Source organism: Crotalus tigris, unplaced genomic scaffold (genome assembly GCF_016545835.1).
Source record: "Crotalus tigris isolate CLP2741 ecotype Arizona unplaced genomic scaffold, ASM1654583v1 scf7180000017987.690289119674:8195010, whole genome shotgun sequence".
Taxonomy (NCBI): domain Eukaryota; kingdom Metazoa; phylum Chordata; class Lepidosauria; order Squamata; family Viperidae; genus Crotalus; species Crotalus tigris.
The window spans coordinates 6,153,290-6,381,192 of record NW_024096758.1 but is presented as its reverse complement, the minus strand read 5'-3'; the positions used below and the strand labels follow the sequence as shown (position 1 = coordinate 6,381,192).

General features: G+C 39.8%; 8 protein-coding genes across 19 annotated transcripts; 3 read left to right on the top strand and 5 right to left on the bottom strand.

The window, feature by feature from the left end:
- Window positions 1–3,517: 3,517 nt before the first annotated feature.
- Window positions 3,518–19,500, bottom strand: FKBP6 (FKBP prolyl isomerase family member 6 (inactive)). Of its 4 annotated transcripts, none has more exons than XR_005557036.1 (9): window positions 19,189–19,500; window positions 17,941–18,055; window positions 14,673–14,762; window positions 14,298–14,500; window positions 11,754–11,873; window positions 10,212–10,406; window positions 9,028–9,072; window positions 6,996–7,114; window positions 3,518–3,922 (listed from the first exon to the last, which is right to left on the bottom strand). XR_005557036.1 is itself a non-coding variant. In XM_039346208.1 (9 exons), the coding sequence occupies exons 1-9, from the start codon at window positions 19,273–19,275 to the stop codon at window positions 3,897–3,899; spliced, it is 1,065 nt and encodes a 354-aa protein (XP_039202142.1). In that variant the 5' UTR covers window positions 19,276–19,500; the 3' UTR covers window positions 3,518–3,896. The 4 variants fall into 4 exon arrangements, 3 of the variants coding, with proteins under 3 accessions (XP_039202142.1, XP_039202144.1, XP_039202143.1); XM_039346208.1 differs by having other exon boundaries at window positions 8,963–9,072; XM_039346210.1 differs by having other exon boundaries at window positions 7,023–7,114.
- A 1,373-nt stretch (window positions 19,501–20,873) lies between these two features.
- On the bottom strand, window positions 20,874–39,797 carry TRIM50 (tripartite motif containing 50). 3 transcript variants are annotated; one of them, XM_039346204.1, is made up of 7 exons: window positions 39,659–39,797; window positions 32,353–32,884; window positions 29,157–29,252; window positions 24,979–25,209; window positions 23,734–23,756; window positions 22,869–22,993; window positions 20,874–22,450 (listed from the first exon to the last, which is right to left on the bottom strand). In XM_039346204.1, exons 2-7 carry the CDS (start codon window positions 32,755–32,757, stop codon window positions 21,846–21,848), a joined length of 1,485 nt encoding a protein of 494 aa, XP_039202138.1. In that variant the 5' UTR covers window positions 32,758–32,884; window positions 39,659–39,797; the 3' UTR covers window positions 20,874–21,845. The 3 variants fall into 3 exon arrangements, with proteins under 3 accessions (XP_039202138.1, XP_039202139.1, XP_039202137.1); XM_039346205.1 differs by lacking the exon at window positions 39,659–39,797 and adding an exon at window positions 34,693–35,025; XM_039346203.1 differs by lacking the exon at window positions 39,659–39,797 and adding an exon at window positions 33,458–33,518.
- Window positions 39,798–39,865: 68 nt separating this feature from the next.
- On the top strand, window positions 39,866–52,269 carry NSUN5 (NOP2/Sun RNA methyltransferase 5). Its single transcript, XM_039346206.1, has 10 exons — window positions 39,866–40,038; window positions 42,793–42,915; window positions 44,130–44,301; window positions 44,850–44,958; window positions 46,323–46,458; window positions 46,963–47,078; window positions 48,693–48,871; window positions 49,368–49,572; window positions 50,252–50,404; window positions 52,079–52,269. Exons 1-10 carry the CDS (start codon window positions 39,910–39,912, stop codon window positions 52,182–52,184), a joined length of 1,428 nt encoding a protein of 475 aa, XP_039202140.1. The 5' UTR covers window positions 39,866–39,909; the 3' UTR covers window positions 52,185–52,269.
- Window positions 52,270–52,681: 412 nt separating this feature from the next.
- LOC120309207 (nuclear envelope pore membrane protein POM 121-like) lies at window positions 52,682–70,135 on the bottom strand. Of its 2 annotated transcripts, none has more exons than XM_039346200.1 (13): window positions 69,634–70,135; window positions 67,712–67,927; window positions 66,906–67,073; window positions 65,771–65,851; window positions 63,636–63,810; window positions 62,340–62,452; window positions 61,293–61,363; window positions 60,533–60,657; window positions 60,068–60,173; window positions 59,293–59,466; window positions 56,133–57,836; window positions 55,386–55,511; window positions 52,682–55,011 (listed from the first exon to the last, which is right to left on the bottom strand). In XM_039346200.1, the coding sequence occupies exons 1-13, from the start codon at window positions 70,059–70,061 to the stop codon at window positions 54,923–54,925; spliced, it is 3,576 nt and encodes a 1,191-aa protein (XP_039202134.1). In that variant the 5' UTR covers window positions 70,062–70,135; the 3' UTR covers window positions 52,682–54,922. The 2 variants fall into 2 exon arrangements, with proteins under 2 accessions (XP_039202134.1, XP_039202135.1); XM_039346201.1 differs by having other exon boundaries at window positions 60,068–60,170; window positions 69,634–70,134.
- A 4,866-nt stretch (window positions 70,136–75,001) lies between these two features.
- Window positions 75,002–150,453, bottom strand: HIP1 (huntingtin interacting protein 1). 6 transcript variants are annotated; one of them, XM_039346194.1, is made up of 31 exons: window positions 150,182–150,453; window positions 110,753–110,816; window positions 109,764–109,906; window positions 108,831–108,887; window positions 107,219–107,299; window positions 105,322–105,398; window positions 104,981–105,042; window positions 103,276–103,416; window positions 102,443–102,500; window positions 89,988–90,063; window positions 87,869–88,003; window positions 87,205–87,302; window positions 86,392–86,464; window positions 85,688–85,871; window positions 84,909–84,997; window positions 83,879–83,995; window positions 83,621–83,722; window positions 83,148–83,342; window positions 82,556–82,703; window positions 82,300–82,386; window positions 81,893–82,000; window positions 81,253–81,389; window positions 80,551–80,661; window positions 80,278–80,336; window positions 79,038–79,131; window positions 78,490–78,590; window positions 78,236–78,341; window positions 77,325–77,448; window positions 77,011–77,072; window positions 76,776–76,887; window positions 75,002–76,150 (listed from the first exon to the last, which is right to left on the bottom strand). In XM_039346194.1, the coding sequence occupies exons 1-31, from the start codon at window positions 150,449–150,451 to the stop codon at window positions 76,140–76,142; spliced, it is 3,282 nt and encodes a 1,093-aa protein (XP_039202128.1). In that variant the 5' UTR covers window positions 150,452–150,453; the 3' UTR covers window positions 75,002–76,139. The 6 variants fall into 6 exon arrangements, 5 of the variants coding, with proteins under 5 accessions (XP_039202128.1, XP_039202132.1, XP_039202130.1 ...); XM_039346198.1 differs by having other exon boundaries at window positions 150,186–150,351; XM_039346196.1 differs by lacking the exon at window positions 150,182–150,453 and adding an exon at window positions 124,406–124,827.
- A 17,688-nt stretch (window positions 150,454–168,141) lies between these two features.
- On the bottom strand, window positions 168,142–174,149 carry LOC120309204 (C-C motif chemokine 4-like). Its single transcript, XM_039346193.1, has 3 exons — window positions 170,535–174,149; window positions 169,795–169,906; window positions 168,142–168,529 (listed from the first exon to the last, which is right to left on the bottom strand). The coding sequence occupies exons 1-3, from the start codon at window positions 170,611–170,613 to the stop codon at window positions 168,415–168,417; spliced, it is 306 nt and encodes a 101-aa protein (XP_039202127.1). The 5' UTR covers window positions 170,614–174,149; the 3' UTR covers window positions 168,142–168,414.
- A 26,265-nt stretch (window positions 174,150–200,414) lies between these two features.
- Window positions 200,415–204,518, top strand: LOC120309084 (C-C motif chemokine 5-like). The gene is made up of 3 exons (XM_039345903.1): window positions 200,415–200,525; window positions 201,417–201,528; window positions 204,234–204,518. The coding sequence occupies exons 1-3, from the start codon at window positions 200,453–200,455 to the stop codon at window positions 204,319–204,321; spliced, it is 273 nt and encodes a 90-aa protein (XP_039201837.1). The 5' UTR covers window positions 200,415–200,452; the 3' UTR covers window positions 204,322–204,518.
- A 15,524-nt stretch (window positions 204,519–220,042) lies between these two features.
- On the top strand, window positions 220,043–222,192 carry LOC120309083 (C-C motif chemokine 5-like). The gene is made up of 3 exons (XM_039345902.1): window positions 220,043–220,216; window positions 221,086–221,188; window positions 221,814–222,192. The coding sequence occupies exons 1-3, from the start codon at window positions 220,072–220,074 to the stop codon at window positions 221,899–221,901; spliced, it is 336 nt and encodes a 111-aa protein (XP_039201836.1). The 5' UTR covers window positions 220,043–220,071; the 3' UTR covers window positions 221,902–222,192.
- The last annotated feature ends 5,711 nt before the right edge of the window (window positions 222,193–227,903 follow it).

Genomic DNA, 227,903 nt, shown 5'->3' with positions numbered 1-227,903 from the left:
TTCATTCCATAAAGAAAAGTAGAGAGAAAATAAAGGGAGATCACCCTTTCTTAGTTGGCCAAGTAGATGAAAGGGAGGCTGAAATTTCCAAAAGCCGCTTTGTGGGAGGATCTCAGCATTTTCACATCATAATCTATTTTTTTATACAGCATAGAGGTCATGATATCTCTGCTGAATCTCATGAGCATTCCCTTTGTTCTGCTCTTGTACTTTTTCTTACTTCGTTGTGTTAGTTTCTTTTGAAGGAAATAAAAACTTGTTTATTAGTACCAGCCTTGAATTCTTGTTCCTTCTCCCCCCTTCCTCCCACCTTTCCTCCTCACCCAGTAATAGGATACACATCAAATAGTTGGATTCAGGGAAAATAGCACACATATTGAGGGGGAAAAAACCACTTGCTTCTAAAATCTGCACCACACTGCTAGCAGATGTTTACCTTGTGGTCAACCACTCAGATCTCTTTTACATGTCCCCCATTCTATGTTTTCACCTGTTTTTATTCATTCCCAAATGCAGAACTTTACCTTGCTGTGAAATTTCATCCTTTTCATTTCAACTCACTGCTCTCAATATTTTCCTCCAAGCTGAAGTTGAGACATTAATGAATATTTTGAGTAGTCCTACTGCCAATTGTGAGTCCCTTTAACAATAATATCTTTTAATCTATATTTACCTTCTTGTTAAGAATAGAAGATATTCTGTCAAAGCTCTGTTGAGATATATTATGTCTGCAGCCTTCCCTTGATCTCCCAAAAGCTAATAACCCTATCAAAGGAGCTAAGTTAAATCTGGCATGATTTGTTTGCAACAAACCCACACTAACTCCTGTAACAGGATGCTTTCCCAAGGGCTCACAAACCTGTTGCCTTTATATTCTGTTTAAGAACTTTGCCCAGTATAGAGATCAAAGCAACAGCTCTGTAGTTTCTTGGATAATACTCCCCCCCCCCTTTTGGAGATGAAATATTTGCTTTCTCTCAATCTTCTAGGATTATTTTGTGGGGGAAATAGAAGAAAGGTGCATTGGATATGTTCACCACCTTGAGTTATTTGTGAAAATAAAGGCAGGATAGAAAATAAATCAATAAATATTGCCAGTTCTTCAGCTCATAGTTTAATGAAGCTGTTCTATGATCGTCTCTATTAGTTTCTTCAAGATGTATTTTCTGATGGCCAATTCCACAGCTAACGGAACTGAGTAAAGTAATTCTTTGATCTCTCCTTTAAAAAAAAGGTTTCCCCTGTCTAGTCGTCTCTGACTCTAGGGCAGGGGTAGGCAACCTTGGCTCTTTTATGACTCGTGGAATTCAACTCCCAGAATTCCTGAGCCAGCATGGCTCAGCTTGGAAACCTCTCCCTTTCCCCTCAGCATGGCTGGCTCAGGAATTCTGGGAGTTGAAGTCCACAAGTCATAAAAGAGCCCAGGTTGCCTACCCCTGCTCTGGAGGGTGGTGCTCATCTCCATTTCTGAGGGAGTTGAGGGAGCCAGTGTTATCTGTGGTCATGTGGCCAGCATGACTATATGCCAAGGTGCACAGAATGGTGTTACCTTCCCACTGAAGTGGTACCTATTTATCTACTTGCATTTGCATATTTTTGAACTGCTCGATTGGCAGGAGCTGGGGCAAATAACGTGAGCTCACTGTGTCACACAGTGCTGGGTCTTGAACCCGAGCTGTCAGCTTTCTGGTTGACAAGCTCAGTGTCTTTAACCGCTGAGCCATCATGCCCCTTTAATCTATCTAAATTTCCCAAACTTAGCCTCATTAAAAAAAACTTCATATACATGACGTATTCTTCCAACAACCCTGTAAATTCACCCAGAGAAAAATGTGGTATTTGTTCTGTAGAAGTTACAAATGTAATTTTAATGAAGTGGGAGAAAGCCAAGCAACTTCCATGCGGGAATAAAATAAGAATTGAAGCGCATGTTGATTGGGGTGAGGACTAAAGTGTGATTTAAAAACTTCAAAGTAAGAGATATTGTTTGAGCTGGATAAATTGAAGTTTTAAATATAGTTGCATGTTTGCTGAGTTTATATATTTTTTGTTTTATTGCTTTTAATTACTATGAACCATACACAGCCATGTACATCAGATGGGCAGCTATCTAATAAATAAAATACAGTAGAAGAGAAGAACGTGTCTCAGAAGCTCTCAGTGGAAATTCCAAGCATAAAAATAGCAAAGGAAAATTAATGGACATAATTTTAGAGATATTTTTAGGGAGGTGATAAGAGCTCAAGGCAGGAAAAAATGTACGTAGGTTATCAAACTTTTGGTTACTTGGAGAAAGGACAACTACTTATTACACTTCCAGAAATTTTCTAGATATGTCCAATAGATAGTAAGCTGAGAAACCGCATGATTAGGATGACACAATACTACACTGTATCATATTGCAGTATTTTAGGATGATAAATTTCAAGTTTTTAGTCTTTAGACGTTTTGAACTAAATATATAAAATAGAAAGTCTAGTCCCAAGAATAATATTTCCATCATGCATGGAAATTCATCCTTCTATCAATCCCCTCTAAAGTACAGAGAGGATTTCAGTCCCATATCAGTTTACTAATTTTGACAGAGTCCAGCGTTCTGTATTTTGTAAATTGAAAGTAGTTCTTCAAAATAAGCCATTAAATAATCAGATTAAGTCAACCATGTTTAAATGATATATTTACAGATAAAATATATTCAGTATATTTTAACCAGTATGTGTGGAAGTGAATACATTTGAGAATATATATTAAAGCAAATAATTGTAAAGGCAAATTAGGAAGGGATTTGCTGCCACCTGCTGCCACCAATTTTTACACTGCTTTTACTACAATAACATGTCCATAATTCTGCTTAAGGCAAAGTCTATGTAATTAATGCCCATCCACCGTTCTTTTTAAACACACTTTAAAATGATTGCATTTTGCCAGTGCAACCCAAAGGAATTCTGTAGCAACAGCATTAATAGCAAGAGCACTTAGACTTATATACCGCTTCAGTGCTTTACAGCACTCTCTGAGTGGTTTACAGAGTCAGCAAATTGCCCCCAATAATCTGGCTCCTCATTTTACCCAGGTCGGAAGGATGGAAGGCTGAGTCAACTTCAAGCCGATGAGACTTGAACTGCCGAACTCCTGGCAGTTGGCAGCCAGCAGAATTAGCCGGCAATACTGCATTCTAACCACTGTGCCACCACAACTAATGTAAGAGTTCATGTCAGTCACCAAGCTTGAATATCTAGAACAATCTGTGGTGTTATACTATTAAATTTTATTTATGTATTGTATTTCTAACATTTCCCATTCTAGGCAGCTTCACAAAAACAACATGTAATAAGCAGTATCCCTCTATCCAACCCATAAACAACAACTGTTAATAATCACCTATTAACATACCATTTCAAGCCCTAGGCAAGAACCCTTAAAATTGTTTTCATAAGGCAAAAATAAGAACCTTTGTATTTCTATGATTTGCACCAAAAGAATTTGGATAATAAATAGACACCAAACATGCCGAAACTTTCTTTCAAGCCATTTTTATTTTTCTAACTCATGAATATCACCCTTTAAGAGCATTCTCAAACAATCATAAAACATAATGGTTTCAAACTTACATCCTCCTAAGGAACCTAATCTATAGGGCAGGAAATTACAGGGAAAACAAATTTCTCTCCAAGTAATCAGTTATCAATATGTTTCAATTGAGACAGGGTTCCTTTTACAATGAGTCTTCTTTTCAACATAATGTCACTAATAAGGGTATCCCTTATGCAAACTTGGTGCTTATTTGCATATAAAACTATACAATTCACGCCACTTTGAATATTTCAAATGAAGTATAGCTCTTCCATATATTAAAAAAAAAAGTAAAGTGAAATGGTTTTCCTTCTGTTTTAAGTTCAGCTTTCTTCTGCACAGCCAGATTCTGAAATTAGCAGTATACAGTATAAAGATTTAATATTTGTGAATTACTTTTGTCAAACTATAAACAATATTTTATAATGATGTAACAGAAATTTTGTAAATTAGTAAGTTACCACGACCCCATGTCTTTAAATCAGTGCATTGAAGGTCTAATTAAACTTTTAATTTTGAAGGAAAGGCAAGTAACGGGATGAGGGGAGACAATCAAACAATGAATAGTATAGTTAATACTGTACTGTACTAACAATGCACGCAAGCAGGGAAAGGGTGTAAGGTTAGGTTAGGAAATGAGCACGCAAGTTACACGGAAGACTATTCCTACTTCTGCTCTCTTACTGATCCCTATATCTACATTTATAAACAAACGCCTTTGTCATTTCCTACTGTCATGCTAGTACTAGACAGATAAAATTAGTCATGAAGGAAATCACTCCCTCCCAAATACATGATGGTGGCAAAAAAGCCCAACAAATCAATGCTGATGCTGATGCTAATAATAATAATAATGTTGGAAGGGACATTGGAGGTCATCTAGTCCAACCCTCTGCTCAGGCAGGAAACCCTATACCACTTCAGACAAATGGCTTCCATTCCATCCACTGAAAAGAAGCAAAGGAATATGCAAACATGTTCACTGTAGTCATCTTCTGCAACTCCCAGGAAGGTTGAGTAAGCAAATAGTTGAGTTGCCTATAGATAGAGCTAGTAACAACTGAAAAGATGAAGTGCCCTTTATGGCTAATCCCATATTATACCACAAGAAAGAGAGCAAGCAAACAGCAATGACTGTTCATACCCCACCTCTATAGGCATAACTGTCAGTCCAAATTTCTTTCACATGAGAAAAAAAAAGGTTTGCACACTTTTTTTTGTGCACTCATCCAGGTGGCAGATCTCAGGAGTAACATAATGGGGAGGATTGAAGATTCAGAAGTCTTTTTGGCTGGTTTCTCAGTTTTCATGCTTCATTTTCAACTCTTATTAAATAGGCAAATATGTACCTTAAATTCTGTGAGAAGGAAAAATGGGCAGGAGAGGTTGGGTGTTCTCTTACAGAGTAAATGGTTTTCGTTCCATGTTCCTGAATAAACTGCTTTTTAAACTTAAAAGACTACAGCACAGGTCTTCAAACGTGGCAAATTTAAGACTTGTGGACTTCCAACTCCCAGAATTCCTCATCCAGCCCTGGCTGGCTAAGGAATTCTGGGAGTTGGAGTCCACAAGTCTTAAAGTTGCCACGTTTGAAGACCCCTGGACTACAGTCTTCCCTCAAATACTGTGTTGTTTTGTCCCTGAGATCCAGTTCAATTTATCCTTAGTCTACTTAGCACTAGTTTGTTCACAATTCTTTAGCTGGATGCCGGTTTTCAAAATATCTGAGAAATGCAAACCAAATGTATTGTTGCATATTTGGTATAAAACCACATGTAGCATTTGTCATTTCAATTTTTTTTTTAAAAAAGCTGCAGCGTATGACCTTCCAATTTTCATCTCTGAAATGTGTGCTTGTAGGCAGATAAGAAACCTCTACAACAATGTTGAGGTTCAGTATTGAAATCTTGTCATTTCATACGAATGGTTCAAATTTAAAGACTTCTTTACACTTAACTGATTAAAAAGAAAGAAGCACGGAAGAAGCCCCGCAGCTGTCCTGAGAATCATTTGATCAATTCATCTTGTTCATTCCCACCCAGCAATTACAACCAAAAAGAATCTCCAGAGTACAGATGAACTGGTTTTCACAAAATTACTAGGAGTCAAGCTCAAATCCTAAACACCATTACTTTACTTAGATATCAAACCTCTGAATAAAAAAGGTTAGCGCTACCTTGCCTTCTCTCCAAATCTACTTTCACTAGCAAATTCCAAATAGAGAATTTAGGTGTTAGAATTATTGCTTAAACTGTCACAAACAGTTAAAAAACAATAATCAACACTTTCAAACTAAGGTCAGTGACTGACCAATAGGCCTACCCTAGTCTACATGCTTAGTCTATAGTGGGATTTAGTTATAGTAAACAATGGAAATAGCCATGGCTAATATTCCTATCTAGCAAGAATGGACAGCTGCCAATTATCCCAGATAGTTGAAGAAACTATAAAAAATGAAAATACTTTTTGATTCTTATGCAAGGGTGATTAACACTTCAGCCATTTAAACAGAATGACAGGTAGGTGTGATTGGGATTTGATAGCAAAGCAACATTTAAGTCTAAGTACAGATTAGGTGAGACCTGTTTCAAATATAGCAACTGTGAGATGGACCTTGGAGTCCTAGTGGATGATCACTTGACTGTGAGCTAGCAGTGTGCAGCAGCAGCAGCCAAAAAAGCTAATACAATCCTGGGTTGCATAAACAGAGGCATAGAACCAAGATCACATGAAGTATTAGTACCGCTTTATAAAACCCTAGTGAAACCACACCTGGAACACTGCAACCAATTTTGGTCACCATATTCCAAAAAAGATGTTGAGACCTTGGAAAAAGTTCAGAGAAGAGCAACTAAGATGATCAAAGCCTGGAGACTAAAACATATGAAGAACGGCTGCAGGACTTGGGTTTGGCTAATCTAAAAAAAAGAAGAAATAGGAGTGACATGATAGCAGTATTCCAATATTTGAGGGGCTCCCACAAAGTAGAAGGCGTCCAACTATCCCCCAAAGCACCAGAGGGCAGGACAAGAAACAATGGTGGGAAACTGACCAAAGAGAGAAGCAACCTGGAATTAAGGAGAAAGTTCCGAACAGGACAATTAACCAGTGGAACAGCTTGCCTCCAGAAATCGTGGGCTCTCCATCACTGGAGGTTTTTAAGAGACCGGACAGTCACTTGCCTGACATGGTATAAGTTCTCCTGCTTGAGTGGGGGGCTGGACTAGAAGTCCTCCAAGGACCCTTCCAGCTTCTATTCTATTCTGTTCATTGACTAACTTCAGAATAAATGAATGGCATGCTCTTTTCAAGGAGCAAGGCACTGTCTGATCTATGCAATTGTCACGCACAATCAGATGTCTGTATGCATAAGAGAGAGTAAATTTTCAAGATGCAATCCAGAATCACATAAAGACCAATACCTCCAACTCTCCAAGCAATCCTATTACCTTCCAAGTTTCCTTTTGATGAATGAGAATTCAGTGAGGCAAACATCTTACAGCACATCTCCTTCTCTTTCACCATGTAATCTCTGTAACAGCTGCAAGTTAAAGCAAATTGTTTCAGCACTGGAGTGCCATCAGTTTGTTTTTAAAAAGCAGACATTTTGAAACAGAGTCTAAACATGCAACTGTTTACTCTGGAACTAGAGAATTGTGTGAGTGTGGCTAATAACATCAAGAACTGGGTTTTGCACTTAGTTTAATGAGCCTTAAAATCAGACTGATTTTAGTGCAATACTCATCAGAGCCACAACAGAGATCTCCAGCTGAATATAATGAACATCATTTAATGAAATTTAATAGCTCTATTCTCATTTATATTATCTTTATAACACTTAAAATTAATTTAACAATTTAACAGCTGAATATGCTGTGCATCATTTAAACTGTATTAATACATTTCCAGTGGCCAATAAAATGACCACTTGATAAATGACCCTTTAAGCATGAAATTCCAGAAGACTCTCAATGTTTGTAAAGCAGAAGCAAAATATTTGCTAAACAAAGAAGCCAGTTGTGCTAAAAGCCAACCAAAACCGTGCCTGTTCTCTTGTGAGTAGGTTTGCAAAAGCCTTTAGCTGAAAGAACCAATGAAATTCTCCTTCTAGCCTTCTACTGAAAGGCTATAAAGATAGTTAGTATTAAAGTGTCCTGTCTAGCATAAGGGGAAAATGCATTTTAGTCTGTCCAAATAAAGGCATTTTTCCAGCTGTGTTATCCAGAAAAAACCAAGTGAACTTAGCAAAGAACAGAGCGGGAAATCATCTAAAGAAACAAGCAAGGAACTTCAGAGGGATGGGGGAACTTTCCCATATCCTAAGACAGTGATGGCGAACCTTTTAGAGACCGAATGCCCAAACTGCAACCCAAAACCACTTATGTATCATCGGGTGCTGGGTGGGCGTGGCCCATTGGATGGGTGTGGCCCATTGGATGGGCATGGCTGCAGTGGTAACAGCAGAGTGGGTGGGACTAAAAAGTTCAATCAATCAATTCCAACTTTGCGAGATCTTTTTTTTTCCTGCAAGAAGTTGTAATTGATTGATTAATTGATTGAACCTTTTTTTTTTTTGCACACGGCGGCAGAGGCCTAAAGTAAAAAGGTTTTATAAAACCCAGCTGAAGGCCTAGGACTAAGGCGACGGCATGCGTGCCCACAGAGAGGGCTCTGCGTGCCACAGGTTCGCCTCCACAGTCCTAAGAGCAGTGTTTCCAAATTCTGGATAAGTGAAACAGATTTTTTATTGGCATTTGATCAATGTTTCAATGGGCTTCACCATCTCAAGAGATTTAACCTACAAGTAGTCCTCAGTTAACAACTGGTCACTTAAAGACCATTTGAAATTAAGATGGACCTCCCTAGAGCTGCTTATGACCTGGATTCAAAGTTCTGATGGCTACACATCTCTCTGCAGTCATGTGATCACATTCTAGGTGCTCAGCAACCAGTTCACATTTACGGTCATTTGCAGGACCTGTTTTGTGACTATAATTTTCAGCTTTTTTTTCTGGTTTCCAGCAAAAATGTCCATTGCTAATAAAGTGTTTGCTTCACAACCACCACAAAAAGGTCATAAAATCGGGCATGGTTACATAGTGACCTTTTTAAAACAATTTCTACAACTTACAACTACAACTCCGAGCTCCCTTATGGTTGCAAGTTAAGGATCACCTGTACTTTGTAGCAAATTAATGCTATTTCTGTCTATTTGGTATGCTCACTTATTCAGTCCAATATACCTTTAATCATTAGAAGAATACTGAGGATTAAATAGCTACAAGGAATACATTTGAACCATTACCATGAATCTAAGTGGTAAGTGAATGAGTTTCCAATTCAGCTAATGTGTTACAAAAATATAGCAGTCAAGTAAGTGCTCTATCACCTGGCCAGCTTTTTCAATTCATTGTTAATATCTTGGTTGAAGGGCTGTTCTTTCTGAGCTCTTACCAGAAACTCTCGGGCTCTCTCATACTCTGTCAAATAAAGGCATGCCTGGAAATTAAGAATACAGAATGTACATAAATTGCAATTGCAGTTTGATCACTTCCATTGAAGAGTAAAACAAGGTAAAGGATTTTTTTTTTTTAACCAGGTTCATACAGCAAGCTGGAATTCTTTGCAATTCTGCCTTATTGATTGTAATCTAGACGTCTTGCACATAATGATAGGTTCATACAATGGACACATCAGTTTTGAGAGCACGTTACAGACACATAAAGAATGAGGGCTATACAGTGTGGGGAGGGGGAACTTATCATAAAATAGTACATAGCAAAACAATCTGTCAAAGTCAAATTGGTGAGATTATTTCCTCTCACCTCTAGAAAACTTTCTGCAAACCATTGTTTATGTCAAATTGGATATATTTACAAGCAAAGCAGAGATCTGCAGTCACTAAGCATCCATGGGTCCACATTAGTACTCATTTTTAAAAGATGGGTTTAATGTTGTGTAAATCTAGTTATTGTGGTTTGTAAATCATAGGTCACGGTTTAACTGGTTGTGCATTCCCAGAAATTGTATTTAAAAATTGTTTTAATAAATTATGAATTAGATATGTAATTTAAATCATTGCTTAACTACTTTTGTTTGGCTTTCTGTCAACAGATGTTCACTAGATTAGAAACAGAAAAGCAAAAATATTAACATAATTTCCAAAGTGCGATTTCTGTATAAGAAAAGCAAAGCAGAAATAATTAGACATCACATACTAGAATGTAATCTGTAAAGAATAAAGCAGATTCTTCATAAAATTGTTTTATTGTTAAAATTATTTACTTTAAATCTCTTCATATATTGATGACATTCACTGACACTGTCTAAGTATCTCATGGTGAATAAACTTGGGAAACTTTTCACACCCACATCCTAAAATGAGGACTGTTGTGCCAATTTCAATGGCCTTTAGTCAATTTACAATATGAAACACCAATTATGTGTTTCATATTGTAATTATGTAAGATGATGATGGAAGAAGCTGAAACATTTTAATACACTCTTAGTTCTTGGTTTCCATTACCCAAACCTGCCCTAACAATTTCCTAGCAGGAAGGAAAGCTAGTCTGACATTAAAAAAACTCTCAGAATTCTGCCAGATATACAAAATGGGGGGGGGGAACCAACCTCCTTACCTGGCCACATCTGAAAAGGGCTTTAGCATTCTTTTTATCTAGCTCTAAGGCTTTTTCGCCATAGACTAGGGCTCGATCTGGACGTTCCAACTTCAAGCAAACAAAAGATAAGTTCAGGAAGACCAGAAGCCTGGCAGCATCAACTTTGTCTTTTCCAGTCTCTTTGGCACATGTACGATTGAGTACTGAAAAAGCCTGGTGAATAGAAACAAAATACACTTACATCAGCAAAAAGATCTGTGATAGAGAATTGCTAGAAATGTTCCCGTTAGACAATTATACTGACTGCCATATGTGTTGGGTTGTATGGATGCTGACTTGGGAGACAATTCAAATAAATGTTTATGTATTATTTATTAAAGGTTTTATCCTACCTTCTATTAAGGACTCCAAGAGGACCCCACATTTTTTCCTCACGACCACTCCTTCAGGTTGGTTGGGCCGAGAAAGAATGAATGGTCCAATCACCCACTGGACTTCTACACTAGCACTAGAGCCTGGGTTTCTTCAACCATCTTAACTCTATACCACACCGGCTCTTTTAAATGATAATTTTCTTGTTTCTTCTGTGTAGCTGTCCCCCAATCTTATTAACTTCGGGAAAAAGACTTTAGAAAATTCACAAGTGGTCAAACAAAAATCGTTCTTTTCAGATTCTGGTCATCATTTAATAAATGATGATTCCAATCAATTTTTCACATAGTTTTGTATTTCTAAGAGACTATGATAGACCCATACTAACTGCAAGATAACATATATAAAATCTGATGTTTTTTATTATAACTTCTAGAAAACAGCATTTTCTAGAGCTTATTTATATAGAATCATAGGGCTAGAAGCAACCTTGGAGGTCTTTTACCCACCCATCCCCCTCAGCTCAAAGCAGGAGACCTTATTGTATCCTAGACAAATCGCTGTCCAATCTTTTCTTGAAGATCTTCAGCAATGGAGCACCCATAACTCTGGGAGGCAATCTGTTCCACTATTTAATTGTTCTTATTGTCAGGAAACTTCTCCTTAGTTCCAGATTGGATCTCTCTTTAACAAGCTTCCACCCATTGATTCAAGTCCCACCCAAAGGTGCTTTGGATAATAAGTCAACCCCCTCCTCCCTGTGACTGCCCCTCAACTACTGGAAGACAGCTTTCATGTTACTCCTAATCCTTTTTTTTTGTTAGGTTAGACATAACTAGTTCCCTTAACTGTTTCATCATACAGTTTAGCCTCTAGACCCCTTATCATCTTTGTTGCTATTCTCTGCACTCTTTCTAGAATCTCAGTATCTTTTTTGTATCATGGCAACCAGAACACAGTATTCCAAATGTGGCCTCACTTATGTTGGGTAGAGCGGTACTATCACTTCTTGTGATCTTGATGCAATCCCTCTGTTGATGGAGCCTAGGACTGCATAGGCTTAAAAATTTTCACATTTTGGCATGAATAGGAAGAGAAGATTTTTGTGTAGGATATACTATATACTTCTATTTAAAATTTCTAGGTGTAATTTGTGATTCATTCCCGTATTCCACGAATATTACTTACCCGCTTGTATCTCTCCTTGGCATCCATGAAACGTGTCTGACGGAAGAGGTAATTGCCAAATTCACGTTCTGTTTCTGCTACCTTTATAATTTTCTCCAGTGGAAATCTATCCTGCTGCTCCTATGCAGAGAAGCAACAATATAGTTAGAGAAACTAGTCCCAAAAGTTATAAGTTTAAGCTAGAACTGTTATACTGGAAACCTACACAAGTTAGTTCTCTAAAGCCGTAAATGGCTCAAGACTGCCTCTCCTACTACAAATCTGCCCAATTTTTAGGGACCATTTTAATTATTTTCCGTTATCAGAACCTCAGTGATATTGTGGACATGCTGGTAGGAGAGGGTCTTGTCCAAAATATGGAATGCTCTCTACCAAGCAAGATATATTTGGCCCACTCTTCAAGCATTTAGAAAAATGCAAAAATGTATCCTTTTTTGTTAACGTGTCATTGCTAACTGATTTAACTCATTTGACTTGCATTGATTTGCCTTTCTGTTGTTTGACATTTATAAGTCAGAATGTAAATTTAATCATGACTGATATGAAGATATCATATCAGCTGAAGTAAAAAATGTATAAGTAAGCGTATGCGATTTTGTCTCCTACAAACAGGATATAAAAAGGCAGCTTAATTGCTAATAGTCATCTTAGACTTAGAACAACTGTAATGGGGAAAACACTGGAATCACATGGGAATTTGGTTTCATTTTTCTAATGCTGCAGAAATTAGGAAGACTTGTCCTTACAGAAGTCCGAAAAACCATGTCCTACTTTTTTCTGGGGTTTCAGAGTTATACCACTAGATACAGGTAGACTCACTTAATGAACCTAATTGGGACTGGCAACTCTGTTGCTAAGCGAAATGTCACTAAGTGGAAAATCATGTGACTGCTTCTGTACTTTCCAGCTGGAAAGAGACAAAACTACTCACTTTCACATCTTTGACCAGTCCTCCATCTTTTGGAATGCTCAAGTACCTACTTACTGTCTTGCACACATGGAAAGCAATGTGATCATGCCACAGTCCAGGGCCGAGAGCCACAGGCATGCTACGTAACTTAAACTATGCTCTTTAAATCTCTTCCTCTCCAATCCGTCCACTTTACAAGGCGAATGGGGAGAAAAAAGCAAGTTTTGTAAGCCATCTCTCCTTTGCCTGACCCTTTCCTGCTGCTGGCGCAACTGCATTGCTCTTGATGTCTAGAAGAGCATACAGCTTACTCTCTTGAAATCTCTTCTCCAATCGATCTGCTCTGAAGGGGTAGAGGGAAAGGCAAAGGAGAGATGGCCTACAGAAATGGCTTGCTTCCTATCCTTGCTAAGCATGTAGTCAAAGACATCACGCGATTGCATTGCTTAATGACAACCATCTTGGCAGTCTCCCCTGCGGTCATTAAGCAAGGACCATATGGGTTCTGAGGACCTCATATGACCGTGACATAGGAACAGGCACTGAAACTGCATTCCAGACAAACAGGCCAGAGTGTGGGTGGGTGCTACAGAGTATGAGATCCTCATTCCATCTGGGAGCTCCTTGGGAGAAAAAAGCCAGAGAAACTTGGAACTTCCTGCTGCCTTCCTCCTTGATTTTTTTTACGTGAACCCAGCAGGAAAGGTTGCAAATAGTGATAATGTGACTGTAAAACGCTGCATCCATTGTAGTAGCAAGTTGGATGCCAAGTGCCTGGATTGCTAACATGCAACACCATGATGGCTGCAACTTTAAAGTCTGATCGTAAGTCCCCTTTGTTCAGCGCTGTTGTAATTTGAATGGTCACTGAATGAGTATTTGTAACCCAAGGAGTAACTATAAATGCCCATTTGGGGCAGTTCCATAAACTGAAAAGTTTGATCACTCAACAGCAGCAGCAAAACTAACAAGCATCAAGGATTATCTGTGATTTATTATTTATTTCCCTTTAGTCTATTCTCCTCCAGCTATATTCCATAGAGCTAAATGGGAAAAAACCCACAAGATTTGACACTGTGTATGAAAGACCGACTGGCGTTTTTGTATCCTGGCTAGAAATAGGGGATAATTTTGTTTGGTTCATTTTTCTTAGTGTTATCAAAATCAACATTTTTCTTCATAAACAATATGGAAAGAACTTAAGATCAAACATGAAAGCACTAAATATGCATGAAAAGAAAATTGCCAAGATCCATCCATTCTTAGATTGAATGTAAGACCAACAAGGTAGTTGATTTTTACCACAGGTCAAAAGCAGGGAAAGTTGCCTTGTCTTTAATTATTTTGGCCCGTCAACTGCTATCTCCAATTCTAATGCTTTCACTTTTCCTATAGTCATGGCAGAGAGCAATCTCCAACTTCAATAGCTCCTCAGTGGCAACATTTTAATTTTATTTAATTTACATGCTGCCCATTTCATGGTTTGAGGTGACGGTTGAGCGGCTTACTTGTAAAAAAATAGTTTCACAAGGACCATTGCTATATAAATTATAGATCAAAACCTCTAACTTATTTCAGAAGATGTAACTGAATGGTACTAATACAGGCTATTAGGTATAAATTTGTCTACTCACAGGAGGCAGGTCAAAGAACCTGTCTGATTCTGCCGAGTCCAAAAAGTCCAAAAGCTCAACTTCAAACAAGACTGTGGCGTTGGGGGGAATCAAAGGAGGGCAACCCAAAGTTCCAAAAGCATAATTCGGTTGGAAAAGAAATCTTGCCAACTCTCCTTTTCTCATTGTGAGTAATCCCACTTCCATACCCCTTAGAGTAATGTCTAGGAAAGCAAAACAGAAAATGAGTGACAGAAAATAATTCAAATGACAATGGAGAATATGATGAAAACAAAGAGTTACAATGCACGAGATCAGATATCTATGTAAGCATTTACTGATTAGATTAAACTCAAATTATATTTATATCCACTAAGTCATGTATCTTTCACTCACCTTCACCAAGTTTCATGAGTTTGGTGTTTTTCTTGAACCAATTTGTGTCAAAGGGTCTGTCCGTGTGTTCCAAATATCCTGAAAATTTCACTGAAAAAATCAGAATAAGAGGAAACAAAATAAATTTCACTGAGAAACATTGAACATATTTAATTTCATCAGCATAAATTTGCTTAGGAATAGTTTTCTTTGAAGTTTGTTGATGCATGGCATTCCTTAATCACAGAACACATTATCCATTACACTTTTCCCTTTTGGAATACAGAATATGGTGTTATGTTAAATGCAGAAGTGGAATAAGAAATATTAAAAGAAAGACAAAGAACTTAAGGAAATAAAAAAGGGAAAAATGCTTTTCATACTAACACTCATTATACTTCTCCAAAACTTGATATTCTTGCAAACAACCTTGCTTCTACCATATCCACACACACTATGTTTTGTTCTTTAAACTTGACACCTTCCTTTTTGTTAATCTCATCAACTCTATCCAACCGCAACTTTCTTGATCTTCCCCTTTTTTTTGATTTCAACCTCTTTGACTCTCTTTATATGACCAATCCACTTCAAAGTACCTGCCACTCTATTTTGTATTTCATTCATTCATTCAGTGCCCATTTATTCTTAACCTCACATCTGCAGCTTTTTCTACACACATTTCATAAGTATTCCATTCCCATTACACTCATCTTTTGTTCCTCCATATGTGCTTATTTCCATATATGCATATAAGCAGAAACATGTATATACTGTCAGTTTTACTTTATTCCACATATAGATTCCTCCTAATGGACCATACACTAATCAGCACCATCCTATGAGCATTTGTATTTTTTAAAATTCTTCATCCATTTTTCTTCCTTTATTAAACATTTTACCAAGGTACATAAATTCATATTATAGTTTTTGGTCATATATTTATTATAGTTTTGGGATCAGACAATATGAATTGGAACACTCATTCAGTTTTCCTTGTCAAATATAATTACTGTATTATTATCACATTCAATAACCAATTGCAACTACACTTACATCAATTCAATAAGCTTTTTTTGACATTCCTCAATATCAGTGGTTTTGGGGGTGGTGAACGCATGTCCACACACAGGCACACACAAACCCCCATTGCTCACGCGAGTGGGGCCATGGGTACTCGCATGAGGCTGTGAACACCGGCAACGCTCGTGTGAGTGGGGCTACAAATGCTTGCGACACCCACAGAAGTGGGGCTGTGACCGCCCATGAAACTCATGCAAGTGGGGCCCTGATTGCCCACGTGAGTGTGGCTATGAACATCCACAATGCTGCTTGCGTGAGTGGAGCTGTGCGCACATACACACACACACCGGCCAGCCACTCACACGGCCTAGTGCCCCACTAGGCTGTGGCCCACAGGTTGGGGACCCATGTTTTAGATTCCATCTTTATATTTTATACTTATTTCTATAGCTTTTATGGTATATATTGACCAGAAATCTTCAGTAGTAAAAAACAAATCTCAAATTCTTAATGTGAGCTTTGGTTTTATGTAATTTAATGCCTATAGATAATCTAATATCCCTGTACAAATATAGGTAGTCCTCGACTTATAACAGTTTATTTAGTGATCGTTCAAAATTACAACGGCACTGCAAAAAGTGACTTATGACCATTTTTCATACTTATGACAGCTGCAGCATCCCCACAGTCACATGAATAAAATTCGGGCGCTTGGTAACTGGCATGCATTTATGACCATTGTAATGTCCCAGGATCATGTGCTCACCATTTGTAACCTTTCCAGCTGGCTTCTGACAAGCCATGAGGGAAGCCAGATTTGCTTAATGACTGCATGATTCACTTAACAGCTGCAACAATTTGCTTAACAACTGTGGCAAAAAGTTGATAAAATGGGGCAAAACTCACTTAACAACTGCCTCACTTAGCAGTGGAAGCCTGGCCTCAATTGTGGTCATAAGTCAAAGACTTCCTCTGCAAGATTGCTTAAGGAATCCAATTTTATCAGAAAATTTTAGAATTTAAAGATTATCTGTTGTTATTTAAATATTGTCTTTGGTATTTATTTTTCTATCCAAGCTCTTGTTTTATGAAACTTGGAGCTCACTTTACAAGAGACAGGCCTGCATTTTGCAGATTTCCCAAAGTCTTACACTTTTTATTTTTTCAACGGGACATCCTTTTAAATTGCTTTCTGTGATTCTAACAGTTCTCTATTTGCCACTGAATAAAATTAAATCCAATTAAAAAGGGAATTTTACATCCCCCCCCCCTTTTTTTGAAATAAAGTTTGATTTTAATTATCTCAAGTTATTTCCCAAATGGAGGAGGGAAAGGGGGCTGATGCTCTATTTACCTCAATACAGATAGTCCTCAACTTATGACCACAACTGAGCCCAAAATTTCTGCAAAACATTTGTTAAATACATTTTGCCCTATTTTATTATCTTTCTTGCCACAATTGTTAAGTGAATCTCTGCAGTAGTTAAAAATACGTTTAAATGAATTTGGCTTTTCCATTGACTTTGCTTGTCAGAAAGGGTGATCAGACATCCCTGGAACCTTGTAACCATCATAAATATGAGTTAGTTGCCAAGCATCGGAATTTTGATCACGTGAACATGGGAATACTACAAAGGTTGTGTGGAAAACGGCCATGTCACTGTTTTCAGTGCTATTGTAACTTCAAACAGTCTCTAAATAAACTATAAGTTGAGGACTATCTGTTCAAAAGGGACAGGAGGTGGTTCAATATTTCTATTTTTTTCCTTTTTGTCAAAAAATAATTATGGGAATCCCTCATATCTCTCTCTTGTTCACACACACACACACACACACACACACACACACACACAGTTAGGGGAAGGATGCCACGAGAAAGGTGATAGTAGCAGTAACTTCCAAACTATTACATCAAGGACATGACTGAATCAGGTATCTTGCCTAGGTTTCTAGGAAGATTTGGGGCGCATATGCTTTAGCTTACCTGTACTGTTACACAAGTGCTATGTGAGTATTCTGGCATTTTTTTACCTATGAATCTAAAGCACAGTGCAGACTTAAGAACCTCTTAATTAATGATCATTTGCCTAATTTTTCAGAACATATGGTACAAATATTAATTTAAAAACATGATTCATTTGCTAATTAAAAATCTGATCTTTTAATTATCCTTCACTAGCTCTTAATTAAATAAGGAAAAATAGACATAATATAATATCAATATTCAATAGATCCTAAAGCCACAAACAAATCAATGCAACTACATTACCTAATACTGATGAATCAGGAGGGACTGTCTCACCAGAGCCATCTCGGATTATTTCTTTCAACACTCCTCTGTCACCAGTAATATCCTGCATACGTTGACCCAACCACTGGTAGGACTTGGAACAATGAACATAAGAATATGCTAAGCATAATGTTAATCTCTTTTGCAAAACCAAACCCATCCTGAAAGAGCTTTGCACGACTGTTAGCCTTTTATCAAATGCACTTACCATTAAAGTGAACTTAATAAAATATTCGCTAAATGTTTTACTTTGGGTAAGCTGTTTTGAAGGTACATAAAATATCAGAATCAAACAACTGATTGTTTAGTATATTTTTTACTATATAATCCCTATTTTCTTTAATCAAGATTGAGGTTTATAACCCTTTTGATTGAAGAAACAGACTGCATTCAGAGTGTTTCAGTTAAATTCCTATTAATTTAATCTCTAATTTGTGGTAATTCATTCTATCTACTGAGCCAATCATGTAAAATTTTAATTCTATCATTGCTATACTGTATATTTTGCATTTGGCTTAAATAGTAAATTACAATAAAACTATATTTAAAATTATCAAGACACATAACCAAAAGGTTGACTGAAACAGTTCACATATACTTTTTGATATAAAGCACATTCACTTGAATTTGGGCAAAGGAGGGAGAAACACTGGCCTACTCATGTTAGCTTTAATGTCATTAGTTCTTGCTTAGGAGGCAAAGAGTCCATTAACTACGGTTTGTAAATATTGGTTATCAAATGTGGGAACTCTAGATTTTTGAGCAAACTACATTTTAATATGTGAAAACCCATGTATTCTGAAGAAACCAATATTATATGTCCATAGATATGTGATGTGAGATAAACAAAATAATTTAGGGCAAAGAAGGGCGGGCAAAACATCAGAAGGTCCTAGTATTCAATCCCTGGAGTACCCGCAAAATGATGTGACTTTGAGATAAATCTACCAGATTTGGGCCACAAAAACAAAAAAACAAAAAAACTCTTCAAGGCCAGCTTGTATACTGTTATGGTACCCTGACACGAAGCAACACCGAGAGCTATCGGGATCCATTTTCCAAAACCACTTGGGCTCCATCCCCGTCAAAGCAGAACCAGTCCGCATAAGCCACTGTCGAGGGCCACCCTTCCTTCGCAGCTCCATCGGAACGCGGGAATTGCGAGGGGGGAGTCAGCCGTGAAAAAAGGGGCCGGAGGACACCGAGAAACTTTTTCCTTCGGCTCACCCCGATATTTCCCACCCCGGTGCCTTCTCCTCGCAGATCGACTCCATTATCCTGCCAGTATCGCTCGCCGCTTCGCCTCATCTCCATTGGCTTTCCGAAGGGGCAGTCGGAGCAATGGTCTCCCTGATGTCTGCCCCTTTCCCGCCAGAACAAATAGGAAGGCGTCCCTCCGAATCTTTGCCCTCGACCAATCGAACGCGGATAATAGTCGAGATGTCAGGCCACCCACCGGCTCAGTCTTAGAAGCGCAGCTGCGTAGCCGCTTGCTTTTACTTTGAGGACTTAATTGGAAGGCCCTGGAGTATCCTGCAAACCGGGACTTTGCAGCACTTAACTGTCAAACCTGGCTTCTTCTTATGTAAACATCCTGTTTAATCTCCTATTCCAGTCAGATTGACATCTGGAGAATTTAATGTGTTGAAATATGAACAGAAAACTGCAACATGAAACTACGTGAATAATGAAGAGCTGAGGGCTACATATCATGTTGTAAACTCCAGGGAAGAGGAGGAGAAAAATATAATGGGCCGTATTCGTCATAATACTCGTTTAATCTTTTTGATATCGGATATGTAGTTTAATGATTGTGCATGCAAAATGCTCTTAAGCAGGTCAGTTACACATCTAAGGTGCAACATGCGAAACACAAACTTAGTTGTTTGTGGCACAGCCATATTAAGAGGGTTGGGAATGCAGCCAGTGTAACTTCTGTCTCTTGACATGGCATATATTCTGTCTTGCTTGTCTTTGCTTTCTTGTGCTTTTGAAAATAACCTTGAAGAGGGTTTTCAAACTCCAAAGGTTGTGTTTTGTATTCTCAGCTTCAGTGAGGCTAATATATTGTTTCAAATGGATTTCAAGCCTTTCTTCTTCATAATCAACATGGCTTCTTTCTCTTTTTCTGCTTTGTAGCACAAAATAAAGTGGGCCAGGTGAGTTAGAGAACTTTTTTGTGTGGGAAACAGCAATTTGAGAGGGGATAGAGCTGGTTGATCCTTTGTAACTCTATTAGGAATAGTATACTCTAAGAACTGATATTACAGAAAGCATGAATTGATATTTAGATTGTTGTGGAGAGTCACTGTGGTATAGTATATAGTTAAGGCCCCAGGCTAGAAACCAGAAGACTATGATTACTAGTCCTACCTAAAGCACAAAATCAGCAAGGTGACCTTGGACCCGCTACATACTCTCAGCCCTAAGAAGGAAGCATTGGCAAACCACTTTTGAAACCTTGCTAAGAAAATTGTAGAGACTGGTCAAGCAGTCACCAGGAGTCTAAAACTGACTCAAAGGAACACACACACAAAAGTTGCTGTGGGTATGTCTGAAAGCGGGAATTTTTGGTGATAGTTGCATGTCATTGAATAAATGTAATGGAACATCCAGAGATGAATTTTGGGAAAATTCTGTAATTTCCAAATAAATATGCATAAAGGGAAAATTAGTTGCTATAAAGTAGGTTTAGCTAAACTTACCCTTTTTGTTACCTAATATTTTTAATTTATTTTGCTTACAGTCTTGCACCTATTCTGCACTTTCTTACCTTGAAAGGGAGTAGCATGATGGAAGTGTATTATGCTCATAATCTAGAAAATGCGGACGAGGGCCTTAAAACAACTTGTAATAAAATTCTATAACTTCTAATTTTGCATTGCAAAATATGAAAGTATAGCTCTACAGTAAAAAGATTGTAAAATCACTTTATTCAGTATAAAAGATTAAAAAACAGTATTGGCTTTTAAGCCACTAAAAGCAAATAGAAACCACCAATAGCAAAGAGAAGAAGTGAGACATGATAAGCCGGTGCTGCAACTGAAAAAAATCCTCCAAGTAAGCAAATTTAATGCATTAATATGTACAGATAGAAATTAATGAATTGCTCAACCTTTTAGGCTATACTTGCATTACGATAGCGTTATTTGTGCTGGTTTGCCATTTTTTACAATCTTGATGAAATATTTACTTACTGCATTCATTATACTCTTGCATGAAAGTTTAGAATATAAAATATTAATTTGGGCATTTTGATTTAAATAACATTAAATAGAACTAGCCTTTCAGATTTGTAAAACTTGCTAAAATGGGTAACAATAGAGGAAAAAAGAAGACTGAAAAGCAGAAAGAAGGAAAAAATTTGGCCTTTGAAATAGATTGCCTGGCAGGCTTCCCAGAAGCAGCCTAGAGGCAAAGTCAGATGTTTGTTCCAAGCAATAGATTCTGAGCATCATTTCCTAGAATGCCAGTTGAATTCCTCCATAGGCACAAACAATACATCACAAGGAAGTTGTGCAAAAACCCACTGAAAACAATGGAAAGATAGTGTTCCTTTCAGGTGAGCTCCTGTAATTTTGGACTAAACTATCCTCTAGTTAGTAGTTAACTAGTGGGGAAGTATAGATGTCACTGAGATTCCACACTTTGGCATGGAGTTCACTCTGTTGCTTTATATGTAGGCTTGATTTGGACCCTTAAAGCAAAATACCCTTATATACTCAGCACTAAAAACAAAACAGAGTCCTGAGGCAGGTCTCTAGAATTCTTTAAATTGAATGAGTTCTATTCAGAGAAACAGTTTAGTTTGCATTTATTGCTCCCATAAAGACAGTCTGGAGCTTTCCCAGTAACTTGACACAATAGTAGCATATTATATCGTATTATAACTTGGTGGGCTCATCAGTATTGGTGCAGTCAGCCTCAGTCTGCAGCATTTGGGGAGTAGGTAGTATAATGGGTAAGTTGTTATGGATACCCCGCTCATGCCAACACATGTCCAAAATGGGGTATAGCTTGCCTTGGAATTCTGCTTGGAAAGTATAGATTGGTATCAGCTCATCTGGGCTGTCAGCATTGTAGAAGGTTAGTTCTCCCTTCTCATAGTGCAGGTAGACTCCAATTTGTTGGGGTCGGGCTGAAATCGGCAAAACCAGTCTGCTGGTATTGAAGGCCTCATATACTTTGCCCTCTTTTAAGCCAATGAGCCAGACCCCATTTTCTGGGCTCTTAATCAGTTTGCCTTTGCGGTTGACTGTGCCCTTGATGATGCCCAGGCGCCAGTGACTCTTGGAGCCCACAATAATCTCCCAGTAGTGCTTTCCCCAGGAGAAGCCCTTATTAGCCAGGATACAATTGCTGTAGTCAAAGCGGTCAGGATTGCTGTCTCGCCGTTGGAAGAATAGTCCATATTTCACCATAGTATTCTCCTTGGACAGCTCAAGCATAGGATGAGCACTCACAGGATCCAGCTTCAGCGTTTCTGGAGCTATGAGAAGGGATAAAAATCAAAATTCTTCGAGGAACCGTGGGTAATATTCAGAAAAATCAGCTGAGGTGATCAAGCCTCCTTCTTTATATGAATAGAATAGACTAGGCCTCGATAGAATAGAATAGAGTTCTATTCAATAGAATAGAATTCTATTCAATAGAATAGAATTCTATGAATGGGCCTCAGTTTTTCATAATAGTCAAAATGTGATTGCAGAACTCAGGAAACACAGATAGCACTCTCAAAATCCATTGCCATTTGCTAGCTTTACAGTCTCAACCCCATTCCTCTCAGCTCTGATCTCTGAAAAGAAATAATGCATGATAAAGACATATATTCACAAATGTTTAAGTGCTGTATGAGGAAGTGCTCATGAAACAGCCTCCCCCTTCCTCTCCTCCAGCAGCAGCCATACCTGGGAGGATTTTACGTAGCAGACGCTTCCACACCATCATCTTTACATCCTCTTGGTGGAAGTCAGGCTTAAAAGAAACTGCACTGTATATGCCTTCGGCTGGGTGCTGATAGGGAAGTTCAGACCTGGATATGTATTAATTTCCATTAATATTTTCCCAAACTCAAACACTTCATAAATCTGCTTTTAAAATATTCAATTCCTATCTTGTCCTATTAATTGATGGGACTGAAAATTCTGAGCAAGAACTCAGAATATAAAAGCAGTTACTTTATTCTTCTGCAGGATGTATATATCTACCAGAACCTTGGTTCAGTGGCAGAGCATATAATTTTGAAGATTGAAAGCACACATCTCAAGAATCTCATTTAGAAGATCTGGGAAACATCTCTTCATTCTTGAAGCCTAAAAATCATTCTTTGATTGGAAGCCAAATACTCTGAAATGAAGGAGTTCAGGGCTGGAAATGAATACCATTAAGACTTCTTCAATTTTTTATGATTTCATAGCATCAACTTTGCAGGAGCTTGCAATCCATTGCATATTTGTCATTAAATTTTGGTGAGCATGGCACAGTTTACTTTTGAGTAAATATGCTTCAGCACATTGGAATTGCTGAGACATGTCTCAGTGTTCTTTGCTGACAATGTGGAATATTGTACACATATTTTGCTTTGAAAAAAGATGGATTCTGTTACCATGTTTCTTAATAAGAATTTCAAAAAAGCTAACAAATGTATCTGATCAACTCTTCCTTGACACTTTTTCTGTGAAGGCATTTTCTGAAATGCCTTCCAAGATCCATAGGAGAGAGACTAGAATTACAGTGTTTTGTTTCTCTTTCATACACTCTTATTTTACATACCTGGAGGGAAGAGATCCATATTTCTGTAAAGAGATGTAGACAGATTTAGTGCACTTGTGTTAATTAAATGTATACTGAAGATTGTATAGAGGGGAGGAAGATGGGAGAAAATGAATAGGACTATTGAGTTCTCTGAGCAATTGGAATCCATATTTACTCCTGTAAACTTTGGAATTCTTGTATATATTCCTTAACTGCAATAGAACTACAAGCCTTTATTGGCATGTATTCTTCAAAATCTAGGCTGTAAAGAAGTACCTCAACCTTTCATGACTATATGGAATTAGGCCTACTCTTAGATCAAAGGTGGAAAACCTCCCTTTTTAATATTAATTATAACTAACCATAATTGCACAAAGCAGACAGTAGAGTTCTCTGCTATTTTAAAGAAGGAAATATATAAAAACTTAAATAGGGTTCATATAAAGTATAAAAAAATAAACCCTCCAAATTCTTGCACCAAGCCTGAGAAAAATGAGAAATCCTATCCTTAATCTGTGTGATCTGTGTGATGTAAGGCTGCCTACTCTGCATCATTGCTCTGCTACTAGGGCTCCTGGCCCTTCATAGTATGGGGAGCAGGTAGTCCTTGACTTACAACCACAATTGAGCCCCAAATTTCTGTTGCTAAGTGACACATTTGTTAAGTGCATTTTGTCCCTTTTTATCACATTTCTTGCCACAGTTGTTAAATGAATCACTGCAGCTGTTAAATTACTAAAGTGGTTTTGAAGTGAATGTGGCTTCCCATTGACTTTGCATGTCAGAAGGTCACAAAAGGTGATCACATGACCCTGTGACACTGCAACCATCATAAATATGGGTCAGTTGCCAAGCGTCTGAATTTTGATCACGTGATCATGCAATGGTCATAAATATGAAAAATGGTCATATGTCACTTTTTACAGTGCTGTTGTAACTTCGAATGATCACTAAATGAACTGTTGTAAGTCAAGGACTACCTATATTGTAGTTCAATCATCCAAAGATTTATTCTCCTAATAGGCAAGATTCTTCCATATGCCTAGGGCCCTAGGCTTTTAAGCTTCAACAAACTGCGAAGCAAATTTGGACTCAATAGATGCAATTTGCTAAACATCTCTAAGTTCTTCAGATTCCAGTATGCCTCTTTTGGTCTGCTTGTTACTTCTGAGTAGGGCTCTTTAACAATTTTGATTTTCTGCTGCTGGCAGCACATCTTAGCATGTCCCTGGTTATTTATAGCAAGCAGATAGACAAACGTACACGTATGAAATCCAGCTGGTCTTCATTGTTGAATTTCTCCAGAGAGTCTTCCAGCTCCTTTAGCTTCTGAAGGGTGTCTGCTCTCTGCCTCACCTGAACCTCAATGGAGGCAATGATACGAGTTGTTTTCCTTTCTACCTGCCCCAGGAATTTGGCTTTCTCTTCATCAATATACCTATGCAGATCCTGGAACTGCTTTCTGACTACCCACATGAAGACATCAGATTCATTCTGTGTGGGACAAAATATAACAATTATCACCAGAGCAATATAATTCTGAATTGGGGTTGGGCTCATGTGGGGTAGAAGTGGGTATAATACTAAAATGTGAGAAATCTGATGATCATCTCAATGTAAACTCTAATGCTGTCAGCCACTCCTGCCTGCAATCTTAGTTCAGGAGTCCATTGCTTTGCAGCTATCAGTAACTGGCAGAAATATGACAAAATCTTTTTGTCAGTTGTCCATGTCTCTCCACCATGAGAGACATTGATCTTGAAATAAGTTCAGTTTGCTTGAATAGATTGCACACTAACAAATTTGATATAGTATTATTTCCCTCTTTACATACCTGTTACTCTCCAGTATTCCTCCTCCCCTCAACAATTTTTAATTAGATTATGGCAGTGGTTCTCAACCTTTTTAATGCCGCGACCCCCAACCGGTCGTAAGTCGAGGACTACCCAACCGGTCGTAAGTCGAGGACTACCCAACCAGTCATAAGTCGAGGACTTTCCCTGCCCGGGAGCGCCGTGCATGCGTGGTGCTGCCCCCGGTGCCGGACGAGGCGTAGCTGGCAAGCGGCAGAGACGGCGCAGGCCGACCACCGGCTGGGCCACCAGCTGGCCCAGCCCAAGGGAGGTAAGGCACCCGCCGGGCCCCACGCGTGCCAGCAACCCTCCCTGCCCCGCCGGCCTCCCACCTCCCACCCCTAGCCCTCTTTTACTTAACATTTTTAGTAGTTGCTCAGCAGGGAGGGGTGGAAGCTTCCAGACAGCTTGCCTTCGCTGCAGACAACTTGCAGCACCATTTGCAGACTGGGGCTTTTGGCGGGCTCAGCAGGGCAGAGACAGCCTGGACAATTCCTATTGGCTTTTGAAAGCCAATAGAATTAGACTCTATTCAAGAGAGTCTATTCTATTGGCTTTCAAAAGCCAATAGAATAAAAGGGAGTAGCACAGCTAAGGAAAAGGGGGGAAAAATGGCGGACTGCGTTGTTTGGTGACCCCGTGAAATGGTCGTTCGACCCCAAATGGGGTCACAACCCACAGGTTGAGAACCGCTGGATTATGGGATTAGATTGGATTTGTAATTCCTTACAAGAATAATTTGTGCTCCTTTTTCCATGCAGCCTAAACTGTTTAGCTTATGCTACACAGTTTCCATTAAGAAGGGACACAAGGACCAATGAGCTAATCTTTTGGCCAGAAAAGTTTGGATGTGAACAGAACCTTAGTGTTTTCCTATTTCTGAATACTCTGTTACTGAGTTCAAATACTGCAGTGTGGCTGATTAATTTTTGACCTAGCATATTTTGAGAACTATTATTTTTAACACATTTATGGTGAATTATGCAAACAGTGATTTATTAAAGAAACAATTATTAAATTAGTCACAGCTTGATGTAATGTGTCTTCAGTCTATGAATCTGGAGTTGCCTGCCAAATTAACGATGAGTAACTGATGATAGAAAAGAATGAGAGAGACAGAGAGATTGCATGTACATTGAGGTAGTCCTCAACTTCTAACTATAATGGAGCCAGCCCATGACAGTCGTAAATTTGTTCACCCATGTGGCTGAACCAATTTTATGAACTTTTTTGCAGTGATCATTAAGCAAATGCCGCAATTGTAAAATGAATGTTGCAGTCATAAAGTGAATGCAATGGTCATAAATTGAACCCATCGTTTGCTATGGGCCATTTTTGCCAAAAACCGGAAGTAAAATCCAGGTTTCAGAAAAAAACATTGTAAAATGTAAAACGCTGCAAATGGCCATAAATGCAGGCTGCTTGTTAAGCACCTGGTCATGTGACTGTGGGGGGAGATCAGCTGTTGCAACTTTGGAACTGGGTTGTTCCAACTTTGGAAGGGGTCCATTAGGGACTGCCTGTAATAAGGCATTCTCTTTCACCAGTGAAAGGCAACACTGACTATAAGGTGCATCTGACTATAAGCAAAAAAAAAGAGACAGAAACCATTACTAAGTAATCAGTTTCATAGAGATGGGAACAAGAAACATGCAAAAAGATTTGAGTATTGTTTCTAAATATAGAGTTTCTAAATATTGGCTTCTTTACTGTAATACAGATTACTTATCAGAATTTCTTGAAATTATGTGAGGGCACTTAATCATTTCCAAATATTGCCTGTTGGGTGAAGTGTAATATGTAGCTATTTGATTGTACAAAATTGCTGCTGGGATCCTCTCCATTATGTGATATAATTCAGATGGCCGTTTCCAGAGAGTGTTTGTGACAAGTAAAGCAACTCCCTGATTGGGCATTCTATGTCTGTAGTGGTTGGTGGTGCACTTATTTAGAATTTTTCAGCTATGACCTAATGTCCTCAAGAGGAAGATTAGGAGCGGAAAAACATCTATTGCCAGTAATCCAACAAAATCAATATTGACAATAAATGTCAGGCGCTTTGAAAAGAACTCCAAGGTTGGCTTTATTGTGAGCTAATTTCCTGGGAGGTATTTTCTGTTAAGTCTATGACTTTCTAGAATTCTGTTGGAAAAGTTGCTGGTCAATTTACTAAACTAGATTATTCCTTTTTTCACCTGAAAGCTTTGGCTTTTCCTATTACTTAATTGGTTTGAAATTATTATAGCATTTTAAGCATATCCTCTTGACTTGGACTTCCTCAGAAAAACTAACAATTATATTTAGTTCTTCCCTGTGATTCAATATTGAGCTCTGAGATTTAGCTGAGTGTAGGAACTAAAGAAGAAAGACAATATGTATTGAATCATATTCCACAAAGATTTAGGGATTCTCTCCCCCCCCCCCCGGAAATGTTTGGAATCGGAGGATAATTTTCAAAATTTATAAAGAGCTGGATGTACATACAGAGTCATTTCACCTTGATTTGTTTGGGGATTCAGGGTGCTTTGTGTCAAAAATCTAAAATGAACAGTTAAGCAACAGTGGGGGATGGGGTTTTTTGGTATCTTTGAATCAATCTTGATTCCTGGTGATTGCTTAAACAAATCCCTACAATTTTATTGGTAAAATTTCAGAAGAGGTTTGCCATTACCTACTTCCTAAGCTAAGAAAGCATGACTAGCTAAGGTCACACATGTGGCTTTGTACTTAAGACTAAACTAGAACTCCCTGTCTCCCAGTTTCTAGCCTGATGTCTTACCCACTATAACAAATTGGCTACTGTCTAAGTTAGGGTTCCCCACCCTCCGTGTTGTGGCCTGGTACCAGGCTGTGGTCCATTGGGAACCAGGCCTTGCAAGTGGTGGGTGAGTGTGTGAGCATGTGAAACTATATTTGTGCAAGTGGCATGCAAATGCTCAAAACCATATCCACACACACACACACACACACACACACACACACCCCGCTAGCACCACCAGTCCGCAGAGCTGGAAAGATTGGGGACTGTAGTCTAAGAAATGTAGCAACAGAAAAATGTCAGGTAATTTCACATTTGAAACTTTAGGGAGATTCATCCCTCTTAATTGAGGTAAACATGACAACTGCCAAAGGCACCTTACTCAGCCCCAAACACTCAAGAATATACAGCAGATAATCACTAGAAAATTAAAATCAATTGTAAAATATGTCTAAACATGCTTATTTATTGTAAAAATCGTATTATGAATCAGTTTGGCATGATGGTTAAGGCATCAGACTAGAAACTGGGAGACCGTGAGTTCTAATGCTGCTTGGGCACAAAGCCAGCTGGGTGACTTTGTACCATTCGCTTTCTCTTAGCCCTAGGAAGAAAGGAATGGCAATCCACTATTGAAAATCCTTGCCAAGATAACTGCAGGGACTTGGCCAGACAATTGTCCAGACCAATCTAGGAAAAAGTCACGAATGAACAATAATAACAACAACAACAAAACATACTATACTGACAGTCATATGTACAAGTTGGATGAAAAGAAAGGCAGACAAGAAAGTCACTGGCATTAATGTCATCTGCCTGTCTAAGCTCACCATAATTCGAGTTTTGTTATTCATCAATTTGTTGACATGTTCATCAAGGCTTCTCTTCTGCTGTTGCACATCTGTTATCAACATGGAGAGTTCCTCCTGAAAAAAGCAGATTTGCATTAGCTAAATTTGTGGGGAAAGGATGTAAGAGAAACAAAACTACTTATCCATTTTAAAATGTATTTTTTCATTGATGAGCACCAAATGCTTCTTAAAGCTCACAAGGAGGGCCAAAAGAAATGTGACTGCTCAATTATGGTAGCTAGATGAACCGTGATGGTGCAGTGGTCAGAATGCAGTACTGCAGGCTACTTCTGCTGACTGCCGGCTGTCTGCAGTTCGGCAATTCGATTCTCACCAGCTCAAGGTTGACTCAGCCTTTCATCCTTCCAAGGTCCATAAAATGAGGACCTAGATTGTTGAGGGCAATATGCTGATTCTGTAAACTGCTTTGAGAAGGCTCTAAAGCACTGTGAAGTGGTATATAAGTCTAAGTGCTATTGCTATTAGGAAACATTCAGATATGAAAAAGAGAAATTCCAGAGATCACATGAAGTAACCTTCCATTAAGATTTTGAGTCATCTATATTAATAATACTATCAAATCCCCAGAGACTCAGTCAGACAAGGGTCATCAGATCCTTCAAACTGGATATGCAGGACTTGAGGTATATTCAATATTCAAATATGCAAAACTAAACTTTCTACCAAGAAACTATAATACCTTATTATAGAATATGAATTCTGCAAGCGAGTGTTTAATCTGACTCAGTGGCTCTCTCTCTCTCTTTTTAGTTTACATTTAAAAGAAAGGAAGTAGATTAAAGATGATCGTAGCACAAACTTTGGAACATCTGGAGATTATAACAGTTTTGGAGCAGAGTTTAATTTGTGATTCGGTTCTGACCTTGAACTTATTTTTAGTGGTAGGATCTAGGCTTGAAACAATCTGAGTAATAATTTTATTATTTCATTTGCATCCTGATTTTGTGCTTAGACAAGCAATTTTTCAAAGTTGTTAATTAAAATATAAAATTAAATGTAAAAGCAGTCTATATACTACCTGTTGTGACCTTCAATTGGATGAAACAGTATATGATAGGACAACAATTTTTGAATCAACATATCTCAAATGGGGTAACTTAAAGAATGCGGCCAAAATCCAGGACTCCCATGGAATTGAAATTGTGGCTGCTTTAGTGCTATTACCCTGCTGTACTGTCACAGTCAGCCACGGTCATATGATTGTAATGTCAACTGCTCTCTGTCAGTTTCATGCAAGGAAAAACAATGAGGAAGTCGGAAGTTGCTCCTGCTCCCATTACTTTTTTGCTTGCCCATGGTCATTCTGTTTCTCTGTTTAGGTAGGGAAATATCCCTAAAATGATGAGCCAATTGGTCACAGGTTGTATGCTTAATGATTAAAAGTCTGGTAAAAGAAATGCATCTTTGTGGATAGTTTAAATTCTGAGAATATGGCCAAATACTATGCTAAGGAAAAGTGTTTTATAGCCTAAGAGCTATAGCCTGGGAGCCTGGAATCAAGAGTTCCAGAAGGATGGTCTTCTGACTCCAGGAGTGTCTTTAGAGGGCCTTCTCCTGCAGCTTTTAACTGTTGAACTAAGGAAAAGGTGGTTCCCTCAAATAGACTGTAAGCCATTTTGAACTTCAAACCTGGGTTAACACAAAGTGCCACAGGTTATGCTCCAACAAAAAAGTCAAATTGTGGCTTAATGTGATTGGTCTGATTTATACAACATGCAAGACAGTGTCTGAATTCTTAAAATATGCTGAACTATAAGCACAGTTCAGCCTGCTATGCAAACTCATGTCTTCCTTCATAGCTGGCTCAGCATGGAAGGGGAGGTGAGACCACCTGAGGTCAAGGTCAGGATCTGCAACTTTCACATTATTTCGCTAGTGGGATCAGCTTTGGCTATGCTACCATTCAAATATTCCCTTTTCTGGGCATGATTTTGTGCTTCACATTTTATCTCTTATCTCACTCAGTATCAGGCACTCATAGGCACGGGGAGTACTGCACCTAGTTTTTATATTTCTGTGAATCACCATTGTAACAATGTTATTCATTGTTTTCTATTGCTGTCCTTGAGAACAGGGTACTATCACCCGTGATCCTTAGACTTACATAGTTTCCATCCTTTCAAAGCATTACCTACACAGAGAGGGACTTGGGATATATGGTGTAGGAAGAGAGCTACAAAAATTCTGTTAAGGAAAGTATAGATTTCTGCCTTATAATAGCTACACCATTTTTTCTAGAATTTATGTATTCCAAGAGCTCTCGCTTAAGTATGTGAAAAATTGTTTGAATCACACCAAGATTCATCTAATCCAGTGGTTCTTAACCTTTTTGAACGAATTGCCCCCTTGAGCCAATGAGGAAGTTGTCATCGCCCCCCTCCCCCAACATAACCTCTCAATCACAACATAGGAAATAATTCTTCAATTTATGCAAACATTTTTTTTGTTTTCTTTAAAACAAAATCGATGCAAATAATTTATTTCCAGTCTTTTCCCCATATCTCCCATATTCTGGCTAATGGCGCGCCACTGTATGAGTAGAGGCTGCTGCACAACACGCATGAAGATAAGCAATGCGTATTTACATATGTACGGTATTCTGTACTGAAGCTAGCTGGAGGAACATTTGAAAACACAATTCAATCCACTAATAGCGAGTGATCTGATGTTTTTGTACGACAGATATACAGCCATTCACTGTACGAAAAAGTCTCAAAAGTGTCCCCAAAACGTCTCGCTCCATCGTCCCCATATCGCCTCCTTTGCCCCCATGTTGTCCCTTTTTGTTCCATCGCCCCCCTGAAAAATGAAATCACCCCTTGGGGGGCAATATCGCCCAGGTTAAGAACCACTGATCCACCAATCAACAGACACAAGGTGGCCCACCAAGAATGGCCAATTGTCTCTATTCTGCCTATGGTCTAAGCCAGAGATAGACAACCTTGGCTCTTTTATGACTCGTGGACTTCAACTCCCAGAATTCCTGAGCCAGCCATGCTGGCTCAGGAATTCTGGGAGTTGAAGTCCACGAGTCATAAAAGAGCCAAGGTTGCCTACCCCTGGCTAAGCCTCACTTCATCCACGCAGTCACATACATACATATATACATACATATACACACACACACACACGCACACACATTCCAAGCACCTGCCTTCATCCTGCTGTAGACCGTGGAGATGGGCATGACTTTATGCTGCTGATGGGTGCCAATGGTGCCACAGAGGCCACAAATCACTTCCTGGTCTTGCTCACAGAAAAGGCTGAGGGGATTGTGGTGATCAGGGCAAGAGTTTTGATTATCATCTGAGTTGCCTATGGCATGAATTGCCTCAATGATGCGAGCCAAGTTGACATTGGGTGGTGATCTGCTATAGTCCACAGCCTTTCGGCATACTGGGCAAAGGAACTGTTTCTCCAGATCACCTGAGAGAGACACCACACAGGACTTGCAGTAAGAGTGTCCACATTGTAGCATCAAGGGCTCTTTGAAGAGCTCTAAGCAAATAGGGCATATCAATTGGTCCTCAAGTTGATCAATGCTCAATTTCCGTGCCATTTGGCTGATTTACTTCTTCTTTCCTTGGCTTAATCCTGGAAGATCAATGCCCAAAGGGAATAGACATCAAATGTGGATGTAGCTGGGGAGAAGATAAGAATAGCCCTTCCTTCTTCCTACTTATCTCCTGCAATAGGCAATAAAAGGAAGGATAGAGAGATTAATACAATCTTGGGGTACAGGAAGAAAAAAGTACCCTAAAACATACACTCAGGAAAGTAATGACAAACTAAGACTAAGGAACTTTGAGAACTTCTGGATGTCACAGGTTTGGGGAGGAAAAAAGCTGAAAGCGTAATGTTCAGTTAACTGCTATTCCATAACTATCAAGAGGAACAAAACAACTTCTGCCCTCCTTGCTACTTTGTTTTGGAAACATTAAAAAAAAAATTGGGGATCTCATCAGCTACTGCTAGTTGCCAAAACGTAATGCCTAAGTATTCTAAGAAATTCTGCTATAGAGCTAATAAAATAGAGCAAATAATAATAATAATAATAATTCAATTGCAAAAGGCGGCCTTATTAGGAACTGCTTCCATCCTGCGACGATACCTGTAATACCATCAAACATCCACATCTGCCTATCCCAGGTCCTGGGTAAGGACTCGATAGGTAGACAAAATGCCAAATCCAGTCTGAACATCTGGCTGACTATGCGATGATCCATAATAATAATAATAATAATAAAGTTGGAAGGTACCTTGGAGGTCATCTAGTCCAACCCCCTGCTTAGGTAGAAACCCTGCACCATTTAGACAAATGGCTGTCCAGTCTCTTCTTAAAAACTTCCAGTGTTGGAGCATTCACCACTTCTGGAGGCAGGTTGTTCCATTGGTTAATTGTTCTAACTGTCAAGAAGTTTCTCCTTAGTTCTAGGTTGTTTCTCTCTTTGATTAGTTTCCATCCGTTGCTTCTCGTCCTGCCTTCAGGCGCCTTGGAGAATAGCTTGACTCCCTCTTCTTTGTGGCAGCCCCTGAGATGTATGATTTAGGACATTTAAATGCCAGCCCAAAATATAAATGATCGGGGAGTATAAATGTCCAGAAAGGAATCTCGGAGAGGAATGAGGCATAACAGATATATCAGGTACTAGAAGGAGGTAATGTTTTCAATTTTGTACAATTTGTTGATGACCAAATTCAGTTTTGTGAATCACATGTTCCCTTTGCCCCAAGCTGCAGACATATTTGGAAACTGTGCTCTCTATAGATCCCCCCGCCATATAAATGTTTCTATTTATGAAACCTTGGTTCACAAGAAGCACTGGCCCTGAAATCAGTTCTTGGAATAAACTAAACTGAAAGTAAATGCGACAAACTTCAAAATAATAAGAAAAAAATATTACCAAGAAGGAAAATAGTAGTCTTTCAATATTTTATGGCAGGCATCCTCAACCCCCGGCCTGCACAGCTGGAGGAAAGCGGTGGGCGAGTGAGAGAAACCGAAACCATCCCCCCAGTCCGTGGAAAAATTGTCTTTTGGTGCCAAAAAGGTTGGGAAATGCTGTTTTATTGTAAGATGAGGAATGGAAATTGAAGAAAGTACCTTCTAAGAGGTTCCAACAGTCACAGAGACCAGATCTGTTCATAATCTTTCTATCAAGCTATCCCACCTTTTCTATTTATATTAACTCTTGAATACTCAAAAGTACATGACCCAAAGCATATGCTTTGTTATATGCACCACAATTCTTAGGGCAGGCAAGTCTCACTGCCTCTTTACATTGTACAAAATGAAAACCAATATCCACGGATATCTAACTTTTGATAATAGTTTGGGTCAGTGGTCTGAATCTATTACCAGTAGGAAGTTTTTGCTGAAATTTCATTGGAATCCTTCTAGGAGCAATATCACCTTCACCCACAGACCACAACTTTCTTAGTTTCTATATTTTCTAAACCCATCAGAGTGAGAAGTCAAAGAAAATATCCCTACCATTTACAGCTCAGCTGCTCTTCTTTTAGTTTCTTCTCCTATAATCCGAGTAATTCTAGACAAACCTCTGTACATGATATTAAGGCTTCCTTTGGATAATTCTTTTACTATGGTAGATTTCAGACTTCTCCATCAAAAGTGACAAGGAAAGCCTCTCTGTCCAATTTCAAAAAGAGAGCTTCTGGAGTTGATGGCCCTCTGTTCAGGGGAGGATTTCCAGAAAGCAATCTGCAGTGGCAACCACGTTTTCAGTCATGTGCTAATCCTTGGCACTTGTAGAGGCAACTCCCCAGCTACATCGCTGACTGACCAATGTATACTTGGAAAACTGGAGACAAACAAACCCCACAGTCTTTCCTTGAATGTTCACCTTGTAGAACAGATTTCTTTGTCCTCTTCACCGTAATATATGTAGATATTTATACACCCTTTCTTAGTCCTCATCATATTCTGAAGGTTGAAACTGCATCATATAATTTGTCTTTAATGGCCAAAGGATCCCAGTCCTTCACAAATTGTGATGAAGGTAAACTGAACTGAAAAGCCACACCAATTAATTAAATTCCTTTAGATTTACATTTACAATATGTACATCCATTAAGATCCCCCTTTCCTTCATAAAAAGGATTGACATTATCAGTCCTGCATATATGGGACCTGCCTTTTGACTACATAGAAACGTTTTTCTATCCTTAAATAGGACTTTAATCATACAGGAGCTCCTGATACTCTAGATCAGTCTTGCCTGACTTGGTGTGTTAGTCTGAGTTTGCTGAACATTGCTGACCATTAGGGGAGTTGGCTCATGTGTATGGTTGGAGACGGCTACTGTATGTATATATTCTGTCCAAGGGACGGTTCCACATTACACTGAATGATTTGTTCCTTTCCTTTGCATACTTTCAGTAGTCCTTCTGACTTTGAGGTAAGTCAAGGAATGGGACCCTCTGCTATTGGATTGGCAGTAGCAAAGGCATTGCTGACTGTATTACAGAAACTGGTAGGCTGGGCACAATGCTGCCAACTTGCATGTTCAGAGTCAGGAATATATGCAAAAGGAACTTTGATTCCAAGTGTTTACAGGGGCACCTAGCTCATATCATTGGAAAACTCTTTTGGTAGTTGCTGACACACTTTTCAATCCTAATACATAATGCAGGAGCATCCACAGGATGGGTTAAGAAAATAAAGATGATAGTCTGATGTGGAATTTAATGTAACTCTTATTGTTAATTTTAATAGGTAGGTAGGTAGCTAGGTAGATAGTTAGATAAGATGATCTTTATTGTAATTTTTTACTGTGGGCACAAAGGCACATGTTAAAAATGAAATTTAGTTGCTTGCTCTCAAAGTGTAAGCAACCATAACACACATTTAAACATACTATATACAACGTATGTCTAGATCAGAGGTAGGCAACCTTGGCTCTTTTATGACTTGTGGACTTCAACTCCCAGAATTCCTGAGCCAACATGACTGGTTCAGGACTTCTGGGAGTTGAAGTTCACAAGTCATAAAAGAGCCAAGGTTGTCTACCCCTGGTCTAGACCTACACCCTTATATATAAGTAACATATAAATATTAATGACTGTCCAACTTGGATACTTAATAGAAGGAGGAAGCTTTAGAGTTCACAAGGGTAATACTGTATGTAACAAAACTGTGACTGAATCTGGATGTTCTGCTTCGGATACCATGAAGCCTCATCCCAGACGGTAACAAGGAAAACAGATCGTGTAGAGGATGTGTAGTGTCCCAAACAATCTTGCAGACCTTGCTCAAGCAACGCTTTTATGCTATGTCCTGGATGGAAGGGAGGGAACTGCCAATAATCTTTCCAGCCATCCTCACCACTCCCTGCAATGTCTTCCTGTCTGAAGCAGTGATGCTTCCAAACCAGACTGTAATGCAATATGACAGGATGCTCTCGATCGTCCCTCTGTAGAAAGTGGTAAGGACAGGGGAAGGAAGATGTCCTTTTCTCATTTGATGCAGAAAATACAGGCGTTGCTGTGCCCCCTTCACCAGTGTCTCACTGTTGAGCGACCAAGCCAGCCTTGCTCAATTATTATTAGTTTGCTAGCTTTCTTTGTTAATTATTAAATCATTTTAATAATGGCTTTAAAATGCCAAATTGATATCGTATCATTATGCTAGTCTGTGATAGTAATAAAGATTTGATTGATTTGGTATAAATAAATTCATCTTCATATTCAGTGCTAATCTAATATTATTTGGAATTTTTAAATTCACTTATATATTGTTGGTAAATCTCTTTTCCATTTTTTTTAGCTGCTCTTCTATTTTATGTTTCTGCTCCTTTTTTGATTGCGTTTTCAAGTATCTATTAAAATGAAATTAAATACAGGATATAAAAAGTCAAGTTGGTAGTCACTATAACACAAAGTATACCTACTTTATGTGCATCATACAGAACCAACATCAAAAAGGAGCAGGGCTTCAATTATGGCCACCACCTTGAGTTTTTCTTACTCTTCCCTCCACAGATGCTCCTTCAGGTTGGTTTTACTTATTATTTTGCCTGTTATTGATAGCTGGTTGTGTGTGCTAATCCAGCAGACATAAATTTTATTTACATGCCATTCAGTCAAAATCAATTGCTGATTTGCTGGCATTGTGTGCCTGTCACAATGATTTAGTTATGCTGCAGCCTTAGTAATTCTCTGCACTTTTAACTTTATGTTGAATATTCTTCTGCCTAACATTATTCCCGCACTATAACAGGGTCCACTTATTGGCAAAGCTGTCTCCATTTGGGTAGATCGAGGGCAGGGGTAGGCAACCTTGGCTCTTTTATGACTCGTGGACTTCAACTCCCAGAATTCCTGAGCCAATTCTGGGAGTTGAAGTCCATGAGTCATAAAAGAGCCAAAGTTGCCTACCCCTGATCTAGGGCATCTTCAGGGGGCGACACCCACATATTTCATGTCCTTTATGTTGAATATATGAGGAAAAAGAATAGATCAAAGTGGTGGCATAATATGACCAATCTAACTATCTGGGACAAAGGAATCTTCAGGTGCTCTTTTCCAATTGCACAAGGCTGTTGAGTCTATAAGATCTCTTCAGGCAAAAAGATGCTACCAGCAGCCATGCTGCTTGATCTTTAAAATGTCTTCCTTGGCCTACTTTTATTCTGCTCTGTTCTGCTTCTTTTTTTTTTTTTTTTTTTAAAAAAAACCAAATACCAGCTATGGGGAAAAGAAGGGCTATTTGATACAACATGTTTACCTTGGTTGCTGAATCAGCCTATTTACTGGTTTGAACTGTAAACCATTACATTAAACCACAACAAACACCTAATCAAGGTGGTCACTAATCAAGCTTAGTATGTTGTGAAAATAAGGCACTAGGTATTTAACTGGTTGAGTGTGGTTGAGTGTGTTGTCTGAACAGCCATTGCATGTCAAAAAATCAGAACAGAATGTTAAATAGATTATAGCTCCCCCTCCCTGCAGTCCAGTCAAGTTATATCTCTACAGCTATTGAAGGTGACATAATTTGTATTTAAACTTGGCCTATTTGTATGCAACTTTGTATGCAAGCGGGAGGGACTGGTCAATCTTTTATCCTGGCTCTGGAGTAAGACAGAGTAGCAATGTTGTCTAAACATATTCTCCCATTATAAATTGTGAATTCAGTTAAGGTATTGCAGAGTTATTTTGATAACAGAGAATACTTGTAGTTAACGATGGAAATGAGAAGTCCTTGGTGCTCTCTGAGCTTGGTTGTTTTCTTGCAAACGTTTCATTCCCCAAACTAGGTAACATCAGTGATGTTTATGGCTGCATTCCCACTGAGGGGGACCAGATCTGAGTTGCAAATATCCGAAGGACACTAGATGGGAATCAAGGCATACAGAAAAGAGAACATGCTAAGTCTGCAGCCAATTTTGGTCACCATATCACAAAAAAGATGTTGACAGTTTGAAAAAAATTCAAAGAGCAACTAAGATGATCAAAGGTCTGGAGACTAAAACATACGAAGAATGACTGCAGGACCTGGGTTTGGCTGGTCTAAAGAGAAGAATAGGGGAGACATGATAGCAGTATTCCAGTTGAGGGGTTGCCACAAAGAAGAGGGGATCACGTTATTCACCAAAGCACCAGAGGGAAGGACTAGAAACAATGGTTGGAAACTGATCAAAGAAAGAAGCAACCTGGAATTAAGGAAAAACTTCTTGACAATGAGAACAATTAACTAGTGGAACAGCTTGCCTCCAGAAATTGTGGGCGCTCCATCACTGGAGGTTTTTAAGAAGAGACTAGACAGTCACTTGTCTGAGATGGTATAAGGTCAGTGATGGCGAACCTTTTAGGGACCCCCCCAAAACTGGCCCTGCCCCCACTCCACCCCCCTGCCCGCCCCCACTCTGCCCCCCCCATCCCCTGCCCCGCCTGCCCACAGGACCAGTCACGATCTCCAGGGCCCGCCGGATTGCCCAGGCAGCCCATCAGCGCTATGGCGACCACACTCTCTGCCCACCCCTGCAGCATCAACTGCATGATGGGGTGTGAGGGCAGAGTCTTGTCTATGCTGCCTGGCTGCCATGTCCTTGGCTGCGCTGCTGTTTGGGCCACGCTTGAGGGTTACTCTCCTTCAGGGGGGCTTCTGGAGAGGAGGGGGTCGCGGGGGAGGCAAGGCTGCAGCAACCGCACGTGTACCCAAAAAGAGGGCTCCGAGTGCCGGCTCTGCCACCCGTACCATAGGTTCGCCAGGGGGCTGGACTAGAAGACCTCCAAGTCCCTTCCAGCTCTATTCTATTTTCTTTAGTGCCATCTATGGACTTGATTCTTATAACCAGTTCTGATAGCCTTAGATCGGGGTCTCAAACTTGGTAACTTTAAGAATTCAACTCCCAGAATTCCTCAGTTGCAGCAGGCAGAAGTGGGACAACTCGGGACGCTTCTCCGAACGGATTGTCTTTCACTCAGTTTAAGCTTACCCTTATTTTTTACGGACGTGGAGTGATGGCTGCAGTAAAATTGAGCATTCCCCATTCATTTCTGTGCGTGGCGTTTTGCTTTAGTTCAGAAACAAAAAAGTAATCTCGAAATTCCTCAAGTTGAACGCTTGATGCTGTGGAACTAATATAGCTCTATGAAAGCCTCCCTGCTTTACGCACGCGCAGGTCATTTCTTTGCTGAACGCGTGCGCACCTGAGGCTCCCAGAGTTCGGGTCTAAACAACCGGAGTATGATGCGGCAGCGCCGGCAGGGAAGTGGCGCGGCGCTTGGTCTTTATGGGGTCGCTGCTTCAATCCTGGCAAGGCTGGAGCGTCGGGAAGGTTCCCTTAAGACTCTCGTCTATGGAAGTCACTTCCCGGTAAGTTGACGGTCTTTGTACAACTTAAGAGTTTAAAAAATAATGGGAAGTGGGGGTGGGTAATAGATCCTCCACGTGTGAGGATAGACTATCCTTTTAGTGCTAATATGGGACGACAATTACCTTCGTATGTACTTGTGGTTTTTTTTAGGAAGCGAGCTTTTTGAAGGAGTTTAATGAATATTTTGGGTGTAATTTAAAACAAATTTTCTTATGCTCGAAATGTGGAGAAAAGCAAAGTTTTACATTTAGGCAGGAGAAATCAAAGATATAAGTACAGATTAGGTAAGACCTGCCTCAAAAACAGTAACTGTGAGAGGGACCTAGTGGACGATCACTTTGTTGGCAGCAGCCAAAAAAGCTAATACAATCCTTGGTTGCATAAACAGAGGCATAGAACCAAAATCACGCGAAGTATTAGTACCGCTTTATAAAACCCTAGTGAAACTATACCTTGAATACTGCAACCAATTTGGTCACCATACTACAAAAAAGATGTTGAGATCTTGGAAAAAGTTCAGAGAAGAGCAACTAAGATGATCCAAGGCCTGGAGATTAAAACATATGAAGAAGGGCTGCAGGACTTGGGGTTGGCTAGTCTAGTGAAGAGAAGGACCAGGGGTGACATGACAGAAATTTCCAGTATTTGAGAGGCTGCCACAAAGAAGAAGGGATCAAATTATTCTCCAAAGCACCAGAGGGCAGGGCAAGAAACAGTGGTTGGAAACTAATCAAAGAGAGAAGCAACCTGGAATTAAGGAGAAAGTTTCTAACAGTGAGGACAATTAACCAGTGGAATAGCTTGCCCTCAGAAATCGTGGGCGCTCCATCACTGGAGGTTTTTAAGAGGAGACTGGACAATCACTTGTCTGAGATGGTATAGGTTCTCCTGCTTGAGCGGGCGGCTGGACTAGAAGACCTCCAAGGTCCCCTCCAGATCTACTCTGTTCTACAAAACGAGGAGTGATGATGCAGAAATGTGCTGGCTGTATAGTGTTATGTACATTAATATGGGTTGGACACGACTTTGCAACTAACAACAACATTAATATGCTTGTGATAGGTTAACAATGTCCTCAAATCAAACTCAATGCTTTAATTTTATACAGTTTCTTGGCACAGTACAGATGTAGTTTGCACTGAACTCCTAGATATTTTCAACTTCTCTGCATAATCTAAAACTTGGAATTCTGTGGTAGTCTTTCATTCCAGATGTAAACCAGTCCAACCCTGTTTAATCTTAGTACAGAGAAGATCAGATGCTGCTATGTTTTGACAAACAATACATTTACCATCGCTAATTCAACCATAATTTATGGAATTAAATCCAATTTCCCAAATTTGCACAGTACTTTGAATAAAATATTCACTACGCATGGTACTTGCAGGCTGAAGTATGGTAGCTACTTTTTGATTAAAAACATTGGACATTGAGTCCTTATTTTAAAGAAAGAAAACTGCATTCATAATTTAATGTGATTAAATATATGCCAATTAATAGGGATTCTGAAGAGCCATATATAGATGATCCAACCTGGCCTTCGGCTCTTCTAATTGTGTATCCATCAACGCTACAATTGAGTCCATCTACTTTGTGTCTAGTAAGCGGCTTCTTCTCAAAACCACTAGGTCTTTACATAATGTGTCCAAAATATAATTTGAGCCTGGTTATTTTACCTCAAGTGAGAATTCTGGGTTGATTTGTTCAATGATGCTGTGGTTTTTTTCCTGGCTATCCATGGTATTCTCCAGAGTTTTGTCCAGCACCAAAATTCAAAAGTGTCAATACTCTTTCTATCCTGCTTCTTCAAAGTCCAAACTTTCACTTCCATAGAGTGTTTCAGGGAATGCCATTGCTTGCACTATTCCGATCTTTCTAGATTTTGACAAATCACAGCATCTGACTATTTTTTTAAGATCTTCATGGCTGCTATAGCAAGTGCTAGTCTGTAGTTCATTTCTTGACTGCTTGTTCCTTTACTATTGGTTGATCCTAAAAAGCAGAACAATATACCACTTCAGTATCTTCAATGCCAACTCTAGGTCTGGTTGCTGTACATAGGTTTTGACATGAGTTTTGTCTTCTTTATATTTAATTGTCCTCATCTTCTTTATATTAATCTTTGAGGGAGATGGGTGGTTCAGAAATGTGAAACATTAAATAAATAAATAAATAATGTTAATCCAGGTTTTTTTTTTCACTTTCACCACATTTCCCCCCCCTCAATATATGCTTAGCATATAGAACAGACATGTCAAACTTGCGACATCACATGACATCGCGCAACGTATCGGGCGAGTTTTGCCATTGCTGGCAATGGAGTGGGGTACGGCTTCCGCATGACGCATCCGGCCCATGGGCCAGCAGTTTGACACCCCTGATATAGAATGAGTAAATAAGGAGAGAGTATACAACCTTGTCTCACTTCTTTGCTGACCTGGAACCAGTCTTTTCTGCTGTGTTCCATCTGGACTGTGGCTTTCTGTCTTGTGTCGAAGACACAATGTTTTGGGATTCTCATTTTGCTAAGGATCTTCCATAGTTTTACAGTTTATTTTGTTAGCATGTGAAACTAAGGATACCATGTGATAGTTTCCACAAACTGTTAAGTCTCCCTTTTTTGGTTTTGATAGGTAAACTGGCCTCTTCAAATATGTTGTCCACTGTGTGATCTTTCAAATTTGTTGGCATTGTTTGCTTAGTATCATTATCAATTCTTCTGATTCCATCAACAATGTTCCTTCCTTTTGCAGAATACCCGGCTGCTCTATGCACTCATTTCAGAAACACTTCGCTATTCTTCTGTACTGGATTCCATCATAGATGCTGCTGGTTTGTTCCGTGCTGAAAAAAAGCTGCAGCCACATCTGGCTAAGGTGAACTGGTATGACTATTCCTTACAAGAAAGGTTGAAGTCATTTTTCTTACAAGCTAGATTCCATGGAGTTGCTTTCATTTGATAACTGCAGACATCATTCTGCATGGAAATACACAATCAGTGGCTAGTAAGTGACTTCAATCCTTGGGTTGAAGTCATATGGACAGATTTGGGGGAATCTGCAACGGCAGACCCTTTTTCTGGTCCCTGATAAGACTTTTGGAAATGGAGAGTGGAACAATGAGAGAAGGGAAAGTCCAACAGTATGAATGGGGTGGAATGTAGAAAAAGCATACAATGTCAGCTATTTGGGGTTTTTTTCTTCTTCACTGTTTTCTCTTGCCTCCAGAAGTTGTCCATCCATTTTTAAGAAGAAATTGGATAGCCATTTGTCCAGAATGGTACAGTGCAGGGGTAGATAACCTTGGCTCTTTTATGACTCATGGACTTCAACTCCCAGAATTCCTGAGCCAGCATAGCTGACTCAGGAATTCTGGGAGTTGAAGTCCATGAGTCATAAAAGAGCCGAGGTTGCCTACCCCTGGTATAGGGTCTCCTATAGAGCAAAGGGTTGGACAAGAAGATCTTCAAGGTCCCTTCCAACTCTATTATTCTGTATTCTATTCTGTATTCTTTCTCCACCCAAGCGATTTCTCAGGGATTTGTGGGAGACAAGGGATTACTGCTCCCCACATTCATTAGTCTGTTTCTTAAATGTGCTGTTCATATTACTAGGAGATCATTGTAGTGGGTAGAATAATCAGTGTGGTATAGTGGTAAAAGTGTTGGATTAGAACTGAGGATACTCAACTTCCCTAAGCCATCAAAAGTCATTGGGCCCATCCTTTCTCAGCTCAACTTGTAATTTGAGAATATAGATAATTCAATAATTATATTCACAAGCCCATATAATACGTCTTGAGCTTGTGGAGAAAAAGTATCATTTAATTATGACAAATAAATATATCCATGACTCAAACAATATTAGGTGTGCCTTTCAGTGCCTTCTTTCATTATGTCTTATGGACATGTCTTACTGAAGACGTGTTCTTACTTGCTGATGCTATCCAGGTATGGCCTGTGCATCTTCCAGCTTTCCTGGAATCAATACAGCAGGTATTACCTCAATCCAATCCAGTTGGATGTAGAGCCAGGTGATCCACTCTTGGGCTCAGATCAAAGCTAATTTCTCCTGCTCCTTTCCTTTCTTAGGTGCTGGTATATGACTTACTCATTGGCAAGGGACTTCGTGGTGGAGGACGTGGGAAGGCCCTAGTATTGAAGCATCATGCACGTCTCCAGGCTGAGCTTGCCCGCTTGAAAGTCCAGAAAAAAGTGAGTCGCAATGAAGATCTTCTGCCACCAGCTGGAGACTCTGACAAAGGTAGATGTTTGGAACTTTTGGAAGAGGTCAGAGGTCAAATTTAAAAAGACCGCAGTGTTATATCAGCTGAAAAAAAATAGGAATAAAAACTTTGCAGCTTTTGGAAAGCCTGTCTAAAGCATTTGGCCAAATGTGGCAGCAATAGTGCAGGCTTTAATACCATGCGTCCGAAACTAGGGACAACTAGTCAGCCAGCCAAAGTTGGATTTGTGTATTGTGTTAAATCATAATGAGATTTATTCGGTTTGGCTTCATGTGTTGTGTGAACCAGCCATTATGGTTCATAAAATACGGTTTATGAATTATTGTGCTGACTGAATCCAGAAAACTGGAAGCTACTCAGGCCATGATGAAACCAACTAAGTATAATGTGTGAACAAGGGCAATGCCTGTGAATAGCTTTCTTCCAATCTGGCTTCAGTCTGTATTCTGGCTATGTGAGGTGATGTTCTTGCCAGATCAAAATGGATACAAAAAACAAAGCAGTTACATGTTATGAAAAACCCAGGAACTGGGTTTCAGAAGATCCCTGTCATTTTGTTTTCCAGCACTTCAGATGCCGCGCTATGTCCGGGTGAACTTATTGAAGACGTGTGTGGATGATGTCGTTGATTACTTCAAACGCCAGGGTTACTCTTACCAGGGCAAAGCAGGACGGTTAGTTTAGTCTTCTCCAACCTCTGCTCCGTATCTCAGGAACAGGCAGGCTCTCTGTCTGAAGACTGTAGTGTTGCAAACTTGGGGGAATCAGCAGTTGCTCACTGTTCCTCCTCTCATGTACAGCCACAAGGAAAAGATGGAAAGCCTGCATTTTCATGTCTGCAGTTTATCCTAAAAAACTAAGTAGAGTCCAATCTGGTTATAATGGATGAGACACAACCAGGAAATGCGAGGATTTTAGGCTAGAGCAGTGATGGCGAACCTTTTAGAGACTGAATGCCCCAAAACCGCCCCGCCACCACCCTGCCCCCTGCCCCTCCTCCACCCCCGCCCTGCCACCGCCCTCAGGGCCACCCACCGCCTCCATGGCCCACTGCAGATTGCACAGGCGGCACCATGGCAGCCATGCTCTCCGCCCACGCCCACAGCATCACCTGTGCATGACGGGGCACAAGGGCAGAGTCTTGCCCGGCTACCATGTCCTTGGCTGTGCTGCTCCACATGGGCCACACCCGGGGACAAGTCTCCTCTGGGGGGGGCTGCTGGTGAGGAGGGGGCCGTGGGAGGAGGCAGGGTTGGGGCAATGGCACGCGTGCCCACAGTGAGTGCCACCTCTGTCACGTGTGCCATAGGTTCGCAACCACTGGGCTAGAGGGATTTTGAGAAACAACCCAGAAGTAGGCAGTGGCACATCACTGTCAGACCATTGCCAAGAAGATGACATAGACATGCCTGTTAGGCAAACATGGCTTGAAGGAGACTTACGTTTGCTTAAATCTAGCTTGTGCTCACTAGCTACAATTAAGCTGAGTTTATCCCACTAAAGGGTAACATAAGATGCTGCAGTTGGCACTCTTACTCGATTTTGGGCCAGATTGAAAGAGGAAAAAGGATTTGGGGTCTGGGGGAAGTTAGTTTTCATCTTCATAATACAAAAGTAGACCAAATACATTTGTGCTTGCAACTCTGCATCAATTTATCCAAATTGTAGGGGTAGGCAACCGTGGCTTTTATGACTTGTGGATTTCTGGGAGTTGAAGTCCATAAGTCATAAAAGCCAAGGTTGCCTACCCCTGTCCAAGTGTGTCTCTCTCCTCCCATAAGCCCTTTTTTGAGGCAATTTTTGCTGGCTCTTTTATCTCTGATCCTGCTTTTCTGCTGCAGAGCAAGAGGTTTTTGACAAGAGATGAAGTATCTCTCCACATTACTTACCTGATAGATACTTCCTTCATTGATGGACAGGCTTATTTGTGTCATGCTGCTTGCATTCAGAGAGCTCTGCTTCCTAACTCCGGTAGGGAAGAATTTCTTAGCTTGGTGAAGAAGCAACAGCTTTCCATCTTTATTACTATCATTTTCAGTATGGAGGAAGTGATCTTATCCGGGAAGAAATTCCTGCTGGACCTCCATCTTCCTGACCTGCTGATCTTCCCTCCTCAGACAGACCTTCATGAGAACCAGCTCTATCAGGCTGGACACATCATTCTCCAGGACAAAGTGAGTGTGGCTGGGATAGGACATGATGGCCTGGTCCCTCCACCTGGATCAGTGGGAAGGGCTGGTGGAGCGGTTGAGCTGCAGCTGATCTGCCTTGATGAAGTTGCCCAACACAGTCAGACTCTTTGATGGCCTCCCTTTTCCTTCCAAGTGCAGCTTCTGGCTGGTTTCAGGCTTTTAGACTTTATGCTATTGTTTTGAAGTGTTTCCTGTTTCATCTTGCAATACTTAACACTTTTCATTTTGTGATAAATTCTCCAGATGAAATATAGAAATGTCTGCTTAGCTTTAATAAGCTGTTACTTGCCAAAAAGAGAGACAGAAATATATATATTTTTTTACTATAGGCATGAATGCAGTGGGCATTACATGTTTCTTGACAATGTTTGAGAAGCTGCTATCGAGGCTGGGGGATGTGGAACGAGGGTAGTGGGCCTGCCATATATGGATAAGTGCATTTATCTCATGTGTGTGTGAGTGTGTGTGTGTGTATTTTAACCCTAGGCCAGCTGCCTTCCTGCCTTTCTCCTGAATCCTACTCCAGGGTCCCATGTGATCGATGCCTGTGCTGCTCCTGGCAATAAAACCAGCCAGCTGGCTGCCATCATGAAGAACAAAGGGTAAGGGGAAGGAAGGGTAGTACCATGTATATATGAAAATGTTTTAGGAAATATTCTAGAGTACAGAATCCCCTGTGGCAGTTTACAACACAATAATAATTTCTACAAAGATCCGAGTGATAATGATAATGTAGCATTTGCATTAGGCTTCCAGAAAGACCTGGAATAGATTTTGGGATCATCTGTTATCTAGGTTTGCATGGTATTAGCAAGTCCCCCCCCCTTCCCCCATTTTTCCCTCTCATCTAGTCAATTTTGCAGATCTAATTGGTGGATTGAAGGTTGCTCAATTCTTAATCCCTACCTCTGGTGCTGCTTAGCATTATGTATCTGCCTTTCCAGCTTCCTTTTGCTCCAGACAATCTCTTTTGTTTCCTCCTTCTGGAAGCAGAGGTGGAGAATTTCTGCAGCCTCAAATCAGTCCCCCCCCCCCAACAATATATTTCTTCTGTAGATCTTGCTATAGTCACCTAAATTTCATCCCAGTTGCAGGTTGATTTTTTCTAAAAAAAAAAAAAAAAACACCGAACAAACACTTGTGGTTGACTGGTATGAGAGGATAATATAATCTCAAAACTCTTTTCTACATTTCTTAGCTGCTTAGTATCTGCTTTCTTCTTCTAGCAGCTCTCAGTTCTGCAACCTTTCTCCTTCCATATTCTCTTTTGGAATAATGGGAATTTTCCAAGGCAAAGTTTAATTTACTCCAAATGTATAATTTAGATTTTTACATTTAAGATAAAGCAATTTCTACTACTGGAAAAATAGTTCTCTATATTCTCTAAATAATATCCAACTATTTCCAGTATGTTGAAGTTTAAATTATTATCTAAAATATGCCAGTGATCTTTATAGAAACCATGGGATACAGTCATAAATATTACAGTACTTTTTTTAGTTTACTCCCAAATTTGCAATTTTTATTCGCAATTTATTTTTTGGGATTTAGGCGAGAAACCCCTGAGACAATTGTGCTTGGCTAAATATGAATCATTCCATAGTTTGCAGCTGTTCGTTTAGTATAGACTTTGATCACAGCTTAATTCATGTAAATAATCATATTTATGCAAAACAGCCTTCCCTCAAGAAATTCTTAAGTAGAAAAAAAAATCTATCTTACCTGCCTCTTAAATTACTTGATGAAACTCTTATTTTGTAATATTCATATATTTATGTTTATCATTCTGCATCAATTTATCCAAAAGTTAATATGGTTACTTTGGGAACCTAGTCTATATTTTTGTTAGTTTAATGACAAAAGTAACTATTGGCTGCAAAACTACCATTATCTTTTGTAATGTAACTCCTGGACACCCTTCAGACAGAGGGATGAACTTTGAAGAAATAAGTTTCCAGTATTTGTAGGTTTCTGGATGAGGCAGCTCTCATTTGATTCTTCCAACTAGAAAGCAAAAAGAAGTCAGGTTAGAGAAAATAGATCCTGTCTTCTCAAGTCTGTCCTTTGGAATGCCCTGCAGATGACTAAGCTTTGATCACTTACCTTGGAAAGGAAAAAACTGCTTGTGGTGAAGTTAACTGTTTTTCACCTTTGTCTCCTGTGGAGCTATCTGATCCATGGCCACTCAAAACTTCCTTCCATCTCTTGAAATGCAGACAGATCTTTGCCTTTGATCTCGATGCCAAGCGGCTGGCCACCATGAGCACTATGTTGGTACGGGCAGGGGTCACCTGCTATCAGCTGGCACACCAAGACTTCTTAGCAACAGATCCCACTGACTCCAGGTACAGCAAAGTGAGATACATTCTCCTGGATCCTTCATGCAGCGGTTCGGGTGAGTAAGGGTGGAGGTGGATTTCCAACTTGGACTTATATTAAATACAAGCTTATTAAGAAAACGAATGAGAGATCATCAAGGTATTTTCTCTGCAGCCTGGAATTGCAACAGTCAAGAACATCCTAAAAGCCCCAAGGCCATACATCGTGCCTTTTTATCCAAGATGGGAAATTGACAGCCAATTAGAGCTATTGGAAATGGTTTTTGGGAGGAGGGCCATTTATGATTTGACTCTCAGATATAATGATGATTTTTTTCAGATTAAGTGTAATAGAACGGAGCTGATCTGGGTTTGTATACATAGATTTACAGGTAAATTTTAAAAATATAACTATATGGTTCCAGAGCCAAATTTCTACTTCCCCAGGTAAATAAAGACGGGTTCCTTTAGGTAGATATCAAGCTTGAGAGCCCAGTATATACCAATGTGCTGCCTCTCTGGAGGCCACGTTTTGACAGCTACTGATGTGTATGATGTCTGTTTCTGTGGCAGGTATGGTCAACCGCCTGGCAGAGGAGGAAAGCACCTCCCTGCCTATGCGACTGCAGGCACTTGCTGGGTTCCAGCAAAAAATGCTGGCACATGCATTGCAGTTCCCTGCCCTTCAACGGCTGGTTTATTCCACATGCTCAGTGCACAAAGAGGAGAATGAAGATGTGGTGAAAGATGTGTTGGAGCAGGAGGGAGAAGCCTTCAGGTATAAGAAGGTGGTTAAACCAGGGTCTGCCTTCCTGGAGCTGGTAGAGCTTGGGCTGCAAAGTGGGTTAGGTCTTCCTTGCTACTATTTAAGGATTGCTGGTGGAAAGGACTGTATAAAGATAGAAGTCTTTTGGAAATCAGTATAGATCATCCTCTTCAAACTTGATGCCCCCCTAGTGTGTAGACCTACAGCTGTCTCATGTTTCCAAACATGATCAAACTAACTGGATTTCTCCAGTGCTTTCATCTCGTTGGCCGTTCATGACAAATACATTTGAAAGCAACAATCCTTCTGTCTTCTATTTTAGGGCTGGGGCAGTTGGGGACAGGGACGATATTTTCCAGTTTCATAGCGATTAGGAACTAAAGCTTCTTAAACGCAACTCTTGGTACTATGGCGGCAGCATAGCAGTGGTTTGCTATTGCCATTTTCTAAGATGTTAGATTTCCCAGTCTAGATGGCTACCTGGTATTTCCTGGTGACCTCCCATTCAAGAATAACAAGATCTGGACCCCAGATCAGCCAAAATGTTAGATGATGCCATGCAGCCGATTAGACAATTTTGAAAGATGGAAGTTTGCTTCCTGAGTACGACTGCAAGGTAGTAGGCAGCAGTGTAAAAAGGACAGGGAAGCACTGAGTTCTTAAAGTACTTCTCTGCTTTTCTTCCTTGGAGATTGGTAGAAGTCCTGCCATCCTGGACCCCTCGTGGCTTACCTGGTTTTCCTGAAGCTAAGTGCTTTCTCCGAGCATCGCCAGAAGAAACGCTGACTAATGGATTCTTTGTAGCAGTGTTGGAAAGGAAGCACAGAGAAGCACGTGCTGCAAGGTGAAAGAATGTTCTCTTTGTACTCTATACAGCTAGTCCTTGATTTACAGCTATTTGTTTTGTGACTCTTCAAAGTTAGCAATAGCATGGCAAAAAGTGACTTATGACCAGTTTTTCATTTAACGACTATTGCAGCATTCCCACAGTCATGTGATCAAAATTTGGGTGTTTTGGCAACGGGCATGTATTTATGATAGTTGCAGTGTCCTAGGGTCATGTGATCACCGTTTGCAAACTTCCCAGCTGGCTTCTGACAAGCAGTCAACGAGGAAGCTAGATTTGCTTAGCAAATGTATGATTCACTTGACAATTGTAGTGATTCGTTTTACAACTGTGGCAAAAGTTGCAAAATCAGGCACAACTCGCTTAACTTTCTTAGCAACAGAAATTTTAGGCTCAATTGTGGTTGTAAGTTAAGAACTACCTGTATCAGTGATGGCGAACCTTTTAGAAGAGTGCCCAAAAACTGGCCCCACCCCTGCTCCACACCCTGCTCCGCCCCCACCCCACCTGCCCGCAGGGCCACTCACCACCTCCAGGACCCACCGCAGATCGCTCAGGCAGCCCAGCAGTGCCATGGTGGCCACGCCCTCTGCCCACGCCCTACAGCATCAACTGTGCATGATGGGGCGTGAGGCCAGATTCTTGTCTACGCTGCCTGGCTGCCATGTCCTTGGCTTGGGCCACGCTCAGGGGCGAACTCCTCCGGGGGGGGCTACTGGTGAGGAGGGGGTTATGGGGGGAGGCAAGGCTGGGGCAATGGCACGTGTGCCCACAGAGAGGGCTCCGAGTGCCGCCTCTGGCACCTGTGCCATAGGTTCGCCACCACTGACCTATATGCTCTACAGCAGGGGTGTCAAACTCTCAATATCACGTGATGTGTCGCGACATTGACTTCTTTTCCATTGCCGGCAAGGGGATGGGCGCGGTTTCGGCATGATGCATCTAGCCCACGGGCCAGCAGTTTGACACCCCTGCTCTACAGCATACATACTCTATATATGTTCTCTATGCTCTATATTTCTGTGTTATTAAAAAAAAAGGTATGATTCCCATCTTTCAGAAAGTTAAAGGATTCTGGAGGCCAAACCTATGAAGTTTGTGACTCTCTGCCCTCAACCCTGGCAACAGGATCCTACTTATCACAATTGAGATAAGCTTCAATTTATGTTTACAAAACTGCATCCTGGGGCCCAATAAGCCATGAATGAGCCAGTCTTGAATCAGACAATAGGCACAGTATAAATAGAAACTGAGATTTTTTTCAGGTGCAGAGGTGGTTCTATCAAAGCACATCTTGTTAGGAAGAAACAGTAATTTCTTTTCCACATAATACAAGACTCAAATGTTACAGGCAGGAAACAGATTTTATTTCTAGAAATAGGGAGCCAACATCCATCTGCCTGTTTTCCCAGTCTGTCATGGGAGAGTCCTTGGTGCAATTTAACATCCTCTCTGCATTAGATAAAAGTTACATTTGCATGGCCACAGACTCCCCTTATGTAAGAGTTAATCTACTCTATGCATAACTTGTATCTTCAAGAGTTTTATTATTTTGCTTGATGGTTTTGCATACTTTGAATTAGTCTTAACATATGTTTCAAATACTTATGTCATGATTGCATTTTGATAATATAGGAAATAGCTTTTGGTTCTTTGTGGTTTTGCTTCTAGTTCTGCAGTGCTGCTTTCAGAGGCTGGCAGTAAATTAGAAACAAATCCCAGTCCAGCAACCAGGAAACGAAAAAAGAAGAAACAGATGGCTTTTCCAAATAAGTGAAATTCTTTAGAAGCTTACTGGTCTTTATCAACGGAGTTTGCAAGAGAAAGACCTTGGATGGAAATAAAAGTCAACTTTTCAGTCAGTCAGTGTGGACATACTGAAATGGGAACTTGCAGAATACTGGGTTTTGGCAAAAACATTGTAAATCATGGGCATGTGACCACAGGATACTGCAGTACCCATAAATGCAGGGCAGCTGCTGAGTGCACAAAATGCAGTCATGACTTGAGGTTGGGGCAGCCGGTGAAAGTTGAAACCAGGCTGTAATTACCTTTGGGGGGGGGGGAATCTGTGGAAGACCACCTGTATGGAGGTCTTGAGAGAAATTGAGCTGGAAAGTTGATGCCTATCCTGTGGAAGAGGCCTCTTTTCAGTGTTTGTAGGAAACAGGTATGAAAGGAAAGTGAAAACCACTGTAACAGAGACTAGCATCTTTTATTGATCTGTCAAGCCACTCCAGGAGGCTATTTAGCCAAAAAGCAGAGTAAAAAACATTCTGGCTCAAGCAGTTTTATTTTAAATCAACATAAGCAAGGAAAAGAAATTGCACAGTCACACTAAAACCCTTGACAGGAATGATCCAAGTCTCCATTGCAATTTTTTTTTTAAAAAAGTCAGCCCATTCTTTTTATTTTTATGTACTTCATTTCATTCACACACAGCAATATCTTGGTAACAAAAAGGTGCTCTACCTTGATAGGGTGGGTGGGGACAGTTGCTTCCCAGTTGGAGAAATGACTGGTTCATTGCAGACTTGGGGCACCAAGAAAACATCTCCCCATATTGCTGGCAGAGGACTAACCACTCACCTCTACCGCTGCCTTATGTGGAGAGATGAAATATTAGCGGATATTATTAATATTAGTTAATTGGCCAATATTAAATATTGGATGGGATTCTTGAAGATGGCCCTTTTCCCCAACAAAGTTAGTCTCTGTCCCAAGCAATCGCTGAAGTGACCGTTCTTTTACAAGCCACACACCTGCCTTCCCTCCAAATGACGAACACTGACCCAGAATTCACTTTCCCAGCACCACTTAAACGTGCAAGAGCTCTCAAGCATTATGGAACAGACTGAGCCACACTCACATTATTCAACAAACACATGAAACACTGACCTGTGAAGCCTGAGGGGTGGCGGCGGCAAGAAAGAAGATGTTTCCCCCCACACTTCCCTATAAGCCCTGTTGTCTCGTAACAGCACAGGCAAATTGCTAATGAACAACTTTGTACTTTCACACCTCTATGAACCAAGCTTGAAGGAATTTAAAGGCAATTTAGCTTAAATATAAAAATAAAGTTTCGCTTTGTTAAAAAATGTTTAAATATTTTTTTTTAAATTTAGAATTAGGCAGGCTCACGCACACATTCACACCACTGGCAGCTGGCCTGACTTCCAAGAACAAAACTGGCTGAGAAGAACCGTTTTGGTTGCCGAGCTGCTTGTCTACCCGCAATGGCTGACTGCTGTGATTCAAGCTCTTTTTAAGTTGAAAAAAAAAAAATCAGATTTCAGCCAGAGCCCCACGGGGCTTATGATTTTACTCTTCCACCTTAGAAACATTTTTCCTCCCTACTCCAAGACCCAGCACAGAACAAGAACTTCCCACAAAGTCCTGGAGCCACCAAACATCAGAGAGGCAACCTTCCCGTCTTCCTCTGAAGGCTTTGAGTCCAGACCCAAGTTGGCACTTCCAGCCTTCCAAGTTGAAGTCTTCACACTTCATTCAGCACATGTAGCCATGCAGTGACTGTCCACACCCAATTAGGCAGGGTTCGTCTCCGTTGGAGACAGGTACCCCGAAAAATGTTTACAACAAGTCCGGCATTACCAACATGCCGCCACACATACAATTCAATTCTTCCTCCAAACTCAATTCACAGAGCAATAAAAAAAGAACACAAACATACTGTGAGCAAAACACAGACATCTGAAGGGAAGGAGAGGGGAGGGGAAGGGGAAAGGCTGCATAAATGAAAAGCTGTAGGGGTGAATGGCACTGTCTTCCAACGCTCATGGAAGAAGCATACAAGTGGGGGAGATCCCCCTGGGCCTCTGATGCCAAGACGTTTCTCCATTTCACGTCGCCATCCAACCACTTCTCTGCTGTTAGGCTCTAGCCGCAGCTAACAATGATTAACGTCCCAACTCAGTTAAAACCACACGAAGCCAAAAGGTTTTGGCAAGAAAGGGTGACTATTCCAATGGGACCGAGGGGTCTTACCGTGGACTATGTTTTGATGTGAATTTGGATCAAGGAAGCCCTGGAGATTCTCTGGAAAAGGCTTCCAAAGAGGGAAGAGATTGAGGATGGGAACTAACAATTGGTTTCAATCAGAAATATTTAAATGTCTAAAAGCCAAATACTTTCCCCAACACCCTACTCCCTTCACTAAGCAGCCAAAAAAGGATGAAGTTAAGGGCAGAGAAAGAAAGGAAGATTAATGGAGAGATCCACATGGAGAAGGGACAATAGAGGATATGTACATTTTTTTCATCCAGACTCAGCCATAGACTGTTCAAGTAAAAAGGGCTTAGTTTCTCCTATCCCGTTTGAAGGGGTAAAAATCACTCTTTGATCCAGAATAGCTTCCTGTGGTTGTTAGAGAAAAGAAACTCCCAGGACAGTCCAGCTGAAGACGCACACCAGAATAAGTCTTCCTTGGGTAGTATTTAGGAGGATCTGACAGCAGTTCAACTGGGAGTTGAAGTCCAGGCAGGAAGCTGCTCCTGGTTACTTTTTACGAGTATGCTGCCTCCGGGCCTGCAGCCGTTGGCGGGTTCCTGTCTTGGATCCTGCTCCAATGGAGAAGGTGGGTATCCCTGCAGGGACAGAAAAGCAAAAGGTTTTCACAGAGGTGGTTTGGGCATAGAAAGTATATCAAATAAGGGTTGCATAACATGCTACTCAAAAGTGATTTCCAGTCTCTGGACTCTTTTGAAGAATGTGCCATCAACGTCTGATATTTGATGCCAATAATTTTAGATTTAGAACTATGATGTCAATCCTTATTTTAACAATGTATTTTGTTTTAAATCCCCTTCATCCTCAGGTCCACAAAACAAGCCAAAAAAAAAACCCTGTTCTATAGTGATTTAACTATCTCTGTCTGATCCCTGCATTCTAAACGTTGCAAAAGGATTGCCCGCCTAGTAAACGGAATGGCCCCCTGCCCACCAAGTTCCAAAATCCTTACCAAAAGCAGTAGGTGTCACTCCTCCAAAGGTGGGGGTGATGGGTGTTCCAAGGGAAAAGTTGCAGCTCCCTACTGTGCCACCACCTGGAGTAGGTGTACTTTGCCCAAATGTAGGTGTGGGAGTTCCTAACCACAAAGTAGTAGCAAAATGAAGGGTCTATTAGAGAATGAGTTCACATTATGGAGAAACAAGATCACTAATCCCTGCCTGACATTGTCAGGGATACATGCATGACAGGGACTACTTTCTCTGAATGTCTTATACAAAAGACAATTGTTTTACCCCAATACAAGAGCACCAAAGGGGTCTATCAGCCCTTTCCTCTCCTGCATTCTACTTTTCAAGGAGACAGGCATTATCGGTCCAGAAATGCCTGCCTTTCACTCATTTCCTCACGTGAAACTTGCTCCAATCTATGGCTACCTAAACTGGGCTCAAGTCTCATTATCTCAATCACCTGCACTTGAAACAATGTTTGTTGTAGTGAGCACAGAGAAACTAATAGGGCTGGAGGAAATGAGACTTGAGAGACAGAAGGGAAACAGAATTTGGTCCGTGTGCATCTTCCTGAACAGAAATACGAATTCACCTACTCTCAATGGCTTCAAATATAAAGCTAGGACTTCTAGACCACGCCCTAGGAATCAAAACAGTCTACAGGAATAGTGAAACTAGAAAACAGCAATCCCTTCTCAAGAATAAGTAGGAATATTGAACAACCAAGAGGCCAAGCAAAGGGGACTCACCTCCGAATGCTGGCTTGCTCTCAGGTGTACTTGGGATGTTGAAAGCAAAGGCAGAGTTTTGGTTCTGGGTACCCAGAGGGTTTTGTGCCAAGGAAGTTCCAAAGGGTGTCACTCCGTCTGCAGCTCCGCTCTGCCCACTACCAAAACCAAATCCAACCGTGGGCACGCCTGTGCCTGTAGCACTGGCACCAACGCCAAAAGCACTGCCTGCTACACCTTGGGGATTCGATACCCCAAAGGTGAATGGAGCTGGGGCTGAACCTCCAAACACAGAGCTTCCTGTGCTTGTAGTCTGAGTGCTGGACGTGGTGGCTGTCCCAAAAGAAAAGATGGACGATGCAACTCCAAATGCCGGCTGGGAAGTATTTTTGGCTCCAAAAGATGCCAAAGGGCCAGACCCTCCAAAAGCGGTCTGCGTAGAGCTACCAAATGCTGGCTGGGCTGCAGGTTGGGCTACTGAGCCAGTGAAGCTGAAAGGAGTCCCAAAGTTCAGTGGTCCTGCAGCCGGTGGCTTGAGAGCTGCCTGCTGGCCCTCAGGGACACCTGCATCAAAAGCCAGCTGGCTTGTAACTGCAGCGTATGGAGGGGGTGGTTTTGAGGCGGCCCCAAAGGTACTGCTGAATGCAGAGGTGCAAGACCCAAAGGTCAGTGGACCCTGTGTGGTGGCTGATGGTGCTGAAGAAGCCTGTGTGGAACTGCTGCTGCCCCCACTGAAAATGCTGAAGCCAGTATTGGTTGTGGTTGTGGCAGCAGCAGTAACAGTGGGAGCAGAGTTAGTGGTGCTGGAGGGTGCCAAGAGATTGACAGTGGCGCCTGTAGAAGTAGCTTGCTTGCCAAACTGGAAAAGAGGCATGGCAGCTGTGCTGGCACTGGGTGCAGCCCCAAATAGCAAGGGCTGGGATGCCAATGTGGAGACAACAGTGGCAGGAGTGCTATTGCTGCTGCTGTTGCTGGGGGCAGTGGCAGAGGATGGAATGCCCGGCCCAAAACTGAACACAGGTTTGCTCATGGAGACAAACGTCACACTTGCTGTTCCAGGGGATGACACTGAGGTGGCAGCAGTGGCTTCTGAGAGAATAGGGAGCCCTAGATTGCTTGAGGCATTAATGGCAGGAAGGCCAGATGCTGCTGCTGGCTGAGGGGCCTGACTGAATGTGAAGGGAGATGATGATGTGGTTGTGGGCAGGATAGCAGTTGCTGGTGTGGACAGTGGCCCGAAGATAGGCTTGAATGTGCTGCTGGGAGCAACAGGAGGTGCCAAAGAAGGCACAGATTGCGCGGTGGCAGAAACCACACTGGTGCTACTTGGGGAGAAGCTAAAGTTCTCACTTTTTGCTGGGCTGCCAAACACTGGTTTGAAAATAGGCACCGTGCTGGGCGCAGAAGAAGATGGCGTTGTTGCAGCTGAGGGCTTGTCGACTGGGGGACTGGTGAGGATCCCAAAGAGGATGCTGGGCTTTGGAGCAGACGAGGGCCTGGATGGAGTGTGGCCCGGCTCAGAAGAAGCTGTCACCAAAGTGCCTGTGCTACTGGTGGGCAGGGAAGTGCCTGAAGAAGGAGAAGCAGTGGACAGGGGGACAGGTACGTTGAGTGCCAGAGGCTTAGGTGCCTCGGGGGATGTCACCGGCACAGAGGAGCTCAAATCCAGCGAGGCAGAGAAGGCTGGTATCTGAGGACTCCCTTTAGTCCCTGGAACTGTCTTGGCTGGAATGGAGAGAAGAGAAAATGGAGAAAGCACCACATTACTGTAATTAGGAGACACTGTTCCGCAGTAAACCATTAAGAAATGTTATTTATTTATATCAGACAATCTGGAATACATAAATATTATCTTCCCTCCTCCTCTTCTGTATTTATTGCAGAACAGAATTTGTTTCACTTTTTTATAGACAGAGAAAAGGAGTGATATTTCCACACTTCATCTTTCTTAAACAATCCAACCTGTCATTACAACCAGGGGAAATGCTCAAGAATCAAATTTCTTGTTTGGGAGAAATTCAAATCTAGGTACATCAAAAAGGCAAAAATATTCTGGACTTATTGGCCAGCATGGATGGAGTGTGGAGAACATTTCTTTAGGTTGCATGATAAATATTTCACAATCTATCTTATCCTCTCTTGTATGATATAGGCCATTTTGTTTGTTAATCTCTAGAAAATGGTCCATAACAGTCAGCTATTTGGCATTCAGGAGCTAGTTTAAGATTACAAATATCTAATTAGAAATTGTTCAGATATTAAGCAGAAAGAAATAGATAAAAAAACTGATTATTATTCTATAAAACTGAACATTAAAAACATATTTAAGGATTTTCCAAATTGCTCTAAATGTCCCTTGAAAAAGAATATATTCGTCATTTAAAAGAAAACCAATGAATGGACTGAATAGGTCCCTGGAGGGAATTTCTCAAAAGTAAAAAGCTTCAAAGCTGTTTCAAAGCTGGCAATCTGCCAGGCCTAAGGAGTTCAACAGTATCTCCACCATTTGAGTGGAGAACTGAGTTCAAGGGAAAGACTGCATTTTGGTCTCCAGAAACTTTGGTGGGCGAGAAGATCTCCAGTTCTTTTCTCTTAATAACCGGGAAAAATATTTTTAAACAAAGAGAACATTTTTCTATATTAAGAGGTAAGGAGCCAACCCTTTTTCTGAATGGAAAAGGCTTAAATTGCTTCTGCCTTTCCTCTTTGGCTCAAGAGGAGAAAGGGACAGCCTTGTCAGTTAAGTCTGTTAGCTGAATAGTTTCTGCATTATAAACACAAAGAATTCATGAATGTATGGGACCATCTGATTTTTTTTTTTAAGGTAAGGTTTAAGGCTATCTTTGGATCTTTGGAAAGAAAGAGAGAGAAGCAAGATTCTGTATTTTGAAACTTGTTCAGAACAATTTTTTTAATTGAACCATCCATAATATTTTAATGAACATAAATCAAAACTCTAACCCTATCCCTTTCTAGAATCATCAGATTAGACATAGATTTCTTACAGGAATCTTAGTCCTGATCCCCTTGCATTCATTCATCAACATCCAATTCTATAGGAAGCTGCTAAATACTTAAGAACAGCTTCAGAACCACCAATTTCAGAGCATAGGCCTTTATCACACTCAAATGTTCTTCAAAGACAGGCAATAAATACCCTTTTCCCTCTGAAATTGCTCACCTGCTTGTGCTGAAGAGCCCTTTCCTTCTTGCATGTTCTTCAGGCTCTCCAGAAGAGGATTGGTTGCGGCAGTAGAGATGGGCAACGACACAGGGGTTGGTTTGGTGGACATCAGTGAAAAGTTCAAAGTTTGAGATGAAGAGGTAGTCTCCACGGGTGGGCTTGGGGTGGAATCTGTTGGGAAAACTATTAGAGCTTTCTGGAAATTTCAATGTCACAAGAGTCCACCATTTAGCATCTGCTGACATTAAAGCCAACTAATGAATCTATGACTAGCAAGAACCAATAGAGCAAGCAAAGAAGATATTTTAAGACTTGCACAAAAAGAGAGTCACCATCATTACCCATTTTTAGTTTGTAAAGATAAAGATTTCCTGGTCAGTCATGTCCGACTCTAGGGCACGGAGCTCATCTGTTTCTTGACTGAGGGAGCCAGCATTGTCCAAAGACAATTTCTACGGTCATGTGGCCAGCACGGCTATATGTCAAAGGTGCAAGGAACACTGTTACCTTCCCACCAAAGTGGTACCTATTAATCTACTTGTATTTGTATGCTTTCGAACTGGTGGGTGGGCAGGAGCTAGGACAAGTAATGGGAGTTCAGCTCTATTGTGTAGAGCCTGGGTCTTGAACCTGGACTGTCAGCTCTCCAGCTGACAAGTTCAGTGTCTTTAACCACTGAGTTATCGCACCCCCTATCTAGTTTGTATAAATCTCTTATTTGGGGAGCAGACTCTTAAAAGTGCAGCCTGGAGCAGACAACAAGAACACCTACCAATGTTTTCTTCTAAGATTTTGTTGAACCACTGTAGTGTTGCTTTCTTCTCTGCATCCAAGTCTTCTGGGGTGACTGTATAGCCCAGCTGAGGTGGTGGAGGCTGCTAAGAAAATATCTTAAGCATTTGTTCTGAAGGAGCAAGACAGCACTTTTATAAATAGCACCAAACAAAAGGCAGAGGTGTTCTTCCCTTAGCTCTGGAAATGTATAAATAAACCTAAAGATTACATTACTTTAATGCTTCCCACTTTTTTCTCAAGCATCAAGGCATGTGGCGTGTTTGACTAAAGTCAATAGCTTAGCAGCACCCATCCTACTCAATTTAACTATCTTGTTTTCTTGGCTGGATATCTTATCACCTGCCATATGGTGTCTTCTGTACGTCAGCTCAACTATGGGTCAACATTTCTTATTCCTGGAAAAAAGGAGGAGGGAAAGAAAGAAGTCACTGAAGAGTTATACCAAGGCAAAATTATCTCCATGATGAGCTGAAAGTAGCTGAATCTTCCGCTTCCGCTTGCCATTGCTTCCTGATGAAGATGGTGAACTCACATAGTTGCATTTATTCTTCAAGGGCGAGTCTGAAACTGAGACCAAGTTGACAAATTATGCATGTGGCTACCCAATCAGAAGCAGCTCAGGCTTCTGCAATAGTAATTATCCATGTCTGAATGCAACATCTTTGAAGGCTTAAAAACAGACAAGCATAATATGAACACAGAGGCTACAAAAAAGTAAATAGAAAGAAATTAGGCTGATGTACTGTAAGAATATTTATATTTCGGTATTAGCAATTAAAATGTCAATATTTCCTCCAGATATCAGGAGATTCTTAAGTGTTCTTAACAGAACCTCCCAACTGATTAGAAAGCATTCAACAGAGGGAAAAAAGATAGAGAGTTAAGTCCTCTTAGCAATCTTCACAGGTAAGAACTGGGACCCAGAATATAGGTCTGAAATATTGAAACACCAGATTGCCATTATTGAACTGAGGTGATTTTTTTTTTTTTTTTACTCTGAGAAGATGCAAACTCATCCCAAGCCATTTCTGTAAAAGTCAGTCTAGAGTAGCCTGTTGTGAAACAGACATTCTTCTACCTTAACGACAATGTAATTTTTATTTACTTTTTTGCTTTAGGATCCTCTCTTCACACCCCAGGCTCAAAGCTGCACCTCAGTTTTGCTCTTCTTGGCCCATTGCATCCCCACCCCTTGAACTTACTCTTCTCTTCCTGCATCTCTTTGTCTGCTGTCACAGGCATTTGCAAGTTGGATTTCTGAGGCTCTTCTTCACTGTAGCAACAGGAGAAAGCAAGTGAAAGAGAATGCTTAATCAATTCCTCTTTTAAATTTCTGGCTCAAAGATTTGCAGAGGGGCGGTCAGAGGTAGGAGGAAGATCTGCTTCCCTCATCCCTACCATTCTTCCTCCCATATACTATTGTCATTCATTTTATGGACAGTAGCTGGCTGTCTGCCCTTTGGATGTTGGTTTGAGGATTCTCAGGGTAATGCAAGCAGACATCTTATGAAAGCAGTCACCCGAGTATGTTGCTCTGAAGACCCCCCCCCCAAGTAACAAAAAATTCCAAGCAACAGATTGCAAGACAACAACCCAAATCATTGCACACCCTCAATCATTACTAGCCCTTTCAATTTATCTAATGGTCAGGTAAGCTTCAGAAATGCATTCTGGTAAAATGTCATGGAAAATGCTTTCTATTTAAGAGCCAGTTCTTTTTTCAATAAATACATTCCCTCCTCCCCCCAATAAAAGCCCAGATAGGTTCTTGCCTATTAAAAACCACAGGCAAAAACCTTCTTTCTTGCAGAAGACGGATCTTCACAAGATGTTTAAATGCAGCAAAGATGTCTTGGTTCAGCCTTATCAATTAAACAAGAGAAGGGAGGATTCATATGCTGTATTATAGAGAGCCAATTGCTGATGCAGTGGCATCAGGCTAGAAACTGAGAGACTGTGAGTTCGAGCCCTGCTTTAGGCAAAAAGTGAACTGGATACCTTGGGCCAGTCACTCACTCTTAGCCCTAGCAAGCAGGCAATGTCAAACCATTGCCAAGAAAACTGTATGGATTTCTGCAGGCAGTTGCCGGAAATCAACACTGGCTTGATGGCACATAAAAAAAGCACATTTTGGAAAATGAGAGTATAAGAAAGAGGCCTTAAAAGAATTGTATCGTATTTGATCCTTCCAGTTTCTGATAGCCCCAAGTCTAAGGAATATCAAAAGGGTAAAGAAAAGCTGCACTTACGTGATGTTGGAGCTGGGATATCTTGCTTTCTTGTTAGGCCTTTCAGGTGTTTGAGACCGAGAGGATGCTGGGCTGGAAAGAGGAGAGGAACTTGGTCCCGTTCTCTTCCATAGCTAAAGAAGAGAAAATAAATCAAGAAGTACTATTAGAAACAAGAAGAATCTCTTTAATATCTTATTTAGGTTTTAAGCAGAACATTTACATATAAATTAACGTAATCCCTTTTGAAATCTACTTACACAGGAGTTGAATGGCAACAAGAATTTTCCGTGATTAAATGCTGCCACCTAAAACTTATACAGTTATAATAAACTTGCTTAAGAACCCTCATACCACTTTTATTCTTGAAGCACTATCCAATTACTGGCCCCCCATGACATTGTTGCTCTACTAGGTTGCCCAACTCAACTGTATCTCCTTGTTTCAGTCTCTTGGTAGTCTCTGCCTGGATAGATTGGCATTGGGTATGCTTGTTTGTTCTGAGAAGAAAGTTAGACTTACTCCCCTGACGAGTTTGCCTGAGTATAGCCATTGCAGCTGGCTACCTTCAGGTTTTGTGGAACTGTCAGCCATTGTTAGGATTTGCTGGCTATTTGATTCTAATAGGCTCTTCTAATTCTGTCTGTTGCCTACAAGATCCCTAATAATTTTCTGCAATGGCTGGTGGGTAGAAAGCCAAGGGACTTTGAACAATTCATGAGAGGCTGCATGTACTCCACTTTTATTATTTGGATGGATATATGATGAAGATATCATCCAGGTATGGATTTCCATATGTGCTCTGCAGATTCAACTATCAACTGGGACTGTCAAAGTTACTAAGATCTTAGTAAACAACTTGGATAACAATTATCAGACTGGATGAAAGGATTTAATGTAGTAGTATAACGCGCAGCATACAAATCAGTAGCAAGGTTTGTCCACCTCTGATAAATCCAACAACTAAGAAGCAACTCTAGATTCTCTTCTGATAACTTTTATTCATACTCATCAGATCCCATGAAAAGCTTGGACTGAATTCATAGATCATTTTACAATAATTTATGAGAACTGGCAAACTAAACTTCACTGATCTGCAGTCATATTTTCACATTTTAAGAGTAAAATCCCTTTATTGCCATATGTATTCTTCTAATTTGAGAACACAGATAAACTAATATTTGTATGCAGATTAATCAAGTTTTGTTCAAGAGAAGAGAATAGCCAGTTATCATCACATCTTTGTTCTGGGAAACACAACTGGGAAATACCTACAGTGTCTCATGCATTAAAGGAGTTAATCATCTAACAATGCACCTGTGAGAGACCTCTGGTGGAGCTGTATGAGCTGGCAATAGCATTGCGGAGAGAGCTTGGTATACCACCCACATACAGACTGTTCACAGAACTGAGGGAAGAAGTGCGCGATCTCTTGGAGGAGCAATCTTCTAGGCAGTGGGAAGAAGCAAGTCCCCGCTTCAGAGAGCCAGGCCTAGAAAAAGAGACAGAGATAACAGGCATGCTGCAAGGTAATTAGATGGATTTTGCAGAAGCACAACTTCCAAAGTGCAATGAAGAAACTTATCTTGTTTCTTATGGTTTTACGAGCGCAGAGACTATACAATACATTTCCAGCAGAGCCAAACTGGAATTTTTTCTCCAGGAAAAAGCCCTTGGAATTATGTTCCAGCTTTCAGAGGCCATTTATACAACTCAAAAAAAATCACCTTTTCTTCTGTAACTTCAAAGCTACAGAATGCATTCTCCCAGGAGCTGTACTCAGTCCTACCTTTGAAAGATTTGTGAAGCTACATCTCTTTAGCCAGGCATTTAAAAACATATTTATATAATTACCTTTCATACATCTAGAGCCCCCCCTAATCTCCTTCAAAGAGGGATTTTGGGTGATGTACAACATAATATAACCAGTAAATAAAACAAAATAGAAAATTAATAGTAAAATTAAAAATTAAACTTAAGATAGCCTTTTAATGTTGGATTATTAAAAGAGGAAAGGGCTCTCAAGGGACTAGCCAATCCCATGATTGTGTGATCCTGTGTGCCCCCCATGCAAGTTCGCAGAGTTTTGATCCCTTTGCAGAAGGCCAAGAGACTGGGAGCTTTCCTCATCTCTGGGAGCAGGATGTTCCATAAAGTGGGGAAAGTAGCAGAGAAGGATCTCTTCCTAGACCCTACCAGTTGAAATTCTTTGACTGATGGGGTCTTCAGCATAACTACCCTGCCTGATTGAATCAGATGGACTGATGAGATTGGCAGAAGCTGATTCCGTAGGTACCTTGGTCCTATGCCATGCAGGGTTTATAGATGATAACCAAGACCTTGAATTGGACCAGAAGCAAAATGGTACCCAGTGCAGTTTGCGGAGCAAGGGTATTGTATGTTCCCTTCTTCAGGCATCCAGCATGGCTCATGCACCCACATTCTGTACCAGTGAAGCTTCCACCTACTTTTCAGAGGTAGCCTCCTACAGAGCGCATTGCAATAGTCCAATCAGGAGATGACCAGAGATAAAGATTCCCTGTCCAGGAAAAGGCATAATTGGAGCACAACATGGAGTTGGGCAAAGGCCCTTCTAGCCATGGCCGTCACCGGAATTTCGAGCAGAGGACCACATTATGCATCGGCTTTGTCTGGGATAGTACAATCCCATCCAAGACTAAAGATGATAAATTCCTGGGTACCCTAAGCCTAACCCACTCTGTCCTACCAGGGTTCAGCTGAAGTCTGTTGTTTCCCCATCCAGATCCTGCAGGCATTGTGAAAGGAGGTCCACTGCAACACTCACTTCACCCAGGATGGATATATATATATTGGTGATACCTTACCCCATGGAGGTAGATGATCTCACCCAGCAGTTTCATGTAGATGTTGAGAAGGAATGGAGAGAACACCGAACCCTGTAGCGCTCCATAAAGGAGGGGCCATGAATTGAACTTCTCACTCCCTATCAACACCAACTGGGACTGGCCTCAAAGGAAGGAGGTAAACCAGACAAAATTGTGCTGTCCAACCCCAACTCCTCAAGTTGCCCAAAAGGATACCATGCTTGATGGTATCCAAAGCAGCTGAGAGGTCAAGGAGAATAAAGATGGAAGCACCACCCTCTATCCTGCTCCTGCCAGAAATCATCCATGAGTGTGACCAGTAATCTGACTGAAAAGATCCAGATAACCATTTCCTCCAGGATCCTCTGGAATTGCAATGTCACCATTTTCTCTACCACCTTTCCTAAAAATTCCCATTTTACCTACCTCACTAATTCATTTAACTGGGTTACACACATACTATAATCTGGATCCTTCAACTGACAGAAGTAACAACTGAGGAGAAAACGGTTTAAACATGTCCCCCAATCAACGGTCTCTTCTGCAGAATATACATGGGATCAGTTGTTAGCATTATAAAGGAAAACATTTCTCATTCTCACTTACATGGGCACAAGAGATGCAGGTGCTCCATTGGCCACCAAAGGCTCAAATGCAGAATGACCACTTCCCGTACTGTCATGGCGCCTACAGAAAATAAAAAAGATTAAAAGGATGATTTCTGGTGGGAACAAGAACATATCCTGTCTATCAGAAACCCCAAAAATCTCTGGTCCAACTGGGTCACTATAATGAACATATTCAATTCCATCAATAGGGAGGCTGATCAATCAAAGGGAGAGAAAACACATGTTGGCAATTTTCAAAAGATGAATCAGAAATAAATTTCAATTTGGAAAAATTTAATATTTTAAATATTTAAACTGTTTTTAAACTTTAAATGCCATGAGTAATAAAGTTCCAGTTCTCATTATGGCATCTGCAATACCCCTTCACTGCAGGGGAAAAAAAAATTCTCCAGGTATAGCAGTCTTATTGAAAATGTGTACAAAGTCTATGAAACAATTTATTGGCTTTATATAAATGTCCTAAAACATCAGACGATCAAGAAATACAGCTGCAGTTTCTGAAAATAAGTTATCTGTAGTCAAAATAACTGGTTGGTTTCCTAACAAAGAAAAACATACCAAATGATTGGTCCAGGCCCAAACGATTGGTCCAGATACATTTGTTATTAAGAACATTTGATATTAGATGGCTCAAAACTATACTAAGGTGCACATTCCTGTCTGCCTTTGACAGATTTTTTTCAATCATTAGCATGGTAGTATTTGGAGAAGTAAAGTGTGAGGCAATCTGATAGTAACTTACAGAAGGTACTGGGGAAAATATTGCTGCAAGCATTTTGATTCTTCTAAGCCGTTGCTTGGCAGAACAAGTCCTGACCGCAATTTGTTTACACATAAAACTGTATGTTTGCTACAAATCTATTACCTGTTTGTTGGAGTGCAGACCTTGCTAAACCTCTCATGCAGAACCTTTACAAGGGATATGTAAGAATATCTGTCTTGATCTGAGAATTAAAATACTAAAACTTTCCCTTAGGCAAACAGTATTGCTATGATCCATCTCAGAAAGTATTTTGTTCAGATTAATGTTGAGTTCCATTCAACTTTAACCAAAGCGTTTAACTACTGTGCTAATTTTCTGCAGCAACCAGAAGGAGACCATTAGCCATTACCTCTTCTTGTTTTCCTGACCACTTGGAAAGTTCTGCTCCTCCTCTTCTTCCTCCACAGCTCTCTTCCGGCTCTCTTTGAGAGCATTCAAGACAGTTTCTTTTGCGCATGGATCCAGGATAGTATTAGATGCTGAAGAGAAAGCCACAGGAGAAACCAACTGCTCCAACCTGTCAGATGAAATGGCAGTAGTCACAAAAATGTGAATTTCCTCTCATTGTCCATAGGATACCCCAGGAACTAAGTTATACCCATTCCTCATGCCCACAGGGCCTATCCAATGGAATTCTGGTTGAAAACTGGCTGAATATAGGCAGTCTGTTCACATCAGTTCAGGATTTACTTGTGACCTCACAGAACACTTCTAAGGCAATATGATGAGTCGTTAAGAAGTCATTTTAAGGCCAAGAATTGTGGAGGCTAATGACAGGAAGAATAGCTCAGTCAGTTTCACCAATCAACTAACCAAGATGTGTCCTAAGTAACTGGGCCACAAGAAAACAGCTTAAGAGACTGCCAAGCTTTCCACAATATTTACATATATCCAGGGCTTTTTTTCTCATAGAACACCCAGAATGGAGTTTCGGCACCTTTTTTGGATGGAACTTTGTAGGGTAGGCAAGGCGGACTGTATGACACGTGTGAGTTCCGGCATCTTTTTTTTTTTTTTTAAGAAAAAAAGCACTGCATATATCACTATAAATCAGGAAGAGGAATGAGAAATGAGATCACTCTAAGAGAAGACTTTTCTGCTGTCAAGCCTACAATCCTAAAAACTGCCCAAAAGCAATTAGTGAAGCAAACTCACAGTGGAGAACGGCCAATGTTGCTTTCTGGCCGAGCAATTTTCACTGTTACAGGGCTGTGGGCCATGCTAGAATGGTGAATAGATAGCCTGTTTTTCCGCCGATACTCATCCCAGCAAATTGAAGGCAGGGTTCCCAACGCAGCATATTGGGCTTGCTGGATAGGATAGCGTCGCCGAGGAGTCAGCATAAAACGAGTTGATGGACTCAGGTGATCCCTAGAAAGAATGGAGAATAAAGCATGTAATCAAAGAAAATGGAGAAATGATATAAGCAGCAAGCCTGTCCCTGTAAAAAATGCCAGCAGGAAATTCATCTCAGACCAAATATACAGCATCTTTTATATCTATTATATTCATTACTTAGTTTTGTCAGCAAAGGATACAGAAAACCAAAATGCTGTAAGTCCTGTTTCCTCATTCAGCAACAGAAAGATATTACTTCCCATCAGTTCATACTGTAAAGTTATTTTAAAGTACAAATAGAAAATCTATCACACTATTCTCAGAACATCAACCTGAAGATCAATACATCTAGAAAGTGAGAGCACTGTCTATTCAAGATAGTTTGCAGCAAACTTCAATCACAGAATTCATCCACTTATTTTTGAGTTGAATTTTTATCTAATTACCCAATTTAAGTGAAAACTGAATCACTGGAGAATGCTGATTTACAATAAGGACAGAACATCTGTCGTGCATGCATAATAGCTATTTACCTCAGTTAATATATTCAACCTGGCTTACAACCTTGAGAAAAACCTTGATTCAATAGCATGATCTATTTAGACTTCCAGCTCTCTCCCTTCCCTCACATCTGGTTTGAATACAATATGAGAAAGGTGGCAAACGTGCCATAGACACATGCAGTAAGTAGCAAGGGAATTTGAGCTTCTGCACCAGGAAACCCAGAGCACAGATGGAAGAGGAAACTGACAAGAGCTCTGATAAGGCAATGGTAATGGATGAGGGAAAAGGACAAAAGAACATCTTGGAGAATGCAGTGAAATCAAGCTAAATTTAGAATGAACTGAGAGATAAAACAATAAAACATAGTATGATGAAGATGCTGTAATTAAATTATTCCTTTTCCCCAGGCAATTTAGAGCATCTCACCTCTTCAAATCTCTGGTTTTTACTTCCCTAAAACCAAGGTCAAGCAAAACAGCAAATATCTGACCAACAGAATGAAACATGTATAGAAGAGGAAGAAAATGACCCTCAGTAAAGGGGAAAGGATGGGATGAGAACAGGGTATCCGAGGGACCAGATGAAATTGTAACAATTACCAAAAAAAAAACCCTATTAATTACAGGAAGCCCATAAAATAGGAGAAGATACAAAGTAGAAAGAACAAAAAGAATGCCGTTATGAACAGCAAAAAGTAGTCCAACTTCTATAGGAGGAATGACTTGTTCTGAATACAAGAGGATCCACTTAGAGCTCTAGCAAGCTCAACTGACTGGTCCAAAATATGCTTTGTTCCATATGCTTCTCTGTGTGTGTGTGTGTATTTTTATGTAAATATACCCACTCAAATTAGAGCATATATGCTGCAAATATGCGCATGAAGTTTGAATGTATACAGCTACATTTTCCCATACTACATACAAGCAGATGAAGAGAAGAGAAGCAGGTTCTAGCCTTATTTTCTCCAGTGATCCCTTAACCAAGTTTGAAGGAAGAGAAAGCATGTCATTGGAATATTGCTGGGTACCCAAAGAAGGAAAAACATCTACCCAGTCAAGTGCATGCTCCTCTTCCCTTTCACAGCTGAAAAACCCAAAGAACCCTGGCAAGATTGTTCCAAGTTCCACAGTTCCACCTCCATTCTGGCAGCACAGGCATACGGACATGTATGGATTGCAATGCAATCCCAGCAGGGCTCGTATTAGAAAAAAGCGGAAAGGGCGAGAGGGGCTTACCCGCAAACCTGCCCCCGCCTCCTTTCAGGCACGAGCAAGTCGGGCGAGGAGTAGCTCATGGAGGGGCCCCCGTTGGCGAGGACCGTAACGCTACTCTTGGAAGCAAAGGAGATGCGGTGGGTCAGCAAGGGGGTCCCCCTCCGGTCCTTGCTGCCGCCTAATCCCGAGGATGCTATCCAGGATCCCGCAGCCACCGCTGCCACGATCAGGGAGAGAGCAGCTCCAGAGAGGCCCAACACGAGCACCAGCAAAGAGAGCGACGCTGCTGCCAGTCCCGCCACCGCCAGCACTGCCACGGGAAAGGCCCAGGCTCCCTCCAGAAAACCGGAACCGGCAGCCACCCTTCTCCTGGTCCGCTGCTGTTGCCGCCCCCGCCGCCGCGACGGAGGCCACCAGCCCCAGCCGGGCGCCGGGCCGCCCCGAGACATCGAGGCCGCGACGGCTGTCTTCCCTCCTTCCTCTCACGGTTCCCCTTTCCTTGCCCAGCATGCACCGCGCGCCAAAGAGAGCGAGCGAGCGAGCGAGCGAGAGGCAGCCGGGCAGGCGAGCTGGGGTGGGCGTGGCCTTGAGGTTGAAGGAATTATTAGCGCGAAGAGAAAGGAGGCGTGACTCGTGGAGGCGGAGTGTCTCGTAGAGGGGGAGGCGGTTGCGGGCGGCGTAGAGAGCGAGAGAGACGTGAGGGAGCGCTTCGCGTTTACTGACTCGCGTCTGAACTAGCTAACTGATCAAAAAGCCCCCTCAGTGCGGCTTCTCTTTCCGCCCATTTCCTTCTGAAGGGAAGGAACAACTCATGTCATCCTAGATGGGAAATAAAAGCGACTGCACAAGCAAAATCCCTCCTATCTCTCACTTATTTCCAATAGGGAATACTGGAGCAATAATTTTGTATTATATCTGCTGATGACGCTTTATGTTACCGTAGTGTAAAGAGCAATTTATAGTATTGCCGAGGGCAGAGTCTCCAGCACTTTTAATATCTATCGGTAAAGTTAGTGTTTTCGAGAATTTGATTTGAAAAGCATATTTCATTGTCCTAATGAGAAACATATATAGGTTAGGTATGGGCAGAAAATGGGGAAACTGACTTCACGTTGTTGTTAATAGTGAAGTCGTGTCTGACCCATCGCGACCCCATGGACAACGTTCCTCCAGGTCTTCCTGTCCTCTAACATCTTCTGGAGTTCATTTAAGCTTACGCCTACTGCTTCCATCCAGCCACCTCATTCTCTGTCGTCTCCTTCTATTGCCCTCAATCTTTGCCAGCATTAGGCCCTTCTCCAGTGAGTCCTTCCTTGACAAAGGAAGTCTCCTCTTGCTTATTCAATTTATATTCAAAATATATATAAAGGGAAGCCGGATTGGAAAATGAGCCTGGTCGGAGGAAGAAAATTAGAAAAAGAAACACCAATGCTTTGTTGATGACACTACCCTGATGATAGCTGAAAATGTAAAGGATCTTCAAGCCAAAGTAATGAGTAATGGAGCAAAGTGAAAACACGATGGGACTAAAATATAAAGGCTGAACTAATGGCCGCAAGTAGGACAATCCGTCTTAGACAAAGATATTGAAGTGGTGGATAGCTTCTGCATTTTAGGATCAACCATCAATGCCAAAGGAACAAGTAGGTAAATACACTTCAGACTAGTTCTTGGGAGAGCATCCATGAAATCCTTGGAACAGATATTCAAATGCTGTGATGTGTATATATACCTATAAAAATCAGAATTGTGCAAACCATGGTACACTCTGACATTGTAAAGAAACAAAGGTTTGTAGAAGCAGGATAGGAAGGTCTTCCTCTCTAAAGGAAATGTTATTTTATACTGGGAATTTCAGGGGTTTTTTAAATTGAAAAAGCAGAGTTAAGTTGAAGGAATTGCTTCCAATTTTTTTTTTGATTGGCCTTAAGGGCTGAGAATTGGGACCATAGAAAATTATATCTGTTTTTAAATAGAAACAATCATTTTTATTTGTATTAAAATGGCATAAAAAGGCTTAGCTGAAATTTTCCAGCATAACTGAATTATGGCAAATAAATGGACATCTGACTGACCTGACTGTCTTAGCACTGAGTTTATACTTGATAACCAGTAAGAGAAGGTTCAGGAAGGGTAGCAGGAAATAAAATGTGAGGATAAGGAGTGCCCTCCTGGATCCAGTCCTTGTTTTGTTACCCTTCTCTGAATATTCTGACCCAGAGTTAAGTTGCTTTATAAAACCGGGTCAGACAGATAAACTCAATAGAAATAATTGTAAAACAGATATATATTTATTCAGAGAAATACTTGCATTTATGATGGTTGTTTCTGGATATTACACATCTGTTCATTCCTATAGGTGAGAAATTAATGGTTCCTCCATACCACTTCTATCACATGGATTAGAGCCATCGGAGATATGCGATGATCCCATGCTTTCTCTTAGACAAAGACATTCCAAACTGGCTAGTGTCCAGCAAGTCCTGCAATGCCCTTTAGAAATCCCTCCCACTAACCTACTAACATGATATAGCTGACTAGCTAAAACTACCTTACCCATAAGCCATCTCTTAGGGAGACAGCACTTAATCCAATAAATGCCAACATTCTAACATACAGACTTACGTGATCCAGAACCTGAACCTTCTTTAACTCCTTTATGCCCTTTTTTGTAACTGGCAACCTGAATTGCACACAGTATTTCAGATACAATCTTACATGCCTCTGGGGCCTGGTGTTTTATTTATTTGTTAAATTTATTTGCCGCTCATCTCATGGGGCTACTCTGGGTGGCTTTGTTGAAGATCAGTTTGTCAATAAAGCCTTATCACCCCTATATGGCTAATTTTATCTGATCCCCTTCCTGAGAATCGGGTGAGCCCCAGTTTTTCTCCTGTGAAGATAGAAAATAAAGTATTCATTGTTTCTCTACAATGTTTTTTAATCTTAGCACAAGAGCAAGGTCCAGTTCCTCATCTGAACCACACACAACTAGAATCAATATTTTAGTGCTATACAGGGTATTTCTATTCTGGTCGTCAGGCAATGCTTTTGTACCAATGCTTGGGTGCTAGCTTTCCATCATAATATAACATAGGAGAACAAAATCAGTTGCTATGAATTTACATAATTCTGATATCAATTGCACAAAGTCAGTATATGTTTTTAGGTATGGGAACTGCAATCTAATGAGAAACTGTCACTTTCTCAGATGAATACAACTTTTTCTAGGCTAGAGGTTGCCTGTGATTCTTGAGTAATGTATTGAAGGTCACCCTGAAAATCAGTGGGTGAGAACTAAAACATTTGATTATATATATATATATATATATATATATATATATATATATATATATATATATATATATATGTAGGTCTTTGGTTGTTCGGGTTTTCTCCCACATAAAATTGGAAGTATTTCCAATTTTACGTGGGAGAAAACCCGAACAACCAAAGACCTACATACAAATATATATATGTATATATACATTTAATAACACTTAAATGTATGTCTGAAGTACTGTATATTTAGTCATTTCTCCCACCCTATTATATTAAAAATTGCAACTGAATAATAAACTGAAAATCTATGGCTAAGATTTTACAGGGCAATGCGTGACCCTCATCTTGTGCCTTTCTGATCTATATATCTTGTTCAGCCAATTTAAATTTGGATGCTGCTTTTTGCAGGATTCATAGCTAGTTAAAAAAAGTACACTAAAGGCAGTACTACCTTTTTTAAAACTTCCAAAAAATCAAAACCCAATACGAGTGGGTTGAAATATTTATTTAAAAACTGAACACACACATGTAACTTATTATACAAAGAAAAATGTATTTAATACAATAATTAAAAGTTTTGTTGGAAAGAAAGGAGCTGGCTGCCTGGGTCAGTTGTTGGAGATTGGGCCCAAGGTAGCATTTTTTTGTCATTTAAGGAAAACTGTTCTAATGGAAGTTTATTCACTACCACCTGCTCAATTTAGGGAAAGTTTAAAAACAAAAGAGCAAGCACTGAGGAAGTCACTTTTCTAGCACAACAAAACTGTTCTTATCCAAGTCTCACATTAAATGACCTTAGTTTTCTTCCTTTTTATCTTTCACATGCAAGGCCAGTCAGCCTGAAAACCTGAGGTAGTTGGGGAGGGCACCAGACGTTGAAGGGACGTCCCTGGAAAGGCTGAGCAAGGGCATTTCAGCGCCATAGGAAATGCCTCATGTGCTGTGGCAACAGGATAGTACCTGATGTTTTGGAGTGAGGCAGACAGGCAGCTGATTGGCCTCATTCAAGCTGGCGGTGGGAGAAGTGCTATTTGGTATTTGGGCTGCCAGCTGTATGGCAAGGCGACCTGGGGCATAACAGGCACCAGTATTTGATAGGCTGGTTGGCCTACGCAGTGCTTTTAGGAAAAAAAACTTGAGGGGAAAAGAGAAGATAGGTGGAGAGACCCTTTGAGAAAGAAGAGAAGAAGCCCTGGGTCTTTTGCCACCTCCCCAAATGGCAGTGTGCAATAGATAAGCTTATCTGAGCTGGAGACAGAGTTAAGAGATTGGCAAAGAGTTAGATTTGCCAAAGGCCATGGCAGCTCATTCAGGAACCAAATTTATGAGCTTCTCTAGTTGAAGGCAAAGCAAAACAGCCTCTGGTCTCCATAAAATAGCTGACACTAGGCTCAGTAGCCTTCTCATGGCTTCTTCTATGTTGAACTTCCAAAAAAAAAAAAAAACCCAGGTCCCTTGGCAGCACCTGCTAAACATAAGCACCACTTCAGAGACATTTTAGGCAACACAAGTTAGCCAGATTATTCTACTTTGATCACATCCTGAAGGCCTCCAACCCTATGTCTGATATACATCAGCCAACTTGCAGAAATCAGTAGAGCAGCCCTACCCAAAACACCAGAAAGAAACATGGCTTCATGCCGATTGCCCCATCTGAGATATGGAGCAGACTTGATTAGATTGTTCCCTCACCATTCTTGCTTCATTTAGGAGACAGTATAGGTTTTGTTGTCATGTTTTTCTGTGGTCTGGCTGATAATAGTACTAGTCCACACAAGTATGATGGAAGTAAATAAAATGTTCTGTATCTGACAACCACTAAGACAGCTTTTACTAATCTAATGCCGGACTACAGATGTTCTTCACTCACAATTTCCTTTGGTATAACATTTTGCCTGATGCTGGTGGAAGAGCTTAGTCCTCAGGCCCTTCCCTATACAGCAAAAGCAAGACCGAAAGGAAATATCCAATGTATAGGCAACAGCATCTTTATTCTTCTTTCTTCTGCTTTTTCTTTCCTTAGAGCAGCGGTTCTCAACGTTTGTGTAACGGCGACCCCCGTCACACAAACGTTATGCGCATGTGCGGCGGCGCCCCCATGCGCGGCACGCATGCGCGGCGGCGCCCCCGGAGGGGAGAAAATGGCGGATCGCCGCCTTTGGCGACCCCCGAAAAATGGTCAATCGACCCCAAATGGGGTCGCGACCCATAGGTTGAGAACCGCTGCCTTAGAATCTCACAGTGATCATGAGGTGCCTGAGGCAGCTGTCATAGAAGGCAGTGGTATAGAAGGCAGTGGGAAACCACATCATGTATAAAACAATCCAGTTCACCTTCCAGGTGGCACAGCTGCCTAGTACTACTGGTCATTTGTTAGATGGTTGAAGGAAAACTAACAAGCTGTGCTGAGGTCATCCGGCTCTAGGCAGCTTCTGCTTTGCTCATGGAGTACAGGTGATCGAAAGGCCAACTGGCTGGTATGTGGACTAACAGCTGGTACCCCTAACAACTGTCAAATATGACGTCAGTTCCTTGGGCCCCTTCAGACTCCCTTCCCCACTAGCAATTCCTACTTCTAGATTCTCAGTTGTTTATTGCTGCTCAAAGCACAGTGAACTACCCTGAGGCAATGGACAGGGTTCCCCTTTGTTGGAGCAAGGCAGGATGGGGCAGCAGAATAAGAACAGAAAAGATCGCAGTTCCTGAGATGTGGCCGACCAGGTTATATAAACCCCTCTTCTGTAGAGGCTAAAGTGGCCCTCGGAGAGACGGGTACATTTATCTATCGGTATGGGTAGACTCAGACTTTTAACCATCATCCTGCCACCATCCTGGGTCTGAGAAAAGGCAAACAAAGAGAATGAGCAGCAAGATCAGCACTGTCCCTGGTCTGGTATAGAGCCAAAGTTAACAAATCAGAGGCTGTGCAAAATAAGGAAGTGACCTGGGAAGAGGAAATCCAACTCTGCAGAAATGCTGTAACACAGAGATGAATGTAGGATTTGTGTTTTATGGCTATGGCAGAGCAGTGCTATGGATGCTGTTGTGGCTAGGAAACTATTTTTCTTCCCCAAAGCTTTGCTGCTCTCTTCTTAGTCAACAGAGAACCCTGCAGGGCCAGCCCCAAGTATAAATGCATTGTTGATGAGCACAGGCTTTGTGGTATATTCAAATGAGTTCATCATTCGTATTCAGAAGTAATCACACCAACTGAAGGGTCTTCTCTGGCTGCTTTCTCAGAGATCCTAATCTGCACCTGAAGAACAAGAGGAACAATTATCATTTCAGTTTTATCAGAAAAGGGGAAAATCTTCACATAGGTTTCAACTCTCTTTGTGAGCTAAGGCAACTGAAATATTTATGGAAGGATTACAAACCTGAAAGGTGCAATTATAAGGGTGTGACTTGTACAGCTTCCCATGGACTGTAGTCCTGAAATCATTGTCTTTGTTTACGTGGGTAAAGAATCCTAGCACTGAGTCACAATCTACTTCAGTTATCCCCAGCCATAGTGTACACAAATAAAAGGTCTTATTTTATTTCATTTGTAGGCCAAGTTCAAAGACGCAGTGCCCATTCTCGTTAACTTATTCCTTGTTAGAGTCTTGGACTTACAGATATATCAGATTGGAATGAATTGCTTCTGGATCACTGTGTCATCTCAAAGTGTTCTAGTTCAAAGAATTTAAGGGACAGATGCCAATGATGTTCCTTTTCCTCTTAATTTCCAAAATACCAGAGAAGGTAAGAATTGGCATTGCAACTGAACAATAAAACTTGTGGCTGAAGCAATAAATGAACTCTAGTTTCTGGAGCCCAAAATTCAATACATGAGCTTGTAAATCACCTATTTGGAGAGACATTTAACAGGCTTTACTTACCATTCTCATCCCAACCCTCAGCTACGCCTCCCAGCTCATAATGCTTTTTACGGAGCTCACCCAGGCGCTGGCGTTCCTTCTGCAGTTGGCTTTCCAGTTCCAAGACTCGGACCTAGCAGGAAAGATATTAGTTTTCATAGCACCAGGCCCTTTTCTGACCCTTTCCTATACTATCATCTTGTCTCTTCTCCAATTGGCCAAGCATTCTTCCTTCTCTATTACTTGCCCATTTTACCTGAGAGTCCATTTCTTGGCGTTTGATCTGTGTTAGTGTCATGTCAGAGAAGTCCATGCTATCTGTAGGGGAATATCTCACTATTATTCTCATTAAAAGGTGCCGCTCCCCAGCCCTACCCTCAATTGGTTGAGATTTCTTGCCACATAGCTGGCAAGCATTATTGTGCCAATGGACCACAGGCCACTGGATGAATATGAAAGGTAGCTATATTCAGAGAGAGCCAGAGGCCTTTTAACACTCACCCTTATAAAATTACTTCTCAAGAAAGGAAAGGGACTTTTGTTATCCACCTGTGCGCTGAAGAAAATTACCTTTCTCCTGTATTTGTGATTTTCCTGACTTAGTGGAAGCCACTACTCTGGCTGTTGCCTGATTGACTCCTCGAGAGGCAATCTGAAGCTTGCTCAGATTTACACTGTCTTTGTCTGCTTTTACCTGTGAGATCAAATGGGAGATTCAGATAATTTTTTCCAGGTGGGAAATAACAATTTATATGAAACAAATGTGATTAAAAAAATAGACATTCCACAATATGTGCCTTCGCAGAAACTTTGAAATCTATTTTTTTTAAAAAGACAAAGCTCCTGAAGACAAACAGGAGAGACAGGGAGGTACTGAAAACAACATTCAATAATTAATCATAAGCATATGGGGTGATACTATGGCAACACCATTATCTAAAACAAAATGACCAAAAAAGTGCTTCTGTCCATCCCAATTTGTCTTATTTTTTGTCTGTCTGTTTGTCTCTCTGTCTGTCTATCTATCCATCTATCCCAAATTCCATATTTTCAAGATACTGAAATTGTGTTTTCAGAAAACTATTATAATTTTTGTTCAACAATCTTCTTTAATTTTGGCAACATCCAGAACACGTGGATTTTTATTCCCAGAATATCTCAGTCATTATAACCATTAATGGAAGTAGACTAGTCCATAGAAAATGGTAACAGCAGGGAATCCTTCCAATGATTGGCATGGAGCTATGAAACCATAAGCCAAGAAAGCATCGGAACCAAACTTTCTCTATTTTGAGGGAGCACAGATCCATTCACCTCTGCAATTTGTTTCTGACAATAGGTAAAAAGTAATGGAATCGCTTCCAGACTAAAAGTCCTTCTTTGATGTTCAAGAAACAATTCCTTTACCTAGTAAAAACTCATTACTTTGAATAGTCATTAATTAATCCTCTAGCACTGAATTTCTCTGTGAAAAAGCCTACCTTTGAAGCAGCAACAAGCTGAGCTGTGCTTGCTGCAATTTCATGTGAACAAACCATGAGTTCTTCAAACTTCCCGTTCCCTTGAACTACAAGGTCAGCAGCATCTCTATGGAGACAAATGCAATGAACACTGAATCCTTTTCTTCCACTCTTCTAGCCGTGACTCAAAGCAACACTGCACAGATGTTTGTCCATAACTTGAACGGTAACATGACAATGCCACAATTGGCTGAGGCCATGCTGCAGAAACTTACACCATCACAGTTGCTCCCCAGCCTACAGCCTTGGAAGCAGAAATCAGGCCCTCTGTCCAACGGGAATTTCTGGCATAGAATTCTTTGGGGGATGCTGCTCCCTGCAGAAGAAAAGGAACCACATCTAAGTGTTATAAGTAAAATATATCGAGGCAACCAGTTTAATGGCTAAGGAGCTGGGCTAGAAACCAGGAGACTGTCCTCCCTTAGACAAGTACTTTGGGCTTCTCTGAGCTCCAACCATCTCACATGGATGATGTTGTGGGGAAAGTAGAAATATTTTTATGTATGCCACCTTGTGTTGACCAAATAGAAGACGGATAAAAATCTAATATAAATTAAAATATTAATACTTAAGTCTGCTATAATAAATCTTATTACAAAATTCAATAAATAAATGAACAGCAGGAGGCTTCATTAGCTCTGTCATTCAGTGAGATTAGTATGTTTACCTTTAATCGGCACTACCATGATTGCTGGTATATTTTTTCATAAAAATAAGTTGTGGTGACAGTAGAGCAGGTGTTACAAGACTACTACAGACTCACCCTTCCGCTCTCCACAATGTCTTGTTGGAGGTCCTTGGAAGCCAACACCAAAACTTGGATGGCCTGCATTAAGTCTGTGCAGGACCCCAAAATTCTGCAAGATACAAAACCAATGGTAACAGGAGAAGACAGACTTCAGTTCAAATGGAGTAATCCTACTGTAGGATTCCCAAAAGCATTTTTCTGATGTTTTTGGCAGAGCTTAATCTCTTTAGTAATGCAATTAAATACTTCAACTAGGCTTGTCTTTCCCTTCTACAATTGTGTATCCTAAAAAATGTAATTGATAAAACTGCATGTGTGAGTAGGAAATGAGCTTGTTGTTGTTAATTGCGAAGTCGTGTCCGACCCATTGCAACCCCATGGACAATGTTCCTCCAGGTCTTCCTGTCCTCTACCATCTTCTGGAGTCCATTTAAGTTCACACCTACTGCTTCAGTGACTCCATCCAGCTATCTCATTCTCTGTCGTCCCGTTCTTCTATTGCCCTCAATCTTTCCCAGCATTAGACTCTTCTCCAGTGAGTCCTTTCTTCTCATTAGGTGGCCAAAGCACTTGAGTTTCAGCTTCAGGATCTGGCCTTCTAAAGAGCAGTCAGGGTTGATCTCTTCTAGGACTGACCAGTTTGAATGCCTTGCAGTCCAAGGGACTCGCAAGAGTTTTCTCCAGGAAATGAGCTACTGATGTTTTTAAAAAATCTCTGCTTTAACCCATGGGAATTCTGCATTAGTCCTTCTCTCCTATTTTGAGAGATTCAAAAATGCTAGGGTGGGGGTTGGGGAAGGGGGGTTTTGTTGTGTAATGTTTAGTTTTTTCTTTGTATATGTTGTTTTTTGTTTTTGTATTGTTTTGTTCTTTTTTGTAAAACTTATAAAACTTTTTAATAAAAAAATAAAAAAAAAGGCTAGGAGTTTGGAGAAGGAGATAAACACAGCTGCTGTTTGTTTGACTTTTCCTTGGTGTCCCAATGCGAATAATGAGAGGGAGGTTGCAAGGGCATATGTGGGCCTGCAATCCATTAGACAAGCACAGGAATAAGAGATGCTAAATGGACAAAGCAATTCAGCCCAGTTTTCAAATACTGTAAATGCCATGTGGGGAAAAATGCATGGCAGATGTTGTCATGCTCCCTCTCCCTCATAATTTCCTCAACATGTAAACTCACCAGGTTCAAACTTCTTTATAAGCAGCAGGAGGAACCTAATATCTGAAGACATCAGTGCCAGCCTTTAATACCAACCTCTCATTGACCTCAAACTTGACTCCTCTGTCCCCTGCTCGTGATTTATTCAGCATTTCCTGGGGAGGGATGGGGTCAGAGTTCAGATTAACACATCCAATATCTCAAACAGCAATGGGAAACCATTTCCACTTAAATCTTAACCCCAGAACCTATTCTTCCAAGACATGGAACTGCAAATAAACTCTAATTTCTCAATCTGAAAATTCTTTCTAAAGTAATTTCACATGAGGGGGTGGGGCAGAGCGAGAATCTAACATTTCTGCATCTCACCTCAATCCTGGCAGCTGCTGTCTCAACGGCTGCTGCCGTTGCTGCCATCTCTTCATCAACCAGATCTCCCAGTTTCTCTTCCTCAACATCCAGGCCTTTGGGCCGCAGTTCCTGCAGATTGAAAGATAATACACTCCTTTTCCCTTGTTCCTCCTGTCTTCACATGAATCTTCTCCTGTAGCAAAAGAGGAGCTCAAAACTCCCCAAAGAGAGATTTCTCTTCAGTGGATAATATAGTACATTGATGGCGAACCTTTTAGAGACTGAGTGCCCAAACTGCAACCCAAACCCACTTATGCATCATTGAGTGCCGGGTGGGTGTGGCCCATTGGGTAGGCATGGTCAATTGGGTGGGCATGGCTGCGGTGGTAATGGACTAAAAAGTTCAATCAATCAATTCCAACTTTGCAAGATCTTTTTTTTCCCACAAGAAGTTGAAATTGACTGATTGAACCTTTTTTTTTTTTTTTTGCACATGGCGGCGGAGGCCTAAAGTGAAAAAGTTTTATAAAACCCAGCTGAAGGCCTAGGACTGGAGTGATGGCGCAGGTGCCCACAGAGAGGGCTCTGAGTGCCCCCTCTGGCACCCGTGCCATAGGTTCGCCACAACTGATATAGTAGACTCACTGATCTGGATAGCTACCCCTGGATCAGACAAGGAATCCTGCTTCTTATCCTTCCTTATGCCATGGGGTATCCCACCTGTCCAATTGCAGTCATCTGGTTGAGACAATTCCTGACAGCAGTGCAGTCAGCACTTTCCAAAGTAGCTTTATCTTTCAGCATTCCCAGGTAGTGCAAGGTCTCATTCCCACATTGCTTGCTGGTCTCCAACAGCACTGGAAGCATGCAAAGAAAGAATTAATCTCACATGTATGACCTAAAAGATTCTTACAGCTCTTCTCCCCCAGATATACATAGATATGGATGTGTGTAAACATGTAAACATGCAATCAGCAAGTATGTGTGTATATCTGTGTATCTATGATGATTCTGGCTAGCACACAGTGAATCATTTCTGATATACAATTAAAAACACAACATCTGGAAGAACAACCACTCAAAAACAATAGAACACACAGGACCCACCATTCAAGGCCTAAGAAAGAAGCCATGTTTTCAGAATTCTTTTGAACATGGGGGCCAGATGTATCTCAAAAGAGATGTCCCAGAGGGCAGGTAATGTGACAGAGAAGGTATGTTTTCCAGGTTCCATCAGGCACCACTGCTTAATGGAAAGAACCTGAAGCATGCCAATTCTACCCAGTTTTACAGGCCTGGAAGAAACAATGGAAGACAGATAGCCCCTTAACTAATCAGGCCCTCTGCCATGTATACTCACAATCAGCGGATTCCATGGGGGCCCTGTGCGATGTGGCACTAGCCTGCAGAATGGCATCACCAATCAGGTGAGCAAAAAGAGGCACACATGATAACAAACTGCTCACATCTAGAAGCAAAAAGACAGCACCCAAATTAAGGGAATGTTAACAAAATCCTGAATGTTTTGAACCAAAATGGACAAGGGTGAAACACATGAAGTCTGCTTAGGCTCACCAAGGTTTTTTTTAATGCCACATGAAAGACACAGTGATGTATGCTTTTTTCCATCTTTCATTTTCAAAATGTTACAGGCAAGGGAGTCCAGCAATTCAGGAATGCTTTAATAGTATATGCTGTCAGGGCTTTCTATCTGCATGCTTGATATGTACACTGGCTGTTCAACTGGTGTAGTTAAGAATGTCTCACCTGACTGGTCAGAAAGGTATTGGCTGCATGCTTCCTGTAGCCGCTCCACACATTCAGAAGCTGCACGAGTCCTTGATAAAAGGTAATCTATGCAACAACAGAAGTATGCATTACATAATCTCTTCTAAGAAGTACAACTTGAAGCACAATTTGATGTGATACATATACACAACTATATCCATTTTTAAATTAGACATTTTAGTAGGGAAGGAAACAGCAACTGGTTTTACACATCATTTTAACCCTGCCTGCTAACCTGCAGAGCTTGTGCTACTGATATGAGTGGGGTCTTCAAGTTGATTGAGAGCATCCTGTACCATCTGTTCAGCCTCTTTCACGGCACACTGAAGGAGTACAAACTGTTTGTCCAGGAGCTCCTGCTGAAGAGCCTGTGTGTTGCCTTCCTAAGAGCAAAGGAAGAGTCACAGTGATGCAAAGTATCAGTGAACCAGGTACTGTGTATCTTCTGTTGGGATGGCTTGCAAATTAAATGGATTGTGGTTGGTGAGGCTCATAGAAGATATAAAATTGTATAATTGCATTTAAAATAATATGGAATGGAATGCCCATTCCATTCACTTCACAACAGGAAACAGGACTAAAATATTGGTGCATTTCAAAACTAAGGCTCAATTAGTCAGAAAAATCACTAAAATGATAGAATGTTGAAGAGAACTTCGGAATAAATAAATCTGTGTCCTTGACCATCTTCTCTGCTGGGTCTGGAAAGAATCTAAAATCCCAAATGAGAAGAGGCTGAGAACATTTCAGATCTTCCATGGTCTGACAGAAAGTTGGTTCTGGACTCTCTCGGTAACATACTATCCATGTAATCACAGCCAACTTACTGTTTCCCCCAAGCAGTTCTGCAACTCCTGGATTGTCTTACTGCTGTATTCTTTTTCTTTTTCAAGTGTAGCCTTTAGCTGCTCTACTTCTGCTTCCAAAGCTGCCATCTGCTGATCACGCTGAGCCACAGTCTCAGTGAGAATATCCTTCTCTTGCTTCAGGGCAGCCAGTTGAGTGGTGTGCTCTGTTTCAGACTAGATAGGCAAGGGAGGAGAGTGGAGGAGAAGTGGAATCTTCTTTTCCCTTTGAGTATACCGGTTCCAAAGAAAGCATACAAAATGGCAGCCAGAACCCCAGGGATGCCACTGGCTATTTGTGTTTGGTCCTCTCTCTTTAACTGAGTCATCTAATTTTCTATTTCATTCCACATGCCTCTGGTTTTTGTTTCTGCTCATTTCTACTTTTCAAATGTTTGCTGGGCTCCTGCTCTTTTATGATTATACTTATCATAGAACGGTAAGGAAAGACCCACCTGTGCAGTGGAATCAACAGTGCTCTGGAGACATTGAAGCTCCTGTTTGTTGGCAATTAGCTCTCTCTTCAATGTTTCCAAGATCTCTGCCTGTTCCTGTGTCTACAGAGAAAATGATAGGAGCATCAAAAAATGATTGTGTGCTCTTCCCAAACAGCTCCCTCTACCATTTTCTATATTCCTACCACTATCATCCTGAATTCCATTTCTCTTCTAAGAAAAATGATGATCTTTCTACTTCTCTTGACATCTCTTTACCTTTCGCTGGGCTTGCTCACTCAACCGCTGAAAGGAGTCCTCAAGCTCTTTCTTGTCTCGCTCTGTGTCACTTTGGATCTGTCTTGCCATAGTCACCTGCTTGGTGACTTCAGCATTCTAAAGGGCAGCACAGGAAGGCAAGGAAAGAAAGGGAGGTTTTAGCCACTGGTCATCATTTTTCTAATAGGTGGAGTCCTCCTACCTTATGGGACAGTCCAAAGGGAGTGTCCAGTTTGGTCTAGTAGTTAAGGCATCAGGTTAAAAACTGGGAGACCTTTGGCTATAGGCCTGCCTTAAGCATCAAAGCCAGCTGGATAACTTTGGCCCCATCATTCTCTCTCAATCCAACCCATCTCACAGGGCTGTTGTTATAAAGAAAATAGGAGGAGGAAGGAATGTTATGTATGTTCATTGCTTGCGTTATTTATAAAACTAATAAAGGCAGAAGACAAATAAATAACATTTTCCTTGCCTCTTCACCTTGTAAAAGTTTTTTGGGGAATTCTAGCAACTCTTCTGGTTGGAGCACATGTGCTATGCTGAAGGTTCCTGGAGAAGCCTCATATTCAACAGAACTTTTTCTTGAGTCCTTTTGGTTTCTGATTAATATTTGGAAGATTTTGCAGATCTCTTTCAAATTTTACTTAGCCTAGTTCAGAAATATATCCCTCCCTCTTTCCATCTTTGCCTGACTATTATTTTTCTAGACTTTCTTTAACAGATTTAATTAAAACTATAATTGGTTGTCTAAGTGAATGAAAAATATATTACTTAGTGTATCTTTCTACAGAGGATGGCAAAGAAACCTATAGCGACCCAGACTGTCTCAAATCTCTTGTGACAGTCTGGGTCGCTATAGGTTTCTTTGCCATCCTCTGTCAACGGCTAATAAGGGTTTAGCCTTAACTCATTTCACAGGCTTTTTGCTTTGTAATCAGTGAACAATCCTATTTCAACGCGCAGAGCCAGGCGAGATGACCCCTAGTTTACTCTTAGCATTGAACAATGGAGGGAAGTAATGCAGCATTACCTTGCGCAGGAGATCTGCATGATTCTGCACCAGCTCGCTGTACTTTTCCTTTAGCTTTACATAGCGCTGCTCTGTGGTTTGTGCTTTCTCTGTAACAGAAATAGACAGGACCTGGCCTGTGACTGAGAGGAAAGAGGAAGAGAGGGATAACCACTTCATAAAATAAGCTGAGCCAGCCACCTCCCTCCAGTGCAGCTCTCACTTCAGCACAAAACTAGGGAAGACTGGGCCCTTTTTCCTCTTCACAAGGCAGCCCCCGTCAAAGGAATATGCACAAGGTATCTGAATGATCCTTATCTCTCACATGCTCCAATTCTACACTGGAAAATCAATTTTAAATTGGAAGCCCTGCTTTAGAACAATTTGAGTGGCACATCTGGAGAGCCCAAAGAAGACTCACTGGGGACTGATTAAACTCTTCCCTGGCATGGTTATTATGGCATTTTAATCCAAATACAACTCCTGCTTCTATAACCTGAGGCCAGAGAGCCAGAGTGAATCAGTTTGTTATAGTATTTTAAGGAGGCTGACAGATTATTAGTTACCTACTCTAGTACATTCGGAAATGTTCCCTAAAAATTAGAGCCAAAATATTTATCGATTAGTTTGTTACCATGGTCTATGTGGCTTCTATAGGAAATTAATTTTAATTGCTTTCTAGTAAAATGACTGTTCAGGTGAATGGGCCACATATCTGCAGTTTGTGAATGATGTCTAAACTGCAGTCTTTCTACCTCTGATGAAAAAAGTCCAGTTGTCAAATTGTTTTCACTGCTTACTCTCAATCTCTGTCAGGCTTCGCTGGGCTTTTTCTGTATCCTCATGCCTCTTTTTCCATTCATCCAGTTCCGTGCGCAAGAAGTCACTCTCATCCAGTGCCTGCTGCTTTAGGTGCTTCTGCTCTTCAAGCTCAGCTTCCAGCTCACTGATACGCCCCTTCAGCTGCATTACCAGGCGGTGACTCTGCAGGTACCATGTTTAAAGAGAGGGTGAAACACAGAAAGATCACTGGAAAACCTCGTGGTATTGAAGCAATTGTACTGTTCTGGTTATGTACAGTTAAGCAAACACTGCAACACGTAAATCAAGACTGCATGTCAAGTTGAAGCTTGGTCCTTGACTTTGGGACTCTGCCACCATTAGGTTTAAAAAAACGCCACTCCAAAACTTCGTTGTAGAGAGGCAGACAACATAGACAAACAGAAAAAGGTAAATTCCATCAATATTTCTGGTTACTGCTTTTGAAAAATGGTCTGTGAGGGAAGTCTCAACTTCCTAGCAGCCTACAATGCTGCTTTATGAGATATTTACTGATAACAGATGCAAAAAAACATATTTTTAACCGGCATGCCTATGGATCAATTCATCCTGGTCTAATGTAATTCAGAGCAGAGAAGGTTAAATGGAAATACCAAAGCAAATGTGAGTTTCTATATTTGGGCTTAGAAAAAAACATCCCTGTAGTAATAGGCTTTAAATTTACCTCAGCTTTAAAGTTCTTGAGCTCATCCTTAAGTGTGTCGATTTCTCTGTGCAACTGTTCAATTAACCTGTCCCTGGAAGGAGGGAGAAACACTTGTACAATTTGGATATTAAAGTTTTTAAATTGGATGGGAGGAAAGCAAAGTCAGACCTCATGAACATATATAGATGAAGAAAGAAGCTGAATTAATATATTTTAAGAAAAGGATCTTGATGCTTCAAAGTAAACACATTAAGTCCTCTGTCACAAGCAATAAAGTTTACAGAGGCTTGACTGTCATGCTATTATTTCTGCCATTTATGTGGGGGATTTAGGGCATGGCCAGTGCCAGAAATATTATGCAGAAGAAAAAATATCCACATTCTGAAGCAAGAAAACATAAACCCCAAAACAAAACAAATTTCTATGTTACTGGCTTGTATTGTATATTCCACGTTCACATGCTACAGAGAGGAACAAGGTACTTATTTATATAATTATATTTAGAAGTTATTCTACTCCCATCCCAAAAGGAGGAGTTGCATTTGTCAACTGTCCCATACATAAAGCAGAGATTATGAAGATGCTTCCTGGTAAGTTACTTTTTTCATTTTCATTGTACACTGTATATGAAAAAACATCTCTTCAGCAATAATGGAAGTAAAATTTCCTTCTAAATTAATAAAAGGAATAATAATAATAATAATAATAATAATAATAATAATAATAATAGAGTTGTAAGGGACCCTGGAGGTCTTCTTGTCCAACTCTCTGCTCAGGCAAGAAACCCTATACCATTTCAGGCAAATGGTTGTCCAATAATCACTCACTCACTTGTCATCCTTGGTCATCCCGTTTTGGCTGTTAAAGTTAAAGGGATCATTGCTGAAAGAACTGCCAAAGATGTCATCAAATTTATTGTCAACGAGATTCTGAAGGAGAAAATGGAAGCAGTTAGCTTCATGAAAAGATAAACTTGCCTTGCACACCATCCCAACTCAAGGAAAGAGGGATTTGATTTAAATCTCAGGGAATTTTCAACAGAATGACTAATCAGAAAGAGACGATGGGAACAATTATTGATACTGAAGCATATGTAGGAGCTGAATTTATAGATAGTGAACAGCAGGCATTATTTCTGAATCAGCCACACGGAAGATAATTTCCCCATTATTTTGTCACCAGAGACACAGTTCAAATCCACTTGATTTCTCCACTCTGCTTCCCCCTCCCTTTTTTCCCCAGAGTAACCAGATCTTTCTATTTCACAGAAAACAGCTCTCCATCTATTACCCAAAGCAGAAAAACCTAGGGGGAAAAATCTTAGCACTTTCCAACTCTTGAAAATCTCTGTCAACAAGAGAGGCAAAGGCTAAATAGTGACAGAGTTTGCTAAACTGAAATACTATTTCACATCATTATAACCAGAACAAATACCCTTTTCTTGGGATGGGTCTAGATTCTTCATTCTTCAAAGGAACTCTGTCCTTCCACTCACCTGCTGTGAGGAGGTTTCCATCTCAACAAGATCCATGATGGGTTCACTGTCTGGGGATGAGGCTTCCAATGGGATGACCACAACAGGGCTAATGTGTTCAGAGAGTGCTGAGGCCCGTAGAAAGTTGGGGGGATTCTAGTGCATGGAATGAAGAATGATGCAGAACTGTTGCATTGGAGAGGCTTATTGCATATGCTAGGTCAATACTGTAGTGCCCAAAGTTATTGCACATTGCTCATTTTGGCATTCCAAAACTACATCAAGTGGGGAGCAGGGGTGTAACAACCTCTATCCCCACCGATAACCAAAAATAATCTTTTCAGAAGCCAAAAAAACAACAACAACAACCCTCAAACAAGCACAGAATTGCACCTACAAGAGAATGAGTGAATAAAGAAAAGGCTGGACTTGGAGAGAAGAGAAGATTTTGTGGTAAACAAAGTTTTACTTGGATGCAAAATTTTACTCTGGTGAGTTCAGCCTGAGTAGTGTGGCTGTTGGCACTCTGTTGGGAAGAAAGAAGCCCTCCCCTTTATTATGCTGAAGAGAGAAAGAGGAGACAAATCACAGCAACTCAGCATTTATTATCCCTTCTTTTCTCTATATAAACTGTATTCGTTTTAATTTTTCAATGTTAACTGCATAGTTCTTTTTACCATTAACTCTGCATACTTTCAAAGATATAATTGCAAATGAATTTGGTGCAATTCTGTTTGCAAAGGTGTTTTTTTCCCAGCCACGTAATGCATATTTATAAGGATCTATAAGCATTATAATTTCTGAACTGTATTTTATATGGATTGAATATGAATTTTTATATACATTGAATGATCATGAAAAAATGGAATGATCATTTATTCAAGACTTTGTTTACACTACAAGGCTCTGCTTAAATTATAAACTAACCCTCTGGCTGTTACAAAGCAAGGCTATTTACACTAATCACAAAGCAAGACTGCAAATTTATGAGATTATAAACTTATTTACGAGGATTGTAAAACTGTGCCCTGAACTGCAATAAGATACTGCAGATTCTATTTATCTGCAGATAATTTATCTGAAATTATCACTCTACTTTCTTCTGTGAATTACAAACTATAAAGACTACAACATTTTTAGAGGAAAGAACCTCTTCAGTATTATTACAAATTACTATTTTTCTATAATCTTTTACACTAACTATAAGCTAATATTTCCTTTTTTTTCTCTCGGCTGAGATGCTATTTTTTCTTTTCAGCTGAGATTTTACTTTTCATCTTTTATTCATCCGTCATTTTTTAATACATCTGTGGATTACAAACTATATCTACAGTGCAACCTTGCTTGCATTTAAGAAATAATGGTTGGAAACTGACCAAAGAGAGAAGCAGCCTGGAATTAAGGAGAAACTTCCTAATAGTGAGGACAATTAACCAGTGGAACAGCTTTTCTCCAGAAATCGCTGGAGGCTTTTAAGAAGAGACTAGATAGTCACTTGTTTGAAATGGTGTAGGTTCTCCTGCTTGAGCGGGCGGCTGGACTAGAAGACCTCCAAGGTTCTGTTCTATTCTATTCTATTCTATTCTATTCTATTCTATTCTATTCTATTCTATTCTATTCTATTCTATTCTATTCTATTCTATTCCATTCTATTCCATTCCATTTCACTCCACTCCATTCTATTCTATTCCCACTTCCAATTCCATTTCCTATTCTATTTCTATTACATTTCTACTTCTACTTCTACTTCCACTCCATTCCATTCCATTCCATTCTACTTCAACATTAGCCACAGGAGGGACCAAAAGGAAAACTAAGAACTCCTTGAATTTGAAATTTCCTGACAGTAAGAACAATTAACCAATGAATGGCTTGCCTTCAGCAGTTATGGAAGCTCGATCACTGGAGGTTTTTAAGAAGAAATCAGACAGCCGTTTGTCTAGAATGGTATAGGATCTCCAGCTTGAGCAGGGGATTGGATTTGCAAACCTCCAAGGTCCCTTTTATTCTATTATTCATACATCCAAATGTCATACAGTTCCCTTAAGTCATAGCTGAAGCAACCTCAGCATAAATACCATGAACAAAAATGAGAATAGCAACTCTATGGATGACATTCACAAAAAGCCATGAACCTCACCTCAGGCAGCTGTGGGATCTGAATCAGCCTTTTGAAATATTGCAGGTTGCTGGAGCGATAGAAGAGATCCTTCAGCCTGCAAAATTTAAGGAAAGATATATTACAGTTTAGCAAATTTTAAACAATCAGTTGGTCAAATTCAGAGGGAAGCAAAATGAAATGGCAATCCAGAATCAGGCTGGTTATTCAAGGTCAGGGAAGAGACATTTAATAGCAGCAATGTAGCAATGATAATGCAGAGCACTTGCAATACTGGTAGAGGCATATTGATCCATCCTACTACTCACTGTAATTTTTAGATTAAAAAGACAACCCATCTTATTAAGCAAATAACAGCACTGGGGTCCAATGTTGTCCTACTGATAGAATTTTGTATTTATTTAAACTGAATCCAAATTTGTGGGGATTTTGGTACTAGATTCATAATTGTTTAGAAACTGCCAGTGGAAAAATTAATCAAATCTGTAATGTACAAAACAGACTCTGTGAATTAGGGTTTTTTTGTGATTTTTGTGTTGTATTTGCATTTATGGGTGTTGTTCTTATCTCAGCTTCTAATTGTTTATTTATTTTGCATATTTTGTTTTTTGCTTTTCTAAAGTAATTATTGTTAGCTCCTCCAGAAACACTTGTCTGAGATGTACAGTCATATAAATTGAATATGTACATGCATACATAAATGAATAGAATCAGGGATGAAAGGGACCTTGGAGGTCTTCTAGTCCAACCTGCTGCCCAAGTTGTATTGCATTCTGGACAAATGGCTGCCCAATCTTCTCTTAAAGACAGTGTTGAAGCACCCAAATTGCAGGAAGCAAGCTGTTCTATTAATGATTTTCTTACTTTCATGTGGTGCAAACATAAATAGCATATGGCAGTGATGGTGAACTTTTTAGAGACCGAGTGCCCAAACTGCAACCCAAAATCCACTTATGCATTGTCGGGTGCTGGGTGGGTGTGGGCCATTGGGTGGGTGTGGCCCATTGGGTGGGCATGGCTGTGGTGGTAACGGAAGGCTGGGTGGGACTAAAAAGTTCAATCAATCAATTCCAACTTTGAAAGATTTTTTTTCCCCGTGAGAAGTTGAAATTGACTGATTGATTGAACCTTTTTTTTTTTTTTTGCACATGGCGGCGGAGGTCTAAAGCGAAAAGGTTTTATAAAACCCAGCTGAAGGCCGAGGACTGGGGCGACAGTGCACGTGCCCATAGAGAGGGCTCTGAGTGCCGCCTCTGGCACCCGTGCCATAGGTTTGCCACAACTGGCTTATGATATAAACAGATATTACTGTCCCTCTTTCATAATATTATAGCTAAACTCACCTAATGAGATTCAGGTCAATTAAAAGGAACTATAGCTAGAGTATCAGCTATTGCAAGCAACAACAATACATGACCATTGTCTACATATTCTGTTTATACTTTTTTACAAATCCATTAATAGTGTTTCTCTTGGGTTCTTATTTGAATAAAACATGAAGCCAAGACCTTGCTCAGTTGAGGCAGCTCTGGCAAGCTTAGTGTAGGAATGAAAAATTTTAAATAAGAGCAAGAGCCACTATTTCTTGGTGAAAATTTCTTGACCATGTATTCCTCAGTGTTGGCTTACTCAACCATAAAGGAACAAAAGCGTATTGGCATAATACTAGTTTACAAATTCAAAGCAGAGTTATCACTGACAAATCCTAGAGGGATAAGCTCACAATTCGATTACAGATAAAGGATATTATTTATTTCAAAAGGAACAGAAATAAAATTAAAAATAAACATTTGACCTATTTGTAGAAAATATCCATTCCTGCTTAAACATCCAAGTAAATTTATATGGTAGCACTGGAAAGAGCATTTAGGTTAAAATAAGTGGGGAATAAATCAAGCAATTGCTATCATACATCCAGTTAAGGATAAGATTTGGAGGAAGCCTTTCAAATATATATATATGCAATTTTTTCAAAAAGACATAAAGTAGTAATGCTAAAAAATTCTAATTATTTTGACTAATTGGGAAACACTCTGCCAAGCTTGGTTCCTCCAGGAAATTCCTGAGTTGCTTGCTAATCATTTTCTATTTCAGAAAATGAAAGATCAGCTACCGTATTTTCCGGCGTATAAGATGACTTTCTAAACCATGAAAATCATCTCCGAAAAGTTGGGGGTCATCTTATACGCTGAGTCGTCTTATACGCCGGAAAATACTATATTTTCTGGCGTATAAGATGACTTTCTAACATGCAAATCTTCTCCGAATTCAGGGGTCGTCGCCGGAAAATACAGTATATTTGTCTTTATGTTAACACAGTAGTTGAGGAAGTGGAACTAACAGAAATATTGTAGGAAAATTACCATGGAATTCTTGATTTTAATTATAACTAAAGGCAAGTATAGGAAAATGTGCCCCTTGGACCTTTAAAATAGTAGACTTTAATAATCTAAGCAATCACAAGTAGGATTAGAGAAATTAAATACAAAACAGAGTTCAAGGTGTATGAGAGGTTCTAAATATACTGAAAGCATAATTGAAAATAATCCTGTTAAGGGAAAATTAAAGAAAGAAGCAGCCAAAAAATGATAATATTGAAACAAAAAAGGACACATATAGGAAATGAAAAGAAGGTCAGGTCTCTAAGCCAAACTATATCCAAATAATCTAGAACCATAAAGAGGGTGTCAAGAAAGCTAAATAGAAGGGGCGTTGTCTTTTCTCAGCATGGAGATGGAGAATCCACCAATGGGTTTAGACTGTGTTCCTGCCCAATCAGATCAAGTCAGCCAAAGTTGCAACGCCTGTCCTGGGCTAGAGTGTCCCAGTCTTGATGCAGGCGAAGCCATGACTGACAGCAAGATGTGTTGGCTCATAAATCTAGCCCTAGGCTTGAATAACCTGCGATGGCAGGAATGGATTCTCCATCTCCGTGCTGAGAAAAGGTGTTCAGGTAAGACAACGCACCTTCGCCAGCACTGGAGATGGAGAATCCACCAATGGGACATACCAAAGCCTACTGTCCCTGAGGGAGGGGAGCAGGCTGGCCCGGTGTGATATCTCGAGGTACAACCTGTTGGAGAACTCTCCTGCCAAAGGAGGTCTCCACTGAGGCGAACCTGTCTATCTTGTAATGATGTATAAAGGGCGATGGTGAAGACCACGTGGCCGCCCTACAGACGTCCTCGATAGATGCTTGAGTGGCCCAAGCTGTGGAAGTAGTCGCTATACACGCCCTAATCCACCTGCCAATCGTGGAGGAGGATTTCTTCCAAGGGTCAGAAGAAGGATGGAAGGAGACAAAGAGGGCCTCAGAGTTGCAGAAGGCAGCTGTCCGTGAGATGTAGTAATGGAGTGCTCTGCGGATGTCCAGAAGGTGCCATTGCCGTTCCAGGGCATGAGGTGGATGAGGACAGAAATCTGGAAGCACGATTTCCTGAGCCCTGTGGAATAGAGATTTGACCTTAGGAAGGAAGGTAGGGTCCAGATGATGGACCACTCGGTCCTGGTAAAAAATGCACCTCTGGTTGAAAGTGCCTCCAATTCTGATATTCGTTGCACAGAGGTGATTGCCACCAGGAATGCGACCTTGTATGATACGTATTGTATATCACATGTCTTGAGAGGCTCAAAGGGTGGTCTGGTTAGAGCCCGAAGAACCCGCGGCAGGTCCCAAGAGGGATACCTGTACACTACAGGGGGCTTGGTGTTAGTAGCACCCTTGATGAATGAGCGGATCAAGGGATGATGACCTAGGGAAACTGCTGAGTCACAGGTAAGTACAGTGGAGAGAGCAGCAACTTGTCTGCACAATGTGTTTGGAGCCAAGCCCCTCTCCAGACCCTCTAGAAGGTAGTTCAATATATGTGGAATTGTCAAGTCTGGAATGGTCAAGTGGTGGTTTGAGCACCATGAACAGAAGTTCCTCCACGTGGCCTCATAAATCTGGTTGGTAGAGGGCCGACGGGAGGCCAGGATTACGGTAATGACCCCTGGCGAGCAGGACTCCAGGGACAAGATTGAGTGCTCAAGTGCCAGACAGCTAACTGGAGCCATTGGGGATCTGGATGAAGAAGGGTCCCCTGGCAGAGTGAGACCCGGTCTGGGGGAATCCTCCATGGGGCCTCTAGAGAGAGGTTCATGAGGTCAGTGAACCATGGTTTCCGTGGTCAGTACGGGGCCACTAGAAGAACCTCCGCCTTCTCCTGGAGGAGTTTGCGGACGACCGCCGAAAGAAGAGGGAGAGGAGGAAAGGCGTAAAGCAGTCCCTCCGGCCACAGGCTCCGAAGAACATCCACCCGTTCTGCCCCTGGAGAAGGGAAACGGGAAAAGAATCACTGTAGATGACTGTTTGTTGGGGAGGCAAAAAAGTCTAGAACTGGCAATCCGAAGCGGTGGCAGATCTCCCTAAAGATCCTTGGATGCAGGCGCCATTCCGAATGGTCCACCGTCACCCTGCTCAGGAAGTCAGCCTGAGCGTTTGCCTCCCCTGAAATGTGGTCGGCCTTGATGGAGGCAAGGTTGGCTTCTGCCCAGGAGCCCAGCAGGAGTGCCTCGGTCAAGAGTGCACAAGATCGGGTGCCCCTTTGCGGGTTCACATGTGCCTTGGCAGCCACGTTGTCCATGAGGACCAATACATGACACTTCGCTACTGTGCTGCAAAAGTGGCGGAGGGCCAGGTGTACAGCCCTGAGCTCCAGCCAGTTGATATTGTGCTGAAGGTCGGAGCGGGACCAACGGCCCTGGGCCCCCTGTGAGCGAAGGTATGCTCCCCAGCCGAACAGGCTGGCATCGGTCATAAGGATGAGTCGATCGGGCTCCTTGAAGTAGGACCCTCTGAGCATGGCCGACGAGAGCCATCATGTGAGGAAGCACGAGATGTGAAGCAGAAGTCTCACCCTTCGATTGGAGGAACTGATGTTCAGTCTCTGGAAGGGAAGCAGGAACCACTGGAGGTTCCTGAAGTGGAGCCTGGCCCAAGGTACAATCACTATGGACGAGATCATCTTCCCCAGTAATTGGGAGAGGCTGGCCAACGTTACCGTTTGACCCCTGCACAATTGGAGAATTAACTCCCTTATTCAGTCCCGGTGTTCTTGGGATAAATAGACCCGGCATTCCACCATGTCTATGATGGCCCCTAGGTGTAATAACCTTGTTGAGGGGATTATATGGCTCTTGGAGAAGTTTACTGAGAACCCGTGATCCTGGAGCAGCGTCATCACCAGTTCGAGATCTGCCTGAGCGGCCTGGATCGATGATGACTGGATTAGAATGTCGTCTAGGTAGCACTGGACTCTGACTGGCACCATTCTCAGGTGAGCTGCTAGAACCGCCAGGATCTTGGTAAAGACTCTCGGAGCCAAGGATAGGCCGAACGGGAGTGCCCTGTACTGATAATGGTGTCCCCTGTGGGCAAATCTCAGAAACTGGCAGTGGGTGAGAGAGATGGGGATGTAAAGGTACACTTCCATGAGGTCGATGGACGTCAGGAAGTCCCCCCTTCTTACACTTCCCAAGATGGACTGAAGCATTTGCATCTTGAATTTGCAGTATGCAAGATGATAGTTTAATCCTTTTAGATCTAGGATGGCTCTCGATCCCCCTGATGCCTTGAGGACGATGAAGAGGATGGAGTAAAATCCCCAACCTTTCTGATCCAACGGCACCGGTTCTATGGCCCGAATGTTTAAGAGGTGATGAATGGCCTCTCGTATTAGCCCAGTGGTTCTCAACCTTTTTAATGCCGCAACCCCCAACCAGTCGTAAGTCAAGGATTACTCAAACGGTCGTAAGTCGAGGACTCCTCAACTGGTGCAGCACCGTTTGCAGAATGGGACTTTTGGCGGGCTCAGCAGGGCAGAGACAGCCTGGACAATTCCTATTGGCTTTTGAAAGCCAATAGAATTAGACTCTGTTCAAGAGAGTCTATTCTATTGTCTTTCAAAAGCCAATAGAATAAAAGGGAGTAGCACAGCTAAGGAAAAGGGGGAAAAAATGGTGGACTGCGTTGTTTGGCGACCCCCGTGAAATGGTCGTTCGACCCCAAATGGGGTCCTGACCCACAGGTTGAGAACCATTGCATTAGCATTTTCTGTGTTGGATTTCTTAGTTGGGGACAAGAAATGAAGCGATTCGGAGGGTTGGAGATGAACTCCAGGGACAATCCATGACGCACAATGTTTAGGACCCATGCATCCGTCGTGGTGGCTTCCCACTGGCGGGCAAAGAGAGAGAGTCTGCCCCCAATGGGAGGATCCGCCTTAGAGTCACCTGGATCGGCGGACTGGGCAGCCACTCCCGCAAAAGGGCCATTTGCCCTGAAACTGTTGCCTTGATCTGGAAACCTGTCTGTCAGATTGTCTGCCTGTCTATCCTGTCTGATAGGGAAAGAATGGTTGGGCTGGGAATAGTTGGACCTGGCTCCTGCGCAAAAGGACTGCCTCCATGAGTAGGTGTTGGGCCGTTTGTCTGATCATTTAAGGAGGTGATTGAGAACCTTAAGTTTATCCTTATTTTCAGTAAGGTAAGGATTTAGAGCTTCACCAAACAATTTCCCTCCCTGATAAGGGGCTGCTAATAAGTGCCATTTGGACTTGGTGTCAGCGTGCCAGTGTTTCAACCAGAGGATACGGCGGCCAGTGACATTGGATGCCATGATTCTGGAGGAAAATCTGGCAGCTTGGAGAGTGGCATCAGAAGCATATTCTGTAGCCACCACGATCTTACTCAGATCTTGATGAGTGCGGATAACTTCCGCCGGTATCCTGGCCTAAAGCTGTCTAAGCCAGCGGAGAGCAGGCCTGTTAAAAAAGGATGCAGAGGTAGCTGCTTTGATAGCCTATGCTGCAGCTTGATGTGTTCTGCAGTCAGAGAGCTCACATTTACAGTCCTCTGCCTTGAGGGCCTCAGAAACATCACCCGGAATGACGGTTGGAGATACAAGGGGGCCTAAAGGTTCATCTACCGCAGGCATCTCCAGAGTCTCCTCCAAGTCATGGGCCACATTATAAAGCCTTTTCTCATTGCTACTTGGAAGGGGAAAAGAAGCCGGGGATGCCCACTGCTTTCGGACTGCATTGAGGAACATGGGTGGACAGGGAATGCGGTGTTCTGTTGTTACCGGTTTGATGAAATTCGGATCCGCCTCCGAGTCTGGAGTAACTGACGTTGCCGGCGTGGAAGGATCGGGTCCAAGATGTACCGTGAAAGTGGCCTTGCGAAGCAGGGAAACAAAAAAGGAAGGGTTAAAGAGACCACTAATCGATGGTGTCTCAGACATCGGAATTTCCAGATCAGCCTCGTACTCGCGAGATGACAAGTCCTCGGAGTAAGTGGACTGAGAAGGGGAAGAAGGCACGTGATAGGACTCAGTGGCCGGCTGATGAGTGGGTAGAAAGTTGACAGCGGCTGACCTAGTCGTTTGCGATCTGGCCTCAAGAGGGTGCTCTACTGCCTGCACAATCATCTCGGCTAGACGGTCCTCCGTGGGAAGGGGGACCGGTTCACTCGGCCTAAGCCCGGCCACAGTAGGGGTGAAAGTAGCTTCAGGGGCCACGTGTTGAGCCCGTAAAGCAGAGGGCTCAGCGATGGGATGAGCACGGTCCATGTCCCCCGGTGCAGGAGACAGGAGAGTCTCCCCTGCCGACCATATCCCCAGGGGAGAAGCGGAGGGCCCCAGGGGTAGATCAAAAGAAGGCACTTCAGCCCGTGAGGTCTCCAACCTGGCTTGTTTCTGTGCTTTAGAGAATTCGTTCTCTAGGGCTTGGTGTCTTCTGCTGTTTTTCAGCTCCTTTGGAGGGTTTTGATGTAGATCTGGCCTTGGCCGAGATCTTGCCTGAGGCCTCCTGATTGGAGGATTTGCGGCGTTTTGCAGTCGAGGAGGACGGCAAGACGTCCTTTGTGACAGGCCTAGTATCCTCCATTCTCGGGTAACACAGGAGCACGATAGGGGACCTCTGGTATCCGGATAGTACTATTGGTTGGATAAGAACAGGCACACTATAGGTACGCCTGGTATCCAGACAGAGCTGTTTGTGTGGATAAGAACAGACGCACGATAGGCACCTGGAATCCAGATAGAGCTGTTCGTGTGGATAAGAACAGGCACACGATAGGGGGCGCCTGGAACTCAGATAGAGCTGTTAATATGATTAAGCTCAGGATCACAATGGGGTACTCCTGGATTTCAAGGAGACCTGGAGACACCAAAAACCCAGAAATTGAAGCCAAGGAGGTTAAATGTACAGGAAAGAAAAAGAACAAACCGGATATAGCCAATCCTGTTAAGCAGGCTGTGAAATGGGTATATTAGAGACCTGAGTGACTGTGAGGTTAAATACTAACTGAGGCCTGATAGGCCTTGGTATGGTGTTGAGGGAAGGATCCAAAATGGTGCCCTAAGAGCCCTACACAGAAAGCAGAAGCCCTGTGCAAGCGCCAAAATGGCCACCCCTGGGGGAAAAACGAAGGCCTGAATGACACACAAAATGGCGGTCGTAAACAAAATGGGGACCACACACCCCCTGGAAGATTCCCTAGATTCCACCACTATGGTGTACCTTATCCTGTCGCCACTTGGGATCCAAGAAAGATGAAGAGGGATGCAGAGAGGTGGAGGAAGGAGCCTCTTCTCCGTTGAATCACTTTTTTCACAAGGTCCTCAAAATGGCGGTTGCGTGAGGAGACTGAGGCAAGGTCTGAGCGCTGAAAGAGTAATGCTGAGGCTCTGCGGCTCAGAACGCAGTTAGTACCAAATTTCGGGCGATCGTCCACTCAGCAATCACCCTGCGCCGTTCCTTGACAAAGGAGGCTGCAACCTCCCTGTTTTTAGGCGCACCTCTTCAAACGGCCGCCACACAGCTGATTTGCAGCTGCCCAATGGAACACGCAATCTCATGTGAAAGACTGCAGTCAGCGACTCAAAAAAACAAGCCAGCAAATAATCTGGCTGTTTTGGGCACCGGAGCTGCAGCCGCAGCTCCGGAAAGCCGAAACGGACAAAAGAATCCCCAAATGGAACTCCCGGATGTGTGCCAGCTCCAAAGGGCTTCCCTCGCCTGCGCGCACGTATGGGGACCGGAGCTGCAGCCGCAGACTCCAGTAAGACTAAGAAACGCAGAGGGAAAAACAAACCAAACCAAACGATATAAAAGGGACGATTTTAGGGACCCAGAGCAGCCCTGATCCCGGAGCTGCCCAGAAATGAGAAGGGAATCAGGGGTTGGAGGGGGGGGGAATAACTTCCCTCTGTCTCAAGTTGTTACGAGAAGGGGAAGAAGAGAGCTTGTTCCTCAATCAAGTTAAACAATAAAATGGGAGAAAGGGAACAGTAAACTGAATCCAGCGCTGCTCAGTAAACTGTGGCCTGTAATGGAAAAATCCACCAATGGAGACTGTATCTGCCTAAGAGCCAAACTTGCACGTCTGTACTGGGCAAGATCAAGTCGAGACTGGGACATTCTAGCTCAGCACAGGCGTTGCAACTTTGGCTGACTTGATCTGATTGGGCAGGGACACAGTCTAAACCCATTGGTGGATTCTCCATCTCCAGTGCTGGAGAATAAGCTCACAATTTCTTATTTTTATTAGATCCTATAAAAATAGGGGGGAAAGCCAGTTTGGCATAGTGGTTATCAAAACACTACGCTAGAAACCAGGGAATAAGTTTTAGTTCTGATTTAGGCACAAACTGCAGACTAGTCTACGGTATTATTAGGAGTCAAAATTGATTTGGTATTATCTCCCCTCATCATTACTGTATAAAATACCCAGGGTGCATAGAAAAATTCTACACCTCCCTACTGCTTGAAAATACTAATCCCACTACAACGAATAATGTTGCCAAGGTTTGGCTGTCAGATGATGCCTGTGCCATAAACTGGTCTTAATGAGCATTTAGTTTGTTTAAAAGTGCTTTGTAACGTGATAAGATTTAGTTTGCTATGTATTAACTTTTATGGTCACCTACATCCATTGAACATTCCTGCCTCTCCCTTTAGATTTTTTTTAGACTCTTCTCTATGCTCTTTTTTAGACTTTTATATACATTTTATATTTGTATGGCTTTTTTTCTTTTAAATTAGACTTTGCTATATCTTTTATGCTTTTTAATCCTGTGCACTCCATGCTCTTTTGTATGTGTGTATACATTTTAATATCTTTTTTAAAATATCATTTTTTAAATTAATGTTTGTATCCCATTCTCCTTATGCTGATCTATGACCATAATAAAGCTATAACCTCAAGGGACACATTTGTTAATAGAAGTTAAAAAGTCCTAACTCTTGATTTGATGGCTGTAAGGAGTTGAATGAGGAGAAAACAGAAACATAGTCAAAATGAGAAGTAGTGTTGATCAGGGGATTTGCTCATCTGGGAACTAGTATGCAGCCTATTTTGACAGGGCTGGTTCCTTCTGAAGATAGGTTCAAAGGAGATTCCTTAATCAGATAGTGCTATGAAAGAGCACATCCGCACCATCAAAATTTACACAACCCATTCCCTCACAAGGTAATTTGAAATTTGAAGCATAGTCAACATCATCCTAACATCCAATTAGGCTGAACATTACCAATGTTTGTGGTACTTGTAAGTTTAATGATCACAGAGAACATAATCCAATGAGTGCGCTCCCTTTTTCCTTCTAGCTGACCAATAGAAGAAAGTAAACAATATTTTTTCATTGGTGTCCTCTCTCTGAATTACCACTGGTCATGAAAAATAAAAATCTCCTTACCATATCACACAAAAAGAAATACCCTTCCTTTCTATGACCTCTATTTTTTGTACATATTATTCATTTATCTGGGACATTTGTATGCAACATATCTCACAGTTCTATTTATATACATGTTTATGGTCTGCCAAAATAAATCAATATATCTTAAATTGCTGTGGAGGGAAAGTCAATGTCCTTGTGATTTACAAAGGTGGCAGGACAGCATGCACCAATTTTTCATCCAGGTACTTGGTGGTGACCAAGGCTGCACATTACTCTGCCAGTTGGGGGAGGGAGGGGATGGGACATGAATGATGCATATATGAAAAGAGATCAGAACAGCTTTAGGAGTAGGGTGCTGAACGTCTATGGGGAAGAGCAGCTTTATTGCACCTGCTGTACAACAATTGAGTTGGACTCAGGAGCTGAGAGTAGGGGGAAAATTCCCTCCAATGATAATATTACCAACAAGAGTGCATACCTGCAGCAGGAGATCCCTGGAAACTTTGTGATTCAAAAAAAAAAGTGAATCCAATACCACTTTCAGCTCAATAACCAAATATAGATAATATCATGAGAATAAATCAGATATTGTACTGAGCCCAAATGGTTCAAAACATCAATTTGTTAAAGATTTATAGTGTCAGAGAGTAGAAATATTTTTAGAAACTTCAAATCCAGTGGCAGAGGCCAGTGTGTGTTTCTAACACATGTTAAAAATAAAATACAGGTAGTCCTCGACTTACAATTCATTTAGTGACCATTCGAAGTTACAACAGCACTAAAAAAGGTGACATGACTGTTTTTCACACTTACAATCGCTGCTGCATCCCCATGATCATGTGATCAACTGACTCATATTTACAACAGTTGCAGTGTTCTGTGGTCATATGATCACTTTTTGCACCTTCTGGCAGGCAAAGTCAATGGGGAAGCCAAATTCACTTAACAACTGGGTTACTATCTTAACTGTAGTGAATCACTTAACATCTCTGGCAACAAAGGTCGTAAAATGGGGCAAAATTCATTTAACCACTATATCACTTAGCAACAGAAATTTTGGGCTAATTGTGGTCGCAGATCGAGGACTACCTGTAATGAATTGCTAGAGAATTCTTTATTCTTTATCCAATTTATCCAATTCTTTGGATTCCTAGAGTAGAGTAGAGCAGAAATTATCTTGAAATGGAACAGTGCTGTGTTTTAGTTCTGGTTCTATGTTTAGAGATAAGATAAGATAAGATAACCTTTATTGTCATTTTTTTACTGTGGGCACAACGGCACACATCAAAAATGAAATTTAGTTGCCCGCTCTCAAAGTAAAACACATACATGACACACACCTAAACATACAATATACAACATATGTATAGACCCACACCCCTATATATACATAACAAATAAATATTAAATACTGTCCATCTTGAATATATAACAGAAGGAGGAAGCTTGAGTGTTCACAAGGTTAATGCTGTATGGAATGAAACTATGGCCGAATCTGGATGTTCTGCTGGATGTTCTATGTTTCACATAATATTTCCCCAAAAGTCACTCATTTTAACACCTCGCCTCCTGCAAAGTTGAGAACTGTGCATTTTCCAACAATCAAACAGAATATCTATTTATATTCATCGGGCTGAATATAAACAGCCCATTGAATATAAATGCATAGTGACTACTTTCCTAGCCATTATATAGGCATATTCCCTCCTCATCTCAACAAACAACCCCCCCCCACACACACAAACACACTCACTTTTTAAACTGCTCCAGGAAACGGTCTCTGTGGCCTTGGAGTGTATCGGCTGGGAGACCTAGAGAAAAGATAGGAAGAGAAAGAGTGAACAGGAGAATATTTGGATGTCTCAGCTAGCCATATCTGTGTGGACATGCAAACAAGAGAATCTGAGAGGCCAAGCGGCACTGCCTAGCAGCTGTGACTCACACAGAATGAGACATATCCAAGGCACTGAACACTGAAGGAGAACTACACCAACAGCATGGATTATTTCAATTATTTTGACAGGATGGATAAATTACAAAGATATATATAAGGCCTTTCTTTTCAGGTTGCAAAATGCCATAATAGATCTTTACATCCTTTGCCTTTAAAACCATTTCTCTTAAGTTCAGATTGACAGACTGTCTCAGTTTACTCTGTGATATACTGTTTATGGTAAAAAAATATCACTGTCTACTATTACACCTCATGTTCCAAGACACTCCTATAATGATTGAATAAATGTTTCACGTCACATTTAATTACATTTAACTTTATCACCTTTCCTCTACCCTCACTGAATTTTTTTAAAAAATAAACAAACAAATCCAATGTGGAAACAATAATACTGGCCTACCTGAAGTGAGATTGTATTTCTAAAATATATTTGTGAAACAATTTCAAGATTAAAACAAAAGCAAAATATGATGAATTAATATATTATTCCCAGGACATTTTTACTGTGTAGTAATAAAACCTTGTAGGAGATCAGATGGAGAATGTCCTTGTCATCCTAATTACTGTAGCTAAAAAGAATGAAAGTGGTGATCGAATTCAGGCCAAAAAGGAATAGATAGATTTGTACTTACAGGAATGTAACTTGAACAGCAATTTTACTGTGTAGTCATAGAGGTGGCTGCAGTCTAGAATAACCTGAATCAGAGGGGCCAAGCGGCACTGCCCGGCAGCTGTGACCGACACAGAGCGAGACATGTCCAAGGAACTGAACACTGAAGGGGAACCACACCAGCAGCATGGATTATTTCAATTATCTTGACAGGATGGATAAATTCATGTTCTAATCACAGGAAAAAATCCCTCCAGAAACGCCATAAATAACAATACTCTACAAAAGAGGGTCACAGAATCTACAGAGTGACAATAACAAAAGTTAACAAAGTTAAATTTGAGGAAAATTGCTCCCAAAAAAGAGAGTAAATGTTAAATATGAAGTCAAAAACGGGAAAAAATGACTTAGGGTGGTGAGGGGAGGGGAAAAGAGCTAGCGATCTTATGGCTGCTTTACATCTCTGCAAATGTTAAAGACACTTGTTTTAGCTGTCAAAGGTTCTCCAAAGCAAAGTACAATTTTACACTTGGGGTGCAAAAACAGGGTAATGGAGGACATAGACCATGGGCCACCCAATCTGCACTAGAACAACTGACTGTATACAACAAGGAAAGCAAGAGAAGAGAACACACATACAATAAAATCCTGAAAATTTTGCAGCACAAGGAGGGTCCAAGCAATGAGCAGAGAAGCATTAAAAATGTCAACAAAGAGAAAAGATTTACTGACTCTTAAAAATTGAAGAACTGATTTAATTCCTAAATGATTAAAGATAAGAACTATACATTATTAAAACATCTTTCATATTAGAACCAAAGTTCTACAGAACCAACTGTCTATAGTAGCAGAGAGCAAAAGCCTGTGTTTCATGAGATTCAGAATGCTAAATAATTTGCAGCAACAGTTGTTGCTCAAGAGAAAGAGTGAAAGAATGAGGAAAGAGACAGATACTGGCCACACATCAGCAGTAGGCAAATTCTATGTCATGAACCAAGATATGCAGGGTATCCACCTTAGTAGCAGGAGGAGACAGAGAAGCAGGGGAAGGGCCATTTTCTCAACCTGAAGTCTACTTGGTAGTCTTAAGATGTCTGGAAAGGGCATATTTACTTCTCTTAGTCTGGAATGGGTAAAATTATGAAACACTGATGTTACAGTTTTTCCTTCAGTTTAATGAACTTAAAATATTCTTTTTTGATGTTAGGCTTATCTGCAGAGCAAGCATAGAAGAATCACAAAAATCAGCAGCTGAAAAAGGCTTTGGATTATGTGGAAAAAATCCAGAGAAGATGCCTGTATAATCCAACTGCTTAGCCTCAAGAGTATGTGATTTTTTTTTTTTTGGTTTAGCTTACATTTAATAATGAGCACAAATATAATATTTTTTTCACATTAGTTAGAATGATGAATTCACGGCCCTCACAATGCCCCTAAACTTCTCAGGATCCCTTACAACTGATCATTTTGTTGTGGATGCTGGGAATTGGAGTTCATATGTAACATTACCAGTTCCGTAACCTAGGTTTTGTCTCTCATCAACTAAAATGCCTATTTGTCTCACACTGGAACAGGAGAAACGTTTAGGATAACTTCTTATGAACCAAGTTTCCCAGTAAGGAGATAGAAAATGCATGTATATAGGAACTTAACAAAGAACGAACAAACAACTTCTGGAAAGTATCTTGCTATAATATGTAAAATTGTTGTCCTTTGTAAAACGTTACCTGTCTGAAATAGGTTGAGTTCACATTCCAAATAGTCAAACATTTCCACAGTGAGCTGGAAACTAAAAAAGAAAGAAGAGACTGAATGGAGACTCCTACAAAGTAAAATGAAGGTTCAACTTGGCAGAATCACTTTGTGTTTTTGTTGTCCAAGAAAGTAAACTAATAATATTCTGCACAGCAATCCAACAATATTGCAAAGGAAAACTCTGGAAGAACCCACAAATGATGCATACAACCTGATTTTTAATCTTTCTGGTTAACCTGAGAAAGAACCCCACAACTAATTGTGCATCTTTAAATCCACAACTGCCCCATAATTTGCACCAAGTAGCACTTACAAGTTATTCACATCATTCTCGCCTGTCTCATCAAGCTGTCTGTCTGACATCTGGAGGTTTCCAGGGAATCTGGGATTCTATACAAAAGGAAACAAAGATTAAGAATAGTTATTAGAATTCTGGATCAAGGCAGGTGATGGATAATATGCTCCTGTTGGATACTGTTCTCAGATTCAGCTGAGTTTCAGTGCCCAAAAAGCAAAGAGGGTAACTGGGTTGAAAGAAAGACTGCTTAGCAATTTAATCACCTTGGACAGTATAAGCCTTTGTATATAAAAGAAGCATATGTATCTCCTTCCCTCACTCTACTCTTAAACTGAAGTGAGTGCATCTTTGACTCTCATTTTGGAATGCAGAGAAGGAGACAAAAAAGCATATTTCTTAATGATAGAGAATCATAAACAGCAACTCCAAAAGAAACAGGAGAACAGTAACAACAAAGACTTGCCTACAATGCAGGCTTTAAGAAAACAGAATCTCAAAATAAATAAATAATCCAGGCAGCTGGAAATGTTGGTGCTTTGCCAGAGATTCAAAAGCAGTAATTCATTACTGTTCTTCTATTCACAGGCATCCTCCAACCATAAGAGGAATTACCTTCTCTCACACATACATATAAGCTACATTTTGCTTGCCTGTGAAACTGCTTATAAAATCAGAGGCCTGCTTTCATGAAGATGCTCATATAATCCAAGCTTCCTATTCCAATTAGCCACATTCCATTCTATAAATACATGCTGCTACCTCCACTCCCAAATGTGATACAGCCTTGAGTCAAATGGGATGACCTGGAGCTAAGCATAAAATAAACTACAATGCAAGTTAAGAAGTGGAGGGAAGCCTATAGAATAACATTAAGAAGGCTAGATACTGTATGAATGATAAGTGACAGATAAAGTGGGAAAAAACAAAGGTCTATCCACATCGCTACGCATACCTCATTATATGTGTTTTATTTACAAGTGAATGCACATACATATGTATGTATCACAGTCCTTTTTATCCTCCTGTAATCAACAATTCTGACCCTAAATTCAGATACCTGGGGTCACAACTCTTACAGATCAGAGAATCTGAAGTGGCTGATCCATATCTTCCTCTAAGATATATGGGGGAAAATATATTTGGTTGTGTTAATCATGAGAATAGGCAACACTACGGTGAGAAATTTGGGGGAAGGTTTCTCTGTCTCCCAAGAAAGAAATCCTTCTCAAGCAGGCAGGGATATTGATTAGACAATTCTGATATTAAAATGCTATCAAGATCAGCCTGTATCAGATGCTGAAGTATACTGTAAAGATAGCAATCAGATTAAAAAATTAACAACAACAAGAAATGTGGCATAGTTCCAACTATTCATCCTCTCCAGCACATTATGTATGGCAGACATGTCAAACTCGCGACGTCATGTGATGTCACGCAACATGTTGGGACTGTTTTGCCATTGCCAGCAATGAGGTGGGCATGGCTTCTGCGTAATGCGTCCGCCCTGTGGACTGGCAGTTTGCACCCCTGATGTATGGGATCAATAAATTAGTACTATACTACAAATCTTCAGAGTGGTTAGAAGAGCCCTTATTCTTCAATAAAAGCAACCAGAACTACAAATTACACAAACATAGTCCATAGTCCAGAATAGTCTGTTGTCTCCAAAATGAATGATATGCATAAAGGCTACAATATACTTTTTAAAACTCTGGAATCTTATTTATAAATTAAAGTCTATGTTTTTCATCAAGGACGTTGCTCGTACTTCTACCCTTTTTTGGACACTGAGTTCGGGCTACTGTTCATCCCATGGTCTCTACAGCTATCCAAAGTGCTTTGCAGAGAAAAAGAAAATGGCGAGATACCCTGTTCTCCAACAGAAGTGCAGAAGCAATAAAGAAAAACTTACTTTTGTGTGGAATTCCATCTTGGTTCTCAGCAATTTGAGGTAGATACTACACAATTGTCCATAACCCTCACTCAAATGACCCTAAGGGAAAAAAATAAAGTAACAAGTCTAGATCAATCTCTTAATACAGGGGTCCCCAACCCCTGGGCCGTGGCCCCACTACTGGGCTGTGAGCCATTCAGAATCAGACTGCCCGAAGCAGTGGGCAAGCGCATGCCATGTGCATAAGCAGTGGGCAAGCATATGCCACTTGTGCAAATGGAGCAGTGTGCACTTGCATGCCGCTCGTGCAGAACCATTGCCTCTTCCGCTCCTGCCGGTCCGCAAAGCCAGAAAGATTGGTGAACTTTGTCTTAATAGCTTTATTTACACAATGGTTTAAACTGGGGAGAATGTAGTGGTACCTCATAGCCCTTTATGTAAAAGTGTATCATAACCACCTTGAGCATTATTTCAGTTAGCTCAAAGACACATTAAATATATATTTTACTTTTTCTTCTCTTATCCCCACTGGTATGGCACCACTGACAATATCTGTCATTGATCTCCACAAATGTTGTGCTGGTTAGGTCATATCCACATCTACCAAAACACTCTATTTTAATAGGGATTTATCAGCCATGTAGAAATAGTTTTTAAAGAACCTTACAAACTGCCAGCATTTTTGGACAAAACTCAGAAGCAGGGGTCTACTGCTGCCATCAATGGGTCAATTTTCTTGGCATTTATACCTTCCCCCCTTTCAGAGGAAAAAGATACACATATTCTCCACTTAGCTACCTTTTACCCATCAAATTCTTGTGCATATAACTGTTAAAACTACAACAGTATATTTTAAAATAAGGCTATAAATTTTTTATTCTCTATATAGTATCCTATTTCGTTATAAAAATAAAAACCTGTGAAATAGTGCTGTAACTAATATCCAAAAGACAATTATCACTTCCAACGCTTGAGAAAAGTCTACACGCTAACTTGGCAAACACAGTTCTCTACATACCTGCTAAGAGCAGGGATACAAAAGAGAGCTTGTGAGTGCCGGTTTGTGCTTTTTTCCATGTAGAACTTTGATTTCATTTTTACAGTTAATAATACACCATTTCTTTCTAAATATGAAAAAAATATTTCCATTATTTTTACTCAATCCTAAGTTTTCAATGTCCCTTAAAGGAAAAAAGCAGCAACATACACTCTTTCCTTTCTTTCCTTTCCTCACCTGAGATAGTCTTTCTCTAGATCCACTAAACACTCAAGAAACTGACCAGCAAGAAAAAGATAAACTGACCAGTAAAGCTAGGAAACTATTAGCAGCTAGTATATGCACTGCTTCCCAGTAAGTATTGGTTCAACAAATAAGATAACAAAACAAGCATAACAAGAAATGCCACATTTTCCATCCTCTTGCAAACTTTGGGAAAGTTTGCCAAATTTATCTAAATTCAGCTCACTGATCTGTGGATCTTCTCTAGCCTAAATTTTCAGAAAATGTATTACATTAGCCAAATGGCCTAAAACAACTCTGTGCCCTCCTGATTTCAAAAGAAACAAAAAACTTGAAAGGTATGTTTATTACTTAGAGAAGCAGTTCTTTGTAGGCCCAAAGAATACTTACCCACATGCGGCTCATGTCACTGAGCTCACTCTTGTATCTCACAGAATCCTTCAGGACCTTCAAAAAGAAGGGAAATGGGCTATTTGAGCAGCTATTGAATGCCCCCAGTACAACAGAACCACCAGAAAAAAATGAATGTAAGAGATTACGGTTGGCAAATAGGTTAATCAACTGTGTAATATTGTCAACTGAAAGAAAAGGGGGGACATGTAGAGAGAATGGTTGGCTTTGCTTCAATAATTATTATACACCTATCATATACTCAAATCTGAGCTATTGTTAAGGATTGGCTGTAAACTGGAAAGTGGTTTTAGATCTTGCAATAATGTGTATATTTAAATATTTCATTGGCACACAGGAAATATGTCCAGAGTGCCAGCTTTGTACTTCTCTAGCCAGTGTGCTTACATACGAAAATCAAATTGTACAGATGTCTCCTGGTATCATCAGGAATGGTTTTGTTCAATATGTTAAATAATGTTCTTTTTGTTGGATTTGGAATTTAGAATTATAATCTGGAGGACAACATTAGTTAGTGTTAATCATGATCAAACATTATGTCTCTATTGTACTAATATTTGCAACTATCATAAAGTGAAGTCTCCAGATTTGAAAAATGAGGTTTGTGTGGAGTAAAGCAAACTGTTAAAACAATATGTCTCATTACATTAAGAAATTATGAGAGAATATTAAATCTGAACGTATTCTATAACCAACAAGTTCAAAAATTAATCACTTGTTATATTCCTCCTATTTGATCTAAAGATGCCCATACTATCTTTTAATGCTAAAAACATTTCTATTACACATTTTAGATTTTACCAGGTTCACTTAGGAGTTTAATGGTGACATTATATTGAGATATGCTATTTATTTCATCTTACCAAAAAAAGCAAACGTTTTAGAGGAAAAGAAAAGAGGGTATAGCCTTACATTTGGGTGTCCATCACGGAGAAGCTTGTGGAAGACATGGCAAAACTTCCAGCACAGGACAGCATTGCTGGAAAGGGGTAGGCGGTTTACAACAGACCAGAAGGTGTGGGCTCCTTTTTCATGGTGTGTTCCCAGGATGCATGGTGGGAGACAAGCTAAGGAAAATGAAAGAAAGCCAGCACAAGGGATATACAGTAGAATAATGAAAAGAAAGAGTGGCAATAAGCAGGATTGAAGCGAGGCCTTGAAAATCAAGTTCTACCAGATCTATCTTAATATTACTTAACTGAATTCACAGATATATTCCTTTCTTTCATTCTCCAGCAACATGATAAGAATTACAGAACTCCAGATGGGAAACTAGCCTGAAGATAAACGGGGAAAAACTCTGACCTATTGTATGTCATCCATACCAAGCTGGAGTTTCTTTCATTAGGAGTCATCAATTATCCTTCCAGATGTGAGAAAATATCCCAGATATTCCAGAAACTGATGGCTTCTCAGGGCAGACTAGATTTGCAATATTCAAGCTAAGAATCTTGGAGAAAATTTTCTACCCCTAAATAACAAATTTGTGAAGCAGCAATTAAGTCCATGTGCAACTATGGGATGAATGAAACTATATAAACCAACTGCACATAGTGAACCAAATATCGTCAACTCCTACTAACAGCTGACTGCGTGTTTACTCCAATATGGCCCTACAAAGCTTGCTTACTGGGACCTTGAAAACCGGAGCAAAGGGATGCCAGATGTTGTCTTAAAACTCAAATCTTGCTCATGTATTCTTTTTCAGGTGGGGGAGGGGCACAGCATGTACTTTTTTTTTCAAAGAAAAGTTAGGAGCAAGCTCCTATTCATACTATAATGCAGGTATTTCATTCCAGTCCATCACAGACAGGTCATGATGGAATTTGACTCCACCCAGATATATCCCACCTTTCCAGCTTCAGCATTCTTTTTCCATAGCTCTAATTTTAAAAGGATATTTCTGGCATGTTTCTCTTTGACAGCAACTTCCTGAGCATTAATGGCTTTGTTGATGCTGACAGTCTTTAAAAGAGAAAGAGAGAGAGAGAGAGAGAGAGACAGAGACAGAGACAGAGACAGAGACAGAGAGAAGGAAGAGGAGACAAATGTTATTAGAAAAAAATGTGATCATATCAAGACAGAAGCCCATCCTCACAACAAGCCCTCCATAATCTGCAAATTCATGGACACATTTTTGGGAAGCAACTGTGAGTTGCCGTATTTAGCAACTGCCAAGAAATGTTTGCTTAGAATAGTGCAAAAACTCCAGTCAAAATAAAAAAGAATTCCTATGCTGGAAGAAGGAAAAATCAGTCCATCTTGGTTGGTACAAGAGCACAGAGGCAGATAGTAATTATTGCTCTAACTCTTTCAAGTTTGTTAATTTATAGCCCCTTATTTTCCACTTGTTAAAAACATAAAATTAGTTTTGTTTGGTTCATAAATTGATGAATGAGTATCAATACCAACATTTCAGGGATGCAGCATGACAACCAACTGACACCAACTTCACTTTTATGGCATGTTTAAGAGGCAGAACCAGATAGTAAGTTGCCCTGGTCTATTTAGCTATCATAATATGTAGGAAGACCTGCTCACCTACTGGTAGACCAATGATGTGCTGAAAACTGCCAATAGAAGGCAAGGAATTGGGTGAAAAGAGAACTATGTTGAGATATGATAGAAAGACTCTCAATTTTGCTTACATGTAAGCCAGCAGGTTTTGGCTTAAACACAACTGAAAGCAGTTCCAAAGAAGTTTAGACTGCCTTTATAAAATACTGTAACCTTATTTTAATAGAATTTTTTTTACTCGTTAGTAGCCATCTCCATTAAGAAAACTCCTGCAGGAGACCTTGGGCAGCCTCATAATCACTTTAAAGTAGCATACCATTTTACAAAAATGGAATGGAGGGAAATTTTTCACTAGAGTATATAGCTCCTAGAAAAAACAAGTAATTTCAACAATTAGAAAACAACTCTGTTTGTAAGGTCTCTTGATGGAGATAAACAACACAGGAGTAATTATATGTTTTGCCATCTTTGTATCCAGTTAAAGTGAACTAAGGCTGTCACCCCAAATGACCCAGCGTTGTCCATTACCTCGCTCCACATTTGGATATCATAAAAGGAAGTATACTTGCTTTCATCTTTGGTAAAAAAAAAAAAAGCATTTTTAAAAACATCCTATTGTCACATTGGATATCTACTGTTTCAGTTCACAGAACAGTAGGGTCTAGTCTAGGGTCAAATGGACTCCCAAGCCTCAATATCTGCTGCTGCTAAATTGAATCAAAACATACTGTTCATCCAAAATCACAAGCAGCAACTGAACCTCCATTTTATAGATCCTAAGCGGTTGTTAGTCAAGATTTAAAAAACAATGGCATGGTTGCCTGCCATTTAAGGAAAACATAGACAGTATAAATCCTAAAACAGATTTCCATAGTGAAAATGGCATCTTAAGGCAGTGGTTCTCTACCTGTGGGTCGGGACCCCATCTGGGGTCAAACGACCATTTCACGGGGGTCACCAAACAACGCAGTCCGCCATTTTTTCCCCCTTTTCCTTAGCTGTGCTACTCTTTTATTCTGTTGGCTTTTGAAAGCCAATAGAATAGAATAGACTCTCCAGTTGAGTAGTCCTCGACTTACGACCAGTTGAGTAGTCCTCGACTTACGACCAGTTGGGGGTCGCGGCATTAAAAAGGTTGAGAACCACTGTCTTAAGGTATAACTCTGGAGACAAAAAGGCAGAAAACATTGACCGTATCCATAGCATAACAAGGTTCTTCCCAATTTACATCATCATTTTATTGCTACAACACTTAACTGCTTTTAAAATGTCTTTACTTATTATCTCCTGTGCTATAAGCTACATGGAGAACCCATCCTGAATGACCCAAAACAAAAGACCTCAGGAAATGACAAAAGTAGGGTATCAGGACCATCATGTCCTGTTCTTGTGCTGGGAGATGCAGTCTTTTGTTTTGGGATACTCAAAAATGATTTTAATATGTGACCGACAACAAAAGTGGTTATAAGCTGAGGAGGAACTGGAAAGATTAATAATTGATTAATTTACAACCAAGTAAGTAGGATGAAGGGTGGTTTCCCTTTTTTTTCATAAACTTCCAGGATTCTGACATAGGGAAAAAAATTGTCATGACTCAGAAATCAAAAGTGAACATTATAAAAATCTTTCTTATTTTAACACATAACCACAAGAAGGAAGGCTGAAAAACTAAAACATTTAATGAAAGCACTCCTAATGCTGGGCCACTGTGCTTATGCAGGGAATCTGAAACATTCCCTTGGGCATTTGCAATATTTGAGAACCGGATCCTGCCTCTTAGGAAGCTAAGAATGTTTTTCTTCCTGGCTCTGCCAAGTAGAGTCTAGATTTAAACTCTTTGGAAAGTCATCAAGTTCTCTTTTTAAAACCACAGAGATCCTTGATCTCTTGCCTTGTTATGAAGTATTTAAACCTCCCCTGACATTTTACAAAGGAACATTATCAATTGGAGGGGGAGGGAAGGAAGGAAGGAAAAAGGATGTTGCATTGATCAAGTGGACAGCCAATACTGCAAATGCAACTCCGAAAAAGCTTTCCTTTGGAGGAATTCTAATCACAGCTGCAGAGTTGTGAATGAGATTTCTCTGACTCAACTGGGGGGGTGCAAGACCCACTTTTGAAGCCTCATTTCCTTCCTGTTGTACCAGCTGAAGAACCAACCTTCTCTTTCCTAGATTTGTACACAGAACTGGACATTCTCAGGGTTGAAAGCTTCCATAACTCATAAAGGAGGGAAACAGTCAATCCAAAAAGGCAATTATCAGCTGCAACATCAATATGTTGCCTGCTTGGTGACACACATGTGCCCCTCAGCTATAATAGCAATAGAAAACCAAGCACTAAATATTGCCACTTCTCTTCAATTATCCCCCCTAAACAGAGTAAAGCCATATAAGAGATCCTAGTATAACACAAATATGGAAATCTCTGCTGTCAAAATGCCAGCATTTTGCCTCTTTCTCTTAACAGAAATGTCTTGAAGCTTTGCTATTAATTATAAATTCTGCAAAAAAATTGTTTGATTGAAATATTTTTGAGTTTCTAGCCATATCATGTGCATACTTTGACCTGCAACTCTGGACCCAAATAAAAGTTTGCTCCTGAATCTTAGAGGGGAGCCTAGTATCTCTCATGGAAATCCAACTCCTTTTTAAAAATTGCTCTGAACCCCCTGAAAATTCAGTGGCAAAGCAGTAATAAACTGAGGTGCAATTTCCTGCTGACTTTCAAATACTAATAGCATTTAGAAGGATAAACCCAACCATCTGCATCACCAAACCATTGCCTAGGCACCTACCCAATTGGCTGCCAAATGAAAAGAAAATGTGCCTCAGCCATCCAAAAGTTGTCTACCCCAGTCCTACTGTATGGCTTACTTTCCAATTCATGCTCCTGAACTCTTAAGCTGAAAATTAGACACAGTTGGGCTAAGGAGGGACACGTTTACCACAGGCTCTACACAAACATTAAACTCATAAGTGATTGGCCACAGCTAAAATTTAGAAGCACACATTACACCTCAGCTAATTACATCTTCTGAGGATGTCTGTAGACTCAGAAATGGGAAGGGGGAACCTGCAGTTCAGGGATAATAAACAATGAACACTGCTTCCTTTTATAGAATGCAATGTATCTAAATTATTAAGAAATGAGGCTGTGGAACCTCAGTTGTAGAGGACTACTCTTCAGTTCTAGATTGGTTATACTTCCAAGTTTCATTTCAGTATAACTCAGGTCTTTTCTACCATCTTTCCAACTGTCCAAGTGAATTGATAGAAGGTACACTTAAATTACAAAATGGCCTTAATCAAAGAACAAATGACAGTTCCAGTCCTGCAAAAGGAAGATTTTTTTCTCTCCAATGCCAAATTTGAGTGACTCACAAGCTGTGAAGTAGACAGCTTGGTTAATAATTGGGCTGTTAAGAGCAATACAGTGCAAATGCATGGTAAACTAACTGGATGCTTCTCTATTCTTCCAACTTTCTAATGTGATGTAGGAAACCTTTTGGAGGCAGTATGAACATTATTGGGAGTGCTTGAGAGCTATAATGAGAGGTAGACATTCACACGTACTAATAAAGTCAGGGGTTTCTTGTGTTTTTCCATTGGAGCTTTTGAGAGTTTAAAAAAAAAAAGGCTCTATTTTACCCATTCTGATACTTTTATATGTATGATATTTTATGTTTTCTGCCTCAAATTGATAAGAAATGATTACTGATTTTATGTTAGGAGAACTGTCCATAGGCTGAAAAACAAGAGGGTATTGGTATTCCTGAAGCCTTAGATTACATGTTCCTGTACTCTCAAATAATAATGCTTGCCTACACAATAATTCATCTAGGGCTGAGACATATACACCATACAGTTTTTGTCCAACTGTTCAGCCTGAATATTTCTAGCCCAGTTTACAATATAACTGATAGAAGAAAAAAACAAAATACTAGCATGGATCCAAATTTTATGATATTAATATCTGGAAAAGTGTTTATTATGTTCCAGATCTGATTATAAAAGACAGTAAAAGCAAATTCTTTGTTTTTTATAAAAAATATTTCCAGGACAGACATTATATCTCAATGAAATAATCTAAAAGGGACATTTAAAAAAACTATACATAAAAACAGACATGAAAACCTAAACATTTTATTAATACCATTTAAACTAAACTTGAGTAATGGAATGAAGATTCATCATGTGCCAGACAGTAAGGTTGATAAGTATTGAGCTCTTTGTATACACAATCCACTGCCATCTCCAGGCACCTCCACTCTTTGCCAGATGCAAGAGTCCCACATCCTCAGGATCTCCTCTTTCATTCAAGCTTAGCTCACATCACAGAGGGATAGTTTACCATAGATAAACAGCCACCAAACTTTGCATTCTTATGCACCAATGTTACCAAGCCTGGTAATGAAATGTCTGCAGGAAGAAAAGCAAACTTAAGAGAACGCAATGAAACCAAACAAGGATGGTATTGATGATATACAGCTTTAGCTTCCAAATCATCTCAAAGATGCAGCAATTCCCTAAATATAATTTTATAAACATCAATCTTTCCCCTTCTTCCCTTTAGAAATGCTCCTGATCCTGCCCAAGCGCAACAGAAAGAGAAAAGTGAATAACACCTAATTTAAGTAGAAATAGTCCACTTAATCCAGTGCAATTTATTCAGACACAAAGTAGCTCTTATATGATTGATATAAGAGGCTGAAAGAACTGGAAATATTTAGCTCTGAAAAGAGAAGATTGAATGCTTATCTGCACAGCCCAATTGCCCCTTTGACAGGATGGACCAGCAATTATTTTTGAAGAACAGATATGGACACTGCTATGTACTTATCCTTCCTGTTACAAATGCAATCTCTGTGTTTTCCCACTGCAATTTTAAAGTGTACCCACTCCCACCCTCACCTTGCCTCAAGCACATCTGTCTGTTTGGACTGATGCATTTTACTTCACTTTGGACTAAACCCAACAATTCATTGCCTACTTTACAGAAGCAGGAATGCATTCTCAACTGAGTCAATGGCATTTGTTATCAAGCATCCTCCAGAGCTACTTTTACCAGGAATGCTATAACAACACAATAGTTATAACACTTATCTTATAAACAGCAGGTTGCTTGTTCAAAACCTAGCATAAAAGTTTTAATTATTATTTTTCTTTCTCTGAGTTAGTTAATTTCAGCTGGGATTATTTTTCTAAATAAACTCAATAACACATTGCTTCATTATTTTCTCAGTGAAACAAATAATAATAATAATAATAATAATAATAATAATAATAATAATAATAATAATAATAGTAAAGTTGGAAGGGACCTTGGAGGTCATCTAGTCCAGCCCCCTGCTCAGGCAGGAAACCCTATACCATTTCGGACAAATGGCTGTCCAGTCTCTTCTTAAAAACTTCCAGTGTTGGAGCATTCACCACTTCTGGAGGCAGGTTGTTCCACTGGTTAATTGTTCTAACTGTCAGGAAGTTTCTCCTTAGTTCTAGGTTGCTTCTCTCCTTGATTAGTTTCCACCCGTTGCTTCTTGTCCTGCCTTCAGGTGCCTTGGAAAATAGCTTGACACCCTCTTTTTTGTGGCAGTCCCTGAGATATTGGAACACTGCTATCATGTCCCCCCTTGTCCTTCTCTTCATTAAACTAGACATACCCAATTCCAGCAACCGTTCCTTATAAGCTTTAGGCTCCAGTCCCCTAATCATTTTTGTTGCTCTTCTCTGTACTTTTTCTAGAGTCTCAACATCTTTTTTACATCGCGGTGACCAAAACTGGATGAAGTATTCCAAGTGAGGCCTTACTAAGGTATTATAAGTGGTATTAACACTTCACGCGATCTTGATTCTATCCCTCTGTTAATGTAGACTAGCACTGTGTTGGCCTTTTTGGCAGCTGCAGCACACTGCTGGCTCATATTTAGGTGATTGTCCACTAGGACTCCGAGGTCCCTCTGACAGTTACTACTATTGAGCAAGGTACCCCCTATATTTGGTTTTTCTTGCCTAAATGTAGAACCTTGCTTTTTTCACCATTGAATTTCATTTTGTTAGATAGCACCCAGTGTTCAAGTCTGCCCAGATCCTTCTGTATCTTAAGCCTGTCTTCTGGAGTGTTGGCTATTCCTACCAGCTTGGTGTCGTCTGCAAATATGATGAGTTCGCCATCTATCCCCTCATCCAAATCGTTGATATAGATATTGAAGAGCACTGGGCCCAGAACAGAGCCCTGGGGCACCCCACTACACACTTCCCTCCATGTAGATGCAGCTCCATTGAGGACCACATGCTGAGTACGGCCGGTCAGCGAGCTATGGATCCATCTGGTGGTGGTGATTTCTACCTCACATTTTTCTATCTTGTCAAGTAGTAGGTTGTGATCTACTTTATCAAATGCCTTACTGAAGTCCAAGTAAATTATGTTCACAGCATTCCTCTGATCCACTAATTTTGTCACTTGGTCAAAGAATGCAATAAGATTTGTCTGGCATGATCTATTTTTGACAAACCCATGTTGGCTTTTAATAATGACTTTGTTTGCCTCTAGGTGTTTGTTGATTCTTTGTTTGATTATCTTTTCCAGGATCTTCCCAGGTATTGAGGTCAGGCTGATAGGTCTGTAATTTCCTGAGTCCATTTTTTTCCCCTTTTTTGTAGATGGGAACTACATCAGCTCTTTTCCAGTCCTCTGGTACTTCCCCTGTGCTCCAGGATCTTTGAAAAATATAGTTCAGTGGTTCTGAGATCACATCTGCCAGTTCCTTGAGAACCTTGGAGTGTAATCCATCTGGTCCTGGCGATTTGAACTCGTCTAGGCTGGACAGGTGCTCACTTACCATTTTCTTGCCTATCTTAACTTGCGTTTCTATTCTGTTTTTTATGGCACTATTTTCGATAGGTTGGTCTGTTTTTTCCCTTTGTGTAAAGACAGATGCAAAAAACGAGTTAAATAGTTCTGCTTTCTCCCTGTTGAAGAAAATAAACTGAAGGAAATTAAGAAACTTTTGACATATATGACTGAAAGTTTTGTTTCCTATACTAGAACTTCATTCCTATGTGTACATGCTGTAGAATATTCATTGAATTGGAGCAAGCAAAGATATTGGAAGGATGTGGAAAGCCCTGGTAAATTATCAGCCTCTTAAGTTAAGCAGCAACAAATGTCATCTCTATTATTACCAAGCCTCAGAACACACTATCTAATGATACCGATCAAAAAAAAATAGCAATTCTTCAATTGTACATTTAATTTTATAATACTGAGTTGAAGGTTACTGGAGAAATTGTTTTTTTAAAAAATAGTCTGATGTAATCTTTGAAACAGCTAAGTAATTTATGTGGCTGAACTTTTTTCTCTTGAGGAAATAATAGATACTATTAAATCTATGAAACCAGGAAAAGTCCTGGATCTGAATAATATGTTCATATTAGTAAAGTTGGAAGGGACCTTGGAGGTCATCTAGTCCAACCCCCTGCTCGGGCAGGAAACCCTACACCATTTCGGACAAGTGGCTGTCCAGTCTCTTCTTAAAAACTTCCAGTGTTGGAGCATTTACTGCTTCTGGAGGCAAGCTGTTCCACTGATTAATTGTTCTCACTGTCAGGAAGTTTCTCCTTAGTTCTAGGTTGCTTCTCTCCTTGATTAGTTTCCACCCGTTGCTTCTTGTCCTGCCTTCAGGTGCTTTGGAAAATAGCTTAATTCCCTCTTCTTTATGGCAGCCCCTGAGATATTGGAATACTGCTATCATGTCCCCCCTTGTCCTTCTCTTCGTTAAACTAGACATACCCAATTCTAGCAACCGTTCCTTATATGTTTTAGCCTCCAGTCCCCTAATCATCTTTGTTGCTCTTCTCTGTACTCTTTCTAGAGTCTCAACATCTTTTTTGCATCGTGGTGACCAAAACTGGATGCAGTATTCCAAGTGTGGCCTTACCAAGGCATTGAAGAGTGGTATTATACTTCACGTGATCTTGATTCTATCCCTCTGTTAATGCAGCCTAGCACTGTTTGGCCTTTTTGGCAGCTGCAGCACACTGCTGGCTCATATTTAGTGATTGTCTACTAGGACTCCGAGGTCCCTCTCACAGTTACTACTATTGAGCATGGTGCCACTATGCTGTACTTGTGCATTTGGTTTTTCTTGCCTAAATGTAGAACCTTGCTTTTTTCACCATTGAATTTCATTTTGTTAGTTAGTGCCCAGTGTTCAAGTCTGTCCAGATCCTTCTGTATCTGAAGCCTGTCTTCTGGAGTGTTGGCTATTCCTGCCAGCTTGGTGTCGTCTGCAAATTTGATGAGTTCCCCATCTATCCCTTCATCCAAATCGTTGATGAAGATGTTGAAGAGTACTGGGCCCAGAACAGAGCCCTGGGGCACCCCACTACACACTTCCCTCCATATAGATGCAGTTCCATTGAGGACCACTCGCTGAGTACGGCCGGTCAGCCAGCTACGGATCCATCTGGTGGTGGTTCTGTCTACCCCACATTTTTCTATCTTGTCAAGTAGTAGGTTGTGATCTACTTTATCAAATGCCTTACTGAAGTCCAAGTAAATTATGTCCACAGCATTCCTCTGATCCACTAATTTTGTCACTTGGTCAAAGAATGCAATAAGATTTGTCTGGCATGATCTATTTTTGACAAACCCATGTTGGCTTTTAGTAATGACTTTGTTTGCCTCTAGGTGTTCGTTGATTCGTTGTTTGATTATCTTTTCCAGGATCTTCCCAGGTATTGAGGTCAGGCTGATAGGTCTGTAATTTCCTGGATCCATTTTTTTTCCTTTTTTGAGGATGGGAACTACATCAGCTCTTTTCCAGTCCTCTGGTAGTTCCCCTGTGTTCCAGGATCTTTGAAAAATATAGTTCAGTGGCTCTGATATCACATCTGCCAGTTCCTTGAGAACTCTGGGGTGTAATCCATCTGGTCCTGGCGATTTGAACTCATCTAGGCTGGACAGGTGCTCACTAACCATTTTCTTGCCTATCTTAACTTGTGTTTCTGTTTTGTTTTTTATGGCACTATTTTTGATAGGTTGGTCTGTTTTTTCCCTTTGTGTAAAGACAGATGCAAAAAATGAGTTAAATAGTTCTGCTTTCTCCCTGTTGCTTGTCACCTTCTTGCCATTTCCACCCACTATTTTTTTTGCTTCTATATGCTTTGGAGGTTTATCATTATGGTTTTTTAAACAAAGTTTTTTTCCAATTTCTTTTAAAGAAATTTATATAATAATAAACTTTGGAGCAGAGAAAATCTTGAATAAATAGCAACTCTGTCTTGCTTGAATTCAATTCCATCATGTTTCATTCCATCCAGATCCCCAAAGTATTCTGACATCAGGACAAAATTTCAATTGCATCAATGCCTTGACCCAGATACAACTGGGTATCATAACCATATTTATAATATCATATTCTGAACCAAAAAATGATCTCTCCTAGTGACAATGTAAATATTAAAAATAACTCCATCACACACCAATTTCTCCTGCCCCATAACTATCGACTACAATGGCCCATAAAAAAGGTGTAGAATTACTGTAAGTCATTGTCCCCATCCTGGTAGACAATAATATACAGGAAGTCACTAAGAAGTCAATACAGTTTCTATCTCATGCCCAGGCCTAAATTCTGATTGCAAGAAATCTGGATAATTCATTTCCTCTTGGCTCCTCCCCCAATCCTGTCAACAAAATTCTTCAAAAGGGTTGAAGACTAGGGTTATTTGACGAGTATGGACAGATATAGGAAGGATGTCAGGATGAAGCCCCCTATCTGATGGACAGTACTACCTTACATTTACAAGGCTGGGTTGATGATATGGATTCACTTTTTATTTATAAATTGGTCCTTTATTGATGTAATGGAAGGACTAATCAATATTACTCCATGTGATTAAGGTCCAACGCTGTGTTTAAAACTGAGCTGTTTTTTATATGTATTATACTATTTTTGCTCTTTCTTTTACTTTTCTATTACTATATATTAAAGAAAAAATCTAGCCTTATACCTGTTTTTTTTTCTTATTCCAACAGTTTACATCCTGCTTCATCCAGACTATGATAAATTTAAGAGAAAAAAAATGCAATTAAAGAAAGCACTTCCCATATTTATTTCAACCTTTGAGATTCAGGGCTCCTAACCTGAAGACTTAGTATCAACTTCTGAATAATGGTATTAAATGATGCCACTGAGCATAGAATGAATGATTAAAATTATCATAGAATGAAGGATTAAAATTGTCAACACTAGCATGTTATGCGCACTTACATCCAATTCCTGGATCAATGGGCCCTTCTCATAGTCACTCATGCTCTGGTCATCTCCTGTTTGGACTATTGTAATATACTCTACACAGTGCTGCTCTTGAAGAGCATTTGGAAGCTTCAGTGGGCTCAAAAATGCAGCAAGCTGCACAGTTTTGCCTAAATTTGTCCATGTGTTATCCCTTCTACAGGAGTTGCATTGATTGCCAATTTGCTTCCATGTATAATTCAAGGTCTAGTTATCACCTTTAAAGCCCTTACATAGCTTGGGGCCAGGTAATCTGAAGGATCGCCTCTTCCCAGTTACATCTACCTGGTCCACAAGAATGGGAAGACAGGGCATATTGCAGGCCCTATCTATTAAGGAAGTACATCTGGTAGGACCAAGAAAAAGGGCCTTCTCTCTATTGGTTCCCTCCATGTGAAAAATCATCCCCCAGGGGATATGATTGCTCCTCCCCCCCCCTTGCTACTTTTCTGAAAAGCTCTGAAGACATGATTCTCTCTGAAGACATGATTCTGTCAGTGGGCTTGGGGCCCCTGAATTGATACAGAGCAGATCAAGTTGTTTGTTCCATTTTGTCTGTCATAACTGCAGGGCAGAGGGAGCTGGGTTTTGTTTTGCTTTTTGAGGTTTTAAATTGTGACTGGTATGCTGCCTGAAGTCCCATGAGTTGGGTGGCCATATAAATATAAATAAAATACCTTGTCTAAATCTGATTACATTCTAGCTATGATCATATAAAGGCTATTATTTCCAGTTGCCCATTAAACTCTATAGATCCCTCTGATTAGGCTGTGATGCTCTAAGGAAATTTCATTGACAAGCCAACCATCTATTTTTGTTCCTTAGCTTTTAAGGTATTGATGCTAACTAGGAAATCCTGAATAGCTAAATGAGGTATTATCTCCATTTCAAATAATATCCAGTTATTAAATCAAAAACATACATTCTCCTCATTATGTCCATATACATATTAAATCAAGATCTAGGAAAGAAAAAGTATTAGTAATATATTTCTGGCAAATATATTTTCGTCATTGCAAAAGATCTCACACACTGCAACATCCTATTAGTCAAGTGACTTTCTGTTGCTAAGGTAAGTTCATGTGTTACATTATGATGTCAGCTTATAGGATCCAGCTGCTTTTTTTTATCAGAATCCCCAAATCCAAAAACTTGCAGCTTGCAAGTTATAAAGTTAAAAAATTGTATTGAGTATCAGGACTAGCTGGAGTGTATCTTTCCAATAAAGATCATTGCTTTAAGAGAATCATATTGATATCGCTATTAATATACAGCTAGTAAGAAGGAAACATTACTGAACTATAGCAGAATATCCAGAAAGCATCAGATATTCAGGTCTATCTTCTACATTAAATAAATATTTTTGCCTTTTGAAAATATCAGCTAGAAGAATATGAAGCACAATGTTTTTCCATTAGCTCCACTTCCTCTTAATGCATCAGGTTTTTTGCCCAAGATAATCCATTGAAGCTACCATGCCAGCAACTCACTTTCATTCAGCTTTAACCAAGACACTCCCTGCCTGGTCAACACCATGGTGTAGTATCCATCCTTAAAATATTAATTAGGAGTAAAGTTTTAATAACCACAATAGTATGATGTCACTAACAACCAATCAGTAATCTTTACAATTCATGTATATTGTGATGGACAACATGACAGCCCTCAGTGTTATAAAGCTGCCTTCTTTTTGTTGCTTGAGCAGTTCTGATTCTTCCAGTTTATGATTGCAAGAGAGAAAATTATTCCTGCGCCCCACCCCCACTCTTTTTGCCACAAACCCAAAAAGTCTCTGAGAGCCTTTAAAACAGCAGCTCCAATCTTTGCAGAAAGCTGCAACAGGACTCTCCTCCCATTTCTCTTAGGGAGGGTAGGGAGATCTCAATACCTGTATTTGCATGTTGTGTCCCAAAATCAGCACTGGCCTGACTTGGTTCTAGCTTGGGGATATAGAGAAGAAAATACTCCGTTTTCCGCAGCATGCATTCTTCCATTGCAGAAACAAACTGCAAACTTCTTATAAACTTCATGCCTTTCTCTATCTATCTATCTATCTATCTATCTATCTATCTATCTATCTATCTATCTATCTATCTATCTATCTATCTATCTATCTATCTAATAAATGCTCTTCCCACTCTAGCCAAAATCCATTGGCAAAACGAGTGAGAAAGGATGATAGTGGATGCACCAGGAATGATTATGGATAAGGTATTCAACCAGGAGGATTCTTCTTGTATAGAGGGGGAAAAAAAAAGCCAGTCTGGCGTTTACCGAGAGAAAAATGTTACAGGGAAGGAGAGGAATTAAAAACGGCGAGTGATCTCAACCCTGGCTGAAGCACCTCCCTCAAACTCTCTCCGGAAAATGGAAGGGAAGCGACAAGCTCGCAAGTCCCTTCTCCAGTGCCAAGAACAGAAAGGAAAGCGCTTCAGCGGGTTTCCCTGGATTTGGTCCCGAGCCCAAAGGAACAGCCGCGGAGGGTTGAGAAAACCCGCTCAGCAGTCATACACGGCTTTCTATGAAAAGGAGGCTCAACTAGGAATCCTGTAGCCAGCTGAGCTGACCTACCTCCTTTTCAGAGCTTCTGCCTATGCCCCGCTAGGGAGAGCATCCCAAGATCACCCACCTGCACAGGCAGGGCGAGTTCAAACGCCATATGCCACCGCTCCATGGCCACGAGTCCTCTAGGACCGGTACAGAATGCCCTTCTCCCGGGCCATGCCCCTAGCCTTACCATCTTGCCCACCTCCATGGTGGGAGGGCTGCCGTCGCCCGGGTCCCGCCGCCCCGCGCCTCCCCGGCCGGCGGGGCGGGTCTCTCTCGCAATCTTCCTACCGCAGCGGTGGGATAGACATGTTCGGCCCCTCCGCCAAGCTCTTTCCTCCGGACCAGGAGTTCCAGAGAGGCAATAGGAAGGTGGCGGGTGTGCGGGCGACCAGGAAGAGACCCTCCACGGCAGCTGGATTGCGACGCCTCGCCAGGCGCAGCGCCGGAGCGAGCGAGGACGCGTCTGCCTGTGTGCTCTGAATGACAAAAGGCGCTGGCGCTCCCGCCCAGCCTGAGCCTCCTCCCTCCTCCTTCGAAGGACAGGGAGGGCTCCTCCGAGCAGATGCTCAGGCGGCACAAAGGCACCGTGCAGAAGCCACAGCCGGGCGAGGCCCGTCACAAACCCGGCGGAAGGAGGGAGGAGGAGTTTTTTTGCTGCGCCCGCGGGAGAGGGAGGATTTTCCTGCCTGGAGGGATCTCCAGAGCGGCTCACGGTTCAACGCTGCCGCCTCAGCGACATTAACCATTTGGCACGCAAACGGATGGCCACTGGCTGGCGGAAAAGGGGGGGGGGCTTGCGCCGCTGATGGGCGCTGAGTCTAAGACCTCCTCAGAGAGGTCCTGCGCGCGTGACTCTGCCGGGTTTCAGAGCGTCCGAAGGGTAATCCCTTTCCCCCGTCCCGTTGAATGCTCTGTCACAGCAAATACGCGTCTTTCACAACCATGTAAATTAGCCGAACGGTCTTGGTTGTAGTCAGGAAAGGCGCTGAAATGTTTGACCGTCAAGTAGGAATTCCCGCTTCTTTCCAACACGCCCCTTCGCGCCCATCAAATTCCATGGCTTTTGAAGCTGAAGGGAGAGAGCCTCGGGAAAGCTACATCAGGCCTTGTGTCTAGATGCTTTAATGGTTGTTTTGGATCAGCATCCTTACTCCCAATATAGCACTGTCCTCACTTCATCAGCGAAAGCCTTCACTTTGACGATGAAAACAGAATGTTGTTCATGTCATCTGAATAAAACAAACTGCAACAGCTAACCCTAAGTACCAATATCGATTTCATGCATAGCTGCAAATCTGAAAAAGGCTCATTGGATTTTACTTGTAAATTACATTGTAAACTGAGTTTGACTAAACACAGAAATGCATGAAAGATTCTTCAAAGTTACTGGATGAAAACTGAAATAACGATAGGCAGCCAGAATTTTGAAGCAGTACAGAGCAGAACTGTGAAAAAAAGCACTTGTGATTAAAAGGCAGGTTTCTTGTCTTCACACTGAGAAAACTCCCAGGGGCTAATTCCTCTTATTCCACTGAACTTTACATAACGATTTGGACCTACAGTCCTGATAAATACTAAATGCATTTTTTTTGCACTGCAGTGACAGATTCAATGCCCTAAAGTTCCTCTGCTCCCATCTGCACAGATTTCCCACTTGATTGCAAAAGCAGTCTTGCAAAAATTGCACATGGCTGCTTATTTCTACTTCCTCTCCCTCATCAAATGCTAAGTCATTCTCTCTCCCCCCCCCCAAATATACAGTACAATTTCATATATTGGATCTTTTAATATTTTTGTCTAAAAGTTTTGGGTGCTATTTTTAATACATGAGAATTGCCACTGGAAGATTTGAGATTAGTATTTTATATATTTTACCTCTAACAAAAACAAATTGGATCTAGGAACTAGCCCTCCCCCCAAAAAATTTGGGAAGCCTGCTTCCTCTATTTATTCTCACAATCTAGTAAATAAAATTCTGCCAGTGAGGCAAATTACACAATCTATATTTAATCTTTCTTTAAAAACATATTACCATTATTACCATCCTGCAGCATATAATTCTATAGAATTTCCACCTTGAAAATAAGAAATTACATGAATTTACGTGAATGTACAAAAGGATGCTTAAATCTTGAGTGACTTGTAATATGTAGAATATGTTAATTCATACACACACACACAGAGGGGGGGAATGTAAGATCTTCTGTTTTTTGATATCTTCTAGAGAGCACATATTTATTACAGATGCTTTTACAATACATGGTTTCATTTATTCTGACTATAAGCATTTCACTTTTTAGTCAGTCTTTAAAGTCTAAATTAATACAATCTTCTATCCACAAAGTCAATACCTGAAAATTATTTCAAGCAGAAACAGTCAGCAAGTCATAACTAGAACAAGTTAATAAAAAAGCTAAGAGGGAGTGAAATGCCTTACACAAAAGAAAAGCCTTTGAAAATTTAGACTGTTTTATATGTACACTGTATGAATCTGTAAGTCACAACCAAAAATATGTGTATCACAGGAAGATAGAAGTATATACAGTACATTTGTGCTTATTATTCAGAAGAGAGAGTTGAAACACACTATAATTCCATAAGCTTAAAGCAGCCAAAAAGCTTCAACAGCTTTGAAGCCAGCTGGATCTACAGAAAGAGTAATACAGAGTATATATTCATAAAAGACTGTGTCTGCCAACCCCAACTTGATTATTTAACTAAAGTATTAGGGTATTCAACAACGTCCCCCACCTCAGATTTCCCTTATTGAAAAAGCATAGCTGGAAGCTGCAATGTGCAGCAAACAGGAACAAATTGTCCAAATAACACTGAACAAGAGCAGAAAGCTTCCACAGTGCCCACGCCAAGCGGAGTTGAATGGGGGTTTGGGTGGATATGCAATTTCCTTCACAATTAAATCTCAATTGGCCAACAGCCAACTCCTCCAGAAATAGAAGCAAAAAATCTCATCTCAGAACAGGCTGATCCAAAACATTATATAGGAGGCTTATTTTATGATGAAACATGTCAATGTTTAATTAATTATCCGTCAAATTTATATGGTCTATCTCATGAAAAGGTTACTCTGGGCAGCAGACAGTAAGATTATAAAACAGATAACATCTAAAAATTATTAAAATAATAAAAATCACAAAAGCTAAGATTTTAACAGCAGATATTAAAAACAATGGTGCTATTTCAGCAGCAGCACAAACTATCAAATTTTGCACAAACTACCAAAAGGGTGAAAAGCCTAGTTACCTTAGCTCTCTAATACCAAAAAATTCTTGAGTTACTGTATATTCTGGTGGAACTTTGCATTCGTGGTTAAACAAATGTGTCAGAGGCATATTTCACATCTCTAAGCAGCAGCACCACATCTTGAAATAAGACAGCACCAGAGTGTTAGGAATCAAGCTTGTGAATAGGCTGTGTAACACTGTCAGAGTCTAAGCCACTGGCACAATTATTTGAATGAAAATTGATTGGCAGATAAAACTGATAGTTGCCTGTAAATGACATATTTTATAAACCTAGTTTTTAGAAACTTAGAACTTACTTCCTGCCATGAGCTCAGAACTGAAAGCAATATGCTAGTTGTTCTACCATGATTATAATACTGAGCTCTTTTCTGAATATGATTTGGGGAAGGTTGGAAAAAGCAGTACATTTTATCAAATCTATAAAACTTGCGTTTCAATTGTTTTTGAACTATGGAGAGGAAAAATCAGAAACTGATTTATCTGATAAAACACAGAACTATAAAATCCTGACTGACTCAATTCTTCTGCTTTCCCAGTCCATTTTTACTTTTTGTTGCTGAAAAACTGACAACGATGAAAAATGATTCATAAGTGCCAGGTTACTTTTGAAATTATAAGCCATTAATGCATTAACTTCTTTTCTGAAATATTCATTATATCATACAGATTTAGTCTTGTCAGCAACTGACCCAATAAGAACATGCAAACAGTCCCAAATCATTTATTTATCACTGTAGAGTTGCTAATCTGCAAAAATTACAGGAAAACCTTTTCTCAAACAATAATACTTGTTTCTCACTACTCTTAAGGGGAAACAAAAAAGGAACAACTTTCAAATCACTTCCAATTCCGGTATGTTACCCTTTGTCAGTTATGAGATATGGAAATAAGAGTCAAGTCTTTTTCTTTCCCTCAAGGAAGAGAACTAAGTTGCCAGATTCTTTCCAATCTAAGGAATGGTAAAGGTTATGGAATGGATGAAGCAAAGGAAGAGAGAATTGTTGTTTCCTTGCAGCCTTTCTCTTAAATGCTTAAAAAAAGAGCTGGACCATCTTTTTGCCCAGGGTTATATGAATCCTCTTTCTCTTATTACCTCACAAATTTGCCTACACTTAGCCTTGATGGAACTGGCTGTGTAAAATTAGACAGATAGATAATTTCAGATCAACTGTAAAGGACATGTCCTCCTCTGCAATTTCATCCATGGCTGAATTTACAAAGAAAAGCAGCAGCTGCAGATCAACTACATTGAAAAAAGTTACTAGTCTTCTCTCTGCTCTCCTTTCAGTTCTAATCAACTGTTGTTAATCTGAACAGAGAAGTACCCACCTGTAGCTGAAAATCTTTGCAGTATTGTTCTTAAGATAAACATTTCTTACAATACCATACACTAAGGGGAAAAACCAATATAGATAGCACATCCTTATCAAAGGCTTCACAGCAACTGATTTAAAAGAGTAGGAACAGTTTGGGTTAATGGAACCCTATTTTAAGAGAGAACAGAAAAGTATTCTAACTGTGAGTAGAATATATCACACTCAGGCACAAACTAGTTTATTCACATTGCTTATGACTTATACAGGTCAAATTGGCACAATAAATGAATGTAACTAATGGATTTGGCTACTGGGACTTATACACTCTGTCAATATGGAAACAGATGAGCAATTTCAAATGAAAAGCAGGCATGAAATTTCTTTTTAGTTGAGACTTCCCTGCAGTCAAAATTGAGAAGGAAGAACCATCTCATATGAATGAAGAACTAAAAATATGCCAAGAAATTGGAGTGAAGGGTCTAATGAAACACACAGAGCCACAATTACCATTATTTATTTCTCTACAGATAAGAATAAAATTCTTGGCAAAACTTCCTTCCTTGGAAGGCCCAAAGACCAATGTCTGCGTCCAAAGTATATTTAGAATGCAAAAGCAATATAAAATCTAGAAAAAAAATGCTTCAAATTCACAATTCTGGTGGCTCACCTTATACAACAGAAAATAGGAAAAACTACAAAACAATTCCTAAAAATGACTTATTTTGCTTTAAAGAATATCCTCCCCAATATGTAGCAATATTTGAAACCCTAGGATTAAAAAAATATATATAATATAGTTAATACAATTAATATTTATCACACATGAGACAACAGAATAAATAAAACAAACTACAGTGTTTTCATTTTAAATGGGCAGTCTGATCCAGGAGTAATTTTTCCTTGCAAATGTGTAATGCATTTGGGTAACTTTCCTTAAAACCAGGTTTACAAAATACTCCAATATATTTCAGGAAGAACTAGAAAGGCAAATGAGAAAGATAACCATGACAGGTAGTCCTCAACTCATTATTAATCTATGTGCATGCACACAAACACACAGAAGTAACAGAATGTTAAAAGCAGAAGACTTCTACCATCCTTTTCATTAAGTATCACTTTGCATTCCTCTCAACAAAAACAAGTAGTGAGGCTGCTGATAACAGAAAAAAAATTTCTTCTAATAACTAGGAATAAAAATGTACTGAAACCGCATTAGGGTATTGGAGAAAGCAAGTGATATGAAGTACGGCTTATAAAGAAAACTTTGTTCTATCAGTGCCTGCTGTTCACTTGACAGCAGGCAAATAGTGAATTACAATTTTACTCCCCCTCCTTTTAGCCTTGGATTTAGCAACTCCTTCCTTTTCACTAAGAGTCTCCCCTTTTCAAAGTCCCATGCTAACTATAAAAAGTTCCCCTGAATTTAAAATGATATTCTTCCACAAAGCTTAGTTTGTCCAAATTTGCTTCTATTACTACATTCTGAATGAATCTAAGATTGCCTTCCTGTTTTATTTATTTCCTAACATTTATTTAGGGGAAAAAATATCTTCCTTCTATGACAACAACTTGAAACGAGAAGGGTACTCTTATGCTTACCAGCAAGGAAAAGAAGAAATAGTCATCTTATAGGACCAATTAATTCACTCTTGAGAAAATGATCCACACAGGCACTTTCCAAGTAGACTGCCAAATTCTAAAGAAGTAGCCACTCAAATACACTGAAGTTAAAAACCAAGCTACACTCTACATTAAGAACATGTAATCACAGAATGTTGCCAAAGGCTAGAACAACTTGTAGCAATGCACACTTGAAAATTTAATTTTGTCTGCAACTGAAAATGAATCAACATGATTCACAATTCCAAAACTAACATATAGATTGGAGTGTAGTTTTTCTGTTTGCTTTTGTGTTTTTTTCAAGATTTGTGATAGTTTTTCACCTTGCAGAACAGGACAAGAAGCAGTGAATGGAAACTAATAAAGGGGAGAACCAACCTAGAACTAAGGAGAAATTTCCTGACAGAACAATTAATCAATGCAACAACTTGCCTGCAGAAGTTGTGGATGCTCCAACACTGGAAGTTTTTAAGAAGTGGCTGAACAACCATTTGTCTGAAATGGTACAGGGTTTCCTGCTTGAACAGGGAGTTGGACTAGAAGACCTCCAAGGTCCCTTCCAACTCTGTTGTTCTGTTAAAATGTATATATAGTATATATTGTATTGATTATGTGCCATCATATTGATGGTAACTCTTAGTAACCACATATTTCCTCCAGGATAACCTATTCCCAACCTGGCCTTTCAGATCCTCAAACAGTGCATCCATCATCACTGTAATTGACTCCTCCTCCATCTTGTTGTTGATCATCTTTTCTCTTCCACCTTAGCAATAGCAATAGGACTTAGACTTATATATCACTTCATAGTGCTTTACAGTACTCTCTAAGAGGTTTACAGAGTCAGCATATTACCCCCAAACAATCTGGATCCTCATTTTACCGACCTTGGAAGGATGGAAGTCAACCTTGAGCCGGTAAGACTCGAACTTCTAGCAGTGAGCTGAATTAGTTTGCAATGCTGCTTTCTAATCATTGCACCACCAGGGCTCCTAACATTATAGACTTCTAACATTATAGACTTCTCAAGAGAACTAGGCGTAATGGTCATTTATGCCTTGAGAGAGAATTCTGAATTGATTTTTTCTACAAAGCATTTATTTTTCTTGGTTGTCCATGGCATTCTCAGGAGTTATTTTCAACACAGTTAAAAAAAAATGCCAATTCTCTTTCTACGTTCTTGCCTTTTTCTGTTCAACTTTTACTTTCACTTCCATAGAGTGTCATAGAGAAAACCATTGCCTGCATGAATGATTCTGATCTCTAATAACCAAAGATATGTCATAATATCTATGCATACTGAGTATCTTTTTCCAAGGCTTTCATTACTAATTACCAAGTGCCAGTATACGGCATATTTTTTGACTGCTACTTCCTTTATTGTTAATAGTGAATCCTAAAAGACAGAGGTTATCTCCCGTTTGATGTATAATCTGGATTGGATAATCCTATTATTTTTGCTGGCATAGGAAATTAAAGATATTTTATGAAAGACTGCACAATCTCTTTTCTTCAATATTGGTATGTATGTCAGCCCTTTGAGGTAGACCAGACTAGGAAACCAAACTTATCAATGTTAATACTATTTTTATTGTAAGTTTACAGTAGCAGATTCTTGCAAGTCTGAATATGCTTCCTTCTTCCTTCTCTCTATCTTTGTGAAAACTAGGGAGGGTCAAGTCTGAGATGCTTTTCTAAATTATATTTCTGTGATGGATTCACATGTGTTTTATCTGACCATTGTCTTAGTTGTAGCTCTTTCTCTTATTCCTTAAAGTAATTCCTACTGCCCATTTCAATGTAGACTGATCTCTTCCAATCTCAGATTTGTTGGCATTGTTTGATTAGAATGTTTATTGATTCTTCAATGGCTTACTATATTTCTACAGACACTAGAAATTCCCGTAGCCTTCCAACTTGGTAATGAATGGAGTGCTGATCTAGCTTTACCTTCTAGTATTAGACAGTCTATCTAGTTAATATCTTCAACATTCTAAATAATATCTTTTAAGGTGTCATCTCTTCTGTTCATAATTTTAGTGTACTCCTATCTTTAACTGATATCTGAATCAGTTGTTCTTTGTCCATTTGCATCCTTTAACATGCTAATTTGAGACTGGAACTTCCATTTGATTTCAAAGATCTTTTGGAATACTTTCCTTAGTTTTTCTGGATCTCCAGATAATCTTCCATGTCTTTACAGATATCATCATAAAACTGCTTATTTTCTTGTCAATCAGCTCTCTGAAATTGTTATTTTCTGAAATCTCTCTCTTTCTTGACTTCGGCTTTCCTTTGCCTCCTGGGAATTCTCAATTTATTTTGACAACCAATTTCCTTTCATTTATACTTTGGTTTCTGGCAATGTCTTTTCGCATTCCTAACAACTTTTCTTTTCAATTTCATACCACAGTCACTCTGCTTCCCTGTCAATGAAGTTTAGGACTTCAAAATGATTATTACTCTTTTGGAAAATGGAAGATGTATGTTCAACATATTTGGAAACTGATTGGCTTTCCTCCACTTTAGCTTGATTTGGAACTACCATGTAAGCAGTTTGTATTTTGTTCCATAGTAAGCCTTTAGTCATTTCTTTGCTGTTATAACTGCTCTCCACTTCCTTGTGCCAATAATATAGCCAGTTTGATTTCTGTGTACCCAATCTCGTAATGTCCATGCATATAGGCATCATTTTAGTTGTTGGAAGATTGTGTTAGGGTTGAAGAAATTCTTGGATTGGCAAAAATCCTACTTCTTTCCAGGTTCCTAAGCTTTGCAATCTAAGTATATTTTCCTTCTTAATAAACATCATTTTAAAGGGTTATTTGCAAAGTATAATTGATAATACTTGATTGCTGATGGTATTGTACCTAAGTAAACATTGCTATATCATTCCTGACTCTGAAAGCAATATTGTTCCTTCATTTCTTTTGTATCTTGAGTAGTAATCAGTCTGATGTTCTGATTGAAAGTCTTTTTCTTTTCTTTGATGCCTAAGATGTCAATGTGTAGTCAATTCACTTAGTCTTTCACTGTATTGAACTTTTCTGTGTATATGGTTCTATGTTTCCACTATGTTTTCTTTAGATTTTCTTTTCCTGCATAGCAACATCAGCAATTAGCCATGTCTACTCTAACCATGCTGTAGTCTAGCCACACCATAAACACCATTCTTACTCCAAAAGATCCTCAATGTCATGGGCACTTCATTTTATGATGATGAAACTGACAGCTGAGCAGCTTCAGGCAGAGGAGCCTGTGCACCCCCATCCCCCAACCAGGAGACACAGCTGCTGCTGGTCTTAAAAGATGAGGAGTCTGAGCTGCCACCCCTTCCTAGTGCAAGGGCTTTCTGTGAGGACAGGAGAGCAGAGCAAAGCTTCCTTGGAAGAAAGAACCTTATTTTTCCAAATGAGCAACACCAGGGTGGCTTCTAGATAAGAAGAGAAGCGATCTCAAGCCCTTCCATTGGCAGCAACCCTTTGTTAATCTGGACTCCATGTGCCTTGTGCCTTGACTTGAAATCTTGTGACTGTGATTCTGGATATAGATTGGCTGATAACCCTGCCACAACCTTTGGACTTTGCCTGACCACTCTTGTGCCTGCTGTTTTGAATTTGGACTCTCTCTCAAGACAAGCTTACTGGACTTTATGGGACTTGATTTCTTGTGCATGTGTGTGCATGCATGTTTGTATGCATCTTTCCTTTGCACTTGTTTATTTGCTTGAAAACTCCCTAGTAAACTGTGCAAAAATTCTCTGCATGTTTGTGAATATATGGCTTGAAATAGGACATTCAGCTCTTACTCATGAGGACATTACGGACTTGACAGACCCATCATGCAGCACTACCTCATCAATTTATCTTGTCTACAAATTACGGCACATAATGTACTACAAAATGAATATCAAAATGCTTACTTTTTAATACATTATGCATGCTTTTCAAAGATTAATGTAATCTTTATCATGCTGGCTTTATAAATGAACAAATGGCTGGTAAACTTTTAAATAAGATCATAAGAAAGTTTTTGTTGTTTACTCCAATATTTTCTCATACTGGTCACTAACTCTAGGATGCTTGTAAACAGAAGAGAGATGTATCATTCTTCTGCAACTGTTCACTTGCACCTGATTTTTGGAAGCATGCTGTGCCCAATATGGAGGTAGAGTTTAGTTTTCAAGACTATATCCCTTAATAGACCTTTTCCAATTAATTAATCCTATTAAAACTATGAATTAATTATTGCTTTGATAGGTTATCAATTTTACAATTTAAAACAGCTACCTGCAACCTTTCACTGCATGTTATCTAAGCAAACATCAAGTACACAACTGGTATGAGTGATAAGTTGTGCTTTTAGTTATTCAATTTATTTGCTTTGTTTCATCCAATATTTCAAGTAATATACATAACAGTTCTACCATTACAATTGTCCTATAAGGGAGACTAGGCTAAGAAATATTCTCAGGCCTAATATAGTCTATTGAGATTCCATGATTGGATTTTCCCAATCTTAGTCCATAATTTCAATGACAGAACGTCCTAACCGCACTCCACGAAAGCCAGGAAACAGGAACGTTGCAGTATTCAACAAGTTTATTCACTATGATGAAAACGAAGTTAGCACTGAAAGGATACTCCATCTATTGCCCTAAATACATTGCGCCACCACGCCCAGAACACCCCCCCCCAATTAACGATTAAATAGACAATTAGTTTCCACCCGTACCACGCCCCAGAACCGCCTCGTGATAGACCTCCGCCCTAACCACGGCCCAATCCAGCTAGCACTTATGTTCAATATTGCATTGAGTCCAGGTGTTACATTCACACCATGCTCGTTCCTACAGGCTCGGTAGCTCCAACGGACTTACTCCCTTTCTATATCATCCCCCCCCTTTCCATCCTGGCATCTAAGCTTTGTCAGACCCAGCGACCCAATTCCTAACAATCACAGAGTCACGGTTCCAGCAACCCAAGTCATGGCAGTATTGAGATCATTCGGCTCCTCTCGCATTTTATTGCTGCGTAGCATCCGCCCGGCTGTTTTCTGTCAACGTGAGATGGCCACATGACTCGTTCGGCTGCCGCTGCGGACGCCCTAGCACCACCTTCATATCGTTGATGGCGATGTAACTCGCGAAGCTACCGGACTCGGCTGGAGCACATGGAACCTTCACTGAGCTTCGGAAGATAGATATCACACTGGGTCTGACATTCAACCACTGCCAGAAAACGGATTTTCTTCCTAAGGCAATGCTTTGCAACTAAGGGGCCCTTCTACTGTGTGCACAGATTGCATAATCAGGGTGGGTTTTTTGCCTATTCCAGTGGCTTGTTTTCTTTCCTTTTCTTTCTCTAGAATGTCTTTTCACTATTACAATACTGTTTAAAAACATTTATCCTTTCTCACCATATAAACAATACTTATTTATAAGTATTGTTATATAATACCATATATTATCGTTACCCTTATCATATCATATAAAACATGAATGAATACTATTAGTTTATTTTTAATGTTACACTTATTTAGCATTAGCTATTTCCTGCATTTTTTAGAGAACATACCTCAGACATGAGTCCTAAAAAATGGAATTTACAGGGGGAAGACATTTTGAAATAATTAGAAAGCACCAATTTCATGAAGACTGTTTCTCTATACAGCAAGTAGAGCATACATGAGCAACCAAAATTGTTTTTAAACCGTATTGAAAAGGTTTATTTTCTTTACCATATCCATATCTGAATTCTTCTCTTTTTCTTATTTTTTCATAAAGTCAAACTCTTGCCAAAAAATGTTCCAGATGATTAATGTACTTCTCAAACAAAACTATTAGAAAAGACTATAACAAATAAATTAATGAATTATATTTAATTTCCTTCAAAAGCATTAGGATTAACTTGTCAGGGAACAGATGCCAACAGCATGTGAATTCCACTGCTTAAATCAAACAAATCAAATAAAAACATTAAAAATGTTATTAAGTTATTGCTGTATATTTGAGAAAAAAAACAAGCTTTAAGAAAAAAGTTATAGCAGAGATGCCTATAGCTCCCAAGTATTGCTTCTTGGAGGTCCTTGAGAGGTTCATGATTGCCATTGGCTTTTAGCTTATGTTTTATGACAAAGAAAGGTTCCCAGATGAAAGCCTTTTAATGCTACTTATCAAAATGCATTGTGCTTGAAGGAAAACTAAAATCTAGACAAGAACTAGAAGAACAGGGTATTGATCTATTATGGTGGCCACACCTGCAAATTCAAATGAGATATGAAAAAAATGCTAAAACATCTGGATTCTATAAAGAACAGACAGAATTTGACCAGATACTATTGGCATCAGATGAAAAATTGATTAAGAAACTGTGTAAGTACATGCTAAGTTTAAAGATGGAAGAGGAACAAGTTAAAGAAACAATAATAACATGGGCAAAAATTTTTTAAGAATAACATAGAACAAGAAAACTGGCAAAGACTTTGGGAAAGAAATTCTAAAATAACAAAGGCGGTGGCTAAAGTATATAAAATGTTTTACAGATGGCACTTACCACCTGTGAGGTTAGCAAAAATGTTTAAAAATATGTCTAGCAATTGTTGGAAATGTAGACAAAAACCAGGCACATATCATCATCTTTGGTGGACATTCCCTAAGGCTAAAAGATTTTGGTCAAAAATACATATATGGTTAGAGAAAATGACCCCCCCAAAAAAACAACGTAGATTTTAAGCCAGAATTATTTCTGTTAGGTATAATTACAGGAAATTATGAGAAAGAATGTATATATTTAATGTTACATGTATTAACAGCAGCGAGAACTGTAGTTGCTCAACATTGGAAAGATGAAGAATTACCAGCAGAGGAAGAGATAATCAGGAAAATGTTGGACTGTGCAGAAATGGACAGACTTACATTGAAAATGAAGGAGAAAGAAAATTCAGAATACTTTAGAACAGAGGTCCCTAACTTTTTGGGCACCAGGGACCAGTTCCGTGGAGAGAGGTTTTCCGTGCACCGGAGGGTGTGTGGTTTAGTGTGCCACCTGCATCTTGCGGATGAGGCTTTGCTAGTTTGTGCGGCCCGGTTGCTGGCATGCCATGGCCTGGTACCAGTCCATGGATCGGGGGTTGGGGACCCCTGCTTTAGAACATGGGATACATTTTATCAATGGCTAGAAAAATGAGGTAGAAAGAAAGGAGTTTAACATGTATTAGTAAGCTAAATATTGGAACCCAGACAACATGTTGCTGATAAAATATTATGTATTTGTGATTATAAAAAATAATAAAATATGGTTATAAAAATGCATTGTGCTAGTCACTATATTTTCTTTAATGGCCTTTTTCTGAAAGAAAAAATGACAGATGTCAAAGTAGAATAGTTGCTCAATAAAGGATGCAATGAGAAGCAAACCTGAGGGGTCTAGCACTGTTGATGTTACCTAGTTAGGGTAAGAAGAACTATACAAGAATGAGCTTAACATCCCAGATAACCACAATGAGATGGTCACTGACCTCGAACCAGACATCCTAGAATGTGAAGTGAAATGGGCCTTAGAAAATCTGAGCAACAACAAAGATAGTGGAGGTGACAGTATTCCAGCTGAGCTATTCAAAATCTTAAAAGACGATGCAGTAAAAGTGCTACACTCAATTTGCCAGCAAATTTGGAAAACTCAACAGTGGCCACAGGATTGGAAAAGGTCAGTTTACATTCCAATTCCAAAGAAAGGCAATGCCAAAGAATGTTCAAACTATCGCACCATTGCACTCATTTCACATGCTAGTAAAGTTATGCTTAAAATCCTACAAGCTAGACTCCAGCAGTATGTGGATCGAGAACTACCAGAAGTACAGGCAGGATTTCGAAGAGGCAGAGGAACTAGAGATCAAATTGCCAACATACGCTGGATCATGGAGAAAGCTAGGGAGTTCCAGAAAAACATCTACTTCTGCTTCATTGACTATGCAAAAGCCTTTGATTGTGTGGATCACAACAAATTGTGGCAAGTTCTTAAAGAGATGGGAGTACCAGACCATCTCATTTGTCTCTTGAGAAACCTATATGCGGGTCAAGAAGCAACAGTGAGAACTGGACACGGAACCACTGATTGGTTCAAAATTGGAAAAGGAGTCCGGCAAGGCTGTATACTGTCGCCTTGCTTATTTAACTTATATGCAGAGCACATCATGAGAAAGGCAGAGCTAGATGAATCAAAAGTTGGAATTAAGATTGCCGGGAGAAATATCAACAACCTAAGATATGCAGATGATACCACTCTAATGGCAGAAAGTGAAGAGGAACTAAAGAGCCTCTTGATGCGGGTGACGAAGGAGAGTGCAAAAGTTGGCTTGAAACTCAACATTAAGAAAACCAAAATCATGGCATCCGGCCCTCTCAATTCCTGGCAAATAGATGGGGAAGAAATGGAGGTAGTGACAGATTTTATTTTTCTGGGCTCAAAGATCACCTCAGATGGTGACTGCAGCCAAGAAATTAAAAGACGCTTGCTCCTGGGGAGGAAAGCTATGGCAAATCTAGACAGCATACTAAAAAGCAGAGACATCACCCTGCCAACAAAAGTGCATATAGTCCAGGCCATGGTTTTCCCAGTTGCAATGTAGGGCTGTGAAAGTTGGACCATAAGAAAGGCTGAGCACAAAAGAATTGAGGCCTTTGAATTAGGGTGCTGGAGAAGACTCCTGTGAGTCCCTTGGACTGCAAGGCGTTCAAACCGGTCAATCCCAGAAGAGATCAACCCCGACTGCTCTTTAAGAAGGCCAGATCCTTTGAACTATGGTGCTGGAGAAGACTCCTGCGAATCCCTTGGACTGCAAGGCGTTCAAACCGGTCAGTCCTAGAAGAGATCAACCCCGACTGCTCTTTAGAAGGCCAGATCCTGAATTGAGGCCACCTAATGAGAAGGAAGGACTCACTGGAGAAGGGCCTAATGCTGGGAAAGATTGAGAGCAATAGAAGAAGGGGACGACAGAGAATGAGATGGCTGGATGGAGTCACTGAAGCAGTAGGTGTGAACTTAAATAGACTCCAGAAGATGGTAGAGGACAGGAAGACCTGGAGGAACGTTGTCCATGGGGTCGCGATGGGTCAGACACGACTTCGCAATTAACAACAACAAAAGTTAGGGTAATGAAATGTTTGCAAGAAAACAACCAAGGACCCCTCATTTCAAACCTGAGCTACAAATATTCTCCTTCATTGATAGAAGCAAATCTGTCTATTCAGTTACCAACCCAGAAAATCCTAGAGATTAGGAAGATCTGACCCTTAATCAATAAATCAGCAGCATTCACTTACTGATTTTTACTTGTGCAAAGCAGAACCATGGACATTAATATTTCATCAATAATAAACAACAATTCAGGAAGGAAAAATATATTTGGAATCTACTAGACAACTCCAAATAGCTATTATGCAGAATTTACAAGGGCTAACTGGAAACTCAAATACTGTAATGATTATTCTGGAAAAAAAAGAGTAATGGAAGAAAAGGGAGGAGAAATATTAAATCAAATTATGAAAGAACCAGCTTTCAATAATTTTAGTAAAGTTTTCTGAAGCATTTGCTATGCTATATTGGGACTTCAGAAATAAGAGAAAATGTCAGCAAGAGTCTCTAGGGGATGTTTACCACCACTCAACTTAATGAGTGTGATCAGGACTGAACACTCACTTGCCTTGAATAAGGCAGATTTAGTTATGTACTATCACAAAAAAAATGGGATCATCTTAAATTTTGACATTTAGCATCAAATACAGAAGTATGAAGACCGATTTCAGAGTACTATAAGCTCCAGCAATGCAGCCTGGTTTCAGTGCATAACAAAGAAACGTATATATCATGCTATTCCTCCCTACTTGTTTCTGAAAGTTATTTGTACTTATATATTTTCTTTGCTCATCCTAGACTTCAGAAACACGAGGGTTTTGACTACAATATTCTCATATCAGCCAAGGGACTCTCAAGATCATCTTCAAAAACCTGGTAAAACCAAGAATTGGGCATAGCTCATTTTAACCCAATAGGTTATGTATTCTTGGAACAGAAGATAGTCGAGGTTTGCTATACTGTACATACTTTGTGGTCAAATTTCTCCAGACTTTAGGGGATTAGTATTGACATGCTAAGCAGGCTTTTGGCAGATGTTTCACTCCATTTCCCTGTGAGGCTTCCTTAGAACGTGCAGGGGAGATGGTGTCTTGTAGCATTTGTAGTCTGCATCACATATGAACTTAGAGGAGTTGGTTGGTGAATGGAGATTTCCCCTGAGGTGTTGATCAATTGATTCTTGGAGATTTTTATTGGTTTGATTTTGTTGATCAATTGATTCTTGTCTCAATTTTGATTGGTCTTCTTCATCTGCTTCGGGGTTTGGGGCAAGACAAGATGGTAGATGCTATTCAGCTCAATGGCTCTGTGAACAGCACATTTGTTTGCGTGACTTGATGCTTAACAGTTGAAGTTCATTAATCATGCTAAGCCATGATTTGTTTACACATAGTTGTTGAATATAAAGACACTTAACACTAAACCATAATTGTAATGATTGTAAGACTTGTATCAGAGAGACCCAGTTTCAAGACATCCCTTGACCACAGAGCTCATTATGTGATTCTGTACCAGTTATACTCTTGTAGCCCAACCAATATCTGAAGAATAATATTGTGGAGAGACCCTAAGTTCACCCCCCTTGAATTCTCAGGAAAAAAAAGATATAAATGTACATGTATATAATAAAGCTAAAGCTCAACTAATCATATTATGGCTTCTAGCATAAAATGAGAACCTAACTTTTGAATTACAGAGTACTCCTATCACTAGACCTCTAAGAACATTAAATGAAATGCTCTAACAAGATGAATTTATACAATTATTTCCTTTAGTTTGAACTTCAGTGTAAAACTGCCCTTAGCCACAGTTTGATTCTTTTTTGTGTATTCCATGTGCTGAAAATTTGACCTGTTATAAATCAACTTGGCAGTGTGCCTATAATATTTCTGCACTATGACCATCAAGCTCAGTGAGAAATACACTCTTTCACATCAAAGATAACACTTCATATTTAACGCATGTACTACATAAATCCCATCTTATGATACAGTATTAGCTTCTCCAAAACCATTTTATTGGGTTGTTTTCAAGTACATAAAAGTCAGAGTAACCCCATGCACTTTTTAGAAAAGATAGAACTACAGTATCTGTACTGGGAAAAAAGCATTATACCCTAAGAGTTTTCCCCCCTCCTTCACACCCTCTTTTGTTTGTTAAAAGCTGCCTTATTTCTGAATGATAAATATTTAATGTAGTATGTTCTGAGCACAAATTGATGGTTGTCAATATTGGCCACAATAATGGAGCTATTTTTATCAGAAGCTATAACTTCAGTTTTCAGAATCTGCATGCCTTTGCCATACAGGAAGTAGTTCATCTTCACATGCAATGGATTTGCCACATTCACATGTGGTGAAACCACAAAAAATGAAAATACTACTATGAGAATGATGCCATTCTTCCTTAATGAAAACTGCATCTTAACTGTCCTTTAGCAAGCTTATGTCATCTGTATACCTATTCCCCATTCAGATCACTGCCATGCTTCATAATTAATTTTCAGGTGGTATTCAAATTAGTTAATCAAAATCTAATCAATTGATAAATATTTTTAAAGGCATTTCTCTTTTGGTATATTTCCTTGCTGGCCAATTAATATTTGCTTACTTAAGTAGAGATACCATCTTGGATGTAGTACTTTGTGATTTATTTATAAATGATTTTTTATTTTTAACTCCATATCCAATATACTACATATCCCATCTTTCTATTCTAATGAATAAAGGCAATTAACAACATATTGAAATAGTAAAATATAAATAAAAGTACAAACATTAATCTATAATTAAAAGCCTGGAGTCAAAAATGCAACACCCATGGAGCAGAGTCCATAATCCAGGAGTAAATAAGAAAAGCCAAAAATATGGTCATTCGTATCAAAAACAAGGTTGTCTATCAATTGGGATATCTTCTAAGTAACCTGTCCTGCAGAACTAAAGCCAGGAAAGTTCACAATGGGAAAGGCAATCTTTTGGCTGGTCAGTCTGTAAGTAGTTTAGATTTTAGATTTGACTATCATCTGGAAATTTCAATTGATATAAAACTCAGCAGCAGAATTTGCAGAAATAAGAGAATCCCATGCAGTACTTTGCCTTGGCGCAGAACTAGGTGTCAATTTTTTTCTGAGCAGAAAATAAGTCCTGCTTATTACAATTAACGCCCAGTATGTCTTAGATTAAGGCTACTTGAGATAGCATCTTTTTCTATACACATTGTATTGAGATGATCTGCAAATGTTGCAACTAACACATCTGGCGGTGACTCTGGATTAAGCTTTAACTCTTGCAATACCAAATCTCTGAAATGCACTCCCTGCAGAGTCAAGGAATCTTATAATGTTACTGGTAACTGTTGGTTTTTACTTGCTTTGTGATTTTGTTACTTTAACTGTTATTGTCTTGATTTAAAAGAGTTTGTTTGTTGTTTGATAGTTGGTGGTATACCAATTTAAAGAAATATCAACATCTTAAATAATGCTCGGTAAGCAACTGGTAGCTAAGGAAGGTAGATTTGTTTCTTTCTTCCTGCTATTTCTCAAGGTACTGTCTGAACCAAATGGAATACAAGCTTCAGGTAAAATTGGTACCTTGCGCTGTTAGCAGTATAGCTGCTGCACCTTTCACTTATTGACGCTTCTGGGCACTAAGGCAATATGTGGTATACGTTGCAATAGTCAATGCATAACTGCCAGCAAGTTCAACAAGCCTAGGAAGGGACATAGATGATGCAAATATATTCCTTACTATGAACCCAACCTGAGAATCTGTGACAGCTGAGGATGAAGAACTCCTAGGTTATGGAACTGCTCTTTCTGGAGGCAAGTATCCACATCCCACCCACAAAGAGGCAAAACCTCAGTTTCCAAGTCCATTTTTTTTTTCATTTACCAACAATATCTCTATCTTGTCCAAATTTAATAGTACTTTGCTCCCCTCATCTGGGTCATTATTAGACAAAATCCTAATGTACTAATTGCTTCCTGGAATAGTTGAGTTGAATTTCACCAACTTTCAGAATTCTGCAAAACACTGAAACAGCTAGCAATTTCACACTGATACTGTATATCATACTGAAAGCCACCAGAATGAACTAGTAGGACTATCCTCCCATTCAACCATACAATAAAACATACTCAAACTGTCCTTTTCAGTTAGCAATCAGATAATCAATATCATTTAGTTATGTCTGAAGTTGCAAGGTCACTGTCTTCTCATTGGTCTTTCCAGTAAATGGAGTATTTGAAGCTGCCCTACAGTCTCATAAATCTTTTGGGGAAATGTAAGCCATCTGCAAGGAGAACAGTCTCCTTCATCAAAGGGCAAGTCTCATCTTGGCTAAGTTAAGCAGCTAGTCAGAGCAAGTGTTGAGTAGGCAGGTAGCAGTCCAAAGTTCTCTATATACCTTGTTGAGTTTCTTGAGTTTACAAGCCCCAAATAATCCAAATAACAGCATAAATGGTTGCCAAGTTATATTCCTGTGACTTCCCCCAACATTAGAATCCAAGGCTAATTTATTCAGAAATAAATTTACCATAAATTGTTTCAGTCCTCCACTCTTAGTAAATCTTAATAAAATAAATGATTCATAATATGAAAAAGCAATGTCACCTTGTTCTGCGCAGAAGCAATAAAGGCAGTGAAGTAGTATGTTCTGCACTGCTTTCTCTATTCAAACAGTCTGTGTGCTCAATGTGCTGCATCCTGAGATAATCCACTTGTACTATAGTTAATGTTCTATCTTCCTCATTACGGTTAGCTCTCTAATAAATGGGACTGGCGCAACTCTGCAACACGGCAGTGAATGCTTAGAAACAATAAAGTCAGTCATGATTTCACAATATAGAGGATGAAGTGAAAAGTCTCCAGATGCAGGAAATTATTCAGATTCATTAGGTTTGTGGGTCTAAACACATTACATAATTCTACCATATTATATTACATTACATAATTCTACCATATTATATTACAAGGTTCTCTTTTATAGTGCTGGGATGCTTTCATCAATAACATAAACCCAACCCATTTTCAATAGGACCACAAATTTGCTTATCCCTGCATTTCTAACAATGTTTCATAAATCTCTGTCTACATTCCCCATAACAAAGATGAGGGGATCTGAATAGATAGTACAGTCAAGATATAATGTAGCCAGGAGGAGGAAGGAGTATTAGGTATGTTGGCACCTTGAGTATTTATAAAAATAATAAAGATGAGATAAATAAATAAATAAAGGTAGTCCTCAACTTACAACAGTTCATTTAGCGACCGTTCAAAATTACAACAGCACTGGAAAAAGTGACTTATGACTTTTGCAGCATCCCCATGATCACATGATCAAAATTCAGACACTTGGCAACTGACTCATATTTATGGCGGTTGCAGCATCCTGAGGTCACGTGATCCCCTTTGCAGCCTTCTGACAAGCAAAATCAATGGGGAAGCCAGATTTATTTAACAACCAGGTTACTAAAATAAACAACTGTAGTGATTCACTTAGCAACTGTGGCAAGAAAAGTTGTAAAATGGGGCAAGATTCACTTAACAAATGTTTCACTTAGCAACATAAATTTTGGGCTCAATTGTGGTTGTAAGTTGAGGATTACCTGTAAATGGAATTCGGTACACCAATATAACCCAATGCAGAAACCACACAAAACAGGATGTTACAGTATTTCCTTTCAGTTTTCCCCATTATAATCTTTTATATCAACTGTATAATGTGGAACTATCAGATTTTTGTTCTATTCATTAATAATGGCCAGATTAAACCCTCCTTTCTTTGGTTTTAAGAAATCAGAATTTCAGACTCAATTCACACTTCTACTTTTCTTAAATTTGCTCATACATATATATATATATATATATATATATATATATATATATATATATATATATATTAGAATATTTGGCAAAGAGGGGAGGAAAGCCTGTGGCTTGGTGATTAAATCACTGCCTAGTATGTAAACTGCCCAGGTTCGAATACCATAAAGGGTATGGCTAACTGAAGAGAGCAGAATGAGTTCGAAATGGCCATCTTAGTCTCCCAATTTAATTCTTTAACTCTTTGTCAGAAAAAGAAATTTAAATTAGAATATATATAAATTAGAATAGAAGCAAAATATTTTTCTTCTCTCATATATAACATTTTATTTCTAAAGAAGCCCTATAATATAAGCTAGAGAAAATTATATAATGATAACTGTAACCTTATAAAGTTCAGTAACCTGGTGAACAGGCCACATACATGTATTTAATAATGACAGTCCTCAGCAACACTCAATTTACCTTCCCAGACTCCACCAAGAGAGTTGGCTCACCTCTGTGTAATGATACCACAAGATATAAACAGAATACATGTCAGAGAAAACATAGCAAATATCTCACATATTTTAATTTGGGATTAATAATCATTGCTTGTTTCTAGCAGTTAGATGTGCTGCCAACAGAACAGCTAACTTCATATACCACAATAGTAATGTAGGCTCCCATAAAAAGATTTAATCTCTGTACTGTACGTTGGGATCAAAATTTCCAGAATTCCAGGATTCCTAAATTGATTAAGGCTGTTATAGAAACTGGTGCTTAGCCACCACAATGGTCGATGCCTTAATTCATCTTGGATTACCATTACATTTTATCAGCACAAAGGCCATGGTGAAAGTACCAGATGATAAGCACTGTATTCTTTTTTTAAATACAAGTTTTATTGAGTTTTCCAATTTTACATCAAGGTGCTTAGGAAACAGCATGGTGATGGGATAATCAATCATCCAAACACCAAAACATTTATATATAGCTCAGGTTAACTTGTTAAAATTCTCTCTCTAGTTCCCTCAAATAATATACCATATTCAGATTAATACATTTCCAGTAAAATTCAATCAATCAATAAAATTATCAATAACAATTTAACTATACAAATCCCAATCCTGTATTTAAGCTTTACAAAATTCCAATTACCATATTTCAATTTAGCCGTAAATAAGCATATTGTTTATACTTCGAGTATCCCTAATTTCCCTCTTTTATAACATAATAATTATAATATCTAAAAATAAACATATTATTCCCACAATTACATTCTTATATTTCCTAAACATATTCTATTCTTATTCTACTAGCTCCTCATTTACTTATACCATGTATTCTGTTATCACAATTCATTTACTTATTCTCATTCCATTACAAGGTAATTATTATACATAAAATAAGCATATTATTTCAAAAAATACATTCTTACTCTATTTCACATATATATTCTACTAACCGAGAATTTTCCCCTCGCTTATAAGTCTGAGTCTTAAACCTTAAGTCGATCCGTGTCTCTGAAAAGCCTTTTTAACCCATTGCATACAATTTTAGATCTCATTTTTCAGTCTCATTCTGGCTTTCTTTTTGTGCCAAGCAGGTTTCCATAACAGAGCCTCTATATCAACGAATAAATCTCCCTTTATTCCTTGTAATATCATTTGGGTCAAGGGAAAATGTCCCATCCTCTGTTTTAGGAACCTGATTCCTTTGTGGTTAATCCCTTGTTGCTTTAAAAGTTCAAGTCTCAATGTTTGATTCAGCTGGGTAACACAGTTGTGTCCAATTTTGTAATTAGTAGTTGGTTATCAAAGTTGCAGAATAAATCGTACAATTTATTGTGCAATTCCTGTTGCTTTTGAAGTTATATATGGTTTAGTTAAAGTTACTTTTTGATCATCAAAAATCTCAATAAGTTGTATATAAAGTGGTATAAATTCCTCTTTGGTATTGATTAGTTCCTCTTCTGTTGTTTTTTGGCCTGTAGGATAGTCAGTTGAAGTCTGGAAGTCAGTTTGCAAATTTAGAGTAGGGTTTCTGACTTTTATTTCTATAGTAATCTCTTTTATTTTAGCACATACTTGCTCAGTGGCTTCATGATTTTTTTCCAGTATAAGTTTACAGTTAAGTTGTAAATAGGGTTTCTCCATTTCAGTAGTAGTTAGAAGCAGTCATTTTATCTTTTAGTGGAGGCTATATTTAATAACAGTTAACCAATGTCCACCCTCACAGTTTCTAGCAGCTATATTAACTTATCTTTTCCCTTTTACGATAATTTAAAGGTCAAAGCCAACCTCAGCATCAAACAAGAGAAAGCAGTTGCAGTATTAAATTTCACCACAGGATGTCCTCAGTAGATTATACAATCTTTTCCCAGACACCAATAAAATAAAATTAAAGAAATAGGAAAAATAATATTCTCCACATATAAACTAGATCAGGTAGTAAAATTCTGTAATAGGGTTTTTTTTTCAGGACCCCAGAGTAGCTACAAGTAAAAATAGTCATTGAAGTTAGTTATTCTTTCCTTTTATTCAAAGCTTTTCTTCCCAGACAAACAGACGCCGCTCTCTCAAAGCAGGGAAATAATTCCAGGAAGGCTTTTTAAAGGAGGAAAAAAATAGGGTGAAGAGAGGAAAGGAAAGGTCTCACCCGGATCATCAACGGTGTTTCTTTACGGTTAGATGTTTTTGTGACTTTCGGCTGGTGTGGCTGTGTGATTGGCCATCTTACTGGGTGATCTTTGCTCCGTTGGCCCTAAGGAGTTAGCTCGAGCCACGGGAGGAGCTGCCATCCTCTCGCAGTCGACGAGAAGCCTCATCGGTGGTCGCCCCTCCAGGGTGACTTTCAACCCTCTTCAGGGTCTACCAGCGAAGAAGAACCGGCCGGCGAAGAGACAACTCTATTCGCACAATTGCTAGCGCCGCAAACCGGAACCAGAAGTCGATAAGCACTGTATTCTAATAACTCTAAACAGCACCTGGTTTGGGATTCCTGATCCTGCAACTTTACAATTAAGCATTCTAACAGAAAATGAGAATGTTTAACAGGAGACAGGAGCAACAGCTTTCCTGATTTAGATATAAATGAGATTCTTGCCAGCCCTTTACCACAGTTAGCACTGTAAATGAATAGTTGAGAGAAAACAAGTCCTAGAAAACAAAAAAGTGTGCAACTAACCATTGTACACCTACAGAACAGCTTTTATTTGTAGTTTATTTATTTATAAAATTTATTTAGTTGTAGGTTTTGTATTAATTTCTAGGAAGGCAACATGCTTCTATGTTTTTTCTATGGTCTCTCACTAATTATTTCCTTTGCTCAAAGCCTGAAAAGCCAAAAAGTGAAGGTATGTAATACAAGAAAAGTAAGCCATATAAATATGGTACAACACTTCTGAATGAGGTTCCTCCATTTAGCACTAATGCCATTAGGAGTTAGCACATTATCCTATGTACCAGGAGAAGAGAAAGCATAAGATGGGTTTTGTTTCATAATTATTTTTTTTTGTTCACATGCAAACTGGAAACTCTGAAGAATTTCTTATAAGAGAGAAGGAAAATAACATCAGTTACATGAAATGTTCTGTGAAACAAGAGTAACTTTACTCCCACTCTGTCTTTCCAAATCATTTTCTGGTCTGCCAAAACCCATTACCAGCCACCTGGAAAATTTGACAAAGACACTCTCAGCCTAAAAAAGACTTAGAGCAAAGGTCTCATGATAAACAATCTGTTTTTTTTACTTTTATCACTACCACTTGCTGCTAGTCAGAATTAGGTCATCCACATACAGACTTGTATTCATTTGTGCTCCAGTCTATAAAACTGTCTTGTGTGATTTGGCCTTGGCCTAAGTTGCCCACTAAAATTTTCTCTGAATTCAGAAAGCATACATTTCACCATTTTGGCAACTAACTTTCATAAGTAATAGTTTTGGTTATAGCACATGAAAGTTTATTAGTGTTCATTACATTGCCTGTCTTGGTGGCAATGTTCACTACATATCACAACAGTATCTAGTATTGATTTTCAAGAAATTGTAGGCTTCTTTTTGAGTTTCTGAAGCAACAGATGAATAGTTACAATTCTGTTTCAGAATTGAACAAGTGTTATTGCTAATCAATAATTTTTAGCCACATCTATTAATGCCTACAAATAAACAAAATTTTGTTGCTGCTGTACTGTTAACTTTTTTAGGTAGATTAAAACATTTTTTTAAATGGTCTCCTTAGTTACATCTATTTCTCCAGCCCCAATCTTTAATTTCATCCAATGAAATGAATCCACTGCACTAAGGAATTACAAACTTCCTCCACCCAGCCTTTTAAAAGTGTGATAGGGCTATTTGTTTCTTATATGGAAAAACAAGCTCCCCCCCCCCTCCCGAAAAGCTCCCTCCACACCATGTTTCTAGCCAGGTTCACTCTTTAGTTAGGAGGAGACGGGTCTTTGACGGGTGACAACTAGGCTTCAAAATCACAGTGGCAAAACGCCGCTTCTCTTCTTCATATAGACAGGCAAAGAAAGATTGAAAGAGAAGCTGTTAATACTGAAACATTTTCATCCAAGCACAAACTTTTTCTTTATTCCGGTCTATGACAAATTAAGTCTGCTTCCACTTAAAAATCTGTGTAAGTTTGTTACGCGCCAATTAAACCCCAAAGTGTGCAAAAGTAGCTGAAAAGTTGGTAAGTTCCAACCACACCCTGATCCTTTGAACTTCCTTGTGCCACCTACACACACGCACACCCTACTCCACTTTCCCCGGCAACTTTCCCTCCTCTTCCACGCCGAAACTGTTCTCCCGCAGCCGGGTACCTGCCCTCTCTCGAAGGCGTTGCGCTCGGCAGCAGCCGCCAGGCCCCCTCCGGCAGCAGCCCGCGCGGCCGTAACACCTCCGCTGCTCACGGCTGTTGCCGAGACCGGCCCGGAGAGCCGACGGCGACCCCGCAAACTCTTGGCGAGCGGGTTGGATCCCTGCCTGATGGAACTACTCGAGCGCTCCATCTCGGCATCTAAGAAGGCCCACTCTGCGCTCTGACAGGACTGCCAATGCCGCTCCTCCGGTTGGCTTTCATAGGCTGCCATTCATTTGGCCAAGCTGCTAATTGGGCTTCAGATCCAAAGAGGCGAACTTTCTGGACACGCCCCCCTTTTTTCCCTGCCTGTTTTCCCGCTCCCGTATTTCCCCCCTTTCTCCCCCTTGCCCCTACGCCTCCTCTCAAAGGAGGAATGCTGTCGCGAGAAAGGCAGTGGTAGAGGAGTGTTTGCTTTGATGGGATTGGCTATTTCTGCAGAATCTGCCTGGTTTTTGCACGTGCGCCAACTCCGCCCACTGGGGGGGGCGCTTTAAATGCTGCGCGGTGGAAGCGCTTCTGTGGATGTGTTGCTTCCATATATGCTTAACCGTGGAACTTTGAGATCTAGCTGCTGCGGTTGTAAACCTAACTGATTTTGTGTTTGTGTAACCTCATTCCATATTGGGTTAGTTTATGGGGTTAGTTTATGGAACATACTGTGCCCAGAAATATCATTCAAAATTGGATTCAGAACTCAGATTAAGTGTGTTGAGAATAGAGCTAGTGTTTGTTGTTCTTCAGATTTTTGGATGAGAAGTGAAATGTTTTCAAAGAAAAAAAAAACCCTAAAAGTCCAGTTGCCTTTTGGAAAAGGATCTTTGGGACAACCATGATCTGGATGATTGAGACTCTCCATACTCAAGAAAGTTGGAGTTCTCACATAAACATACATTTCTTTTTTAAGAACTGGAGATAGCAGCTATACTGACATTCAAACATCTGTGACTGAGTAGCTTTACTAATGAATTGCTTTCTTCTTTAATTCCATGTTCAAAATTACCTCCAAGTTAAAGGATGTAATGCAAGATAGTTTCAAAAATGCGAAGTATTTTAAGAGGCAAGAGAACTATTGTTGTTTTATGGTGTTGGAGACCTGTAGTCAGAGATGAGATGAGGATCAGATTAGTTTGGATGAGTTATCTATACACTGCCAAATCTCTCCTGTCTGTGACCTTCAGTCAGGCAAAACCCATGTACTGAAATTTCAAGGATCTTCAGATCACTTTTATCCACAAACTTGTAGCTGTTGCAGTATCCCTGCAGTTACGTGATTATGATTTTCAACACTCCCTTGCCCCCCTTGACAAGCAAAAGGCAATGAGAAAGCCCACAGGAAGTTAAAAGCTGCTCCTGCTCCCATTGCTTACTTGCCTGTGGTCATTCTGTTTATCACTTTAGGCAAGGAAATATCTCTAAAACAATGACCCAACAAGTCATGGTTGTCTAGTTTATTACTATTTTCTCTGAACTTTGGTCTGGGAGTAATGGTAGCTGGAGTTTATCTACATCTGAAAAGTTGCAGCCCTTATTCATACAAAGTGTTACTTGTATAACATGGTTACTCTCCGTATAGTTATCTAACCATGGAAAACTAATTTGCTCAGCACATACAGTAGAATCAGACTAACTACACAGGTTGGATCTACAACATGTAAACTAAATTGTGGTTTGTACTTCAATATGCCACGCAAGCACCTTTGTTGTGACCTGTTTCTTAAAGATTAGGTGTTGGCCCTCATTCAAGCTGTCAGCAAGAAAAGTTGATCCATGAAAACTACTATCCCCAAGGCATATTATGCAAGCCAATAGCATAATAAATAGGTGGGGATGGATGAATCTCAACCTTTACCATTACAAAATTCTTTTCTTTCTTATTGGGTTAGGATATAATGGAGGTATGCTTTGAACATGATAGCCCATCATTGTAATCTAAGTCTTCATAATTAGATCTCAATTGGGGAAGCAGCTTTCACTTTTGAGAAAAGGGAAATATGAATATATCCACAATGCAGAAGCAATGTTGCCTATTACTATTTTGCATAATTACATTACATGGAACAGTCTGATGTTTTTCTTCAGAATAGATGGAAAAGAGGAAGAGGAGGAGAACAATGAGCACCAATAGGATAGAAATGGATTATCTGTGATGCTTAAGAGCCAAGAGAAGAAAAGTAAAAGCCAAAGCTTTTTCTAAGCAGATCATGCAAACAAGCTTGCAGCATCTTGTAAAAGGTTCCTAATGATGCCATTGTTAAACAACTAGTTAAAATTATACTCTGCACAGGGGGTGGGAGGCTGAAAAGGCTCAGTCTTAGGAAAATAATTTTGACTTGATTTCCTGAGGTAACTAATAGTGCTGTTATGGAGATTCTCAATCATCCAGGTCATGGTTGTCCCAAAGATGCTTTTCAAAAGGCAATTGCACTTTTATGGTTTTATTTTTCCTTGAAAATGTTTCACTTCTCCTCCAAGAAGCTTCTTCAGAACTTCTGAACCAAGAAACTTCTTGGATGAGAATGAAACGTTTTCAGGGGGAAAACCCCCAAGAAAGTCCAGTTGCCTTTTGAAAAGCATTTTTGGGATAATAGTGCTGCTGTAGTTTTCCCACCTCAGCTGGAGGCAACAGACCTGGAGATCCAGTTTGGTCTACAGCAGAGGTCTTCAAAATTGGCCCTTTTATGACTTGTGGACTTCAACTCCCAGAATTCCTCAGCCAGGTACACTGGCTGAGGAATTCTGGGAGTTGAAGTCCACAAGTCATAAAAGGGCCAAGTTTGAAGACCCCTGGCAGTATGTAGTTAGAAAGCAGGAAACTATGAGTTCAACTCCTGCTTTATCCATGAAAACTAGCTAGGTGACAATGGGCCATCATTTATTTATTTATTTATTTATTTTCAGTGTTTATATGCTGCCCAATCCCAAAGGACTCAGGGCGGCGTACAAAGTTAAAACAATGATAAAACAATAAAATAAAGCAGTCGTACTGCGAGTCTGATCATATCCCGGCCCCCCGGGGACATCAGCCCCAGGCCTGCCGGAACAGGAGGGTTTTAACGGCCTTCTTAAAGGCCGGCAGGGTGGGAGTAGTTCGAACCTCGGAGGGAAGTTGATTCCACCAGGTCGGAGCCACCACAGAAAAGGCCCTTCCCCGACGGCCCGCCAGCCGACATTGTCTGGCCGACGGGACCTGAAGGAGGCCCAATCTATGGGACCTCACCGGTCTCTGGGAGCTGTGCGGCAGAACAGCGCAACTCGCCTTGCAGGGCAGTTGTTGTGGGGAAAATAAAAGGAGGAATATGTGTTAAATATGTTTGCCGACTTGAGTTATTTGTAAAAAAAAAAAAAGGCAGGATATAAATAAATAAGCAAGCAAGATAGGTTTTCTTCTCCAGCACAATTCTGCTGTCTTCTGGAATTTGCATCTGAAGCAATTATTTCACTGTGTTTTATGATAGGGCTAGCCTAATTGTGAAAGATAGTATCTCCAATCAATAAATTTTTCCACTGCCACATAATATCTAATTTTAGTCTCCCAATCTGGATTGATGGCAAGGCTTCTCTTTTCTAATATTGTGCCTGATTGATTGGTGCTCCTCTTAGCATATATCTTAATACAGATAGTCCTTGACTTACAACAGTTTGTTTGGTGGCCATTCAAAGTTACGACACTGAAAAAAGGGTCTTATGACCATTTTTCACACTTACGACCTTTCTAGTATGTGATCATGTGATCAAAATTCAGATGCTCGGCAACTGGTTCATATTTATGACCGTTGCTGTGTCCCACGATCATGTGATCACCTTAAGCAAAGTCAATGGGGAAGTCAGATTAACTTAACAACAGGGTTACTAACTTATCAACTGCAATGATTCACTTACTAATTGAGGTAAGAAAGATCGTAAAATGGGGCAAATTCACTTAACAAATGTCTCACTTAACAATGGAAATTTGGGGCTCAATTATAGTCATAAGTTGAGGACTACCTGTAAATACTGTTGCTTTTCATTTATATTCTCTAGGACCATAACTAATAAATATATTTGTGACTTTAGATTTTATTGGGATATTTGGTGTATTTCTTTGCAGTACTCTTTGGAATCTTTTTGCACAATCAACATTCGGAATGGGCAGCTACTTTCAAAAAGAAAGAAAACATAGCTATGTCAGACTTCTTTGATGCGTGGAGGTTTAATAACATGTACTGTGGTTTTGTATGTGGCATTAGGATGAGTAGAAGCAAGCTGGCAGTGTGAGTGGCCTTGGAGGAAAAAGAGACAGATAACTGAAACCATACTGTGGTCTTTTCTTCGGTGTGAAGAGAGGCAGTATATATGCGGTTGTTATGGAACAGGGTGTTGGTATCTGTAATTAGGAGAGTATTAGAGTCCTGTTGAGTGAGAGAAGCATTTCTCAACCTCAGCAACTTTAAGACTGGAGCTGAAGTCCACACATCTTAAACATGCTAAGACTGAGAAACACTGGTTTAGGGGACTATAGAAGCACTGTAGTAAGATGTTCCCATAGGTCAGTGATGGCGAACCTTTTAGAGACCGAGTGCCCAAACTGTAACCCAAAGCCCACTTATGTATCGTCGGGTGCCGGGTGGGCGTGGCCCGTTGGGTGGGTGTGGCCAGTTGGGTGGGCATGGTCCATTGGGTGGACGTGGCTGCGGTGGTAATGGCAGACCGGGTGGGACTAAAAAGTTCAATCAATTCCAACTTGGCGAGATTTTTTTTCTTGCGAGGTTGAAATTGATTGAACCTTTTTTTTGCACACGGCGGCGGGGGCCTAAAGTGAAAAGGTTTTATAAAACCCAGCTGAAGGCCTAAGACTGTGGCAGCAGTATGCGTGCCCACAGAGAGGGCTCTGTGTGCCACCTGTGGCATGCGTGCCAAAGGTTCACCACCACGGCCATAGGTTGTGGGGGAGAGTTTTGTTTTGTGCCTTCAAGTCAGTGATCACTCCTGGTACTGCCTAGCCAAATCTTTGGAGTTTTCTTGACAAGATTTTTTCAGAAGTAGTTTGCCATTGCCTGCTTTCTAGGGCTGAGAGGGAGTGTCTGGCCCAAAATTACCCAGTTGACTTTGTGCCTAAGGTAGGACTAGAACTCTCGGTCTTCCAGTTTCTAGCCTAGTGCCTAACTGCACCAAACTGGCTCTCGTTTCATAGTATCAACGGATGCTATGTTCCAGTTGTATGGCTTACAACATTTCCTTCATCATTTCTATGCAATAAAAGGTATATAACCTGTAATCCTGTTTGTTCAGGTCTCCTTTGCCTTCTTTTTGTCTGGGAGCCAAATGATCACTATAGTCGTGTGTGCTGGTAAAATAGTTTTTGTTTCATCTATTTCCAATCTCTTTGGCTCCTTCACCACAAATCCTTGATAAGTTCCTTTGGAGGTGACCTCCTAGAATCTTATCAACTGGCAAAGTCTCTATTATTTCTTCCCCAAGGTCATGCCTTCCTAATTAGCAGCTGTGGCTCCTTTTGCTGAATGAGATAAAGGTAATAGCTGTGATTGTCTAATATATCTAGAGAGAAGAGCACTAACCAGTGTTGGCTTTTTTGGAAGCTGAGGAATGGCAGACCACTCCTGAACTCTTGCATGGATTTATCCAGGCAGTTAACCAGGAATCAGTACTGACATGAAGCATTCTCCCTGCCCCCCCCCCAAAAGAAGGCTGAGTTTGATCAGGCCAAAACTAGTATTTATTAAGTATTGGAGCCACAAACCTCTCTAATCACCAATGATGGAAAATTTTCTCCTACAGGTAAAAAAGGAGCTTTGCACACTGGAAGAAAAAAGATTTCCTCCTCATTTTCCCATATCTTCTATGAACAAATCAACCCATAATCACTATTGCTAGAATTTGTAGGCATGTTACAAATAATTATTAACTAATAAATACAGTGACTCTCTGCAGTTATTGTTGCAGTAGTCTTGGATATGCAAACTCACCTGAATTAATATTGCTTATGTACTATGTGGAAAGCAGCATGCATCTAGCACAGGAGGAAACTTATCAATACAGGTCATCTCAGCAAAGATGCCTCCACACTCAAGGGCATTCACTCACCTACATGCTGCTTCCACTTCTTCTCATCTTGTTTATTCCCTTGTCTTTAATTTGTTTGTTGGAAAGCTGCCCCTTTCATGTGGGGCTAATGGATTAATAATGCAGCCACAGCTGGCCCAGCACAAAAGTAGATGCTGAATAATTCAAATCATAGAAAGTGCCAGAGAAATGGTGGAAAACAGGACTAGGAAATCTGCCTGACCCTCTTGATGACAGCTTATCTTAGTTTTCCAAAAGCAGGGGCTTGTGCTACCAAGCCATACTCCTTTTAGCCAGTACAGCTCTGCCTTTTTATCATTCCAGTCCCTCAAAATCTAGGTCTTTTCACCTCACACATTCACCTTCATTTTTCCCTGCAGTGGCATCTCTGTTTTTAAATTGTCTCTCCCTTAGTATTTAGAAGACATGTATAATTATGCCCCTTGGTTGAATGGGTTTTTTCCTCCCCCCACCATAGCTTTTTATACAGGTTTAATATAAAAAAGTTTTCAGTTTGTTTCAATTTTATTATTTTAATGTCCTTTGAATGTAATGGAAGGTTTTGTCTTCATTCTAATTGTTCACTTCTTGGAATATGCTTTCTCATTAGCAAGTGGTCTTAAGATACTGTATATATATTAAAAAAAACACCAGCAATTTAGAACCAGATAGAGATAATCATTTGTAATCTGCTCCTGATTAAAACAAGAGTCAGAGTGTCTTAAAATAGAATCATGAATAAAACATCACATAACAACATGTGCAATTTATAAATGGCAAATCTTTAGGTGACTTATAGGACAGAAGAACAATCCAGTTGCTCAGCAATTTAGAGATTGCTGCTTTGGCAACTTCAGGAAAAATATGAAACATAGCTCTCCACATTCTCTGAAAATGCAGGCTATCTCATTCTAGGGGAAGGAGGGGAAAAGAATAGCAAAATGTGTGGTCAGAAGGAGTGGTTCCCAGATACAACATCAGTTTTTGCTGCCATCTAATGGGGGCAGCTGACTTTCACAAGGACTTTTCAAAAGACATAGTTGTACAGAAAATGACTGTGATTAAGCTAGTGCTTGTGAATAATTCATGGAGATCCTTCCTCAACATAAATATTATTTAACTACTGTAAAATGGCCTCTCTAGTTACACAGAGAAGAAACATACCTTGGACATTACTTGGTATATTCTTTCCTGGCACCATGAAGGATAAGTTTGAGCAAGTGTTCAAGGGTAAAGACTGATTTAATGCCACAAACACCTAGGTTAAACTTGTATAATGCCAAAAGAAAATAATAGTGTTTTTATATCTATTCTAAGTCCCTTAAAAAGGGGGTTAGTGTCTCCAGTGGTACTCAAATATACAATATAAAGTTGAATTCTAAGTTTCATTCCAGTAATTGTCCTGCTAGTGATTAATTTAGTGTCCAGCCTTGATGTACAGAATTATGCCTGTAAAACGGATGCTAGATATTATCCTGACATCTCATGCAGGGGAGATATGCTTCAGGAAAAAGAAATTAATTCAATAGAATGAAAACCAAGGATGAAATAATCAAAATGAAATGCAACAGAGGTCAATACAAAGTTTTGCATTGGAGATAAAAGAAATGCACAGGTATGAGAACAGTTATCTGATCTTTCAATGGTAAAAATGAAAAGGATCTTGCTTGGTATTGCAGTTAACCACAAGCTAAACTTGAATCAACAGGGTGATATAGAGAGAAAAAATGTAAGCAGTACTGTAGATCTATCTGCATTTACAGGAACATATTCATTTTATTGTGTATTGATAAGGCATCACCTGGAATATCATGTGTTTAGTTCTAACTGTGCCGTTTTGAGGTGTATACATATTTGAATGGCTTTAGTGTGGGGAATGAAGTTGATCAATCCCCTGACGGGCCAGAAATCTAGATTAAAGTATCCACAGCAGACGGGTTTTTCCACTCTGTAAATACATCCCGCAAAAGGGGAACCCAGTATCTCCCTGGATAACCTATACCAGTATCAAACTGCCTTTAGGTTTAGGATTTTTCCCCCCTAACATTCAATTGGATTTTTTCCCTGTAATTTAAATCCATTCTTTTGTGTCCTGTACTTTAGAAAAAGAAATAACAGGTCTGGATCTTTCTTGTTGAATTTTTTCATATTTCAGGAATGCTATTTTAGGAGTTCTTATTGCATCCTCTGTCTTTTCTCGGTGCTAAACATAACCAGGTCCTTCAGTCTTTTCTCAGTGCTAAACATAGCCAAGTCCTTCAATAAGACCTAAGAGTTTATAGTTCATAGATCACCTTTATTGCCCTTTCAAAAATTGTTCTAATTTTTCTGAATCTTTATTTAGAATGTGTGGTGCCTAGAACTGAAAACATTATTCAAAATGAGGACTACAAAAGCAAAATAAAGTAGAATAGCTTTTTATGATTTGGAAATTATACGTCCATCGATGCAACTTAAAATTGCCTTTGCTGCAGTCTCCTCACACAGCTGACTTGCAATCAACTGTTATTTCATATTCTTTTTAAAAAGTACTATCATCAGCTGAGGTATCTAGCATCCTGCACTGATACATTTGATTTTTAGTTCCTAAAATGAGAATGTTGCACTGTCATAGCTATTATCTTCTTTTTCTGTGCATATCAATAGCATTTTGGATTTTACCAGTAGAACATTGGTTTTCATAGCTGCTGTTTATTGTGAATTGACTTCTGGGTAATACTGTAGAAGCCATGCATATGTGCTGATGTATTTTTAATTTGAATTCTGCCTTCTGGGTATTAGTTATCACAAGCAAAGCCAATTTATTTCTAATTCAGATGCAGTGAATTTAGAATCACAAAAAGTCTATATTCTTTCTATTTGCAGAGCTTATAAAGCCATTACATTATTGTGTCACCCCACCTACAACTCTAGAGATCAGCCCAAAGTCTCTCCCTCTCTCCCTTCCCCACAGACGTTTGATTGGCATACATAACACAAGGAGAGTGACTTGGTGGATTAAATATGAATTTAAAATATAGAAGGAGAGTATATACAGACTGAATGCTGTTCTTTGCATTCTCCTACTTGGGAGCAGCTATAAGCAAAAACTGATTGATTCATTCTGTCCTCGGTGTTTCCAGGTCAGTGACAGTGAAGAAGATTACAAGTCAGCTTCAAACCATTTTTGACAGATTGGGGTGTAGAAATTGGTGAGGTCGAAATGCCGTTAACTAACTATGCAGCATAGCACTGGTGATGTGTTAATGCTTGGAGAGTTTGAGTACTAAACTAAACCTCCAGCTCTAGATATTTTCAGTAACTATGGGAAAGAGATCTTGCTTTTATTGGCCAATGTCTGTATTCTGCTTCAGGGATTTAAAGTTACTGTACCACCTTACACAGGCCTCTCTGTTTGTATTTTTGATATGGAGAAAGGCAAGATGTGCTGGACCAATCAGTTAGCTTAAGAACTGTGTTAAAGTATTTGGCATTTACAGGGTTAATGTTGTATCTTCAAAAGAACTGTATGTTAGAGTATTTAGCATTGAAAGGGTTAAACCCTGTTATCTTAAGAGATGGCTTATGGGTAATGTAGTTCAGTCATTAGTCTATGCCAGGGGTGTCAAACTGCCGCCCCGCGGGCCAGACACATCATCGCAAAACCGCGCCCACCCCATTGCCGGCAATGGCAAAAAAGTTCTGATACATAGCGCGACGTCACGTGACGTCACAAGTTTGACATGTCTGATCTATGCTGTAGCTTATCTAGTCAGTGGGAGGAGTTAAAAGTTATTGCAGGACATCCTGTTATGTGCCTTTGTATTATTTCTCTGCATGGGTTCCAGCGGCAAGGCTGGGAGCTCTGTGCCAGCATGTAACTTGTACATAGGATGGAGAAGTCCATTAATCTTTTACCTATGAAATGGATCCAGATTACCATTGCATTCCGGAAGAACCTCTGCTGTAACTGCGAGTTATTGATTGAGGATACCTGTGAAATAAAGTAATCTTTCTTGATCAGTTCATTGAGTAAATTTCTGCTTGTCCCACGTGGAAAGTCAACCATCCAATCTGCATGGGCAGGACACAAGAGATGAAATTATATGTGCTTATAGCATCTATTGGACTATCCAACAATTATTTAATCACTGTGGTAATAAGGCAAAATTTATATCACTAACAATGTCTGGGTAATGCAAGGGAACCATGTCTATATGCCAGGAAAACCTGGTTTGACTTTACTTGCTGACTTGCAGCAACTGTCCAGGATATAAGGCAAGATGCTTTCCCAACCCTTCAGCAGATGTCAGGATCAGGCCTGGATGTTTCACAGGTGTAACAGATATTTTTGCACATCTGATGTGATGTCACACTCTGATGATATAGAACTCTGGAGTCTTAGAGCAGCCTTTTCAACTTGTGCTCTTCCACAGGAATTGAGAACCTAACCCCTAGAATTATTTGCCTAAGCAAGTGGACATCTGGTCAGGTTATTTTAAAGTAACAATGAGATATTATGATTATCAATGGACATGAATTCTGTAAAGATTCCAGCCTAGGACCGGCTAGGGAAAAAAAGTTATCTCTCATGACATCAAATTGGTCTTGCTTTGTTAACTTCTCGATCAATTGTTATGTCTTGCATTTAAATGCTTCTCTAGGAAGGAGTCTCTCTTTCTGTCATAGAGTGAAACAGACATGGAGATTAAAATGTTATTTTACCTGCTAGTAGAATGTTGTTAAATGTACATACTCTGGCTCACTTCTCTTAACACAATTCAGTCTGCTGTTAATACACTCAAATTTACTTACTGGAAGCATGAAAACGCAAGGAATGATTTTTTAAAAAATTACCTGGGTGTGAATAGAGTCCACACCTTCCAGGAAAACTTGCTTTTTCATACATTCCATTCCTCCAGTTGGTTTTCTTAGAGGACTAGGTATGTCAAGCAAAATAATTAATTGGTCTTTGATTCAGTTGCAATATATCATTTACTACAACAGACTGATCATGTGAATATCTGCTTTTGGTTAAACACAACTTCTCTTTGGCTTACTCTTCTAAGTTAGCATACTATGGGACTGGACATATTGTGAATTGTCGGAGTGTAATAGACCTCAAAATACCAGTTGCAGGGAAATAATAGTGAAAATATCATTTGTCTCCATCTTTTACTCAGAAGCACTTTGGAGAAATTTAGTCACTTGGAGAAACAAAATGCTGACTAAGATGGGCATTGGACTCATCCCTTAGAGCTATTCTGATGATCTTCTGTTGTTATAGTGATGAATGAAACAAAACAACTAATTAGTTGTACAAAAGTTTTCTCCTGAAATGACTTGGTAGAAGCAGAGGGCATCAGGATGTGGAGGATGAGTTCTTTGCAATAGACTTCCTTCTCTAGATGATTCATAAGGTCTTGGTTAAGGATATGAGGGTAAAGTTGAGGAGAGGGACATGGGTTAGTGAGTGTGCTTCTCCTACTTCAAAAATCATTGCACAAGTTTTGAGACTAAAATTATTTCCTGCTCTTTGCAACATGAGTAACTATAGTAGAAGAATCTTGAAACAGTTGACAGTAAAGGAAACAATATGACACACAATAAAAGAATATATTAAAACCTCATTCAATAAAAACCTATTTATTAAAAAGACAAAGATAAAATTCTGATCATGTGGCAAATTATCACTATGTAAAGAAAGCTGAAGGGCAGACCACTCATGAGCAGCCACCAGATGACAGTCAGTGGTTTTTGGTACATGTCATAGTCCTTTCCTGATGTTCTTAATAACTTCCTAAGAATATAATAATGGATGATGACAAGTATTCTGGTCCCATGTTGTTTAAAACTTTTTATAGTATGTCATATTGTCAACCCTTTGAGGCAGACCAGACTTAAATACCAAAGTTGTGAATAGTAAAGCTACTTTTATTAGAGGGTTGCATTAACAAAATTGCCTCCCTCTTTCTTGCCTTTGTCCTAAAGAAAAAGAAGGATGGTCAAGTTTGAGATGCTTTCTCAAATTCCACTCTTCCTTTGGGCTTAGATTTCTCTGATCAGACCATTGGATTAGCTATGGCTCTTCCTCCTGGACCTCACAGTTATACTCTTTGCCCATTACTTCGCCCAACTTGAATAATTGCCAATCAGTGTAGTTGTTTCAACAAAGGCATTGGTCAAGTGCCACAGGTAGCAAACTGTTACTGTATTCTGCTCCAATGGCAATTTCCAAACCAAACACAAGGATAGTCCTAGGTGGAGTGCATTAGCAATCTAAATGTGAAGTTACCAACACATGAACAACTGTAGCTAGGTTGTCCCTATCTAGTAAAGGACATAGTTGGTGTACCAGATGAATAGGCATATCATAGGTATTCCTAGCCACAGAATGGCTACTCGAGTCTCCAGTGACAAAGATTACTATAGGAACATACACACACACAAATCATGTCCCTGCTCTTTTTCAAGAACATGACATCATGAACCAAATGTCACTGACAAGACTGCCTGGTACCAAGGGTACCCCCTCTTTCAAACTCTGCCCTAGCAATTGTTCCAATAAAAGCCTGGGCCAGATCCATAATCTGTCATAGAAAGCATACCATTTAAGATAGCTCTTCTGAAGCAGCTTTAGGATGAATGTTGGGCTCTCTTTGGGTTTCCAACACCACACTTTGGACCATCTCTGCCAGTTTGGTGAGGAAGGCTGTTGAATAACAAAATAGACAGTTCCAAGCATCCCAGGGCTGCTTCATTAATCCAACACCAGGCATGGAGCCTTATAACCTGTCCCAGTGTGAATGGGTTTCTGGAGAGGAAGATGTTTGCTCCAATGGTCATGAATACTGCCCCTCCCCCAGCTCAGACTGAAAAACCAGATCAGCACAGGTACTCAGCAATTGTTCAAAGTTCCAACAGAGCTCCCTGGAGCTACTTATGATAATTGTCTCCCCCCCCCCAGTCACATTATTGCAACGGGGCTCTTAGCAGCTGGTCTGCATTCATGGCCATTTGTATCATCCTGTGACCACATGATGGAGATTTACAATGTTTTTTGTGTTGGTCTTATGAACCTAGAATTTTGTCCTTAATACTTTAACATGTTTTAAACTGTCAAGTAAGGACGAATTTTTAATGCATGGTCAGGTTTTTTTGGGAGATAATTTAGCTAATGAAGGAGATTTAGACATACATATTTCATAAGGGAACTAAATAAGAGAGGAATATGGATCTGTTCGGCTTTGTTCAAGTCAATTAATTCTCATGGGGAAAACAAGGAAATTTGATGGTTGGGACATTGGGAAAGATAATTCCAGTTCTAAAATATGAGAAGATTAAAGAAGATTATGAGAATATAGGAAATGTTAAGATAATAAATTCTGGTTGGCTAAAGACAAACGTTACTTACACGAGACAAACCAGCCTGAAGATTTCTTAGCAAACATAACCACATGGTGGTGCTCTTGTAATTTATTAGATGTATGTTTTGCTAAGGATCAATATGCCTTCTTTGCCTTATTTTTTCTTAGAAAAAACATGGAACTAAACTATAGGTATTATTTTTATTTTGTAGTTCCAATCAAATAATTACCCACCATCACCACACACTCATAAACATTACTTTTTACCCTGACAAAAAGTTAACTATATCATCCCAAAGGTGCCTTTTTCAAAAGGCAACTGGACTTTGTTTTTCCTTGAAAATATTTTGCTTCTCATCCAAGAAGCTTCTCCAGTTCTATAGGGCAGTATATAAGTCTGAGGAAGCTTCTTGGATGAGAAGTGAAACGTCTTCAAGGAAAAACAAAGTCTAGCTGCCTTTTGAAAAAGCATTTTGGGACAACCGTGATCCGGATGAGTGAGAATTTTCATAGACATTTAACCATATCATCTCATTTCATAATCCATCTTGTTCATGTATTTGAAAAGGAGCTTTTAATAACAAAAACTCCTACAAAAAGCTTCTTATTGACCGTATCCCTTTTGAAATCCTGCTTCATCCCAGTAAGTTTTCCTTTGTGTTTTCTATCTAATAAGGAACTTTTGTATTTTACTTATGCCTGGAAACACATGTAGCTTTTAGATTTCCATATAATGGGTAATTAGTTATTGGACATGTTCAGAATCATAAAGCAGATACATTTATATTGGTGTTTTCCAAACTTGGCAACTTTAAGATGTGTGAACTTCAATTCCCAAAATTCCCTTGCTAGAGAATTCTGGGAGTTAGTCCACATGTCTTAAAGTTACAAAATTTGAAAAATCCCGATGTGCAAAACTTAGCTCTAAACCTGTTAATGTGTGTATACATGTGTATCTTAGACTCACCAGCAAATCTCAATTTTTTATTTAAGGTTCGGTGTTTTATTTAGCCAATAAGGTGAATTAATTCAATTGCCAGATTAAATGTTGTGTGTGTTTCTTTGTCACATCAACTTAGATATAACTAGTGTCATCACTTAAGCGGTCTTAACTATCCTTCTTAACCTGTTGCCTTCAATGTATCTTGAACTTCAGTTTCCAAAAACTCACTCAAAACTATTCTACAGTAGCTTGGAATTTAAGGAGTTGCAACCCCAACATTTCTGGAAAGAATTCTTTACCATTTGCTACAAGTTGTTTTCAGATAAGTTAATATAGTATTGAAAATGATGTCTGCTTCATAGTAATTAAGACTTTGCTCCAGCGTCTTTAACTTATTTTAGTTTGATATGCAAATTTTGGTGATGGAAGTTGAACAGGGAAATTCTTGCTCCTTTTCTCATTATATGTCACACCTATTTAACATCTACGTGAACCTCCTGAGGAGGTTCATCCTTGGTTCAGGGCGAAGTGTCATCAATATGCTGATAGGCTATAAGTATAGTTCCCAAACTCTGTACTGCAATGCCCCGGGCAAAGTCATAGGGATGCTGTGGGATATTTTACTACTTAATAAGTGGAGCTCAACTGTTTGTGAGTTTGCTATGCTGCCCCAGGGCACCCCAGCATACAGAGATACCAGGAAGAATGCTATGAACCAAGAAAATTTCAGAACCCTTAACCATTTCCATCCAGAATCAAACAGGAGATCCAACAAAAGTCCTTATCAATTGGAAACTGCAAGGATCTGGTTGGTACAAACAAGATGAAGCTAAAAGATGAAGCTAAATGAAATCTTGACTGGTGATTGGCTGTGGGAGGGTCACACACTTTCTCCAAAGAGCAGATCTACAACTTGTTTGCTCCTGGATGGGCAGCTCCACTTAGATCAGGAGCTGGAAGTTGTCCTCAGGGGTTTGCTAATGCTCATCTGTGCCCATTTTTGTTCAGGGGGCCATCATTGCTTTACAATTGCATTATTGCAAGACACTTTATATTGAGTTCCTCTTGAATACTGCCCAGAAAGTGGAGTTGATACAAAATATAACAGCTTGCATTGTGCAGACCAATTCAACAATATAACATACTTTTTATGAGTGCTGCATAGGCTTCCAATAGATTTCCAAATACAATTTGAGGTAGTTCAAGTATAAAGACCTACAGAGCAAGAGAAGAGACCAGGTTTCTATGGGACTGTCTTCTTCAAGTTGACTCTGGCCAACATGTCTGTGTTCTGCTAAGAGATGTCCCAGATTCCCTCAATCTAGGACAGGGACCTTCAAACTTGGCCCTTTTATGACTTGTGGACTTCAACTCCCAGAATTCCTCAGCCAGCGTGCCTGGCTGAGGAATTCTGGGAGTTGAAGTCCACAAGTCATAAAAGGGCCAAGTTTGAAGACCCCTGGTCTAGGAGGAGAAGGGTGCCAGGGCCCAGGAGCAACACCTTCCCTGTTGCTGTAACCAACTCTATAATATGCTGCCCCCATAGACCTTTAGTCACCTTACCAAAAATTGTGCAAATGTATGCTTTGCCTTCTGAAACTATTGGCAGGGGGCTACTTAAAATGTTACTGTTCTTTTAAGAGTTATCATTATTTGTGGCATTATTGGAAACTAGTCAAGGAGAGAACCAACCTAGAACTAAGAAGAAATTTCCTGACAGTGAGAACAATTAACCAGTGGAATGCCTTGCCTTCAGAAGTTGTAGATGCTCCATCACTGGAGGTTTTTAAGAAGAAATTGGACAGCCATTTGTCTGAAGTGGTATAGGATCTCCTGCTTGAGTTGGGGCTTGGGCTAAAAGACCTCCAAGGTCCTTTCCAACACTCTTGTTATTTTGTTATTCTGTTTTTTATTAATTGATAGAAATTGTTAAAATACATAAATCTGATGCTGCTCTGGAGAACCTGAAAGCTTCTTCAATGACTTCTGTTATATCAAATGATTTAATAAAGATGTTACCCACCACAACCGTCATAAATACATTTGCCAAGCACCTGAATTTTGATCATGTGATTGTAGGGGATGCTCTGGTGGTTATAAATGCAAAAAATGCTTATAAGTCACTTTTTTCAATGCCATTGTAACTTTGAACAGTCGCTAAACGATTTTAAGTTGCAGACTACTTTATGTACATTTTGCAAGTTTTTATGTGTAATTTTCAAACTTTAATTACCTAGGCTATATGTAAAGTTAGCTGCTTGGAATACAAAGATATCTGAATGTATCTTCAGTGTGTTGGTCCAAACAAGATTTCTGCTTTAATCTTGTTCTTCTCAATCAGATAAATGCCAAAGAACGGGATAATATTAGATCAGTGGTTCTCAACCTTTTTAATGCCGCGACCCCCACCCGGTCGTAAGTCGAGGACTACTCAACCGGTCGTAAGTCGAGGACTACTCAACTGGTGCAGCACCGTTTGCAGAATGGGACTTTTGGCGGGCTCAGCAGGGCAGAGACAGCCTGGACAATTCCTATTGGCTTTTGAAAGCCAATAGAATTAGACTCTATTCAAGGAAGTCTATTCTATTGGCTTTCAAAAGCCAATAGAATAAAAGGGAGTAGCACAGCTAAGGAAAAGGGAAAAAAATGGCGGACTGCGTTGTTTGGCGACCCCCGTGAAATGGTCGTTTGACCCCAAATGGGGTCCCGACCCACAGGTTGAGAACCACTGTATTAGATCATTTATTCAACAGGAATCTCAAACAATAACTTACAGTCAAGAAGAGTTCTTCTGGTGAACATATCATGACTTTCTCCATTCTTTTGGGTGAAAGATTGATAATGAACTCACCCTATGGCTCTTATGGGACATATCGCCTTGTGTCTTTCTTCACAAAGGCTTCTTTTACAAGCTGGCATGTAGCCAGGATATCCTGTGATGAACTTAGTAACCCCTCCCACTGACTTGTTAACATAGGATTCACTGAACAGCTAAAACTACATTACCCATAAGCCATCTCTTAAGGAGACAGCACTTAACCCTTTAAATGCCAAACATTCTAACATACAGTTCTCATAGCTAATACATGCTCTGGCCAGGTGATTACATTACTGGTCCAGCACATTCAGAATACTAGCACGGTGGCGCAGTAGTTAGAATGCAGTATTGCAGGCTGACTCTGCCCACAGTCTGGAGTTTGATCCTGACTGGTTCAAGTTTGACTCAGGCTTCCATCCTTCCAAGGTTGGTAAAATGAGGACCCAGATTGTTGAGGGCAATATGCTGACATTATAAACCATTCAGAGAGTGCTGTAAAGCATTATGGTGCAGTATATAAGTCTAAATCCTATTGCAAATTGCTGTTGTATGCTAGGAACATACAGAATAGTATCCAATTAATTAATTAATTAATTAAGCTATTAATTATAACTATAAAATATAACTAAGGTCTAAAATGGAATGTGAACATATACAGAGTGTGAGAGCTTATATATCATTAAGATTTTGAAAGTATTCAGGCAGAATTTTTCCACAATTTGTGGAGGGTGGGGGAAGGAAATAAGTCTTTAGAGATAATATTGGTAGAAAAATATTTATTAACACAATTTTTTTGCTTTGATGCACATTATAACACACAAACATACAAACATATAAAAAGTTATTTATCTTGTACTTGTTTCATAAATAAAATAATTAGTAGGAGTGAACATTCATTTCCCAAATAAAATACTTTAAATACTTTAAAATAAATTCCTGAGATTAAAGTGCAGTTGCACCTAGAGAATTGCTTAATTAAGTAAGAATGTATGCAGTCCTGTTGTGCCCTTGGGGTTTCATCTCTGCTAATTTGCCACAGCTGCATGCACTGTTCTGTTCACTTTCAAGTAATTCATATGATCTTGGACCCATTTCTCTAAGGGATTGGCACAAATCTGCAGTTTTTTCCGTGTGATGAACCTGGAGGGAATAATAAGAATAACAAAAATTATTCCTTCCAATTTTGTTTCCACACCTAATTGCACTGCTTTCCACTGGCTTTTTAAAAAAATCACATATTCTGCTTCACCTGAACTCTAATTTCCAAGATTTTCTGTTTTCCCTTAAGTTATTCCATGTAGCAATTAAATGCTGAGCATGGAAGATAGTGTATATGGTTTCAAGCATCTAGTCCTCAAACCTTAATCTGGAAAACTTGACCTCCTCCCTGAAATACTGCAAATTACATAATTTCATTAGGATGGGCTTCCCCAATTTGGGGATCCTCAGCTATATCGATTTGACCCCCCCCCCCAGAATTCCCATGCTTCGCCATAATGGTTACTCTGGCCATTCTGATGGCTGAAGTCCATACTTCATTTTGAAGAAGATACATTAGAAAATGTAGTAACATTTCTCACACTTAAAAAAGGCCAAAGTTTTTTATCACCCCACTTGATTTACATAAACCAGTAAACTAGGATTGTTTTAGCCATGTTTAAAATAAACCAGTTAGTTGATTTTCAAAATAAAGTAAGATAACACTATATGAATTTGTATGTCAGACACTGTATGAATTTGTATGATTCCCCAATGTGCAAACTCTGTTACTATATTAATATAGACCGATGAAAGAAATGTCTTGTTATATCTGCTTTATTATTGGCCAAGAATTCTAGGTAATACTGTCTTATCTATCTTTTTAATACTCTTCCCGCCCTTACCAAATAGTAGGAACTATATTCTATACATCCAGTAAAATGTCTGGTTATTTAGAAAAGCTTATGTGAAAATTAATTACTCAGTATTGTTCTCGTGGGATGTACTTTCTTTTCACTTTCAAAAAAAAAGTTAAACATCCTCTTGAGCCAAATTTTGGCTTCTATGAATAATACTTTTAGTTTTATTTATTGCTTTTGTTTTTCATTTGTTTTAGATGCTTAGCTCTTTTACTGACCTATGGGCAGAAAAATGGGGGTTGATTATGGCAGTATATAAATATAATAAGTAAAGAATAAAACTCTTTGCCACTCCATCAGCTCTTTGCCACTAAATGTCAATGATAAAATTTCTGGACGATTTGGAAGTTATCTGCAGCACTTGGATTATGTTAACCATCTTTGCTCTAGCAGGTACAGATACAAAGAAGTAATGGCGGTAGATCTATGAGGGTGCTTTAGCCCGTTCTCAGTATACCTCTATGCTCTATGCCCGATAGTTGAAACTGCTTCGGAAGTGATACTTACACAACAGCTGGCTGAGAGCATCTGCCATTTGTTTGATAGAAATCGATCACGTGAGTACGTGGAATCCTCTTTTTTGTGTAGCTGAAGCAGCAGGAGGTTGGGGGATCAGATGCTAAGAGAGGAGATGAAAACACAAGTAAGTGGAAGAGCAATTTTTGATTTCTGAAATACAGTAAAAGACAATAAGGCTTGTGCTTGCCAAAAATTCGTGGTTTTTTTGTTTTTTGTTTTGTTTTACTCTGGAGCCCTGGAACTCCAAAATAAATGGAAGAAGAGGACTGATTATTCAGCAATGATAGACACTCTGTATCAGTGTCTATGAAAGGTTTTTCCTTTCATTATGTAAAAACGCTTATCAGAAAGTCTTATCTAACTTTGAGGACTGGTCATAAGTCCCTTCCTTCAATTCCATCCTAACTTTGAACAGTCATTGAATGAATGTTAGTTACTTGAGGACAAGGTTACCTTAAGGTTTCCTGCCCTGCTTCTACAGGGCTGCAATCACTGTTTGATCAATAAACAGTGTGGGAGGAAAACAACGGGCCTGTTTCGACAGGGAGATTCCTCAATAACTTTCCCTTTCTTAGGGACGGGAGAAAGAAAAGTGGATTGGGACAACCGCTCCCGCCCGCTCACGTTTTTCTCTTCTGCCCCGTCACCTCGGGCTCAACAGCAAAGCGAGAGACCCGTCCTCACCCTTTTCTTTCCCGATCCCCTTTTTCAGACTTGCTCGGACTGACCTAGAATCGAAGAACTGAGCATCATCATCATCAGCAGCAGCAGCGCGAGAGAGCCGGCCGTCTGAGCGGAAGCGCGCATGGTGGCGAGGATAGGAAGAGGTGGGTTGGCTGCTGAGAGAACCTGGAAAGCTTGTGACGGTCTCCATGGTCCCCTTCGCTTATATGGTGGTTTCTAAGAGGGAGGAGAGAAGAGCTACGGCTGGGAATTCCAAGAATGAGCTCACTTCGAAAACTCCGCCATATTCAGCAAAGGGGGCGGAGCCGAGAATTTGAAGAAACAGTCTGCCGATCGTCGCCAGTTCTGTGCTGTGCTGGAGCGAAGTCTTGCGCAATCCTGGAAAAACGTCGCTCTCCCTTTCACCGGAAAGGCAGAAGCTTCTCTTCGTTTTGCATTCCAGGCTAAGCAATCCCGTGCACATTCTCGGAGGGGATTTTTGGATTGGCATTGCTGGGACCTGGGGGAGGGTGGAGAATATAAATGAAAAAAATGCTATCCAACAGATCAGATCGCGCACTTGTCTGAAATAGTATATAGGGTCTCCTGGTTGAGTAGGGGGCTGGACTAGAAGACCTCCAAGGTCCCTTCCAGCTTCTATTCTATTCTATTCTATTCTATTCTATTCTATTCTATTCTATTCTATTCTATTCTATTAATTTCAAATCTCTTCTCCTCTTTGGCTGTGTTCACACATCATGATCTTAAATTTTGGTTAGCAAAATGTAACTGCTTTGCTGACATAACATACTGTGCTCACCATCACCCCAAAAAAACCCTATGTTTAACAGAATATCCTGATGTGCGCTATATGTCACATGTTGTCAGGTCTGAACATAGCAGGTTTAAGCCATTCATTCTGGTATTCTCCCTTGTTAATGGGAGATTGTTTAATTATTGCCTTAAGGTAGATAAGATCTCTTAAACTTTCTCGGAGAAAATCAAATGATGTGGAAATATGGGGATTTGAGGTAAGTTCAGGGAGAGACTGGCAGCAGTTCAACAAGGCAAGAGTCTTGTTTCCTTTACACAAGATCTAGTTGCTTTCTGGTTAAATGTGTAGCGTGTGTTTAATAAAGAAGATTCAGCATAGTCAATTAAGACAGAACATGGCAGTGGGAATGCTAATAAAGGATCTGGCATTGGCTGCCTCTTTGTTTGTGGTCCAATACTTTTCTAAACCTTCACTTGGTTTGGCTGATTTTGGATCCTGCATATTACTTCAGTCCTTACAGTTTGTTTATGGTTTGATACACTAAGCAGTAATTTCCCCCATTTTATAATACTAATTCTTTTTCTGAAATCTACAGAAAAATTATCTCAAGTTGTTGCAATCTCATTGGAAAAGGGAAGCCTATGCCTTCACATAGTCCCACAATTCAAGAGACTCTTTAAGTCAGCAAATCAAACTACAAACTACCTAGAATCAGAAATTGTCTATAGCACCTTTTAAGTATCACATTTTATTATAAAGCATAAATTTTGTTGAATTACAGCTCACTTCCACTGTTAATTTTCAAAGGTGCTACCAGTGTCTTGCTGATATTTGACTATCTTAGGCTAAGATGGCTCTCTTCCTACAATGTCACTTAGTCAAGGTACCCAAGTAAAGCATGCTTGTCAAAAAGGATTATGCAATATGTGTCCAAAATATCTAACTTCATTATTCCAATAAGAATCTGTTTTTAATCATCTTGTATCAAACTGTTTGTTGTTCTTGCTGTCCAAGATATTGTCAACAATTACCTCCAGTGTAAAGACATTGATTTTATTTGCTCAGTTTTTCTGATGATTCAGCTCTCACAGCCATATGTTGTAACAGGGAAGACCATGGCCTTGATGGCAGTGTGATGTCTTTGTGGACTTTTGAGCCAGAAAAATAGAGTCTATTATCAGTTCTACTATTTGCCCTATTTGCATTATGGTGGCACTAGGAAGCAATACAGTTTTAGGAAGTTTGATTATGAGCAACACATTGGCTTTTGCACATCTGCCTTTTCTTCAGAAAGAAATTTCTTAATTCTTTCTCACTTCTAGCTACCTAAATTGTCTGGTGCAATATTCTATATATAATTTAAATAGCTTGGTGACGATATGCAGTCTTGGCGTCCTCCTTTCCCATTTTTTGAACCCATTAGTAGTTTTATATTTCATATATTCCATTCTTCCAATGTTATTAGCTAATCAGTATCATTTCCAGCAAAAATTGCCCTTGTATTCCCAGACAAAACATTACAAGCACATCTTCCTTTACATGCAGTCTAAAGCATCCTTTCCTCTGAATATACAACTTTATTTATTTTCTCTGCCCTGACACATTTTATTTATATTTTTCCTCTATACATACCTGCACATACCTAGCTTCTTCTATTGTCTCCCCTATATCTCATATACATATTGGGAATTCTTGGCCTTTTTATTAGCATTGCCATATCTGGACACAAAAACTCAACAGATTCCCCCCCCCCTTTGCTGCTATCTATCTGGATATTTAAGTAGCTCTAATAGCCTGTTTCTCATAATTAAATGGGAGACTTGTGAAGGGGGAAAGGGGAAGGTCAAGGCTAGCATTTACCCCACTATTGGCCATTCGAGGCTGCCATAGCATGGGTCCTCCCCTCCAGTTAGTGGATACTGCTCTGACTTGAGTTTTAGGAGAGAATAGACAGCTGTTTCCATAAAGGCATCTATCTATGTATGCAATGCCTGACCTATATTGAGAAAGCACTGTTAAGACATTACATAGACTGCAAATACACACTGGTGTACACATTTACAGGAAGACTGACACATCTGTTTTTAAATATGAGTCCAATTGTCTATCAAAAGATTAGAAGAGCGGTCTGTAAAAGAAAAGGATGGGGAAGGAATGTGTCCCAAACAATTCCTTTACAAGTTTTCTATAATTTTGCACAAGAATAGATTCTGTTTGACCTTTTTATATTGATTTTATAATTTGGGGGTTGAATTGGGAAATGAGGCTGACTACTCTATGGCTAGTTTGAATTCTCAGTGGCCTGTTTCTGCCAGAACCAGTTTCCCTTTCCCAGAATTTGGCCAGGGCAGAAGCATTTGTTATGGAGGCAATCTTCTCCTTATATTTGCTGGTTGGACAACCTTCTATCTTTATGAAGACCTGTCTACAAGGAACAGGATGGCTAGGCTCATTAGAAATAGGGAAGAGATTTGCCCAGGTTACATCCCAAATGGATGTACTATAGTTTTTTTCTGATGAGAAAAGCTTTTGTATGTGTGTAGTTCCTGCTAAGTCCATTGCATTGATGATGGGAGGCACTGCCATTTGGGTTATTCCAGAAATATCCTCCAAGGGCTACTTTCAGACTGAGCTAGCCATAGACTCTCACTGCTAGGATAATATTTCCTTGCAGCATTTCTCAGTTTAGATAGATGGAAATGGAGTTCAAAATTAGATGTCTTCCCTTAAGTGAGGGACAGGACAAAGACCAGAGGAAGATCACCCTCTGGTCCTCACAATCCCTTCATTGCTTTGATGACCTATAATTGGGCTGTTTCCAAACAAAGGTCTAGCAATTGTCCATATAAAGAAAGACAAAAACCTGGCACGTCATAGGGGCAATACCTGATCACACACTGCAGTCTTCTTAAGTATGTTTTCCACTCTTTGGAACAATTTTTAAAACATTCCAGATGAGTCTTTTACTGCAAAATAGTCTCTTTTGTGGAATTGTGGAATTACCCTGGTTTTTGTTGGTATATACATTAAAGAGGAAAAGACAAACTGTCTACACATGGTTTTTTATTGATAGCACTAGAAGCTGTTATTCTGGATGCTCACCAAATCTCTAGTGGCTGCCTTGGGAATTTCCCATCCCTTCAACAAGGGAAAAAATACAGACCCACTATCATTTTACAAACTTTGTATCTCAGTATTATTTTTGCCAATGAAGCAGAAATACATTTGAACTCTTTTAGGCTTGCTCTCCTTCTAAAAATAAGAGTTAAAGAAAAGGAAACTAAATACCTGAACTTGGTAATGGACAATCAAATAATATAAAGGTTGAGAACAATTTCTCAAGAGCAGAAAATCCTGAAACAAAAATGATCCGAAACCAAGTGCTGATTTTAAAAGACCAGGAAGGCATACAGCCAGACCAGGATTTGAAAAACCATTTTCTCCTAGTGCAGCAGTTCTCAACCTGTGGGTTGGGACCCCATTTGGGGTTGAACGACCATTTCACGGGGGTCGCCAAACAACACAGTCCGCCATTTTTTCCCCCTTTTCCTTAGCTGTGCTACTCCCTTTTATTCTATTGGCTTTTGAAAGCCAATAGAATAGACTATCTTGAATAGAGTCTAATTCTATTGGCTTTCAAAAGCCAATGGGAATTGTCCAGGCTGTCTCTGCCCTGCTGAGCCCGCCAAAAGTCCCATTCTGCAAACGGTGCTGCACCAGTTGAGTAGTCCTCGACTTACGACAGGTTGATTAGTCCTCGACTTACGACCGGTTGGGGGGTCGCAGCATTAAAAAGGTTGAGAACCACTGTCCTAGTGCTATACTTTTGAAAAAAAATCTGGAGGGTGACAAGCAAAACCTGCTCTTTCTCATTTTGCTACTGGTACTGGTTTACAGTGTTCATTTCTTGTCTTGACCCAATGTTGGTAACAACTGATTTGAACACATGACCAAAATTCTCAGGTGGGGAGGGGAACACTGCCAGGTGCCACTGTTTGTTTCTTTTGGCTGTAATTTACACCCCATACTTAACTGCTGGCACAATACGTTAAGTTTGGTTCATTGTACCATGTGGCTGAACCTAATCTGTTTGGGATTTTCTTAGTTTATGATTTACGTACTATACCAAATCAGAAAATGAGTTAGATTCAGTAACTGTATTATATAAATGTATTGTAGGTAGTCTTTGACTTACAACCATTCGTTTATTGACCGCTCAAAGTTGCAACAGCATGAAAAAAGTGACTTATGACTGTTTTTCACACTTACGACCATTGCAGCATCCCCATGGTCATGTGATCAAAATTCAGACTCTTGGCAGCTGATTTATATTTATGATGGTTCCACCATCCTGGGATCATGTGATCCCCTTTTGCAACTTTCTGACAAGGAAAGTCAGTGGGGAAACCAGATTCATTCAACAACTGTGTTACTAACTTAATAACTGCAGTGATTCACTTAACAGTTGTGGCATGTAATGTCTTAAGAAGGGGCAAAACTCACTTAGCAACAGTAATCTGGGGTTCAGTTGTGGTCCTAAGTCCAGGACTACCTGTATATGCTCAGAGGTGGCAGGGGTAAAACAAAACCAAACCAACTTGGCAACCAAGTTTTATCTGTAAAGGTATAGGGCAGGGGTAGACAACCTTGGCTCTTTTATAACTCGTGGACGTCAACTCCCAGAATTCCTGACGTCCACGAGTCATAAAAGAGCCAAGGTTGCCTATCCCTGGTATAGTGTTTCCTGTCTGAGCAGGGGATTGGACTAGATGACCTCCAAGGTCCCTTCCAACTCTGTTATTCTGTTATTGTGGCAGCTGTTGAAGCCAACCTCTTTTTTTCCACAATTTCTCCCACCAGCACACTCTATACACCAGTGGTTCTCAACCTTTTTAATGCCGTGACCCCTCAACCGGTCGTAAGTCGAGGACTACTCAACCGGTCGTAAGTCGAGGACTACTCAACTGGTGCAGCACCGTTTGCAGAATGGGACTTTTGGCAGGCTCAGCAGGGCAGAGACAGCCTGGACAATTCCTATTGGCTTTTGAAAGCCAAGAGAATTAGACTCTATTCAAGATAGTCTATTCTATTGGCTTTCAAAAGCCAATAGAATAAAAGGGAGTAGCACAGCTAAGGAAAAGGGGAAAAAATGGCGGACTGCGTTGTTTGGCGACCCCCGTGAAATGGTCGTTTGACCCCAAATGGGGTCCCGACCCACAGGTTGAGAACCACTGCTATACACTATATAATATGTTTCTGTATTTTATTATACAGGTTAAATGTAACTTTTTAAAACATAGATCCACCAAGAGTAAGTTGGGCTTCCAGACTTGGGAGTAGCGTTCTGCAGTTTGGCCTATTGGTATCACAGTTCCCAGCATTCCCAACTTTGCCTGCAAAATGATGGGTGGATGGCAGGCCAGTTTCCGAAACATCTGGAGGAGAGCAAAGAAGAGAGGAAGGCTGGTGGGAGTGCCGGGAAGAGCGGCCTCTAATTTCCCGGAATTCCGGAAGGAATGATGGCCCACTTATATAGAAGGAACGGCATTCCTTATTATGGGGCTCAGCGTCCCTTGGGACGGTGGGGGCTGTCAAAAAGTCGGGATGGGGGGTGAGTCATCACCCGGCATGGGTGCATTTTCCTCAGCCGTGGCTTTCCAGGCGCCTTTGCTTGCTCATGAAACGCCGGTTAGCGCGGGTGAATCAGCAAGGCACGGGATCTGCTAAGCAGCTAAGGGAAGTGAGGAAGAAAAGAAACTTGCGAACCTTGACGATTTGTAATACATAGCGAGGAAAGGCTCAACTGCTAGCAGAGAAAAGCCTCCCCAGGAGATTTTGCGCTGCTTCTGGGATTTCCCCCCCTACCGCTTAAAAGCATATGGCGCCAATATGTTATGATTGATTAATCGCATTTGCTTGTTCCTCGATTACACCTTCTCTTCTAAGAAAAGGAGGCTGCGAAATTTCCTTTCTCCCGCCCCCTCTCCCTTCGGTCTGTTGCTATTTCCTATCTGGAGCGATTCTCAGCGATCCAGTCTTCGCAGACTTTCCCCCAAAGGGCGTCTGTTCTGTGGCCAGTTTATTGAGCATGGCGACTGCCTCTTTAGCCACTCGTTTTGCGGATGAGGCATGCTGTATATTCAGAATCAGGCTCAGTATTAATAATGAATGTATTTCAGTGCGGATGCAAACGTTGAGCTTCCGGTCCTCAAGATCGTTGCCCTCCTTGTTCAGAAACGGGGAAGGGAGGAGGAGGGAACATCCGCAACGCGGGCAGGGAGGGGAAAAAGTGTAATTTATCATCTCTCAGCAGGGTCGGAAGATAGGATATTTAAGAGTGCCAATATTAAAGCAACGAGTGCAAATATCTAAAAACACATTCGTAACAGGAAGCCAGCAGAAACGTTTAGGCTAGGTCAGGGGTAGGCAACCTTGGCTCAGGAATTCTGGGAATTGAAGTCCACGAGTCATAAAAGAGCCAAGGTTGCCTACCCCTGGGCTAGGTGCAGGAGTTCAGTGAAAAGAAGTGAATGTAAGTTGTACTTTATTGAAATTCCAACATACATTTGATTCCTTATGTTTCAGGTGAATCCTTTGCCTTTTGTAAATTTTGCAGGCTACATTTCTTGATTGCACCATTTAACATTCATTCACCGTCTTCCTCAAAAGCGTTTTTGAAAAGTGCAAACTTTCAGGGAAGGAAGGCAGTCTGATTCAGCAGTCGAGGTCATCGGATATATTGAGCCCACATTAAAAGATCTTGTGTTCCCATTAGATGACCTATATATTACAAATAACCTGAATTATGGCCTGACATGTTGGCTTGTGGATACATGTGGAAACAATGGCAGAAATCCCACAGTACACCAAATCATAAAGCCCATCTTAGCCTAGCTTAGCGTAATGTAGCCATGGCATCCATTTACACTGCATACTGCTCCAGATTTTACAATTTCCTTCTGTCTGGACTGGCCAGCATGATACTGTGCTTTATTAAAGTTTGAGGACAGAAGTGTACTAAAGGGTAAATGTGCTATGTCTGTGGGAGAAGAAGACGCAAAACCAGAAGATGCAAAATAAAGAATATATCACTAGCATCCTGGAAATCTGCTGGCAGCAGCTGGAGATTCTGGCCATCCGTGGTGGTTGTTATTGTTGCTTCTCTCCAGAAGTTCTAATATTGGCTAGATTCATACAACATGCTCAAGTAAAGTAAGATAAAGTTGGGTAGATTGTTGGGTAGGACTCATAGGAGTCAGGAATTCGGCTACAGTATTGTCATAATGTGCTGTGTGAATCATTAATCTACATTAAGTCCACTAGGGAGATGTAGCATCCCATATGAGAACAGGAATTGTGATTTGGTGTATGAACCCAACCTCAAGAACAACAGAAAGGCCATTTTCACACAACATGCCAGTGGAATGAAAACTGCATCTTCAAAAAGAAAGCAAAATCCCAGCTGCTTAGTTACTGGCTACATTCATTCAGCAGACTTAATCAGATCAAGGAAAGTTTTGAAAGATGCATTTGCACAATCTGCTAAGCTTGGTTAGCTTTTTTAAACATCTTGTATGCACGAGGGCTGTTTGTTCAGTTTAGAGTTCGATGTATTGAATCAAAATAAGTCCAGAAGATGAGGTCATTGAGTAATCAAATTAAATGTGATGTATGAAAACAACAGTCAACTGAACACCTGAGGTGATTATGACTCACTTCCAGATGCTGAGGTCAACTGGAGGTGATTGTGAGGAAACAAGAAACAAGAAAAGGGGAAGCCTTTCCGTGAGTCATCACAGCTGCTGTTGCATTCCTAAAGTTTTGTGCTGCACTGCTGTATCCAGAAGAACCCCTTGAAGAAGAATTTATGTAATCTGGAGATGGGATTAGTGAATGGAGGTGGGCACAGATGCCAGGAATCTCATTGTATTAATGAGCATTAATTCTAAGATTTCATAATCAGAACTCAAGATTGTCTGGAAATAACCATTGTTGATAAACTTTGTTTTTTGCTTTTGTCTATTTTGTCTGGAATTTCCAACTTTGAAAGTTAAAATTAACTATTGAGTGTCTGAGTTTGGGATACTCTCTTCCAGGAAATTCTTTCATCCTAATTTCTGAAGGGCCTATTTTATTGTCTCTCAACCTTAGCAACTATAAGATGTGTGGATTTCAACTCCTAGAATTCCCTAACTAACATGTCTTAAAATTGGTAAAGTTGAGAAAAACTGGCCTAATTTTGTCAAGGTAATTAGAAAAAATCCACCTTGCCTTTACTTCCTTCTTGTATCAAGACAAAGACTAAAAGTCTGTCAAAAACTTGCTGCTTTGGTGCAAGGATTCAATTATATTATTATAGAATTTTAGTCCAAGCTTGAGACTTTTGCAACACATCAAAATGTAACCTAGGTTCCATAAAGTCACAATAGGGCTAACCAAGGTTAAATTTAAACAGTTTAGCATGTTTTGTAAAAACAGCTGCTATGTTTATAAGCAACCTAGTTAAAAAGTTGCAGGAACGCATCTGTTGCATTTTCAGACAAGGGAAAGAGCAAGATTTGTTTCTGTAGCTATGCATGGTTTGGAGAAAGCGGGCAGAGAACTGTTTTCTCCTTCTGTCGTCATATAGGTAGTCCTCGACTTATGACCACAATTGGATCCAGAATTTCTATGGCTAAGGAATATGGTTAAGTGAATTGTGCCCGATTTTATGTTCTTTTTTGCCATGGTTGTTAGGCAAATCACTGCAGTTGTTAAAGGAACTATGTGATCATTAAGCAAATCTAGCTCCCCTCATAGATTTTAGCTGGGAAAGTTGCAAATGGTGATCATGTGATCCCAGGATGCTGCAACCATCTTAAATATATGCCAGTTGCTAAGTGCCTAAATTTTGATCACAGGGCCATGGGGATGCTGTGACAGTTTTAAGTGCCAGGACAGATTGTAAGTCCATTTTTTTAGTGTGGCTGTAACTTTGAATGACCACTAAATGAATAGTTGTGAGTCAAGGACTACCTGTGCTAATTTGTAGAATTTGCTTTTCTCAGATGATTTTGCTGCTGATCTAAATGGCTTTAAAATTCATAGAGAAAAGATTGCCTTATGCAGTGGTTCTCAACCTTCCTAATACAGTTCCTCATGTTGTGGTGACCCCCCAACCATAAAATTATTTTCGTTGCTACTTCATAACTGTAATTTTGCTACTGTTATGAATCGTAATGTAAATATCTGATATGCAGGGTGTATTTTCATTGTTACAAATGGAAAAAAGTGATAAAGTACAGGTAGTCCTTGACTTACAACAGTTTGCTTAGTGACTGTTCAAAGTTACAAGGGCACTGAAAAAAGTGACTTATGACCATTTTTCACACTTATGACTGTTGCAGCATCTCCAGGGTCATGTGATTTACATTTCGATGCTTGGCAACTAATTCATATTTATGATGGTCACATTGTTCCAGGGTCATGTGATTGCCTTTTGCAAACTTCTGACAAGCAACGTTAATGGGGGAAACCAGATTCACTTAACCATGTTACTAATTTAATCTCTCTCTCCCTCTTTCTTTCTCTCTCCTTCTCTCTCTCTTCCTCTTTCTTTCTCTCTCTCCCTCTCTCTCTCCCTCTCTCCCCCATTTCTCTTTCCCTCTCTCCCTTTCTTTCTCTCTCCCTTTCTCTCCCTTTCTTTCTCTCTCCCTTTCTCCCTCTTTCTCTCTCTCCCTCCCTCTATTTCTCTTTCCCTCTTTCTCTCCCTCTCTCTATTTCTCTCTCCCTCTCTTCCTCTCAAAGATCCTTAAAATCCTTAAAAGTTATGCTTGGGTGGAAGACTTTTTCTTTTACAGATGGGGTGGGTTGGCAGACAAGTACTCAAAAAAAAAAAAAGGAAAAGGAAAAAAAGTGCAAATAGGCATCCAGTAGCTAGCTTGAAGTTTGAATGACTTCTTTCTCTTACCACCAGCTTCTAGGAGGAGCAAAAGACATCCAGCACTGTAACCAGGCGCCCTGGACTGGCCATTCCATGGCTTCCTGCACTGGCTGACTTAGTTATCTGCAACCTCCTGTTGTCGCTTGAGTGGGGGGAAGGGACACGGGTGGGAGAGATTCCTTCTTTCTCATCTGAGGAGGGAAGTTATCAACTCTGTGTTGAGCCCTGTGGGCCCGACATTTACGGGCAGGCGGGAATCCACCTGCCGAGCCACCACCTCCCCATCGCCCCCCACGCTGGCCAGCTCCATTGCCAGACCTCCCCGCTGACAAGCGCATGGTCACCAGCAACAGGGAGCGCGTCAGCGGCCATTGGGGACCACACCAGCGGTTCTGTGCCACGGAGGCTTGAGGCGCGGGATGCAGAGCGGCGCAGTGCCATGGGAAGCGGCAGGACAGGGGGGAGGGGTTACTTGCATCATGCTGGCCGAACTCTGGAAGCCTGCCCGAATGAAGAATTTTAGAGGGAGTTGAAAGCGAGACAGGTTCCTAAGACCATCGGAAATATGTGTTTTCCGATGGTCTTAGGCGACCCCTGTGAAAGGATCGTTCGACCCCCAAAGGGATCACAACCCACAGGTTGAGAACCGTTGGCCTTATGCAATCTTCGGAAGAAAAGATTGCTTTTTCTGAATTTTGGGTGCTGGCAGAAGGGTGTGCTCTTGTCTTAATTCTGCGAAATAACTGGTTGATCACTGCAGGAACCAGGATGCCCGATTCAGTAGATTTTTGCTCTGTTCTGCAAAGCTCTAGTCATGCTTTCTTTTTTTCCAATGTGATGCAAGTGAGTGCAACAAGCAATGGTAATGGAAATGATTTAAGCAAGACAGTTGTATCACATCATGGGACATGAAGAAAGTGGAACCCCTTTTTCACGGAAACATCTGGGCTCCCTCATCCTGGTCTAGTCTAGATGAGTTCCTTCCTCTTTTTGATTCTTTCAGGGGATTTCCATAGCTCTCCCAACATTATCACGAAGTTAACATACAGATTGCTTATGACTGGCTTTTGCCTGGCAGTGACACAGAGAAGTTATGCTTATAATGCCACAGTCAGTCCCTGCTGCATAGTTAGGAATGATACAAATAGAAGGCAACCTAAATGTGAAAGGTTACAACACTTTCCCTAAGTCAGGGGTGTCAAACTGGCAATGTCACATGACGTGTCGTGACGTATCTTGACTTTTTTGCCATTGCCGGCAATGGGGTGGGCGCGGTTTTGTTATGATGCATCCATCCCGCGGGCCGGCAGTTTGACACCCCTGCCCTAAGTAAACATCATTTTAAAGAAAACGTCAACAGAGGAACATATTTGCCAGCTGAGTTCCTTTAAAGTCAGTGCATTCAATAAATAGACTGCATAATTCCCAAGATTTTGCAAGAGCTGCATTATGGGATGAATTTTTTCTGCTTTTGTTTTTGTTAAAATGGCTGTATTAAACCTCTGCTAGTTCTTGTGCCAGAGAAAACATTACTTATGCTTTAAAGCTTGATTAAAGAATGTGGAATCTGGGGCAGCCTATTGTTTCGGGGAATATAGACCAGACAAGTTTGTGACTCAGCATGTTGTAGGAATTCCAGCCATAGGTTTACCATCAGTTAAGCTTTAGGTGAAGAAAGCAACTGCATTTTATTAAGCCAATGAAGGGTTTAGCTAGCATATAGTATGAGTCTTTGGATCTAACTAGACTAGAGTAATCAAAAGTAGCTGTACTGCTGATGTGGATATCATCTGAAAGGAGGAGGATGGTTTAGCTTGCTTCTATCCCTTCAGTAGCAATTGACCAAGAAAATTTCCTAATCCCATGGACAAAATCAAAATCAGATACTTACTGGCTCTGTATAAAATCAGCTTTGTATAACACACTAGGCTTGGCTAAAATGCAATTGAGTAATTTGTGGTTCAGTGTGCTGTGGATATCAGCCACTGTCTTAACATACTGTGACTCAGGTCATCATGTTAAGTCATAATATGATTTATTTAGGTGTAGCAAGCTATGAGCGTACAATAGATGTTTTGTTGACCTGGATTTAGCATGTTGTGCAAACGTAGAGCAATCTCAAATCACCAAGATTGTTCTGCATGAGGCAGAGGAAATTATTTCATATCAAGTATGACACTGAGTGTGACTTAGATTGTACTTTGTGCTAAGTCACGGTTGGTTTTTCTATTGACTGAAACTAATAGAAACCAAAGCAAATCTCATTCTGGTGTATTACAATGATCAATTCCAAGCTTTCTTCTTGCTGTAGCCCCTTTTTACTCAAAAGTTCCTCAGAAAAGGATTATAATTAGAGACATATTCAGGGCAGGCTCTGGATTGGGCAATTCTAGGCTATTCGGCTGTACTGAGTAAGGGATCTGAAAACTGGCTTCAGGGGTTTGTTCCTTTCCAGTCCAACAAAGAAATAATAAAAAGGAAGAAACTGTATATGAGAAGGCAGTTCTCTGCTTTCCTTGTCCCAAGGCTAGTAACCACTTGTTAGCATTTCTCACAGGGATGTGTGCCCAGGGGCACGTAAAAGCAGATTTATGGAAGGTAGAACATGATGTAAGGACAGTTGAGAGTTGGAGAATTGTTGGTTGGAGAAGACGCTGCTGTTCATAAGAGTGCCAAGACAGTGAGCTGGAGATGGTTGGAGAGGAAAAGAAAAGGCAAAAAGCAGCATTCACAAAACCCATAGAAAATAAGCATTTTTACATTTAGAAGATATTCCAAGGAGGCAGAAAATGAAATGATGAACTTTGGAAGGGGATTGCTCTTGAGGGTGTGAGTGTGTGTAAGTGAGATGGAAGCAGCTTCAACAATTCCAGGCAAAGCTGACTTGGGAGGAAAAAGGATGACTGGGAGGGTACTCTGGCATTATTGCCCAGCGCTTAGTTAATCAAAGTGGCAGCTGCTCAAGCCAGAGAAAGGAAGTGCAAGAAAATAAATGAATGGAATCTGGAAGGGATGGGAAGAGAAGGAGGCTGGAAAAGAGCTCTCACATCACCCAAGTAGAATTCTCATACAGGTTGTTGGGAGAAAGGTGAAAGTTGAGAGAAAGGCATGGCACCCCATCTTCTCAAAGGAAGATGAATGACAGCTGTTTTCATTCAGAGCATCAAACCTCAACCTCTTGAAGGAAGAAGCAAAATAAATAACTTTGGGGGGAAAGCAGGAGGAAAAGTGAAGAAATAATAAAGTAATAGAAGTGAACTAATGCATTCCAGATGCTTTTGAACGTTGGTTCCCATAAAGAGTGGTCAGAAGACTAAAGTAAAGAAAAAAGATGAATAAGATAGTAAGGACAAAGTTTAAGGTTAAAACTGAACTTTATAGAAATTAAATTGGAATAAGACAGAAAAAGAACAAACATTTTGGAATAGAAAGGGATGAGGTTTAAAAGTGATATTAATAAGCTTTCAGTATTTCCATATGCAGTATATTTTGTAAATAATTGTATAATAAAATACTTTTTGTAAGAACCATGTGTGTTGACTGGTTGCCACCATTCCTTAACAAAAATACAACACAGAGTATTGTGTTGTATTGAGTTTTCTAAATCCCAAAAGTTGTAAGTTGCAATGCAATCTACACAGAGCTTGACACTTGGATAATCTAGTACATGGGGTAGGGTTTCAAGAAGAAAATTTCCAAAGAAATGCCCTTTTCCATGGAAACTATGAATACACATAAAATTTGATAAGTTATGACATGTTATAATACATAATAAATTGTTAGTTGATTAAATTTGATAGTTTCAGCCAAAGAGGGGGAAAGGCAGCAAAATCAAATGCATTTGCATTCCAAATAAAACAAAAACAAACCCTAGAAGCCAGACTAACTTTACTCCCTCCTTATAAGCCTTATCCTGAACTACAACTTTTCCTTCAACTGTAGTAGAGGCAAAATAATACTGAAGTACAACTTTATTTTCCTTCTGAAAAATGACAAATATAGAATACAAGTTAAGACATTTTGCCTCTTTACCATCACCCATGACTAATTCCTTTCTTCTTGCATCAGATCTACATCCTTTTCCATTATCCCTTTCATTTTTCATCTACTCCAAAGAAATCTTTTTTCTTCCTGGCTTGGACATTTCTTGTAAGGATCAGTTCTATAGTCCAAGCTCTAACAATAGTGTGTTATGTCTGGAAAAGAAAAAAATGGCCACACGGAATATTTTCTTTTTATATATATATATATTTATTATTTTTTTGTAGTCACAAGTGCTTAAAATATTATCAGCAACATATTGTCTGGGTTTCAATGTCTAGTTAACTAATACGTATTAAGTTCTTTTCTCTCTACCTCTTTTTTCTAGCCAATTATAAAAAGTAAAATAAACTGAATTTTCTTTCTCTTTTATTTTCAATCTCAAACAATCCATTTCTGCACACTCTTAAGATTTTTTAAATTAACACATAGAAGAAGAGGAAGAAAAAAAAAAGATTGACAGTATTTCAGCTGCCCTAACTCTTGGAACGGCAGTTCAGCAACCTGGCGCCCTCAGAATGTTCTGAACTGCTCCCCATAAACAGAAATCATTTGATTCCATTTGATTGAGGGACTTCTGGGAACTGTAGTACAAAGCATCTGAAGACTCCCACATCTTTTTTTATTTAATTACTTTCGTGAAATGTCATCTGTTATCATCTGTCATCTAATTTTGGGGTATTTTTATTTGCTCCTTGGGCAGAGACCAAAAGTAAAAACAGATCAATTGATTAATAATTGTTTGCTTTAAACAAATGTATTATTTGTATTATTATTATTATTAGTGCAAAGTGGTGGACTGATCATAGAAAGATGCCCAGATTTTAGCATTTACTGTTGCTTGAAACCCATGTTAGTTAGCTAATCTCCCTGGCTCCTGATTCTTAATCAGGAAAGCTATCATGCCTGCTTTCATCTGAACTGAAGCTTAGTAATATAAATAAGAAAGATGAATTGGTGTCTGTCTTAATAATAATTCCATCATTATTACAGCAATGGATAGAAACTAATCAAGGAGAGAACCAACCTAGAACTAAGAGAAATTCCCGACAGTTAGAACAATTGATCAGTGCAACGCCTTGCCTCCAGAGGTTGTGGGTGCTCCAACACTGGACATTTTAAAGAAGAGATTGGACAACCACTTGTCTGAAATGGTATATAAGGTTTCTTGCTTGAGCAGAGAGTTGGAGACCTCCAAGGTCTCTTCCAACTCTGTTATTCTTTTATTCTCTTACCATGGGAACTTATACTTTTATACTCTTATACTTTTCTGCATAGGCTTTTCTCTCATATTTTTTTACTACTTCACAGAGCACCTACTGTTTCCATCTAGTGTGAAAGGCCTCTTCTGGGGAAATCCAGAAGAATGGAAAGAGGGCATTCCAGACCCTGTGCATTCCAGATGATGCAAGCTCTTATCTAAACAAATTCCGAGCATCAGGCAGATCAATGGGGAATGGAAGTGAAAGAAAAGCAAAAGGCAGGCTGAAGTCCAAGAGTGATTTTTTTGGGGGAACGTTTATAGCTTGACAGAAGAACTTACGACATATCTGGGGAAAATCCCAAACACAATCTGGCATGTCCAGGCAGGGCTAAGGTTAGTTTCAGGAATCAGAAAAGATCCCTTTGTGAAACCACAAAGTGCAGCTATGATTCTAGATAGATCCATATGATCCAAGTGTGACTTATGGAATAGTCAAGTTTGCTAATAACAATATAGATAATCCATGACTTAGGACCATTTGTTTAATGATTGTTTGAAGTTTCAACAGCACTGGAAAAAGTGATTTATGACTGTCACAGTGTTCCCTGTGGTCATGTGATCAAAATTTGGCCACTTGGCAACTGATATGTATTTACAATGGTTGTAGCATTCTGTGGTCATTGAGCTCCATTTACGATTTTCCCAGGTGGCTTCTCACAAGCAGTCAACAAGGAAGCTGGATTTGCTTAATAACTGTGGCAGAAAAGTCATTAAATTGGGTGCAACTTACTTAATAACCCTGTTGCTTAGCAACAGAATTTTTCAGTTGTTCACAGTGGTTTGGAGAAAACTCCAAGCGGATCTTTGCATGTTTAGCATCCAAATGGCAGATGTTATTCAACATGTCCTAGTAGAATGATGCATATTGGGCCAAAAATCCTAACCACTCTTACAAACTAATGAGATTAGAACTATCAAGGACTGATAAGGAAAGAGAGTTTGGAGTAATGATAAATGGTTCAAAAAGGGATTGACACAGTGTGCACCTGCTGTAAAAAAATCAATGGTTTCTTAGGAATAATAGGAAATGGTGACTGAAAAATAGAGTTGCCAATATCATAATGCCCTTATATAAACCAATGGTGTGATTGCATCTGAAATATGTAATATATGTGTAGTTCTCCTCACCACACCTCAAAAATATATATAGCAGATATAGAGAAGATTCAGAGGAGAGCAATAAGATGATCAAGAGACTGGAGGAGTTTCCCTTGAAGAAAGGTTTATTTAATTGATTTATTCAGCCACCTATGTCACATTCATGACTCTGGGTAGCTTACAAAAAATTAAAACATATTTTGCAACATAATTTGGAAATTTTTAGTCTAGAAAGGAAGCAAATGGGAGGGCACATGATTGAAATACGTATATAAAATTATGCATTTTATGGCTAAAGTTATTTCCCCCTTTCCAAAATGTTAAAACAGAAGTCAGCCAATGAAATTGAACCTTGGAAAAATCAGGACAAATAAAAGGATTTTTATTTTATAAAGCAAGTAAGTAAACTGTCAAGCTACGGAAATTCTTGTCATTAGGACTGCCATACTGCTTCTAGCTTGCCTACAGTTGTGAGGGGGGAGGGGAAGGTCTGGGATCCACAGGTATTTCCTGTCAGTGTCGGAGCCAAGGTCACTGAAGAGATGTTTTGGCAAATAGAAACTTTCTTCTCATAACAAATGCTCAAAGACTAATTGGACAGTGTGATCTGAGCTGTGATAGAGGGGAGGGAAAGTTTTACTCTTTTAATTATCTTTTTCCTGCCATATTGCCAGAACTGGCTTTCTTTCTACCATGCCGGTATGCTATTCCTAATAAAGTTTTACATTAGAGATAGCAATGTTTCCAACTTTGTTGGGCTATTTAGCCGGAACCTTGACATAAACTTTAGATTTTGCTTTTGTGAGATGTGGTGCTGGTTACCAGTTTGGATGACTTCAAAAAAGAATTGAACCAATTCATGAAAGTCACTAGAGATCAATGGCTGTTGGCCTTGCTGACAGCATGATTGCCTCAGAAGGCCGCCTGCTAGGAAATTGGTGGGCTTCCCTTGTGCATCTGGTTGGCCGTGGTGAGAACATACTGAAGTTAAGCGAGTCAATTATAATTCTAAAAGTTGTATATGTATAATATCTTAAGTTTGGTTAGTGCTCTAACCTTAGCTGGGATTTTTGTGATTTAGTGTACTGCTTAAACCCAGCCCATTTTCTTAGTTTATCGTTGACTCATTATCCTGGATTATCAGGAAGAAATGCTAAGCATGGTGCATAAATCAGCAAAGTGTCTGTGAGCTAAATCATGGGGAATGACGAATTAAGGCAGTGAAATTGCACTCTTATTATAATTCAGATTTCTCAAAGCTTTTGTGGGCCATGCAAAGTAATATGGCATTTAACAGAAAGTGCTGAAACCTTGTGAAAACCATGTTTTCAATCACAAGTCTCTTTGCAGCAAATGACAATTTCCTCTAGTGAAATTTCTTTGGCACAGTTGATTATCTCATTTTTGGACTCTGTAATGGGACACCACTTAGATTGCACTTTCTATAGAAGTCAATTTTTTTACAGGAATTAGAAACATTTCTGCAGAACCTGGAATCTATTAAGTTTTCTGAAGAAGCTACATGTAATGGCACTTCTGTGAATCCTCTCTTTGGCAATTTACATATAATGTAATTTAGATTCCCTATCTGAAGTTGTTAGTGAGCAATAAGAAAGTGTGAAGTGAGCAGACCCAATGAGAAGATATGCTATAAGCTAGCTGTTTGACAGATTTCAAAAAGAAATGAGAATACTATAACTATTGGGGTAGAATGTCACTGTATAGGGTATGTTGTGGGTAAATTACCACATGAGCTAAGCCCACCCAGCAATATGCTTTCTCCTTGTTCCTTAGATAGGGATAAAATAAGTTGCTTTCTTGTACCACTGAACCAACAGTGATCCTTTTAGCACATCTGTGCAGTGACATTGCTGCAAGCACAGAAAGTTGTGTGGGATTGGTTTGTGTCAGCTGCAAAGTCACTTAATAGCCTTCTGGATTCTCCTTTTAAACTTAGTGCTTCCATTGCAAACATTGAATTTTAAGGGACAAGGGAAGAGGTGGGGTGTGGGGAGGTCTTTTCAAATTCAGAACCGGCATTAGAATGTTGAGTTGAAAGGAATAAGGAAAGCTAGAAGAAACACAACACTTACACAACACTTGCTTTCAAGGTGAAAATTCAACATAGTGCTGAATTCGTCCCTTGCAATTTCTGGACATGTGCCCAATGTGATCCGAATGAGTCTGCCTTCTCCAGTGCATGCCTGTATAGAGACCACCTTCTACTTTAGGCCTGAAATGAATCAAGTTACCTATAAGTAAGAATCACAGAACTGTGGAGTTGGAAAGGATCACAAAGATCATTGCAACCTTCTGCAATGCATAAGAAAACCAATTAACCCATCCTTGAGAGGTGATTGTCCATTCCAACCTCTTCTTTAAAATCTCCACATGGAGACTTCTATGCACAGGCCGTTCCATTACTGTGCATGTATACACCATCAGAAAGCTCTTTATATAGTCAAATCTGGATAGCTACATCTCATTGATCTGGCCCTAGTTCCTATGGCCTTGGGAAACAGTTCTTGATCTCTTTTCGTGTAGCTTCTCTATCTACCTGAACATGGCTAAATAGAAGGCTGTTTAGGGTTTGTAATTCCATCCTCATTCAAAAGTGTTCTGCCTTCCTCTCTGGTCCATTGGAGAAAAAACATACTTTTTATTTTATTTTATTTTATTTTATTTTATTTTTGATATAGTGGTTTAAGCATCAGGCTAAAAAACAGGAGACCATGAGTCAAATCTAATTGGGTGACTTTGGGCCAATCTCTCAACTCTCAGCCCTATGAAAAATGAAATAGCAAACTAGTTTTGAAAATCTAGCAAGAAAATTACAGGACTAGTTCAGGAAATTGCCAGAAGTCAACATTGAATTGAAGGCGTGCACACGTGCATTCATTGTTCACAGGTCTCTCTGTGTATGTGTGCACACACAGAGAGACCTGTGAACAATTTTCTCCACACACCTCAAGAACATAAGTTTCCAATAGTCTCAGCCATTTAAAGAAATAGGTCCCTGCCCCTAGGAAATGTCATCTGCAGAGGCCTTTTCAATTGCTGCCTCCCCATTCTTTGCAATAATATTCCTTCAGATTGTCCCAATGCTATTAGATTTCTAGGAAGCCAAGAAGACTTGGTTATTTTGGCAACCCTTTGGAATCTGAAGAATGAAATAGGTCTGCCCTTTATGGAAGGATTTGTTGATTAATTGACATGCTAGTGCTATGATATCTTCTTTGTGGATTAATTTTTTTTATTTAAAAGTTTTATAAATTTATTACAATATAAACCCCTCACCCCTTCCCCCCTCCCCCACTTCCCAGAGCTGATTACAGGATAAAAAATAAAATAAACATAATCTATCTAACATTAACCAACTATACTATCAATCAAAACCATAACACACTTTAACTCCTTCTCCCAACAAATATTAACAAATTAAGTCAAAAATAATAAAATAATTAAAACTAATGATAATTATCTAAAATCTACTCAAAAGCAAGATAATACTTTTCAATCTCATACTTCTTCTGAATGTAATCAATCCATCTTCTCCAAACCATAATATATTTTTCTTGTGAATGATCCTTCAAATAGGCGGAGATTTTCGCCATGTCTGCTAAATTAGACACTTTAAGTATCCATTCTTCCAAAGTAGGCAATACGTTTTTCTTCCAATATTGCCCTACCAATAATCTTGCAGCTGTTATAAGGTTCAACATCAAATTAGTTTTTTAACATCAAAATCTACAATAATACCCAACAAAAACAATTGCAGAGTAAACTTTTTCTTTCTCTTAAAAATCTTTTGAATATTTATTTATTTATTTATGAGACTTATATACCGCTTTAAGTGCAAGCACTCTCTAAGTGGTGTACACCAGTAAGCAATGTATATATTTATATATATATATTTACATTGCCCCCAACAATCTGGGTCCTCATTTTACCTACCCCGGAAGGATGGAAGGCTGAGTCAACATTGAGCTGGTGAGATTTGAACCGCTAACCTGCTGAACACAGTCAGCTAAAGTGGCCTGCAGTACTGCACTCTAACTGCTGCGCCACCTCAGCTCTTAATCCAAAAAGCTTTAATATCTTTACAAGTCCACCAAATATGAAAATAAGTTGCATCTAAATTTCCACATCTCCAACATTTGGGCTGGTGGATTAATTATTTTTGTTGTTTTGTTCATACGGTATTATGATAATTGTGCCAATTGACATTTAATAATGTGGAGTGTAAGTTACTCAGAGTCAGTTATTGATTGGAGTAACCTATGAATCAGTTAGTAAATATATAAATAAGCAAGCTCTTAAATGCCACACAGAGAAACCTGAATGCCAGTAACACAGTGGGCATCCTTTGACAAAGTGAAAGTGTCCAACACCACCAAACATTTGATCTAAGACACTTGACTTTTAAGGAGTGATATTTTCATCATTCTGTAGTGGCAGCAACAGCAACAGCAAAACTACAAATTTGACACACAATAGTCAGAGCTTGCCATTTCAGACTGAAAACAAATACAAAGAGTAAATCATTAAAACCACATTTTTATGGTCCTCAAAAAGGACAATAAGCTAAAAATATCTTTAAATAGAAGACTTTAATAGCATAATACCAGGGCTTTTTAACCAGTGGTACAGGTACCACCTATGGTACATTGGCACCTGGCAGGTGGTATGTGACCATCCTAGAAAAGTGATAGCGGGGGAGGGGAATGAGCTGAACTGATGACAGACCCACGCAAACTGGAGCTCAGTGTTGATCCTGACGCTTCTGCTGAGCCCAGAAGAAGCACCAATTAGCTGGAATATTGCAGCATCTCCAGGGTCCTGTGATTTACATTCAGATGCTTGGCAACTGATTCATATTTATGATGGTCACAGTGTCCCAGGGTCATGTGAAGTGACCAAAACCTGCTGCAACCACCCAGCAGACGGGGGAATAAAAACCAATCACCCCCACCCCACCCCGACTGCCAATCCTCAACAGACAACAATGCTCACAACAATGGAAACCTCGGACAGGAGGAAGAGCGCCGCTGGGTGGGCAGGCAGGTGTCTTGCTCAGCTGTGGCTTGGGGGGCACTTTTTTCAGTGCCATTGTAACTTCAAACAGTCACTAAATGAACTGTTTTAAGTCAAGGACTACCTGTACTTTATCACTTTTTTCTTTTTTTTGGTCATCAAGTTTTGATACCTTGCTAGGTGATTGGTGGTACTCAGATAGTGTCATATCGTAAAAGTAGTACAATGGGTGAAAAGGTTGAAAAGCCCTGCACTATACAATAGCACTTAGACTTATATACCACTTCACAGTGCTTTACAGTCCTCTCTAAATGGTTTATAGAGTCAGCATATTGCCCCCAACAATCTGGATCTTCATTTTATTGATCTTGGAAGGATGGAAGGCTGAGTCAACCTCAAGTTGGTCAAGATCGAACTCCTGGCTATGGGTAGAGTTAGCCTGCAATACTGCATTCTAACCACTGCACCACCATGGCTTTTAATACCTCCCAAAATGATGAAATAGACATTTTCTGCAATCAGTTTTCACTTTCACATTTTCTTAATCATTGTTCTAAGAAATATACTTCTGGGTTATTCAGTACCGATGGTAATGATCATGTGCAAAAGGAAATTAATCCTAAAAAATGCTGAACTGCAAAATTTGCAAGAATTATTGGAAGACCAAAGACAGGTTTCATTTAAGCCTTTTCCTTGAAGGCTGAAGCTGTTTAACACTTGATTATATTAATCAATTATATATTGATGCCCTAACAAAGAATGTTTAAAATGTGAAATGTAATCTTTTAAATCACATTGAAATCTGGTTGAAGTTGAATATTCAGAAGGAGAGAAACAATGTGTATACATGTATGTATATGAGCCCTGGTGACGCAGTGGTTAACAAGCAGTATTGCAGACAAAACTCTGCCCACCGCTTGGAGTTTGATCCTGATGGGGCTCAACGTTGACTCAGCCTTCCATCCTTCCCATGTTGGCAAAATAAGGACCCAGATTATTGGGGGCAATATGCACATAATACTTCTACATTGCAAACCATGGAGAAAATGCTGTAAAGTGCTATGGAGTGATATATAAATCTAAATGCTAAATGTATGTATGTATGTGTGTGTGTGTGTGTATGTATGTATGTATGTATGTATATATATATATATATATATTAAAAAAATTACATTAAAAATTGAAGAATAGCGATTTCTGGGTACATACATTTCAGTAAAAAAGGAAGCGATCACCAGGAAATAAAACACCAAGGTTTTAATAAATAAAATCAAACTTTCGATGGCTAACATCTGCCATCATCGTCAGGATACTAGCTGGCTTCGTGCTCCTCGAAGCACAAAGCTGAAAACACCAGCCTGAAAATGACGAATGGGACTTCGTCGACACCAAGACACTTCCAATTTTACGCGGGAGAAAACCTGAACAACCAAAGACCTACATACAAACACCCGCGAAAACCTCAGAATATATATATATATATATGTATGTATCTATGTATGTATGTATACTTAAAACTCTCCCGGTGATCGAGTATTATTTATTCTATTTATAATTATGCCCGGGAGTCGCATTTTTACCAACATTATTGAATATATATATATACACACACACACATACATACTAAGCAATTTTATTCTGAATTTCTCTTCTACAGCTACATAATGCATTTTCTTTTAGTATCTGGCATCTGCTTTTTTGTTGCTTGATTAAATTAATCTGCATAAGAAATCTCCCCACTCATACGTGTGATGCAATAAAGCCACCAACACTTCCCCTGCAGGTGCCCGTGACACTTTTGTTTCCAGATCTTGCTTGTTTTATCTCTTCTTGGTAATTGTGAATGGGGAATAAGTAATTGATTGCCCCTTCATTCCACACTGAAGAGCTTCTTTTAATTGCTGAAGTTTTAGTTTCTGCTTTCCCAGACTTTAATGAATCCTAGTGCTATAATTGCCTGGGACTTCAATTTCTATGTCATTCTCACCTAATTGAGGCAGAGTCGTGTCTCAGTGGTGCTAGCAGAAACTGGTATGAAAGCAATTCTAATTTTAATGATAAGTTTGAGGAGCAAATAACCCAGAAGACATTAAAGACATTAAAAAATCTTGTGGAGGTTTTAACAAGTTGGGAAAATTCTCACCTGACCATTGAGGTTTTTGGCCTTATAAACAACCTTAAGCAAGTTGGTTGACAATCCAGTGCAATGTGTCTCTTAAGCTACAAATACAGGTTAGTGTACATGCTGGCTCAGGAATTCTGGGTGTTGAAGTCCACGAGTCATAAAAGAGCCAGAGTGTATGGTACTTCAGAGTGTATGGTACTTCTAGTGAATATTTCTGTTCTGTTTTTCCCTTGTACACTGTCAAAGTCTCAATGACTAGGATAATCTATAAATGTTGTTAAGTACTATAACTATATCAATAAATTGAGGACCATCCAATTAAAGCATACTGTCAGGTCTCCCCCAAAATATGTTGTTGCTTATGCCTGTTCCTAAATCTGGTTTTTGTTTTCTGTAACCTTTCTTTGGGGCTTGCCATTCTGTTGGGAGGGGGGATGCTTTGGGGATGCTTTACACCAGTGGTTCTCAACCTTTTTAATGCCGCGACCCCCCCAACCGGTTGTAAATCGAGGACTACTCAACCGGTCGTAAGTCGAGGACTACTCAAGTGGTGCAGCACCGTTTGCAGAATGGGACCTTTGGCGGGCTCAGCAGGGCAGAGACAGCCTGGACAATTCCTATTGGCTTTTGAAAGCCAATAGAATAAAAGGGAGTAGCACAGCTAAGGAAAAGGGGGAAAAATGGCGGACTGCGTTGTTTGGCGACCCCCGTGAAATGGTCGTTTGACCCCAAATGGGGTCCCGACCCACAGGCTGAGAACCACTGCTTTACACTTTCTTGCTATTGTGCCTTTTCCCCCAAGGAAAGGAATGTATCACCCTTATCTGAGAAAGGTTCTGTTTGGAGCCAGAAAGAAACGAAAGCAAGAAAGACCTTGAATGAATGCAGCAAAGAAGCCAGTTACCAAAACACTATGCCACCTGTGGATTGGCTGGAATTCAAATGGACCCTGGGACCCTGGGGGGAAGAGTATTGAATACTGCTTTTAATATACTGCTTTCACGGTTTTTTCCTCAGACCTCGCCTTGTTTTCCCTGCTATCACTAGCCCCTAATAAAAGTTCCTTTTGAGACAATGCCTGTTTCAAGAGTTCTGCTTTCTTGGGTGGCTTAGCTGAGGTAGGTCCTTACACATACCCTGTCACTTAAATTTCATTTTTATCTTCATGAGAAGTTATCTTTCATCTATTGGTTTTCTCAAAAATTCAGATGTTTCTGGATGGTTTCACTTTAGATGGAAGCTGAGACTTTAGGTATACCAAAGTAGAAATCCTGCCACATTACAAGAGTTTTATAGTATTTTAAATGACAGTTTTCTCTATAGAGGATTGTGGAAAAGAAACCTGCTGGTTATGCAACTCCCAATCTAATTTGAAGCTTTCTAGTAATACAAGCATCATTTCCTATGAGAAAAGTTATTTTTAATATATCTGGTTTCAGTTCTTGTTACAGTAATATATTGAAACGAATTGGCATCATGGAATAAATCTATGCATTTCCTTACATAGTACTGACACATTCTAGTACCAATAGCAATAGCAGGCAAGCTGTTCCACTAGTTAATTGTCCTCACTGTTAGGAAGTTTCTCCTTAATTCCAAGTTGCTTCTCTCTTTGACCAGTTTCCAACCATTTATTCTTGTCCTGCCTTCTGGTAATTTGGAGAATAATTTGATACCCTCTTTTTTTGGCAGCCCTTCAAATATTGGAATACTGCTATCATATCACCCCTATTTCTTCTTTTTTTAAGACTAGCCTGCAAACCCAATTCCTGCAGCCATTCTTCATAAGTTTTAGTCTCCAGGCCTTTGATCATCTTAGTTGCTCTTCTCTGATTTTTTTCCAAAGTCTCAACATCTTTTTTGTAATGTGATGATCAAAACTGGTTGCAGTATTCCTGGTGTGGTCTTACTAAGGTTTTATAAAGCGGTATTAATACTTCATGTGATCTTGATTCTATTCCTCTGTTTATACAACCCAGGATTGTATTAGCTTTTTTGGCTGCTGCTGCACACTGCTAGCTCATATTCAAGTGATCGTCCACTAGGACTCCAAAGTCCCTCTCATAGTTATTGTTTTTGAGCCAAGTCTCACCTAATCTGTACTTATACCTTTGATTTTTCCTGCCTAAATGTAAAGCTTTGCTTTTCTCCACATTAAAACTCATTTTGTTGGATAGGACTCATTGTTCAAGTGTATCAAGATCTTTTTGGATCCTGAGCTTGTCTTCTGGAACCCACATTTTTCTATCTTATCAAGTAGTAGGTTGTGGTCTACTTTATCAATTGCCTTACTGAGGTCCATGTAAGTTATATCCACAGTATTCCTCTGGTTCACTAATTTTGTGACCTGGTCAAAAAACACAATAAGATTTGTCTGGCATGATCTGTTTTTGACAAACCCATATTGGCTTTTAGTAATGACTTTGTTTGCCTCTAGGTGTTCGCTGATTCATTGCTTGATTATCTTTTCTAGAATCTTCCCAGGTATTGAGGTGAGGATGATAGTTCTGTGGCTTCCTGGATCCATTCCCCCCCCCCTTTTTTTGAAGATGGGAACTACATCAGCTCTTTTCCAGTCCTCTGGTAGTTCCCCAGTGCTCCAGGATCTTTGAAAAATATAGTTCAGTGGTTCTGAGAGCACATCTGCCAGAACCTTGGGGTGTAATCTATCTGGTCCTGGTGATTTAAACTCATCTAAAGTGGACAGGTGCTCACTTACTATTTTCTTGCCTATCTTAACTTGTGTTTCTAATCTGTTTTTTACGGTACTATTTTTGATAGGTACCGTTTTTTCCCTTTGTGTAAAGATGGATGCAAAAAATGAGTCAAGTAGTTCTGCTTTCTCCCTGTTCCTTGTCACCTTCTTGCCACTTTCTCCCACTAATGGACCAATCATTTCCTTCACTTTTTTCTTGTTTTTTTACACGATGAAAGAAGTTTTGTTGTTGTTTTTTACTTTTGTCACAACCCTTAGTTCATTTCGAGCCTTAGCTTTCCTTACTTTATCTTTGCAGGCTCAGGCTATTTGCTGATATTCTGTCTTAGTTATGTGCCTCTCTTTCCACTTATTATACTTGTCCTTTTTGTCCTTCTGCATAAAGAGAGTTCTTTATGCAGCCATGCTGATTTCTTTTGAGAACTGTTATTTTTCTTCTTCGTTGGTATTGTGTTAGACTGGGCTTTTATAATCTCACTTTTCAAAATTTCCCAAGCTTCTTGAGTTGTTTTCCCCTTGAGGATTCTTATCCATGGAATCCTTCCCAAGCTTTCTCTAAGATAGAGATAGAGATAGATAGATATAAATATAATATAATATAATATTATATATATATATACATATATATACACACACATATATATATATATATATATATATATATATATATATATATATATATATAGAGAGAGAGAGAGAGAGAGAGAGAGAGAGAGAGAGAGAGAGATCAAGTCAGCAGACAATCACCCTGGGAAATCACACATTTCCTGGAGTACTGTATCGTGTGACAGATATTTTCCTGTCTCAGACGATTGCAAAATATCCTTACCCAAATATTCTTATTAAAAATATCCCAAACAGGCACCCAAACAGAATAAAAAACTCCTTCTTTGTTGTCAAGGTGTTCCTCTATGGTTGATTTGCATAACCTCTCTTATTCTTGTAGATTACACTTTTTCTTGGCTCTTTGCCACTGGCAGACCTGCCCATTCTCCATGTTTGAACTGAGTGTTATATCTTAAGAATGTATATATGAATTAGATGAATTGGTCATTGATTTTGTTAAAGATTAATCTAGTTCAGTGATAATGGCTGGGAGCTAATTCATTGTTATCTAATTAAATTTTCATTGTGATAACTTTATTAAAAAGCCATAACATTACATTTCAAACCTCTGTTAACTGGCTGTTCATGAATATATACTGATTTATTCTATGAAGCCAATTGATTTTCTGTGTTATTATAAGAAAAACCAAAGCAGGAAATATTAAGAATATCTTTCCCAAAATAAATGCCCATGGGACTGATTTTGTGGACTGCTGTATTCTATAGACTGGGATTTGCATGATTGACAGAGTAGTCTATAAAAAATAATTCACAACTTTCTTATAGAAAGCTACCATTTCAAGTAAAATGCTTGGCAAAGAATTATTTGGGTGGTCAATGGTTTCTTCCTTCATGTATCTATATAATATTCAGCAAAGGCCGTATGGTGCTCTTCCAGATATTCATCCCTTGTTTATGCCAATACAAGCTAGTTTTTCCTTCAAACTTTCAAAAGGGCAGCTGTATATACATATTTAGTAATATAGCAGTGCCTTAAATTTTTAAAGAGAGCATTTAAAAAATGCAGGTAGTTCCCGAGTTACTTTTATTCCTTTAGTGACTGTTTGAAATTACAATGACACTGAAAAAAGTGACATGACCCCTTTTCACATTTATGTCTGTGGCAGCATCCCCATGGTCACATGATCAATTTTTGGATGCTTGGGAATTGCTTCATATTTATGACAGTTGCAGTGTCCCTAGGATCTGAGGGCAATATTCTTAGGATTGGGACAAAATGTTCATTTGTGGTTTTTTTGGCCTCCAGGTTGTTTCATATAACCCAAAACAGAATGAGGAGAGGTCCCATGAGTAAAAACTGAAAACTTTCAATTATTTTAGCTTGTGTTACAAGAACTGAAAATTAAAGGCTTTGACAGATTTAAGTAGTCAGGTTTGAATCTCAAAGGGGGCTCTAGTCCTCATCTGATTTTTACCTCTGGCTGGCAAAGTACATCTAGGGAATTCCCAGAGACAAGAAATTCCAACTCAGTGAGGTTTAGATGGTGCAGAGGGATTCCTGTTCCACAGATGGGTGGCACATAGAACGTTTAATCAAACTTGGAAGATGAATTGTACAAAAGGTGTTTTGAACTGGAATCTGTAGACCAAGAATGCCCTCTTGTTACAAATGTCTGGTTAGCTTCCCCATTGATATGTATCTTTCCTTGGTGTATTTTATAGAAGGATAAATAATAATAATAATAATAATAATAATAATAATAATAATAATGGACCTTGGAGGTCATCTATTTAAATATATTGGAAGTTGGAAAGGACCTTGGAGGTCATCTATTTAAATATATTGGTCCTTTTTTTGGATTTAGGCAGAATGTGGCAGCATTGGCCTCTATCAGGGATAGGCAACCTTGGCTCTTTTATGACTCATGGACTTCAACTCCCAGAATTCCTGAGTCAGCTATGCTGTCAGGAATTCTGGGAATTGAAGTCCACGAGTCATAAAAGAGCCAAGGTTGCCTACCTCTGGCCTATATGATAGTTTTTGCATATATTTTCGGGTGATCACCATAAATAGAAGAAAAAACCTTTTGCAATGATTTCATTCTTAGTTTTTGAGTATGGTTGCCATGCCACCAGCCACTGAGGAAATGTAGAAATAATTCTTCACAAGAATAGATATCTTTGGCTACTTTCTATGATTTCATGAGGTTGAGGTGTTCCCCTGAAACTTCTCTTTTTTGTTTGCAACACTTGTTGCATGATATCAATTCTGTTTCTCAGGAATGGATTTCTGATATTTTCCCTTATGAGTAAAATCACATAAACTTTCCCATGAGCATAATCAGAAAGTTCTATAAAAGGAGCATTCAAGAATAGGGAGCATCAAACAAAAGAGACAGTATTTTCAAAACTCCTGAGTCTGCTCTTCAACGCTGTTCATCATGAAGATCTCAGTGGTAGCCTTCATGTTCCTCTTTCTGGTGGCCTCCATCTCTCTGCCTGTAACTAATGCATGTGAGTTAACTTAGAGCTAAATGAATTTCAGTCTGAACTTACAAACAAATGTACAGTTGTGGATGGTGTATTTGATAGGTAGCATGTAATATGTCTGAAAGTAACATAGAAACATCTTTGAAAGATTAGACAGCTACTGTATACTGTATCTTCAGAATAGTGACATTTTAAAAAGGGGTATTTCATTTTATATAGAAATTACCCAGTGGTTAGGAAACTTAGTTTCATATACTCTGAATTAATAGATTCTACAATCAGAGTCACTGGTAAGCTAAATGTATTTAAAAATAATGACATTAGCTAGTTTTTTCACTGAGAATGATATCTTTTATAGGCTAGAAGCCAATGATATCAGTTGATCTGCCTGCCTGCCTGCCTGCCTGCCTGCCTGCCTGCCTACCTACCTACCTATCATCTATCTATCTATCTATCTATCTATCTATCTATCCATCCATCCATCCATCCATCCATCCATCCATCCATCCATCATGTATGTATCATCTATTTATCCATCCATCCATCCATCATGTATGTATCATCTATCTATCTGTCTATCTATCTATCTATCTATCTATCTATCTATCTATCTATCCATCTACCCATCCATCATGTATGTATCATCTATCCATCCATCCATCCATCCATCCATCCATCCATCCATCCATCATGTATGTATCATCTATCTATCTATCTATCTATCTATCTATCTATCTATCTATCTATCTATCTCCATCTATCAGATTCAAATGGAGCTATGGGAGTTAAATGTGGTCAATGTGATGATGAATGGTCAACCCCAGGAAACAAAGATCTCAAAGACCTTGTATAGAAAAGGCTGATATTTTATAATTGAACTAAACTAAATATTGGCACCTTTAACATCTCTTACAGTTGGCTTTGATTCAACCATCTGCTGCCTAAGTTACACCCAGAGAAAAATTCCAAAGCATCTTGTGAAAAGTTTTTTCTTCACCAGTGGATCCTGCAGTTTGCCATCTCAAGTGTAAGTCTGGGAGCAAGGAAACTGGTGTCCTTTGCAGTCCCTTCAATGAACTAAAGTCTAATTCATCAGGCATAGAACCCTGAATGTACAGTAGAGAGATACTTTGTCTGTGTAAGGTCTGAAACTTTTTTTTAATAAAAAAGTTTTATTGGTTTTTTAATTTTTACATCAGAGTGCTCAAGAAACACCGTGGTGATGGGGTAATCAATCATCCAAAAACAAAGACATACATATATAACTCAAATTAATTCATTACAGATTCCCTTTCTATTTCCCTCAAATAGTATAACATATTTAGATTAATCCATTTCTACATGAAATTCAATCAGTCAAAACAATCATCAATAACATTACATCTATGTAAATCCAAATCCTGTTTTTAAGCTTTACTAATTTACAATTACCATATTCCAATTTAATCTTGAATAAACATATTATTAACACTTTGGGTATCCCTTCTACATACACATAATATTCCGACAGTAACATTTTAATATTTCCACATATATTCTATTTCTTAGTCTAATAGATCATTGATTGGTACCATTTCTTCTCTTATCACAAATCTCTCTAATTCTTCTTCCATTACAAAATAATTATCCTACTTAAAATAAAAATATTACTCTACATTTTAGATATATAATCTATCAGTCAATCTATTTCTATAGAAAAAAAATCATTTCAGCCCATTAAGTAAAATTTAAATCTCGTCCAAATAATTATCATATCTAAAACAAGCATATTGTTACACAAAATATTATCTTGCTAACTTCACATACCTAATTAATTGTTAAATCAATCCAGATCTCTAAAGTCTTTTTAACTCATTAAGTAAAATTTTAAATCACATTTTTAAATCTAACTCTAGCTTTCTTTCTGTGCCAGGCTGGTTTCCATAATACCGCATCTGTATCATCAAATCTCAGTATTTGAGTGTGGGTATTTATCGACACATCAATCTGGTCTAAGTTCTCTTCCCCTTCTTCCAGTATCATCTGGATAGTATAGTCAATTTTGTTCCATGTTGTAGTTACTAGTTGATTATCCAGGTTATCACAGTTTTTAATAGATCGCATCTGGAAGTCAGTTCCTGTTGCTTTTAAGACTGCAAATATTTCAATTGAAGTCATTCTTTGATCCTCAAAGTTCTCCATAATTTGTATGTAGACTTGTGAAATATCCTCTTCTGTAGTGATTAGTTGACTTGTGGAGTGATCAATTAGAGTCTCAATTTGAGATTTTAAGTCAAGCGTTTTTCTAGAGTTCAATTGATCAATAGCTTCTTCCTCCATTTCTTTAAATTGTGTGAACTGTTGCATATAGGCCTCTTTAAATCTAATCTGTTCTTCCTTTATTGTTCCTTGGCCTATAGGTTAGTCCTTTAAGATTTGAAATTCAGTTTGTGGTTCTGCAATATGATCTTTAATTTTTCTCCAAGATTTCATATACTCTGTAGCTTCTAGGATTTTTTCCAATATAAACTCATAATCAAGCTGTGGGTAAGATTCCTCCATTTCTGTGATAAAATAGTCTTTTAGTAGAAAATATATTTATTAAGATATCCACCTCCACAATTTCTAGGAAGCAAATTCAGCCACAGCTGTTTCAAGGGCTTTATCTTTTCCCTTTTATTATCATTTGAAGGTCAAATCCATCTTCAAACACCAAGAGAAAGTACAATTGCAGTAACACCTTTCACCACAAGATGTCCTCAGTAAGCTGTAAAATCTTTTTTTCCTAATTAAAAGGATTTTATTTCATTAGGAAAATAGAGAGAGAGAAAAACAAATATCTCCAGCATAGTAGATAAAATAATAATAATGTTCTATGATAAGGATTTTTTCAGGATTTAACAATTTTTTCAATTGTTAAATGTCCAAAAAATTAAATATCCAGTAAAAATTTACTGTTTTATAGTTTTGCTCAAAGCTTTTTTTCCCAAGTGGACAAACACCGCTCTGTTAAGGCAGGGAAGTCATTCAGAGGCTTTTTACAGGAAAATAGTTGGGGCTAAGAGAGGGAAGGAAAGGTCTCACCCGGATTTCTCCACTGTGGTTCTTCACGCTTAGTTGTTCTTCTGACTTTCGGCTGGTGCAGTTGGGTGATTGGCCATTTTACTGGCCGATCTTTTCTCCGACAGCCCTAAGGAGCTGGCTCGGACCGCGGAAGCAGCTGCTGACCTTCTGCAGTCAACGAGGGCCTCCTCGACAGTGGTTGCCCCTCCAGGGCAACTTTTCGACCCGATTAAGGGTCTACTGGTGGAGGGAAAGCAGCTGGCAAAGAGACAGAGCTCTTTGCATGACTGCACACGCCGTAATCCGGAACCGGAAGTCTAAGGTCTGAAACTTTTGAAGGTGTGCATACCCTATTGCAGTGTTTCCCAATCTTGGTGACATTAAGATATGTGGACTTCAACTCCCAGAATTCCCCAATGAGCATGGCTGACTGAGAAATTTTGGAAGTTGAAGTCCACATATTTTAAAATTCCAAGGTTGAAGAACAATGCCCTACTGTAGTAGAGTATTATAAAATCCATTCATTGCTTTGTAGCTCATAAATATGGTATCACAACTCAGCATGCTTTTCTAAACCCAGCCAATTTTTTTTAACAAACTATATATTTAAATAAATTGTAACTTAGTGTGCTATGTGAACTCAGTTGGTGAAAATATAGCTTAAACTGTAAAAATCTTACTTTCTGATAGGTTTATGCTAAGGAATGGTACACCAGCCTGTGTTAACCCAAGAGAAGAATGGGTCAAGACTATTGTGAGATCTTTCAAAGAAGAATGAAGATCCTAATTGCTGAGCGTTTGCCATGTTGATGTCAACAGAGAAACTCCATCTGGGAAACAACTACATTAGAAGCTCAACTATGCATTTGTCACAATCCGCATAAATTCTGACAATTTGGTGGCTGAACAGAGCCCCTGCCAGGAGATTCCAAGGTTAGAAGGCAGGAATCTCCTGGTCTTGTTACTCATGCTCATGCTGTGGACTTCTATCATCAACACTTGAAGGGCTTCCTTTCTTAGCTAAATCTTCCAACTTCAGATCCTATTGTTCCCCAAATTAGTTTGAAAATTACTCTGCTTTATCCTGATGTGGCTGAAGACCAGGTGCATTGTTCACCTAAAATGTTTGAAAGCTATGCTTTTGAAATTAAAGAGCCCATCGCTCCCATTCTTAAATAAAAACCATCTCATTATGAGTTCGAATGGTGCTGCTAAATTGTGTTATTCAACTACTGAAATTTACTCAAGTTCAGGACTATACTATTTTCTAACCTAACCACTAGGGAAAGTCCCAGTGCACTTTTTCAAACTTAACTCCCAGAATGGTATATGGGACATCATGAAAACAAAGATGGAAATTTAATTGTTAGTTACAGAGATTTCACTGTATTTATGAGGTATTTTTCAGGAAAGTCTAAACATAGATTGAAACTGAGAGCAGAGATTTCACAAGCTAGAGATTTCAGAATCTGTGAAAACTATATTTGAATCCAGTTCTGCACCCATTTGTTTGCATTTATTTATATATTGTCACAGGCATTTCACATCCTTATCTGAAAATGAATACGTGATATTTCTATTTCTATTGTATTTCTATTGATACATAATTGTTAAAAGCTGTGTTCACAACAGTATTTATTAGCATCTTTATCCCAGTAAGATGTGACTTGGTACTTTCCAAAATAAAGATGAAATTTAATTTAGTTTTGTCCCTGTCTCTTTTGCTGAGTTTGTCTCTTTACTGCGAGTCCCAAAATAATATGGTCTGCACCTTAAGAAAAAGTGCAGAGAAGAGAATTGGTCCAATGCTATAAAATTAGACATTGGGTAGAACCGCAAGTGCAATTGCAGGTTCAAATTCAATGTCAGATTTTCTTTTAGCCAGAACATTACCTGGAAATATTCAGTAGCAGTTAACAAGGTTGTCATCAGTGACAACTAAGAAGAATCCTGTTGCCCTTATCATGGTTCCATCTGTAGTCCACTATAAAAAATTCTGACTCTTCCAGAAACAGTCGTGGTCTGTTTCTTTGACCCAGCTGCAATCTTTCCCAATGGTCAAATCCAAACTTCCGATGAAATTCCATAAACAGAAGCCTAAGTGCTCACCACTCTCATCAGGTTCAAACACAGCTGTGATGGAAGCAGAAGGGAACTTTAAAAAAAATCCCTTCTAGGATATTCTAGGTTCTCCCAGGAGACATTTTAATATAGCAGACACTAGAAATTTTATTCCCTTTATTTATATATTCAGCTGCCAATCCCAACATTGATCAATTTCCAATCAAAGAGTGCAAAAGCAAATTAACAAAGACAAATACCTTTTTAAATTAAAAAAAAACGAACCCGCACTTGTATTTACTTTATATGTAACACAAACGCATGACACATTGAATAAATTGTATTTCTATACAGCTTGTTCTGCAAAGATTTCCTGGTGTGCTCATTGCAACATTTTTGGCAGTGGGTGTGAGAGAATGTTTGGGAAACTGGGTTTACTCAATATACTTAATGAGATTAGTTAAAAACCCAGCAGCCGCATTTGCACAAGCAGATATTTTGGTTAGTTTTAACCTTGGTCATTCTGTTGCCCACATGTTTCCTTAGTTTATCAGTGTACTGTGTGAACACAGAATCTATTAATTATGTGTTTCTGTGAAGGTCACATCCAGCACTCTTAGGAAGTCCATGTCAATTACATGCTCTGCAGCAGGCTGCACTGCCATAGTCATCAGATAACTCTCCAATGAAGCTATTGTGACATGGTGCTTCTCAACTGGCTTGGCCCCATTCACAAGACATAAAAGATTTTCTCACTTTTCTAGGCTCCTAAATATTTCCCAGACACTTGATTCTGACTATAGCTTTTCTTTCTATGGTTAGAAACAGGCTTTTCCCCTTCCAAGGGGTTTCTATAATGCTTGATTGACACTAGAGTTAGTGTCTTGCATCACTTCCTTAAGCTCTTCTTATAGCTTTGTTAACACAACATGCTTCCCTTGATTATTGAATTAACCCATATTCAGAGATTGCACAGTATGATTAATCATAAATAAAAGGGCTAGCTTTTGAAGATCATAAAACCCCATAAAACTAAGATTAGCACCTGCCAAAGTTAGTATTTTTTAAGCCTGGGCACTTTGATCTTTGGCTGATGTAGTTATGAGTGCTGTGAACATGCTGTCTATGATTGTTATGGTTCTGTTCTATGCAGGGCTTTTTTTGTCATAGAATGCCCAGAACGGAGTTCTGGCACCTTTTTGGGATGGAACCTTGTAGGGTAGGCAAGGCGGGTTGTATGACGTGTGTGAGTTCCGGCACCTTTTCTTTTTACCAAAAAAACCCCACTGCTTCTATGATTCCAATTCTATGATGTATACATTGTTTGTATTTTCCCCATTTCTGCTCACTGCTGCTGCTTTTTTCCTTGTATGAAAGCCTCAGGAAGGTGGAGAAATAAAGCCAATAGCAGCACAATGTCTTCTAATTGATAGTGTTAGGAACTGTCAATGTGAAAATGCCAGAGCTGTAAAAGAGATGGGGAAGGAGCTTAAGTTATTCTCTACACCAGAGGTCCCCAACCTTTTGGGTACCAGGGACCAGTTCCATGGAGAAAGGTTTTTCCATGGACCGGAAGGTGTGTGGTTTTGTGTGCTGTCTGCATCCCACATATGGGGCTTTGCTTGTTTGGGCAGACCGGTTGCTGGCATGCCGTGGCCTAGTATCTTCCATAGACCGGGGCTTGGGGATCCCTGCTCTACACTACAGACTCCCAGTGTTAATATAAGTAGTCCTCCACTTACAACTATTCATTTAGTGACTGTTCAAAATTACAAGACTAAAAAAAGTGACTTATGACCATTTTTCACACAGCCATTGCAGCATCTCCATGGTCACATGACCAAAATTCAGATGCTTGGTAACTGGCATGTGTTTATGATAGTTGTACTTACCAGTGGTCATGTAAGTGCAATAGATCTTATTCCTATAAACCACGCCATAGTGCTTTATAGCACTCTCTGATACAACCCCCAACAATCTGGGTCCTTATTTTACCAACCTTGGAACCACCATTTATAACCTTCCCAGCCAGCTTCTGACAAGGAAAGTCATTGGGGAAGCCTGATTTGTTTAATGACAGCGTGATTCACTTAACAACTGCATTGATTTGCTTAACAACTATGGCAAAAATGTTGTAAAATGGAGCAAAATTCACTTAACAACTACCTTGCTTAGCAATGGAAATGTTGGGCTCAGTTGTGGTTATAAGTTGAGGACTTCCTGTATTTTCTTTCCTTTGGGGCAAAAATACAGGGTGCCCACATATTATCAGTTTGTGCAGTTCTCAGACTCCTTCTACTGAGTTTTAGCTACAAAGCCCGGCACTGAAGTGCAGATGAAAACTGAAGAGAAATAAATTGGCCTAAGCATACTTAAAACAAAACCAGAAACTTGAATATTTTTTTTTAAATTGAAACTGATTCTTCCACGTAGGTGACATCATGCTGATGGCACCCTCTGCAAAACCTCAGTTGCTCAAGACAGAAACCAAAAATAAAGTGTGCAAACCTCATTGGCCACAATATGTTTGCTGGCTTCTTTTCTAAAGGGGTCACAGCCCAGTCTCCCCATTTCTGCTCCTCCAAAATACGGCCAATCGAATTTCTTATTTGCTTCCTCTTCTTTTACCATGAAGCAGGCAGCCCACCTCCTCATTCCACCCCCCTCCTTGTTTCACCCCTACTTTTAGGAAAAATTATCGGAAAGCAGTATTATTACATTACTGGGAAATTCCAGGCAGGATCTTAAAAAGCTTAATCAGCCCGGCATGCATTTAGGCAATGAAAGAAAGTCAGCTGCTGTGTTTAGAGACATTATTTTTCTAATTCCTTTTGTCTCTTCCTTCCTGCTTCTTTTGTGGTCTATTGTGGTCTAACCAAGAGCCTAAAAAAGAGAAGCTTGTCCTACATGTGATTTATTTCCAGAGAGAGATACATATGACCATGGAAATCCTTTACTGAATCCGTACTCTACAGTTCTACAAGTCGTGGATATGAAGCCTGCTAAATGGAATATTGTTCAGAGATTGCCTGTTAAAACAATTCTTCTCTCCTGCCACCTGATTGAAAATTGAAGGGAAGGCTTGATATCCTTTTCTTGAACCTTTTCCCATTTTCCAGAATGCAAGAACTGCACTTGCAGATTAAGAACTTGTTCTGTACTCTTCTCAAAAAGAGTACAAAAGGAGTACTTCCTTCCAAAGAAAGTCTTTTCAAAATAATATAGATAGATAGATAGATAGATAGATAGATAGATAGAGAATACATTATTCTGCAGAAAAGATTTTAGCTGTTTTTTCAGACTGCAGTGTAGATACCATCAATTTCCCTGGAAACAAATTTGAGGATTTTACTTAAATGGAATCATGGGAGATCATGGCAGGACAGATGTTATTTGGGGAATAGTTTGGCTGCTGTTTATTTTTCTTGGGAAGAAAAATGAGATCAGATATAGGTCACACTTACTTCCAAGGGGTGAAAAGTTTCTTCAGTTATTTTAACTCTTTAAAACAAGATCCAGTCTGGGCTGGTCATTGGAACCAGAGGCTAAGTCTTCCACGCTTTCAGACTTGTGCTGGAGCCCATCCTCAGGGAACTTCTCTCTCTGCAAAATGTGTGTTTTGGGGTATTCTATGCAAAGTATTTATCCAGTGTTTTAACTCTTTAAAAACTTACTATCCCTTGAAAAGCGCTGGGCTCTTTGAAAAGAAACTTCTCCAGATGGAATGGAGAAGTTTGTACAGATAGTCCTTGACTTACAACTGGTTGCTTAGTGATCATTTGAAGTGATGATGACCTACCTAGGGGCTACGTATGACCTGGATTTGAGGTTCTGATGGTTGGGACCCCCCTGATTGAACTTCAGGTACTTGACAACCAGGCTGCATTTATAGCTGTTTGCAGTGTCCCTGTGGCTCCATGACTGTGTTTTACAACAATTTCAAAGAAAACCAGTGTTTATTACTAGTTTTTGGCAAATGTGCCCATAGCAAACCATTGGCTCATTTAACAACTGAGGTGTTTGCCTAACAACCACAGTATTCACTTAACAACTGCCATAAAAAAAGATCATAAACTGGGCAGGAAAATGCTGCCAAGAAAATTGCTGGGACGTGCCCAGGCTATCACCAGATGTCAACAATGATCTAAAGGTACACACACGTGGACACATAAAAAGGATCTCCCAATCCCTAGTTTACATATAATATTCAAAACAGAAATATACATTGTCTTGGCATAAACTATGAATCCAGAGGAGAATTGGGCAATTGGGGTGTTTTTTTAAAATTCGTTTGAGGATTGTCTCTCTAACTCAGTGCTTCTCAACGTTTGTGTGACGGCAACCCCGTCACACAAACGTTCTGCGCATGCGCGGCGCCGCGTGCATGGGGGCGGGCCCCCAATGCGTGGCGCGCATGCGCGGGGGCCCCATGTGCGATGCGCGTGCACGGCGCCGCCCCCACGCGCAATGCGCGTGCATGGCGCCCCCGTGCGTGGCGCGCATGCGTGGCGGCGCCCCCGTGCGTGAAAAATGGCGGATCGCCACCTTTGGCGACCCCCGAAAAATGGTCGATCGACCCCAAATGGGGTCGCGACCCATAGGTTGAGAACCGCTGCTCTAACTAGTGATAACTCCGGGTCAAAGGTCTGTTTTTAATAAACAGCTTGGGAATTCTTACATTAAAGAAAGCATTGCCTTCTAAGGTATTTTAATATAATATTTGGAGGGCCTACCACAAGAAAACCCCAGGCATAAGCTAGACTGGAAAATTTTTAAAAATGTCTTCAATGGCCAACCATTTGCATATTGTACCCTCCCTCACACCCGATAGATTTAAAGACCTGTAATATTAGAAAGTTTTAAAAAACCAGAAGAAAACAGTGCATCTATTTCCATAAAAATAACTGCACAGGTATAATCATCAGCAGTGGAACTAATGTGATTTCTGGGCGTCTAGGACAGGGGTAGGCAACCTTGGCTCCTTTATGACTCATGGACTTCAACAGAGCTGTTCTCTGCTCTGCATCTCTGCGCAGAGCCTCTGTGTTCTCGGTTCTCCATTCTCGGCGGGACGGGCAACAAAGGGCTGGCGGAGGCAGGTGGCCAGGAGAATTGGCGAAGGACAAAGAGGCGGCAACTGCACCTGGGCAGGTGATCTGCAGGGCAAAGCTTAAAGAGTGGAGTCATTCACTGTCACTCTCCCCTGGTTCCAAAATGGCGAAGAGGGACTGGACCTACCCCGCCCATCCCATTCACCATAGCATGGCAGTCTGTCTTGGGAGGATAGTGAAAGGTTGCTGATCAAGGAATGATCTGGCCGGGGGGTTTCTGAAGTACCAGTAAGCGGGTGCGGGGCACGTGGAGCAGCTCCACCCCCTCCCCCACCTGCCTTGACTCATTGTGGCGGCAGTGGCATGATGTGTAGTGTGGCCTCCTGCTGCGAGCGGCCGCAGCAGAAGTGGGCTGGCAGCCACATGGGCTCTGGACAGGGCTGTTGATACTGCCGCTGCAAGACGAGGCAGGTGTTATAAAAAATATAACACACCCCCAAAATTAAGACCTAATGCCTCTTTTGGAGGCAAAAATAATATAAGACAGTCTTATTTTCGGGGAAACACTGTAGGTAGATTGAAAAATCCACAAACACACTAATTTAAAAATGTTTGGTTTAAGAGCCTCAGCTAATCCAAACCAGCTGATCAATTGAAACAAGACCTTTATTCTGAGGAGTTCTTATTGTAAAACATAACTCAAAGAATATGTCTCATTTCTCGAGGAGGGCCTGAATTGCTGACAAAACTTTTTAAATTTATTTAAACACTTTTCTGGAAAGTGTTTATAGTTTATAGTGACAAACATTAAAAATTAACTTAGCAAATTTAATATTTTACCCTTCCTTTTTTCCTTCTTCTTTCCTTTTCTTCCCTTCCGTTGTTTCTTTTTCTCTTCTCTTCTCCTCCTCTCTCATCTCTTCTCCTCTCCTCTCCTCTCCTCTTTTTTCTTCATATGATTTTCACTGGAAAACAACAGCTAACACATTTACTCTCAGCCCCCAACTTTGGTCCATTCACTCTTTCTCTATCCAATCTGCCTCACAGAATCATTATGATGAAGCATAACAAAAGGAAGGAATGTGATGTATGCTGCTTTGAAGTCCTGAATGAAAAGTGAGATACAAATTTAATAAATAAATAATTTATATAATATTAAAACTGTGTGTAAAATTCAGTTGGGCAAAATGATGCATCATAGGGCAACACTTTTTGAATCAATATACCTCAAATGGACTAACTTACAGAATACATCCAAAATCTGGGATTCATGACTCCTGTGGATTTAAATTTGGCAATTCAGTGTTGCTGTGCTACCAGAACACTGTGCTGCCATGATCAGCCATAGCCATATAATCATCATTTCCAATGCACCTTATCAGTTTTCCAGAACGAAAATCAGTGGGGAAGTCAGCAGGAAATCAAAAGTTACTCCTTTCTGTTCAACCATAGTAATTCTATTTCGCTGTTTAGGTAAGGAGACATTTCTGAAATGATGTCCCAATGGCTCACAGATTGTCTTGTAATACATAATGTAATATTTGTCTTCTCCTGACATTCAGCTAACTTCATCCATTCTATTGTTGATCTCCTGATATGCTGTATTTCTGTACATAGAACCTTAAGTCCACAAGAACTGGGCCCCTACATTGCAGATGATCAGTAGATGGATGCAAAGAAATAGAAGGAAAAAAAATTCTATCACCAGCCAGTAGGCATTGGGATACTTCTACTTCACATTTGCTGCCTCCAATGAAGGTAGTTTGAGTGTAGTTCTGTACTGTGGGTTCTTAACTGTTTCTGACATAGAATGGATGGGGTCAGGGAGTCAGATCTACATTTGGGCAGATAACTGGCATTCATTCTCACTTCTGGAGCTGGACACCAGGGCTCCACAATCGAAAGATCCCTCAGCAGGATTTGACATGTAAGTTCATTTGATTTTTTTGGCAAGATTTCACTGCCACTGCTGTTTTCTTAGAATGACTTGCCCAAGATAACTTAGTTGTCTTTGTGCATAAGGTGGAACCAGAATTCATGGTTTCCCAATATCTAGGCTGATGTCTTAACCACTACACCAACAGCAATAAGACTTATATACTACACAGTGCTTTACAGTCCTCTCTAAGCAGTTTACAGAGTCAGCATATTGTCCCCAACAATCTGGCTCCTCATTTTACTGACTTTGGAAGAATGGAAGATTGAGTCAACCTTGAGCCAGTCAGGATTGGGTAGGGCTAGTCCAGAGAAAAGAAGGACTAGGGGTGACATGATATCAATATTCCAGCATTTGAGAGGCTGTCACAAAGAGGAGGGGGTCAACCTATTTTCCAAAGCACCAGAAGGAAAGACAAGAAACAATGGATGGAAACTAATCAAGGAGAGAAGCAACCTAGAACTAAGGAGAAACTTCCTAACAGTGAAGACAATTAATCAGTGGAACAGCTTGCCTTCAGAAGTTGTAGGTGCTTCATCACTGGAGGCTTTTAAGAAAAGACTGGACAGCCACTATCTGAAAGGGTATAGGATCTCCTGCTTGAGCAAGGGGTTAGGGTTGAGCAAGGTCCCTTCCAGCTCTATTCTGATTAATTAATTAGGATCAAACTCCTGGCAGTCAGCAGAATTAAACTTCAACGCTGCATTCTAACCACCACACCACCACCAAATTGGTTCTGTTTATGACATTATTGCTTACAGTATATTATATGAATTACATGATAATGTATATGACATTACTGTGGCTTACAAAAATTGTTTATGTTGACATACCACTAGCAGAGTTATAGACCTGGGAAGAAAGGGGCTTCAAGTACAAAAGCAGTTTCCAGAAATTTGCTGAAAGAGGCTATTGTTTGCTATGTGCAAGGATCAACATTACTTTTCTTCTTACACAACCATTCAACAGTGTGTTGCAATGAAATTAACCGAGGCCAGAACTGGAAGAGTTGCCTTCATTCATAGACAGAAAAGAATTCGAATAAGCATTGCATAAATAATTTACAGCTGCAGATTCCCCTTTTATCACAGAAGAAACCCATCACACTGTGATATACCTCAAGGACTTGAGAAAAAGACATGGAAAGTCCCTGCCCCAGTGTACACACAAATACCTTGGTTCTAAACTGACAGTACTGCAGTTTGCTTCTTGTATCATTATTGCCTTCATCTTGATAAATTTGGCTGACGAGAATATTGTGAAGTTCATACGTGAAAAAAAAATCACTTTCAGTTCAAGTATTATACCAGTGGTGGCGAACCTATGGCACGGGTGCCAGAGGCGGCACTCAGAGCCCTCTCTGTGGGCACGCGCACCGTTGCCCCAGTCCTAGGCCTTCAGCTGGGTTTTATAAAACCTCTTCGCTTTAGGCCTCCGCCGCCATGTGTAAAAAAAAGGTTCAATCAATCAGTCAATTTCAACTTCTCACAGGGAAAAAAAGATCTTGCAAAGTTGGAATTGATTGATTGAACTTTTTAGTCCCACCCAGTCTGCCGTTACCACTGCAGCCATGCCCACCCAATGGGCCACGCCCACCCGGCGCCCGACAATGCATAAGTGGGTTTTGGGTAGCAGTTTGGCCACTCGGTCTCTAAAAGTTTCGCCATCACTGATCTATACCAAGGTTTGACTTTGACAGGAACCTCAAAAGGCTTAAAGGTGTGTAAAGGCTTCAGACCTCCTATGTTGGCTCTACACACTGTCAACACAAAATCCTCCTCTTATAAAATTATGATGTCCTTGAGATGCTTCATTTACAGTACAATAGAGTCCACTGAAAGTCAGTGATTTTCTAAAGGTTTCCTTACCTTTGATATGGGTCACCTTTGCTGATGGGGGAAAAGAAGGCCATTTTTGTGTTTGTTTTTGTTTACTTACTTAACATACATTATAGTTCAGTGATATAAGTAAACCAAAAAAATCCCAACTTCTTTTCTCCCATCAGCAAAGATGATGAAGGTGACTCATATCAAAGGTAAGAAAACTTGTAGAAAATAGCTTACTTTCAGTGGACTCTATTGTAAATAAAGCAAACATTGCAAAAATCCTGTGTATATTTAGAGTACTTTTCTCCAGAAGCCATAAATGCTAGTTCCTGTCAGCTCAGGATACAGAAAACAAGCAAAGGGAAGGAAAGGCATAATCTCATCTCCTTCCTCTTCCTCTTTCCCCCAACAGATTATGAGGAGCTCCCAAATTTGCATTTTAATTTCTGACATCTATCTCATATTTGTGGACAGCCATTTGTCAGAAATGGTATAGGGTTTCCTGCCTGAGCAGGGAACTAGATGACTTCCAAGGTCCCTTCCAACTTTATCATCATCATCATCATTATTCTTATTATTTGTTCAGCATAATATCATATGAGTGTTGACAATTCTGCATTGCATGTCAGTGGAAGCCTTGAGTCATGGTGAAGGAAATTTTTGCTCATCTAGCCACTATCATTAGCCAGAAAAGGGAAGGGGTGGAATCAAGAAATAATTTTGTGGTCAATATGATTTTATGTGTTTTAGGCTGAATATGTTAAATGTCTATGGAGAGAATCCATTTATTTCTGGATGCTTGTTAAGGCTCTAACTCTGTTTTTGACCCAGTTGAGCAAGAGTGGAGATCCCTGACTCATTGCCTTGCCTTTCCTCAGACAAGTTAGGTAGACTAGAAGGTCTTTTCTGGGCCTCTGGGTTTCCTCTTCAACTCTGATTCTTGAATCCTTAACACTTGATAGTTTCCATTGCTATCTGATTCATATTCCTTATGACCCAAAAGTTACTTCTTTTAACTAGTTGGGTGCAGAACAGGAAGTCCCATTCGCCTGATAAAACCTTACATTCTAAAGAAACGAAGCACTTCAAAAATTAGTTAAGCAAGCCTTTCATCATAGATTAGAATTTGCTTTTTTAGGTTCTCCTTCTGTTGATAATAATAATAATAATAATAATAATAATAATAATAATAATAATAGTAATAGAGTTGGAAGGGACCTTGGAGGTCTTCTAGTCCAACCCCCTGCATAGGCAGGAACCCTGTACCATTTCAGACAAATGGTTGTCCAGTCTCTTTTTAAAAAATCTTTTCTCTCTTGCAAGGCATACAAAACAATATAGGTTTTGTGGTTAATAAGAAACCAAGACTTTATTTCCCTGTAATGATATTTGTAGAGCAAGCAGATCTAGTCAGTGATGGCAGCTGCAGCAAGGAATGTTTGTTTACTTCCTAAATAAGATTGGTGCACCTGAATATTTTTTCTTGAGGGAAAAAACATCCTGTGTCAATATCAGATTTTTAATATTGTCATAGACCAGTGGTGACAAACCTATGGCACGGGTGCCAGAGGCGGGCACTCGGAGCCCTCTCTACAGGCACATGTGCCATTGCCCCAGCCTTGCCTCCCCCTGCGACCCCCTCCTCTCCAGCAGCCCCCCTGAAGGAGAGTCGCCCTCGAGCGTGGCCCATACGGAGCAGCGCAGCCAAGGACATGATAGCCAGGCAGCGTAGACAAGACTCTGCCCTCACGCCCCATCATGCAGTTGATGCTGCAGGACACGGGCAGAGGGTGGCCGCCATAGCGCTGCTGGGCTGCCTGCGCAATTTGCGGCAGGCCCTGAAGGCGTGGAGTGGTCCTGTGGGCAGGCGGGGTAGGAGATGGGGGGCAGAGCAGGGGTGGAGCAGGGGGGTGGAGAGGGGGCAGGGCCAGTTTTTGGGCACTCGGTATCTAAAAGGTTTGCCATCACTGTCATAGACAATGTATCTGTTCCCAGTCAACTGAGTTGGATGCAAAATAGAAATCACTAGTCTGAGAGATCTCGCAATAGATGGAGAGATGGTTGATCTGCTGGATTCTGTATAAGCTACTGTGGTTTTTCTTTCTACCGATGAGAACCAAATTGAACTAAAATTCGTGTCAAGGGAATTTTTCTGTATCCTTCATATTGCAAACATATTATTATTAACCTTTGATGCATCCTTTGCCTGCTGGAATATTTGCCAAGGGGAGCCTGAAATGTCTGCTGAAAAGCAAAGACCTTCTCTGGCAAATGTTCAGTGCCCTTCTGGGGTTTAATCTGTTTGCTATTATTTCAGCATTGGCATTATTTGCTTCTACAACTAAAAGAACATTTCAAGTGCCAATTAAGAATTCTTGACATTTTTAATGATTTATGTCACTTATTAATGACGGATGACAAATTACATTTTGGTAATTACTCATTTAAGGAAGGGACTGAGTGAAATTTGCAAATGTCAGAAAGCTTTGTAGCTAGAAAGAAAACAGTGATGCATTCACATACTGTATTAAGCCAAGAAATAATGTGGTCTTTTTGGTTTGGCTTAATCAGTGATATGAATCTAGCTATATATGTGGTTGCTTAATTTTGTTTTATAATTTAGTGATTTATTTAGATTACTACACTGTGTTCAACAAATCGTTTCTTCATGTGTTCATTGGTATGTTCATAGGATGGGCTGTGAGAAGAACCTTGAGAGACAGGAGGAGGAGCTGCAGGCTAGACAGCAGTCAGGCCAAAGATGCCTTAGTCTACAGAAGGGATGGAGTATGGGAAGTGTCTCAGAAGCAACACTCCCTAGTTCTCTGGAAAGCAAAGGCAGGGCAGGAAGACTTTCAGAATTGCAAAATTCTGCTACTGTAATCTTTCCATAAGGATAGTGCTGGTTGGACCGCCTTAAAGAATGGCAATCCATGAAGTCACCTGGAGCTAAGCTCAACCCAAAGAGGATATTTTTGTTACCAAACCCAAAAGTTCTAGGGAGGTGATTGCCACTTCCACATTTTCCTGAAATATTGGAGAAGAAAGTAGTTTTTGAAAGGTTTTCTTTTTCCTCCAGTGAAGAAATTCTTTCATAGGGAGTACTAGGTTCAATCATTCTGTTTCCCAACACAGAAAATTGATTTGGATTCAGAGTATAGTCATACATTCTCTATAAAATGTGTTTGTAGGAAGATTATTTCCATTAGAAATAAAAAAATTGGAACTTGAGAACAACAGTATGTCAACACATATTCAGCGAATTATTTGTTTCATCGGCTTCTGAAAACAAGTTTGTACTGAGTCCAGCACATGTGTGTTGCATTTATTTTTTGACAAGTAAATTAGCAATTTGTTAGCTGTGAGAATGAGAAACACTATATCTTGTTTTACAAATTCATGACATTTTCCTGTAAGAGGGGTTTCAGTTTTATTTAAAGCATATGAACTATTTTTCTGTAAAAATCCAAAATAACTTATAAAATGGTGTATATTTTTGTTCACATTTCTCCAAGTTGGCAGCTTTACCTTTAGAAGAGTTTTTGCTAGCAAAATTTTCCTAAATACAGCAAATGGAAACAAGAGAAACAACCACTTAAACACCATTATTAGATCCAAAGCAATCCAAATGTAGCTGGCTTTAAACCCTCATTAAAAGCTTTTAAGGACTGGCCCTTTAAATGTGGCAGAATTTTAGGAAGGGACCAGATAAGTCTTTTGGAGAATGTATTTGCAAATGCGATCTATGAAGAGGATCTTTCTGACATTGCTCTCCAATACCCCCAATAGCCATGAATGAGCAAAATAACAAATAACTCAAGGTGGTGAATACAACCAACACACTAGACTCTTATTTTTCCCACAACAACAACCTTGGGAGATGAGTTGGACTGAGAGAGTGACTGGCCCAAAGTCACCCAGCTGGTTTCATGGTTAAGTCGCAATTAGAACTCATGGTCTCCCTCTTTCTAGCATGGTGCCTTAACCACTAATCAAACTAGCTCCAAAGCTGTGGAACATGCTGTCTTCAAAGATGCCTAGCCCTTTCATTCTGGATATTCCAGAAAAAAATGAGGATACTTATTTTTAAGCAGGCAATTGAAACTTAATCTGAATGTGGCTGGATTGTCCTCCTCTACCGTCTTTACATTGGAGGCCGGCTGGGTGGGATTTAGATAGATAGCATCAACTTCACATGGATAAATTAGATTTATTTGAACCAGCCTACAAAAAAATAAGTCTGCTCCTGATGTGGTGAGGTTCTGCATTCAATGTCTGCCTTATGGAGTTGTGTGGGAAAATACTGTATTAGTACAAGTAGTCCTCAACTTATGACCACAATTCAGCCCAAAATTTCTGTTGCTCATTTAGACAGCTATTAACTGAGTTTTGTCCCAGTTTATGACCTTTCTTGCCACAGTTGTTAAGTGAATCACTGCAGTTAAGTTAGTAATCTGGCTTTCCTTTTGCTTGTAAGAAGGTTGCAAGAGGGGATCACATGACCTCAAGACACTGCAACCGTCATAAACATGAGTCGGTTGTCAAGTGTCTGAATTTTGATCATGTGAGCATGGGGATGCTGCAGTGGTCGTGAAAAACAGTCACTTTTTTCAGTTCCATTGTAACTTCGAACTATCACTAAATGAACAGTTGTAAGTTGAGGACTACCTGTATGCAGTTGAGGATCAGGTTTACGTCCAAGGAGTTCACTTGTATTTCAAAGAATAATTGAGTATCCTTAAATAGTGGGCTAATAGTTTTACCCATTTGAAAGTCATAAAGTAGCAACATCAGAAGTTTCCTCTAATTCACCATGATGTCTGCTTTATGCAAGTTATCATGATTCAGCTTAGGTTCTCATCTTCAGGAAGAATGGTTGGCAGTCTTCCTGACAGCTGTTTCAGAGTTTGTGGCTTCTCTTCAATATGGCAACAGATTTGTTATTCTGTGACTTGTGTTCAGAGAACTAACCAATGTCTTGTGCAGGGAACTCTGCTTGTCCAGCCTCTGCTATGAAAGGCAGAGAAAATGCAGGAACAGGATTCCAGCTCAGAGAAAACCTGCTCATCTCAGCGGGACCTTTGGATTGACATCAAAGTCAAACTCAAGCCAAAGTTCCCTTGAGAACTCATTTGTTTTCCACAATTCTTCCACCATTTCTCAGAAGTTCCCAAAGCCTTGCATTACTTTCAGAATCTGAGGCCCTTGTCGAAGTAAATGTATATTTAAAAGTCTATAAATGATAAATGCTTCGTATGCATAAACTTATTTAAAAAGTGAGATATCCGAGTGAGATCAAACCTCCTCTACTTGATTGCCTATTTCATTGCTCCTCACCCTCCCACACCTTGTCAGAAAAAGCGACCCTGCTTTTCTAGCATCATTCCCACTTTTTTTCCTGCCAGGAATGTTATTTCCAGAGTCCCTGGCTCAGATGGCTTAAGCGTCACCCGCTTTGCAAAGCTACAGGCTGCAATTCCCTTTCTCTGGCAACATTTGCTTCCTCTTTCCTCCAGAGAAACTTTACTGATTGTAGCAGATTTTTTTACTGTTATGTCATCATTTCTCAGATACGAAGCGTGGATTTTATTTCCAGCAAATCTCCACCCTCTCTTCAACCAGCCTATATAACGTGAGAAGTTCTGCCTCTCAGCATGGAGCTCAGGAGGTGCACAAACTACTACTACCTACTATTTCTTCTCTCATCTGATCCAAGAGCAAAGATGAACAGCTCCCTGGCTACCCTCGCCGTCTTCCTGGTTGCTGCTATGTTCCTATCCCAAGCTCAGGCTCAGTTTGGTAAGACTGCATTCTCTTCTCTTTTTCAGCATCCCACCTACATTCTGAGGGTGGTGCGGTGTCTCATGGTTAAAATGCTGGACTTGTCAGCTGGAAAGCTGGCAGCCCAGGTTTGAGATCTGAGCACCAAGTGACGGAGTGAGCTCCTGTCCTTGCCCCAGCTGCTGCCAACTTAGCAGTTCAAGAGCATGCAAATGCGAGTAAATAAATAGGTACCACTTTGGTGAGAAGGTAATAGCACTCTGTGATGTCATGTTGGCCACATGACTGCAGAAATGTCTTATTTTCCTCTAGTGCCAGGTGGAATTGTTAGGAGTTAGTGCTTTGGGGCTCACATAGTCACTATGTAGCTGTAATAGATACATACTAGTAAGAATCCATGTTGTAAGTAAGTAAGTAAGTAAGTAAGTAAGTAAGTAAGTAAGTAGGTAAGTATTCTGCCTGAGTGAGAATTCCTGCATTTTTAATTTCTGCAGAATTCACTGTTGAATTTGCCTTTGGAATTTCCAGAACTAGAAGTAAAATATAAATCTCCACTTCTAGCTCTGTATCAGAGCACATTGTTTAAAAGACTTTGGGCCAGTCATTCTGCCTTAATTCAACCTATCTCTAGGGCTGTTTTTGTGGGGAATATAGGAGGATGAAGCATTAGCTATGTATGCCACCTTGAGTTGTACAAAATAAGGTTGGATATAAATCTAATAATAATAATATGCTCCATGGTAAGGTCAGACCATGGAAAATCTGCCCATATTATATGAGGGGAATGGTAAATATTCTGAACTAGCAGGTGAGAAGTTCAGGTTCAAACTCAATGATGGGCAAGGGAAACCATTAAAATGACACAAGTCTCTTTTCCTATCTTTCAGACCCCCGGCTCTGTTGTTTTGACTACGTAACCAAGCCTATTCCACGGAAAAACCTGAAGTCCTTTGAACGCTCAAATGTCAGGTGTTCCAGGCAAGCTGTCATGTAAGTACTAAAAAAAACCTATCAATTTCTAAGTGATTCCTGAATATATTAAATGTGATGTTGACTGTCTTTGAAACATCTGGTATCTTTGTGTGACCTTTGTGGAGAAATGCACCAGCAGTAATCATATTTGCCTGTATTGATTTTATGCGAATTTAATTTAAATGTAAAATTACTTGTGGTCCTTATGGATAGGCATTCCCAACCATCGTAACACAATGAGGCCAGAGAATTCTTCACCCAGAAGAATTAATAAAGAGGTGGGGTTTCAACTGCATGGCCATGGCTGCTATCTTGATTTATTTGTCGCCCCTTCTGTAGATTCCGTTATACCAAAATCTAAATTTATGTTCCTCTTGAAAGGGCCTGTGTGCAGCTTTAGTTCAACAATTTGATTCACAATTTTCAGACGAATCAGTCATTTAGCATAAATATTTAAATTAAAGATTTAGTGGACATCTGCCCGCGTACCCCATTTCATGAAATCAATTTGGAACAGGAGCCCCTTGAGGGTGACTGATGGGAGAAGCTCTGCCCCCTTGAAAACTGAGTGTGGTGCCAATTGTAGAGAATTGCTTTCTTTCTAGCTTGTGACTAAATATGCACACGTATGTCTCTTCTGCAGATTTACCACACATCTGAATCGACGGATCTGTGCAGATCCCAGTGCACCATGGGTCCAGGATCGTATAAAACGTTTGTCCCCACAGTGACAACCTCCCACCTCCTCCATATTCATCTGGAAAAGCCCCAAGAAAGAAGTCAAAGCTTTTAAAATCTTAGGATGTGGGCAAAAAAGAACATGCTGAACTCTTATTCTGACCTTGCACATTCCTAACTTAAACTTCATTGATGGAAGATGAAATAATGTATTTTATTTAAATTATGGCCAAATATCTTATATATTTTATATTATTATTTTTAAAAGTTCATTTGCCTAAAGGTTCTGAAAAATATTTGACAGAATCTTAATGTATGAATAAATCTCACGTTTATGGAATCCATACATGCTTCTGCTTGTCTATATTTGAAATCTTTTCCAAGAACTCCTTCAGGTTGTACAATTCTTATTTCACTGAAAGATGGACTAGGACTCTCTCTGGGCTCTGGCTCTTCTCCTTCCCTGGGAGTGGGGATGCTTGGACCATCCATCTGCTCCTGAACCACCATTCATAACATCCCTCTCTTTCAGGTTTGCAAGATTGAGGTTAGCCTTGTAAGGTAGACCAGACAGGAAACACAGTGAGATGAACTAATTTTACTTTATTGTAAGGTTCCATTAATGGAATCTTGCAAATCTGAAAATATCTTTTTTCCCATCCCTTTATACAGCCCAAGAAACTAGGGGTGCTCCCTCCTGAGTCTCTTGCCCTACCCACATTCCTGCTGCAGGCTAAATTGCCTGTTATCGGTCTCTGTTTGCCCTGACTCCCAAGATCATTCCCACATACCATTATACTCTCCATTGTCTGTGCTGTTGATGCACTGGAACTTATGAGACAAGGAAGCAGCAGTATGCAAGGCTGTGGAGGTACTCTGTATTCAGAGTAAGGCCTTCAAAAGCAGTGTGGAAGTAGGATTGAAACCATCCATTGGGGCTATTTCTTTGTCGGTTCAATTATACTCACATAAGACATGGCTCAATTCTAAAACCGCTATATGTGTCCTGGTTTTCTCTTCAATTCCAGCACTTATTCTTAAAAAACAACCCACCTTATATTGTTGTTTACATGGTTGCATGCAATAGGGATTTTGGTATGAGATGGATGCTGCTTTAACGTTGAAGCCTTCCAGGTTTTCTCTGTTTGCAAGGGAGAGATAAGGGAAGGGAAGGGAGAGTGGTTATTTATAAGTAATCAAGAGCTCACTTATCACAAACAGCATCTTAGCCCAGGTGGCAAGAAACCTGGGAAGGAATGTTTAAAATCATTTAAAGCGACTGTACTTTAATTAACTCACTATAAATGACAATGGGAAATTCTTCTTAGCTTCTGAGCTTTGGCATTTAGCCAAGGCCAGCATTAAAGACACTTTGCTGAAACCTTGGTTGATCTTGCACAGCTGTGTGTGGTTTGTCTGTCTTCCTGCACTATCAACACAAGTATCAACCATGTGGCATTGTAATTAATACAGGTGGGAGTTTCTGAACTCTTTATTTTGAGAGGGTTAGCAGATCTGGGATTTCTAACATTACCACCTCTACTTCATGGTCAGGAACTCTTTTCTTTCAACATATGCCACTGAATCTATGTGCAATACTGTAATTTAAACATCATTGGATTGATCTGTGCAGATGTGAAACAGCTTGTGTGAACCTGGGGTCAGGTTGTGTTTTTATAATGCTTAAATCTGAAATAGATCTGCCTGTGCTATTCTGTAGATGAGGCTCACATTACTATAGTTACTGGGATATTTTGAAACAGATCCTTTAATGGATACTGTTTGTTATGGTTATTTTATGGGTCATCTGCTATCAACTTCTAGTTAACAGTCCACAATTCTCTCTTTCCTTCTTTTTCATTTTTAAGCTATAATTTTTATTAAAACTTTTAAACAAAAAGATAAAAACTAAACAAATTAATAGAAAGGGAGAAAAAGAAAAGTTAAATATAAAGTTATAAGTACAGATATATTTTAACCTCTCTGTGTAAATTTATGTCATGTTACAGTACTCTTCTTTCTACTGTATAATTTAGCCTGTCAAATTATCAAAACCGTAAGTCATATGTTCATTTTTTCATTTTTATGCAAAAAGTCCATACAGGACTTCCAGCAAACAATAGAGCCAATTTGGTGTAGTAGTTAAGGTGCTGGCTTTGAAACCAGGAGACTGTGAGTTTTAGTCCCACCTGAGGCGTGAAAGCTCTCTTGGCTCAACCCACCTCACCTGGTGGCTGTGGGGAAAAATAAGAGGAAGGGTGTTATATATGTTAGTCACCTTTAAATACTTATAAAATAATAAAGGCAGGATAAAAATCTGATAAACTTTTTGATTTTGATGGGAATGAGCTGCTTAGACAAAAAACCAAAACAGGACCCTAAAGCTTCAGTATTCAGTAGTGTTTTGGTCCAGAAAGTTTGGAGGACAGAATATTTGATATCAAAGATGTTTATCTTTTTATTTTATGTTAACAGTAAAGTGAAATCAGGAAAAAAGAGCCAAAAAGAAAAGATTTACGAACTGTATAAATTGGAATAATAATGTTTGAAGTAGTATTAGATTAATACTGTATGTAAAAGTAATCTTAAATCAGTTAAGCAGTTTAAAACCATTATTAAAATGAAATCAATATTCAGTCATTACCAAAGTCAGCCAATATTCATTTAGCTTTATAAAAGTCATCTCACTCACTCACACCCACACGCAAAACCAAGACAGTACCTAAAAAAATGGCACAGAACTCATCAGAGGGAAACTGTGTGCCATAACAAAGACAAACTATATCTGGTACTGTAGTACAACAGCTATCCCAGAACTTGGAGTGGGGGGAGGAAGGCAAATTGTCTAAAAGTCTGCAAGTTTCTGGGGGAAACTTGCTTCAGAGAATAGGCCCTGCATCAGAGATAGCCTGCTTCCTTCATCCCATCAGTTGACATTGCTTGTGAGAGAGACACCAACCATGTCTGCTCTTTCTGACCTCACTCAGCCAGCTCCGTATTCTTTGTAATAATATAATGCTTAATAGAAAAAAAAAAAACCTGGCAGGAAACAAAAGTTAATATCTGTGATTTGTTTCTTTCTGTGATGAATCATATTTTAGAACTGAGCAAATGATCCAGCCTGATTATTGCATTTCCAACTGTATTTTTGTATTTAAAAAATCTGTTTTGGCAGTCAACATTAGTATAATACAGGTAGTCCTTGACTTGCAACCATTCACTTAATGACTGTTTGAAGTTACAACTGCACTGACCGTTTTTCACACTTATGATTGTTGCAGCATCCCCACTTTGTCACGATCAAAATTTGGATGGTTGGCAATTGGCATGTAGTTATGATGGTCAAAGTGTCCCAAGATCATGTGATCACCTTTTGAGAACTTCTGACCAGCAAAGTCAATGGGGAAGGCAGATGCACTTCATAACCATGTTACTAACTTAACAACTGCAGTGATTCACTTAACAAATCTGGCAAGAAAAGTCGTAAAATGGGGCAAAACTCACTTAACAACTGTCTCATTTAGTAACAGAAAATTTTGGGCTCACTTGTGGTCATAAGCTGAGGACTACCTGTATACCAGTTAAAAACCATCTTGTATTCATTTTTCTTGAGTGCTATATCCTATCCTACCCTATTCTATCCTATCCTATCCTACCCTACCCTATATTATTCTATTCTATTCTATTCTATTCTATTCTATTCTATTCTATTCTATTCTATTCTATTCCATTCCATTCCATTCCATTCCATTCCATTCTATTCTATTCTATTCTATTCTATTCCATTCCACTCCACTCCATTCCATTCCATTCCATTATAAAGCAGAAGGATGCTGAACATTTCTCAGATTATTATGGAACAGTTACCTAAATAGGGAATGGCTGCTTTGGCGTGGGCAGTAAGTTCCATGCTGTTTAGGATCTCAACAAAAATATCGATAATTTCAACTTTTCTTTCTAGGGCTGAGGAAGGGACAGGCCCAGAGTGACCCGACCTCAGGGAAGCAAGAGGCTAAGGGGAATTCCTCCACTGAATCCGGTTCTCTTGTTTCCTCTCTGCATGACTTTCTAAAAAACCATTAATTTCTAGTCACGCCACATGCTACTCAAATGAGCCTCTCTGTACCAAATAAATAAAAAACCATGAGTCCGATGGGATTATGGACACAGCAGGGGAAAATAGCACAAAATAATTTTGCTAAGGAGAGACTGACAGCCAGCACATCATCTGGCCTCTCATTATGACTTCCAAACAGCTAGCAGCAATCTTTGGAGTAAAAATTGATGACCTTGTTCCCAGCCCTTTGAAAACAAAATGATTATGTGCCATCAAGTCCGGACTGATTTTTAGCAACCCCATTGTTAGATCTTCTTCGGCACAATCTGTCCCAAAGTGGCCCTTCAGGATTCCCAGTAATGCAGCTAATAAGGGAGTTGGAGGTTTCCTAGATTTAAAATCTTGGCACCCTGCTTCCAGGGCAAAAGTGTTGGATTGAAAACTATTCAAGCACTTGAGTAGCTTGTACTGGCCAGTTATAGACTTCTATAATGGATCCTTCTCCTCTTTTAATTTGAGGCACAAATACAATGCTACAGGCAACCCTCAATTTACAACTATTCATTTAATGACCATTCAAGACCACAATGGCATGGGGGAAAAAGGAGGACTTAAAACCAGTTCTCATACTTTAACTGTTGTAGCATTCCCCATGGCCACATGATCAAAATTCAAGCACGTGGCAACTGTGGGTTCATGTGAGGACCATTTGCAAGCTTCCCAAGTGGCTTCTAACAAAGTTAATGGAGGAAACTGGATTTGCTTAATGACCATGTAATTCGCTTAACAAATATAGCAAAAATGTCATAAAATCAGGCACGACTCACTTAATGATTGCATTGTTTGGTGATGCCCATTCTGATTCCAAAAGCAGTTGTAAGTTCAGGACTACTTGCCTATGCATTGGAGAGGCAGTTTTATGTGAATTCTAGTCCTGCCATGAGAACAAAGCCATCTGGGTGACCCACGGCCAGTCACTTGCTCTCAGCCCTGGGAAGTAAACAATGGCAAGTCACTTCCAAACATGTTACCAAAAGAATTGCAGGAACCTGTCTAGGTAATTATCTATTCAAGCTTTATTGGAAATAGTTATCCCACTCTGCCATTCAATAAGCCAATGCTTATTTTCCTTGATGCTGGAAACAGTAGGCTAAACCAATTTGTATGAAATATAAGTAGTCCTCGATGTCATGGTTCTGATAGATGAAATTCATCAAAAGAACTTTGAGGCAAAATTCTTCCTTAAAGAACATTTATTCGTGAAACAAAGTATCGGCACTACATAGTTGAACCCAAAAACTAAATTCCCTTCCCCCTGATACAAAGTAACAAAGTACAATTCCCACCCCAATAAACTGTCATAAAACACATTCCCCAATTAGCTTCAAGCGCGGGCTTTCTCCGTAGCTCCTCAGCCCGCCAAAACATTATCAGCTCGTCCTTGAGTTCCCATGGGCAGCGTTATTATTATGGCTAACTGAGCTTACATCCCAGCCTCCTCCCCCCCCCCGCTGCACCTGAATTCTAAAAGTAAAGAAAAGCATGTTAAAGGGAGAAAATGGCTGGATTTTCATCAGTTGTCAGAGCAGGAACATCCAATGTTAGCAGCATTGACATCCGATTTACAACAGTTCATTTAGTGATCATTCAAAGTTACAACAGCACTGAAAAAAGTGACTTACGACCATTTTCCACACGACCGTTGCAGCATCCCCATGATCAAAATTCAGACCTTTGGCAACTGACTCATATTTATGATGGTTGCTGTGTCCCAGGCTCACGTGAGCACCTTCTGCGACTTTCTGGCAAGCAAAGTCAATGGGGAAGCCAGGTTCATTTAAGAACTGTGTTACTATCTTAACTGCAGTGATTCACTTAACAACTGCAGCAAGAAAGGTCATAAAATGGGGCAAAACTCACTTAACAAAATTTTCACTTAGCAACAGAAAATTTGGACTCAATTGTGGTTGTAAGTTGAGGACTACCTGTAGTTTAAAA

Bases quoted from the DNA above. Each gene is read 5' to 3' on its own strand.
- FKBP6 (XM_039346208.1), bottom strand. From the start codon at position 19,275: ATGGAGATGAGGCGAAGCGGCGAGCGATACTGGCAGGATAATGGAGTC. The intron at 11,874-14,297 runs GTGAGTAGACAA...TTCTCTGCATAG, and splicing joins GGTTCTTTGACCTGCCTCCT to GAGCAGCAGGATAGATTTCC. The intron at 10,407-11,753 runs GTAAGTAATATT...TCTATTCACCAG, and splicing joins CCAAGGAGAGATACAAGCGG to GCTTTTTCAGTACTCAATCG.
- TRIM50 (XM_039346204.1), bottom strand. From the start codon at position 32,757: ATGGCACGGAAATTGAGCATTGATCAACTTGAGGACCAATTGATATGC. The intron at 29,253-32,352 runs GCAGGTGCTTGG...TGCTTTTTTCAG, and splicing joins CGGTCTACAGCAGGATGAAG to GAGGAACTCTCCATGTTGAT. The intron at 25,210-29,156 runs GTGAGCTTAGAC...TGTCCCACACAG, and splicing joins ATAACAAAACTCGAATTATG to AATGAATCTGATGTCTTCAT.
- NSUN5 (XM_039346206.1), top strand. From the start codon at position 39,910: ATGATGCGGCAGCGCCGGCAGGGAAGTGGCGCGGCGCTTGGTCTTTAT. The intron at 40,039-42,792 runs GTAAGTTGACGG...TTCCTTTTGCAG, and splicing joins TCTATGGAAGTCACTTCCCG to AATACCCGGCTGCTCTATGC. The intron at 48,872-49,367 runs GTGAGTAAGGGT...TTTCTGTGGCAG, and splicing joins TCCTTCATGCAGCGGTTCGG to GTATGGTCAACCGCCTGGCA.
- LOC120309207 (XM_039346200.1), bottom strand. From the start codon at position 70,061: ATGTCTCGGGGCGGCCCGGCGCCCGGCTGGGGCTGGTGGCCTCCGTCG. The intron at 63,811-65,770 runs GTAAGTGAGAAT...CTCTTTTTCTAG, and splicing joins CCTGCATCTCTTGTGCCCAT to GCCTGGCTCTCTGAAGCGGG. The intron at 60,174-60,532 runs GTATAACTCTTC...ATATTTTCTTAG, and splicing joins ATGGAGATAATTTTGCCTTG to CAGCCTCCACCACCTCAGCT.
- HIP1 (XM_039346194.1), bottom strand. From the start codon at position 150,451: ATGGCAGCCTATGAAAGCCAACCGGAGGAGCGGCATTGGCAGTCCTGT. The intron at 109,907-110,752 runs ATATCCTTTTAA...CTTGTCTCCCAC, and splicing joins CAAAGAGAAACATGCCAGAA to CATGCATCCTGGGAACACAC. The intron at 82,704-83,147 runs GTAAGTTGGCTG...CTTTGCTCTTAG, and splicing joins AGAACTGCTTGGGGGAAACA to GAAGGCAACACACAGGCTCT.
- LOC120309204 (XM_039346193.1), bottom strand. From the start codon at position 170,613: ATGCGCGCTTCCGCTCAGACGGCCGGCTCTCTCGCGCTGCTGCTGCTG. The intron at 169,907-170,534 runs GTCAGTCCGAGC...CTCCTCTCTTAG, and splicing joins GCTCAGTTCTTCGATTCTAG to CATCTGATCCCCCAACCTCC. The intron at 168,530-169,794 runs GTAAGTATCACT...TATTCCCTCCAG, and splicing joins TGCTCTCAGCCAGCTGTTGT to GTTCATCACACGGAAAAAAC.
- LOC120309084 (XM_039345903.1), top strand. From the start codon at position 200,453: ATGAAGATCTCAGTGGTAGCCTTCATGTTCCTCTTTCTGGTGGCCTCC. The intron at 200,526-201,416 runs GTGAGTTAACTT...CATCTCTTACAG, and splicing joins TCTGCCTGTAACTAATGCAT to TTGGCTTTGATTCAACCATC. The intron at 201,529-204,233 runs GTAAGTCTGGGA...ACTTTCTGATAG, and splicing joins TGCAGTTTGCCATCTCAAGT to GTTTATGCTAAGGAATGGTA.
- LOC120309083 (XM_039345902.1), top strand. From the start codon at position 220,072: ATGGAGCTCAGGAGGTGCACAAACTACTACTACCTACTATTTCTTCTC. The intron at 220,217-221,085 runs GTAAGACTGCAT...CCTATCTTTCAG, and splicing joins CCAAGCTCAGGCTCAGTTTG to ACCCCCGGCTCTGTTGTTTT. The intron at 221,189-221,813 runs GTAAGTACTAAA...TCTCTTCTGCAG, and splicing joins TGTTCCAGGCAAGCTGTCAT to ATTTACCACACATCTGAATC.